This window comes from Heterocephalus glaber, unplaced genomic scaffold (assembly GCF_053883595.1).
Source record: "Heterocephalus glaber isolate CG9 unplaced genomic scaffold, H.glaber_assembly_v1.0 deba00001523, whole genome shotgun sequence".
In the NCBI taxonomy this organism is placed as follows: Eukaryota; Metazoa; Chordata; class Mammalia; order Rodentia; family Bathyergidae; genus Heterocephalus; species Heterocephalus glaber.
Genome location: NW_028258327.1, coordinates 5,989,483 through 6,277,840, shown reverse-complemented (window position 1 = coordinate 6,277,840; position 288,358 = coordinate 5,989,483). Strand labels below are relative to the sequence as shown.

At 35.7% G+C, this 288,358-nt stretch overlaps 1 non-coding gene across 1 annotated transcript; it reads left to right on the top strand.

Moving 5' to 3' along the window:
• Positions 1-193,003: 193,003 nt before the first annotated feature.
• On the top strand, positions 193,004-193,167 carry LOC147824949 (U1 spliceosomal RNA). The gene has a single exon (XR_015441585.1). It is a non-coding gene; the product is annotated as a U1 spliceosomal RNA (small nuclear RNA).
• The last annotated feature ends 95,191 nt before the right edge of the window (positions 193,168-288,358 follow it).

Sequence of the window (288,358 nt, the reverse complement as noted above, 5' to 3'; positions counted from 1 at the left end):
ATTCAGAGCGTGCCAGTGACTCCATACAGCATCCCTATCTGCTATTGACACATTCAGTAACATTAGATATGCTGGATCATATGGCCCAAGTGGCAGAACAGCTTGCATGGCAGCCTGGACCTGCTGACCATTGTCTTAGTCTTTTGATTGTAGGGCCCAGATGCAACAGCTTATTTTTCTCCTTAGTAGGAATGTCTCTGTATGCTTCACACCACTAGACTCCTAGAAATTTTACTGAGGTAGATGGCCCTTGAATTGTAGTTGGATTTATGCCCCTTTCTCTAACACATAAATCCTTAACCAACAAGTCCAAAGTGGTTGCTACTTCTTGCTCACTTGGTCCAATCAGCATAATACTAATGTAATGTACTGGTGTGGTACCTTATGAAAGATGAAGTCAATCAAGATCCCTGTGAACTAAGTTGTGACACAGGGCTAGCGAGTTCACATTCCCCTTAGTTAGGATAATAAAGGTGTATTTCTGGCCTTGCCATCTGAACAAAACTTGCTTCGGATGGGTCTTATGGATAAGACTGGAGAAAAATGCATTTGCTTTATCGATAGCTGTATAGCAGGTATGAGGAGATGTGTTAATCTGCTCAAGCAAGGAAACCACCCCTGGTACTGTAGCTGTCATTGGAGTCACCAGTTGATTAAAATTATTGTAATCCACCATCATTGTCTAAGATCTATCTATTTTCTGCACAGTAGAAGAGTTAATAAATGCAGATGTAGTGGAAACCGCCATTCCTGCATCTTTCAAGCTTTTGATGGTGGCATTAATCTCTGCAACCCCTCCAGGTATTATTTTTTATTTATTATTTTCCCATGAAGATGTGATCTAGTGACTTACATTTGTCCTTTCTCTACACAATTTCCCGAACACTGCAGATTAGGGAACCAATAGGGGGATTATGACAAGTACCAAGTATATATCCCAATTATTTACTCCAGAACAGGGGAAATGACCACAGGATAAATTCAGGGACTTATTGGGCCCATTGTGAGTTGGACCTTAACATCATTGGTCACCTAACCTCCATAGACCCTTATTCTTACCGGAGGGCCACAATGATGTTTTGAATCTTCTGGAACCAGCATTTTTTCAGAATCAATGTCCAGCAGTCCCCAAAATATCTGATCATTTCCTTTTCCTCAATGTAGAGTTACTCTGGTAAAAGGCCTTAGAACCCTTTGGGGGAACAGTGGGAAAAAGATTAACAGTACAACTTTTGGATAGCTCATCATGATCCTTAAGGAGACCTGAACTTCCCTTCATTTAAGGGGTTCTGAGTTTATAAAATGACTCAAGTTTAAGAATTGGTTAAGGGGCCACGGTTCTCTTTTCATACAATTTGAGGTAGATTTTTGTTCATTTGCCTTAAATTTATATTTAGATATAAATCTAGTAAAAATTTAGTAGGCTTCCTATCTATCTTACTTCTGAGGACACCATGACTAATTAACAGTGTTATAGGACTACACGTGTCAGATCATTGCTTTGTTTTTGCTGTCCATTATAGTAAGTAGGCCCATCTTGTATTTGGTGATGGAGTGCTGGAACATTGCACCTCCCACTCTGGAATCCAGTTGTACCCAATGCATTTAAATTTCTAAGTCAAGGGACTTAAACTGGAAATTTGAAATTTTGAGCTTCTTATTTTCTTTTATTAATTTGTCTTCACACTTAGAAGATATTAGATTTGTAATACATGATTGGAGCTCACAATTTTTTTTTTTACCAGTGTAATGGTTTATATCTAAATGTCCCCCCAAAGCCTCATGGACTCATTGATAGGGTTTGGGGGAAGTGACTGGTTCAGGGTGTGATTCTGGATCATATGTGTGATACTGGATTAGTCCACTTATGTTTGTAGCTGGATGTGATGTTGTGAGGTGGGTCACTGTGGGCATGGCCTGGAAGGATGGCACAATGCTCTGTTCCTGTGCCATAAGCTCTTTTTACTCTGCCATGACCCTCTACCATGCTGCCGTGCCTTAGAGCCAGCTGATTATTGGCTGAAACCTCTACAAACTTTAAGCCAAAATAAACTTTCTTGATTTTAGTTGTGGGTGCTGGGTATTGTGTCTCAGCAACAAGAAGGTAATAAGACAGATTTCGGGGTCTGTCTGATCATGTGGTTCAGAAGACTTGGAACTGGCTTGTGGGAGGAGTTTGGAAAGATTTGAGATACTGGCTGAGAATGAGCCCTAGGGTGCTGTGAGCCACGCTTGGTGGGATAGTCTGGTCAGAGCTCAGAAGACTGGAATGTTGACTACAATGTAGCTAGAAAAAAACAGGCTCAAGAGGTTTCAGTTGGGAAGGACTGCATTAGCAGTTGTACTCCAGGCCATATGTATTATGCTCCGACAGAAAATTTGTCTACAATTTACTCCTGTCCTGAAACATTGCCAGAGACTGAGATTAAGGGTGATGGACTAATTAATATGACAGAGGAAATTTTAAAACAGTCTAATGTTGAAATGGTGGCGTAGCTATTTAAAAAGTTTTTAGTATGATCAAAAAGGAAGCTATGGTAAAGTTGTGGCCTGTAAAGATGGAGCAGAGGAGAACTTGGTTACTGAAATGATTAGTATTGAAAAACCAAGTACTTTGGAAGAGGACAATAGAAAAGATAGCCTGAGGGCATTGCTAGAACAAGCTGGACTCCACTCTTTGCAGTGCATATTGCAAAGGTGAAAGGCTCTGTTTTGAAAACACTGCCTAAGGGCATCTGGGAAGATGGCCTGGGGAAAATATTCCTTGGGATTGGATTCATAGTGCTCAGCAATCCAGGCACACAACCCCTATAGCCTAAAGAAAAGGAAGACTGGATATTGCTCCATTTGCCAGCAGATCTTAGCATCATCCATGTGGTGATGCTTTTAAGTAAATGCAGGATGGAAGAGTTGTATGGTCAGGAAGGCTTTCACCCGTATTTCAGAAGAAAGCTTGGGAGACCAACCAGTGTGTTCCTGAGAGGGCAGTGTGTGTGAAGCTGAAAGTGCTGTGGAGACCCCAGGAATCTGAAAAAGTCAGGAATATGGATTTTTCTGAGAAAAGCTACAAGGAGTGAGGAAGTTGGCTGAAGAGAGAGACCATGATGGCTACAGTCACTGTCAGTGCCATAGGAACAGGGCCACTCAACTCCCTTTAAAAAATTTTTTTTTTGTATATCCTTTTATTGGTACATTTTAGGTGTACAACATAATGAAATTCATCACTGGAGATATGCGCCTTTACATACTATCTTGGTTTTTATTTTTCACCCTTGCCCACCCCTCCCTTCAACCTTCCCTTCAACCCCTCCATTCCTACGTATTTACAAAGATTTTGTTTCCATTTTTTCATTTTCTCATATTAATTCCATTCCCCTCTTTCCTTTCCCCTACCCCTCCTACTTCCCCCTCCCCTTTGCCCCTTTTCTTCCTATTTCACATTATCTGTTATACCATTTAGTCCTTATTTACACTTTCAGTTTCTCATACTAGACAGACTATTCAGTATTTACACGTGTGTCCTGTTTGTTTAACTTAAGAGTATCACCTCAATGTGCATCCATTTAGCAATAAATGTCTCTAATTTCTCATTTTTTATGGCTGAGTAGTACACCATTTTATAAAAAAAACCCCACAATTTCTTGATCCAATCTCCAGTTGATGGGCATTTGGGCTATTTCCAAGTTTTAGCTATTACAAACTGTGCTGCTATGAACATGGGTTCACCTATATCACTGTGGTATGATTCTTTTAATTCTTTGGGGAAGATAACCAGCAGAGGAATAGGTGGGTCAAATGGGACTTCCAGTCCCAGTTCTTTGAGGTATCTCCATACTGATTTCCACCGTGGTTGCACCAATCTACACTTTCACCAGCAGTGGAGCACGGTTCCTCCTTCCCCACAGCCCCACCAGCATTTGATGTTGGTTGACTTCAGGATAGCAGCCATTCTTTCTGGAGTGAGGTGGAATCTCAGGGTTATTTTCATTTGCATCTCTCGAAAGACTAGTGATGTTGAACACTTTTTCATATGTTTATTTGCCATGTTTACTTCTTTGTGTGAGAAATGTCTGTTCATTTCAGATGCCCATTTTTGGATTGAGTCTTTTAAATTTGGGAGGTCTGATATTTTTAAGTTCTTTATAGATTCGCGATAGTAGACCTTTGTCTGAGGGATTGCTGGTGAAGATTTTTTCCCACATTGTGGGTTGTCTCCTCATATTGCTGGTGGTTTCTCTTGCTGTGCAGAAGCTTTTCAGTAAAAAGAGATGCCACTCGTTGATTGTTTGTGCTACTTCACGGACAACTGACATTTTGTTCATAGTCTTTTCCTACCACAATGTCTTCAAGAGTTCTACCTAACCTCTGTTCCAACCAGTTCAATGTTTCTGTTTTTATATTTAGATATTTACTCCATTTCAATTTTAGATTAGTGCATGATGAGAGATCTAGGTCTAGTTTTAGTCTTCGGCAAGTTGAAACACAATTTCTCCAGCACCATTTATTAAAGAGACTTATCATTCTTCCAGCGAGGGTGTTTGGGTCCTTTGTCAAAGATGAAGTGGATGAGTATGTCTGGAGTTGTTTCTGCATCTTCTAATCTGTTCCACTTGTCTTCAGTTCTGTTGCCTTGCCAGTATCATGCTGTTTTTATCACAGTAGCTTTGCAGTATAGTTTCAAGTTGGGAGTTGTAATACTTCCTGCCATGTCTCTGTTACCTAGAATTGCTTTTGCTATTCTTGGTCTCTTCTTGTTCCAAATGAATTTTTGGATTGTTTTCTCAAGGTCCATGAAGCATGCTGCTGGGATTTCAATTGAGATTGCATTGAATCTATATAGCAATTTTGGACCTATAGCCATTTTCACTATGTTGCTTCTTCCTACCCAGGAGCAAGGGATGTCTTTCCATTTTCTGATATCCCCTTCAACATCTTTTTTCAAAGTGTTATATTTTTCAGAGAAGAGGTCTTTGATTTCTTTTGTTAGTTGATTCTTAGGTATTTCAGTTTTTTGGATGCTATTGTGGAAAGAATTGTTTGCCCTATTTCTCTCTCAGTGACTCTGTTGTTCATGTAGAGGAAAGCTATCGATTTTTCTATGTTGACTGTGTATCCAGCTACTTTACTGAATTTGATTATTAAGTCTAGAAGACTTTTGGTGGATTTCTGGGGGTCTTCTATGTAGAGTATCATGTCATCTGCAAATAATGACAGTTTGACTTCTTCATTTCCTATCTTTATTCCTTTTATTTCTTTCCCTTGTCTAATTGCTATGGCTAATGTTTCCATAACTGTATTGCACAGGAGTGGTAATAGTGGACATCCTTGTCTTGTTCCTGATTTTAGTGTGAAGGATTTCAGGTTTTGACCATTTAGTATGATATTGGCTGTTGGTTTTTCACAGATGGCTGTTATCAGATGGAGGTAGAGACCGTCTATTCTGATTTTTTGTAGGGTTTTTTTCATAAATGCATGTTGGATTTTGTCAACTACTTTTTCTGCATCTATTGAGATGATCATTTGGTTTTCGTCCCTGGCTCTGTTGACATAGTGTACTACATTGATTGATTTGCATATGTCGAACCATCCCTGCATCCCTGGGATGAATCCCACTTGATCAAGGTGTATGATCTTCTTGATGATCTTCTGCATTCTATTTGCCAGTATCTTATTAAGGATTTTTGCATCTATGTTCATTAGTGAGATTGGCCTATAGTTCTCCTTTTCAGTTAGGTCTTTCTCTGCTTTGGGGATCAAGGTGACGCTTGCTTCCAGGAATGAATTTGGGAGTATTGCTTCCCTTTCAATTTCATTGAAGAGTTTAAACAGTAGTGTCAGTAGTTCCTCTCTAAATGTCTTGTAGAATTCAGCAGTGAAGCCATCAGGTCCTGGGCTTCTCTTAGTTGTTAAGTTTTTAATTACATTTTCAATTTCATTGGTTGATATTGGGTTGTTCAGAATTTTTAGGTCTTCTTCATTCAACTTTAGTAATTCATATGTATCTAGGAATCTGTCCATTTCTTCTGTGTTTTCCATCTTATTGGTATGTTGGTTCTGGAAGTAAGTATTGATGATCCTCTGGATTTATGCTGAGTCTGTTTTCATTTCACCCTTTTCATTCCTAATTGCATGGATTTGGGCCTTTTCTTTCCTTTTTCTGATAAGGTTGGTTAAGGGTTTGTCAACTTTGTTGATTCTTTGGAAGAAGCAACTCTTGGCTTCACTGATTTTTTGTATCTTTCTCTTAGTCTCCATTGCATTGATTTCTCCTCTGATCTTTATAAATTCCTCCCTTGTATGAGCTTTGGGTTTGTCCTGCTCTTCTTTCTCTAGAAGCTTGAGGTGCAGCATCAGGTTGTTTAATTGGGCTCGTTCTGTTTTCCTAATATGCATATTCCCTGCTATGAATTTCCCTCGTAAGACTGCTTTCATTGTGTCCCATAGATTCAGATATGTTGTATTCTCATCGTCATTTAACTGAAGGAACTGTCTCATTTCTTCTTTGATTTCCTCTATGACCCATTGGTTATTCAGAAGTGTGTTGTTCAATTTCCGTGTGTTTATGAAATTTCTCCAGTTTCTTTTGCTATCGATCTCCAATTTCATCGCACTACTTCAGACAGATAATATACAGGGGATAACTTCAATTCCTTTGCGCTTACTTAAACATGTTCTGTGTGTATGTGGTCTATTTTGGAGAATGACCCATGTGCAGCTGAGAAGAATGTGTATTCTGATTTTGTGGGGTGGAAGACTCTGTAAACATCTGTCAAGTTCCTTTGTTCAAGAGTTCAATTGAGTTCTAATATTTCATTACTTATTTTTTTTTCTAGTTGATCTATCTATTTGAGACAGCGGAGTGTTGAGGTCCCCCACTACAATTGTATTAGTGCATATATGACTTTTCATGTCTGTTAGCATTTGTTTTATATATTTGGGCACACTAGTGTTTGGTGCATAGATATTTATGATTGTCATCTCTTCCTCTTGGATTGTTCCCTTTCCAAGGATGTAGTGTCCTTCTTCTTCTCTCTTTATCAGTGTTGGTTTGAAATCTACTTGATCTGCAAAGAAGATAGCTACTCCTGTGTTTTTTTGGGTTTTGGTCACATGGAGTATTGTTTTCCACCCTTTAACTTTCATTCTATGAGTTTCCTTTTCAATTAAGTGTGTTTCTTGTATGCAGCATATTGTTGGATTTTGCTTCTTGACCCATTCTGACAGTCTATTTCTATTGATTGGTGAATTGAGATCATTAATGTTGATGGTTATAACTGAAATGTATTGACTTATCATTGCCATGACTTTTTCTTTTTGTTGGGTTCTCCCCCTTTACATTGAATTTCTTGTCATGCCAGATGGGTTCATTCTGCTTTGCTTCCTGGGGTTGTGATCCTCAATGTCTGTTCCTAGGCTATTGTGTAAAATTCTTTGGAGTGCTGGTTTGGTATTCACGAAGTTCCTAAGGTGCTCTTTGTCATGAAAGTATCTTATTTCTCCATCTATTTTGAAAGATAGTTTTTCAGGGTACATCAATCTGGGTTGGAGGCTGTTTTCTTTTAGGGCTTGGAATATGTCACTCCAAGCTCTTCTTGCCTTGATGGTTTGTGTTGAGAAGTCTGCTGTGATTCTGATGGGGTTTCCTTTGTATGTGATTTGTTTCTTTTCTCTAACTGCTTGGAGAACTTTGTTCTTCTGTTTAGTTTCTGGAATCTTAACAATTATATGCCTATGTGTAGATTGTTTTGATCAAGGCTATTTGGAGTCCTATATGCCTCGCTTATCTGTATGTCAAGTTCTTTTCCCTTGCTTGGGAATTTTTCTGCCATTACTTCTGTGAAGAGTTTTTTTATGTCATCTGCACTTTCTCCTGTTTCTTCATTGACTCCAGTCAGTCTTATGTTATTCTTCTTTGCATCGTCTAGCAGCTGCTGGATTGATTTCTCATGTTCCCTTATAATTTTGATGCAGTTTTTCTTTTCCTGGTCACTAATTGCAATCTTATCTTCTATATCTGAAATTCTGTCTTCATATTGGCTCATTCTGCTGTGTAGACATTCAATGGAGCTTTTCATCTCCTGGAAATCTATTTGCATCTGTTTTATGGATTCCATTTTTTTCCTATGTTAGGATTCCATCATGTTCTTCAGCTCCTCTCTAGATTTATTAATCATGTTTTGCACTAGGAGCACTATTTCTCCTGTTATTAGAGAAATTATTTTTGATTTCATTTTTTCCAGATCCCCTTTTGTTGCCAGTTCAGTGGGTCCAAGTGTTTGAGTATCAGAGTGTTCCATCTCATTTCCCTTTGGGGTTGCTGTAGGTGATCTGGAAGTCTGGTTTTGAGACTTATTTATTTTTTTTCTCATTTCGACTGGGGGGGCATGGGAGTTGCTGTTGGCATCCACGTGGCTCACCTTCTCTGAGCTGGGAGAGGTGGGCCAGGGGCCGGGACTGGTGGTAGGGATGGTGGCCCGAAAGCCCCTTCCTCTGGGCCAGGAGCAGCGGGATGTTTGGCAGCCTGGAAGCCCCTTCCTCTGGACCAGGAGCAGTGGGACGGCGGCTCAGAAGCCCCTACCTCTTGGGCAGGAATTCTTTAAATGCTGAGAACTTATTTAGCTCCAGTACAGTGGTCTGGTGTTCCAGTGTTCTGTGCGTATTTGTAGTGTGGAACCAGGTGGCTGTACAGAGAAGAGGCCAAAGGAGCGGGGGGAGGGGTGTCCTGTGGATTGCTCCTTGGGCGCTGGCTGATTTGGTGTTTTCCACACAACTGGGGACCTCAGGACCGCATCTGCAGACCTGCCTGTCTGCAGCGTTCTGATTCAGTGTTTTCCACGTGACTGGGACCTTGGGACTGCATCCACAGACCTGCCTGTCTGCAGTGAGCTCAGTCTATTTCTTTTGATTGGTGAGTTGAGACCGTTAACATTGATGGTTACAACTGACATGTACTGAGTTATCATTGTCATGACTTTTTCTTTTTGTTTGATCCTTCCCCTTTGCTTTAATTTCTTGTCATGCTTGGTGGATTCATTCTGCTGGGCTTCCTGGGTTTGTAATCCACGTTGTCTTTTCCTAGGATTTTGTCTAAAATTTTTTGGAGTGCTCTTTTGGTATTCATGAAGTTCCTAAGGTTCTCTTCGTCATGGAAGTATCTTATTTCTCCATCAACTTTGAAAGATAGTTTTTTAGGGTACATCATTCTGTGTTGGAGGTTGTTTTCCTTTAGGGGTTGAAACACATCACTCCAAGCTCTTGTTGCCTTGAGGGTTTGCACTTAGAAGTCTGCTGTGATTCTGATGGGCTTTCCTTTGTATGTGATTTGTTTCTTTTCTCTAACTACTTGTAGAATTTTGTTCTTCTGTTGGGTTTCTGGAATCTTAACTGTTATATGCCTATGTGTAGATTTTTTTGATCAAGGCTAGCTGGAGTTCTATATGCCTCACTTATCTGTATGTCAAATTCTTTCCCCCTATTTGGGAAGTTTTCTGCCATCACTTCTGTGAACAGTTATTTTATGTCATCTGCACTCTCTCCTGTTTCTTCATTGACTCCAATCAGCCTTATGTTATTTTTCTTTGCATCATCTAGCAGCTGCTGGATTGATTTCTCGTGCTCCCTTACAATTTTAAAGCAATTTTTCTTTTCCTGGTCAGTAGTTGCAATCTTATCTTCTGTATCTGAAATTCTGTCTTCACATTGTCTTATTCTGCTGCATGGTCTTTCAATGGAGTGTTTAATCTCCTGGAAATCTGTTTGCATCTGTTTAATGGATTCCATTTGTTTCCTATGTTGGCATTCCTTCATGTTCCTCAGCTCCTCTATTTTTTTAATCTGTATCCTCTCTAGATTTATTAATCATGTCTTGCACTATGGGCATGATCTTTGCTGTTATGTGAGAAATTATTTCTGATTTCATTTTTCCCAGATCCTCTTTTGTTGCTAGTTCAGGGGGTCCAGGTGGTTGAGTATCAGATTGTTCCATATTGTTTCCCTTTGGGGTTGCTGTACATGATCTGGAAGTCTGGTTCTGTGGCTTGTTTACCTATCTTCTCACTTTGATGCATGGTGGGGAGGTAGGGTGGGTCTGTGTTCCTGGCACCCACATGGCTCACCTCCTCTCTGCTTGGAGCCACAGCATGCCTACCCAGAAGCCTCCTGCTTCCTGAGAGCCATGGTGCTCTGATTTGGAGGTCTCCTTTCCCACTCAACCCCTTTAGAGTTCACATTTTTCTGCAGAGTACTAGACATGGAACTATGGGATTTAATGTTTACCCTGCTGGATATCATTCTTGATTTGGTTCCATTTCTTTATATCCCCATCTCTACCTTTTGGAGTGGGAATGTTTATGTTGTGTCATTCTGTGTTGGAAGTGTTTAACTTTCTTTTTGTTTTTATGAAGGCTTGTAGCTAAGAGTTTACCTTAAATCTCATAGGAGAATTTGGACTTGGACTTTTTGACAATGCTGAAATTGTTAGGTCTTTGGCAACCATTATGGCTTGTGTTTAGCTGTCCCCCCACAAAGCCTTATGCAGTCATAGGTAGAAATTTTTCAAAGGTGGATAGATCTAGAGTGTGTGATTGTTCATGCTGCAATGCCAGTATTAAGGGTGCTGGAATTAAGGGTGACATGTAATTACTAAATTTGTCCACTGATTGATTTGGCACATGCCCTAAGCCAAGTAGCCTAGATAGAATATAAAAGGGCCAGAAAGAAGCTGTCCTTGTCATTTTTACTATCTTCCACTTGGCATGAACTATTTCTCTGCAATGCCCCTCTGCCATGCCACCCTGCCTTAGAGCCAGCCAACTATGAACTGAAAGTTCTTACAAACTGTGAGGTAAATAAACTTTGCTTCCATTTAACATCTGGTATTTTGTCTCAAGAATGTGAAACATAACTAATACAGCAACTCTTAGAGATACACTACAGTTTGCATAAAGGGATTCACATGAGTCTTTTTGGAGCCAGGGGTAGAATGTTATAGCTTATATCTAGATGTTCCCGAAAGCCTCATGCACTGATAGGTACTCTTTTGAGAGGTAACTGGATCAAGGGTATGTAATGCTGGATCACTGGTGGGTAATACTAGGTTAGTTCACTGTTGGATTTATACCTAGGTGTGATGTTAGGAGGTGAAGCCAAGTAGGAAGAAGTAGATCACTGTGGATGTGTCCTGGAAGGATATACATATGTGTCTGCCTTCCTTGACGGCTCTCTGCTTCCTACTGCATGCCATGAGCTCTTTCTCTTCTGCCACAACCCTTTGTCATGCTGGTCTTCCTTGGAGCCAGCTGTCAATGGCCTGAAACCTCTATAAACCATGAGCCAAAATAAACCTTTCCTTCTTTATCTTGTGGGATTTGGGTATTGTGCTCAAGCAACAAGAAAGTAAGACAACTAGTTTGTGCAGAGATGCTGAGAGCAACCAGCCAGCACCATTACATTTTCCACTCTTCCAAAAATATTCAAAAGTTTTGTATATAGAATCACTGAATTCACCACTATATAAGTGGTGAATTAGTATAATCAAATGGATCTACATTGCATTTCACTTTAAAAACTTCACACCATGAACTATTAAAAGGAGAGACTATGGCATCTTTAGGTGTCATCAAATTAGAGACCAACTCTAGGAAACACTAACACCATTAAATAAATTAATCCTTACATTTCTGTTTCTCTAAAGCCACTCCTGGTACCAAAATATGTATCAGTTAAGGTTCACTAGAGGAACAGATTTATATAAAGGATTTATAAGGTAGGCTTATAATGGCAACCTGCAGAGTCAGGTGTGAAAGAATGGAAAAGAAGAGATCTTGTCTACAGATCTGAAGGATCCAGCCAAATGTTGGAGGCCTGGAGCTCAACGCAGAGTCCCTTGTGAGTCTGTGTCAGGAAGTCAGAGTCTGTACTGGAAGGCTGTAGAGTCTATGCCAGGAGTCTGGAGAGCCTATGCTGGAAGCCTGGAAATGGATGTCCAAAGGCAGTGGTGAAGACTGAAGCTCCTCTGTAGAAGCAAAAGTGAGACTTGCTTCTTCCTTTCCTTCTTATTCCATCCAGGCTATAAGTCTACTGGTTAGTGCCAACCCATACCCAGGGTTGGTCTTCCATCTTCAGTAAGGCAATCATTCACACATGTCCAGAACTGTGCTAAATCAATCCGCTAGGCATTTCTTGTTCAAATTGAAACCACAATTAATTATTACAATCCACTTCTTGTCAACTGGATAGATTTCCTTAAAATTTGTTTAGGGTCCAGATACAATAGCAAATTCATAATTATGCCTAACATGATATAATTATCCTGTGTACAAATGGAAGCACATTTCTTTCCTCCCTAGAAGGCAAGGTTTTTCTTTCATTAATGCTTACTTCAAACATTTCATAACTTAAATAGGTTTAACAATACAGGTATAGAATAGGTTTACCAATACTTAAGTACCAATATTGTCTATTAACATTATGTTATAAGGAAGAAAATAAAGATATTTGCTTAATATATGTGCATGTATGCACAAGCATATTAACAAAATGGAAAATAACAGTTACAATTACAATTACAGTCCTCATTTCTGTTACTGGTCACACAGCTGTCCTGGATCTTCATGACTAAAAGAATACACCCACATGCTTAGCTGGTTGGCCATGACCTAATCTCTGGCCTCAAGGGTTCTCTGAAAAAGGAGCAACAATAGAATGTAACATAGCTCTTAGACATTGTCTTAGTTGCTTTTTCATTGCTGGGACAAAATACTCAACACCCGCAAGTTAAAGGAGAAAAGGTTTTCTTATGGCTTGTGTCTAGATATCACCACAAAGCCTCATGCAGTCATACATGGGGCTTTTTCAGAAGTGGCTTGATCTACAGTGTGTTGACACTAGGATTGATTCATGGTACAATGTTAGGATCAAGGGCACTAGGATTAAGAGTGTGAGTACTACCCACCCTAAGTAGCCTGGAAAAGATATAAGAGATAGAAAAAGCCTTGTTGCTTTGCTACCTTCTACCCACCATGAATTGTTTCTCATCTGTGATGCCTGTCTGCCATGGCACCTTGCCTTGGAGCCAGCCAATTATGGACTGAAATCTCTACAAACTGTGAGCTAAATAAACCTTTACTCCTTTAACTTTAGGAACTGGGTATTTTTGTCTCAGCAATGTAAAAAGTAACTAAGACAGAATTTGATACTGAGAGTGTGGTCCTTAATGTGATTATATCTGACCCTGTGGAACCTTTGAGAATGGCTTGTGGAAAGAGGATAGGTTTGGAGATGCTGGCTAAAAAAGGAAAGTTGGAATCCCTTAGGCTGTACCTGATTGGAGATTCTGGAGAGAGCTCAGAAGACTAGAATGCTGATAGAAATAATGCTGGTAAAGACTCAGCTTAGGAGGTTTTTTTGGTTGAAGAAGGACTGCATTAGCTGTTAGACTCCAGACAATGTGTATTATGGCTTCGCAGAAAGAAAGTTTGTAGACATTTTGCTCATGTCCAGATACTTTTCCTGAGACTGAGATTAAGGATGGTGGACTAATTAATATTGCAGAAGAAATTTCAAGGCAGTCTAAGGTTGAGGGAATGGCATGGCTACTGTTGGGGGCTTTTAGCCAGATTTATGTTGAGAATCAAGAGCAAAGAGCCCAGCAGAATGACTTAAAATATTTTGACATTGGCTAGAAAGGAAGGTCTAGTAAAGCTGTGGACTACAAAGATAAAGCAGAGGAGATATTTATTGCTGAGAAGGAACGGGAGGATAGAAAAGATGGCCTGAGGGCATCAAAAAAGCAGCAAGACTCCACCCTTTGCAGCCTGAAAAAAAGTGAAAGACTTTGCTTTGAGAAGAGAGCCCCAGAACACCATGTTCCAGAATGGTGACAGCCTAGGGAAGTTGTTCCTTGGAATTTGGGTCACAGGCATTGGACCCCTATAGCCAAGAGAGAAGGAAGCCTGCATACTGCTCCAGCTGGCAGTAGACTTTGGAGTCATCCTTATGGTGCTGGTATTAGGTGCATGCAGAATGTAAGAGTTGTGGGGTCAGAAAGGCTCACCCTCAGATTTCAGAAGAATGCTTGGGAGGCCAGGCAGTGTCCCCCTTCGAGGGCACTGTGTAAATCTGTGAATGTGAAGCCAAAGAGGTTGTGGAGACCCCAGAAGGTTGGAGAAGCCAGAAACGTGGATCATACAAAGAAAGTTGGAAGGAGTGAGCAAAACCAGCCAATGAAAAAAGCCATGGAGCTACAACCACCAGAAGTGCCATGTGGGTGGAGCCACTAAAGCCCTTAGGAGTTTACATCTTGCTACAGATTACTTTGGATGCTGCACATGGAAACATGGAACTTAATGTTTGGCTTGCTGAATTTTGGACTTGCTTTGGTCCCATTCCTTTGTATCCCCTTATTTGTACCTTATGTCATGATAGTATCTATCTTATGTCATTGAATGTAGGGAATGTTTAACTTGTTTTTCATTTGTACAGAGGTTTACAGGTAGGAGTTTGGCTTAAATTTCAGAGCAGACTTTGGACTTGGACTTTTCAGCCATGCTGAAACTGTTAGGACTTTGGCAACTCTTGGAAATGGACTAAATGCCTTATGCATAAAGGAATGTACATGAGTCTTTGGAGGTCCAGGGGTGGAATGTTATGGTTTGTCTGTAGATGTTTTCCCAAGGCCTGATGCAATCATAGATGGGGCTTTTTCAGAGGTAGCTGGATCGAGAGTGTGTGACACTAGTATTGATGGCACTAGGATTAAGAGTGTGAGTACTATCTATCCTAAGTATAGTAAGGGATAGAAAGAACTGTTTAGTCCCTTGTTGCTTTTCTGTCTTCTACCTACCATGAATTGTGTCTCCTCTGCAGTGGCTTTCTGCCCTGCCACCTTGCCTTTGAGCCAGCCAGTTATGGGCTGGACAGGTTTAGCTCACATTTTTTTCCCCTAAGTTCTTTTGTTGGTACATTTTAGGTATACAGTTCATTTACATTTATCATTGGATGTTTGTACCTGTACATGATGCATCTGGGTTCTTATTTTTTTCCCCATTACCTGTGCACCCTTCATCCCCTCCACCCTTCCATATTTACACAGACATCATTTCCATTTTTTTTCTTTTCTCATAGTTTTTCCTTTCCCACTTTCCTTTCCCCTTCCCCTCCCTTCACCCCTTCATCTTTGGACCTTTTTTCCTATTTCCAATTATCCAATATTCATTTTAATAATTTTAACCCCTGTTTACACTATCAGTTTCTCACACAAGTGAAACTATTCGGTATTTACACATGTGTCCTATTTATTTCACTTAAGAGTAGCACCTCAATGTGCATCCACTTAGCTATAAATGACTCTAGTTTTTCGTTCTTTATGGCTGAGTAGTATTTCATTTTATAAAAAAAAACACATCTTCTTTATCCAGTTTCCAATTGATGGGCACTTGGATTACTTCCAAGCTTTAACTATTACAAACTGTGCCACTATAAACATGGGTGCACATATATCGCTGTGGTATGATTCTTTTAATTCTCTTGGGAAGATACCCAGCAGGGGAATAACTGGGTCAAATGGGACCTCTAGTCCTAGTTCTTTGAGTTATCTCCATACTGATTTCCACAGTGGTCGCACTAGTCTACACTTTCACCAGCAATGGAGAAGGGTTCCATTCTCCCCACACCCCACCAGCATTTGTTATTGGTTGATTTCTTGGTAGCAGCCATTCTTTGTGGGGTGAGGTGGAATCTCAGTGTTGTTTTCATCTGCATCTCTCCAATGATGAGTGATGGTGAACATTTTTTCATATATTTGTTTGCTGCTTTTATTTCTTTGAGAAATGTCTGTTCATTTTAGATGCCCATTTTTGAATTGGGTCTTTGAAATTGGGGGGGGGGTCTGATTTTTTTCAATTCTTTGTATATTCTAGATAGTAGTCTTTTGTCTGATGTACAGCTGCTAAAATTTTTTTCCCACATTGTAGATTGTCTCTTATCTCTGTTGGTGGTATCTCTTACAGTGCAGAAGCTTTTTAATATGATGAGATCCCAGTTGTTGATTCTTTCTGCTAGTTCCTGTGCTGCTGAGGTTTTGTTCATGAAGTCTTTTCCTATGTCAATGTCTTCCAGAGTTCTACCTAACTTATCTTCCAGCAAGTTTAGTGTTTCTGTTCTAATATTTAGATCTTTAATCCATTTTGATCTTAGTTTAGTGCATGGTGATAGGTATGGGTCTAGTTTTAATCTTTGGCAGGTTGAAATCCAGTTTTTCCAACACTATTTATTAAATAGGCTATCTTTCTTCCAATGATGGTGGTTGGCACCTTTGTCAAAGATGAGATGGCTGAGTATGTCTGGAATTGTTTCTGTATCTTCTAATCTATTCCACCGATCCTCAGGTCTGTTCTTTTGCCAGTACCATGCTGTTTTTATCACAGTAGCTTTGTAGTATAGTTTCAAGTTGGGATAGTGATACCCTCAGCCATGTCTCTGTTACTTAGAATTGCTTTTGCTATTCTAGGTCTCTTCTGTTTCTAAATGAATTTTTGGATTGTTTTCTCTAGTTCTGTGAAGTATATTAATGGAATTTCAATTGACATTGCATTGAATCTATATAGTAGTTTTGGAAGTATGGCCATTTTCACTATATTGGTTCTTCCTACCCAGGAACAAGGGATATCTTTCCATTTTCTTATATCCTCCTCAATCTCCTTTTTCAGAGTGCTGTATTTTTCAGTGTAGAGGTCTTTTGATTCCTTTGTTAGATTGATTCCTAGATAGTTCATTTTTTTGGATGCTATTGTAAAAGGAATTGTTTCCCTAATTTCTCTCTCAGTGAGTCTGTTATTTGTGTACAAGAAGGCAATTGTTTTTTGAGTGTTGACCTTGTATCCAGCTACTCTACTGAATCTGTCAATTAAGTCTAGATCCGACAATATGCTGTATACAAGAAAGACACCTAACTAAAAAGAAACTCATAGACTGAAAGTAAAAGGATGAAAAACAGTTCTCCACATGACAGAAACGCAGAAAAAAGCAGGGGTAGCAATCTGATTTGCAGACAAAGTAGATTTCAAACCAAAACTAATTAAGAGAGACAAAGATGGTCACTACATCCTTGTGAAGGGAACAATCCAAGAGGAAGAGATGACAATCCTAAATATATATGCACCAAATATGAATGCCCCCAACTATACAAAACAAGTATTAATGGACATGAAAAACCAAATAAACACTAACACAATTGTAGTGGGGGACCTCAATACCCCACTATCACAAATAGATCATCTAGATAAAAGGTTAGCAAGGAAATTCTAGAACTGAACCAAGCTATTGAACAAATGGACTTAATAGATGTTTACAGAGTGTTCCACTCCACAAAATCGGAATACACATTCTTTTTGTCGGCAAACGGGTCATTCTCCAGAATAGAACACATGCTAGCGCATAGGTCATGTCTAAGTAAATGTAAAAGAATTGAAGTTATCCCCTGTATTTTATCAGACCATAATGCAATAAAATTGGAGGTCAACAACATAAGAAACTGCAAAACCCCAACAAACACATGGAAACTGAATAACACCCTCTTGAACAACCAATGGGTCACAGAAGAAATTAAAGAAGAAATTAAACAATTTCTACAAATAAATGAGAATGCCACTACAACATACAGGAATCTATGGGACACAATGAAAGCAGTTCTATGTGGGAAATTCATAGCAGTGAATGCCCATATAAGGAAAACAGAGAAAACTCAGAAAAATAACCTAATGCAGAAGCTCAAGCTGCTAGAAAAAGAAAGTATAATAAATCCAAAGCTTGCACAAGAGATGAAATTATAAAGATTAGAGCAGAAATCAATGCAATGGGGACTAAGAGAACAATACAAAAAATCAATAACTCAAAAGAGTTGTTTTTTTGAAAGAATAAATAAAATTGATAAACCTTTAGCCAACCTTATCAAAAAAAGGAAACAAAAGGCACACATACATGCAATTAAGAATGAAAAAGGTGAAGTCACAACAGACCCAACGCAAATCCAAAGGATCATCAATACATACTTTGAGAACCTCTACTCCAATAAAATGGAAAACAGAGAAGAAATGGACAGATTCCTAGATACATATGAATTGCCAAAGCTAAATGAAGAAGATATAGAAATTCTAAACACCCCAGTTACAATGAGGGAAATTGAAAATGTAATAAAAAACTTACCAACCAAAAAAAGCCCAGGTCCTGATGGCTTCACTGCTGAATTTTACAAGACATTTAAAGAAGAACTATTGCTATTACTCTTTAAACTCATCAAGGAAATTGAAAGGGAAGCAATACTTCCAAATTCCTTCTGGGAAGCAAGTGTTACTTTGGTTCCAAAACCAGGGAAAGACACAACCCAAAAGAGAAATATAGACCAATCTTCCTAATGAACATAGATGGAAAAATCCTCAACAAGAAACTGGCAAACAGAATACAGAGGGTCATCAAGAAGATCATACACCCTGACCAAGTTGGATTTACCCCAGGGATGCAAGGATGGTTAAACATTTGTAAATCAATAAATGTAATACACCATATTAACAGAGTCAAGGACAAAAACCATATGATCATCTCAATAGATGCACAAAAAGCATTTGACAAAATCCAGCACCAATTCATGATAAAAACCCTACAGAATATTGGAATAGAAGGTCTTTACCTCAACCTGATTAAGGCGACCTATGAAAAACCAACAGCTAACATCATACTGAACAGTCAAAAACTGAAAACCTTCATGTTAAAATCAAGAACAAGACAAGGATGCCCACTATCACCACTCCTGTTCAATATAGTTCTGGAAACATTAGCCACAACAATTAGAAAAGAGAAAGAAATAAAAGGAATAAAGATAGGAAAGGAAGAAGTTAAACTGTCATTATTTGCTGATGATATGATACTTTATATAGTAGCTCACATTTTTTTAAAATAAAAAAGACAATTTCTTTGAAGGTGCAGGAAAAGGGGAAGAGAGAGGGGTGACCGACAGATATTCTGGACAAGTAGGAGTTATTCTTGCCTGGCTAGCTTAAATGTCATAGTGGTTTCAGTCCATAGTCCTCTGGATCCAAGGCAAGATAGCATGGCAGAAGGGCATGGTGGGCGTGAAACAGTCAGTGGGAGGGTAGACAGGAAGCAGCAGACTTTTTCCTTCTTTCCCTATTCTTTCCATCCATGCTACAAGCCTTTTGGGTGGTGACACCCACAACCAGGGTTGATCTTCCCTCTTCAATTATTGGAGGCTGATCAGACCTCCAATCACCTGACCAAGGGTATGGCAGCAGAAAAACAAAAGACAAGACAAGATCTTTACTGCATAATTGGGGAGTCCAGGATGGTCAAGCTCTCATCAGGCTAGCACACTATCTCCTGAAACTTGCCACTATTGATTGAACACACCAGTTCTTGGTGGGGCAAGGGGCAGTGCTTGGAACAGTGGAGTAGAGAGCACTGAGGTGAGCAGGGTCCTAGCAATAAGGGAACAGTTCATTCTAATAGGAGCAGATCATTGATTAATGGGAAATTTGTTTTTTCCCATAGATTAATTTCTGCCTCCATAGATGTTTTGTGTATGAGTCTTGCTCCATTTCACTGTCACAGGAACTTTGGCTCATATGGCCAATGTCAAAGTCATCATATCATCACCATCATCATCATCATCCACCCACACCACTCTTCTGTTATGAAAATATGTATTTTATCATAATGAATCATCTTCATCATCGATGCCTGAGTAATCTCATTCAGTTTTAATGGCCTCTAAAACTTGCAAATCTGTTTTTTCATGTGCCATTGTACTGAATAGAACTACTTCTACGAGGAAAATCAAAAGAAAACTTTAAAAAAAAACAAATCCTAAATGCACAGAAATTTAACATGAACATTTCATGGGTAAAACTCACCTGTTGCTGCTTTGTACCTCCTGTACACACCTTGCCATTCATCTTGACAAATAGATTAATACACATATAGATTTACACTTTCTCCAATGCAGATACTGTGACCCACATTCTATTATGGTAAAATACATGTTTTCATAGCAGAAAAGTGGTGTGGGTGTATTTTACCACTGTGATGCTCAGATAAACATACACAAATTAGGTGGAACATCATGTGGGCAAAAACCCCGGTTTGACCCTTTTGCACATGTGCGTACACCTTAATGTTCATCATACCAAGTGGGTGAACAGAAAGATTGCTTCCTGTATCTCCCCATTGCAGCTACTCAGACCACAGCTGGCTATGATTATGCTAAAGTATAAATTTTTAGTACAAAACTATGGGATGGATTGTTGTAATCCAATATTATGCCCTTTGTATTAAGCCATATACTCCAGCAAAATAAGGACAAAAACGCAGCTCAGAAAAAGATGTACTAATCCTAGAAACAGGAAAAGAAAAATTCCTACAAAATAACTGTGTAGCAAGTCTAGACAGAAAATAGTATAAATTAGAGGAAGAACATGGAGGTTCAAGGAGTGAGGTCTTAATGGAGGTGGGGGGCAGAGGACAATTTGAGTAGATAGTAGGAAAGGGAGTTAAAATGAAGCCATACTAAATAAAATTGTACATGGATAAAAGAGGGAAAGGAGTTGTTCCTCAAAGGACATTCAGGAAAATTGTTACCATGAAAAGGATAGAGAACAACTTATATCCATTACTCCTGGGGATGAGAGGAGACAAAAAGACCCAGCAAAAGATAAAAAGAAAGAGTGCCTCAAGAAGTTAGAGATAGAATTATGTCACCAACAAGGTAAATTCTTGTTTAAAGTTATGGAGAATAACGATTGAGCCTTTGGAAATGTAACTGATGATTTAGAAACAATTTTAGTAACCTGGAGAGATGGAGCTAGATATGACTGTGTTAATCAGCTTTCTATCACTATAACAACATTCCTGAGATAATCAATTTAGGGAGGAAAGATTCTTGTTAGCTCACAGTGTTGGAGGTTTCAGTATATAATTATTACTTAGTCCTGTTGCCTTTGGGCCTGTGACAAAGCAGTGCATCTTTGAGGGAAGTGTTTGGCAGAGGAAGTTGCTCAATTCATGGAGAGAGAGAGAGAGAGAGTTAGTTAGTTCATTCCCCGAGTTTCAATATCCTCAAGGGCAAGCCCCCAATAACCTAACTTTCTTCAAGGAGGCCTCACTGTGTAAAAGGTCCACAAGCTCCAAAGAGTGCATAGGCTGGCAACTACACAGTTAGTGGATAAGCCTTTGTGGGATATTTACAATCCAAATCATAGTAGGGGAAAATGTGAGTAAATAAACAATGAGAAAAAACAGTGATAATAATTGTTTTTGTCTAATAAATGAATGAGAAAACCAAGGTGATACATGGAAGAAGTAACATGGTCCAAAAACTGTTTTTAGGATAGAAAATAATTAGATATTGATAGGGGGACAGAAATTATTAAGGAGATGAGTTAAGTAAGGAAATCATGAGATGAAGACAGTCAAGGATGCACTGAAGATCATGAGTGAAACTATTCTAAACTTTACTAAAATGATATTTTCCTGTGAAATAGGAGGGAAGAAATGGAGGATGCTTGAAAACTCAGAGAAAGCTTAGGGTATTGAGAAATACATGGCTGTGAAAGTTTTTAAATCAAATATATAATATGAAAAGTATGTTTCTTTTAGTGGCATTGATATTAATTCTTGAGTGCATGACTATTTTCAACTTCCTACAAGATAATATGACATAACACTTTCATACATTATTTTAAAATACAGATAATAAAATTCAGTCGATATGGATATATGAAAACAAAACTACATGTCTTACAGTTCTCTTTGACTACTTTAAATATTTACCCAAGTAGTTGTCCAAATGCCAGGTGATATGCCATCATAAGTGTATGTATATGAAAATGTGTTTGTGTATGTGAGTGGGACTTGTGAAAGCAAAACAGGTTATGGAAAGTTAGCTCCAAAACTAGTCATTTTTATTAGCCTTTTAATATCAGAAAATGGATTTGACATTCCTATACAAACAAATAATCCACTAAACTTTGAGGCTGAAATATATTTATTCATTAAATCATTGAGTGGGAAAGGAAAACTCATTCATTGCCAACTACTGCCATTCTATGACTCCCTCAGTTTATAAGTTAGGATATTGTTTAGACTGCATATCATGAGACTGAAAATAACAGCTTTAACAAATATAGTTTTCTTCTTATATAACAAGTTAGAGATGGGCAATTCTTAAATAGTGCAGTTGCTTCCTTGATTTAATCTTTTAGGGACCCAGCCGCTTCTCTCTTGTAACCCTCTAAAGGAAGAGGACAAAAAAATACCTTTTGTAACATAAATTGAAAGTACAAATATTACTTATAGTCATATTTTATTTACTAGACCTTAATCACATGGCCACAACTAGTTGCATGGGTAAGTAGGAGATGTTGGTTTTATTTTAGGCAGCTAACAAAAGTGTAATCGGCCCTTTATATCTGTAGGTTTCATGTCTGTGAAGTCAATCAATGGCAAATTTAAAATATTTAGAAAAATACTGAATGTGTACAGATTTTTTCTTGTGATTATTCCCTAAACAATACAACAAAGCATAAAGCTATTTGAATTTTATTTACATGGTATTATTTATAATCTAGAGATAATTAAAGTATGTGGAGGATATTCATAGGCTATAGAAATACTATACTATTTTTTATAAAGGACTTGAGCATCTGCAGATTTTCTTATTGACAGATGTTCTATGACCCATCTTTCAATGATAACAAGGGAAAACTATTCAGTTAAAAAATAAGGACTCTATTATTGTGAGAGATAAAGAAATACTTGGAAACAAATGTTTTAGAATGCTTCTCCTCAATTAAAACAAACATATGTCATGCAAAAAGATAAGGGTAGCATCTGCAATTCTTATCAGAACTGAGCTCCAAAGAAAGGAACAGAATGTCAAGAATAACATTTATCTCTTTTGAGTATATGAAAAGTGAGATAGAAGACAATGGCAAAATAAAATGCTGGCTAATCTTATAGTACCAGTTTTCTTGTGAAGTTTAAATGAGTTTAATAAGGCCTAAAATTGAATGAATTAGTAGTTTTCTTAGTTACTTTTCTTGTTGCTCAGACAAAATACCTGACACAAGTTAATGGAGGAAAGATTTATTTCAGTTTCAAGTTTGTAGAGTTTTCAGGCCATAGCCAGCTGGTTCCAAGGCAGGATGGCATGGCAGAGGGGCATCACAGAGCACAAATAGTCTATGGTATAACAGGCAGGATGCAGCAAAGCACCAGCAGCAAGCCTGCCTTCCCTCTCCCTTTATATTCCATCAAGGCTATAAGCCTATTGATTGGTGCTACCCACTCCCTAGGTGGGGCTTCCATTATCCACACCCAGAACTATGCTAATTCCAACCAGTAGATTAGTTTAGTACCACACACCATTTATCCCAGTATCACATGTACTAGATACAGCCATCTCTGAAAATCTCCACTTATGAGTGCATGAGCCTTTGGGGGGACATCTAGATACAAGACACAATAGCAGTCTATAAACAGATCTAATTTTGATTTTTCCTCTATCTTGTATCCATAAATACTAACAGACTATCTGGCACATAATAGACACTGAGTATTTTTTATATAAATCTAATGTCCTTTAATGCTGTGTTCTCTTTATCATGTGACTGAGGACTTACTTTTTTTAAAAAAATTGTGGTATAGCTTTTTAAAATTTGGGATCTACCAAAGTGTAGGAATCACAAGTGAACAGTTCTGTACACCATCTCATATAACTTCCATCCAAGTTAGGATTTAGAACATTTCTACACTCCACAATATTCCTTTAATGGCCCCTTCTAGTCAATGCCCAAATCTCTATCTCTACCACAGGCACTACAAAGTAGCTGGCATTCTGACTTTTATAAACATAGATTAATAGTCCTAGTTTTGAACTTCATAGAAAGGAAATCAAACAATATGTCATTCAACATTTTTTTCCTCTTGTTGCTACTCTGGTGTTAATTGGTGAGACATGTCAGTATTTGAAAGATGTATTTTCTGTCCTCCATTTTAAGAATCTTTTCTTATAGGAGAAGCCAATAAAGGTTTGAAAAGTTTTTTTAATTATTACACTTTTTAAAAAATTTTACACTAGAAATGTCATTGATCTTTAAACTTCAAAGTCAGGTTGTGCTTACCTTAAGACTAGTAAAGTCAGAATAAACTCATCCTGAACCATTTAGTACAGCCTGGTACTTCCAAAATGACAATTAAGTTGCTGGTAATATTTACTTTAAAAAACCTGGAAACATCCTTTGAGAAGTTTAGGCCAACTAAAAAGTTGGAAACAGTCTCCATCCTCATTTCTGACACCAAAGGCAAGTTTGAAGGGTTTCCAGAACTATTTTAGGATTGACAATTTTGTTCAGTGGTGGAGTGCTTGTGTAGCACACAGGAGGCTCTGGGAAAGACTCATGAAGCCCATTGGAAGCTATTGTATTCAAGGTTATAATTTATTAAAGGGAAAGGATACATAAATAAGATTAGCCAAAGAAAGATACACATAGAGCAGAATCCAGAGTTTCAAATACAATCATCTTCTAGTCCTGGAGTCAATATATTACTGATCTTACATCTAATATAGAAAGTACTGCCAATCAGGGAAATTCATCTGAAATTGGTGTCCGGAGTTTTTTGGGAAGGCTTCATCATGTAGCATGGCTGATTGACCAAGACTGCTGACCAGCAGCATTCTTTTTTAAAAGAGTAGTTGTAGTAAAATAGTTACAAATTAAAAATCAGAGTTTTCTAGTAGACTGTAATGCCAGATCTAAAAATGAGTGAAAAGTAAGGCTAAGCAGCAAAATTTAAGCTTTTGAGGACTAGAGATTGGGCAGGACTTTCCTAGAAAGAGTAAAACTCTGTAATGCCTCTAAAAGGTAGAGTAAGTTGTCAAAAATTGTCTCTAGGGCTGGGGATTTTGCTCAGCGGTGCTGATGCCTGACTCACAAGTGCAAGATCCTGAGTTCGATCCCTGGTACCAAAAAAAAAATTGTCTCTATATTTTGAAAATTCTTTACATAAATATAATTGAGGAGTTATCACCATAGTACTAAAAGATCATTCTAATAACTACGAAATTAAAATATTTAAAGTTCAAATAGCTGGGTGCTGTGGCATATGCCTGCAATCCCATGTACTGAGGAGGCTGAGACAGAGGATTGCTTGAATCAAGAGTTAGAAACAAGCTTGGGCAACATAGCAAGACCTTGTCTGAAAATCAAAACAAAAACAACAAAGACAAAAGTTAAGGATTAAGGTACTACTTATTACATGTCAAGTTTATGTTTAAACTATTTTTCAATTACCTTTTTGACAGCTTCAATGCTCCTCTCAGTCTAGACATGAATTGCATTTTTTGTTCTTGTTAAGATATATTACAGATACAGAAATTAAGTTGATGAAACAAACAGAAGACTGAACAATCACCTTGAAAGCCTGAGTAGGACAATGCAGTTGATGTCAGTTAACCATAGGTGAGGAAGGTAGCTATTATGGAGTCATGGGTTAGTAATGGCAAGGTTCAAGTCAGGCATGAGATTCTGATCTCATAGGCTCAAACTAAAAGTTGCATTTAACTAGCAATGTTGGTTGATTAGAAGACTTGCTAATCCATTCAGTGAATTGCTATATAATGAACACCTACTGTAAAAGTCAGTTGACAAATGGCAAACAATACGTCTTAGTTACTTTCTCTCATCATGGAGACACAATACCCAATGCTTACAAATTAAAAGAGAAAAGGTTTATTTTGCCTCACAGTTTGTAAAGGTTTCTGTTCATAGTCAGCTGGCTCCACGGTAGGGCAGCATTGCAAAGGGACATGGCAGAGGAGACTTGCTCTTGGCCTGGCAGTCAGGAAGCAGAGAGAGGAATCAAGAGAGGAAGGAAAGAGGTATACCCTTCCAGGCCACACCCACAGTGATCCAACTTCTGCAACCAGGCTTCACCTCTCAAATCACATTTAGCTATAAACTCATCAGTGGAGTAACCCACTGATGAATATCATTTCCCCCATGGCTCCACCTATGAATACATAAGGTTATAGGGGGATATATATCTACATATAAATTATAACAATATCAACACTTTATCTTTTGCAGATGATAGCTAACTCACTGCACACTCATCTGCTATTTACCAAACATTGTGTCAAGTACTTCTTTCTGGAACTATATGAGTGTTTATGAGTTAATATCCAGAGTTAACAAATAAAGAAATTGAGTCTGAGAAGTTTGCCATCTTCCTGCATGAGAACATCTTAGGGCCATTTTGCCTATCCTTTAACATGAAACTTTCTTGGTCAAAAGGCCTCTGGAGGTTGTGATGGATACAGTTTTTCTGTGTTTGAAAAAATACTTTATCTTCTATGATGAATACAAGATCCCTAACTTTTGGCCAGATATAGACTTTCGTAAAGGAGGATGACCTCAGGACTCATGACAAACTAATCAAGATCTACCTTATTTTCTGTATTAATTTCTTTCCCCTCTTGGATTTTTAAGACTAAGAGAAGGGGCCCACTTTGGTTACATTCTGTCACTTGGTGTTTATTTTGTTATTATACAACATAAAGCAACAAAGATAGTGATAGATAATTAATTTTATTATATCAGTACTTAAAATATATGCTAAAGTTACATGAAAATAAATTCCTCCTTAAGAGTATGAAGTTAATTTTATCAATATCTCATTTTAAAATTTAAAATCTGGAGACAATTAATGAAGGGGAAAATTGTCCTTGCCTCAGCATAAAACTTCAGATTTATAAATTCTAAATAGGCCTGGTAATGTTTAACAACCACTGTAGAGAATGTCTACAAATAAATGGTGATTTATATGCTTTCTGGGAGTATTTCTCCTTTTAAGCTTTCACAAAAACAGAGCAAAGAACTATAAATACATATTAAGCAAAACAAGATTAAGCAACATTTTTTATCATGTGTGTAGCACTAATTATAGTATTTCCTTTTATGAAAGCAGAAATAATAAAATATCTTCTTGTGGTTTTACATTATGGAAATAGACAACTCTATCTTAGCAATAGAAAGCTTGTAGATTGAGACTGGCATAACCTAGACATGAATGTGTTTTACTAATGCCACAACTGACAGTCTTACCAGAATTCTGTTTGTTTCTGTTTAGCATCTTCTGGTCTAATAGAATCAACTCAACTTTGCAGGGTTTATGAGATAAGAAGATAAATTTTTAAAAAAACATATATGTGTGTGTGTGTGTTTTCTGTTTTTGAGACAGAGTATTGCTGTGTAGTCCAGGCTGGCCTTGAACTCACAGTGCTTTTGCCTAAGTCTCCTAAGTGCTAGAATTAGAGGTGTGTGCTACCATGATCAGTGCTAAAAATCCATATGTCCTAAAAATTTAAATCTATACATTGAGCAAGCAAAGTTTTAATATATCCAAAATTAAGTTCTTTTTTTTTCTTTAACAGTTCTTTTACATTTTTATTTGATGGGATAAATGTGGGGTTGATTTGTAGAAATTTTTGTTTCTCAAAACCCTGCTGGAATCTATGCTTTGTTGTAGCTATTTACTGTACTTTAAAGTAATGATATTTCATAGGCCACAGTCAATGTTGTAATTAGAGTATTCAGTACTGTGTAATAATGAAAATCCAAAATTGGCTTTAGTATTACTTTTCCCTCTCCCCAGTTTAAACACACCTGATGCTGAAAGTCAGAGCAGAGGAAGTAGAGTGGTAATTTTTCTCTTTACTTTCTCCACATCACAACACCTTACCACCATTTGTTTGTCATTTTCAAGGCCACACACATCACTAAATATGTTGAGGATGGAGAGGAGGTCAGGCAATATAACAAATTTCTCATTTGGCTGCAAAGCCCAGTGGTTTATTCTTTGGGTCTAGAGGTAGGGGCCCTATGTAGGTCCTGGTAAATGATTAATAGGGAAGTTTTCTCTTGGGGGATACATCTGAGGACTTTTTTAAGCTTCCCATCTAGACCCTCCCAGTTCCTGCAACTACCTAACAGATGATGCATCTTTCCTTCCTCAATTCCTGTGCAGCCTACTGTGCACCTACACTTTCTTTCTTAAAGAAACTCCTTACTTCTCTAGATAGCTTTATTGGACAGAACCTGTGATGATTAATTTTATGTGCTCATTGACTTGGATAAGGTATATCCAGATAGATGATAAAACATTGTTTCTGGTTGTGTCTGAGAGGGGGCTTTCAGAAGAGATTAACATTTGAATCAATAAACTGAGTAAAGATGATCCTTCTTCACCAGTGTGGGTGGACATACCCAGCCTCTTCATGGTCTGCATAAAACAAAAAGGCACAGGAAGAGTACATTTTTCTCTTTTTGAGCTGTTACATCCATCTTTATCCTGCCATTGGATGTTGGTGGCCCTGGTTCTCAAGTCTTTAGATTGTAGGATTTTACACCAGTTCTCCACTCCCATATTCCAGTTTTTAGCCTTTGACTGAGAGTTTCACTATTGCCTTCCTGGCTCTCAGGAATTTGTACTCAGACTGAAATGTACCATGAACTTTCCTTGGTCTCTAGCTGGTAAATGGCATGCTGTGGGACTTCCCAGTCTCCATGATCATGTGAGTCATTTCCCACAGTGAATCCTTTCATATAGCTCTTTGTATCTGGAGAGGCCCTTTTTCTCTGGAGAGAATCTTGACTAATACAGAACCCAGGATGACCCACCCAAATCCTCTTCTCCTTGGTTTACACTGTTTGCCCTGATAAGCTTTAGGAACAAAGGGCAATCCTAAAGCAACACTACCTTTCTGCCTCTAGTATTATACAACCAATCATCTTAGACTCCAAATTTCAGGAGGGTGAAATCAAACTCCAATCTATAGTTCAGTTAAGCTTTTTCATTGTCAGAAATACACTAGTTCTTTGTGTTTTCCAACTGTATGAAACACATTTCCAATATATCCTACAATCTAGTGGTAGTATACCTTCTTTAATTTGAGCTTAGAAAGTAGTTCTCATCTGTGCCTGTTGAGAGTGCACACTCACAATATAGTTACAGCTCTCCAAAGAATCTTAACTTTTCTGATACTTTTTAATATCCTTGTTCTGGTTAAAGGCTCAAAGAATCATGGAACAGTTTCTTAGACCCCTTTCCTTTCCTTTCCCTCTCCACTCATCCTCCTTTTCTTCTCTCCCCACCTCTTCTCCATTCCTGTCCCTTCTCATCCCCTCACCCCTTCCTTCCTTCCTCTTTCTTTTCCTTTCCTTTCCTTTCCTTTCCTTTCCTTTCCTTTCCTTTCCTTTCCTTTCCTTTCCTTTCCTTTCCTTTCCCTTCCCTTCCCTTCCCTTCCCTTCCCTTCCCTTCCCCTTCCCCTTCCCCTTCCCCTTTCCCTCCCTCCCTCCCTCCCTCTCTCTCTCTCTCTCTCTCTCTCTCTCTCTCTCTCTCTCTCTCTCTCTCTCTCTTTCTTTCTTTCTTTCTTTCTTTCTATGATACTGTGGTGCTGGGAATTAAACCCAGGACATTTGCACTGATCTATATTCTCAGCTCATTTCCTTCTTTTTAAAATTTTGAGACAGATGCAAATAAGCAAACACAGTATATAACCTAGGTGTGAACAATATTAAAACATTTCTTAAATTTCTGTCATTTTCCCCATCTATATTAAACATCTTTGTTTAAATCTTTATAAACTCTTGCTAGTACTGTAGCAGTTACTGGTCTCTGACTTGGGTTTTACCCCAGTTAAGTCTTCAAAATACCTTCAGATTGGTTGATCTTAAATGCAGGTATTATCACTTCTCTGCTTAAAAATCTTTCACGACTTCTCAGTAGCCTTGCTCTGAGGCAAGCTGGTCAAACTTCAGAATAGGTGAAATAACATAGAATCTTGTTAAAATATAAATAATAATGTAGGAGATTGGGATGTAGCTTTAAGACAGTCCTTCCAACCCACACCCTAAGGACTGATTGTGGCCCTGGACAGCTAGTAATGGAGCCCCACAAGATCATAACCTTTTAGCATTATTATGTGATTTTTAGTAATATTGTTTATGACCTCATTGCACAGTGCTTGGACAGGGACTGTGAGGTGACAACAGAATTCTGCCTTTTGTATCCATCAGAGTCAGTACCTTTGTGAACAACTATTTTAAAAGATGAAGAACACAAGAGTAAAATTAGATTAAACATTTCTGACAAGTACCTTGAGAACACACTAAGAATTGCAACCACTTCCCTCCAGAAATTGATGCATTAGTTTACAAAAACGAGGGCAAACATCCCACTAGTTTTATGTTAATTTTGTCCTCCTTTTTAAAAAGTCATAACAAAAGTATTTACAAAGAAATTGTTATTTATATACATTAACTATATTATATATTCTATATAAGACCCCAAACAATTCTTCATTAATTGTGGCCCAGGCAAGACAAAAGGTTGATCACTCATGCTATAAGGCGATGCTAATGCTAAAGACTGAGCAGCTTTGGCCTCCTAGCTGTGCTACACAAAACATAATTGGACTTGCCTATGTCTCTGATTTCTTTTCTTATCTGTCTCCATGGCCACAATTTATGCTTTGTCAACATTATAGACTTCTTAGAAAAAAGTCATGATGTTTTATGTCTCACATCATTTTTTAATTTGATTTTTTTACATAGTAATAACTGGCTGTTCCCTTCCTCTTTAAGGTTACTTCAGTTCAGAAAACAATTCTTTGATTCACAAGCAGGACTAAGTATTTTATATTTGTTTCCTGTGGCTACAACTCTAAATTACCACACACTGGGTGACTTGAAAAAATAGAAATTTATTCTCTCAGATTCTTAGAAACCAGAAGTCTGAAACCAAGGGCAGGGAAATGTTCCCTCCAATGTCTTTAAAGGAGAATATATTCCTTGTCTCTTCCACCTTCTGGTGATCATATCACTAAAATTTCTGCCTTTCTCTTCAAATTGCCTTCTCCTATGTCTCCAAATTCTCTCTGCCTCATATTTTAAGGGACCATCTGAGTGGACTAAGGGTCCACTCAGAAAGTCCAGGATGAACTCCTCCTCTCAGGATTCGTCTCTTAATCATATTTTTTACTCTGTAAAACAGTATTTACAGGTCTTGCTATTAGGCTATGTCTTTCTGAGAGGCATTGTAGCCACTACATGCCTCTTTTTTAGTGCATGTCATCATCTGAATAATAGCTACCATTTACTGGGTACTTACTATATGCCACCCTCTCTTAACCTCTAAAGCCACAAGAAGTGAGCAAGATTAGCCCAAGAGAAAAGTGATGGGGGCTACAACTACTGGCAGCCCTTTGGAATTTACATCTTGCCACAGAATGCCCCCTGTGCTAGACATAGAACTACAGTTTAATATTTGCCTTGCTGCTTTTGGTCTTACTTTGGTCTTATTTCTTTCTCTCTATTTTTACTTTTGGAGTGGGAATATTTATCTTGTGCCTTTGTATCTTGGTAGTGCTATGAGTTCCTGAGTTACAAATGAGTTCCATTTCAGGAGAATTGTTTGTAAGTCCAATTTGTTTGTGAGCCAACAAAGTAAGTCTTATACAGTATACCTGCAAAAGATCATAACTTGAATGTTTATAAGTTAGGGACTAATAGGTTTAACTTTCTTTTCATTTTTATAGGGGCTCACAGCTAAGAATTTCCCTTAAATCTCAGAGAATTTGGATTTGTACTCTTCAGCAATGCTGAAACTATTAGGATTTTTCAACTCTTAGAGATGGCCTAAATGCATTTTGCATAAAGAGATGTGCATGGGTCTTTTGGAGGTCAGGGACAGAATGGCTTATATTTAGATATGACTTATATTTAGATGTCTCCCCAGAGCCTCATGTATTCATAGGTGGGGCTTTGGGGAGTGATTGGATCATGGATGTGTGATACCGAATCATTTGTGAATGGTACTAGATTTGTCCACTGGTTGGTTTAGTATAGTTCTGCATATGGATGATGGACCTACTGAAGAGAGAAAATCTACCCTGGGTATGGGTGGTGCCAACCAAAAGGGAAAGAAGGAGGAAGTCTTACTACTTCCCACCTACCACTTGTGAACTATTTCTGCTCTGCCATGCCTTGCTGACCATTGACTAAAAACTTGATAAACTGTGAGCCAAAATATACCTTTCTTCAAATTTGAGTGTCCAGTATTTTGTCTCAGCAACAAAAAATAACTAAGGTAAGGACTTTATCTCAATCTGATAAAAGCCATTTGTGACATACTCACTGCTGGCATCATATTAAATTGGAAAAGGTAAAAAAGCTTTCGCTCTAAAATGAAGAACAAGACAAGGATGTCCACTTTTACCATTCCTGTTCAATATGGTGCTTGAAACATTAGCTAGAGCAATCAAGCAAGAGAAAGAAAAAAATGAATATGTACAGCAAAGGAAGAAGTCAAATGTCATTATTTGCAGATGACATGGTCTTTTACATAGAATACCCAAAATATTATTCCAAAAATGGATAGTATTGATAACCAAATTCAGATATGTAAGAGGTTGCAGAATCAACACAAAAATCAGTAGCATTCCTCTACACCAATAATGAGTCCACTGTGAAAGAAAATAGGAAAACAGTAACATTCACAATAACATCAAAATCTTAAATACTTAAGAATTAGCATAATAAAGGAAGTGAAAGATCTCTACAATAACTACACTACTCTGAAAAAGGAGCATGAAGAAAACTTTAGAAAGTGGAAAGATTTTCTTTCTTCATGTCGAGCAGAACTAATATTATAAAAATGGCCATACTTCCAAAACTGATATGTAGATTTAATGCAAGCGCAATAGAAATACCAGAAGCATTTCTCAAAGAACTCAAGAAAACAATCCTAAAATTTTTATGGAGGAGACGAAGAATAGCAGAAACAATCCTGATAACAGTATCAAAGCAGGAGCCATTGCTGGGCATGGTAGTGCATGCCTGTAATCCCAGCAATAAGTAGGCTGAGGCAGGAGGATTGGCATGAGTTTGAAGCTAGCCTGGGCTACATAATGAGTTCAAAGCCAGTGTGGTTTACATAGCAAGAACCTGTCTGAAGAACCACCAACAAAACCAACCAAAACACAAAAACAACAACAAAAAAGCAGGAGCCATCACAATTCCAGATTTCATGTTATATTACAAGGTATAGTGATAAAATTAGCATGAACTGGCACAAAAACAAACATGTAAATCAGTGGAACAGAATAGAATATGCAAAAACAACTCCAGACACATGCAGCCACCTGATCTTCAACAGATAAACCAAAAATATATGCTGGAGCAAAGGTTACCACTTTAGTAAATTGTTCTGGGAAAATTAAATATCCACATGCAGAAAATTCAATCTAGACCCATATCTCTCACCATGTACTAATTTCAAATAAAAATCAACAACCAATCTAAATATTAACACTTTATTTGCTGGAAGAATAAAAGGTAAAACTCTTGAAATTGTAGGCATAGGCATGAAATTTCCATACAGAACCCTAATTGCATAAGAAATAACATCAGGAATCAACCAGTGGGATCATATAAACTTAAGAGCTTTTGGACAGCAAAGGCAAGAATGAACAGAGTGAAGAGACATCCTTTTCCCCTTCATTCCCATCCTCTCCCCTCACTTTCTGCTCTTCCCATTTACAGAAGATTTACCTATTTCCTATTATCTATGTTTTGCTCTTTATTAATAAAGAGGATATAAAGACTATTAAGATGAGTTATATACATGTATCATCTCCTTACAATGAATATAATCATTATATACTACAAACATGGACTAATAAAATATAGAATATATACATTGGCTGGGGATTTAGCTCAGGGGCACCATGCTTGCCTCACAACCACAAGGTCCTGAGTTCGATCTCCGCTACCAAAAAATATATATATATCTGTACACACACACTATACCACAGGCTCACCTAGGACTAGGAGTGAGAAGATTTAGATGAAAAGCAACTTTATATCGATATGTAACTTCTTTTAATGATGATCATAATGTTCTAAAATGAAATTGTGCTTTTTATGCAACTCTAAATACAATACTTTTATTCATTCCAATCAGTGAATTTCATGATATAGAAATTATATCTTAACAAAACTATAAAGGTTCTCAGGTCTCTCTCTGTTTGTATCTCTCTGTGCTGTTGTGTCCAGATTACGAAGTCTCAAAGACCACCAGGAGGCCGTTTCCGATGTAAGCACACGAGGGTCGTTTATTCAAGCTTAAGCAGGGACTCTCAATTGTCACCGACACAGCGGATCGAGATTGAGAACCCCGAGTTCTAAATTAGCAGGGTTTTTATTGAGATTACAGTAAGCTTCGGTCATTAGCAGCCATATGATTGGTTAACATTTAGCAAGTATGAAGTGTAGAATTTTGATTGGCTAGGCTCATTGGGGGTTGAAGGGGATTACGGATAGGTTTTTACAAGAAAAATGGGGACAAAGGTTAGTCGTCTACTGTCACGTACTGATGGTCAGCAGACATCTTGACTAATGGTCATGACCATCTTGTGTGGATAGTCAGCACGTTAACAGATTGTCCTATAGATAGTGGGCCCGGGACACTTGTTTTTAGGGCAAACAGATGGCTGAGTAATGAGCTTAGAAATCTTGAGTTACAGATCATGTCTTTTGTCCCAGATTAAGCACATTTAATCATTAATTTGAAAGAACAAAGGAGACTGCTCCATTTTGGACAAAATGGAGTCAGTCATTCTGGTCTCACATTAGCAAAATGGAGTCACTTTTGGTCTCACAGTGCATGTGTGCCTGTGTGTTGCTTGGGAATGTAATCTAGGGCCTTACATACTCTATCTAGGTAATTGCTTTTCTGCTGAGGTATATCTCCAGTTATTCAGAGTTTTTTACATACCAATTTTCAGTTATCCTTCTATTTAGTTTGATGTTTTTTATTCCTGTTCTGAAATCTCCCTCATAAACTCTGTGTTCGTTTTTCTTATACTCATCTTCAAATAAGAGGAATTGTAACCAGCAGCCAATGTGTAAGATTTTATTATTAACTTAGTATCTGTTTGGGTGCTAATCAACTTCTATTCTCAGTTTATTCCTAGATATCTGGCTGATGCATGATGCAACTTCTTCTAGTGAAACATTCAAGAGAAGACATTTAGTGAGTATGTTGGGGCCCTGCTCAGAACTTTGCTGAGCAGGTCTGGGGATTTAGCTCAGTGGTTCCTGTGCCTGCCTCTCAAGGTCCTGAGTTCGATCCCCGGTACCAAAAAAAAAACAAAACCAAAAAAAAAATGAAAACTTTGCTGAGTAAGTACACCCATCACTAGCTGCTAAGAGTTTTGACTGTTAAGGGATTTTAGGTGCTTCTTTTTTTTTGAAGAATTGTCCCACTTAAGTGGAGTTGCCACACCTAGGAAGTTACCTCTATTCCCATTACCCCAAGAATGGCCAGGGGCCACTTACAAACCAAAGTATGGCCAATTTGCCCCAGGGTAGGATCCACTCAGTGATGCAATTCCTGCTTTGGAGCTCCCAGTGGGGCCAGAGTGATGCCTTCTCCAGCTAAGATCATTTGCTTAACTTCCTTTTTCTCCCTGTTTTATTTTCTGCACTTCTCTAAGAGCACTTCCTAAACAAATCATCCCACGTAATTTGGGATGTAAAATGGAATAACTCTTAATCTTCAGAGACTATGGTCTATGATTCCGACTTCCTAAATTCTAGTTTAAAAAATCCTGCAAAAGACTTTGAGTGGATTAGGTCAGCTGCGTTTTCCTGGCTCAATCATCTATGACATATGATTGAGATCTATTCAGTTTCACAAGCCAAAAATCTTGCCATCATCCCTAACTTCCTCAAAACCCACATCTGAGACATTTGTATAAATGTATAGTCCTATCAGTTGAATTACCTTAAAATGTATCCACCGAAGATAAAAGGTTTGTTGAAATGTTCTATATTAAAGGGAGCTAAGAGACTTGGCAACTAAGTGGAGCAATGAATCTTGTACTAGAGGAGAACAGTGTTATAATGGACATAACTGGGTTAACTGAAAAGATTGAAACAGGAATGAAAATTAGATAAAAGTAGTTTATCAATGTTAAATTTACTGCTGCTGATAATTGTATTGTAATTGTATGAGATGATTCCAATCTTATGAAATATGGAAATACACACTGAAGAATTAGAAGTAATGGAAGTATCTGGGTGTGGTGGTGCATGCCTGTAATTCCAGGACTTGGGAGGCTGAGGCAGGAGGATTGTCTCAAATTTGAGGCCAGCCTGGGCTACAGAGTAAGTTCAAGGCCAGCCTGAATTACAGAGAGAAACCTTGTCTCAAAAAAAAAAAAAAAAAAAAGGAAGTAAAAACTTGTGATGTATATTTAATATAACTACTTTCAAATAATACAAAGAAACATACATTTAAGGAAGAGAAAAAGAGAGTGAATGTAATAGATAGCATATAATATTAATAGCAGGTAAAATTGGATAAATGGTCTATCTATAGACAACTATAGGTCCCAAATCTCATCATACCTTTCTATCTGGTGCAAAACAGTTTCCAAGCCACCACTGTCATTACTTTGATTCCGTTCTTGCTTATTATACAATCCACTCACCACATAGCAGCTAGAATGAGCCTTCAAAAATGTAATTAAGATTAGGTCACTCTCTGTTCATGTCCCCATGACTTTTCAACACATGTATAATAAAACTGTAAGACTTCAGGCCGGAGATTTAGCTCAGTGGTTTTGCTGCCTGCTGCACAAGTGCAAGGACCCGAGTTTGATCCCCAGTACCAAAAAAATAAAAAATAAAAACAACTCTAAGACTTCTGCAGCACCATGGCTTGCCTCTTGGTTATCTTTTGTTGTCTTCTGCACTCACCACCTTCCATTTTTTTCTCACTTTGCACCAACCATTTTGTCTCCTTGCTATTGTTGAATATGCTAAACTCCTGTTTTAGAGTCACTATTTCAAATTAATATTTAGTACAACTCAGAATTATTCTATGATTGACATAAAATCTTTCATGTTATGTTTTTAAAAATTGGGTGTTTTTCATGGGATTAAAAAACAATAAAACATAAAAATAAATAATAATTTGGTCATAGCTAGCAACCAAAACAATATAACGGCAATGAATCTGAAGCTATAAGCAATCAAAGGTAACCATTTTCATATCAAAATGTTATTTTAGTTTAAGCTACCACAAATTTTAATACTATTATAAAATGCATTTACACTATCTTTTTAAAACTGATGTTTAAGAAGTTCTTGTGGGAATTCCATACTTTTAATAAGCATTTTTATTTCCTCATAATGAAAAGAAGCTATCCATGTATTTAATCTTATGCTATTATATTTTATCGTTATTTTTTGAGAGAATAAATGTTTTCTCAAAGGAAATAAATTATATATTATAAATAACAAAATAATCATTTCTGAATGTTTCCATTGAATGAGTGTTAATTTAATAAATTCGTACATGCAAGCAGGCCTTTATCAGACTGATACTATAACTCAAGGGAGGAAAACTGCTTTTAAGGAATAAAAGTAAGTGAAAGCACAATCAATTTAATTTTATGCAAGATTAAATTACATTCAAATGAGAAACTAAAAATGACATCAGAAAGCAAAGAAAGGGTAAAAAATAGTTTTCTGGTGTTCTCTGCAAGAATAGTGAGGAGTAATGTCAAATTTCAAACCGCAAATAAAACAATGGCTCTTTGCTATTTTGAAAGGATGGGAAAGGGGAGAAGAGAAATAGGGGTGATTAGGAGGTCATAGAGATTTACCTGGAATTCACTCGATTCTATCCTATCTTGAATGATACCTTCCTTTATCATGTCTATCATGGGTAGAAGTTTTTTTTTTAGACACTTGAAATTAGATATTCATTTTGCAAAGATACTACATTGTTTGAAATGCTTTATTTAAAAACAGCTGAGCATTTTTAGGGTAATTTCTCTGTAAAATTGCTTACATATTCTGTGAGCTTTTTCAAGCACTTCAATAAAAGTTATGGGTGATTAATAGGGGGGATGGATATGATCAAATATATTATATGCATTGAAATGACCACCTGGGAAAGTAAGGAAGGTGATTGGTACCAGCACGTGATACAGAAGTAAAAATAGTAAAAGTGTGTTACATGTTTGTGTAACTCTGTCACAATGAAATTCATTCATCTGAACAATCAGTATGCATTAATAAAAAGATATGAAATCAAATATTAAAAATAAAATCTAAAACATGTTGGGTTTACATTTTATTTTAAGAAATATGATTAATTGTCCAATTAATATGAAAAGTAAAAATATATTTCACCATTTGCCTTTATTTCTTGTCTGGATGATTGCAAACATTTTACCTAGTTGTAGTCATCATCAGATTTTTAAAAATATAAACATTTATTTAGCCAGCTTATTAGCATTTAAAAATATTTCAACTAGTGCTTAATACCTCATGAAGTGAATGTATAATAATGAACAGTTTCTCTATTTGTAAAAGTGGGATGTATGCACAACTCAATTTTTAAGCATAGTCTTAAAAAAAAACATGAATTCCATCTGCACAGCTTGGATTAATTGCAATTTTCAGTCCTGTAAATGAAAAGACTTGGTTAATAAAGCAGGTTTAGAAATTCCATAGAGAATGGTTAAACCAAAGGAAAAAAATAAATAGAATATATTCTTTTCATAGTGAAACATAGAACATTTAATTAACAATTTATAACAAGAAAAATAAACAGTATGTCATAATTAAGAAAAATATATCAAAGTATACTTTGATTATATAAAGGTTTGTACAATTCAGAATAGTACCCCCCCACGCGCAGAAAAACAGGCAGGTAGGCGGGGTGAAGATAGACACATACAAGGAAATGGACATGTTAGAAGGGAGGCCTTTATGTAGATGGGGAATGTAATCTCTGCTTTTTTCTGTCTCTTCACAGGTGGAGGGTTGTATTCATCACCCAGAGATTTTTACCTATATGATTGCTTGGAACATTTTTGTGTTTAGAAGAGGGAACAGAAGGATCCTTATGTCACCGAGTTAGCCAGCATTGACCTTGCAACCAGTTCTTATTCCTGACATATGGTCTTATTTCTCTGTGTCTGAGTCTCTCCCTTGTTTCTAAGATAGGGTGTGCTTGTTCTTATGGAGCTGAATTTCTTTCTTTTTTGTTTTTTCACCATTAAGTCCTTTATTGGATTTCTATTTTTTTCATTTGTTTTTAATCCCGTTCTCCTCCCAAACCTCCCTCTTCCCTTCATCCCTTGGTCTTCTTCCTGTTTGCAAATGATCAATGTCCCTATTTCCCATCACCTATCTTTTATTTTGCTTTTTATTTTGAATTTCTTATATAAGAGAAATTATGTGGTATTTAAGCTTATGTGTCTGATTTATTTCACTTAATATTATTGTCTTAAGGTGGATCTATTTTCCTACAAATGACTGAAGTTTATCATTCTTTATGTCAGAATAGTACTCCATTGTATATAAATACCACATTTTCTAAATTCATTCACCTATGAGGGGCATATGAACCCCTTCCAAGATTTTTGTCCCCCAAGATTTAGCTACTGTGACTTGGACTGTTATAAACATGGGTAGGCATGTATCACTGTAACATGATGCCTTGGTTTTGGGAAGATGTCTAAAAGGGGACTAGCTGGGACAAATGCAATTTCTATTTATAGTTTTTTGAGGAATCTCCATATTAATTTCCATAGTGTTTGTACTAGTAGAAAGTCCTTTTTCCTCCAAAGCTTCACCAACATCTGTTATTATTTGATTTCTTGATGATAGTCATCCTTTCTGAAGTAAGATGGAATTTCAGTGTTGTTTTAATTTGCATTTCTCTAATGGCCAGAGATATTGAACATTTTTTCATCTATTTATTGAGCATTTGTATTTCTTCTGAGAAATATCTGTTCATTTTAGTTACTCATTTTTAATTTTTTTATTTTGGGGAACCGATTTTTTGAGTTCTTTATATATCCTAGATAAGTGTTTTTGTCTGAGGAATAGCTAGCAAAATATTTTTCTCATTTTGTAGGTTTTCTCTTTACTTTGTTAATTGTTTCCTTTGCTGTGCAGAAGCTTCTTAATTTCATATAATCTCATTTTGTTTCTTGATATGTTATTATTTCTTGTGCTGTTTAGTAATTTCTTCCCTATGCCTATGTCTCCAAGAGTTTAACTTATTTTATCTTGTAGCAGATTGTATTTCTGTTTTAACACTTAGATCTTTGATCCATTTTTTTTATTTTTGTTTAATATAAGGTGAGAGAAATGGGTTTAGATCCAATTTTCTCCATGTAGATAGCCAGTTTTCCCAGCTCCATTTTTAAAAGAGGATATTTTATTTCCAGTGTAACTTTTTGGCCCTTTGGTCAAAGATCTGGTAGCCAAACATGCCTGAAGTTTTTTCTGCATCCTCTGTTTTCAATAGGAAAAAAAATTAAAATCACTTTTCATAATAATTTATAAAATTAGCCTTATTATTTAGTAGAAAGTCAAGTGCAAGAGAAGATGAATGCAAGCAATGTATGAGGAAGGAATACAACATTTAAAATCTAAAGGGCTGAGTTTGAGACTCAGCCCAACTAGCTTGCTATGATACTGGATAAGATACTTAACATCCCTGTGCCTCAGTTTCCTCATTAGCAAATTAGTGATGATTCCTATTTAAAGGGATAAGTGAGGATTAAATTGAATAATGTATTGTATATGATGGTTCCTAACATATAGTGGGCCTATTATACCATATAGAGGTTTTTGATACTTAATTTTCTTAAGGTAGGACTTCTGTGTACAAGTCCTATGAAGTAGTCCCAAGCATAGCTATGGCATATTTTGAGCTTACAGGTTATGCCCTAGAAAATCATTCACTTATGCACAGAATATTCCTTAACTTTTCAAAAATAAACTTCCCAGCCAGGCGTGATGGTGCTCCCCTGTAATCCCAGCACTCAGGTGGCTGAGGCAGGAGGATCACTGTGAGTTCAATGACAGCTTGGGCTTCATAGTGAGTTCAAGGCCAGCTTGAACTACATAGTGATGCCTTGTCTTAAAAAACAACAAAAAATAGGGGCTGGGATTTAGCTCAGTGGCACCATGACTGCCTCGCAAGTGAAAGGTCCTGAGTTTGATCCCCAGTACCAAAACAACAGCAGCAACAACAAAACCCACCAAAACCCCAAAACAAACAAGAATAAACTTCCCATAGTTAAGTGGCTCATCAGCTAGTGAGATGTGTTAGGGGGAAATCCTTAGAAATAAGACTAGGGAGTATATATGAACTATCCCCTGACTAATAGTACTATATTTTTAAATGCTAACAGTATTGCATTGGATTAGATGGCAAATGAGATTCAAAAAGTTGGTATTATCTGTGTGATCTTATTTGCTGTAGGCATGAAATCATGTGGAAGTATTAAAAGGGAAATAAAAAAGATCCAAGCTGCCAAGTGTTGATTGTTCTGATAGTAAAAATGAGAACCCTAGGGAGGAGGAATTTTCTCCACCTAATTTATAAATCTAAGAGGCCAGAGGTATAACTTTCTGTTTATTCAATCAGCAAACACTTTTGGAAACCTACTCTCTGATATGTCGTCTGTTGTATTTAGTTCTGGAAATTCAAAAACATAGTCTCAGACCATATGATAAATGTTGTCTAACTGGAGGCACATATGGAAATTAGAATGATACAAGGTGTCAATCAAGATATATACAAAGACTGGAGTCTATGAAAAAGAAGCAGTCAAGTTTATTTAATGAGGTTAGGAAAATTATTCATGCTAAAATAATCTTAATGTTATCAGAAACAATGATTTTTCAGACAACTGAGATTTAAGCAGAAGTATAGGGCATTAAAATTATATATGCAAGAAAATGCATATGATGCAGGAGAGTGTAAAGCCATTAATGGCAGACAGATAATTTGAGAACCTCAGTAGCATAGTTGAGAAGTCTGCAAATAATGGTCCCAAAGCTGCCCTTGAACTTGTTTCAGCAAAGTTTTATTGAACATCCCCATATATATTTGTTTAGGTGTTGTTCGTGGCTGCTTGAAAGATATAAAGTCAAATTGAGTAGTTGTTAAAGAAGCACACAAAGTATGATATGGTCCTTCACAAGAAAATTTTGCTGAAGGCTGACGTTGGTAATAAATAGCAAGAGTCTGTGCTAAAGAAGTGCTATACATGCATTGTAGAAAAAGAAATGGGAGAGAGGTTTTTCCCCCCCAAAATGCTTATTTTTATTGCTTTTTATTATTATATAGCCCTACAAAAGTAACAGATACTTATTGTAAACAATTTAAATATGTAGTATTTATAAAATAGACAAAAAATATTGAACCAGTAACAAAATTATAAAGATAAAGAATCCACAGAAGCAACCATTGTTAACAGCTTAGAGTACATCTTTCATGACTTTTTCATGCAAATATATTTATTCATATTCATTTGTCTTGTTTTATAAGTAGTGCCATTTTATGCAGAGTATTCTATAATCTCTGTTCATCATTTAACAGTATAGATATTTCCTGACATAATGATTCAACTTATGATTTTTCCACTTTATGATAGGGTGAAAGCCGTACATATCTGATAGAAATCATATCTCAAATTTTGAATTTTGACCATTTCTCAGGTTGGACAAATGTGGTACAATGCTTTTTTCCTAATAGTGGTCAGAGCCAATGAGTCATATTTCTCAGTTACATGACCACAAGGGGGGAAAAAATTATGCTATAGAGAGTGCTGTGCTGTCAACCACAGTTAACTGGTCAACTTCCCAGTTGATGGAACTTTTAAAAAATAGCTGACATCTATAACTATTTTCCCTTAGATTCTTTTATTGGTACATTTTAGGTATACAGTACATTTACATTTATCATTGGGTACTTGTACCTTTACATAATATATCTTGGATCTTATTTTTTCCCCATTCCCCTGTCCTCCCTTCACCTCCACCACCCTTCCTTATTTATAAAGACTTTGTTTCCATTTTTTCCTTTTCTCATAATTTTTCCTTTCCCTTCTTGCCTTTCCCGTACCCCTCCCACTTTCCCTACCCCTTTGGACCTTTTCTTCCTACTTCCCATTATCAGTTATTCCTTTTAATCATTATTTACACTTTCGGTTTCTCACACCAGAGAAATGATTCGGTATTTATGTATGTGTGTCCTATTTGTTTCACTTAAGAGTGTTGCCTCAATATGCATCCATTTAGCTATAAATTTCTCAAGTTTCTCATTCTTCATGCCTGAGTAGTACTCCATTTTATTTAAAAAAAACCACATCTTCTTTATCCAGTTTCCAGTTGATGGGTACTTGGGCTGTTTCCAAGCTTTAGCTATTACAAACTGTGCCTCTATAAACATGGGTGCACATATATCACTGTGGTATGATTCTTTCAACTCTTTTGGGAAGATACCCAGCAGGGGAATAGCTGGGTCAAATGGGACCTCTAGTCCTACTTCTTTGAGTTATCTCCATACTGATTTCCACAGTGGTTGCACCAGTCTGCACCCCCACCAACAATGGAGAAGGGTTCCTGTCTCCCCACTACCCCACCAACATTTGTTGTTGGTTGATTTCTTGCTAGCAGCCATTCTTTCTGGAGTGAGGTGGAATCTCAATGTTGTTTTCATTAGCATCTCTTGAATGACCAGTGATGTTGAACATTTTTTTGTATGTTTATTTTCTGCTTTTACTTCTTTTTGACATCTATAACTTAAAGGAGGGAAGTTTATTTTGGCTCATGATTGCAGAGGTTTTAGTCCATGGTTGGCTGGCTCCAAGCCAGGAACATCATGGTAGAAGGGTGTGATGGATCAAAACTGCTCAATTAATGGCATCTGGGAAGCACAGACCAGGGAAGAGCCCAGAGAGAAAAGTACCAGGGACAAGATATAGTACCCAAGGTAACAGGTCCATGACCCACGCACCCACTCCCAGAAGTGTGCTTTACTAAGCTCCTAGGTGTCTCTCAAAGCCAATCAGTTGAAAATCAAGATTACCCATCACATTAACCTATGATCTTCTATAGAGTAGGTATTGCTGTATTTTTGGAACTTGAATGTACCTTTTAAAATGTCCCAGGGTAGCTCTCTTTGAAGATGATGGAATCTGTGAGACACAGGATCTAGTGGGAGGTCTTTAGGTCACTGGATATGTGTTCTCAATCTTGGCCCCTTTATTTTTCCCTTTTCCTTCATAACTGTGAGGTAAGCAGTTTTGCTCCACACAGTGTACCGTGATGTGTTGCCCTGCCACAGGCCCAGAACAATGGGCCCAGTCTATCATGGACTGAAATCTTCAAAACTCTTAGCCAAAATTCTTTTATAAATTAATTATCTCATTTTAAAATTTTTGATGGAAAACTAAACTAACACAGCTTGCTTCAGGTATTTCATTATAGTAACAAAAAATGAATGGAAACAATGACCAAATAACTAAATTCATACCAATGAAATGTGAGTGGAAGTAATGCTTACCATTATATTACTTATCTCTTGGCATGTAAAAAACTGTAGTCTAAAAGAACAATAAATACTTGTTATCTTATTTATATACCAAGATAGGATATCTTCCCCTTGTTTTCCCTGAAGAGGATCTGTTTACATTTCAGAATAAAACATAAGGGAGAAAAGGAATCTGTGCCAACTGCCTCTATTTAAGATCCAAATTTCACAATCTTGGGATTCTTCTTCAGCTACATAAACAAATAATATCTGATTTATATTTCCCCACAGATATGGGGGCTAGGAGAACTGGTGCTAAGAAATTGCTCTCTCTGGGTTTTGTTGTAAATAATAAATTGTTCTTCACAACCAGTAAACTTTGTTTCTTTGTCAAGATATCTGTCTAAATCTATATGTAACTCTAAAACTGCAGGAGGCTAAATTGTTAATCTTTGACAGTTTCTAGTCTAACAATTATGAACATTAACAAATATACAACTTAGATCAAATGAAAAAAAATTTTTCGACGACATAAACCACTAAGCTCATTAAAAAAGAACTAGATAAAGTAAATACACCCACATCTATGAAAGAAACAGAATTTAGGGCCGGGGATTTAGCTCAGTGGTTCCGGCGCCTGCCTCACAAGTACAAGGTCCCGAGTTCGATTTCCGGTACCAAAAAAAAAGAAACAGAATTTACAGTTAACAACCTTCCTGCAATGAAAATTTCAGTCTCAGATGATTTCAGTGCGAATTCCACCAAACATTTAGGGAAGAAATGATACCAATTCTCCACAAAATTTTCCAAAATATTGAAAGGAGAAAATACTTCTCAGTCCATTCTGTGAGGCCAAAAGTACTCTTTTAAAATTTTATTTTTAATTGACACCTAATAATTAAACAAATTTGTGGTATACAGTGTGATATTTTGACAAATGTATACATGATGTAATGATCCAATGAGGTAATTAGCATATCTGTTATCTCATTTTTCATTTCTCTATGATAAAACATTCAAAATCCTCTCTTCTAGATATTTTGAAATAAGTAAAATCTTGGTTTGTGAGAATAATTTGTTCCACTCATAATCCAAAGCACTTGTATATAAAAGCAGTGAGAGAGACATGAACCAGTTGTGATCATGAGACATTCAGTTTGTTGTATTACTTGTATTGCAAGACATCACACATTTATCAAGTTAAAACTTCTTAGAAATGTTTGCTTGTCTTGCAGAACACTTGCAGACCAATTCAATCAAGCTCTGACTGTACACTATATTGATAACTATCACCATTCTATTGTATAATAAAATAAGTAGAACTTATTTGTCCTATCTATGTGTAACTTTGTACCAGCTGACAGGATTCTCCTTGTTTCTGTCTCTCTTCCTATTCTCTGGTAACAATAAGCCTACTTTCTACTTCTATGAGATCAAATTTTTGGATTCTATATATGAATGTTATCATGCAAAATTTGTCTTTCTGTGCCTGGCTTTTTTCATTTAACATAATGCCCTCCAAGTATATCTACATTGTCACAAATTATAGGATTTTAACCTTTTAAAATGCTTTCATAACATGGCTACTATAAATAGCACTGTAATAAACATGAGAGTAACACATCTTTTTCACATATTAATTTCATTTCCTCCATGCATATATCCAGTAGTGGTATTTATAGCTTATATTATAGTTCTGTTTTTAATTCTATGAAAAACCACCATACCTGTTTCCATATGACTGTACTGATTTACTTTCCCATTAGCAGTGTGTAAACCTCAACTTTTTACTCCACATCTCCATCAGCACTTCTTATCTCTTTTTTTTTTGATATTTCATTGTTTTTGTTTGTGTTTCCCTGATAAGTAGTGATAAAAATTGTATACTAATACATCTCATCACTGGGACCAAAATGACTGACACTCACTGCTTAAAAGAGAAAATGGCTTATTAGGCTCAAAGCTTCAGGGGTTTCATTCCATGATCAGCTGTCTCCAAGGCAGAAACATCATGGTGAAATGGTGTCTTACTTGCTTTTCTTGTTGCTGAGACAAAATGCCTGACACCAAAAGTTAAAGGAGGAAAGGTTTATTTCACTTACAGTTCATAAAGGTTTCAATCCATAGTTGGCTGGCTCCAAGGCAGGGTGGCATGGCAGAGGGGCATCACAGAGGATAAACAGTCCATGGCAAACCGGGACAGGCAGAATGCAGCAAGTAGCAAGCAAGCAACAAGCAGTGACCCTCTTTCTGTCCATTATAGCCTATCTAGGCTACCCACCTTTGGGGTGGGTAGCACTCAAATCCAGGATGGAGCACCCTTAATCCTACCAAAATGTATGCCATACCAATCAGTGAACTAATTTAGTGATCACACACCCTTGATCCCAGCATTGCACACTCCAGATCCAGCCATCTCCAAAAAAACCCCATCTGTGACTGCATGAGGCTTGATGGGACATCTAGACACAAATCATAGCAAAGGGTGTCATGGAGCAAAGCTGCTCACATCATGGCAATTGGGAAGCATTTTAAGGGAACAACAGAGAGTAAGGGATCAGGGACCAGTTATACTATGACCCACACAGACACACCAGAAGTATGTTTTATCAAACTCTTAGGCAACTTCCAAGCCAATTGACAATTAAGCTCAATTGTCATATCTGAGTCCTTGTCAATTTGACATCTAATAAAATCTTTTTACACCATACTTTATCTTCAAATAAACACAATGCTAAATTGATAATTCTACCAAACATGATACAACTATTTTGCATATAACCAAAAGTTCAAAAATCTCTTCCCCCAAATCTCAACAATTCGAACATTTTTCAAAAGTCTAAGTTAAAATCTCTTGAGATTCAAGACAAACTCTGTTGTGAACCTCTGAAAAATTGAAAAACAAGTTATAATGGTACAATGGCACATGGTAAACATTCCCATTCAAAAAGAGTGGAATGAGATAGAAAATCAGACAAAAGCAAGACCAAAACCCAGCAGGGCACATATTAAGTCTGGTAGCTCCAGGTCTTGCATCCAGAGCACATAGTAGTGGAAAGTGATTTACAGAGGACTTGGGTAGCTCCACCCATATGGCCTTGCTAGTTGCACCCCACATGTCCTCTCTTGGGCTGGCTCTGCTTACAGCTTTTGTTGACAGATGTTCCATATTGCTGGCATCTCCAACTTCTCAGGGTTTCTGTGAGGGCAGAAACCATCTCCTGGTGTAAAAATTGGCAACTATGGGTTAACTGTGTAACTATGCCTGCTGAGAAAGATATATTGTAACTATAGTCACTGCTATAAGGCAAACTCATTAGAGCAAGGGGATTTAGGAAACCCTTGCCAAACCTCCTGCTCCCCCCATCATTGGCTCTCTGCTTATGTAATTATGTTTAGATTGATGGCTGTTTCCCCAGTGACTACGTTTTCTGTTTCCCCCTCCCATAGAAACATAAAGGTATAAAAATGACAGTAAACTTCTGTTTGATGCTTTCGAGGCAGTTTGAATCCTTTGAAGCCACCAGCAATAAAGCTGATTTGCGCCTTCTCAGTGTGGTTGGTGGTCTGTCCGGGGAACGCCCCCAGTGGTCATGCTTCATCTGCAAGCACCTTTGGCTTCATTCCCACAGGTTTATTCACTGTCCTTTCAGGGGCTTCTTACCTGGCTACCCAGGCCATTCTTTGAAAACTTCAAAGAAACTTCAAAGAAAACTTCAAAGTTTTCAAAGGTTTTGGGCCTTCCTGACCCCAAAACCCACTCATTCTGCACACCAGTAAAACCAGCTTCATGTAGACCACATTATGTTCTGCTACTAGCAGGAGCAGGAGCCATCATCCCTAGGACTATGTCTGCATGGGCCTCTAAGTGTAGAGACACTTCCTGCTATGGCTTGTGTCTAGATATACCCCAAAGCCTCTATGTGTCTTGGTGGGTGAGTACAATGCAATGAATACTGTGGAACCAGGTCCTTCTCCAGCAGAAGTTACAGGGACTTCCTTTTCAAATAAAAATATTTATACTTTTGCATCAGTAAGTCTGTGATGGGTGGGGCTTTGCTGATTCCAGAGATGCTCTTAAAGCATTATTTGTTTTAATTAAAAGTATTTGTTGTCCTTTTGATGGTGCTAATCTCTTCAGCAACCATACTTCTTTTGGCCCTAACTTTACATGTGGTTCTTTGCAGGCCAAAATTTAAGTGTTTTAAATATTTCAATTCTTGTTTCTTTTTCCCAATTTTCACTCTACATCTACTATAAACAGTCAGTAGTATTTATACTACAAACAGAATACTGGACTGCCTTGAAATTTCCTTTGCTAGATTAATTAGAACGCTACCTCTGAACTCAGCCTCCTGTTAATATTAGGACAGGACAAATGTAGACAGATTTATTTATTTATTTACTATATTGTAGCATGAATAGTCCATTTCCCAATAGAGTTTAATTTCCAACTAAAACCTAATGAGCCTAACTTACTGGCATACTGGTTCTCTGGGCTCTGACCATAATTATCCATCAGGCCCTGATTTGAGCATACTGTTTTTCAAATCTGCTTCTCCAAACATTTTCATAAGTGGCTGGATTGAACATGTGTGATGCTAGTATTGATTCATGGTGCAATGCTAGGATCAAGGGCACTAAGATTAAGGGTGTGAGTATTACCCAGCATAAGTAGCCTGGATAAGATATAAGGGATAAAAAGAGCTGTGGTCAACCCTTGTAGCTTTGCTACCTTCTGGCTGCCATGATCTGTTTCTCCTCTGGTATGACACCCAACTTTGGAGCCAGCCAATTATCGACTGAAACCTCTATAAACTGTGAGCTAAATAAATCTTTCCTCCTTTAACTTTGGATGTTGAGTATTTTGTCTCAGCAACAAGAAAAGTAACTACGATAGAATTTGGTACCCGAGAAATGGGTTTATTGCTATGATTATACCTGACCTGGGAGTTTAGGAGCCTTTGAAGCTGGTTTGTGGGATGAGTTAGGAAAGATTTGGAGATGTTGGCTGAAAAAGGAAAGCTGGAATCACTTAGGCTGTACTTGATGGGAGATTCTGGTCAAAGCTCAGAAGACTAGAATGCTGACAGAAATAGTGCTGGTAAAGACTAGGCTTAGGAGGTTTCTGCTGAGAAGAATTGCATCGGCTGTTGGACTCAAGACGATGTGCATTATGGCTTGACAGAAGGTTTGTCAACATTTTGCTCATGTCCAGATATTTCCCCTGACATTGAGATTAAGGGTGGTGGACTAATTAATATTGCAGAAGAAATTTCAAGGCAGTCTAAGGTTGAAGGCATGGCATGGCTACTGTTGGGGGGCTTTTAGCCAGATTTATGTTGAGAATCAAGAGCAAAGAGCCCAGCAGAATGACTTAAAATATTTTGACATTGGCTAGAAAGGAAGATCTAGTAAAGCTGTGGACTACAAAGATAAAGCAGAGGAGATATTTATTGCTGAGAAGGAACAGGAGAATAGAAAAGATGGCCTGAGGGCATCACAAAAAAGCAACAGGACTCCACCCTTTGCAGCCTGAAAAAGGTGAAAGACTTTGCTTTGAGAAGAGAGCCCCAGAACACCATGTTCCAGAATGGTGACAGCCTAGGGAAGTTGTTCCTTGGAATTTGGGTCACAGGCATTGGACCCCTATAGCCAAGAGAGAAGGAAGCCTGCATACTGCTCCAGCTGGCAGTAGACTTTGGAGTCATCCTTATGGTGCTGGTATTAGGTGCATGCAGAATGTAAGAGTTGTGGGGTCAGAAAGGCTCACCCTCAGATTTCAGAAGAATGCTTGGGAGGCCAGGCAGTGTCCCCCTTCGAGGGCACTGTGTAAATCTGTGAATGTGAAGCCAAAGAGGTTGTGGAGACCCCAGAAGGTTGGAGAAGCCAGAAACGTGGATCATCCAAGGAAAGTTGCAAGGGATGAGCAAAACCAGCCAATGAAAAAAGCCATGGAGCTACAACCAACCAAAAAAGCCATATGGATGGAGCCACTAAAGCCCTTTGGAGTTCACATCTTGCTACAGATTACTTTGGATGCTGCACATGGAACCATGGGACTTGTTTGGCTTGCTGAATTTTGGACTTGCTTTGGTCCCATTCCTTTGTATCCCCATATTTGTACCTTTTAGCATGGTAGTATCTACCTTATGCCATTGAGTGTAGGGAATATTTAACTTGCTTTTCATTTGTATGGGGGTTTACAGGTAGAAGTTTGCCTTAAATTTCAGAGCAGACTTTGGACTTGGACTTTTCAGCAATGCTGAAACTGTTAGGACTTTCGCAACTCTTGGAAATGGACTAAATGCCTTTTGCATAAATAGATGCTCATGAGTCTTTGGGGGCCAGGAGCAGAATGTTATGTCTTTTGTCTAGATGTCCCCTGGAAGGCTCATACAACCATAGGTGGGGCTTTTTCAGAGGTAACTGGATCTCAAATGTGTAATGTTGGAATTGATTCATGGTACAGTGCTAGGATCAAGGGCACTAGGATTAAGGACAAGAGTGCTACCCTCCTTAAGTAGCCTTGATAAGATATAAGTAATAAAAATAACTGTGGCCAACCCTTGTTGCTTTGCTACCTTCTGCCCAAAATGAACTGTTTCTCCCCCAGAATGCCACCCTGCTTTGGAGTCAGTTGATCATCCATTGAAACTTCTACAAACTATGAGCTAAATAAACCTTTCCTCTAACTTTAGGCATCAGGTATTTTGTCTCAGCAATGAGAAAGATAACTAAGACACTTTCCATAAGCCAATTTCATGGGCTTCTAAACTATATATTCAAGCACAGTCACAGAATCAGCCTCAATCCCAGTCTCAGTAACAATTTTCTGTATTGGCTAGGGTTCTCTAGAGGAACAGAATCATATATAAATACATATGCACATATATGTATATATAAAGAATAAACATGTATAATAAGGTATATATATATATACTTATATTTATGTCCATATCTGTTTCTATTTATATGGGAATTTCTTAGGATTACAATATTAGAGATGGGAGAGTCCACAGTGGTGCCCCTTGTGTTGGAGAACTGGAGGACCCAATAGATAATTAGTCCAAGAATCTGGAAGCTGCACAATAATAGGGATCAAGGATGCAATGCTAGTGTGACACTGAAGGCCTACAAGCTCCCTGAAGAGTAGCTGGTATGAATTTACATTGAAAGACTGATAAAACTGAGTCTTATCTCCACAGGTGATGGCAGTAGCAAAAGGTATATCTGCTTGAGTGGAATGTATCTTTTCAAGTGAAGGCTCACATCTTTCTTTCTCTTTCATTCCATCCAGGCTACAAGCCTATTGGCTATTATCCACAAGGAGGGCAGGTCTTTCCCCGCTTAATTTTAGGAAAAACCCACAGACACACTTATGAGACAATCAAAGTGACAATTAAGAACAACCATCATGAGCATTATCTATGCAAGTCTTTTGTCCATTTTTTATTAGAGTCAATTCTGGCACCTTCTTTTGTCCTTTTGTTGAGGTCACAGTTCCCAGAATATTTCTTTGGGTTTTTTTTGGTTTTTTTGCTTAAATTCTTTTATTGGTACATTTTAGGTATACAGTATGTTTACATTTATCATTGGGTGCTTGTACCTGTACATGATGTATCTTGGTTCTTATTTTTTCCCCATTACCTGTGCATCCTTCACCCCTCCACCCTTCCCTATTTACACAGACTTCGTTTCCATTTTTTTTTCTTTTCTTATAATCTTTCCTTTCCATTCTTTCTTTTCCCAATCTCCTCCTACCACCCCTACCCCTCCAGAGTTGTCTTTATGCTTGTCCTTCCAGAGATTCTAAGTAGGCTGCTTATAATGTTCTCTGAGCACACAGTGACTGATATTATTTCAACACTATTGTGGGGCTGGCAGAGAGCTCTAAAGGAATACCTTGTACTTATTTTTCTATCCTTCCTCCAAGTAGACAATGACTCTGCTTTAGTGTCTGGTGTTTGATGAGGTGAGAAGTCCCATGAACACTGTGATTGCCATAATGCTCAGCTGAACCTTAAGCCCACAGCTACTGAGACTACTATAGAATAGCAGCAAGACCAAGGCCTACTCTGTGATGGGCTGCCTGATACTGAGGTTTTCTTGTCATCCAAGTCTTCCACAGTAAGCTGGTGATGATGCAGGCTGAAACACAAGTCCATCCCCTTAGGACTGTGGATCTTCACCTGCAACTGGAATGGATCCTAAAAGCTCTGTCTATGATAAGCAGCCTGAAGTCAGCAGCCATTAGGTTCAGTTTCACCTTGGTAGGCCTGAAGCTGAGTTCCAAGCACAGTCCTTCAGTTTCTTTCCTTTCCTTCCTTGCTTCCCCCAGGAAATGGAACTCCTCTCTGCCCTAATACCCTGGGCTAGGGGATACAGGCTATCACGACTGTCTGTAACCTGGATTGTGCTAGAGGTCCACAGCTGCTCTGACTCACATAACCCAGAGTGGTATGGGCCAAAATACAACAAAATCTGTTCTTCTGGAGAGCAGGTTTCTCATTAGCTTCAGGGTGAAGACAGGCTCCATGAACACAGTCCTGAGGTCAGGGGCTGTGGGTTTCTGTTTATCATTATGTTTCATTGTGGCTCAAAACCAGGGTCTAAGTCTAAGGGTTCTGTTTATATTTCTCTCCTGCCAAGTGCGTAGTGTACCTCCATGCTGTGTTGCTTGGAGCTGGGGGAAAGGTGGTGTTGTGGGGCTAATGTGACTCTGTCTTTGTTACACTCTTCAGTGCATCTTTTCCTATTATAGTAAAACTACATACTCTGATCTGTTATCTAGTTTCCTTAGTTCTTATGAAGGAAATTTTTTGTGTTCAATTGATGTTTTGAAGTGTCATATTAGACTTAATTAAAATTAGCAACTTTTCCTCTATGAAAAACACAAGACATAAATCAAGACTTTTAAAATAATGTATTATGGTTTTCATAATTGTATGCTACAACATGTTATATGTTAATATTAGTGTGAGATGGATGGGGTGTATATAGGAAGTATATACCATTTTCTCAAACTTTCTATAAAGTGGAGGAGAAGATGACAATACCTTAGTTGTGGATAATGTGAGGAAAAAAGACACACTTTCTGGCCGTATAATAATAAATAAGGCAGACATTAGATAGAATAATCAAATCATTAAAAAGCAAGGGGAAACAGTTCATGGCAGCTGAAGATAGCAAAATCAACAAGGGACCTTAACAGTGTCTTTCTGCCCCTTTTATCTTATCCAGACTACTTACAGCAGGTAGCACTCCCACCTATACTCCTAGTGCCCTTTAGCCTAACATTGCACTATGAATCAATTCTAGCATCACACACTCTAGATCCAGCCACTTCCAACAAAGCACCACCTCATTTGCATGAGGTTTTGGGAGGAATCTAAATGCAAGCCGTAACAGCCAGCAGGTTGGGTCACAGTCTTGCTTGACCATTTTGCTTTCTCTGAAATCATGGGAGACTTTTCCCTTCTTGGTGACCCTCTTTTTTGGTACACTGTAAATATGTTATTTCTTGTCCTCTTGGATCCAGCAATCTGTCAGCTCAGGAGGTTAGGCAAATCACCAAAGCTGTAAGATCCTCTAGAGAAAGGGTTCTCTCATGTGTTCTGGGTCCTCATTGAACTTGAAGGGCCAGAGCCAAAACATTGGCTGTCCTCTTAGCCTAGTTAACTTTTTAGTTCTGGTCTCCCAAATTTTAGTTGTTGAATACTCAGAAGAGAAGATCAATTACATTAATATTGCAGTGGGAGCCGTGAGCTTACCTATTATAATCTCAACTGTATATCTAGCACTTTGAAGTATAAAGTTTAGCCAGAGGACTGTCATTTTTACCGATCATGGTTGTTTTACAATTTGAATCCCTACAGAATGTTAACAGACAAGAATTATAGAGTTTTACAGAGAAAACTAGATCAAGAAACATACATAGTATTTCAGCATGACAATCATATTATCTTTCAAACACATTTAAATGTCTATCAGTATGGAATAGCCTTTTTAGTCAGTCATCTCCATATAGTACACAAAGAAGCTCTCACCTAATTTGTTATCCTTTAATAGGATGTCATGGAGGAAGCATGTGACATTATCTGGATTGCTTAATGCCTGAGCAGCTTTAAGTTTAATGACACATATATAACATACACATCACATAAACTTAAAAAAAATCTATCATTTGACTGTTGGTCTCATGATGGCTTGACATGTATCTATCACAAGTAGCTGGAGCACAAGAGAAAGGTAGATTTCTGAGTTTAAAAGAAAAAGTTATCACCATAAACAATTCTAATTTTATACCTTAGAAGACTTGTACATAAGGAAGGCATGAATACATTTAGTACCCCCAGGAAATTAGCAATAAAAAGGAGTGTCACAGCTAAATGGAAACATTTCTCTCTTAATTTAGTTTTGTACCAAGACCATCTTTTAATAAGAAAACTGTATTGTTTTAGACACAGAGTGCTTAAACTTTTAATTATAGCCAATTTAAATATATCTTAACAATTGATTTGGATGACTCATGATAACCAACTCATAACATTTAAACACTAAGCTTATACATATTATTTTTAAACAATGGAAAGCTTTTAAATTATTGTAGATAAACAACAATAGACATGGCATTTATAAAACCAGTCTTTTGATGTTATCTCAATTAGCTAACAAGTTGGATGAAAATATGTCATCAACTTTAAACACATTTATTTTTATCTTGTTCTAAGTTCTATGTAAACCTCAAGTCTGTCAGTCTTCATCTGTTAATGTTTTAAATGTTTGGCTACCCTGAAAACTTATACAAATGGTTTTCCATGGAAATCTAAAAAAGAGCCCCCCCACACCCCCCACCCGGAAAAGAAAAGAAAAATTGTTAAACCCAAAAAACTTTTTAAATGAAGCAACTGCAGGTGTTTTAACTGTTTTAACATCAAACTGGTATGTTTTAACACTGAACAGACAGATGGACATATACAAGACAATTAGGGCCAGGGATTTAGCTCAGTGTCCCCCCCCACCTGCCTCGCAAGTGCAAAGTCCAAGTTCGATCCCCAGTACCAAAATCTTAAAAATAAATAAACAAGACAATTACATTTAGAGTCCTCTCAGATGTATTTGGCCAACTTGAATTACAGCAACCCTTTTGTAGTTTTTAGTTTTATAACTACTGATAGACTAGTTGGAACTTTTTGTAGGTCAATTAACAGAGATCTCTTGTAATAAGAATCAGAAGGAATAAAAACCTTTTATACCTGTGAAAGCAAAGACAGTTTTTAAGATGGGCTTTAGGTTGATGGTTTATCAGATTGGAATACCTAGGCTTCTCATTCTTATTTTGATGGCCACAGTTGTTTGATAGCCACAGCAGATAGTCAAAACTGTTGTTTTGATAGGCACATGTAACTGTTCCCTCTAAAGGGGCAAAATGTTAAATGTACTTTTAATTATTTCCAGGTGTGGGGGGTGAGCAGGACAGGTTTGGATGTAGAAAGAGACTAGGTGGCACTCTTTGGAGCTAAGTATGTATTTCAAACAGTAGGGGTAGAAGGACTGCCAAGGCTCCAACCTGCCCTGCTGTAGATGTCTACCTATGAAAAGAAACAAGGGGAAAAAAGTGGCCCTGTCTATCCCTCTTGCTTTGTGCCCAATCTAAGGCATCCCCTAGATTTAACGCCATCCAGCACCAGCAGTAGTGAATTGGAGGTTCAAGGAAGTGGCCAGAGATGGCTTATCAACTCTCACTGTATGCCTGGGCCCCCTTCCTTGTGATCCTCTGACCCTTGGACTATATTTAGCTACAGTTTTTCCTCTTTCAGAAACTCAGTTAGCATATACTCAGCAGGGGAATAGCTGGGTCAAATGGGACTTCCAGTCCTAGTTCTTTCAGGTATCTCCATACTGATTTCCACAGTGGTTGCACCAGTCTACACTCCCACCAGAAGTGGAGCAGGGTTCCTCTGTCCCCACAGTGCTGCCAGCATTTTTTATTGGTTGATTTGGTGATAGCAGCCATTCTTATTGGGGTGAGGTGGAATCTCACTGTTGTTTTCATTTGCACCTCTTGAATGACCAGTGATGTTGAACATTTTTTCCTATGTTTATTTGCTATTTCTACTTCTTTTACTGAGAAATGTCTGTTCATTTCAGATGCCCATTTTTGGATTGGGTCTTTAACTTTGGGAGGTCTGATTTTTAAAGTTCTTTATACATTCTAGATAGTAGACCTTTGAGGAACAGCAGGTGAAAATTTTATCCAAAATTGTGTGTTGTCTCTTCACACTGTTGATGGTTTCTCTTGCTGTTCAGGAGCTTTTTAATAAGAAGAGATAGCACTTGTTGAAAGTTTGTGCTATTTCATGAGCAAATGACATGTAGTTCATAAAATGTTTTCCTACACCAGTGTCTTCAAGAGTTCTACCTGACCTCTGTTCCAGCCAGTTCAGCATTTCTATTTTAATATTTAGACCTTTAATCCATTTTTATTTTAGTTTGGGGCATGGTGAGAGATGTAGGTCTAGTTTGAATTTTTGGCAAGTTGAAACCCAATTTTTCTAGCACCATTTATAAAAGAGGCTAACTTTCCTCCAGTGAGGGTATTTGGCTCCTTTGTCAAAGATGAGGTGGCTGAGTGTGTCTGGTGTTGTTTCTGCATCTTCTAATCTGTTCCACTGGTCCTCAGGTCTGTTTCTTTGCCAGTACCATGCTATTTTTATCACAGTAGGTTTGTACTATAGTTTCAAGTTGGGGGTTGTAATACCCCCTTCCATGTCTCTGTTACCTAGAATTGCTTTTGCTATTCTGGGTCTCCTCTTGTTCCAAATGAATTTATGGATTGTTTTGTCAAGGTCTGTGAAGTATGCTGCTGGGATCTCAATTGGAATTGCATTAAATCTAAATAGCAGTTTTGGAAGAATGGCCTTTTTCACTAGGTTGATTCTTCCTACCCAGGAGCAAGGGATGTCTTTCCATCTTTCCATTTTCTGATATCGTCTTCAATCTCTCTTTTCAGAGTGCTATAGTTTTCAGAGAAGAGGTCTTTGATTTCTTTTCTTAGTTTGATTCCTAGGTATTTCAGTTTTTTGGATGCTGTTGTGAAAGGAATTGTTTGCCTTATTTCTCTCTCAGTGAGTCTGTTGTGCATATAGAGGAAAGCTATTGATTTTTGTGTGTTGACCTTGTATCCAGCTACTTGACTGAATTTGGTTATTAAGTCTAGAAGACTTTTAGTGGAGTTCTTGGGGGCTTCTATATAGAGTATCATGTCATGTGCAAATAATGACAATTTGACTTCTTCATTACCTATCTTTATTCCTTTTATTTCTTTCCCTTGTCTAATTGCTATGGCTAATGTTTCCAAAACTATATTTCACAGGAGTGGTGATAGTGGACATCTTTGTCTTGTTCCTGATTTTAGTGTGAAGGATTTCAGGTTTTGACCATTTAGTATGATATTGGCTGTTGGTTTTTCATAGATGGCTTTCATCAAATTGAAATAGAGACCATCTATTCCAATTTTTTGTAGGGTTTTTATCATAAATGCATATTGGATTTTGTCAAATGCTTTTTCTGCATCTATTGAGATAATCATATGTTTTTTGTCCTTGGCTCTATTGATATAGTGTATTACATTGATTGATTTGTGTATGTTGAACCATCCCTGCATTCCTGGGATGAATCCCACTTGGTCAGGGTATATGATCTTGATGATCTTCTGTATTCTATTTGCCAGTGTCTCATTGAGGATTTTTGCATCTCTGTTCATTAGTGAGATTGGCTTATAGTTCTCTTTTTCGGTTGGGTCTTTCTCTGCTTTGGGGATCAAGGTGATGCTTGCTTTCAGGAATGAATTTGGGAGTATTGCTTCCCTTTCAATTTCATTGAAGAGTTTAAACAGTAGTGGCAGTAGTTCTCTAAATGTCTTGTAGAATTCAGAAGTGAAGCCATCAGGACCTGGGATTTTCTTAGTTGGTAAGTTTTTAATTACGTTTTCAATTTCACTGATTGATATTGTGTTGTTTAGAACTTTTAGGCCTTCTTCGTTCTACTCTGGTAATTCATAAGTATCTAGGAAGCTGTCCATTTCTTCTCTGTTTTCCATCTTATTGGCTATAGGTTCTCGAAGTAGATATTTATTATCCTCTGGATTTCTGCTGGGTACATGGTAATTTTAGCCTTTTCATTCCTAATTTCATGGATTTGGGCCTTTTCTTTCCTTTTTCTGATAAGGTTGTCTAACGGTTTGTACATTTTGTTGATTCTTTTGAAGAACCAACTCTTGGCTTCATTCATTTTTTTGTATCGTAGTCTTAGTCTGCATTGCATTGATTTCTGCCCTGATTTTTATCATTTTCTCCCTTGTATGAGCTTTGGATTTGTCCTGCTCTTCTTTTTCTAGAAGCTTGAGGTTCAGCATCAGGTTGTTTAATTGGGCTCGCTCTGTTTTCCTAATATGTGTATTCACTGCTATGAATTTCATTCATAAGACTGCTTTCATTGTGTCCCATAGATTCCGATATGTTGTATTGTCATTGTCATTTAATTGAAGGAACTGTCTGATTTCTTCTTTAATTTTCTCTGTGAATCATTAGTTATTTAGAAGTATTTTGTCCAATTTCCATGTGTTTATGAAATGCTTGTGGTTTCTTTTGCTATTGATCTCCAATTTCATCACACTATGGTCTAATAATATTCAGAGGATAGCTTCAATTCCTTTGCACCTACTTAAATATGTTCTATGTGTGAGTATGTGGTCGATTTTTTTTCCCCCATTAACTTTATTGGTACATTTTAGGTATAAAATAGTTACATTCATCATTGGGATCTTGTACCATTACATGAGTCTCTTGGTTCTTATTTTTTTCCCCTTCCCTTGCCCTCCCTTCACCCCCTCCACCCTTCCCTATTTGCAAAGACCTTGTTTCCATTTTTTTCCTCTTCTCATATTTTTTCCTTTCTCTTTTTTCCCTTCCCCTACCCCTCCCAATTCTCCTGGTCTTTTAGAACTTTTCTTCCTGTTACACAATATCAGTTATACATTTTTAAAATTACAATATTAAGATTTAGGAGACATTACTACAGATTTTACAGAATTTAAAAGGATATAGAAAGCATATTACAAAAATCTTTTTTGAAATAAATTTGGCAACTTCTAAGAAGTAACTTAGAAGACAAATTAATGAAACTAACTCTGGAGGAAATAAAATTTGAATAGCAGCTATTAAAGAAAGTATATTCCTAGCTTAAAAACCTACCTAAATGACAACAGCAGGCTCATAAACTTTTTAACTGATAAATTATATCAAACAATTAAAGCAGAAAAAAGAAGGAACATTTCTTCCCTCATTTTAGGAACTCAACATTGTGCTAATCCTAAAATTGGATAAAGATAATAGAAGAAAAAGTATGAACATAGACAGAAATTTGTTTAACAAAACAAACAATTAGAAGTCAGATCTGGCTGTATGTAGAAAGTGGTTTTGTTATAGGGATGGTAGTGTTGGTTCAGCATTGGAAGATCCACCCCCAAAAGTCATCGTTTTAACAGAGGAAAGGAAAAGCCGTATGATCCTGTCACTAGTTGGAGAAAAAGTATTTTACTAAATTCTACAGCTGTTCGTGGTAAAAGCTATCAGGAGACTAGAAGTAGAACAGAAAGTTCTCAACAGATTAAACACATGTACTCCATACTTCCAGCGAGAATGCCTTGTATGAATGGAGAAGATACAATGCTTTCTCCTTAAGGTGGGGAACAAGGGCAGATATGCTTACTCTTTATCTGTCCATTAAACTTTGAAACCTAGGCCCCACCAAAATAGTCTGGCAATAAAATGACACAACTAGGATAGGATTGGCATGGCATGAGCAAAATCTTTATATGTAGATGAAATGATCACCTACAGAGAAAATACTAAGAAATCTCTAGGAGCCCCTAGGACTTGTATTTGAATTTAGCAGGATTAGAAAACACAAGATATATATAAAAATTCAGGTCTGTGTATACTTGCTATAAATGAAGAATTGGATATTGAAATTTAAAAGTTATTTAGGAGTACAAAGGACCCAGAAAAGCCAAAAACAAAAACAAAAACAAAAAAAGTGTTGGAAGACATTTAGCACCCAATTTTAAGACTTTCTTCTAAAGCTACAGTAGTCAAGGCAGTGTTGATGTAAGGAAAGACATATAGATCATTTGAATAAAACAGAGAATCTAGAAATAGTGCCACACATATATGGTCCACTGAGTTTTGAAAGATTATTTAACATTAGCATTTTATAGAATATAAACTCGATTCAAGAGCTGAGGAAGAGATAGTGTCTTCAGCAAACAGCACTAAAACACCTGGTATCCATATATAAAAAATTAAGCTCAACCCTTTTTTTCCATACATGAAAATTACTTGAAGGGATCTATGAACCTAAATAAGAAAGCCTAAAAGTATAAAGCTTTAAGAAGAAATTATAAGGGAAAATGTTTATGAATTTAGGGTAGGCAAGAACTACCTAGAATAGAAAAAACATGATGCATAAAAGAAAAAAATTGATAAATGAGATTCCATCAAAATTTAGAACTTTAAATGACATCATTAAAATGAAAAGTAGTCCTTAAACAGATCATATTTACAATACATATAACCTATGAGCAGAATATATAAAGAATTCTTAGAGCTCATTAATAGACAACCCAATTAAAATGTAGACATAAGAAGATGATAAATAGCCAGTATAGCACAAGGAATGGTGTGCAACTCTAGAGTCAGAAAAATACTAATCAATACAATAATAAGATTGAATTATACACTCATTAGGGAGATGAAGTTAAAAGTTTTAAAAGGCTTATCATGACTTTTTCTTTTTGTTGGATTCTCCCCCTTTGCATTTAATTTGTCACACCCAATGGATTGATTCTGCTGGGTTTCCTGGGGTTGTGATCCTCATTGTCTTTTCCTAGGGTATTGTCTAAAATTCTTTGGAGTGCCGGTTTTATATTCATGAAGTTCCTGAGGTGCTCTTTATCATAAAAGTATCTTATTTCTCCATCAATTTTGAAAGATAGTTTTGCAGGGTACCTCAATCTGGATTGGAGGCTGTTTTCCTTTAGGGCTTGAAATACATCACTCCAAGCTCTTCTTTTCTTGAGGGTTTGCATTGAGAAGTCTGCTGTGATTCTGTTGGGCTTTCCTTTGTGTGTGATTTGTTTCTTTTCTCTCACTGCTTGTAGAATTTTATTCTTCTGTTGGATTTCTGGAATCCTAACTATTATATGCCTATGTGAAGATTTTTTTTTGATTAAGGCTAGCTGGAGTCCTATATTCCTCACTTACCTGTATGTCAAGTTCTTTTCCCCTCCTTGGGAAGTTTTCTGCCATCACTTCTGTGAACAGTTTTTTTATGTCATCTGCACTCTCTCCTCTTTCTTCATTGACTCCAATCAGTCTTATGTTATTCTTCTTTGCATCGTCTAGCAGCTGCTGGATTGATTTCTCATGTTCCCTTACAATTTTAAAGCAACTTTTCTTTTCCTCCTCACTAATTGCAATCTTATCTCCTACATGTGAAATTCTATCCTCACATTGGTTCATTCTGCTGTGCAGACTTTTGATGGAGTTTTTAATCTCTTGGAAATCTGTTTGTATCTGTTTTATGGATTCCATTTGTTTCCTATGTTGGGATTCCATCATGTTCCTCAGATCCTCTATTTTTTTTATCTGTGTCCTCTCTAGATTTATTAATCATGTCTTGCATCATGAGCAAAATCTTTGCTGTTATCTGAGTAATTATTTCTGATTTCATTTTTCCCAGATCCTCTTTTCCTGCCAGTTCAGAGAGTCCTGGTGGTTGAGTATCAGAGTGTTCCATCTCATTTCCCTTTGGGGTTTCTGTAGGTGATCTGGAAGTCTGTTTTTGAGGCTTGTTTATGTGTCTTCTCATTTCCACGGCGGAGGTGGTGGTGCTTCTGGTGCCCACGTGGCTCAGCTTCTCTGCCCTAGGAGCTTGGGATGGCAGAGGGGGAGCTTCCTTCCAGGTACTGGGACCGGCTGAGCTTCACTGCCCTAGGAGCCTGGGATGGAGGTGGGGAGCTTCCTCTATGTGGTCTATTTTGGAGAATGACCCATGTGCAGCTGAAAGGAATGTGTATTCTGATTTTGTGGTGTGGAACATTCCATAAACATCTGTTAAGTTCATTTGTTCAAGAGTTTGATTGAATTCTAGCATTTTGTTGTTTATTTTTTGTCTCATTGATCTATCAATTTGTGACAGTGGGTTATTGAGTTCGCCCACTACTATTGAATTAGTGCTTATTTAATTTTTCATGTCTGTTAGTGTTTGTTTTTTATAATTGTGTGCACTAGTATTTGGTGCATATATATTTATGATTGTCATCTGTTCCTCTTGGATTGTTCCCTTTACAAGGATGCAGTGTTCTTTGTCTCTCTCCATCAGTGTTGCTTTGAAATCCACTTGATCTGCAAAGAGAATAGTTATTCCTGCTTTTTTGGGGGTTCCTGTCATATGGAATAGTTTTCCACCCTTTAACTTTCAGTCTATGAGTTTATTTTTGAATTAAGTGTGTGTCTTGCATGCAGCATATTGTTGGATCTTGCTTCTTGACCCATTCTGCCTGTCTATTTCTTTTGATTGGTGAGTTGAGACCATTAACATTGATGGTTATATCTGATATGAATTGACTTATCATTGTCATGACTTTTTCTTTTGGTTGGATTTTCCCCGTGTGCTTAATTTCTTGTCATGCCCAATGGATTCATTCTGCTAGGCCTCCTGGGGTTGTGATCCTCATTGTCTTTTCCTAGAATATTGTTTAAAATTTTGGGAAGTGCTGGTTTGGTATTCATGAAGTTCCTAAGGTGCTCTTTGTCATGAAAGTATCTCATTTCTCCATCAATTTTGAAAGATAGTTTTGCAGGTTACATCAGTCTGGGTTGCAGGCTGTTTTCTTTTCAGGCTTGAAATATATCTCTCCAAGCTGTTTTTGCCTTTAGGTTTTGTATTGAGAAGTCTGCTGTAATTCTGATGGGCTTTCTGGTTTATGTGATTTGTTTCTTTTCTTTAACTGCTTGTAGATTTTTTTCTTCTGTTGGGTTTCTGGAATCTTAGCTATTATATGCCTGTGTGTAGATTTTTTTTTTTTGATCAAGGCTAGTTGGAGACCTATATGCCTCACTTATCTGTATGTCAAGTTCTTTTCCCCTGCTTGGGAAGTTTTTTGCCATCATTTCTGTGAACAGGTTTTTTTTTATGTCATTTGTAGGTTCTGCTGTTTTTTCATGGACTCTGATTTGTCTTGTTATTCTTTGTGTTGTCTAGCAGCTGCTGGATTGATTTCTCATAGTCCCTTACTATTTTAAAGAAATTTTTCTTTTTCTGGTCACTAATTGCAGTCTTATCTTCTATATCTGAAGTTCTCTCCTCACATTGGTTCATTCTGCTGCATACACTTTCAATGGAGTTTTTAATCTCTTGGAAATCTGTTTGCATCTGTTTTATGGTTTTCATTGGTTTCCTATGTTGGGATTCCATCATGTTCCTCAGCACCTTTTTTTTTTTTGGTACCAGGGATCAAATTTGGGGCCTTCTGCTTGCGAGGCAGGCGGTGGAACCACTAAGCTAAATCCCTGGCCCAGCACCTGTCTTTTTTTATCTGTGTCTGCTCTACATTTATTAATCATGTCTAGTACTATGGACACCATTTCTGCTGTTATCTGAGAAATTATTTCTCATTTAATTTTTTCTAGATCATCTTATTTTGCCAGTTCATGGAGTCCAGGTAGTTGAGTATCAGATTGTTCAATCTTGTTTCTCTTTGGGGTTTCTTTAGGTGATCTGGAAGTCTGGTTTTGAGACTTGTTTATGTGTCTTCTCATTTCAACAGTGGGTGGGGTGTGTGTGTGTTGCTGGCGCCCACAGGGCTCAGCTACTTGTTGCTTGGGGGGCTCTCTTCCTCCATGCTTGGGGCAGTGGTATGGCGGCCCAGAAGGCTCAGCTCCTCTGCACTGGTGGTTCAGCTCCTCCTCGCTCAGGGCAGTGGTACCTCTTTCAACTATCTTGATGGGACTTCCAAAATCATGTAGAGGAAAAAATGTAACACCGAACCTGCTAGAAGTCAGATATGGTGAGTTTGTGTTCCCTTAAATTGAAGAATTAATTTTAAGGAACAATGGAGTTTAAGAATTGGAAAATTTATTAAGGAATAGGAAGAGAAAAGAGGAATAGATCCTGAGAGACAGAAGAGGTCCTGAATGAGTTGCTTTAGGGGAGTTTAGTTGGGAACAAATATTCCATTGGCAGTTGGACTGGAGGTCATGTTTGTTATACTCTGAAGAAGAATTTTCTTCATTTTGCTCACATCCTGTGTTTTTGTGTAAGATTGAAATTAAAGGTAGTGTACTAATCAATTTGGCAAAGGAAATTTCAAGGCAGCACAACATTCAGACTGTGGTATGTGTGTTGCTCTTCCCCATGTGAGTGGTATAAAACAGGTTCTCTATTTTTTTTGTGGTCTCTCTGTTCTTGAAGTAAAGGAGATCATAGTGGTAAAAATCTGACTGCAGTATAAAAAGGACTGAGAGGATGATTTACTTTCATGTTCTTTGTGTGTGTATTTGTTGGGTTTTTCCTTTTGTCTGGTATAGCTTTTTGAAAGAGCTGGTGGTGATGGGTTATGCACTAGCATGAGCATAGGGATCTAATTTATTATTCTTACTAGGTCTCATGCTAAGTATTGTTTTATCAGGTTAAGGTTTTATAAGGTTAAATGAGCTATTTGGTTACATCATAAATTGGTCTCATTCTTCCACAGTGTACCTTTTAAATTTCCTTCTTTCTTTTTGCTTATTTTCTCTCTTACAGCCTCTCAAATCTCATTTTCCTCTTCTTTTGCATTACACAAATACTATTAACACATTTTTAAATACTTTTAAAAAACTGTTTGATTCCTTCTCTTTAATCTGGTATTATTTTTAGTTAGGATTAGGGTTAGGGGTCAGTAGTGTATCACTGACAGCATGGGACTAAGAATTAAAGCTCTTATCTCTAGTTTTTTACATAGTAACATTAGGTTTTCCCACTACAAGGGGCGTTTCATAGGGTTAGCAAAATTAGTTTTTTCCTATGGTAATAAATCTGACACAGGCCCTCCCTATACCCTACACCACACTCCATTGAAACTTCTCCCCCCACTTCTTCATTTACTTTCCCTTTCACACACTCTCAAATCCCCTTCCTTCTTCCCTGGTTTTGTGTGACAAAAATACTATCAGCACAATACATTTTATTTATTCATTCTTTCATTTATTTTCTTTTCTTTTTGTCTTTATGTTCTTTGTTTCTTAGTTCTTCATTTTTCCTTTTTATTTTTATTCTTTCTGAACTATTTCCTTTACTTCTTCCTTTCTCCTTCCATCATTGTATACATCCCAGCCTAAAAATTCATCAATCTTCCTGGGTTATAGGAAAAAGTGTGAAAATTTTAACACAAGTTTTAAATTGCATGTTGGTATTTGGTTTGTTCTGTAGATACTTATATAATCAAGTCTCACCTGCATTGCAGTGATTGGTGCTAATTCTAAGGCACTGAGCTAGCTGATTAGGTGCAATAACACCAAAATACAACTACAGTGAAGGTAACATTACAGGATTATATACACCAACTAAAGAAATATCCACAGTAATGGCAGAGCTTTCTACCCTAAATGATATTCAATCATCACTGTAAAAATACGAGAAACATGAGAAAACAAGGTAATAAGATGCCTCCAAAACCTTATAACACTCCAAAAGTAAATCTAATGGGCACTGAAGTAGACTAAGTTCTAGGTAAAAGATTCAAACATCAAATGGTTATAATGTGGGAAGAGATCAAATAAGAAACAAGTAAGCAAATGAATTAGATAGTCAGTGATTTCAAAGTAGATATAAATAAGCATATAAAGAATTTAATAAATCAGATGTCCAACAAATTTCAACAATACACAAATGGTTGATTGAATTAAAGAAGAAAATGCAGGATATGAATGACCAATTTAATAAAGAATTAAAGGTTATAGAAAAGAATCAAATACAAAAGAAAAAAATCAAATAGAAATTTTGAAAGTCAAAAACACAGCTACATCAGTAGAGATGACATTGAGAAGAGAGAATATCAGTACTTGAGGGCAAGAATGATGTAATAGATCACTCACTCAGCAATACTCTAAAATCAACAGGAATGATGAGAAGCTGATTCAAGCAATCCTGGATGACTTAAAAGAACTAAACTAAGGATTATAGAAATCAATGAAGAATTGGAGAATGAAATTAAATTTAGAAAAAATTTCATCAGTGAAATCATTGTAGAAAACTTTGCAATTTTAGAATGAAATGGGCTTTTGGGGAAACTAGGTATTTAGAACTCCCATAAACACTACCAGAAAAAAAACTTCTCTATAATACATCATAATCAAAAGTTCAGAAATACAAGTCAAAAAGAGAATGCTAAAAGCCATTAGAGAGAAACTTCAAGTAATTATATAGGCAGCCCTATACAAAAAATAGGAGTTTTCTCAACACAAATAATAAAAGGCAAGAGAACTTGGGGTAAAGTTTTTCAAGCTCTAAAACTGTTGCCAGTTCAGATTACTATACCCTGCAAAATTATCTTTCAAATTTTATGAATAAAAACTTTCCATGACAAAAGGAGCCTAAAATATTTATGACCTCAAAATCACCTTTACAGAAAACTTCTGAGGGAAATTTAAATAGATACAGTGAAGTTAATACTACTGAAGAGCCCAAGGAAAACAACTGTGGAAGTTGTTAAACAAAAGGAAAAATAAAAGGAATCAGCACTGAAAAAAACCCAATACAAGCACAGGAATCAGTATTTACCTATCAATAATAATGTTCCATGTAAAGACTCAGACTGGTGGATTTGATCAAAGACAAAACCCAACTCTGTGCTGCAAGCAAGAAACACATATCACCCACCAAAAACTACATACATTGAAAAATGAAAGAATAGAAAATGATGCTACCATGCCACCAAAAGCAAGCAAAAATATCTATCCCAATCTCAAAGTGGACTTCAACTCAAAATTGATCAGAAGAAGCAAAGAAAGTCACCACACACAGGTAAAGGGAACAGTTCAACGGGAAAAATAACACTTTGTGATATATGGTGTACCCAATTACATAAAAAACGTAACTGGATATAAAAGGACAGAATACAACAGTACAATTATAGTGAGGGACTTCAATACTCTCACACATAGACAAGTCAACCAGAATAAATCATCAAGCAACTATCAGAGTTAAACAACACAACTTAGCAAATGGATTTTGTCCTAGAGTATTTTGTCCAATGACAAGAGAATACACATTTTTCTTAAATGCACGTGGAACTTTCTTGACAGTAGATCAGATTTTAAGCCATAAAGCATACTTAAATAAATACAAAAATTAAAATAACCCTTTACATTCTATTTAGTCATAATGTAATGAAAGTAGAAATCAGTCACAAAAATACTACAAAAACTATGCAACCACATGAGGATTAAAACATAAACTCTTGAACAATCAATGGGTCACAAAGAAAACCAGAGAAGAAATTTTAATGTTTCCCAAGTTAAATGACATTGTTTGTGCAACATACAAAACTTATGGAACACAGTGAAAGGAGTTCTAAGAGACAAGTTTACAGCCATGAATGTTTACTTTAGAAAAATAGACTGACCCCAAATAAATAAATTAATTTTGCATCTCAAGGTCTCAGAAAATAAGTACAATTCAAATCCAAATTTGTGGAAGGAATGAAATTATAAAAATCAGAGTAGAAATCAATAAAATTGAGACTAAACAAAGAAAAGGTCAATGAACCAGAGTTAGTTCCTTGATAAGATAAATGGGACCAATAAATCCTTATCCAGATTTAAAAAAGAGACCAATTTTAATTTAGAAATGAAAAAGGCAAAATCACAATGGACACTGTTGAAATCCAGAAGATTATAAGAAACTATTTTGAGAGATCAAACATGGTTGGCTAGAGGAGTTTCATGTGAGAGATACTCAAAGAAGATTCACTGAAAATACAGGTACTCTGAAGAGGGGGAGGTAGTTACACCTTGAAATGGAAAACATCTTAAATGTGACATATATAGATCAAACCAAATATCTGTATTACCTCTTATTAAGCCACATTTGACAAACCTACTGACAACATCAGATTAAGTGGGGACAAACTGAAAGATTCCTCTCTAAAATCATTAACAAGACAAGGATGTCCACTATCACTATTTGTTTTTGACACAATATTCAAAACATTGGCCAAAAAAATTGGGCAAGAAAATAAAAGCGTTGTGTATTAGAATAAAAGAAGTCAAATTATAATTTTTGCAGATATCATGATCCTCTACACAGAAGACTCAAAAATTTCCATTGAAAGATTCCTAGAATTAATAACCAAATTCAGCAATGTAGTAAGATACAAAATCAACACACAAAAATAAATAGCATTTTTATATACCAATAATGAACTCTCTGAGATAGAAATTAGGAAAACAATGCATCCACAATAGTATCAAGAAAAATTTACTTAGGAATTAACCTAATGATGGAAGTGAAAAACCTATACAAAGAAAACTGCAGCACTCTGAAAAACGAAATTGAAGAGGATACCAGAAGATGGAAAAATATCCCCTGTTCCTGGATAGGCAGAATAAATATTGTCAAAATGGCCATACTTTCAAAACTGATATGTAGATTTATTGCAATCTCAATCAAAATACTTACAATATGTCTCACAAATCTAGAGTGAACAATCTTAAAATCCATATGGAACCATAAGAGACACACAGTAGCAAAAGGATTCTGGGAAACAAGAGCAAAGCAGGAGGCATCAGAATATCTGACTTGAACTTATACTCCAAGGCTACAGTGGTAATCACATTATAGTATTGATACAAAAATGGACATGTGGCTAAATAAAACAGAATAGATGATGCATAAATAATCCCAGAAACATTCAGCTATTTGATATTTGACAAAGGAATAAAAAGAAAATACATTGGAAAAATGATAGCCTCTTTAGAAAATGGTGCTGGGAAAACTGGTTTTCCATATGAAGCAGATTGGAGATAGACCTATATCTCCCAGAACCTAGTAAACTAAAATAAAAATGGATCAAATATCTAAATATTGAAACAAAAACACTTACCTACTGGAAGATAAAACAGGTAAAACCCTTGAAATTAGTAGTGTAGACAAGGACTTTCTGAAGGGAACTCCACTTGCAAACGAAATAACACCTGGAATCAACAAATGGGATTATATCAAATTAGAAAGCTTCTACACACAAAAAGCAGAGAGAAAAATAAAAAATACAAGCAAAAAAATAGTAGAAATTTTGAAAATAACAAATAAAAGATAGAAATGAAGGATCTCCTTCAGGGTATATCGCTGCTGTCACAATAAACAATGTGAGCAGCAGTGTGCAGTTATAAGTCAATGAGTCTCAGTAAGCTGTCGCAAACCTGTGAGATTCAGGCAGATTTCTGGCTGCAAGTCCCAAGTTCTTTTTCTCTTTTCTTTCTCTCTTTCTCTCTCCTTCATTCCCTTGCTGTCCCACATTGTTCGTCAGCTCCCCTGTATTCCCCAAAGAATTAAAGGAATCATACCACAGTGATATATGTGCACCCATGTTCATAGTGGCGCAGTTTGTAATAGCTAGAACTTGGAAACAGCCCAAATGCCCATCAACTGGAGAGTAGATAAAGAAAATGTGGTTTTTTAATAAAACGGAGTACTACTCAGCCATAAAAAATAAGAAATTAGAGACATTTATAGCTAAATGGATGCACATTGAGGCAATACTCTTAAGTGAAATAAATAGGACACACATATGTAAATACTGAATAGTTTCTCTGTTGTGAGAAACTGAAAGTGTAAATAAGAACTAAATGTATAATAGGTAATGTGAAATAGGAAGAAATGGGGCAAAGGGGAAGGAAGTGGGAGGGCTAGGGTCAGGATAAAAGGGAATGGGATTAATATGAGAAAATGGAAAAATAGGAACAAAATCTTTGTAAATAGGGAGGCCTGAAGGGGTTGAAGGGAGGGCTGGGCAAGGGTGAAAAACAAGAACCAAGAGAGATTATGTAAAGGTGCAAATTTCCAATGATGAATGTCATTATATTGTATACCTAAAATGTACCAATGATTAGAATGAATAATCAATAATGTAAAATAGGAAGAAAAGGTCCAAAGGGGTAGGGGTAGTGGGAGGGGCAGGGGAAAGGAAAGAAAGGAAAGAAAAAAATGATGAGAAATGGAAAAAATGGAAATAAAGTCTTTGTAAATAGGGAGGGGTGGAGGGCATGAAGGGAGGGCTAGGAATGGGGAAAAATAAGAACCAAGATGCATTATATAAAGGTACAATTCCCAATGAGAAATGTAATTGTGTTGTATACCTACAATGTATGAATAAAAGAATTTAATACAAAAAAAAGAGAAAGAAATGGAAACCAGGATCGCTCAATATAAGAAAAAAATGGGATCCATGAAATAGATTCAAACAGATATTCAGGGGATTAAAATCTCCATTGAAAGCATGCACAGCATATTAAGGGAATCTGAAGATAGAATGTCAGATATAGAAGACAGGATTGTGGTGAAGGACAATGAAAACAGAGATTTCTTAAAAACAGTAAAGGACCACAAGAAATCAATCCAACAGATACTAGATGATGCAAAGGAGAATAACATAAGACTGATAGGAGTCCATGAAAAAACAGGAGAAAGTACACTTGACATAAAAAAAAAAACTGTTCACAGAAGTAATAGTGGAAAACTTCCCAGACAGAGGTGGAGAAGTGGACATACAGATAAGTGAGGTGTATAGAATTCCAACTAGCCATGATAAAAAAAAAACTACACCTAGGCATATGATAGTCAAGATCCCAGAAACCCAACAGAAGAACAAAATCCTAGAGGCAGTTAGAGAAAAGAAACAAATCACCTACAAAGAAAAGCCCATCAGAATCATGGCAGACTTCTCAACACAAACCCTCAAATCAAGGAGAGCCTAGAGTGAAGTATTTCAAGCCATAAAAGAAAATAACTTCCAACCTAGACTGTTGTATCTTGCAAAATTATCTTTCAAAATCAATGGGGAAATTAGATACTTCCACAACAAAGGACATCTGAGAAATTTCATGGACACCAAACCAGCACTCCAAACAATCCTAAGCAATATCCTCGAAAAAGACAATGAAGGTCCCAACTCCATGAGGCCCAACAGAGGGAAACCGCCAGGCAAGGCAAGAAACTAAAGGGAAAGGGGAAAAAATAAGAAATAAAAGAGCCAACAAAAGTAAAACATCATGACAAGGATGAGTCCATATCTATCAATTATATCTATCAATGTTAATGGTCTCAATTAACCAGTCAAAAGAAATAGACGGGCAGAATGGATTAAGAAGCAAAATCCAAAGATATGCTGTGTACAAGAAACACACCTAACTCAAAAAGAAATACATAGAGTAAAAATAAAAAGATGGAAAACAGTTCTCCATGTGACAGGAACCCAGAGAAAAGCAGGGGTAGCAGTTCTATTTGCAGACAATGTAGACTTCAAACCAAAACTAATTAAGAGAGACAATGATGGCCACTACATCCTTGTGAAAGGAACAGTCCAAGTGGAAGAAATGACAATCGTAAATATATATGCACCAAATATGAATGCCCCCAGCTATACAAAACAAATATTAACAGGCATGAAAAATCAAATAAGCACTAATGCAATTGTAGTGGGGGATTGCAATAACCCATTATCACAAACAAACAGATCATCTAGACAAAAAATTAACAACTAAATTCTAGAAGTTAACCAAGCTATTGAACAAATGGTCTTGATAGATGTTTACAGAGTGTTCCACCCCACAAAATCAGAATACACATTCTTTTTGGCGGCACTTAGGTCATTCTTCAAAATAGACCACATGCTAGCTCATAGGACATGTCTAAGTAAATGTAAAAGAAGTGAAGTTACTCCCTGTATATTAGACCATAGTGCAATAAAATTGGAGATTAAGGACATAAAAAACTGAAAAACTCACACAAACACATGGAAATTAAACAGCACCCTCCTGAACAACCAATGGGTCATAGAGAAAATTAAAGAAGAAATTAGACATTGTCTACAAGGAAATAATGCCAGTACAACATAGAGGAATCTACGGGACACAATGAAAGCAGTTCTACACGGGAAAATCATAGCAGTTAATGCCCATATTAGGAAAACAGAGAGAACTCAGTTAAATAGCCTAATGCAGAACCTCAAGCTCCTAGAAAAAGAAGAGCATAACAAACCCAAAGCTCGTATAAGAGAGGAAACTATAAAGATCAGAGCGGAAATCAACACAATGGAAACTAAGAGAACGATACAAAAAATCAATGAATCAAAGAGTTGGTTTTATGAAAGAATAAATAAAATTGATAAAGCCTTAGCCAACTTTATCAAAAAAAGAAAGAAAGGGGTCAAATCCATGCAATTAAGAATAAAAAATATTGGACCAGGGATTTAGCTTAGTTGTTTCACTGCCTGCCGCGCAAGCGCAAGCATCCGAGTTTGATCCCTGGTACCAAAAAAAAAAAAAAAAAAAAAAAAAGAATGAAAAATGTGAAGTCACAGCAGACCCAGCATCAATTCAGAGCATCAACTACTTCAAGAACATGTACTCTAATAAAATGGAAAACAGAAGAAATGGACAGATTCCTAGATACAAATTGCCAAAATTAAATGAAGAAGATATAGAAATTCTAAGCACCCCAATTACAATGAGTGAAATTGAAAATGTAATAAAAAATTTACAAACAAAGAAAATCCCAGGTCCTGATGGCTTCACTGCTAAATTCTGCAAGACATTTAAAGAAGAACTATCATCATTACTCTTTAAACTCATCAAAGAAATTGAAAGGGAAGCAAGGCTTCCAAATTCTTTCCTGGAAGCAAGTATTACTTTGATTCCAAAACCAGGGAAAGACACAACCCAAAAAGAGACCTACAGGCCAATTTCCCTAATGAACATAGATGGAAAAACCCTCAAGATGCTGGCAAATAGAATACAAAGGATCATCAAGAAAGTCATACACCCTGACCAAATCGGATTTATCTGAGGGATGCAAGGATAGTTTAACATGCGTGAATCAAAAAATTTAATACACTATATCAACAGAGTCAAGAACAAAAACAATATGATCATCTCAATAGATGCAGAAAAGGTATTCCACAAAATGCAACACCCATTGATGATAAAAACCCTACAGAATATTGGAACAGAAGGTCTTTATCTCAACTTGATTAAGGGAATTTATGAAAACGTAACAACCAACATCATACTAAATGGTTAGGAACTGAAAACTTTCATGCTAAAATCAGGAACAAGACAAGGATGCCCACTATCACCACTCCTGTTAAATATTGTTTTGGAAACATTAGCCACAGCAATTAGAAAAGAGAAAGAAATAAAAGGAATAAAGATAGGAAAGGAAGAAGTTAAACTGTCATTATTTGCTGATGATATGATACTTTACAGAGAAGACCTAAAATACTCTGCCAAAAGACATCTAGACTTAATTGACAGATTCAGTAGACTATCTGGATATAAGGTCAACACTTAAAAAACAATAGCCTTTTTATATACAAATAATAGACTCGCTGAGAGAGAAATTAGGGAAACAATTCCTTTTATAATAGCATCCAAAAAATGAAATATCTAGGAATCAATCTAACAAAGAAGCAAAAGATCTCTACACTGAAAACTATAGCACTCTGAAAAAGGAGATCAAGGAGGCAATAAGAAAATGGAAAGACATCCCTTGTTCCTGGATAGGAAGAATCAATATAGTGAAAATGGCCATACTTCCAAAACTACTATACAGACTTAGTGCAATGCCAATTGAAATTCCATCAATATATTTCACAGAACTAGAGAAAACAATCCAAAAATTCATTTGGAAACAGAAAAGACCTAGAATAGCAAAAGCAATTCTAGGCAACAGAGACATGGCTGGGGGTATTACAATCCCCAATTTGAAACTATACTACAGAGCTACTGTGATAAAAACAGTATGGTACTGGCAAGGAAACAGACCCAAGGATCTGTGGAATAGATTGGAAGATGTAAAAACAACTACAGATATACTCAGCTACCTCATCTTTAACAAAGGAGCCAACCACCCTCATTGGAGGAAAGATAGCCTATTTAGTAAATGGTGTTGGAAAAACTGGATTTCAACCTGCCAAAGATTAAAACTATATCTATACCTATCACCATGCACTAAACTAAGATCAAAGTGGATTAAAGAACTAAATATCAAGACAGAAACATTAAATTTGCTGGCAAATATGTTAGGTAGAACTCTGGAAGACATTGGCATAGGAAAAGACTTTATGAACAAAACCTCAGTAGCATGTGAACTAGCATAAAGAATCAACAAGTGGGATCTCATCTAAAAATCTTCTACACTGCAAGAGAAACCCCCACAGAGCTAAGAAACAACCTACAATGTCAGAAAAAATTTTCAACAGCTACAACTTAGACAAAAGACTATTATCTAAAATATATAAAGAAGTGAAAAAAATCAGACCCCCCAAATTCAAAGACCCAATTCAAAAATGGGCATCTGAAATGAACAGACATTTCTCAGAAAAAGAAGTAAAAGCAGCAAATAAATATATGAAAAAATGTTCAACATCACTGGCTATTTGAGAGATGCAGATGAAAACAACACTGAGATTCCATCTCACCCCAGAAACAATGGCTGTTATAAAGAAATCATCCAATAACAAATGCTGACGGGGGTGTGGGGAGAAAAGAACCCTTCTCCATTGTTGGTGAGAGTTCAGACTGGTACAACCACTGTGGAAATCAGTATGGAGATAACTCAGAGAACTAGGCTTAGAGGTCCGATTTGACCCAGCTATCCCGCGCTGGGTATCTTCCCAAAAGAAGTAAAAGAATCATACCACAGTGATATACGTGCACCCATGTTTATAGCGACACAGTTTGTAATCCTAAAGCTTGGAAACAACCCAAGTGCCCATCAACTGGAGACTGGATAAAGAAGATGTGGTTTTTTCATTAAATGGAGTACTACTCAGCCATGAAGAATGAGAAACTTGAGACATTTATAGCTAAATGGATGCATATTGAGGCCATACTCTTAAGTGAAATAAATAGGACATACATTTGTAAATACCGAATAGTTTCTCTAGTGCGAGAAACTGAAAGTGTAATTAACAATTAAATTGATTAAAATGAATAATGGATAATTTGAAATTTGAAGAAAAGGCTCACAGGGGTAGGGGCGGCAGGAGCGGAAGGGGAGAGATCAGGTTACAGTCTGGAATCTGGAAATTATCCATATATGGATTGTGTTAAAAGTATAGGAAGAGATGTAAATAGAGACTAGGATTGAGCTCATCAATGAGTTGGGAAGGAAGAGTCACTGAGATCGAAGGAGAGAAAGGTATGTATCCAGAAGAAGCACATACAACTATGTATAGTACACCATACTCGATAGTGTGATAAATGACTATTACTGTTTTAGGTACTTATCATAGCATGCTGTGTTTTTCATCCTTTAGAGCACAATCCTACTTATATAAAAGAGTTTAGTGTAAAACACTGTGCTGCTATGCCAGTGGTAGCCTCATGTATCTCATGTTCAACTGAGTATTTTGATAATATCAAGGGTCCATCACAGATGACTGATGTATATCTTTTCAGTTTGCACTTAGAAGTTGACACTCTGTGTGGTCTTTTGAGATACACATAAATGAAATTGCCTAATAACATATTTCTCAGATTATATTTCCATCACATGTCACATGGCTGTATTGAAATTTAAATTTAAAAAAATTTGGCCTATGTGAAGTCTACTAGTTAATTAGAATTTTTTTCTCCAGACCACTATTTGTTCAATATTAGTTTTGAAAATCTTTCTAAAGCAAATCACATCTTCTGATGTCTTGTTAATGCTTGAGATTTTTAAAAAAATTATATGGAAAAATGTTTAGGTACTTTTCAGTTTTGCTCTGGTTGAGTTCTATTACATTTGAATATTTTATAGTTTTTATCCCTTGCATTGTTTTTCTTTGAATAATTTTAATTTTTGTATATGTGTGTGTTTAGTGAACAATAATAAAGTTATACATTAATAAAAAAAGAAAGCTTCTACACACAAAAGGAAACAATCAGTAGAGTGAAGACACATTTACACAATGGGAAAAATATTTGCCAATTATTCCTCAGATAGAGGACTGATATCTAGAATATAAAAATAACTCTGAGAATTAGATCCCCAAAATAAAAGATGGGCAAATGAAATGAATAGACACTTCTCATAAGAAGTACAAATGATTAATAAACATAGGAAAAAATGTTCAACATCACTTGAAATAAAAAATCAGATAATAGAGAAGAGAAAAAAAATTATCGAATTCTAAGTATCTTTCTGCTGTCAGTTTTTAGTTTTACTCCTATATGGTGTAAAAGCTCACTTTGCAGGATTTCCATTTCTTTCAATATGTTAAGGTCTTTATTGCTGCTATGAGTATGGCCTGTTTTGAATTTAAAAATTCACAGAATAGGAAAATCTAGAAGATAGAGAGTAGATCAGTGGTTGCCTAGATTTAGAGGGGAAGAATTTGGAGATGATAGATAGTGGGTAGTATTTTGGGGGGGACAATAAAAATGATCTAAATTTGATTGTGGATGTAGTTGTGTAATTTCATCAACATGTCGAAATCTACTGAATCATACAATATAAGTTTCTAAATTGTATAGTGTTAAAATTTTAGTTCAACAAAGCTGTTATTTTAAAAGGTCACATGATTATCTCAATGGGTGTAGAAAAGGCCTTTGACAGAATACAATATTAATTAATAATAAAAATCCCAATGAAAATAGCATAGAAGGAATTTAAAGTGATAAAAGCCATTTATGACAAATCCATCGCCAACTTTATACTAAATGAAGAAAACAAATCATTCCCTCTTGTATTGTGAACAAGACAAGTGTGTCTCCTTTCACTACTCCTATTCAATATAGTACTTCAAATTTTAACCAGAGTAGTCAGGCAAGGAAAAGAAATAAAAGGGATACAAATAAAAAAGAAAGAAGTCAAACAATCTTTTCTTGCAGATGACATGATCCTTTACATAGAATACCCCCAAAACCCCATCAGAAGACTGAAAGTTCAGCAAACTCATAGAATATACAATAGTAATACACAAAAATCAATAATGTTACTGTGTATGAGAATAAACCCATTGAGAAAGAAATCAGAAAAACAATCCCATTTGACATAGCTTCAAAAAAACTTAAATACCTAGTAATTAACTTTACCAAGAAAGTGAATGATCTCTATGATGAAAACTATAGTACTCTGAAAAAACTGATTGAAGTGGACATTAGAAAATGCCAAAACATCTCCTGCTCCTGGATAGGCAGAATCGATATTGATAAAATGGTCATAATACTGAAAATGGTATTTAGATATAATGCAATTCCTCTCAAAATGCCAACAGCATCCTTCACAGAAGTAAAAAGAAATACTAAAATTTATATGAAAACAAAGACACCTAGCATAGCCAGTAAAATCCTGAGTAGAAAGGGCATAGTATGAAGCATTGCATTCCTACTTTTTAAGTTATAATACAAAGACAGTAATACAAATAGTGTGGTACTAACACAAAAATAGACATGTGAACCAATGGAATGGAGTAGAAGACACAGAAACAGTCCCATACACTTAGCCATCTCATCTTTGACAAAGGGGCTGAAAATTAATGCTCCAGAAAAGGTAGTCTCTGAAGCAAATGGTTCAGGGAAAACTGGTTATGCACATGCAGAAGAATAAATCTTGGCCTATATATCTCACCCTGTACTAAGTTAAAATAAAAATGGATCAAAATACCTTGATATAAAAATGGAGACACTGAATCTGCTGGAAGATAAAATAGGTAAACCTCTTAAAGACATAAGCATAGTCAAGGACTTTCAGAACAGAACACCAATTGGACAAGAATTAATATGAACATTCAACAAATGAGATTATATCAAATTAAACAACTACAAAGCAAGAGGAACAATCAAGGGAGTAAAGACACAGCCTACCAAACAGGAAAAATTTTCTGCTAGCTACTCCTTGGAGAGGGCTAGTATTTAAATTTTTGAATATATAAATCAAAATATTATACCTCCCACAAAATATTATGCCAGTGAAATGAAGAGAAATTCTAAGAGAAAAAAACACAAATGGCCAATAACATGAAACAATGTTTAGCATCTTTGGCCACTAGAGAAATGCAAATGCAAATGACTGAGATTTTGACTTAAATAAGAATGGCTGTCATCAAGGACCAAAACAAATAGCAAATGGTTTCAGGTTGTGGGGAAATGAAACCCTTCTACATTTTTGGTGGGAATTTAAACTATGTAGTACAATCACGATGGAAATCAGTGTGGAGAGTCCTTAAAAACTAAAAACAAAAATTGTACTTGACTCAGCTATACTCCCTTGGTATCTTCTTTAAAACGTTAAAGTCATCACATTGCAGTAATACATGCATATGCATGTTTATAGCACTGCCACTCATAAATGATAAATTATGATAGTGGGTTTCATGCTCATCAGAGACAAATGGATAAAGAAAATATGGAATATTGCACAAGAGCACTACTCAGCAGTAAAGAAGGATAAGTGTGAGCCATTTGTGAGGAAACAAATGGATCTTGAGAGAACATAAGTCTAAGGGAAACAAATTGGTCACAGAAGGCTAAATATCATGTTTTATCATGTATGAGAAATCCAAAATATACATTAAAGAGCGAAATAAAAGATAGATGTAGGAAACAGGGTGGTAGACTTTGCAGGGATGGGAAGGGAATTTAAGGTAGAAATATCAAAATTGTGTCCTACAAATTTAAATCTGTTGACATCTTCCTGATAAGAAATGCAAAGACAGTTCTAGGAACTTTAAAAAGAAAGAGATTGTAAAATTTTACAACCATATATGAGGCTAAAACTTATACAACAAATTCAGAATATAATATTTATTTATTTTTTGTTTTTTGGTACTGGGGATTGAATTTAGGTCCTTGCACTTGCAAGACAGGTGGCAGAACCACTGAGCTAAATCCTCGGCCTAGAATATAATATTTCTGATCAAGAACATTTTAAGAAATATACTCTCATCTACAATGAAAAAGGAATTGGAGAGGTAAAAATGACATATATGATGTGAAGTGTAACAACCGTTATTTTTAACTCTTAAAAAACCTATTATTTTCATAGCTATCATCACAGTTTCTTTTATTTAATTGGGGAAAATTTTTAATAAAATCATTGGACACAGGGCTTTTGGGTGTAGCTCAGTAGACTGTCTATTTAGCAGTTACAAGACTGTAGGTTCAATTGTGAACATTAAATAAAAAAAGAAAAGGAAAAAGAAAACAAAACAAAAACCCCACTGACAACAACAACAAAATCACCTGACTTGGAAAGTAAGATTCTAAGCACATAAGATTCTAAGCACATAACCACCACAAGACTAACTTCTTTATTGTATTGTATTTATTTAATTTTTTTTGAGACAGGGTCTCACTTTGTAGTTCAAACTGGCTAGGAGCTGAGGTTGGCCTCAAACTCATGGCAATAATCCTTTTTGTCTTCAGTGTGCTGAGATGACAGGCATGTACTGCCACATCTGAGTTTACACAACTAACTTCTATTTGTCAGAAATAAGGAAGAATTTGAGGCAAGAGGTAAGAATAAGGCAGAGAGAAAGAGAGAAAGAGTATTTTTCAAAGCATATATGTCTATAATGTTCACTGTTCTGAAGAAAATTCTATGCTTAATCTTCCCAAATCTTCTGTAATGTTTTGGGAGTCTTGTTTCATAAAGTGATGGAAAGGACTTTCTTTCACAAATGGATTTGTATGAGTTTCTTACTGTTATGATAAATTACTACAAGTTTAGTAGCCTAAAATCCCACTAATTTATCACCTTACTGTTCTGGAGGTCAGAAGTCCAAAAGTTGGGCAATGTGTTGTTGTACCCAAGTGAGTCGAGACTATAGAGATGCACCATAGTCTGAGTCAGATTCAAGTCCATTTATTTTAAGGTAGTGACCAAGAGGGGCTAGTGCCTGGAAAGATCTCTCAGCCCCGAGAGGTAGTTTGATTTCTCCTTTTAAATCATGCTTTCATTTGGGGATGGCTCAAGGGGAGATCAAGCGGAATTTTACAGAAGCAGAACCATGCCAGATTATTGGAGGCAAGAGGAAGTTTCACACATTGGGTGAGCTACAGAAAAACGTCCTGCAACTGCAGCAAGTTTTCTGCCAAACAGAATGTGGGTTTTGGGTGCTTTGTCCAACACAAGCACAAAATGGTGATGAGGCTCAAGATGGAGTTGGATTGGTTATCACAGTGTCAGCAAGGCTGGTTCTTTTCAGAGGTTTAGGAGAGACAATCTTCCTGCCTTTTTCTAGGTTCCCAAGGCTTCCCATCTTTATTGGCTTGTGGCTCCATCTTCCATCTTTACTGCTAGCAGCAAAATTCTTCCATCGCTCTCTGACCTCTGCTTCTGTCATCACATCTTCTCTGATTCTGACTCTGTTTCTTTCCTCTTTCACTGATAGAAACATATTATTATGTGGGCCCACACATTTAATCCAGGATAATTTCTCCATCTCAAGAGCTTTAACTACAGAGCCCTTTTTCCAAATAACATGCATAGGATTGGGTCTTAATATATAAAAATCTTTGGGTATCCTCTACTATGTCTACCATAGGGTCCTTGTGAGGAAGAAGAGAGTGTAGTGCAATAGTGTGATGATCTCTTACATGCACCAATTAACTAGTGTAAGGAGCAGGAAGCCTAAAGAATTATAAGAATGTTCCTTTCATAGTTTTTGAGTAGTTCAATGATGTGATTACATTTTCTGTACTTTAGGAAGACAATTTTTTGACAACATGAAAGAGATCCTGCAGCATAAAGTAAGCACAAAAATAGTTAACAGTTCCAGAGAACAATTGGTTTGTCACAAAGCAGTACATGATTAATTGCCAAAAGAATTCTGTAGACCATAATTGCTATTGGAATTTTTCAAAAGTAAATTTGGATAATGATGATTAGTGAAACTGTTCTAATGAAGCCAAGGACATGAATATGATTTTGAGGTGGGTCAGTATATTCTGAGTTAAGCATTTAATCATAACCAATCATTTTATAATTTGGGGTGTGAGAGTGGCATAAAGAATATCCAGTAAGAAAGCAAGATAGAATAGTAATAATTTGTCCTGGAAAAAAAATTCTACCATTTACATCCCTCTGACAATAGATTAGTATTTTATATATTCAAGATGGTACTTTACTCATAATTAGACACAATAAACTTGATAAGATTCATATCTTTTTGACTCTAAGTATATTTTAAATAATCATAAACTAATTCTAAGTGTTTCTTCAAAACATGTATTTTAATTTCCTAGTTTTTCATATACATTTTTCACAAGAACAATATGAAAGATTAATATTCAATTTTATTTTCTGAAGTGAAAATTTATGCAGGAAGAAATATTATAACACACAGTTTTCTTGATGAACATATATTGAGAGCAAGATGAATTAGGAGAAGTCTGTAGTGTATAGAATAAGGATTCTGGAATCAGTAAAATTTTGGATTTCAGTGAAATTTTGGAATCAGTGATTTTGGAATCACTGAAACATACTAGTTGTATTATTTTAAGTAATTGAACTTCTCTGTGTCTCAGGGTCTATTTTATAAAATAAAGATAATAATGTTTATTTTCATGATTGAGGATGGAGATTATATATATTATTGGTGCAGTACAGATGTTATTTTTATTAGTTGTTATCCTAACTTACATATTTAACATCAATAGACAGGAATAGTCATCTTCATAACAGGGAAATACTTGCTTTTAGGACAAGAAAAATTAAGCTGTGAATTCTTAATAACTGTTGTTGATGGCTGTTTTCTCTTATGACATTGAGCATATTGTCCTTTCATGTTCATTCTTCCTTTGTTAGTGTTAAAATGTCAGCTGTCTGTCCACTTAGCTTTTTGTTGTAGATAGCCTGTCTTTTCTCTTTGGTTACTAAGGATAAATTGCAAATGTTTTATGGATAATGCAAAAAGTTATGTGTGCCATGGCTTTAATGTGGTGAAAATAAACCAGTCACTCATAGAAGTACATAGAATAATTGCTAATACTGTAGAATTTTTTTCCTTGAGTCTTTAGAAAAACACAATTAACGAAATTGTCAATATTTACTTCTTGCATTACCTTAAAATAGGTCTTTAGCCTCTATCCCTGAATTTCTTGCCTCTCATTTTATTTTCATCATAAGACTGTTTTTCATTGAGGTTTATATATGTGTGTTCCATTGACCCCTCAGAATGTGAGCTACTTATGGAACAGTTCCACAATGGAACATCGTGACAACCGTCTTGGATTTTTCTTTCAGTGTATGTTTAAAATAAATTTTCTGACTGCAAAATGAGGATTCCATAACAAAATATCATAAACCAGAGTTTGTTATCCCCTCAAAACTCTGGAGCCTAGAATTCTAAGATGAAAGCATCAAAAGTTTGTCATCTCCAGTCTCTCTCCTTGGCTTTCAATCGTCTTTCCATGTCTTTTCATATTTTTTTCTGTGCATTCACATTCCTCTTATAAGGACACCAGATATATCACATTAGGGATCATCCTAACAGACAGATATTAACTTTATTACCTCCTAAAAACCCTATCCTCCAACACATTCATATGCACCAGGAGTTAGGGCTTCAATTTATGAATTTTGGGAGGAACACAACTCAAGTCCATAACACTAAAAGAAGAGTTTGAATAGCTTAGTTGAGGCCCTAGCCATAGAAGTTATACTACTGAGGAACGAGAAATCAGAAGACAACAGAAAAGGTGCTAGATGTTTTAAAACTCAAATAGCTACCTTGTGTTCCTTAAGAAAGGTTTAAAAGTAGCTATTTTGCTAGTTCATTAGACAGACAAATGCTCTAGTTTCAGTATTTCAGTGTTGCTTTATTGTGGTAAAAAAAAACACAGCAAAATTTAACATCTTAAACATTTTTAAAGGTATCTAAGAGTGTTAACTATATGCCCTTGTATGCAAGAGACTTCTAGAACATTTTATTATTTTGTCCAACAGAAACTCTATATTGAATGACTTCCTGTCTCCTCCATTCAGTCTCTGACATCCACCATTCTACTTTCTAAGAGTTTGACTACCTTAGGTACCCAATATAAGTGAAATTAGCAGTATTTGTTTTTTTATGACCAGCTTTTTTCACTTAGCATAATATCTTCAAGATCCATACATGTTGTAACATAGGTAATTTTAAGGTCAAAAAGGGCAGTAGTAAACTTTATGATGCAAGTATGCACAGTTGCACACTGGGGATTAAATCCAGAGCCTTGTGCGTGGCAAGCTTGTGCTCTACTACTTGTCTACACTTCCAACCTCCTCTCAAATATTTGATCATATTTACTTCATATTCCTCTTGCAACTTTTTCTGTTGCAATGCTGGGGACCAAACTCAGAGCCTCATGCCTGCTAGGCAAGTGCTCTACCACTGAGCTAAATATCAGCCCCGCCAAATCTTTTGAAATCTGTCTCTCCTCTTGTTTAAGTAGTCAAAATTGTTTTCAGTGTAGATCTTGGTACAGCAAATACTGTCAGACACATAAGAAACCGTGTTTCTGGGCCAGGGATTTGGCTCAGTGGTGCCACTGCCTGTCTCATAAGTGCAAGGTCCTGATTCTATCCCTGGTGCCAAAAAAAGAAAGTAAGAAAGAAAAAAGGAAGGAAGGAAGGAAGGAAGGAAGAAAGAAAGAAAGAAGGAAAGGAAAGGAAAGGAGGGAGGGAAGGAAGGAAGGAAAGAAAAGGAAAAAAAGAAAGAAAGAAAGAAAGAGAAAGAAAGAAAGGGTGTTTCTGTTTCTGTTTCATTTGTTTTGTAGTGCTGGGGATTAAACACAGGATCTCATACATGCTAGGCAAGCATTCCACTGCTGAGCTATGCCCTTGAGACATTTTCAAAATTTTATTTTGTGAATGGGTCTTGCTACATAGTCCAAGCTGTTTTATTGTGATGCTGCTGCCTCAACCTCCTGAGTAGCTTTGATTACAGGCATGTTCCCCCATGGTCTGCACTGTGTTTCTGTTTTCATGGAATTTATTTCTGTGCTTACTTGAAGATTTTCTCCATCTCTTTCTTTCTTTCTTCTTTCTTTTCTTTCTTTCTTTCTTTCTTTCTTTCTTTCTTTCTTTCTTTCTTTCTTTCTTTCTTTCTTTCTTTCTCTCTTTCTTTCCTTCCTTCCTTCCTCACTCCCTTCCTCCCTTTCTCTCTCTCTTCTTCATTTTCTCCACTTTTTTCTCCTTTTTTTGCTATTGGTTTACTATCTGCCTTGTATCAGGCATTGTGTTAAGAATTAAGAAGTTCTACTACAAGAAAGCTTACAAATATACATTTGAGAATATTTTATCATGCATTCACATTTTAAGTAACATTATCTTCTTACATCCAATATTGCTATTGAAAAAAATCTCTTTAGTCTCATTTTTATTCCTTTGTATGTGACCTCTTTATCTTTGTGAAGTTTTAAAAAATTTCTGTTTTTTTGTATTTATAAATGATACATTTTAATGTATCTCAGGGTGAGGTTTTACTTATCTTTTCTTTTTGGCACTTAATGAGCCTTTTAAACTTGAAATATTTTATATTTATTTGTTTAATTAATTTTTATTTTCTTTCTTTTTTTGCTGTTGGGAATGGAAACCAGCTCTTGGACATACTAGGCAAATGATCTGTCACTAGCACCATTCTAAGACCTTACCTTTATTTTAAATTCTGGAAAATGTAACTTTGTTATTTTGTTAACTATTCAATCCTACTAAAGGACTTGAGAAATGGTCAAGTAAACCAGGGAATCCATTTGGTCCATATTCTTGAAGTATTTTATTCACAGTTTCCCTTGATAGATTAATTTTTCTCTAAATTCACCCAGCCTACATGATTCTCTAGTGAATAATAATGTAAATACTTTCTATTAGCTTTTAGTTCAAAATCAACAATTGACAATGAATTAAGGCATGTATCATTATTACAGAAGAAAATGCAAATTCTATATATATCTCAACAATAAAATGTTGGTAAAACTGATCATGATTGGGAAGTAGGAGGAAAGAGAGGAAATAGGAGGTATAGAAGTACTAATACTTTCACATTTCTAATGTGGAGTTAGAAAGTGCTACTTAAAGTTAAAGGAATTAATGTTTAAGCAAGTTATTTTAACTTTTAAGTTAAACTAACTAAAATCATAATTTTTTAAAGACTTGGAAGAGAAGAATATTAGATGAAATAAACTAATGTACCATCTTTTCTAGTAGAGAACACAGTAAAAAAATAGAGTGTAAAGGTTTAGGCATATTGTTTGTAGTTACAAACATAACTTCTAGAAGAAATAAAGTGAGAAACTGTAGTAATGAAATGGTTGTCTGAATGGAGAGTAAAATTGGGAGTGGGAGGTAGGAAGAAAGATTTATTTTTCATCTTAAATTCTAAAATTTAAAAATTCTTGTTTCTGTGTATATATATTTATTCTTATAAAAATGTATAAAAGGACTTTTTTTGAAGAAAGGAAATGACTGCCATTTTGGAGAAGGATTAACATCTTCAGAAAATTTGCTGCATTATAGTTCTGCATTCATCTTCTTAAAATATTACCTTATCATCTTCAATTACTCCATTACCTAATTATGACAGAAAACTTTCTAATATTTTAAAAAAATGAATGCTAGATTAATCTGTTCAATTGGGTTAAGGAGTTGTGTACATTTGTTCTTTCTGTCCAACCTATGGTTTTTAATTTAAATTTTCCAGCTGAATGCCCTGGACTGTTACCATGGGGACAGCCATGGAAGTTCAAAAGTAAAATTTAATATGTCTTTGTATTTTTGAGCCCTCCAATAATAGGAATGGGAATTTATTTTCAACTGCCTACTGTTAGGATATCTACTTCTACCTTGGCTTCTTTTGTAATTTTTCTTTTTTCTTTTTTTTCCCTTTCCTCAAATTATTTTTTGGTACATTTTAGGTATACATTTACATTTATCATTGGGAACTTGTACCTTTACATATGATGTATCTTGGTTCTTATTTTTTCTGCATTTACTGTCCTCCCTTCACCCCCTCCACCCTTCCCTATTTATAAAACTTTGTTTACATTTTTTCCTTTTCTCATAATTTTTCCTTTCCCTTCTTTCCTTTCCCTTACCCCTCCCACTTCCCCAACGCCTTTGGATCTTTTATTCCTATTTCACATTATCAATTATTCATTTTAATCCTCATTTACACTTTCAGTTTCTCACACCAGAGAAACGATTTGGTTTTTACACGTGTGTCCTATTTATAGCACTTAAGAGTATGGCCTCAATGTGCATCTGTTTAGCTATAAATGTCTCTAGTTTCTCATTCTTTATGGCTGAGTAATACTCCATTTTATTAAAAAAAAAACCCACATCTTCTTTATCCAGTTTCCAGCTAATGGGGACTTGGGCTATTTCCAAGCTTTAGCTATTAACATCTGTGCCACTGTAACATGGGTCCCATATGTATCTCTATGGTATGATGCCTTTAATTCTTTTGGGAAGATAACCAGCAGAGGAATAGCTGGGCCAAATGGGACCTCCAAGCCTAGTTCTTTGACGTATCTCCATACTGATGATTTCCACTGTGGTTGCACCAGTCTGCACTCACACCAACAATGGAGAAGGGTTCCTGCCAACATTTGTTATTGGTTGATTTCATGATAGCAGGCATTCCTTCTGGGGTGAGGTGGAATCTCAGTGTTGTTTTCATCTGCATCTCTCTAATGACCAGTGATGTTGAACATTTTTTTCATATATTTATTTGCTGCTTTTACTTCCTTGTCTGAGAAATGTCTGTTCATTTCAGATGCCCATTTTTGAATTGGGTCTTTGAATTTGGGGGGTCTGACTTTTTTCAGCTCTTTATATATTCTAGATAGTAGACCTTTGTCCAAAGTACAGCAGCTAAAATGTTTTTCCCACATTGTAGGTTGTCTCTTAGCTCTGTTGGTGGTTTCTTTTGCAGTGCAGGAGCTTTTTAATAAGATGAGATCCCAGTTGTTGATTCTCTGTGCTAGTTCCCATGCTACTGAGGTTTTGTTCATAAAGTCTTTTCCTATGCCAACGTCTTCAAGAGTTCTATCTAATGTATCTTCCAGCAAGTTTAGTGTTTCTGTTTTAATATTTAGATCTTTAATCCACTTTGATCTTAGTTTAGTTCATGGTGATAGATATTGGTCTAGTTTTAATGTTCGGCAGCTTGAAATCCAGCTTTTCCAACACCATTTATTAAAGAGGCTAGCTTTCCTCCAGTGAGGATGGTTGGGTCCTTTATCAAGGATGAGGTAGCTGAGTATGTCTGGAATTGTTTCTGTATCTTCTAGTCTATTCTACTGGTCCTCAGCTCTGTGTCCTTGCCAGTACCATGCTGTTTTTATCACAGTAGCTTTGTAGTATAGTTTCAAGTTGGAGACTGTGATACCTCCTGCCATGTTTCTGTTGCCTAGAATTGCTTTTCTACTCTGGGTATCTTCTGGTTCCAAATAAATTTTTGGATTGTTTTCTCTAGCTCTGTGAAATACATTGTTGGGATTTCAATTGGCATTGCATTAAATCTATATAGCTGTTTTGAAAGTATGGTCATTTTCACTATATTGATTCTTCCTACCCAGGAACAAGGGATGTCTTTCCATTTTCTTATGTCCTCTTTGATCTCTTTTTTCAGAGCGCTGTAATTTTCAGTGTAGAGGTCTTTTGCTTCCTTCATTAGACTGATTCCTAGATATTTCTTTTTCTTTTCTTCTTTTTTGGTGCCAGAGATTGAACTCAGGACCTTGCGCTTGCAAGGCAGGCGGTGGGACCACTGAGCTAAATCCCCAGCCCTAATATTTCATTTTTTTTAGATGCTATTGTGAAAGGAATTGTTTCCCTAATTTCTCTCTCAGTGAGTCTATTGTTTGTGTACAAGAATGCTATTGATTTTTGAGTGTTGACCTTGTATCCAGCTACTCTACTGAATCTGTCAAGTCTAGAAGTCTTTTGGTGGAGCTTTTTGGGTCTTCTATGTAGAGTGTCTTATCATCAGTAAATAGTGACAGTTTAACTTCTTCCTTTTGTATCTTTATTCCTTTTATTTCTTTGTCTTTTCTAATTGTTGTGGCTGATGTTTCCAGAACTATATTTAACATGAGTGGTGATAGTGGACATCCTTGTCTTATTCCTGATTTTAGCATGAAAGTTTTCAGTATTTGACCATTTAGTATGATGTTAGCTGTTAGTTTTTCATAGATTGCCTTTATCAAGTTGAGATAAAGACCATCTATTCCAACTTTCTGTAGGGTTTTTATCATTAATGGGTGTTGGATTTTGTGGAATGCTTTTTCTGCATCTATTGAGATCATCATATGGTTTTGTCCTTGACTCTGTTAATATAGTGTATTACATTTATTGATTTACGTATGTTGAACCATTGTTGCATCACTGGGATGAAGCTGACTTGGTCAGGGTGTATCATCTTCTTGATGACCCTCTGTATTCTGTTTGCCAGTATCTTGTCGAGGATTTTTGCATCTAAGTTTATTAGGGAGATTGGCCTATAGTTCTCTTTTTTGGTTGGGTCTTTCCCTGGTTTTGGAATCAAAGTAACACTTGCTTCCAGAAATGAATGTGGAAGTATTGCTTTCCTTTCAATTTCATTGAAGAGTTTAAAGAGTAATCGTGTTTAGTTCTTCTCTAAATGTCTTGTAGAATTCAGCAGTGAATCCATCACAACTTGGGCTTTACTTTGTTGGTAAATTTTTAATTACATTTTCAATTTCACTCATTGTAATTGAGGTGTTTAGAATTTCTATACCTTCTTCATTTATCTTTGGCAATTTGTATGTATCTAGGAATCTGTCCATTTCTTTTGTGTTTTACATTTTATTAGAGTACAGGTTCTCAAAGTGAGTATTGATGATCCTCTGTATTTCTGCTGGAATTGTTGTGACTTCACCTTTTTTGTTCTTATTTGCATGGATTTGAACCTTTTCTTCCCTTTTTTTGCTAAGGTTGGCTAAGGGTTTATCAATTTTATTTATTCTTTTGAAAAACCAACTCTTCAATTCATTGATTTTTTTATATCATTCTCTTAGTCTCCATTGCATTGATTTTTGCTCTGATCTTTATAATTTCATCTCTTAAGAGCTTTGGGTTTGTCTTGCTCTTCTTTTTCTAGGAGCTTGAGATTCAGCATTAGGTTGTTTATTTGATTTCTCTCTTTTTTTCTAATATGGGCATTCACTTCTATGAATCTCCCTGTTAGAAATGCTTTCATTGTGTCCCATAGATTCCTGTATATTGTACTGGCATTATCATTTACTTGTAGAAAGTGTCTAATTTCTTCTTCAATTTCTTCTGTGACCCATTGTTTGTTCAGAAGAGTGTTAATCAATTTCCATGTGTTTTTTGGGGTTTTGCAGTTTTTTGTGCTATTGATATCCAATTTTATTGAGCTATGGTCTGAAAATATATACAGGCTAAGTTCAATTCTTTTGCATTTACTTAAACATGCCCTATTAGCTAGCATATGGTCTATTTTGGAGAATGACCCATGTGCAACCAAAAAGAATGTGTATTCTGATTTTTGTGGGGTGGAACACTCTGTAGACATCTATTAAGTCCATTGGTTCAAAAACTTGGTTCAGTTCCAGTATTTTGTTGTTGATTTTTTTGTCTAGATGATCTGTCTATATGTGACAGTGGGGTATTGTGGTCCCCCACTACAATTGTATTATTGCTTATTTGGTTCTTCATGTCCATTAATATTTGTTTTATATAGTTGGTGCATTCATATTTGGTGCATATATATTTATGATTGTCATCTCTTCCACTTGGATTGTCCCCTTCAAAAGAATGTAGTGACCATCTTTGTCTCTCTTAATTAGTTTTGGTTTGAAATCTACTTTGTTTGCAAATAAGATTGCTACCCTGCTTTTTTCTGAGTTCATGTCACATGGAGAACTGTTTTCCATCCTTTTACTTCCAGTCTATGAATTTCCTTTTGAATTAAATGTGTTTCTTATATACAGCATATTGTTGGATTTTGTTTCTTAATCCCTTCTGCCAGTCTATCTTTTGATTGGTGAATTGAGGCCATTAATGTTGATGGTTATAATTGATAAATATTGACTCATCCTTGTCATGATGTTTAACTATTGTTGGCTCTTTTATTTTTTATTTTTTCCCCTTTCCCTTTAGTTTCTTCCCTTGCCTGGTGGCTTCACTCTTTTGGACCTCATGGAGTTGTGAACTTCATTGTCTTTTCTAGGATATTATTTAGAATTTTTTGAAGTGCTGGTTTGGTCATGAAATTTCTCAGGTGTTCTTTGTTTTGGAAGAATCTAATTTCCCCATCAAATTTGAAAGATAATTTTGCAAGATATAGTAGTCTCAGTTGGAAGTTATTTTCTTTTAGGGCTTGAAATACTTCACTCCAGGCTCTCCTTGACTTGAGGGTTTGTGTTGAGATGTTTGCTGGTATTCTGATGGGATTTCCTTTGTATGTGATTTGTTTCTTTTCTCTAACTGCTTGTAGGATTTTGTTTTTCTGTTGCATTTCTGGGATCTTGACTGTTATAAGTCTTGGTGTAGATTTTTTTGATCATGGCTAGTTGGAGTTCTATATGCCTCATTTATCTGTATGTCCAATTCTCTACTTCTGTCTGGGAAGTTTTCTAGTATTATACCTGTGAACAGTTTTTTTATGTCAATTGTACTTTTTCCTGCTTTTTTGTGGACTCCTGTCAGTCTTATGTTATTCTTCTTTGCATCATCTAACAGCTGCTGGATTGATTTCTCTTGGTCCCTTATTATTTTGAACAAATCTGTTTTCAGTGTTACTAACTGCAATCCTGTCTTCGATATCTGATATTCTATGTTCACATTCGCTCAATCTGTTACGAATACTTTCAATGGAGTTTTTAATCTCCTGTTTTCTGTTTGATTCTGTTTCATGCATGCCATGTCTTTCCTATGTTGGGTGTTCATGGTTTCCAGTTCTTTCTTATGCTGGGCATTCATGGCTTCCGGCATGGTCCTGAGCTCATCTATTTTATTTTTTTTAACCTCTTTCTTTTCTAGAGTCTCTATCACATCTTTCACTCTGCTCATCAACCATCTCTGTAGTTATCTGGGAAATTATTTCTGTTTTGCATATTTCTAGAGCCTCATTCATCTGTTTTGTTACTTCCCATGCTATCAGTTTAGGGTGTCCAGGTTGTTGATTATCATATTTTTCCACCTCATTTCCCCCAGAATTTGTCTTTGGTGAGCTGGAAGTCTGTGTTTGTGTCCTGCCAAGGTGTCCTCTCATTTTTAATTTTGTTGTTGGTGCTGTTTTTTTGCTTTAATTCCTGGGCTGATACTTCAATATTTCTTACTGTGAGTATCTTTATTACTTGCCATTAGAGCCCTTATGGAGTGATTACTTCTCAGAGATATCTTCCAGGTATAGCTGGACTTTTTAGGCTCTGAGTCTTGAATGACTCTTAGGCAATCTCATTTTCAGTATATCAGGGAGGACAACTGATTAGATCAATCACAACACATTAGCCCAATTGATACAATCAGCATCAACAATAGTATCAAATACAGCTTAGAAAATGACAATTTGTGGTAGCAGTTAATTTGTTACCTTTAACTGCCCAAGGTACATCAATCAATGTCTAGTGCCAACCCAAAATATATTTGTAGTAAGTAAACCCTTCAACATGGCAAATTTTCCCTTTTGGATAAGGATTTAGAAGGGTTTGGGGACCAAGAGATAGAGAGATGAGGGAGAGGAAAGGTGATGCTAGAGGATATGGGAAGATCACACAACTTGCGGGAATCTGTTGACGACGGGAGTAAAAGACAGAGCGAAAGAACAGAAAGAAGTACAGAACAAACTGACAAAAATAGAGAAGCTAGAAATTGTATTCATCTTCCTGTAATAGTGATAGTCAAGAGGACAGAAGGAGAGAAAAACATTCAAAGTGGAAAAGGAACAGAAAAAAGAGGGAGAAATATAGAGCCAGGAGGGAGGGAGAGAGAGAAAATTAAAGAGAAAAGAAACATACACACACACACACACACACACACACACACAAAACAAAACAAAAAGTTCTCCCCCAGGATATGTCTCTGCTGTCCTGGTAGACAATGTGGGCAGCAGTGTGTGGCTCTAAGTTGATTAGTCTCAGCAAGCCAGCTGTAGTCTACTGAGATTCAGGCTAATTTATGGCTGCAAAGTCCAAGTTGTGGTCCCTGACCTCCTGCAGGATTAAACTCTGCAGGCTCTACTGCAGGTTCCAGCTGTCCTCCCCTCTAAGCAAGTCTAGGTTTCTATGGGAGGTTCTGATCCCACCAACTTACCAAGCATGATAATCCAGTGTGCTTTTATTGAAGAGATTTTCTTCACTTTCCCAGTGGGCTTCAATTTTCATTGAGGAGCTTCAGAGAGTCCCTCTCTGTTCTTCTGTTTATCTTCTGGGGCTCATAACCATGGCCTTCATGTTCTCCCTGGTGCCTCTGCTGTGGGGATTCAGATACCGCAAGGCCTGAGAGGCATGGTCTGGGCAAGGGGCAGCCCACACAGTGTGGTCTGGCACGGGCTGTGGCTGCTGGTGTCCGTGTTATTTATCTTTTTTATAGTTATTATTCAGTGCATTTATTTCTCATAGAAGCACTCATCTAGTCATAGTAGAAGCTAATTCCTTGAATCTAGAAATGAACAGCTTTTCTATTTGTTCTTGTTCCAGTGAATGAATTTTAGAGTGCTATTTTTTTAAAGATAATTTATGTTAGCAGGTATTCTTTGGACAGTACTGATTCAAATCTTTTCTTGTACTGATTTGAGAAGATAATACATTTTTCAAGGACTATTATATGTATATTATTGTACTCAAAAGCTTTAGCAAGTTACATGAAGAATAATTCGGTTGTAAAATTCAAAATAATCATATATATGTATATATGTTTAAATATATATTATATATATTATATATATTCTCTTGTCTTGAAAACAATTCCTTATTGTTTCTTGATAGTGCTTAGAATGATTTATGGTCACTCTTGTATTTAGGCCTAAGGCATTTAAATTAAATCACCAAAGAAAACAAACATTTGAAGAAGATCTTTACTTAATATCTTAAGTCTCAAAGTATCCTTGTGCTATAAGTCAAATACACTCAAAGACTGTCTATTTTGTTTCCCAGGGCTTCATCCTCATGCAAATGCATCTGCCACTTCCTTTGCAACTAAGAAGGCTCAAATTAATATCTGTTTTATTTTCATTTAATGGCCCTCCGCCTACCTCTTAGCTTCTTCTAAATATATTTATAGTCCCAGCCAAAGAAAATTTTTGTCTGTCTTCTACTCTTCATACTAAATGAAAAACTTCTCTCAAGAACATCATATGACTGTTAAAGTATTTCTTTTTAGCAGTATATGTGGTAATTATTTTTATTTTTCAACTTAAGCAGACTCTGTATAGCCATATAGTTTGTTAAACATTATTTCTTGGTGTATCTGTGAGAATGTTTCAAGAGATTAGTAGTTGAATCTATAGAGTGAGTAAAGATATACCTTTACCAATGTGGGTGAGCTATCCAATCTGTTGGATACCTAAATAAGAGAAACTGTAGAGAGTGAATTCACTTCTGCCTTTTGAACTTGCACATCCATTTTCTCTCTTTGATATCCTTGGACATTGGTTTTTTTGGTTCTTCTGGCTTTTGGGCTTAGGACATTATTAGCTTTCTTGGGTCTTTAATTTGCAGACAGCAAACAATGAGACTTCTCAGCCTTTATAATTGTGTGAACCAGTTCCCGTAATAAATCCTCTCATGAAAATATGTCTATCTATTGATCTATCTATCATCCAACTTCTATCTATCATCTATGTATGCATTCACCCCATTGACTCTGGTTCTCTAGCAAATCTTGACTAATAGAACATGTTAAATCTGCTATTAGTTATTCTCTGTTCCAGTCTTCACTATTTTGTGTGGTACTACTTCATCATCACATCTTATCTTCCACACTTTAAATGCTCTCTCCTTCTCTGCTTCACATAAGTAAATAAAGTAACCAAAACTTCTTGAAGGCAGGTGATAATTTCACACATTTCTCTTATGAGACCTATTTTCTGGGGGATGACGTTGACTTCGCTAACTCTTCCTTTTTCTTTTATTTATTTTTAATGGAGAATTTTCTGAATGGTGTCATTTCATTATTTTCATTATTTAACTATTTTCCTCTTGTTTTATTGTGATTTGTTAGTCCATGGAGACTCGATCTTAGAGATGCTATTTTTATATTCTTTCCAACTGACTTTTGCTTGCAGATTGCATTCTGAGTTAGAGTTAGACCTTATTATGATGTTGTTAAAGAATGGCTAGTTTAGGGAACTAAACTAAGCTTAGAAACGTTACTTATTGGGCCCAAATTATTGAAATTTTATTGAATCAGAATTCCCTTAAATGCATGATTCATCTTTCCATGGATCTTTCTTAATTGTGACCCATCAGAATCAAAGTCTGAAAAAAGTCTGGACTCTACTCTTATAAGAAATGTAAATACTCTCATTGTTAATTATTTTAGATTTCACTAATGATTTTTTCCTGATGTTTTCATGGTACTATTTTATAATGTAAAAATTAGAAAGTAAAATGTGAATGTCTTGGGCACAGTTTTAATTTCACTTTACATAAAAAATTTCTATTTTGATATAATTTGAAAAATGTTATCTGCATTTGTTTGTGCTTAAACAGCACAATAATTCTATGAATGTGACTTTATTAACCTTGTTATAGTTTATTTTGCCTTGAAAAAATAATACTGTAAACCAGAAATAATTTCAGTGTTTACTGCAGATATTCCTATTGATCAATTTTAGCAGGGACAATAGTCTGTTCGTCTGAGGAAACCAGTTTGCTGATTAAATAAAAGTTTATCAAGGTTCATTTGAAGACACTCAGATTAGAGTATTGAATAAGATTAAGCTATTGTATCACAAACTTTGCTCAGTTCTATCCAATTTCCTGCCTCAAAAGCTTTGCCTTAAACACTTGGGTCTCAGACTCATTTCTGGCTTTTGTAATTTTTTTTTTTTTTAACAGGGTCTCACTATGGAGTTCAGCCTGGCCTTGAACTCATTGTGGAGCCTAGGCTGGGCTCCAATGCACACTGATCCTCCTTCCTCAGCTTCCAGAGTGCTAGGATTACATATGGGCATGCTCTACCACACCTGAGAAACTTGTGTAATTTTTCAGATACTGTTTAGATTCTTTCAGGGAGATGTTCACCTATAATAGTTAGTTTAAAAAACTTAGTTTATTACAAAGTTGTTTGACAATATGTTCAACAATTTTGAAGTGATTTCCAAGAAAATATTATACAATGATAGAAATGACCAATATGCTATTCACTAACCACATATGCAACTAAAATGTGGCTAGTATAACCAGGGAACTAACTTAATATCTGCACCTAGCTAAGGTCTATGGTATTGGATAGAGCAGAACTGAAGGTTCCTGTAAGACTGAGTTGAGTCCCTACATCCTTGATGAAATTTAGATTATTGATTAAGAAGCAGAATTCTCTACTGAGATCTTTTGGGTTCCTTGTTCAGTAGTTCCTTTGTGATGGTGGAGGGAGAGATATAACTCCATTTATTTTCTTGTCACATGAAATTTTAAACTTATATTTTCCTACCGGAAATAGAATCATTTTTAATGTATATTTTTATTATCTGATCAGATTGAATGCTTTTATTATTGTTGATAACCTGCTTTGCTCTTAATAACTCCATTTATCTTTCTTTTTGTCTTTATCATATATATGATATATAGTGTATATATATCATATATAAAATATATATCATATATATGATGTATAGAAATATATATTTCTTCTGTGCTGTGTGTGTATGTGCATGTAGTGTAGTGTATCAGAAGAAATAAATGAGCAAAAGTCCCAATAAATGTTTTTCAAATTGGCAGTCCTGAGAACTCCAGAAAATTTTCACTTAGAACAGTTTTCTTGAAAAAACTTTTCCTTGGTTTACTTATCAATGAGTATCTTATGAGTACCTTCTCTTAGTCATATCTTATTTTATTTTTCTCTTGAAATCTTGATTCTGGAAGATATTTCTGTCCACAGTTTCAGCAGCTGTCAGACTTTTAGGTTTGTGTAGTGGGCTGTGAGGGCTAACTGACTTTTGTGATGTAGCAGAATAAAGTATATCAACAATGCTTTTGATGGATTGATGGTAGACTCCCATGGGTTTAATTCTTTTTAAAATTAAATCAAAGCCTTATTCTGGTCAAATTCTTTGACTCTTATACATCTTTACACTTTCATTTCAATATCTTTCTATATGATATGATTTCACTGAGGATAATTTTTTAAGAGTAAGAAATATTTATTGAGAGAAAGATAGCTTCTGTTTAAGAGAGACGGAAGGGGGCCCAGAAATTGGATTGCCTGAGGATAATTTGGATTATAGTAGCTACTTTGAAGAACTTTTTATATAAATGAAATTGCTCAATTGAGAAGCACCATGGAACAGAATAAGAGCAGCTAATTGTATGCATTGATTTTATTATTGTGAGAATATTTTCAAAAGAAATTTAAGCCACAAATTTCTTCTGTGAAAGATTCATTGTCTAAGAAAAGGAATGTGAAAACTTCAAATTATCTTTCTTTCAGATATTCCCAATCACAACTTGAACTTAATGGTTTTTGTGTTATTATTTCATGTCTTCACCTTTTGCTTCCCCTCATTCTTTTTTCTTATCTAATTTTCTTTCCTTCAAGGTGTACAAAAACCCCTCAAGCTTATCTATCTTTAAAAATTTAAACCCCCTAGAAATAGTAAGCCCTGATGATTGATCTTAAGCCTTAAGATTCATATCATGACTAGTATAAGATGAATATCACAGTATTTAAAATTTTTTATTAGTATATGTTTGCAATACATAATTATCGCATTCAGCAGCAAGGATACATATCACATCTCAATCATTTTTACTCTACTTGACCCTCTCAATCTTCCACTGTCTTTCCTTCTCCAGATCCCTTTTTCCTCTCTATAGAATCTACCTCCCTGTTTCTTAACGTAGCTCTTTTAGTTTGCTCTTTTAGTTTGCTCTTTTATTTATATTTTGGATTTTACATATGACAGAAATTATGTGATATTTAACCTGTTGTGACTGACTTCACTTAATATTATGGTCTCAAGATCCATCCATTTTCCTAAAATGGATTCAAATTTATTCCTAATTATGGCTGAACAGTACTCCATTGTGTATATATAGCATATTTTCTTTGTCCATTCTTTTTATGGGCATATAGGCTGCTTCAATGTTTTATTTATTGTGCTGCTATAAACATGGGTATGCATGTTTAGCTCTTTTGGGATGAAGTCAAAGAGATTTATATCTGGTCCAAATGGAATTTCTATTTGTAGTTTTTTGAGGAATCTCCATTCTGATTTCTATAGTGATTGCACTATTTTTAAATTGGGGAATCTAGAAGAAATGAATAGATTCCTAGACACATCTGAATTACCACAACTGAAGAAAGAAGATATGAAAATGATAAACAATAAAATAATGGGCAGTAAAATTGAAGCAGTGATGAAATTTTTATCAACTAAGAAAATCCCAGGACCTGATGAATTCATCGCTGAATTTTACAAAAAATGTCAGGGAAGAATTAATGTGAATACTCTTCAAACCTATTCCTCAAAATTTAAAGGGAAGGAGCACTGCCAACCTCCTTATTTGAGGCTAGAATTATTTTGATATCAAAACTAGAATAGGAACCAATGAAAAAGAAAATTACAGACCAACTTCCTTAATGAGCATAGATTCAAAAATCTTCAAGATACCTGCAACCAGAATACAACAAATCATTAAAAAGATCATGCATCATGAGCAAGTTGGTTTCATCCTAAGATGTAAGGTGGTTCAACATACTTAAATCAGTAAATGTAGTGTATTCCAAACAGGATTAAGGGTAAAATCACATGATCATCTCAACAGATGAAGAAGAAGCCTTTAACAAAATCTAACACCCATTCATGATTTTAAAAAAAAAGCCTTGACAAAAATTGGTATAGAAGGGCCTTACCTTAAAATGATAAAAGCTAAATGATAAACTCACTGCCACCATCATACTAAATGGAGAAACACTGAAAAACATTCCTAATAATTTCAGGATCAAAAGAAGCGTATGTTTGCTCACTACTCCTGTTCAATATATTATTTGAAACTTTAGGCAGAGCAATTACACAAGAGAAAGAAATGAAAGGAACTTGAATAGGAAAGGAAAAAGCCAAACTATTCTTTATATCAATATAATTCTATATATTGAATATCCAAAAAATCTTCACCAGAAGACTCTTAGAACTAATAAATTCAGCAATGTGGCAGGATACAAAATAAACACACAAAACCCAATAGAATTCCTATATACCAATAGTGAATCAATTGAAAAAGAAATAAAGAAAACAGTCCCATTCACAGTAGTTTCAAAAAAGTTAAACACATAGGAATTAATCTAATTAGGGATGTGAAAGACCACCATAACAAAAACTACCATTGCTCTGAAAAAAGAGATTGAAGAGGACATTAGAAAATGGAAAGACATCCCTGGTTTTTGGATAGGCAGAACTAATATCATTAAAATGGACATATTACTAAAAATGATATATAGATTTAATGCAATTTCCATCAAAATACCATAATCTTTATTTCACAACTGGAAAAAAATAATTTTAAAATTTATATGGAACAAGAAGAGTCTCAGAATGGCCAAAGAAATCCTGGGACATGAAAGCAAGTCAGGAAGCATTACAATCTCCAACTTCAAGTTATACTACAGAGCTATAGGATGGTACTCGCACAAAGACATGTTGACCAATGGAATAGAATAAAGGATGCAGAAACAACCTGAAGCACCTTCACTAATCTGATTTTTGACAAAGGGAGCAATAATATATTTGGAGAAAAGGTAGCCTCTTTAGCAAATGGTATGCAGAATAATGAATCTTGGTCCATTTCTCTCACTATTTTTAAAATCAAATCAAACTTGATTAAAGATCTATGTATAAAAACAGGTTTGATCCCTGGTACAAACAAACAAACAAACCAGAAACAGTGAATCTGCTGGAAGAAAATTAATAAAACTCTTAAAGACATAGGCATAGGCAAAGACTTCCTGAACAGTACTGTAATTGCCTAAGAAATAATACCCAGAATCAACCAATGAGATTGGTTGATTATCAAATTAAAAAGCTTCTGCACAGCAAAGGAAACTACAAATGAAGCAAAGAGACAATATATAGAATGGGAAAAAATTGTCAGCTACTTCTGAGACAGAAGACTTATATCTAGAATATATAAAGAACTCAAGAAATTAGACCCCCCTAAAAAAGACAAAAAACAATAAAAAATGAACAACTGAAATGAATAGACACTTCTTAGAAGAAGAAATAGGCTGGCTAATAAGTACATGAAAAAATATTCAGCATCTTTTGTCATTAGAGGTATGAAAATCAAAACAACACCAAGTGCATATCTTACTCCAGTAAAAATGGTCATTATCAAGAACTCAAAAAAATAACAAATAGGTTACAGGGATAAAGGATATCTTCTACATTGTTGATGGGAATGTAAATTAGAAAACCATTGTTGTAGACATATAAAACGGAAATTTACAGAGGAATTTATAATAGTTCTAAGAACATAAAGCCCAACATTCCAGACTGATACCAATTGTGTCATATGCTTAAAGTAATCTTACATACAACAAATGGATTGAAAAGAAAGATAGGAAAACCTCAAATTTCATTAAAAAACCAGAATTTAGAAAAGCTTTGGAACTGATTCTGTAAAAGCTCTTCCAATAATCCTTTTCTTCAGCTCCCAGAAATTCTTAGAATTTCTCTTAGAATTTCCCTACTAATAATCGGATGATAGATTTTTTAAAAACTAAATTAAAGCTTGACTCTCTAGTACTTTTAGATTGAAGATCATTACATGGTGCTAGATTCCTGTGGACAGAATTTCTAATATTTGCAGAATTATTGGGGACTGATCCTAGACATTTATATTAGCCCCTAAAACCAGGAGCTAAGACAGTTCTCAATCAAGAGTTGAAACCTAAATAAAAGAAGAATATTCATCTTACTTTATGTTGGTCTCTGCAGTTCTAATCAAGAAAACTAATGGGTGAGGATATAGATTGTTCAGAATTTTAAGTACAAATTACTTTCTCTGCTTCTCCATAGTACCAAATTCCAATAGTACTTAATCATCAATGCCATTGTTATAACTTTGGATTCTGCTTTTTTTAGTGTCCATTTAGATCAATATAATAAATATTTGCCCTGCCTTGGAAATTTGACAATTTACTAGGACTGTTATACTTGAGGGTTTATGGAAGTATCTTCCTACTTTTTACAGGTACTTAACTAGGACTTTCAGTATTGTGAGTTTTAAAATATGATTTATGTTTATTTGTTAGCCTTCACTGAGTGCCAACTTGGTTCTAGCTTATCCTCTACTACTATTTATATGTCCTTGATTAGATTGTTAAGGCTTCTCATGCCTGGTTTTCTCATGTATACTGACAAAAATATTGAAACCATCTCATAAAGTTGTGGTAAGGTGACTAAATAGTACTTAGAGATCATTAAGTATTATTTTTCTGTGTTCTACCCTGTTTAGCTGTTGAAGACACCAAACACTTCCTATCCTCAAGTTTGACCAAATATTTATAAATAAAAATGCACTAAAATGTTACAAGTAAACTGGATAAAGAAATAATAACCATTTTAAAGATGAGGAAATTAAGGGTGAGATGCAGATTTACTCTAAGTTCTACACTTTCACCATTATAGTATGCTTCTGAAACAGTAGACAATACCATCCCTCCAAAAATGTTTTTTGAGGCAGCCTGTGTCATTCAGGCTGGTCACAAACTTGCTATATATCCCAGGCTGGTGTTGAACTTAAGATCCTCCTGCTTCAGCCTCTTAAGTACTGGGATTATAGGCCATGTGCCACCACGCATGGCTTCCTCTGTCTTAAATGTTGGTTTAAAAAAATTTCTGCAGTGTTGAGGATCAAACACAGGGGCCTCATGAATGCTAGGTAGCTGCTCTAACACTGAGCTATATCCCCAGCCCTAAATGTTGGCTTTCTTTGATGCTATGTGAAGTTTCTTTTCTGGTGCTATCCAGGAAAGTATCATCCATTTTAAAGGCTATAATAATTAGATACAACTCTCAAGTTTTATCTCTGGTCTAGATTTTTCAACCCATTTCCCCACCTCTAAATCTAACAGTCAAGTTGAAGTCTCTATTTGGAATCCCAAATTGAACTAGTAGCTTTCCCATCTCTTTAACTATTACACATCCAGTCACTTGTTCAAGCCTTCAACCTCAGCAGAAACTGAGGCCACTATTCCAAACATGCATTATGATGTAACTGAATTCTCATAGTGTCTTTGTGACACAGAATGTTCATTCTTCCAACCTAACAGATACAAGGCTAAATAAATTTCTCAGTCTCAACCAGAAAACTGGAGAGATGGTTTTTAAACACATAAGTCACACGTCTAGTGTGTTCCACACACCACAAGGAACACAGGCCACCCCACCCACTCATTCATTGTCGAGAGACACCTTGCACAAACTGTCATTTCTGACCCCAGTACTGCAGTAGCCTAACTGATCTCACATCCACACCTTGCCTGCTTCTATATATTACCCATACTGTGACCACACTGAAATTTTAAACTTTATGTACTGTGACTGGGGGTGTAAGTTCAGTGGCAGAACACTTCTAACATGTGCCAGGCTTTGGGTTTCATCATCGTCATTGTTATCATCATCATCATCAGAAACATCATGGAGGGCCAGGGATTTAGCTCAGTGGTTCTGGTGCCTGCCTCACAAGCGAAAGGTCCCGAGTTCGATCCCCAGTACCAAAAAAAAAATCCCATCATGGATAAAATAAGAATGAAAAATAAAATTAATATAAAAATAAATAGTGAATAATAATAATGATAAATAAAAATTTAAAAATAATGTTCTGATTCTCTCACCTTTTTTTTGAAACAAGATCTCACTATGTAGCCCTGCCTGGCCTCAAACTCACAGTCCTCCTGCCTCAGACTCTCAAGTGCTGGGATTACAGTCCTTTGCACTCTTCCCAGTTCCTAGAACTGTGCAAGGAATGGAGCAGGGACTCAGTAATTCCTGACTGGATAAAGAAAGAATGTTAGCAAATCAAGGTAGCCTCTCACCAAAAGACACTTGAGTTAAGGTTTAAAACTAAAAATTTTGACTGGGTGTTTAACCAATTTCATTTTTAGATAAGAAAGTGCTTTATATTACCAGTGTTAATTTAATTTTACTTAAAAATATATATAATCATACATATATGGAATATATATGGAATTCTGTGTTTTCCAGGATTTGACATTTTTAGTGATTGAGAATTACTGTATTTTGTGAAGGGAAATACCACTATTAAAAACACAGTGCTATAAATAGTGTGATGTCTTTTACTTCCAAAGACTACCAATATACTAGAGCAATATGTGAATAACAACAAAGGTAAGCTAGTTCATGGCAAACTGGAAGTAAGATTAGAACTATAATCTGGGAGTTATTTGAGGGTAAAGATGGCAGCCACAAACTCTACTAATGAGTATTCTAGGGGCAAATGGGAAATTAAATAAAATGGGTTTTGTCCTATTAGTGGGATGACAATACAGGAAATATTAACAATACATTAGTCAGTGCTTTATTGGTAATAGGTGCTGAGGCATATCTTCATGTGTAGTTCACATAATCTCCACAAAGCATCTTATTTTTGCTTAACCCCCTTTGACTTTAAAATTTTATTAGGGGTTGGGGGAGAGCATTGTTAGCGTTTGTGAGGACCCTATGTTCAATCTCTGGCACTGCAAAACAATTTTTGTGTACATTCAAAGCACACACAACTACAGGATAAACTAAATTACATATAATTTTATATTGCAGACTATTAAAGATACAAAGAACAATTAGAGGTCTGGGGGTACAGCTCAGGGACAGAGCCCCTGACTATTATGTGCAAAAGCCCTGGGAGAGTTTAATCCCTAGCACTTAAAAAATATAAGTGGTACTTAGCCACTTTTTTCTATGAATTCTGACTTTAGGATGCCAGGTCAGTATTTACATACTAAAGTACAGGACATTGAGAATGAGTATACTTTCTTCAAATTGGGCATTCTTTGAAGTGATATGTGTATCATAATGATGCAAATAATTTTCAATGCTTTTCTGCCTAAAATCACCATCGGAGTCAAACTAGAAACATAATCCATTCTTTTATGATCACAACTCAACTTGGCTTCTAAAATGTTTCTTTAAACTTGTTTGTAAGGGACTTTAGGTTGTTTAAAACATGAAAAAATACCTCCAAAAGTTGAATATTTATGATCATGAAAGATATTTTTAAAAAGGGAGGCTGGGGATTTAGCTCAGTTTCACTGTGCCTGCCTTACAAGTGCAAGGTTCTGAGTTCAGTCCAAGTTATACACACACACGCACACACACACACACACACACACACAAAAGGGGGGAGCATTGGTTCTGAAGGCCATTCCTATTCTAGTGTCTTCAAGAGTTCCACCTCTTCAAGCTGGTTTAGTGTTCTGTTTTAATATTTAGCTCTTTAATCCATTTCAAAGGAAGCTCCAAGCATTTTGCACATCCCTGGGAAAAGTGTCTCTGTAACATTCTTTGGGATGCATAAATTCTTTTTTTAGAAGTAATTTTATTGGTGCATTTTAGATATACATAGTGATCACATTCATCATAGGGAATTTGTACCTTTACATGACATATTGTGATTCTTATTTCCCCAATCCCCTCCCTCCTTTCAATCCATTCCCCTTCTTATTTATAGAAGCTTTGTTTCCAGTTTTTTCCATCTATATCCTCTTTGCTTTTCCCTTCCTCCTCCCCCCTCCCATGTTCCTCTTCCCATTTGAACATTTTCTTCCTATTTCCCAATATCTGTTATACATTTTGGTCTTTATCCTTTCAGTCTCCCATACCAGAGAAACAATGCAATATTTTTTCATTAATTTTATTGGCACATTTTAGGTATACAATATGTTGACATTCATTATTGAGAGTTTGTACCTTTCCATAATGTATCTTGGTTTTTACTGTTTTCCCCCATTCCCCTGCCCTCCCTTCAACCCCTCCACCCCTCCCTATTTATGAAGACTTTGCTTCCATTTTTTCCTTTTATCATATTTATTCCTTTTCCCCTCCAACTTCCCCTTCCCCTTTGGATCTGTTATTTCTATTTCACATTATCCATTATACATTTTGATCCTTATTTACACTTCCAGTTTCTCACACCAGAGAAACTATTTGGTAATTACACATGTGTATCTTATTTATGTCACTTAAGAATATGGCCTCAATGTGCATCCATTTAGCTATAAATGTCTCTAGTTTCTCATTCTTTATGGCTGAGTAGTACTTGATTTTATTAAAAAATATTATCATTATCCAGTCTCCAGTTGTTGGGCAATTGGGCTGTTTCCAGTTTTAGCTATTACAAACTGTGCCACTATGAACATGGGTGCACATATATCACTGTGGTATGATTCTTTTAATTCTTTTGGGAAGATACCAAGCAGGGGAATATCTGGGTCAAATGGGACATCTAATACTAGTTCATTGAGGTATCTCCATACTGATTTCCACAGTGGTACACTCCCACCAACATTGGAGAAGGGTCCTTTTTCTCCACGGCCCTGGCAGCATTTGTTACTGGTTGATTTATTGATAGCAGCCATTCTTTCTAGGGTGAGGTGGAATCTCAGCATTATTTTCATTTGCATCTCTCAAATGACCAGTGATGCTGAACATTTTTTCATATGTTTCATTTCTATTTCTACTTCTTTGTCTGAGAAATGTCTATTCATCTCAGATATCCATTTTTGGATTGGACCTTTAAATTTGGGAGGTCTGATTTTTTAAAGTTCTTTGTATATTCTAGATAGTAGTCATTTGTCTGAGGAACAGCTGGTAAAATTTTTTTCCCACATTGTGGGTTGTCTCTTCATGCTGTTGGTAGTTTCTCTTGCTGTGAAGATTTTTATTTTTTGCTTAAATTTTTTTATTGGTACATTTTAGGAATACAATATGTTTACATTTATCATTTTGTACTTGTACCTGTACATGATGTAACTTGGTTCTTATTTTTTCCCCATTACCTGTGTGCCCTTTACTCCTCCACCCTTCCCTATTTACACAGACTTCGTCTCCATTTTTTTCTTTTCTCATAATTTTTCCTTTCCATTCTTTCCTTTCCCCATCTCCTCCCACCACCCCTACCCCTTTGGACCTTTTCCTATTTCAAAGTATCAATTATTAGTTATTAATAGTTTTAATCCTTATTTACAGTCAGTTTCTCACACTAGAGAAACCTTTCAGTATTTACACGTGTGTCCTATTTATTTCACTTAAGAGTATGGCCTCTGGGCCGGGGATTTAGCTCAGTGGTTTCACTGCCTGCTGCACAAGTGCAAGGACCCAAGTTCGATCCCCAGTACCAAAAAAAAAAAGAGTATGGCCTCAATATGCATCAATTTGGCTATAAATGCTGTGAAGATTTTTAATGAGATCACATTTGTTGATTCTTTGTGCTAGTTCATGTGCAACTGAGGATTTGTTCATGAAATCTTTTCCTAGCCAATGTCTTCAAGGGTTCTACCTAACCTCTCTTCAAGCTGGTTTAGTATTTCTGTTTTAATATTTAGTTCTTTAATCCATTTCAGTTTTAGTTTAGTGTATGGTGAGTGATATAGGTCTAGTTTTAATCTTTGGCAAGTTGAAACCCAATTTTTTCCAGCACCATTTATTAAAGAGGCTGTCTTTCCATCAGTGAGGGTGTTTGATCTGCATCTTCTAAGCAGTTCCATTGAGTCTCAGGTCTGTTTCTTTGCCAGTACCATGTTGTTTTTATCACAGTAGCTTTTTAATATAATTTCAAGTTGGGGATTGTGGTACCCCTTACCTTGTCTTTGTTGCCTAGAATTGATTTTACTATTTGAGGTCTCTTCTGGTTCCAAATGAATTTTTGGATTGTTTTTTTCAAGGTCTGTGAAGTGTGCTGTTGGAATTTAAATTGGGATTGCATTGAATCTATATAGCAGTTTTGGAAGTATGGCTATTTTTACCATATTGGTTCTTCCTAACCAGGAGCAAGGGGTGTCTTTCCATTTTCTGATATCATCTTCAATCTCTCTTTTCAGAGTGCTATAGTAGAGTTCTTTGATTTCTTTCATTAGGTTGATTCCTAGGTATTTCTCTCTCTCTCTCTTTTTTTTTGAATGCTACTATGAAAGGAGTTGTTTCTCCAGTTCCTCTCTCAGATAGTCTTGTTCCCTTACAAGAAAAATATTGATTATTGTGTGTTGACCTTGTATCCAGCTACTCTATTGATTGGTTATTAAGTCTAGAAGACTTTTGGTGGAGTGCTTGTGGTCTCCTAAATAGAATATCATGTCATTTGCAAATAATGATAATTTAACTTCTTTGTTTCCTATCTTTATTCGTTTTATTTCCTTCTCTTTTCTAATTGCTGTGGCTAATGTTTCCAAAACTATATTGAACAGGAGTGGTGATCATAGACATCCTTGTCTTGTTCCTGATTTTAGTGTGAAGTATTTAAGTTTTTCACCATTTAGTATGATATTGGCTGTTGATTTTGTATGATATTGGCTGTTGGTTTTTCATATATGGCTTTCATCATATTGAGATAGAGACCATCTATTCCAATTTTCTGTAGGGTTTTTATCATAAATGGATGTTGGATTCTGTGGGATACTTTTTCTGCATCTATTGAGATGATCATATGGTTTTTGTCCTTGAGTCTGTTAATATACTGTATTACATTTATTGATTTATGTACATTGAACCATTCTTGCATCCCTGGGATGGTTGGTCAGGGTGTATGATCTTCTTGTTGATCCTCTGTATTCTGTTTGCCAATATCTTATTGAGGATTTTTGCAACTATGTTCATTATGGAGATTGGCCAGTAGTTCTCTTTTTCATTTGGGTCTTTCTCCACTTTTGGAATCAAATTAATGCTTGCTTCCAGGAATGAATTTGCTTCACTTTCAATTTCATTAAAGAGTTTGAGAATAGTGGTATTAGCTCTTCCCTAAATTTTTTGTAGAATTCAGCAGTGAAGCCATCAGGACCTGGGCTTTTTTCTTTGCTGGTAAATTTTATTTACTTTTGCAATTTCACTGATTGAAATTGGGGTGTTTAGAATTTTTATATCTTCTCCATTCAACTTTGGTAATTTATATGTATCTAGGAATCTGTCCACTTCTTTTGTGTTTTCCATTTTATTGGCTATAGGCTCTCAAAGTAGGTATTGATGACCCTCTGGAATCCTGCTGGATCTGTTGTGATTTCACCCTTTTCATTTCTAATTACATGGATTTGAGCCTTTTCTTTCCTTTTCTTGATAAGATTGGCTAAAGGTTTATCAATTTTACTTACTTTTTGGAAGAACTAATCCTTTGATTAGTTGATTTTTTATATCGTTCTCTTAGTCTCCATTGCATTGATTTCTGCTCTGATCTTTATAATTTCCTCACTTGTATAAACCTTGAGCTTATGTTTCTCTTCTTTTTCTAGGAGCTTGAGGTTCAGCATTAGGTTGTTTATTTGACCTCATTCTGTTTTCCTAGTATGAGCATTTACTGCTATGAATTTCCCTTGTAGAAACTGCTTCCATTTTGTCTCTGTTGTATTGGCATCATCATTTAATTGTAGAAACTGTCTGATTTCTTCTTTAATTTCCTCTGTGATCCATTGGTTGTTCAGGAGAGTGTTATTCAATTTCCATTTGTTTGTTAAGTTATTGTGGTTTCTTATGCTATTGATCTCCAATTTAATTTCACTGTGGTCTGATAATATATAGGGGATAACTTCACTTCCTTTGCATTTACTTAAACTTGTTCTCTGAGCTAGTATGTGGTCCGCTTTGGAGAATGACCTATGTGCAGCTGAATAGCATGTGTATTCTGATTTTATTGGGCAGAATACTCTGTAGACTTCTATTAAGTCCATTTGTTCAAAAGTTTGATTCAGTTCTAGTGTTTTGTTGTTGATTTTCTGTCTAGATGATCTGTCTATTTGTGATAGTGGGTTATTGAGGTCCCCCACTACAATTGTATTAGTGCTTATTTAGTTTTTCTTGTCAATTAAAATTTGTTTTATATAGTTGGATGCACTAGTAATTGGTGCATATATATTTATAATTGTCACCTCTTCTTGGATTTTTTTCCCTTTATAAGGATGCAGTGACTTTCTTTGTCTCTCTTAAATAGTTTTGATTTGAAATCTACTTTGTCTGGAAAAAAGAAAGCTACCCCTGCTTTTTTCTGTGTTCCTGTCACATGGAGAACTCTTTTCCACCCTTTGACTTTCAGTCTGTGAGTTACTTTTTGAATTAAGTGTGTTTCTTGTTTGCAGTATATTGTTGGATTTTGCTTCTTAATCCATTCTGCCATCTGTTTCTTTTGATTGGTGCATTGAGGCCATGAACATTGATGGTTATAACTGATAAATATTGACTCATCCTTGTCATGATGTTTTGCTATTGTTGGCTCTTCTATTTTATTTCCCCCTTTCCTTTGAGATTCTTGCCTTGTCTAATGACTTTGCTCTATTGGGCCTCATGGAGTTGTGAACTTCTCCCCTTTTCAGGGCTAGAAGCATGGTGAATTCTTTTCTTTGAAATGCTTGGAGTTGTGTCTATGGAGCCAAATGATGTGGTAAACACTTCCCCACAGGGTTGAGACTTGATTGCGACTGATGAGCATGAGTCTTACATGTCACTGGTTTCTCCTTTTCCCATCATCCCTGTAGTCCCTGATGTCATCTGGGTGGAGAACTCTCAGAGCGAAATCTATGCATCCTGAAGTCTCTTTTTGAGAAACACAAGGTGCCAGGTCACCCCTCCCCTCCTGTGTCACTGCTGTGGGTGTGCTCAGATGTGAGTCTGGTGTGCAGTCCATGATCTGCATCACCACCACCTTTTCTGAAGCACCTGCCAACCCCAAAATTATGAATTTTTATTTTCCAATATGTGCATGACTTTTTGCCATGTTCTAAAGATGAGTCAAGCTTAAAGACTAATTATATTTACTGTGTTAGCACAGAAAGGTGATATTATTTCCAAAGATGAATTACAACTTTGTCAGAACAGAGTGTAATAATTTGTCCTAAGGGAATAAATTCTTCATTCTTAATGAATTATAAGTGACTCAAAGTTTTCCTATACTAACTACTGAGAGGCGATTAAGGGATTTTCTGGTTTATTCTGCAACCAGTAGGTTCCCAACTCATCACATCTATATGACTTATTAATCCTTGGAAACTGAAAATTTTTCCTAGGAATCTACATATGAACAGATATTTTATGATATAAAATTATCTTTTCAGTAAGTCATATACTTGGGCCTCTTAATTATACGTCCTTCTGTATATTTCCTTGTGAACATTCTAATGTATAGTCCCTTAGTGTTCAGATACAAAGCCAAGGAAATCGTCACAGACGAGTTGCTTATTCCAGCTTCTCTCATAAGTCATACTCTTGTTTAAGAAGCAGTGAATAGGTGTAAGTTTCTACTGACTTGGTTTTGCTCTATCCTAAGCTTGATGTGTAGTATTTGTTACTTACTGAGAATAAATGCCATCTCTCTGCAAGCAGGCTTATTTTCTATGAAATTTTGTTACTCTGTCCTTCACAAATTCTATCGATCATTGTAATATTTGAAATCTTAACTTTTAATTAATCAAAGAATGAGAAGCCCATGATTGCTTAGTTTCTCTTTAAGAACTAACCGTACCTTGAACAGATTTATTATAAATTCCCTGGGAAAAAAAATCACAATTTAGTATGATTTTGCTGATGAGCCAAACTTCTGAAAGTGGATAAGACCTCTTATCAAAAGCAAAATTAGCTGGGTGGTAGAATATATTTTGCAGTGCTAGAACTTGCCAGTTGGCAAAGGATGAATTAATACATGCACTCTTAACAAGTAAATCAGTTGAGAAGCCTATAATTCTGGAATGCTTTGGAGACAAAGGGTTCTGTTAGTTTACTTTTTGATGTAATTTACCCTTTTAAATATTTTAAGTGTATAATGCATTGCCATTAAGTATATGTGCAATGTTGTGTCACCATCACCATTTTCCAGAACATTTTGTCATCCCAAAGAGATTCTTTGTACTTGTTAATCAATCATTGCTCTCTTCCCTCATCCCTAGCAACTTTTATTCTCCTTTCTGTAAATGAATTCCCTTATTGTAGGTCTTTAATATAAGAGGAATCATACAATATTTGTCCTTTTTTGTCCAGCTTATCTCACTTAACATAATGTTTTCAAGGTTTATTCATGCTGAAAAATGTATTAAAATGTCATTCCTTTTTATAACTGTATAATATCCCATCTTGTTTATTCTTTCACTTGTTGGTAGACATTTGTATTGTTTCTACCTTTTGACTATTGGGAATAAAATTGTTATGAACATTGTTGTAGAAGTGTCTGCATCATTGCTTTTAATTCTTCGGAGTAAATACTTGGTAGTGGGATCGCTGTGTGTGATGGCAATTCTACATTTACCTTTTAGAGAAAAAACTCAAGTATTTTTCTATGGTGACTACACTATTCTACATTCCCATCAGCAATACATGAAGGTTTCAATTTCTCTGCATCCTCATGTACAATTATTATATTCCATACTTTTTACAATAGCTCTTGTAATGGGAATGAATTATTAACAACAAAAATTTTCTTAACCTTAGAAATTAAGTATTTAAGGTCTTCAGTGTCATGGATTGAATAGCATCTCTCCAAAATTCATACATTTAAACCCTACCTCAGTGTGATAGTATTTGGAAATGAGGTCTTTGGGAGGTAATTAGGTTTAGATCAAGCCATGAGAGTGGAAACCTCATGATGAGACTAGAGTTCTACTTAGAGATCCCAGAGAGCTTATTCTTTCTCTTTCCACCCAAGAAAGGCTATGTGAACATATTGAGATGGCACTGTCTATAAGTGAGGATCAGAGCCCTTGCTAGAGCCAGACCATGTGGACAACCTGATTCTGGACTCTCAGTTTCTCCCACACTGTTCCTCTGCTTAAATTGTGTCAGAGCCAAGACAGGCTATAACTTATGAGCTAAAGGGAAACTAGAGACCTTCAGTGGTTCTCATGGACCCTGCAGATGACTGTAGTCTACTACAACAGATCCTCACAGCCCTTCCAGATCTAGAACAGTTTGGAAAGTTGTCTAGAGTTCACACAATTATATTAGCCTAAGAAAGAGACCCAGTTGTATACCTGCCACCTACCATAACTTAAACTGTTATGGCTCAATGTTTTCTTGAAACTCCACTCTCAGTCACAGTGGGATTTGTAGCCACAGCATGTCTACATTTTTGGACTAAATTGTCATTCTAACATACTCACTCTCATGAGTGGCTGCATTGCCATGATCCTGGATACTCAAAGCCTAGGATGAGCAAGAAGTATGAGACCTTTCCAAGTCCATGTAGTACCACACCCTCCAGGGAACAATAGACATGTGTGTGGTGGGGTGGGGGAAGAAGGCAACACACAATGGCCAACATGACACACTTGTGTGCATCTGCACCAGGCCTGATGGACAGTCAGCTGTTGGTCCCATGCTCCTGGATATGCCACTACACAGCTTGTCAACCAACAGTGTCACATACTCCTGAGGCTGGCCCAGCAACCATCTGGTGGACAGCCATACCCTTTCCCCTCAAACAAGCAGCACATCTGGCCAGCCTTATATGTCCCTATGCAAGAAGACATAACAGTCTTAAATACATATGCAACCAACAGGGGACTATTCAAATATATAAACCCATTATCATTTTATTTAGGGGACCTGGACTCCAATACAATAATATGGGAACTTTGACATTTCATTTTTACAATGGACAGATCATCTAGACAATCAACAAATAAATATTAGAGTCAACTTATACTATAAGACTAAATGGACTTAACATTCATTTACAGAATGTCTCATATAATACCTGCAGAATACACATTCTTATCAGCACATGGAACATTCTCTAAGATAGAATAAATATTAGGTCACAAAACAAGCCTTAACAAATAAAAAAGAAAGTCATATTTCTATGGCTAAAATGAAATAAAATTAAAAATACAATACAATACAATAGGAACTATAAAATTTGTATAAATACATTGAAATTAAACATCATGGTCCTAGATAACCAATGATTTAATGAAAAAATTAAAAGAGAAATTTAAAAAGATCTTAAAATGAATGAAAAGGAAGTGCAGCATACCAAACTTACATTTGATAGTAAAAACAGTCCTAACAGGGAACTTCATAGCAAGAAATGACTATATCAGAAAGTAGAAAGATTTAAAATAAAGACCTAAAAAAGAAAAAAAAAACCCTGAACCTGAAATTAGTATATAGAAGGAAATAAGAAAACTCAGAGCATAAAACAAAATTGAGACTAAGGAAAAAATAGAGACAAAAATTTGAGAAAAATCAATAAAATGCGGTTAGTTTTCTGAAAGGATAAACAAAACTGGCAATGCTTTAGTTAGGTTAATTTTTTTTTTAAATACGGAAAATTCCAAATAAATACAATAGGAGAAAAGGAAAGCACACAACCAATACCACAAAAGCACAAAAGATCATTTGGCACTATTATTAATAACTATACATCAACAAATTAAATAAGCCTAAAAGAAATGAATACATTTCTGGACACGTACAACAGAATATTGAACAATGAAGCAATATTAAACCTAAATACACCAATAATGAGCAATGAAATGAGTCAATTTTAAAACTCCCAAGTTTTTTTAAATTATGAATTATTTTGCTAAAATGTGGGCATCATATTGGTGTAATATAACTGTAATGTTATGTCTTTAATTCTTTGGGGAAAATCTTGGAAACACTTTTTATGTTTATCAACAGATGAATTGACAATGATGTGGTATTTAGGATTTTCTTTTTTCTTTTTTCTTTTTTTTTTTTTTTGAGACAGGGTCTTGCTATTTAGTTCAGGCTCACCTTGATCTTACTATGTAGCCAAGGCTGGCCTCAAACTCATGGCAATCCTCCTACCTCAGCCTCTCAAATGCTGGGATTACAGGCATTCACCACCACACATGGCAAAGCTGGTGCAACCTTTCAAGTGCTGGGATTACAGGTGTGCACCACCAAACCTGGTACTGTAGTTATACACAATGACATGATTCTGCTATCTGGAAAAATAAATGAGACATTTGTAGAAAAATGGATGCACCTTGAAATCCTATGTTAAGTGAAATAAATCAAATACACAAGCTTAAATATCACATGGTTTCTCTTATATGAGAAACTCAAAATATAAAGAGCAAAATAAAATACAAATAACAGGAACGAGGGAGAAATATGTTTCTCAAATAAGAAGGAGATAAAAGATTAAGGGATAGGGGAAGGAGAAGGAAATGCAATGAAAAATGGAATTAAGATATGTTACGTACATGTACCAATTACAAAGAATGTGAACATTATGTGTGGCAAACATGTACTGAAAAAAAAAACCTTCCAACAAAGAAAGGCCCAGGATAGGATAGCTTTAGTGCTGAATTTTGACAAACTTTGAAAGTAGAATTAACATCAATTCTTCTCAAGCTATTTCAAAAAATTTAAGAAGAATGATTTATCTCAGACTTATTGCACATGACCAATATAATTCTTATACAAAAGCAACAGCACATCTGAAAAGGAAAATGAGAGGCATATTATTTTGTATACAGCATGGGGTTTTATTCTGAAAGTGACCCCTTCCAAATTTCAGGCTAAAGATTTAGAAGAAACTCTCTATAAGATTGAATCTATAGGTACTATTATAACCAGAAGCAATTCTTTCAGCATATCATAGGGACACAGTCAAAATTACTTAAAGTAAACAACAGAAGGAGCAAATACTAGCACTGGACATACAAAGCTGAAAATTATTCATAGGGAGGCAACATCCAACTAATGATCTCTATATAAACCACAAGCTCTCCTCACTTCTCTAATCCCCAGTATATATACACATATATATGTATATATATACATATATATACATATATATGTGTATATACACATATATATACATATATATGTATATATACACATATATATGTATATATATATATATTCAGACGAGATTGGGCATGTTCAGGGTGGTATGGCTGTAGACTATATATTCAAACACAGATACATATAGGATAATAGGGAAGCAAGGACATAGAAGATCTCCACCCCTTCAACTCTCTTAAGGCAAAACAAGAGGTCACAAAAGGAGATGAAAACAAATACCAGGTAGCAGAAATCTATGAAAAGTTTATAGAAAGTATGAAGAAAATAGATGAATTCAAAGAGGAAATGAATCAAAAGTTCATAACAAATTCACCCAATATGCCCACGATGAAATTTGGGGGAATAGGTAGAAAACTGGACAAACTAATCAAAACAGCTCAAAATTTAAATGACTCATTCAACAAGGATATGGAGTCCTCAAAAAGATGTCAGACAGAAATACCTGAAATAAAAAACCATGTAATTCATACATTGCAGAAATAACCAATGTGAAGACAGTGTCTGATATTGAGGACAAAATAGCAAATTACAATAAAGAACTCAAAGAAGCCAAAAAGAAAAGAAGAAAACAAGAGAAGACTATCCAGCACCCAACAAGAAGACCAGTCTACATATAATTACACTTAGAGAAAAAGAGGAAGGTAGCACAGGTGGATTCACTCATATACTTACAGAAATTATGGAAGAAAATTTCCCAAATATAAGAAAAGAGTTTGAAATATAAGTGATATTTATAGAACACCAAACAATTATGATGAAAAAAGAAGCTCACTAACGCATATCTTTATTAAATTGCCTGGTATGCAGCAAAATATGAGAATTTTTGAAGCACCCATAGGGGGAGAAAAAAAATCACAGACAAAGGTAAATCAATTAGAATCATCACAGACATCTCAACACAAACCCCAAAGCCTACAACAGCTTGGAGTAAAGTATTTCAAGTCTTAATAGCAAATAACCTCCAACCCAGATTAACTTACCCAGCAAAGCTATCCTTCAAAATAGATGGAGCAATAAGGTATTTCTATGAAGAAGAAGCTCATAAAATATATGAGTGCCAAACCAGCTCTAGAGATAATACTTAAGATTATTCTCAACAGAAACAACAAATTGGACACAGCTGAAACACAGAGGAAACTTGTGAGGGCAATGGATAAACAGCAACAAAAAACATTAAGAAGAGAAAAAGGATACACCAAAAGATTAAGAAGACAATGACAATAAATAAACAACACATCTCAGTAAAATTTCTCAATGTTAACTACCTGAGTTTTCCAATTAAAAGAAACAGACTGGCAGACTAGATCAAAAAACAGAATCCCACAATCTGTTCCATTTTTAAAAACTCATATAATTCCAAAGGATATTTATAGACTAAAAATTAAGCAACATTTCATGCACCAGGAGACCAAAAACAAGCAGGGTTAGCAATTCTAATATCAGACATGGTAAAATAAACTTCAAGCTAAAACTGACTGGAAGAGACAAAGAAAGTCATTCCGTACTAGTTAAGAAAACAATCCAACAAGAAGAGATAACATTTATAAATACATACACACAAAACTTTGGAGCACCTATCTTCATAGAACCAAAACTTCTGAAATTAAAAGATGAAATAATTTTTAAAAACCCAATAACAAAGTTTCAGAACTGAACCACACGCTTAAACACGTAGACTTAATGAATACATACAGAGTATTCCACCCCTCTGTAACAAATTATATGTTCTTTTCAGCAGCATATGGTACTCCAAAATAGATCACATATGAAGCCAGAAAGCCTGCTTACATACATATAAAAGAATAGAAATTACCCTATGCATACTAGCAGACCACTGTGAAGTGAAATTAGAAATCAACAACACAAGAAATTTCTGAAAAGACAAAAGCTCCTGGAAAATTTACAATATACTCCTAAACAATCAGTGAGTCACAGAAGGTATCAAAGAAAAATTTAAAAATTTGTGGAAGTTAATGACAATATGGTACAACTTGTTGAAACCACTGAGACACTATGAAAACAGTTCCAAGTGGAAAATTCATTGTAATCCACGCTTACTTTAGGAAAACACAGCCAGCTCAGATAGACAACCTTTTGAAAAATCTTAAAATACTTGAGAAAAAAACAACAACCCAACCCCAAACCAAAATTAAGGAGGGAAAACATTAGAGTGGAAATCAGTGAAATTGAGACTAAAAAAAAGTTTAAAAAACAACAAATAGAAGAGCTGGTTCTTTGAAAGAATAAATAAATAAGGCCATAGCCCAATTTACCAAGAAAAAGTGAGAAAAGATGTATCAATGCAATTAGAAATAAAAAAGGTGAGAGAGATCACAACAGACACTGTAGAAATACAGAAGATAGTAACTACTTCAAAAATTATATTCCAACAAATTAGCAAATTTTGAAGAAATGGACAGATTTCTAGAAACATAAAAACTACCAAAACTAACCCAAGAAGACATGAATATGCTTAATAATCCAAATAACAAACAATGAAATTGACACAGTAATAAAGAATTTCCCAGCTAAAAAAAGCTCAGCATGTCATGAATTCACTGCTGAGTTCTACAAAACATTTAGGGTTGTTAAATCACCAATACATCTCAAGCTCTTCAAAGAAATTGAAAGGGATAGAGTGCTCCCAAACTCATTTAAGGAATCCAATATTGCTCTAACCTCAAAACCAGATAAATACCCAACTAAAAAAGAAAACTATAGTCCAATCTTCTTAAAAAACATAGATACAAAAGTCTTCAACAAGATATTAACAAACAGAATACAGCACATTATCAAAAAGATCATATATCATGATCAAGTGGGTTTAATCCCAGAGATGCAAGGATGGTTCAATACACATAAGTCAATAAATGTAATGCCCCACATAAACAAAATCAATGTAAAAAAACTGTATGATCCTATCAATAGATGCAGAAAAGGCATTTGACAAAATTCAACACCTCATGATAAATTCATAGAAGGACCACACCTGAGTATTACAAAAGCTATATATGACAAACCAAAAGCCTGCATCATAGTAAATAGGGAAAAACTAAAAGCATTTCCCTAAAATCAGGAAGGCTGCCCACTATCACCTTGTATCAGTCAGTGCTTACTAGAGAAACATATTTAATGCAAGGTATACAAATATCTTACATATTACATATTTTAAATATCTTACATATTTTAAATATCTTACATATTTTACAAGTTGGCTTACAATGACCATCAAGTGTGGAAGAGTGGAAAAGATCTGTCTGACCACTGGAGATCCACAGGATCCAGTTGACAGCCCTAAACTCAATGTAGTGTCCTGTGGGAGTCTGTATCATGAGACTAAAGGGACTGCAAATGATAGCTTAAGTATCTGTGCTGGAAGCCAGGAGACTATGTTCAAGTTGAAGGAGAAGACTTCCTCTGAATTTTCCTCTGAAGAAACAGAAGAAAGCCTTCCTTCATTTCCCTTTTATACCATCTGGCAAACATCTTCCCTCAAGGGCATCTTCCACACCCAGAACTATGCTGATCCAATTTATTTGGGCACTTCTTACTCAAGTTGATACAATCAGTTAACTATCACACACCTCTTCTATTCAACATAACACTTGAAACATCAGCCAGAGCAATTAAGCAAGAGAAAGAAATAAAAGGTATACTTATAGAAAAGGAAGAACTGAAATTATCATTGTTTGTAAATGACATGATACTCTACATAGGAGACTCAAAGAACTCCACCAAAAAACTTTCAAAGTTAATACAAATTTCAGCAATGTATCAGGATACAAGATCAACACAAAAAAATCATTAGCATTTGTGTACACCAACAATGTATGGGATAAGAAAGAAATTATGAAAATAATACCCTTCACAGTACCTTCAAGACAAAGAAATACCTAGGAATTAACCTAACCAAGGAAGTGAAAGACCTTTATGAAGAAAACTACAGTACTCTGAAAAAGGAGATTGAAGAAGACAGCATAAAATGTAAAGATGTCCCCTGCTCCTAAATGGGCAGAATTAATTTTGTAAAATGGCCATAATCTCAGAATTGTTATACAGATGCAACACAATCTCAATCAAAATATCAACAGCATACTTTACATATCTAGAAAGAACAATCCAAAAATTTGTATTGAACAAGAAGAGACCCAAAATAACAGAAGCAATTTTGGGCAACATGAGCAAAGCAGAAGGCATAGAAATACCTGATTTCAAGCTATACTATAGAGCAGTAGTGATAAAACTGGCATGATACTGAAACAAAAGCAGATATGTGAACACATTCAGGTATTGATCTTTGACTAAGAAGACAAAAGCATATGTTGGAAGAAAGATACCCTATTCAATAAATGCTGCTGGGAAAACTGCTGTCTGCAGAAGATTGAAACTGGACCCTATCTCTCACCACATATTAAAATCAAAATGAATCAAAGATCTAAGCATTAAAACAAATATTAAACCTACTGGAACATAAAATATGTAAAACATTTGAAGACATAGATGTAGGAAAGGATTATCTAAACAGAAACTCGATTGCACAAGAAATAATGGCAAGAATCAACAATTGGGACATATCAGACTAAAAACTTCTGTACAGCAAAATTATCAATCAGTAAAGTGAAGAGATAACCTACAGAATGGGAAAAAAACTTTTGCTAGCTACTCTTCAGACAGAGGACTAATAACTAGAATAAATAAAGAGCTCAAAAAATTAAACCATCTAAAATTAATGATCCAGTCAAGAAATGGGCAAGAGAAATGAGCAAACACTTCACAGAGGAAAAAAAAAAGATCAACAAATATATGGAAAAATGCTCAACATTTCTAGCTGTTAGAGAAATGAAAATTAAAATAATGCTAAGATTCCGTCTTACTCCAGAAAGATTGGCAATCAGTAAGAAATCAAACAATTATAAATGTTGGTGAGGCTGTGGCGAAAAAGAACCCTCCTTCACTGTTAGAGGGAATGTAAATTGCTACAACCAGTATGGAGATTTCTCAAAGAACTGAAATTAGAAATTTTGTATGTCTTAGTGATCCCACTGCTAGGTATCATCCCCAAAGAGCTTAAGACATCATATTACAGAAGTACATGCATATCAATGTTTATGGCAGCAAACTTATAATAGCTAAATCTTGGAAACAGCCTGTATACTCGTCAACAAATAATTGGATAAAGAAAATATGGTGTCTATATATAATAGAACACTATGCTATAATGAATAACAGATTTGAGACATTTGTAGGATAATGAATGCATCTGGAAAATATGTTTAGTGAAATAGCCCAGATACACAAATTTAAATTTCATATAGTATCTCTCATTTGAGTGAGGCAAAGTACAAACAAAGAAAAAAATAAAGGATGAATAAAAGGGAACAGGAGATGGATCTCTTGCAATAGGGAAGTGGTCCAAGGGTAAAAACGTGGGGGGAAGAGGTAGGGAAGGAGAAATAAGCAGAATAAAGATATGCCATATACAAAAATGTACATGTAAACTGCATGAATGCAAATCTGTACTAATAACATGAAAAATTAGAAAAGACGAACAAATATCTGAGGTTCTGACTTGTGATTTTTCCTCAGTATCTATCCCTGTCACCATGTGAATTTAGAGGTAATAGTCAAAGGTCTAGAAATGAGTCCAGCAAAAAGAGCTATTCCATCCTGCTCTCCATAGTCCTGAATTAGATTGTTCAGGTTTATCTTCGTATATGATGTGGATTTTGAGGGCTAACTATGCTTCTTATCTGGTAAGTATAAGATAAAGATATTTTCTGACTTATGTGTGCAAGCTAAAAGTTGATGTTATAGAGATAAGGATTAGAATAGAGGCTGGGAAGAGTGGAAATGGTAGAGACATGGAGAGAGTAAAGGAATGGAGAGAGGCTAGTTGTAGAGATGCAGTTGGATAGGAGGAATATGTTCTAATGTTCTTTAGCACAGAACGATAATTATAGCTAACAACAATGAAGTGTATATTCCAAAATAGCTAGTGGAAAGAATTTTAAATGTTCCCTAAAAGTGATTGACATACCAATTATTCTGATCTGATCATTATACATAGTATATACTGCATACACTTACTCTACTCCATAAATATATATAATTATCAATTAAAACATAAAAATAAGGGGCTATTAGCTCAGTGGTGCCACCACCTGCCTTGCAAGTGCAAGGTCCTGAGTTCAATCCCTGGTACCCAAAATAAATAAACAAATAAATAAATAAATAAAAATAAAAAGTAAGAAAAAATGGACAAATTGTTGAGAATGTGAAGAAATGTGTTGAGAACAAAATGAAAAGAACTGTAACATATTAAGTAATTAAAATTTAAAATAAAAATAACATTGAGAATAGTTTGATAGAGATAAAATTTGTTAAAATTAGTCCTCTATCAAACTGAGTATTGATTTTGTATATTTATATCTTGTGCTGACTGCATGTGAAATGATGAGACTTAGAGATTTGCAAACTAGGATAGGAGAAAAAAGAGGACAGTTGGGTGACCTAAATTTCACTTAACTACTACTGACTGAAAGTAATGAAAGGACTATTTAGATTTCATGGAGAAAAATAAAAAATTTAGCCATAGCAATAATATTATAACTGACTTTAATTCAGAGGAATATAGGATAGTTGAATTGTATTTATCCTTATTTGAAATGAGTTATATAAGGTCACCATTTTATTTTGACTTTTTCTATGCTGTGCCATTCTAAATATTTCAGTTATGTTGAAAAAGAAAATGATTCAAGGGAAATGTGAGTGACAGAAAAGCTTTTTGACTAGTATTCTGGGTGTTTTGGAAATTAGAACACATTAGTAAGACATTTCATACCTTTGGTCATTAACTGGCTTAGTGGTGACTTCCATTTTAGTGCAATTATGCTTACATTCTTCCTAAAAACTTATACATTATTATAACATACTCCTTTTAACTTTTGTATTTTTTTTTTTTTTGGTATCGGGGATTGAACTTGGGTTCTTGCGCTTGCGCTGCAGGCGGTGAAACCACTGAGCTAAATCCCTGGCCCTAACATACTCCTTTTGTAGTCCTTGACTCTGAAAATATCTTTGAGAAGAAAATGCTGTTTTACTTTTAATAAAATAAATAAAGTAAAACTGTGTTTTACTTTAATAAAGTGATAAATATTGAAGTTAAGTGGGTCAGGCAGTATTGTAAAACAGTAGAGATGTTTTGCAAATCCCCCTATGTGTTTTCTTTATTGTTGTTATATTCTATGATAACACAAAATTCTAGAAAATAAAATTCTTCTTTACAAGTGCCATCTTTTAAGGACTATAAACTGAACCAAAAATCAAGAATATTATATTTTCTGAGGAAAAAAGCATCCTTACTTTTTTTTTTTTGAGACAAGATCTATGTAGTTCAGGCAGGACTTGAACTCACTATGTAGTCCAGGCTGGTCTTGAACTTGCAGCAATGCTCCTGCCTCAGTCTTCTGAGTGCTGAGATTACAGGTGTGCACCACCATGCCTTGTTTCACTACTTAAGAATGCCTATGATGGGGGCTGGAGATTTAGCTCAGTGGTCCCGCCACCTGCCTCGCAAGTGCAAGGTTCTGAGTTCGATCCCTGGTACCAAAAAACAAAAATCAAACAAAAAAACCCCCGATCCGGTCACTAGGTGAGCTGGAAACTGAATTTAGGGCCTGGGATATAGCTCGGTGGTTTCGTCGCCTGCTGTGGAAGCACAAGGATCCAAATTCCATCCCAGGCACCAAATAAATAAATAAATAAATAGAATGCCTATGATAATCACAGACCCATTGTTTTCCCCCTATTTATTTGTTCTGCCTTTGCTTTTGTCTTGTCATAGAACGGATGTCTATTTTTAGAAAGGCCAAGTATTGTTTCATTTATGACCAATGTATCAGAAAGCATCTTTTCTGATATGAAAGTCAAGCAAGTCAATTAAACCACTGAAATCAGTAGATACCATGGGCTGATTTGGATTAGTCCTGGATAATCTGTCCAGTGACTATGGAAAGATAGAATTATCCAGAACCCTTTGAGGACTCATCTTAGAATTGGGACCTTTATCTTCTAATCATTATTGTGACAGTAAAAGATACTAGGAAAACAATCAATATCATACTAGGTGTCTCCACACTTAGGTTTATGATGCTTCTCTGGAACTAAATGCTCGTCTCTTCTTTTTGCTTATTGAAATACTTCTCATCTCATAATGATAAAGCAAAGTCTTCATTTTTTGCTACAAAATACCTTGATTATTGCATCCCTATTTTCTCCTTTCTTTGTTAGGCTTATTTTGTGTCATCTGATATATTACATGGTTGGGTCATAAACAGCTATTTAAACTTTATTTAAGGGATTGAGAGAAGAAATAAATAACCAAAAAGACTCTTAAGTCCTTTTCACATTTTTTATGTGGATCTCATTTGTCTTCTGGACTGGTTTGTACACACTTTATGCAGAGATTTTGCCCTTTAATTCTCCTGTGTCTTATGGAGTTGGGCTCAGAGTACAAAGAGTAGATTGTTATTCCCTAATTCTTAATGAGCCAAATGCAGCATTGCTCATTATTATGTTCTTGGTCATTAACATTTCACATTATTTTATTTGGTTTTATCTTAAAATGGTATTGATTTTAGGCAAAAAAACCTTTAAAATCCAATTTAATCACATAATAGTTTAGCCCCTTATGTTTTAAGTAAACACATGCTATAGTAGAATGAAAGCTATATACAAAATTATATTAAATTGCAAAGATATTCTCAGCTGTGCAGAAACTGTTACTCTAGCTCTGGAGTCCTTAATAAATATTTGGTCTTATTGCTCTCTAGTTCATGTTTGCTTATTCACTGGAAAATTAAAATAAATTCTCTAATTTTCATAATGATTTTACCATATATCAATCTTTTTAACTCTTCTAAGAAAGCATAGTAAATGAGGCATTCTATAAAAGAAGGTTAAAAGTTTTATGACTTTAAATCTGCATATCAAACTCATAATTCCAAGTGATTTGGAATTATGGTTTTCTCAGGTTCCTTCTAATATTGGTTTTGTTTTGTTTACTCTGCTTAATGTAACTTCTAAATAAATTATGAGGTATGATAAGACTTCCCTAAAATATGAATATTTTGAATTACAGACAAATTGTTGATATGCTGTGAATTGTAATTCTTAAAAGAGTGTGGATTCTGGTCCCAAACAGGCTGTGTATGTACCCTAATTGAGTGACACTATTGTAGATAGGTAAATTAATTAGATATCTTTTAGGCAGTTAGACAAGGCCTCCCTTAAGGTGCCAGCCCTCAAGGCCCCAGTCTCCAAGGTGCTAGCCCTCTAGGAGCCAGCACAGGGAGGAGCCAACATGGCATCTGCGGCCAGATTGCTTGGTTTTCAATTCCAGCTCCATTTTGGTTTTTTTGGTATCAGGGATCAAACTCCAGACCTTGCACTTGTTAGGCAGGTGGTGGAACCACTGAGCTAAATCCCTGGCCCTGGAGGAGCCCACATGGAGAACAATTGAGGCACATTCACTGGTTAGCATTATAAAAAGAAGAGGCACTATTTCCTCTAGAGATAGATAGCAGTGATTGATATTCTAAATGGGAAATTCCTTGTATGTGACTTGTCTTCCCATTTGATCCCCATTTAATCAATATTATCTGGGTGACTGTACTTGTAATCTTATTGGCTGGTCATGGTTTTGTCCCACCTCATGCCTACCTTGTAAATTTCTATTGGGTCTTATAGTTTTGTCCCACTTTGTACCTGCGTCAACACTTGGCTTTGCTGTATAAAACATCTTTGAAGAGTGGGGTGGATGGGCAACCCACTTTCTGTTCCCCCTTCTGTCTCTCTTAGACAGAAGCTTTCTTTCAATAAAATTTTCCTACTTTTAACCTCCGTTGTTCCTAGAATTCATTCTTTGATTTTAGAAAACACCAACTCATGTTTCAGATATCTAATAGGTTTGGGAGTTACATGTCTTCCCCCTATATCAAACTATTTCAAACTAAATACAATTTGTTTAATGGCATTGGCCAAGTTATTTAAATTCTCTGAGCCTCATTTTTCTCACTTTAAAAATGATGATAATAAAAGTGCCTTATCATAGAACTGATATGAGAGCAAAAGATTGGTTCAACTTCGTTTCAGTATATGAGTTGTAGGCAAAATATTATCATAGAATTGTAGAGCTGGAAAACATCTGTTTGGTCTTTATTAAATGATGACAACTTCTAAGTACCACTTAAGTCAGCATAAATTAAATGCCTGATGTATTGTAAGTATACAAAGACATCTTTTAAATGAAATAAATCAGACACAGAAGGTTAAATATCACGTTTTCTCTTATTTGAGAAACTTAGAGTAAAAATAAAGACAAATTAAAAGATAATAGGAAATAGGGAGATAAGTCTTTCTCAAAGGGGAAGAAGATCAAGAGATGGATGGAAGAGGGAAAAAGGAGAAGGATAGGGAATTGGAATGTGTTATGTACATGTACCATCTCCACACTAGGAATGTGGACATTGTGTACCGCACATGTACAAAAAAAGGCAAGGGGATCAAGAGACAGCTGGAGGGAGGACAGAATGAAAGAAAGGGATGGAAAAAGGAATTAAGATGTGCTATGTACATGTACCAACTTCTCACAAGGAATGTAAACAATATGTACCACACACATGTGATAGGTCTTCCACTACCTCAGCAGCTATTATGTATAGTAGCTGCCCTCTTCCTATGGTGCCTTGCCCCCTCCCCTGTGTGATGTCATGCCAAGATGGTTGCTCCCACCAAAGAATAACCCTTCCTCCCAGCATGCCCCTGGTCCCACCTAGAGAGTAACCTAATACTCGCTCACCCCCTACCACCTAGTGACGTCACCGGCTCCTCCACTCCCTGATCACTACCTCACTCAACCCCACCTCAGCCCCTACAAGCCCCACCCCAGTCTCTATAAAAGACTCTCCCTGCCCCAGCCATATGGCCTTTGTCTCTCCTTTGTTCAGAGACAGCCCGGCAGATCTATTCCCCTAATAAAGGCTTGTTGTGGCCTGGTCTGGTCTTGGTCTTCGGCCCTTTTACCTGACAACATGTACTATAAACTAAAAGAAAAAGAAAACAATGAGGGCATTTTTTGAATTTGAAGGAGAAAATGTAAGTAGCAAAAACCAAAAGGAGGCTCTCTCTCTCCCTGTCTTATTGAACTCTTAATTCTTGTAGGCTGTTAAGGGTGCTCTACTGTGTGTGTGTGTGTGTGTGTGTGTGTGTTTGTGTGTGTGTGTTTTAATTTTCTCTTTTTGCTGCTAGACTTCCTTTGCTCCATTTACTCACAAGCTTATCATGGCTATCTCACCCTGACATTAAATACTTTATCAACTCAAGGGCCTCAAAGAATTTGGCTGGTTTTTAGGAGAAATTATAATGTGTCTGGCTGAAATCAGGTATCCACCATCATCTAGTCAGCTAAGCCAGGGGAAGGGGTACTGCCTACTCAGTAGAGTCTATTCTCATATTTCCTGGAACAGGCATAAAATGACAGAAATTAATTTGCAAATGCTTAAGTATATTTTGAAGAAGGGCTTGAAAACTTAACAAAAGCTGCATAAAAACAAAGAAGAGAATATCTATTAAGTAAACTCCTAATTCATTTATTTTTAAAGTGAATGACATAGTTTCATGGATTACTTTTCTACATATTCTCTGAGCCCTACTTCAACACATAATACAGAGGATGGTAGCTCTTTTACCCACCTCTAATATCACAAGGCTAGAGAAATCATAAACTTAGAGGTCTGAATACCAAATATCTAAGTATTTAAAGTTACAAATCGGCCTAACAGACTGTCAGATAGACTATATTTTATTCACTTCTTTTGACAAATGGACCTTCATAATTATATGGAAGGCCACATTTAAAGGTAGAAATCTTAGACTTCATGAAGTTTTATGTTTGAACAAAGTAGCCTACCTACTTCTCTTCCCACCTTTGATTCTATGGAGGATATACACATAGAGGTGGTTAATTTGACCTGTGTGTTCAATCTCTTTCCATACCTCTATAATCACTCTTTGGAATAGGGAGCAGTGGAAGAGGTTCTTGCAGGTTGTAGAAGCTGACCCCTAAAAGAGCAGACTCAGTGACAGTGGCCCCTCTTCTCTGAGTGTCATGGGTAGGGAAAGAAAAAGTTTTTGTAGGTTATGATTCCAAGTGTCAATGAGGTTTAGCTATTGATTTTAATTTTTGTGAAGTGGGAAATTTATGTCATTCACCAAGAAAGGCCAAAGAAGGTTGATCGTTAAATAAAATATGTTTTATTTTTGTATTTACTAAACATAAAAAGTGGAAAAATATTATTGAACTTATTTTCTAAAGAAATCTAAAGCACATAAAATGCAACAGTAATACTGATATTAACACTTAAGAAAGAAGTTAAATGAGAAATGGGCTAGTGTTTCATTTTGAGAAACATGGTTCTTATTCAAATTTAATATGTTGAAAATCCACTCAAGAATTTTTAGGATGAATGAATGATATACTTGAAATGACCAAATATTATTTTACTGATAGTTTCTTTAAAATTAAAGAAGGAAAAAAGTAAGGATACTTTACACCTGTCTTTATGATTTGAAATAACAGCTACAATTATAAAAAACATAAACCACAATATTTCTATGCTGTTTTAAACACCCAAATGTATGTTATAATCTGTGTATCTTGTTTAATACATTGTGTAAAATCAATGGAGTTTACATTGGAAATGGTTCTACTTTTCCCCCCTACCTTTATATAGTGGTACCTTGGTTCATGAAATGTTTGGTAAAATTTTGTTTTTGTTTTCAAACCCAGCATTGGGTAATGAACATGACAGTGGCCATCTTTCTTGCATGAACATAAATGTGGCCATCTTTTCCAGAGTCATGGTACAAATTAAATTTGTGAACCGATTTCCTTTCTCTGATATTTGATGCTATCACTGGCAAATTTTGAAGTTTTCTGGTTCAGTCTAGTGCAATATAAACTTAAATTTCACATACTGTTCAAAACTTTTCTCCTTTTTGTAACTCCTGCCTAATCCTTAGGTGAGCAGGTAAGGATAGCTGTCCTTTTATTCTTTCTCTTTTTTGCCTTCCTCCAGCAAAAGAACAGATTTGTAAAACAATATTAAATTTCTTACCTCATTGAGACTGGTTAATCAGGTTGTAAATGTTCACTGCATGGCAAGCCTCCAAATTTGGGTATTTTCATACTGAAACTTTGTGTGGTTGGAAGACACGTTTGCTTCTCTCACCATTCTTTGATGTTGATGGGTTCCCTTGCTGATGTGTGAATAATTCCTTGATTGCCAAGCTCCACCTAAGCATACTCCATATAATTTTATTGCTGCTCAGCCCCTTGGAAGTGTGTAATTTAAAGAATGTGACTCTGGTAACTTTTGTGATGTCTATTTGGCTTACAGGGCGCCACAACTTGAAGCTTTTCTCCTTGCCTTGAAATCATGAATACTCCACCAAGACTTTGGCAATCACACTTCTGTTGGCAAGAAGAAAATCTGTTTCAATCTTTAAATATGTCCTACTATTTGGGAGGCCAGTTGTCAACTTCCTTCAAATCCAGCCTAATCACTCTTCACTCCAGTGGCATAAGAATATCTTATTCGGTCCTTAGCAAACACCCAGTCAGGTAATGCGATTCTGGCAATCCCATCTTTAAAATTTCTTTGTGTGGTTCTCTTAGTGCCTCTCCGACTTTACTTGGGAGGGCAGAAACATTGATTCCCTACAGGGAAGAGAATGTCTTTTCAGTTAAATAGAATTTCCATGATGCTATTTATGTGAATTGATTGGTATGGTGAAGGTGTTGGTACTAGAACTATCTTGGTATATAGGAGGGGTATTTGATATCCATAGTGCCTGTTTTATATATGTTTGATTTAGAGTCTTTAGTCAAAATTAGGAGAAACATGAAATTCAGTTATAAAAGCCTATTCTTCCTGATATCTAGTTTGTTCTTTACATGACTATTTATATTTGTTGGATGTTAATAATTATTCCACTTATTTACAGTAGAGTAAATGAATGGTCAGAAGTTAAAGAACTGGTTCCATGCAATACATACAATTAAATGTTCATTGTGAATTTAAGACTCAACTCTTTCTGTCAAATTATGTACCTTGAAAGTCCACTTCCCTTAAATATATGAGAAAAAATAAATACAAATAAATGATTTAATATTGTTTTATTTTTAAAGTCTTTTTTAGAAAGTTGCTGGGGAAAAATAATCTGACCTAATTCAATATTGATTCCTATGTACTCTACTTTTCAGAGATGTGACAGAGCTGTCTTTTTCATTGTAACATAAACACTCTTTCCACAGACACTAAGAAATTAAGAAAACCTCATTTGTTTTTCCAGGTTCCATTAGCAAGTCTATTTTTTAATTTGTCTTCTTTCTTTATTTTCAGCTTCACTTTGCTAATGAGAAAAGCTAACTTTTTTTTCTGGCAATCAAAATCTATTCACAATACTGATTTCTAATTATTTGAAGAATGAATTGCATTTTGCAATTTTGGGTGGTTTAAAAAGTGGATTCAATGAATATCTTGCCTGGAAAAAGAGATAATAGGTTCATCATGGATATTTTCCCTTAAGTCGGAGTCACACAACAGTAGTTTGTTTAATCCTTTCCTGTCTCTTGTCCCTGGTAAAGACATTTCATTAACATTTTAACTTCTCTGTAAAAGAATAATTCAGTTCAGAACTTTAATAACTTACCTAGGGTATGTTTTTTGCAAGTCTGCATTTAAAAATGGGTTCTAATAGGCTTTAACATTGGTTTTAATTTTTAATTCTGAACAGTTCTATTGACCATCTGAAAGTTTTAATACTGAGTTTCAGCCATATTTATGCTGTGAAGTAAGACCAAAATTAATTGCATGGACTTAGGGTACAAAAGAAACATTCATGTACTGGGTTTTATTCTGCTTACACAGTGAAGAATATTCAAATACAATCTTGATCATACACTCTTTAAAGCACACTTAACTAGGGATTTTTCCAGGTAACATTCCCATTTCCTAGGTGCTGGGTAGGAAGGGTACATTGTTTATAATGTATGGGTTTACTAGGGATCAGTCCCAAATCTAGTAATTAAAAAAATTGATAACTAGAAAAACATAAATGAATGATCTTTTAGAATTTTGGAAGGAGATTTACTATTAAAATTTGTCTTAAAAACAAAACGTGAACTGAATTTGCTAAGTTTCCAAATTAAACGTCAGTGATGTTACAATGTACGTGGAACATGCATTTAGCTTTGCTTCCTAGATGAGGACAGCTGCCTTAGCATTTGTCCTGCTGCCTTCATTACTTGCTTTCCTCTTCCTCTTCCCACATCTTTTTATGTGAAGTGGCTCAGTGTTTACTCAGCTCTCAGTTATGTAACTGGAATTTGCTCCCCTGGATACAAAGAGATATGTGCTCATTTTCCCCATTTCCTGCAATCACTCTAATTGTTAGCATTCTCTTTTCTGCTCCCAGTTTTTTCTTTCTTTTATTCTGTATTTTGAATTACCCACAGGCCCTCTGTTATGCTGTGACCCTTGCTGCTCTTGGCTCTACATCCACCTTTTTTTTGGCTGTTTTCACAGGCTAATACCATGCTTGCCAGCCTTTAGAGACTTTCCTTGAGCCCTCTGGTTCTCCCTACTCTGCTGCTCATCAGGCCCTAAACATCACACATTCTGAGCCATTTGCCCCAGAAGGAGAGGGCTTATGTCATCTTTTTCTTAAGAGCAAAATTCTTATTTAGTTTATCCATTATGTAACACTCCACTTTCCCTCTGAGTTTAGGCAAAGGTGTCTGTCAGTTAGCATATTGCCATATCATTTCTAAACACTAAACTAGTTATTTGGTTATCCAATGGCTGGAGCTATCTTTTCCTTTCTCTTCTTCCAATTATAGAAAGAGCTATTTTCCTCTTCCAGGAAACTAAAAAGTTTGTAAAACAGGATCTGTCTGGCAAGGAACTCCCTGAAGTCAAATTACTTTATAATGCTTTCTGGTCTTTTGTTTATGGTGTCTTCATTGTGGCCATGAAGCAAAATTAAGGGATTATTTTTCAAAACTTAAAAATTGTTATTTATTGCCCATTTCATGCAAGTTACTTAAGACTAGCAATTATTGAATGGTTACTGTAAGCTTCGGTGTGTGAGATTTAAACAAAACTTAAGTAGAAGCAACAATGACCACTAATGGCTGTAATTAGCTTAATTCACTCAATCATCAGTAAATAATCATAAAGAATTGTTTATGTAGCATTTCAGCTGCTAAGCATACAACAGTGACTAAAATACATAACCTCTTTGCTTTTAGGTGGTTTACATGATAGTCAGGGGGACTAGCAAGGAGTGATATAGCCAGGTCAAATGGTATTTATGTATATATTTTGTAGAACCCCCATAATGATTTCCATAGTATCTGTACTAATTTACATTCCTACCAAAAGTGTAGAAGGGTACCTTTACCCCCACATCCTTGCCAGTGTTTATTGCTTTTTTGAATCACTCTCTCTTTTTTTTTAGCACAGTACTGAGCATTAAACATGGGGCCTTTGCATTAAGCTTTATCCTGTCTTTTATTTTGAGACAGGGTGTTGGTAATTTATATATTCTTTATTTTTCCTTTCTTTTTTACTTTTTAAAATATATTTTTGTTAGTGCTTATCAATTTTATGAAATATTGTTTCAATGTGGTATTTTCATGTATGTATATATTTTGACCATATCCATCCCCTCTATTACCCTCCTTTGTTCCCTTTCTCTTGTCTAGTAATAGTCTCCCTTCTACTTTCTTGCTATCACTTTTATTTTGATTTCATGTATTAGGAAAAACATACAATACTTGACTTGTTTTCATATCTTTTCTGTCCATTACCCTTCCTTACACCCTTCCCCATTATTTTCTTCCTCTTGTCTAATAAGGTTCTCCCTCCACTTTTCTGTCATCTTTTTAAGATTGTGCCTATCAGGCAGAACATATAATATTTATCTTTTTTTTTTTTTCTTCTTAAATTCTTTTATTGGTACATTTTAGGTATACAATACATTTACATTTATCATTGGGTGCTTGTACCTGAACATGATGTATCTTGGTTCTTATATTTTCCCCATTACCTGTGCACCCTTCACCCCTCCACCCTTCCCTATTTACATGCTTTGTTTCCATTTTTTTTTCTTTTTGCATAATTTTTTGTTTCCATTCTTTCCTTTCCCCATCTCCTCCCACCACCCCTACCCCTTTGGACCTTTTCCTATTTCAAAGTATCAATTATTAGTTATTAATCCTTTTAGTCCTTATTTACAGTATCAGTTCCTCACACTAGAGAAACTATTCGGTATTTACACCGGGGTAATATTTGTCTTTCTTACTGGCTTATTTTGCTCAACATGGTGTTCTCCAGCTCTATCTTCATGATAGCCACTTGAGTGGGTTGAGATGGACTCTTAGGATACATTTGATTTTCATTTCCCTAAGGACTTAAGATGTTTAACATTTTTTCACACTTTTTTATTAATACATATTTACCATGCATAATGATCACATTCATCATACAGAATCACTTGTATATGATATAGCTTAATTCTTTACTTTTCCCATTCCCCTTTCTTTCCTTCAACACTTCCACCACTCCCCATTTACAAAAACTTTGTTTCTGTTTTTCCTTTCCATTCTCTATTTTATCTTTTTTCTTCCTTTCCTTCCCTCTCCCCCTTTCCTTGTTTCCCTTCTCATTTGAACATATTCTTCCTATGTCTCAAAACCATCCTCCATTTTGCTCCTTATTAACCCTTTGGGTTTCTCACATAAGAGAAACAATGCAAACTTGTGTGTCTAATTTATATCACTTAAAATTATGGTTTCAAGTGCATCCATTTACCTAAAAATGACTGGTTTATCTTTCTTTATGGCCAAGTAGTATTCTATTGTATATAAATACCACATTTTTTGTCCATTCATCTGTTAATCAGCATATTGTCTTGTTTCCAAGATTTAGCTATTAGAAATTGTGCTGCTATAAACATGGATATACATATATCACTATGGTATGATACTTCTCTTTCAGGAAGATACCTAGCAGAGGAATAACTGGGTCAAATGGAACCTCTAGTTTTAGTTTTTTGATGAATTACCATACTGATTTTCATAGTGGGTGTACCAATTTACGCTTCCTCCAGCAATGGAAAAGTGTTCCTTTTCCCTGTCAGTGCTGCCAGCATTTCTTATTGGTTAATTTCTTGATGATAACCATTCTTTCTGGAGTGAGGTGGAATCTCATTGTTGTTTTAATTTACATTTCTCAAATGACCAGTGATGGTGAACATTTTTTCCTATATTTATTTGCTGTTTGCACTTCATTTGAGAAATGTCTATTCATTTCAGATGCACATTTTTGGATGAGGTTTTTAAATTAGAAGGCTCTGATTTTATAAAGTTTTTATATATTATAGATATTAGTCCTTTGAGGAATAGCAGATAAAACTTTTTCCTTTTTCTATAGGTTATCTCTTCACTCTGCTGGTGATTTCTTTTGCTGTGCAAAAGTTTTTTAATTAAATGTGATCCCAGTTGTTGATTCTTTGTAATATTTCCTATGTGATTGGGATTTTGTTCACATCTCTGGCCATTTCCATTTAAGAAATGTGAATTAAAACAACACTAAGATTTCATCTTAACAGAAAGAATGGCAATCATTAGGAAAGCAAATGATAACAAATGCTGGGGAGGTTGTGGTAAAGAAGGGACTCTCCTTCATTGTTGGTGGGAATGTAAACTAGTACAATAATTATGGAAATCAGTAAGGAGGTTTCTGAAAGTACTGAAATTAGAAATTCCATATGACCCAGTGATTCTCTTAATATTTTGGATAAAGAAAATGTGGTATCTATATATAATGGAATAATACTCTGCTATAAAGAATAACAGCTTTGAAATACTTGTAGGAAAATGGATGCACCTGAAAAATATGATGTTAAGTGAAGTAAGACAGACACATAAGTTTAAATACCATATGGTAATTCTCAATTCAGTGAGGCAAAGTACAAAGAAAGAATAAAGGATGGATAGAAAGGGACAAGTAGATGGATCTCTTCCAATAGGGAAGTGGTCCAAGGGAAAAAGTGTGAGGGGTGAGGAGGAGGGGGAAGGGTAAATAAGTAGAATAAAGATATACCATGTACAGAAATCTAATAACCTCAATTAATGTAAACACTATATATCATAATACGAGCTAAAGTAATAATATCAATAAGAATGTAAAATAGAATAAGGGAATTGGAGAAGGAGTGAGAGGGAGGGAAGGGAAGGGGCATTAAAAAAACAAGTTGAGATATATACATGTAACAACTTCCTAAGATGATTGCAAACTGCATGAACTGTGAACACGTACTAATAAAAAAATTTTTTTTCAAAAGAATCAAGTGAAGGTTAAGAGGAAAAGAGGAATGCTTTTAAGGAAGGAAAGTAGACTACTCCAATATCATGAAATTGAAACATTTTAAAAACTTGTAATTTAACTTAGCAATTATATCTTAAAAATAGAATCAAAGACAACCTTTGGAAGAGACCAAATTGGGAAAAATGTATAATTGTGGTAAAAAAGTCTTTGTCTACACTTATATCTTTCGAGTTTTACCTATTCTATCTTTCAGCAGATTAAGTGTTTCTGTTTTAATATATAGATCTTTGATCCATTTTTCATTTTAGTTTACTGCTTGGTGAGAGATATAGGTCCAGGTTCAATCTTCAGCATATGGAAAGCCAGTTTCCCCAGCATCATTTATTAAAAAGGCTATCTTTCTTCCAGTGAAGGTGTTTGGCCCCTTTGTCAAAGATAAGGTGGTTGAATGTGTTTGGAGTTTTTTTTCCTGCAACTTTTATTCTGTTCCATTGATCCTTGGTTTTTTTGTTTTTTTGTTTTTTTTTGCCATTATCATGATGTTTTTATCAATAGATTTGTAGTATAATTTCAAGTCAGTGATTGTGATACCCCCTGCCTTGCTTTTGTTGCCCAAAATTGTTTTTGCTATTCTAAGTCTCTTCTGATTCCAAATGAATTTTAGGATTGTTTTCTCAAGTTTCATGAGGTATGCTATTGGTATTTTGATTTGCATTAAATCTGTATAACAGTTTTGGATGGCCATTTTCACTATATTGGTTCTGCCTATCCAAGAACAAGGGATATCTTTCCATTTTTTGATATCCTCTTAAATCTCCTTTTTTCAGAGTACTGTAGTTTTCAATGAAAAGTTCTTTTACTTCTTCGTTAGATTGATTTCTAAGCATTTCATTTTCTTGCTGCTATTGTGAAAGGTGTTGTTTCTGTAATTTCTCTCTCAGTGAATTTGCTATTAGTGTAAAGGAATGCTATTGATTTTTAGGTGTTGAATTTATATCCTGCTATACCAATGAATTTCGTTATTAGTTGTAGGAGTCTTTCGGTAGGATTTTTAGGGTCTTCTATATTGTGTATCATGTCACCAGCAAATAGTGATAATTTAAATTCTTTCTTTCCTATCCATATTTCTTTTATTTTTTTTTCTCTTGTCTAACTGCCCTGGCTAATATTTCCAGAACTGTATTGAACAGGAGTGGTGATAATGGTGATAGTGGGCATCCTTGTCTAGTTCCTGATTTTAGAATGGAAGCTTTCATGTTTTTTTCCATTTAGTATGATGTTGGTTGTTAGTTTGTGATAGATGTTTTTTATCAGACTGAGATAAATACTTTTACATTCCAATTTTCTTTAGGGTTTTAAAATCATGAATGGGTGTTGGATTTTGTCAAGTGCTTTTTCCGCATCTTTAAAGAAGATTATGTAGTTTTTGTCCTTGCTTCTGTTAATGCTGTATATTACATTTATTGATTTGCATATTCTGAACCATCTCTGTGTCCCTGGAATAAATCATACTTGCTCATGGTGTATAATCTTTTTGATGATTTGCTGCATTCTTTTTGCCAGTATCTTATTGAGAATTTATGTATCTATGTTCATTAAGGAGATTGGCCTATAGTTCTTTTTGTTTAAATCATTCTCTGGTTTTGATATCAGGTAATGTTTGCTTCCAGGAGTGAGTTCAGGAGTACTGCTTCCATTTTAATTTCCTTAAAGAGTTTGAAGAATAGTATCATTTAATCTTTTCAAAAGTTCTTGTAGAATTCAGCATTGAATCTGTCAAGATCCGGGATTTTTTTGTTGGTAGTATTTTTTATTACTTCTTCAATTTCATAGATTGATATTGGATTATTTAGAATTTTTATTTCTTCTTGATTCAGCTATGGTTATTCTTATGTATCTAAGAACCTGTAAATTTCTTCTGAATTTTTTTTTTATCTTATTAGAGTACAGGTTCTCAAAGTAGATACTGATGATCTTCTGGGTTTCTGCAGGATCCATTGTGATTTTGCCCTTTTAATTTATAATTACATGGATTTGGGTCTTTTCTTTCCTTTTTTGATAAGGTTGATTAAGGGTTTGTCAATTTTATTTAATCTTTCAAAAAAACAACTCTGATTCTTTATATTGCTTTCTTAGTTTCAATTGCATTAAATTCTGCTCCAGTCTTTAAAGTTTTCTTTTTCATATGAACTTTGGGTTTAACTTAGTCTTTTCTTTCTAGAAACTTGAGGTTTAACATTAGATTGTTTATTTGAGGTCATTCTGTTTTTCTGATGTGGGCATTCACTTCTATAAATTTCCCTCATAGGATTGCATTCATTGTGCCCCTTAAGTTCCAGTACATTGTATTGGCATTATTTAATTATAAAAAATGTCTAATATCTTCTGTGACCCACTGTTTGTTCAGGAGTGTATTATTTAATTTCCACATGTTTATGTAGTTTTTGTGGTTTATTTTGTCATTAATTTCCAATTTCATTGCACTATTATCTGATAATACATGTGGGATAAATTCAATTCCTTCACATTTACTTAAGCATGTTCTATGAGCTAATTTGTGGTCTATTTTGGAGAAAGTCTCACATGCTGCTGAGAAGAATGTGTATTCTGTTGTAGTTGGATGGAACACTGTGTAGGTATCTACTAAGTCCTTTTGTTCAAATGTTTGGTTCAGCTCTGTTGATTTTTTTGTCTAGTTGTCTATTTAAGACAGTGGGCATACAGTGTGACAACTATATTAGAGCTTATCTGATTTTTCATATCCATTAGTGTTTGTTTAATATAGTTGAGTGTGTCAGTATTTGGTGCATATATATTTATGATTCTTATCTCTTCCTTTTATTTGTTCCCTTAACAAAGACATAGTGACCTTCTTTATCTCTTCTGATCAGTCTTGGCTTGAAATCCATTTTGTCTACAAATAGAATAGCTACCTTTGCTTTTTTCTCGGCTCCTGTTGCACAGAGTATTATTTTCCACCATTGACTTTCAGCCTATGAATTTTTTCCTATTAAGTTTATTGGTACATTTTAGGTGTACAATACAGTTATATTCACCGTTGATAACTTGTACCTTTATGTGATGTATCTTGGTTCTTAATTTTTCCCCCATTCCCTTGCCCTTCATTCAACCCCTCCACCCCTCCCTATTTACAGAGATTTTGTCTCCATTTTTGTGTTTCTTGTATGTAGCATATTGTTGGATCTTATTTCTTGATCCATTCTGCCAATCTGTTTCTTTTGATTGGTGAATAGAGACCATGTACTTTGACGATTATAACTGATAAGGATTGACTTATCTTTTTCATTATATTATTTTCTTGTTGTTGGTTCCCTTTCTTTCATTTCTATTTATTCCTTGCCTTGCCTGGTGGATTCAATCTATTGGAATTCTTGTCTTTTTCTAGAATATCCTTCATAAAATTTTGGAGTACTGGTTTGGTGGTCATGAATTTCTTTATGTGTTCATGGAAGTATCTTATTTCTCCATCAATTTAGAAGATAAATTTAAGGGGTTCATCAATCAGGGTTGGAGATTGTGTTCTTTTAGGGCTTGATTTTCATACATTTTTAGTCATTTGTTATTTTTAAAGAATTTTATAATTCATTTGCCCATTTATTGAGTGGACTATTACTGTGGCATTATTTTTTTGATTTCTCTATATATTCTAGATACTATTCCTCTGTTGGAAGAGTAACTAGTAAAGATTTTCTTCCATATTGTATAGGCTGTCTTCTCCTTCTGCTGATTGTTTCTCTTGCTGTGTTGAATATTTTAATTTATATCATTTGTTTCCATGATCTTCTGTCATGATGCTTCTGCCTTGGAGCCTGTTGACCATTCACCAATACTCTGAAACCATAAGATAAATTAAATCTCTCCTCCTTTAACTTGTACATATTGAGTATTGTATTCCAGCAATGGAAAGTGAACCAATACAGAAAATAGGTCTGAGAAGCAGGGTCATTACTATGACTTTACCTGACCATGTGGTTCAGAAGCCTCTGAAACTGGTTTACTGAAGTTTGGGAAGGTTTGGAGTTCCAGCTAGAGAAGCCTTAGCATACTTTAAGCAGTGCTTGATGTGTGATTCTGGTGAGTTCAGAAAACGAGAATACCATTAGGAATGCAGCAGTAAAACACAGGCTCAGGAAATTTCAATTGAGCAAAAGCACTGCATTGGCAGTTAGACTACAGGGAATGAGTGTTTCATTCTGTCAGAGAAACTTTCTGCAATGACCCATCTCTTAAGATTTTATAGGAGACTGAGAATAGAGGCAGTGGATTTATTAGTCTGTCAGAGAAAATTTTAAGAGGGTTTAACATTCAGGTTATGGCATGAGTACTGTTGGCTGCTATAAACTAGGTTTATGGTAAGAATCAGGGGCAAAATGCAGAGCACAAGAATTTGAAAAATTTAAATATTGTCTCAGAAGAAACCGTGTGTAAAGTTGAAGCCAAAGGAGATGTGGCTGTTGAAGTGATAAGTACCATTAAAAAGAAACCGAGTACTTTGTACAAGGAAGTATAAGAAGAAAGATGCCTTAAGGACATTGCTAGCATCACCAAGACCCTACCCATCACAGGTTCATGGGTACAAAAATGTCCACCTTTTATTTAAGAGGGGATTCCTAAGACCCCTCCTTGAGAAGGCCCTCTTAGGGAATTTATTCCCTTGAACTCATTTTACTGTACTCATACATTCAGGCCTTCAGAGGCTGTGGCTGGGCTATCAACTTGATTTGAGAAGGTTTGGGCTATCAACTTGATTTGCTTTTAGATCTGCATGTGGTATTGGTGGGGAACATGTCTATTTGTCTGTGTAGGTCATGGAAGCATGGTCTAGGGTCTATGTCTGGTCCCTTGTCCCCTACTCTCTAGTGAGGCTCTCTTGCTCTGTTTCCTTCATGCCATGATCTAAACAACTTTGCTGTACTGTACCATTCTGACATGACGTTTCTTTTTTTTTCCCTTAAATTCTTTCACTGGGACATTTTAGGTATACAATACGTTTACATTTATCATTGGGTGCTTGTACCTGTACATGATGCATCTTGATTCTTATTTTTTCCCCATTACCTGTGTGCCCTTCAGCCCCTCCACCCTTCCTTGTTTGCATAGACTTCGTTTCCATTTTTTTCTTTTCTCATAATTTTTCCTTTCCCTTCTTTCCTTTCACCTACCCTTCCAACTTCCTGTACCCCTTTGAACATTTTATTCCTATTTCAAATTATCAATTATTCATTTTAATCATTTTAATCCTTATTTACACTTTCAGTTTCTCACACTATAGAAACTATTTGATATTTACACGTGTGTCGTATTTATTTCACTTAAGAGTATGTCCTCAATATGCATCCATTTAGCTGAAAATGTCTTTAGTTTCTCCTTCTTTATGGCTGAGTAGTACTCCATTTTATTAAAAAACCCCACATCTTCTTTATCCAATTTCCAGCTGATGGGCACTTGGGCTGTTTCCAAGCTTTAGCTATTACAAACTGTGCTGCTATAAACATGGTTGTACATATATCGCTGTGGTATGATTCTTTTAATTCTTTGGGGAAGATACCGAGTAGGGGAATAGCTGGGTCAAATGGGACATCTAGACCTAGTTCTTTGAGGTATCTCAATACTGATTTCCACAGTGGTTGCACCATTCTGCACTCCCACCAACAATGGAGAAGGGCTCCTTTCTCCCCACACCACACCAGCATTTGTTATTGGTTGATTTCTTGATAGCAGCCTTTCTGGGGTGAGGTGGAATCTCAGTGTTGTTTTCATCTGCAACTCTCCAATGATCAGTGATGTTGAAAAGTTTTTCATATATTTATTTGCTGCTTTCCTTCTTTGTCTGAGAAATGTCTGTTCATTTCAGATGCCTATTTTTGAATTAGGTCTTTGAATTTGGGGAGTCTGATTTTTTTCAGTTCATTATATATTCTAGATAGTAGTCCTTTGTCTAAGGTACAGCTGCTAAAAATTTTATCCCACATTGTAGGTTGTCATTTAGCTCTGTTGGTGGTTTCTCTGGCAGTGCAGATGCTTTTTAATAAGATGAGATCTCAGTTGTTGATTCTTTGTGCTAGTTCCCGTGCTATTGAGGTTTGGTTCATAAAGTCGTTTCCTATGCTAATATCTTCAAGAATTCTACCTAACTTATCTTCCAGCATGTTTAGTGTTTCTGTCTTAATATTTAGATCTTTAATCCACTTCGATCTTAGGTGCATGGTGATAGGTATGGGTCTAGTTTTAATGTTTGGCAGTTTGAAATCCAGTTTTTCCAACGCCATTTATTAAGTAGGCTGTCTTTTCTCCAGTGAGGGAGTTTTGGTCCTTTGTCAAAGATGAGGTGGCTGAGTATTCTGGAGTTTTTTCTGCATCTTCTAATCAATCTATTCCACTGATCCTTGGGTCTGTTTCTTTACCAGCACCATGCTGTTTTTATCACAGTAGCTTTGTAGTATAGTTTCAAGTTGGAGATTGTGATACCCCCAGCCATGTCTTTGTTGCCTAGAATTGCTTTTGCTAGTTTAGGTCTCTTCTGGTTCCAAACGAATTTTTGGATTGTTTTCTCTAGGTCACTGAAATATATTGTTGAAATTTCAATTGGCATTGCATTAAATCTATATAGCAGTTTTGGAAGTATGGCTATTTTCACTACATTGATTCTTCCCACCCAGGAACGGGGGATGTCTTTCCATTTGCTTATTGCCTCCTCAATCTCCTTTTTCAGAGTGCTATAGTTTTCAGTGCAGAGATCTTTTGCTTCTTTGTTAGATTGATTCCCAGATATTTCATTTTTTTGGATGCTATTGGGAAAGAAATTGCTTCCCTAATTTCTCTCTCAGTGAGTCTGCTATTTGTGTATAAGAAGGCCATTGTTTTTTGAGTGTTGACCTTGTATCCAGCTACTCTACTGAATCTATTAATTAAGTCTAGGACTCTTTTGGCTGAGTTTTTGGGTCTTCTCTGTAAAGTATCATATCATCAGCAAATAATGACATTTTAACTTCTTTCTTTCCTATCTTTATTCCTTTTATTTCTTTCTCTTTTCTTATTGCTGTGGCTAATGTTTCCAGAACTATATTGAACAGGAGTGGTGATAGTGTGCATCCTTTTCTTGTTTGTGATTTTAAAGTGAAAGTTTTCAATTTTTGAATATTTTGTATGATGTTGGCTGTTGGTTTTTCACAGATAGCCTTAATCAGGTTGAGATAAAGACCTTCTATTCCAATTTTCTGTAGGGTTTTTGTCAGGAATGGGTGTTGGATTTTGTCAAATGCCTTTTTTGCATCTATTGAGATGATCATATGGCTTTTGACCTTGACTCTGTTAATATAGTGTATTACATTTATTGATTTATGCATGTTGAACCATCCTTGCATCCCTAGGATAAATCTGACTTGGTCAGGGTGTATGGTCTTCTTGATGACCCTCTGTATTCTGTTTGCCAGTATCTTGTTGAGGACTTTTGCATTTATGTTCATTAGGGAGATTGGTCTGTAGTTCTCTTTTTGGGTTGGGTCTTTCCCTGGTTTTGGAATCAAAGTAACACTTGCTTCTAGAAATAGATTTGGAAGCCTTCCTTCCCTTTCAATATCCTTGATGAGTTTAAAGAGTAATTGTGATAGTTCTCCTTTAAATGTCTTGTAAAATTCAGCAGTGAAGCCATCAGGAATTAGGCTTTTCTTTGTTGGTAAATTTTTAATTACATTTTTAATTTCACTCGTTGTAATTGGGGTGTTTAGTATTTCTATATCTTCTTCATTTACCTTTGGCAATTCATATGTATATAGGAATCTTTCCATTTCTTCTGTGTTTTACATTTTATTAGAGTACAGGTTCTGGAAGTAAGTATTGATGATCCTCTGGATTTCTGTTGGGTATGTTGTGATGTAAACTTGTTCACTCTTAATTGCATGGATTTAAGCCTTTTCTTTCTTTTTTTTGATAAGGTTGGCTAAAGGTTCATCAATTTTATTTATTCATTTGAAAAACCAACTCTTTGATTCATTATTTTTTTGTATCATTCTGTTAGTCTCCTTTGCATTGATTTATGCTCTGATCTTTATAATTTCCTCTCTTGTATGAGATTTTGATTTGTTATCCTCTTCTTTTTCTAGGAGCTTGAGGTTCTGCATTAGGTTATTTATTTGAGTTCTCTCTGTTTACTTAATATGAATGTTAACTGCTATGAATTTCCCAGGTAGAACTGCTTTCATTGTGTCCCATAGATTCCTGTATGTTGTACTGGCATTATCATTTACTTGTAAAAACTGTCTAATTTCTTCTTTAATTTCCTCTGTAACCCATTGATTGTTCAGGAGGGTGTTGTTTAATTTCCATGTGTTTGTGTGAGTTTTGGGATTTCTTGTGTCATTGATCTCCAATTTTATTGCGCTATGGTCTGATCATATACAGGGGATAACTTGAATTCTTTTACATTTACTTAGACATGTCCTATGAGCTAGCATGTGGTCTATTTTGGAGAATGACTTGTGTGCAGCCAAAAAGAATATGTATTCTGATTTTGTGAGGTGGAACACTCTGTAAACATCTATCAAGTCCATTTGTTCAGTTCTAGAATTTTGCTATTAATGTTTTGTCTAGTTGATCTATTTGTGATAGTGGGGTATTGAGGTACCCCACTACAATTGTATTCGTGCTTATTTGGTTTTTCATGTCCATTAATATTTATTTTGTATAATTTAGGGCATTTGTATTTGGTGCATATATATTTATGATTGTCATCTTTTCCTCTTGGATTGTTCCCTTCACAAGGATGTAGTGACCATCTTTGTCTCTCTTAATTAGTTTTGGTTTGAAATCTATTTTGTCTGCAAATCAGATTGCTACCCCTGCTTTTCTCCAGGTCCTCTAGCATGGAGAACTGTTTTCCATCCTTTTACTTTCAGTCTATGAATTTCTTTTTGAGTTAGATGTGTTTCTTATATGCAGTATATTGCTGGATTTTGTTTCTTAATCCATTGTCAGTGTATTTCTTTTGATTGGTGAATTGAGGCCATTAACATTGATAGTTATAATTGATAGATATTGACTCATCCTTGTCATGATGTTTTACTTTTGTTGGCTCTTTTATTTCTTAGTTTTCCCTCTTTTCCTTTAGTTTGTTACCTTGCCTGGTGGCTTCCCTTGTTGGGCCTCATGGAGTTGTGACCTTCATTGTCTTTTTCTAGGATATAGCTTAGAATTGTTTGGAGTGCTGGTTCGGTGTTCATGAAATTTCTCAAGTTTTCTTTGTTATGGAAGTATCTAATTTCCCTATCAATTTTGAAAGATAATTTTGCAGGACCCAACAGTCTAGGTTGGAAGCTATTTTCTTTTAGGGCTTGAAATACTTCACTCCAGGCAATCCTTGATTTGAGGGTTTGTGTTGAGAAGTCTGCCATGATTCTGATGGGCTTTCCTTTGTAGGTAATTTGCTCTAACTGCCTGTAGGATTTTGATCTTCTGTTGGGTTTCTGGGATCTTGACTATCATATGTCTAGGTGTAGTTTTTTTTTTTTTTTGATCATGGCTAGTTGGAGTTCTATATGTCTCACTTATCTGTATGTCCACTTCCCCACCTCTGTCTGGGAAGTTTTCCACTATTACTTCTGTGAAGTTTTTTTTAATGCCAAGTGTACCTTCTCCTGTTTTTTTGTGGACTCTTATCAGTCTTATGTTATTCTCCTTTACATCGTCTAGCATCTGCTGGATCAATTTCTTGTGGTCCCTTACTGTTTTGAAGAAATCTCTATTTTCATGGTCCTTAACCACAATCCTGTCTTCTATATCTGATATTCTATCTTCAGATTCCCTTAATATGCTGTGCATGCTTTCAATGGAGTTTTCAATCTCCTGAATATCTGTTTGAATCTGTTTCATGGATTCAATTTCTTTCTTATGTTGGGCGATCATGGTTTCCATTTCTTTCTTATGCTGAGCATTCATGGCTTACAGCATGTTTCTGAGCTCATCTATTTTTTTTTTATCAGTTTCTGTTCTAGAGCCTCTAATCATGTCTTTCACTCTGCTCACCATCTCTGTAGTTATCTGGGAGATTATTTGTGTTTTGGATTTTTCTAGAGCCTCATTCATCTGTTTTGTTACTTCTTGTGCTATCAGTTCAAAGTGTCCAGGTGATTGATTATCAGACTTTTTCACCTCATTTCCCCCAGCATTTGCCTTTTGTGGGGTGGAAGTCTTCGTTTGTGCCTTGCTTAAATATCTTCTTATTTTTGTTTTTGGTACTGTCCTTAGTTTAGGTTCTGGGTTGATACTTTGAAGTTGCTTATTGTAAGTATCTTTGTTGATGTATTTAGAACCCTTATAGAATGATTGCTTCTCAGAGGTGTCTTCCAGATATATCTGGTTTTTAGGTTTTGAGTCTCTCTCTAATGGCTCTGAGGTGATCTCATTTTCATTATATCAAGAAGGACAACTGATTAGATCAATCACAACACCTTAGCCTAAGTGATACAATCAGCAACACCATAGCATCAAGTACCTCTTAGAAGATGACAATTTGTAGTAGTTATTAATCTATCACCTTTAACTGTGTGAATGAAATCAAAATTAATGACCGACATGACCAACCCAACAGATGTTTATAGTGAATAAATTCCTCAATATAGCAACTTTCCCTTTGGGATAGGGAGTTAGAAGGAGTTTGGGAGGGAGGGATAGACAGGTAGAAGGATAGAGGAAAGTTTGCAGTGAGGCCAGAGGGCATATGAGAGAGAAGAAAAGAGAAGAAAAGAAAAATAAAGAAGAAATACAAATTAGGGCCAGAACAGGAACAAAAAGGGAGTTGAAGAATAATGTGATACAGCAAGGGAGCAAAGGAGAGAGAGCAAGAAATAAAAGAGAAAATACAGAAAAAAGAAAAAAATAAAAATTTTAAAAGAGTAGAAAAAGAAGAAAAAAATTAAAAATAAGAGCAAAAAATAATGGCAATTTTGAAAATGACAAATAAAAGGTCCTCCTTCAGGGTATGTCTCTGCTGTGACAGTAGACAACATGGCCAGCAGTGTGCACTTACAAGTCAATGAGTCTCTGTAAGCCAGTCAGAGACCTGTGAGATTCAGGCAGATTTCTGGCTGCAAGTCCCAAGTTCAGCTCCCTGTCCTCCTACAGGGTTGAACTCTGCAAGGTTCTATTGCAGGTTCCAGCTACTTTCCTCTGAAGATAATCCAGATTCCAATGGCAGGTGATGATCCCTCCAACTTACTAAGTACCCTGGTGTGATGTGCCTTTATTGCAGAGATTCTCTTCACTTTTCCAGTGGGCTTCAGTTTCCATCAGGGAGCTCAGAGGGGCCCTCTTTCTGTTGTTCACTTCTGCAGCTCAGGACAATGGCCTTTATGTCCCGCTGTGAGTGGGCTCCAGGTCGCAAGTGGGCATTGTGAACCTGACAGAGTGGGGCTCCAGTCAGTCTGGGATGCTCTGCCCATGGGCTACGCTAGTGGCTGGTGGGCATTCATGATGTTTCTTTTTTAGAACCAGCTGACTATAGCTCGAATCCCCCAAAATAATGAGCCAAATTAAACCTTTCCTCCTTTAAGTTGTGGGTGTCTTGTGTTCAGTGATGGGAAACCTGGCTAATAGTCTTTCACCAGTTTGGCTTGGTTGACTCCAAGGCATTTAATTTTTTAAGCTATTGTGAATAGAGTGAGTGGAATTGTTTTTCTGATTTCTTTGAAGCTAGTTTATTATGAGGTTATAAAAATACTATTGACTTAGTTTTTTTTAATGTTGATTTTGTATCTTGCTGCTTTGCAAAATTTGTTTATTAAATCTACAATCTTTTGGTGGAGTCTTTAGAATCTCCTAAATATGGGTATATCATCTCCATATATGGATGATTTAAAATTTTCCTTTAATATTTGTATGTTTTTCTTTTTTTCTCTTCCCCAATTGCTCTGACTAAAACTTCAAGTACTATATTTAATAAAAGTAGTGAGCGTGGATATCTTTGTGTTTGTTGTTCATGATTTTAGAGGAAATGCTTTCAGTTTCAAATGATCTTGACTACTGGCTTGTCATATATATATAGCTGCTATTATATTGCGTTATAGTCATTCAATATCTACTTTCTTCAAGACTTTTATCATAAAATGATATTCAGTTTTGTTGAAGGCATTTTCTGCATTGAGGTGACCATATAATTTTTATTCTTGATTCTGCTTATGTAGTGTATTAAGTTTATTGTGTTTTGTATGATGAACCACTTTTGCATCCTCAGAATGAGAACAAATTGATCATGGTGTATGATCTTTTTAATGGGTTAACAAATTCAATTTGCAGTATTTTTACATCTATGTTCATGAAGAATATTGGTTTACAGTATTCTATTTTTGGTCTGTGCCTTTGTCTTGTTTTGATATTACTGTGATATTGGCCTAAAAGAATGAGATTAGAAGCATTCATTCCTTTAATATTTCATGGAAATTTTGGTTTAGTTCTTCTTTAACAGTTTTGTAAAATTCAACTCTGAATGTCTTGGGTCCCCAACTTTTCTTTGTTGGGAGACTTTATTACTACTTCAATCTCATTGCTTATTATTGATGTATTTAATTTAAAAAAATCTTCTTGGTTCAATTTTGATAGGTCACTTGTGTCTAGAAATTTATGCATTTCTTTTAGATTCTCCAAATTATTAGAATAAAGATTTTCAAAATGGTCCTTACTGATGATTTTGATCTCAATGCTCTCTGTTTTAACATCTCTTATTAAAAAAATCTATAATTGTATTGGGCCAGGGATTTAGCTCAGTGATTCTCCTCCCTGCCTCAAAGCCCAAGGTCCCAAGTTTGATTGCTGGTACCAAAAAAAAAATCGCTAATTGTATTGATTTGTCTCTCTCTCTCTCTCTCTCTCTCTCTCTCTCTCTCTCTCTCTCGGTTACATTGGATAAGACTTTTTGCATCTTAATGAAGTATTTTATTTAACCGCACAATATCCAAGAATTAATTTTCAACAATTAATCAGTATAAAATTATTAAATATCTTAAATTAATTTTTATACTAATTCTTCATACTCCACTTTGTACTTGCAATGTTTCACATGGACACCAGCCATGTGTGACTAATGAAAAATGTATTAGAATGTACAGATCTAAAAAAATAAGTGCTCAAAAATTAAATACCAGAATATTTTCCTCCAAGGTATAACCTGAAGGCAAGACCCAAGCTGGAATCAAATATTCCATTTTAGGGGTTAATACCTTTTAATTTAGACTTTTAATTACTGTTTATAAGGATACCCCTTTGATAGTAGAGTATACTTTTATATCAGCACCCCTCTAGTGTTTAAAACTTTTTATTAATATATGTTTGTGGTACATAATAAATACATTCATCATGAAGAATTAGTACACATACACATAGGCACATATCCTTTTTACTTTTCTTTCCCCTCCACTCCCTCCTATATCTCCCCATTCACAGATCTTATTCCTGTCTCTACAGAGTCTATCTACCTGCTTACTGGGATCTATATTTATCTTGCTCTTTAAATAATTTATAGTTTGGATTTCTCATATAAGATAAACTATGCAATATTTAACCTTCTGTGTCTCATTTACTTCACATGGCATTATGGTCTCAGAAAGCTCCTATTTTCCAACAAATGACTAGTATTTATTCTTATTTATGGCCCAGTAGTGCCGCATTGTGTTTATATACCACACTTTTATCCATTCATTTGGTTATGGACCCACAGGCCACTTCTAAGATCTAGCTATTAAGAGTTGTGAAGCCACAAACATGGAGATTGTGTATCACTGTAATATGATGTCATTAACTATTTTAGGAAGATATCCAGAAGAGGTATCACTGTGTCAAATAGAATTTCTACATTTTGTTATTTTGAGGAATCTCCATACTAATTTTCTTAGTGGTTGTACTAGTTTACATTCCCACAAACAATGTAGAAGATTCTTTTTTCTATACCTCCTCAGCATTTTTTAATGTTTGCTCTTAATGATAACCATTAATACTGGAGTAAGATAGTAATCTCAGTGTTGTTTGGATTTGATGTTTTCTAATGACCAAATATGCTGAACATTTTTTTCATGTGCCTATTGGAAATTTGTACCTATTTTCAGAAGTGTTTTCAGTCTGTTCCAACTGAACACTTTTGATTAGATTTTTTATTTTTCTTAATTACCAAAAATGATATACAGACTTAAAACAATACCTATCAAAATACCAGTAACATTCATCACAGAGCTAGAAAAAATTCTAACATTTATATAGAACTGGAAGAAACCCAGGGGAATAGCAAAAGCAATCCTGGTATTCTATCTTGTGTCTAAATTTCTACCCCAAGCCTCATGCAGTCTTTTTCAGGATCTAGAGTGTGTGATGGTAGGATTATGGGTGTGTGATTACTGATTACATGTGAGTGATTGGTTTGGCACAGCCCTAATCCAGCAGTCTACATAAAATAAAAAGAGTAGAAAGATGCTGTTAAGGTTTCTTGTTGCTCTTGCTACCTTCTGGCTGCCATAAACTGTTTCTCCTCTGAAAGGCATGTCTGTCATGCCACCCTGCCTTGGAGCCAGCCAATGCTGGACTGAAAACTCTATGAAATGTAAGCCAAATAAACCTTTTCTCCTTCAATTTGAGTGTCAAGGATTTTGTCTCAGCAATGACAGAAAAGTAACTAACACACCTAGGCAACAAGGACCAGCACAAAGAATCACAGTCATGGATTTCAAGCTTCATTAAAAGCTGCAGTGATAAAAACAGCAAGGTGTTGGCACAAAAACAGACATGTGGACAAATGGAACAGAATAGAGAATACAACACAGGACACAACACCAGACACATTCAGCCATCTGATCATTGATAAAGGAGTCAAAACCATATGCTGGAATCTCTTTAACAAAGCATATTGGGAAAATTCTTATCCACATACAGAACAATGAATATAGACCCATACATCTCACCATGTACTAAAGTCAAATCAAAATGAATCAAAGACCTAGATATAAAAGCAGAAAGATTGAATTTACTGGAATTTAAAAAATGATGAAACTCTTAAAGTCAGAGGCAAAAACACAACTTTCAAAATAGAACACTAATTGCACAAGAAATAAAATCAACAATTAAGAAATGAGATTATATCAAATGTAATACACATCAAAGATAACAAACTACAGAGTTAAAAGAAAACCTGAAGAATGGGAGATTTTTTTCCAGCTACTCCTCAGAAGACTAATATCTAGACTATATAAAGAACTTTAAAAATTGGACCTCCTAAAATAAAATTCATTGAGCTATTCATTGCATAATCTTTGAAGTCATTAATTATTTAAAAATCAGCCTTTTGAATTCTTTTTCTGGCATATCATCTACTATAGTATTTTTGCATTCAGTTATTAAAGAGTTGTGGAATTGTTTGATGTTGATATATGTATATCTATTGACATGGATATCTTTTCTGTTTTTATATGATGGTCACCTTATTAGCCTTCATTTGAAGTCTTGAATACCTACACCAGTCAGACAGGAGGAAATAAACCACAGAAATAATGATGGACCAAAACAAACCAGATATTGAAATATAGTAAAAACACATTGAAATGAATAGTATGGCACCGCTAACAACAGTAAAATAAGCAGCAATAATAATATAAACTAAAAGCTAAAATTAGAAAAAAATTAAAGTAGTAATAATAAAATAAAAATAAAAATGAGATAAAAGGAAAATGGAAGAAAAAGCAAAATTAAAACAAAGAAAAGGAAGATTAAATGGGAAAGGAGAGAAGAGAACATTTGGTAAATAATTTTAAAAGAAAATATAATTATGTAAAAGTAACAGGGAAAACAGAAAACAACAGAAAAAGAATAAAGATAAAAACATCCAAGGATGAAAAATAAAATGAGCAAAAGAAAATCTTCCACATTAAGTTGTTTCGATTGGATATTTTCTCTCCAGAACCTGTAGTATTGGGCTCTATCCTGGCACTTTGAGACTCAGTCTGGTAAGAAAACCACAAGCAGCAGATTTGATTCCTCACCACAGAAGATGGTGTTACCAACCATCATGTCCACTACAGCGAGAGCTCTCCACTGTTTAGACTCAGAGATTCTGCACCTATTTCTTCCCTTGATCAGATGGTCTTTTGTGGTAGCCTTTCTCTCCATCTCAAAGGATGTTCCCAGCCCTAAAGTGTCACTTTTTGTAACTTCTGACCCCGGAGTACCTCAGTGTCAAACTATAAGCCATTCTCAAAATGACTTCTTATTGTACTACTCCAAGATATGGTGAATTCTAGTGAATTTCTTCTCCGAAGCTAGCCTGCCATGAGAGAAGGTGCTCAGACCAAATCCACTCACTGGCTTTATCACTTGCAATAATTGTGGCTTTCTCCTGGGGCTAGGGCTGCCAATTTATTGTTCATAATGGGGTGCTTATGCTTTTTGAGTTTAACTTGTACTTGGGGGCCAAGTTTCCCACCTCCTACTTTTCCCCTTCTACTTTTCTACTTCATTGTGTTTTATAGCTTTCTTGTCACCTTTTTCTTAATTCTTGAAGCTCTTTTTAATTGGTATTTTTGAAACAGGATCTTACTATGCAGTCCAGGTTGGCTTTGAATTCACAATGATCCTCCTGCCTCAGCCTCTGTAAGGCTGGGATTACAGGCGAGCAGCACCACACCTGGTTTGGGAAGCTCCTTCAATCTTTCCTCAGAATAGTTTCTCCTTTATCACTCTTTTAATTCTTCTCATTTGCAGGTTCATGTGAAGAATACTTCTATTCTGCCATCTTAAGTAAGTATTTTCTAAAATTTAATTTTAACTGATACAAAAAACATAAATGAGGTACCATGTAATGTTTTAATACATGTATATGTTGCATAATGTTTAAATCAGGTTAAACATATCTGCTCCCTCAAATACATCATTTCTTTATGATAAAAGAATTCAAATCCTTACTTGTAACTTTTTGAAACATGTAGTACATTATTGTTATCTATAGTCACCTGTATTGTACAATAGCACACCAAAATTACTTGCTCACACCTAACTATAACTTTGAATCCATCACTCAACTACTTTCCATCTCTCCCTGAGTTCCTACTCTCCCCTGTCTCTAGTAATTATCATTCTACTCTACACTTCCATGAAATCAACTTTTGTAGATTCCACCTATGAGTGAGATCATGGAGCACTTGTCTTTCTGTGTGGTTTATTTCACCTAACACAATGATCTCTAGATCCATCAATGGACAACATCCATGATGTATAAGTTGTCAGAAAAAAAAGATATCTTAATAGAAATAATTAATTCATATTAAGGTCATAATTTCTTTTTGTAACCTGACTAATATTAGTGGCCATTTGTGGTTATTGATGCTTTCATTTAAATTTTGACATTCACACACACTGAACCTTACAGTAAGCTCTAAATAATTGCTGCTCTTAAACAACTTTCATAAAATGAGCAATGAGCAATTAAGAATTTTACAGCTCTGAAAGATAACTCCTTAATACTGAATCACAGCCACATAAAGACATTATCAGGAGGATACTAGAAAATAATGCAAAGTAATCATTTGGATTAAGGTTGTTGCTTGTCAGCCAGACTCTTCTCTACAAATTGTTGTACTCTTCTCCACAAATTTAATATCTATGTGTTATTTCTAAGGCATAAATATGTGATGTATAAAGGAACCTTTGGGGCACATATTTTGTGCTAAAATATAACATGTATAAGAAGAATGAACAGAGCAAAAGTGTATAACTAGTGAGATGTCTTCACTAATGAACACATTGAGGTAATCACTATTCAAATCATGAAATAGAATAATTTCAATAGCCCAGAAACATCCCCTTTCAGTTTTATGTTACCAATTAGTTCTATATATTTCATGACATCAATTAAGTTTCCATGTATTTTTATTCGTTGACCAATTTTATTCTTTTTTCAGTAACAAAAAGACTTAGTGATAATATAAGGTAACAGCGACATTGCCTTAGATTGTTTTGCAACTTTTTATTGCTTTCATAAAATTTATTAAATTATTAACACATTTTAAAGCTTATTAAACAACATATACTCTTGTGTCAAATACAAAGTTTTGAGTAAGTATTAATTAATTATTACCTGTAAAGATTTTAGAGCAGTATCTACAATTTCATAAATAATAAATAGGGAATTTAAATCTGTTGATAAACACATGATAAATAGAACTGTCAAAATGTAGATGCCAAAAAAGCTGAACCAGATATCATCTATGTTTACAACATTGAGAGATGAAAGCCAACAAGCTTCTACATTTGCTGAAACAAGCACAATAAATATTTTAATGTTTCCATACTTTTGAACTTTATCCTATTTTATTTCTTTTGTGGTGCTGATGATGAAACCCAGGGTTTCGAGCATACTCAGAATGTCCTTTACCATTGAGATGAATCCTAGCCCTGTTTTGGAACTTTAAATAAGTGGAATTAATTTATATTCCTTTGTTTGCTTTGTTTCTTTGATTTACATTGTCAGTGTTATTGTGAGCAACAGTATTTCATTTTCATTCCTATTCAGTATGCATATACTATAATTTATAAATCAATTCTACTGTTTAAAGACATTGAGTTTCCATTTTGCATAATACAAATAGTACTACAATAGAATTCTTATGTATTTGCATAGACGGACATTTTTACCTTTGCAGAATATATAAATAGGAGTAGACATACTTGATCATAGATTATGCACATATTTAGCTTTAGCAGATATTGCTCGTGTTTGTATCTAGTGAAACTCAATGTATGAGAGTTTAAATTCACAAACTCATGAACATTTGGTTACCCTTTTTAATTTTAACCATTCTTCTGTTATTTCATTGTAGTTTTTTGTTTTGCATTTTCATGAAGTGTAATAATTATGAGCATGTATTCATGCTTATTTTCCATTTGATGTCATTTTTCATGTTGCCTTTTGTCCATTTAAAAAACTAGATTATTTACTTATTTAACACTAATTTGTAGGAATTTTAGGTACAAATCCTTTATTTAAATGAAAAATGGTTTCTCTTTCTGGGTAGCTCACTTTTTACAGCTGTCCTTTAAAAAAGTTAATATTAATGTATTTTAATTGATCAGTCTTTTTTTCATGCTTAGTGCTTCTGAGAATTTGTTTAAAATTGCTTTGCCTTCTCTAATTTCCTATGTTATCTTTAGATGTTTTTAACTTTACACTCTCCATTTAATCTTTTTTTTTTTTTGGTATCAGGGATCCAACTCGGGACCTTGCACTTGCAAGGCAGGCAAGGTGCCACTGAGCCAAATCCCTGGCCCTCCATTTAATCTTAAAATGCACTGGGAAGTGATTTCTTGATGGTATGATGGAAAGGCCAAAATTCATTTGTTTTCCCCTCATGGAGGTATACCATGACCTCAGTACTGTCTATTAAAAATCATCATTTTTCTACCACAGTCTAATGACTTCTGTTGCAATTCAGATGGCTACATATGTTTTGCTTTGTTTCATAATTCTCTATTTTGTTTCATTGTTCTATTTATCACTCCTTAGGCCAATATTATCTTACAATTTTGATCTCAAAATTCTCTCTCTCTCTCTCTCTCTCTCTCTCTCCCCCTCCCTCTCTCTCTCTTTCCCTCCTTCCCTTCCTCTTTGTCATTCTAGGGATTGAACTCTGGTCATTGACATGCTAGGAATTATTCTAAAACTGAGCCACACCCCTACCCCTAGGCATTTTAATTACAAGAGTAATTTATACCCCCCACATACCCATTGTTTTAGCTTGGGTCTAGATGTCCCCCCCCTCCTGTGGTCATAGGTGGAGCTCTTCAGAGATGGGTGGATCTATAGTGTGTGATGCTGTGATTAAGGGTGTGTGATTACTAAATTAGTCCACTTGTTTAACATAGTTCTGGGCATGGATAATCGTCCCGGCCCACGGGTAAGTCAACGGAGACCCTAGAGGGGGAGTGAGAATGACAAGGGACAAGAGACACGAGAGATGGAGACAAGACAGGTTTCTGATCAAGTCTCGTTTATTGTGGAAGCTGCTACAGCATATATACCTTAGGGCTAGAGGGGAGGAACAAGGGGAGGGTACTGGGGCTATTTCCTTGTTGCCGGGTAGACTTGCAGCAGGCCCAGACATGCCCATAAAAGGCACTCAAGAGTTCTAGCGGGGGGGGCAAGGCCCCCCACAGGTCCTCCCTTTAAAATTATAACTATAGTAGAAAGGCATCAGGAGAGCCAAGCCTGTGGGGGCTGAGCCTGTCTTGGGTCAGAGCGGCATACGTGTCTGCACTGTGCACCTTACCCGTCATGGGTTAACCAGAGAATCAAGGCTCTGGCACCTGTCTTAGGTGGCACACGAGGGCTCTCTCATTGCATGGCACATTTGCTCAGTTGCCCGTCATTGGCTTGCCAGCCCACTCACCAGGTGGGGCGAGAACACTTCACCACGGCAAGGACCTAATCGACGGTCCGGCATTCATCCTGGTCAGCCATTGCCAATCTATGATAGTGGACCTGTATGGGTGCTGTTTTTATTGCCTCTATCTGGGCTCTAAGAAAGGCCATGATTTTGTTGTATATTATGGGCCCCAAAGAAATGAGCAGAAGTAGGCCCAATAAGGGTCCCAGCAAAGGGAGAAGATAAGGGAGGAAACCATTGAGGCCAGTCCAGAGGGGATTTTGAGCGAATTCTTGTCGTCATCTGTTTAGATCTTCCTGAAGTTTGCAAATTTTTTACCTGACGATCCCAGATTTATTGGCATAGAAACAGCAATGTTTTTTTAGGGCTATGCAAATCCCCCCTTGTTCTGCCGTGAGGAGGTCCAGACCCCTTCTATTTTGAAGGACCACCTCAGCCAAAGAATCAATCTGATCTTGTAAATCTGTAAGAGTGTTGGAGAGAGCTTGAACATCATTAATCAACTGGTTGGATAATTTGGCATAGGAGTGTAATGCCACCCCGATGCTAGAGGAGCCAGTGGCAAGGGCGCCGGACACCCCTAGCCCCATGAGCAAGGGGGCCAGTGAGACGGCCCTTTTATGTCGCCCAGAGATATAGTCAAAGCTGGGCAAGGGCACTGGCTCATCTCCAGGAATGAGGGCGATGTCCAGGAGGACAGTTGCCACCACGCACAGCCCAGTCCAATTAGTGGGGAGGGAGGTGAATGCCAAGCTCCCTCCACAGATGAACACGTGACCAGGGGCAGGGCAAATGGCGGCAGAGCCATTAAGCGTTACAGAGCAGAGAGAGAAATTTTGGACTCCGACAGGTATATTGAAGCTATCACTGTGGCCCGAACTTAGATAACAAACTGAAGCATTGAACTGTACTGGCTGGACCCTGAAGGGCAGAGAAAAACTGCAATTGTAACTAGAGCTGTTGGCATAGTCAGTTTGGTCAGCAACTGGCAAGGTGAGGGGCAGGGGTGTGCCAAGGGTCAAGCATAGCCAACAATCCGCAGCAAAGGCTGGGTTGGATGTATTGATCAATTGATAAGTGGCCTCTAAGACACTAAGGGTTTGGACGTCAGGGTCTGGGAAGGGCCAGTGGATGATAATTTAGGGAGGGGTACATCTCTTGGATGATAGTTTCGAGCTGTTTTTGTACTCGCTCTTCCCTGAGCTGATCTGAAGGCCCGCCACCATCAGATATATGAATTGGGGCCTGTGGCGGCCAGCAGACATCTTTGCCGGGACTGCCGCTGCAGAAGGCTTGGCCAAATTTAGGATATCCAGTGGGACTGGAAAAGTCCTAGTCACCCCCGACGGAGCCCCTGTAAGTTCTTTGTAGAACAGCAGTTAGATATATTTTTCCATCGGAATGTGTACATTGTTGGACTTCAGTGTAACAGGTAGAATGCATCTCTGTGGCCATGGCACAGCCGGTAGGGCATGGCCCTGGTTTGCCATTGATTGTTAGTATGACTTTAGGCTTAGTGACACAATCCCATTTTTGGTTATATCCTCCCATTATCAAGGCCTCATAAACCAAGTAGGCAGTCTTGCTGTCGCATTCAGTACTACGGGTGTAACTTGTGGGTACGGGCCCGCCAGAACCCCCGGCACAGTCACAGGGGTTACCATACAGGGCAATGAGCAGTTGTTCCTTGTTAACTGGTTGAAATCCGCTTTCTGCTGTCGGTGCCAGGAGCAGCAACAGGCCATGTAACAGAATCAGGGATGTCATCTTTTTTAACCTGTAAGCAAAATTTCGTCCTGCGATGTAAGCAAGGCTGGGCTGTAGATAAGAGAATTAGGCTAACCTGATTAAGCTTTTGAAGATGACCAATGTGGACATATTACAATAACATATTTAGAACTTAACCAATGTAAACATTTTGTAATAACATATTCAGTGCTTAAATATCAAGGATAACCAATTTATAACATATTTAGACAATATTCGTTGTGATGTGTCTCCCATAAGATTATGATATAAAATTTACTAGTGGGTCCCTTTAATGAATTAAGACCAGAATAATCATTTTCTGGGTGGCCACTTCTATATTCATCAAAGGGAGTCCCCATAGTCTCTAATCATTTTGACAAGCAATTAAGAATATATATATCTTTTTATTTTACAACTGTTTATTGCAATTTGATTATTGCATGTAGGTGACAATACACATTACTTTTATAAAATAAATCTCAGTGGCACTTTGATCAATTAGCAACCTGGGAAGGAAGGCATGCCTTTAATTTAATAACATTTATCTTTAAGCCAATTTAACAATAGGCGAATATCTTTTGAAAAGGAAGGAAAAGAAATATTGAGCTCAACTGCACGAACACAAACAACAGACAACAGACAAACATATGAGACAGTTTATAAAATTAGGGTGCACTCAAATATATCTGGCCAAATTGAATTATACTATTCTCTTTATGATTATTAGATTATAATTGTAGGCACCATTGTTAACTGGTTGAAATTGGACAATATTAGGTCATCGGTATCATCAATACGCTTATCAACTTGTTTCACTAAGCGTTCTGGAAGCCACCTGGCTGACTTCATTTCCTTGGAGTAAACACACACTGACCCTCGGCCCCAGATGAGTACGGGGTCAGGCCCATGCCATGAGTGGTCCAGGGGGTCTCTCCACATCACAGAGGCAAATTGTTTTTGCATCTCTGGCTGCCAGAAGTGGTTAGCTGTGGATAATCCCTTAGCGTCCAAATTTAAAGAGTTAAGAATAAATAGTGCATGTGATGTTAGGTTTCTGGGTGACCCCTTGATAGGGTACCATTCTCCCCTTTTCATTTTATCTAATGTAATTTTGAGTGTGAGGTTGGCTTTTTTTATAATGCCTTGTCCTTGTGGATTATATGGGATTCCTGTTATGTGTGTTATATCTAATTGTTTGTAAAACTTTGAGAAGCCAGAGCTGGTATAGCCTGGACCATTGTCTGTTTTAATTTGCTGTGGACATCCAAGTACTGAGAAGGCAACTAGAAGGTGGGCAATTACATGTTTAGTAGCCTCTCCAGATTGTAGGGTGGCAAATATAAATCCACTATATGTATTAATGTTGACATGTATATATTTAAGATTTTTAAATTCAGGGTAATGTGTGATGTCCATTTGCCATAGGGCATTTGGAATTAAGCCACGAGGATTAACTCCCAGATGAGGTGTGGGAAGATGGAGGGTGCACGTAGGACAGGTTTTAACAATTTGTCTAGCTTGTTCCCTAGTAAGTTTATACATGAGGCGAAGCATGTGGGCACTAAGATGATGTAGCTGGTGCGCCTTTTGTGTCTGGTCAATCTGAACGGGGGCATCAATATGTAGTGAGTAGGCAGAAGCCTGAGGTTTTGTGGCCAGGTCTGTTAGTCGATTACCCTCTGTAATTGGCCCAGGTAAGTTAGAGTGGGCACGAAGATGTCCAATAAAAAAGGGCTTAGATCTTTTTTTAATTAGACCTTGTAATTGGATAAAAAGGTTACCTGTCTGGGAAACGTTTTTTATCTGTCCACATGTTTTTAACAGAGGTACTGATTGGGCAATGTAAGCACTGTCTGTAAAAAGATTAAAGGCCTCTTCAGGGAAGGCTGAAAAAACCGCTGTGACTGCATGTAACTCGGTCATTTGGGCGGAGGAACAACTGGTTTGGAATTGGATGGTGTTAGTGTTCCACACATAGGCAGCCATCCCTGTGGAGGAACCATCTGTGAAGATCAACAGGGCCTCAGTTAATGGAGTAGGCGAGGTGACCTTTGGAAAAATAAAATCATGTCTATTGGCAAAATCAATAAGTTTATCTGGAGGATAATGATTATCTATAAGGCCTGCATAAGAGGCGAGGGCAATTGGCCAAAAGTCAGTAACTTGTATAAGCCAGTCAATTTGTTCTTTACTGTAAGATTGGAGGATAATGTCAGGCTCCTTCCCAAAATGGCACTTTCCAAGGTGTCTGTCCTGGGCAATAAGGTCAGAAATGGCCTTATAATAGGGGGTGATGACCCGTTTGGGTGAAATGGGAAGGTGTACCCACATGAGGGGTGCAGTCTGCCAAAAAACAGCAGTAGGGGAAAGCGTAGTCTTGTAGATAATATATTGTAGTGGTAAGCCATAATCTATAAAGGTAACAGTTTGATGAAGAATTGCTTGTTTTACCAAGGTGATGGCCTCGCGACCGGTGGGGGTAAGCTCCTGAGGTGAGGCGGGGTGACTATCCCCTTGTAGGATATCATAAAGGGACCTTAGTTCTCCTTTAGCTAATTTAAGATAGGGCATAAGCCAATTTATATCTCCAAGCAATATTTGAAAATCATGAAGAGTTTTTAGGGTATCAAGGCAAAGGGTAAGTCTTTGGGGCGAAATGTAGGGTCCGGCCATTTGGAAACCTAAAAAGGTATAAGGGTCTTTCAACTGTACCTTATCGGGGGCAACCTGGAGGCCACGAGCCTCAAGGGCTCGGCGGAGCTCGGCATAACAGGTTAAAACCTCATTGTTATGTTGTCCAGCAAGCAGAATATCATCCATATAGTGTATAACATACATTTGGGCCCAAGATTCACGTACGGCCTGAATAGCTGAAGCTACAAAGGACTCGCAGAGCGTGGGGCTATTTGCTATGTCTTGAGGGAGCACCCGCCATTGGAAGCGTTGCATTGGAGCACAGAAATTGATCGCCGGAAGGCTAAATGCGAAGCGTTTTTGATCAGCAGGGTGTAAGGGAATGGTGAAAAAACAGTCTTTTAAATCAATGACAACCTTATAATACCCAAGGGGGATGGCTACTGGTGAGGGAAGACTGGGTTGTAAAGGTCCCATAAATACCATGGTCTTATTGACTGCTCTAAGATCTTGTAAGAGTCTCCATTTTCCTGACTTTTTTTTAATGACAAAGATGGGAGTATTCCATGGGGAATTGCTGGGGATGATATGGCCAGCATGAAGCTGTTCCTGCACCAGCTGCTGATCCGCTAACAACTTATCTTTGGAAAGGGGCCATTGATCGACCCATACCGGATCATCTGAGAGCCAGGTGATCTTTGTAGCATGGTCTGCAGGAGTGTCAATGACCCCTATGGAAAATGGCCTAACCCTGCTGGGGGGGGGGGTCGAAGGACTGGCTCAATGGGCTGTATAATACCTGCAGACTGTTTACCTAGCCCTTATCCTGGAATGTACCCATTTTTAAACATCTGCATAGTGATGACTTCATTAGGGCTAGAGATAATCATCCCCATTTGTGATAATAGGTCCCTCCCCCATAGATTAATGGGTAACCCTGAGATGATATAAGGTTGAATGGTGCCCTGATTGTCATCTTGGTCTTTCTAGGTCAGATCTTTGGCACTGCATTTAGGGTTTTGACTCTGACCTATGCCCTTGAGGTGGGTGAGGTTGTGTTTTAATGGCCACGCCTGAGGCCAATCTTCTCCTTTGATGATAGTTACATCAGCACCGGTGTCTACCAATCCAGAAAATTGTCTCCCATCTAACCATAAGGTCATGAGAGGCTTCTGGGCTGAGAGTATTTCTGACCAGTAGACATCGGATGAGCCGAATCCCTGGTTGCCTCTGACGTTGTTAAGAGTCTTATTAGAGGTAGGGAAAAGGGGAAGGAGCAACAATTGAGCAAATCTTTGGCCTGACTGAATGGTGTTAATGGCTTTGGGGGAAGAAACCATAACTTTAATCTCTCCGGAGTAATCACTATCAATCACCCCAGGGTAGATCAGCAGCCCATCCATAGTGCTGCTGCTTCTGCCTATTACAAGCCCAAAGGTCTCCTTAGGCAGGGGTCCAAAGACCCCTGTCGGGAGGGCCTGTACCCCCATTTCTGGAGTCAATACTGTGTGAGCGGTGGAACTGAGGTCCAGTCCGGCACTTCCCGTTGTTGCTCTGAAGAGGTCTGAAATGGATTGTTGTTTGCTGGAGCAAAGTTGAGTGCCCCGTAAATTTGTTTGGGTCTGGGGGCCCGGGGCTGGCCCCCTCTCCCGTTTCCCTGGTCCGGGTTATGGGCAAGCGGGAGGGGCTGGCCCTGAGCATCCGTCTTGGACCTGCACTCATTTGCCCAATGTCTCCCTTTATTGCATCGAGGGCAAGGCCCCGGAGGTGTGGCCCTAGGGGCCGACGCCCTAGGGGCCTGACATTCCTTTGCAAAGTGACCCGTTGCCCCGCACCGGAAACATTTGTTACCCTGGCGGCGCGACAAAAACTGTCTGACCGTGTAACCCTGCCTGGCGGCAGCCACAGCAAGCCCCTGTTGGTAGGCGGTCCCAATTTCTGAGCAAAGGCGAATGTAACCTGAGAGATCAGTTTTCTTTTTATAAGGGCGAATGGCGGCCTGGCAAGCAGCATTGGCATTTTCAAAAGCAAGCTGTTTAACAAAATCTGTCCCCGTTTCTGCGCTCCCAAAAATCCGACCCGCTGCTTGAGCAGGCGGTGAACAAAATCCGCGAAGGGCTCATCAGGCCCCTGTTGGATATTGGTGAGAGAAGCACTCACATCTCCTTTAGAAGGGAGCTTTCTCCAGGCTCTAGTGGCTACGGTCTGAATCTGGGCATACAACCCCGCATCAAATTGCATCTGTTGATCGCTGGCGGCATAGGCTCCATCCCCCAGAAGCATATCGAGTATCTAACCATTACCCGCCTGAGCATTGCGTCTAGCAGTATCTCGGCAATTTTTCACATATTCAGATTTCCATAGTAAATAGTCACCTCCTGTAAGGGTGGCGCGGGCCAGAGTCTGCCAATCGATTGGGGTGAGCCAAGTTTTTGCCACCGATTCTAAAATGGCCATCGTGTAAGGTGCAGTGGCCCCGTATTTAGCTGTGGCCGTTTTAAGTTCTTTAATGACCTTAAAATCGAAACCACTGTGGTGTCTCCACGCCTGTCCCTGCGTGTCAGTAGTTTTAGTTACCGGAAAGGCTTCCACATTTTCAAGTTCTAGGGATACTCCCGCCCTGGATGGCACCCTAGGGGCCGCCCCTCTAACGAGGGGTCATGGCTTAAGTTTGTCCTCTCTACGGACATTTTCATGGGTTTTGCCTGTTCTTAAGCCCTCAAGCTGTGTAATAAGTTCCTGGTGTTCCTTTTCTAATCTTATTTGTTCTTTTAGAAATTTTATCTTGTCCCGGAGTTCCTTTTGGGGATCAACAGCAGGGCATGCCAAAGCGGGCGCATTGGGAGTGTTGGGTACTGGAACATAAGGAGGCGGACCTTGGACTACGGGCGGCCAGTCAGGATTATGATATCTGGCTGCCTCCTCCTCAAGATTGGCCCAGTCAGCCTCCCCCAGATCATTCTGTGGCAAGGGGGGGTGTCTGAGGTGGCGGAGGGAAGGGTACAAGGTCGGTTCCTCTTTCACTGGCGGGGTGGGGTTAGAGGCAGGGGCTGAAAGGGCGGAGGTGGAAGCTGAGGAGCGCCAAAGCTTTTCTTTAAAAGGCTTGGATGAGGCAGAGCCCGCCTGTAAACCCTCATCGGTTGCAGTTTTTTTGCCTGACTCATTGTCACTATCAAAAGACATCAAGTCTTCTTCCTCATTCTTTGAGGAAGTCCCGTCCCGCAGGGCCTCGGGCCTCGGTGCCATCTTGGCATGGGGGGGGGGTATTTACATACTCCTCACTCCGAGGGGGAGTGACCGAGCCTTCCTCTGATCGGAGAGCTGTCTCCCCGACCTGGATGGCTTGAGCCACCACCGGCTCTTTGGTTTTTTGAGAGATAATTTCATCAATAAGATTCCAATAAGAAAATGCAGTAATCGGGACCTTTCCTGGTCCACAAGTAGCATAATAATCTTTAAGGGCCTCCCCTACTCTTTTCCATCTCCTCTCGTGGGTCGATGGTACCCTCGGCGGGAAACCAAGGGCAGAGATCTCTAATATAATCAAAATATTTTAACAACTGTTTGACTGTAACCTTTACCCCTCGTGCCTGTAAAGTTTTTTTAAGACCTTCTACAAACAACTCATGTTGGCTAATCTCCTGTCCCATAATCGCTGCTCAACTCACCGAGGTGCAGGAAAGACGTCAGGTTCACGTCAAACGCAATCCTCTTTTTTCTATTTTATTTGTCACTTCTATTTTATTGGGCCCCCGAGCAGCGTTCTTCACTGGATCCCCCGTTCTCGGGCCCCACACTGGGTGCCACTTGTCCCGGCCCGCAGGTAAGTCAACGGAGACCCTAGAGGGGGAGTGAGAATGACAAGGGACAAGAGACACGAGAGATGGAGACAAGACAGGTTTCTGATCAAGTCTCGTTTATTGTGGAAGCTGCTACAGCACATATACCTTAGGGCTAGAGGGGAGGAACAAGGGGAGGGTACTGGGGCTATTTCCTTGTTGCCGGGTAGACTTGCAGCAGGCCCAGACATGCCCATAAAAGGCACTCAAGAGTTCTAGTGGGGGGGGCAAGGCCCCCCACAGATAATGGGAAGCCCCACCATGGGTGTGATTGCTACCCACCCTAAAGATGTGTAACCTGGGTAGAATATAAGGGGCAGCTGCTTTTGCTGCCTTTTGCCTGTCATGAATGTTCTTTTCCTGTGATATCCCCTCTGTGATACCCCTGTGATAACCTTTTCTCTGTGATGCCACCCTGCCTGGGAGAGTCGATTATGGCCTGAAACCTCTACAAACTATGACCTGAAATAAACCTTTCCTCCTTTAACTTTGAGTGTCAGGTATTTTGTCTCATCAATGAGAAAAATAATTAAGAAACTCATGAACTGTACAAAATATAATTAGGATATTATTGAATTTACAAAATAATCTGTGGAAAAATTACATAGTTACAACATTGTCCTTCAATTCACAAGCATGGCATGATTCACCATTTATTTAAGATTTTATTTTAGTGTATTTTTTCCTGTGTAGACATCTTGAAATCTTATATCAGACTGTTCCTATGACTTAAAGTTACATTTTGGTACATGAAATAGTTTTTCTTTTGCAAAAAATTGTTTTACAATTTTATTTTCTCATTCCTCATTGCCAGTGTACAAATTAAAATTTACACATTGAACTGGCTAAGTCCCTTTCTTAATTTTAATAAATTTATGTTGAATATCTTGGATTTTCTGTAGGATTCTTTAAAAGTGCCTAACCTTATAACGTGAAGGGTTCTACTTTCCTTATGTGAAAGAATTGCTTAAACACTTCCTGTGTTGTAGCTTTGGAAATGACTCCTTGTGGGAAGTTGAGTCAAGATCAGGCCATTCATCATTTTTTTCTTTTCACAGAGGTCTTGGCTTGTATTGCCTTTATTCTAAAGTCCAAAAAATTTGTTTTATATAATTTGTGCAACTTTTTACTATTTATAGTAGTAGGCAAGTACACTAATTACTTTATCATTATAGAAGTGGAAGCCAATTAAAAAATTTTATTCAATATTTTATTGGTTATTTACCTGCTTTTTATTTCTTTAGTAGTTACATTTTATGACACACAGCCTTGATTTAAAATATGTAGTATAAATGTCTTGGTTTATCACTTCTTGGGCAATACAAGAATTGTAAAATATTGTGTTTACCCTTCTTTAGACTTTTCTATTCATTTTATCTTGTTTGTGTTTATTGTGTGTATTTGTGCACACATACTACACACACATATTTTATCTCAGGACAATTTTTTTAGCATAGACACTGTTATTTAAATTTACCTACACTTCACCATTTTCATCAGTTTTCATTCATTTTGTTATTTCCAATGCCTACCGCTATAATTGCCTCAAAATCTCATATTGACCTCCTATAAGTCTGTTTGAGCAAAATTTCTTAAGTTCTCATTTATTGAATATGTTTTCATTCCTTCATTTTATTGAGTAAATTTTTGGTTCGATATAGAATTCTAGTTTTAACAAATTTATTTATTTATTTTTTCATTCATTAAGTTTATTGGTACATTTTAGGTATACAATATGATGGCATTCATCATTGGGAATTTGTACTTTTATATGATATATCTTGGCTCTTATTTTTTTCCCTGTTCCTCTGCCCTCCCTTAAAGCCCTCCACCCCTCCCTATTTACAAAGACTTTGTTTCTGTTTTTTTCTTTTCTCATATTTATTCCTTTCCCTTCTTTCCTTTCCCTTACCCATCTCACTTCCCCTTCTATTTGAACCCTTTTTTCACATTTCACATTATCTAGTATACATTTTGATCCTTACTTATACTTCCAGTTTCTCACACCAGAGAAACTAAAAGGGAAGAAATACTTCCAGATTCATTCCTGGAAGCAAGCATCACCTTGATCCCAAAAGCAGAGAAAGACCCAACTGAAAAAGAGAACCATAGGCCAATCTCACTAATGAACATAGATGCAAAAATCCTCAATAAGATACTGGCAAACAGAATACAGAAGATCATCAAGAAGATCATACTCCTTGACCAAGTGGGACTCATCCCAGGGATGCAGGAATGGTTCAACATACTGTAATCAATAAATGTAATGCACTATATTAACAAAACCAAGGACAAAAACCATATGATCATCTCAATAGATGCAGAAAAAGCATTAAACAAAATCTAACACCAATTCATGATAAAAACCCTACAAATTTATTTTTATTAGTCCGTGTTTAGAGTATATAATAATTGCATTCATCATGAAGAGTTAGTACATGTATATAACACATCATAATTCTTTGTCTCCTTCCCTTGCCTACTTCCTCTTACGACTTGGTCTGCTTCATATTTTCAAAATAATAGTTCCTTTGTTCCTATTATCTATCTTTTATTCAGCTCTTTAATTTATTTATTTCCTGGGTTTCTCCTATGAGGGAAACCATGCAATATTAAATTTTGTGTATTTGATTTTAAGTCACTTAATATTATCATCTCAAAATGCATGCATTTCCTCCAAATGACTCAAATTTGTCCTTATTTATGGCCGAATAGAACTCCACTGTGTGTAAACATTACATTTTCTCTATCTACTCATTTGTTTATATAGGCTGCTTCCAAGATGTAGCTATTATGAATTGTGGGGCTATAAACATGTGTATGCATGTATCACTGTAATATGCTGTATTTAACTGTTTTGGGAGAATATCCAGGGAGGGAATAGCTGGGTTGAACAAAATTTCTAATGTTACTTTTTTGAGGGATCTCCATACTGATTTCCATAATGGTTTTATTAGTTTACATTCCTACCAACAATGTAGGAGGGTTCCTTTACCCCCACAGCCTTGCCAACATTTGTTATCATTTGATTTTTTGATGATAGCCATTCTTTTTGGAATAAGATGAAATCTCAGTGACATTATAATTTGACTTTCCCCAGTGGCCAGAGGTATTCAACATATATTTTCATGTATTCACTGACCATTTTAAATTCTTCTGAGAAATGTGTATTTATTTCAGTTGAACATGTTTTGATTTGGCCTTTTATTGGGGGATACATTTCTTCAGGTTTTTTAATAATTCTGGGTAATAGTTATCTACTCAAGGAATACTTCCATTTTTTCATTTTATAGGCTCTCTTTATTTGACGATTTCCTCTTTTATGCAGAAGCTTCTTAATTTGATATAATACCATGTGTTGATACTATTGCAGAAATCTCGGGAAAAAATACACAGAGACACAGGATTCGGATAAAATAATAAAATTTCTTCTCGCGAGTGGGCTGGAACTCCAGAAACTGGTCTGGTCAGTATCTGTGGCCCCTTTGTTCAGAGTTTCCCTTTTTATATCCTTTTTAGCCATTATCTCATCCCTAGTGGTTTTTGATGTGTAAATACAATTCCAGTTCCTATTTACAAGTCACAGATCCGAGATAGGCACATATACATTGTAAATTCACCCTGGCATGGTAACTTTGTTAGGTTAATGAAGTTACTGGTTAAAGAGTCAGATAACTGGCACCTTAAACAAGGAGTTAGGGGAAAAGCAAATCTTAAAAGAACACATTACTTATTTTGCTTCTACAACTACCTTAATATTTCAATCTATTAAGTTATCTAAAAGTTGTCTGTATCAATACTTGATGGAATTCTACATAAGGGATAATTTTTTTGTGAATAAGGATAATTTAACTTCTGTCTTTCCTATACATATCTATTTTATTTCTTTCTCTTGCCTGATTGGTCTGGCTAGGGTTTCAAGTGCTATACTGAACAGGAGTAGTGTTAGTGGACATCCTTGTCTTGTTCCTGATTTTACAGGAAAAGCTTTCTGTGGGACTGCATAACCTTTGTTCCTTTTCTCCAGCCCCATTGTGATTAAATGTGAGTTAATGGATAAAGATGCTTGTTAGTTTTGGAACACTAGATAAAAATCTGTAACAGACCTAAAGTCCCAAAGTAAACTATTCAACTCCTTGTTTGCCTGGAACTGATGTTCTGGACACCACAATCTATAGAACAAGCTGCAAATGTCTGCTGACCATCAATACATGACAGTCAACCACTAACCTTTGTCCCTTTTCTTTAATTCTATATGTTAACTTCCCCCTTAACCCCCTATAAGAACAGCCTCGAACTCTGAGCCAGTTGCCTCTCTAAGCTATTTTGCTTTGGGAGTGCTGTCTGGCCAGACTAATAAAGGTCTGTTTCACTTTCCAACTTGTCCGGTGTGTTCCTTCCCGGGTGTTCTTCACTGCAGTCAGCTCCTCAGAGCGTTTGGTAAGGGCCTGAGTCTTACATTTTCCATTTTCTTCCATTTAATATGATATTGGCAGTAGGCTTTTCACAAATGGCTTTCATCAGAGTGAGATAAGATCCTTGTATACCAATTTTCTATGGCCATTGGTTTTGTTATACTCAATTCTTAATATGTGTGGCATAAAAAGTTTGATATTTATTAAGAAAATAACAGGTGCAAAATACCATGGAGAAATTTCTTAGAAGATTGGGACTGGAACTCATAAGATATCATTTAGAGCATAGGAAAAACAAAATATTTCTGCTGAGGGAACTACGCAAAAAAATTGTTGAGCACACTGGTGAGCTGACAGGTGAACAGTAGGTGCAGCATCCCACAGACCTACTACAACAACAGGAAAACCAAAAAGATGTCAACTGTGCTAAAGGACAGGAAAACAAAATGTACATACTATCAATATAAGCAATACTTGTATATGAAACCTGCAATTTTCATCTGTGAAGACTGTGTTGGGTGTAACAGTTGAAGCAAAGATTATTTCTATAGTAGACTTTTGTGTTTACATTGTGATACACATAAGGTTTTTATGTTATCTTTTAGGTTTCATAAGCAAGTAAACAGCTGATGTGAAAAGTTGATGTCTATTCTAAGCATTCATTACACATTTGATATTTTATTTTATTGATATCCTATTTTCCTGCTAATTGGACATTGTAAAATATAGTAGAAAGCTCTTGACAAAATAGGAAGAGAAGAGAGGTAGCAAGAATGGCCTGCCATGTATGCTAAGCACATGTGCTGTCAGTGTAAGTGAGACGTGTGCATGGAACATGCAGTTGTCATGTGTAAAGACTGCCTTGGGTATGGAAATTGAAGTAAAGGTTATTTTTGTTGTAGAATTCTATTAGTATTTTCATTGTAGTTCATACAGGAATTTATTTCTGATGTTACCTTTTAGGTTTTGTAAGCAAATATATAGGTGACATGAAACTGTTGATGTTTATTCTAAATGTGCAATACATATTAATAATTTAATACTTTATTTTATTGATATTTTATGTTCCTGTTAACAACACATTGTATAATATAAAACAACCTCCTGAAAAAACAGCAAAACCAGTGAGATGTCAAGTTTGTCCTACAAAAATGCCAGGAAAGCGTAACACATGTATTGTCAGTGTGATACATGTGTATGGTGTGTATGGAATGTGTTGTTGTCATGTGTGAAGACTGCCTTAAGTGTGATAATTGGAGTAAAGATTTCTTTGGTGCAGTTCTGTTGGTATTTTCATTGTAGTTCATGTAAAATTTATTTCTTTTGTTTTTTTTAGACTTTGTATACCAAAAATCAGTTGATGTTGAAAATTTTGATGCTTTTTCATAAACATTCAATAAATATTAAAGGGGCTGGGTATTTAGCTCAGTGGTGCTGAGCCTGCCTCACAAGCACAAGGTCCTGAGTTCTGTCCCCAGTATACAAAAAACCCCCAAAAAACAACAACAACAAAAAACAAAGTTCCATTTAAAAAAATATTTAAAATACAATACTTTATTTTCATGATTTTTTCCTGTTAAGTCCTCATTTTTTAATATAGTAAAGCTAATAAAATTAAAATTGATAATTCATCGATAGAAATATTGTGAAGAATAAATGGGGGTGTGAGACACCCATGTTTATGCCCCTTTATGATAAAATTAGTGTTTTTTTGGTACCGGGGATCAAACTTGGGTCCTTGCACTTGCGAGGCAAGTGGGGGAACCACTGAGCTAAGTAACCTGGCCTAAAATTAGTTTTTTGTTCTAGGGATACTACTAAAGATGGAGGAGTGGGGAAATGTAAAATGAAAAGTAAAATTTGAAAAATAAAGAAATGAAAGATGAGAAGGAGGAAGGAAAATCTAGATAAAGGATCATTATTAAGAGTAAAAGAAAATTAATAGAATTAGATAATATAACAGAAAAGAACAAACAAAATTGAAAGTGTAAATAAGGATTAAACTGATTAAAATGAATAACTGATATTTGAAATAGGAAGAAAAGGTCCAAAGGGATAGGGGAAGTGGGAGGGGAAGGGGGAAGGAAAGAAAGGAAAGGAAAATTATGAGAAAAGAAAAAAATGGAAATAAAGTCTTTGTAAATAGGGAAGGGTGGAGGTCATGTACAGGTACAAGCATCCAATATAAATGTAAACATATTGTATACCTAAAATGTACCAATAAAAGAATTTAAGCAAAAAAAAAGAGAGAAAGAAAAAAAGAAAAGAACAAACAACAAGAAGAAACAGAGAAAAATAAAGGGAAAAGAACAACAAAAAAGAAAATATCTTTTATACCTCCAAAAAAACCAATGAAGAAAAAGGGAAATGAGTCCAAAAATTTCCTCCATGAACAAGTGGTTTCTTTCCTGAGTGTACAGTAAAGGAAACCACTGAATATATGACAGGGATAGTAAGTCACTTACTAAGACCTATTTTTTCTCCACCTTATATTTTTGTATATAAATGCTGAATCTTGTTACACCTTTCCTGCTGGTGGTGTTTGGCCTATGCCATCCACTTTAAGCCTTGATTTACTCCAGATGGTCCTAGTTTCCATATCTTTCTGTGCACCTCAACTCAAAGGTTTCTCCACCTGGACTTATGGCTGATGGGTTTGTGAAGTGTCCCTCCTAGCTCCATAGGCACCTCTTTTCATGCACTGTAGGCTGTGACAACTATTCAAGCCAAAGAAGATTTCTAATCATATTGGTACATAAAGAGAGCAAACCAACCACTTTACTCTGTCCTGTATTTAGGCAGTGGATGGGGTCAAGCAGTCTGCTGGTCTTAATGCCAACACTTTCAGCCCCAGGCCCTTCTGAAAGCCACACATTATGGTCCTGGCTTCTTCCCACATAGAGCAGGATCTCCAATGTGCTTCCTGGCTTGAATTTTAAAGTTTTTGGGCTGTATCTAGTGTGTGACCTCTTTGTGTCTTACTCTTGTGGGTGTTTTCCACTCTGTCCCTGTGGGAGGATGACCCAGAAACTCTGAAGTGTAGCTGTTTTCTAGTTTAGTCTTACACAATTAATCCCTTCCTCAAATGGCTCTTGCATAATTCTTCTCAAATATGGTGGGCACTACACTGGTTTTCGTCTCCAGAAAAGCAAAGCAAAGCAAAAGGAGACATTTTCAGGGTAAAATCTCATGCTGTATTTTGCAGTTCACAATAACCATGGGCTTTTCTTGGGGCTAATACTTACTGCCTGCCCCATCTGTTGTTTCTCCTGGGAGTTACTAACTCTCTGGGCTTGCCTTGTGTTAGTAGAGACAGCCTCCCCCACCACAAGAGCTGTGATTAACTTTTCAGATTATTTTGCTCTCTTCTCTGTGTTGTACTGTTTCTCAAGCTCCTCTGTAATTTCTACTTTTTCTACTAGATCCTTCCTTATTCCTGGAGATCTTTTATCTTCACCAAGATTTTGTTTTCCAATTGCCTCAATTCCAGGTTCCAGAGAGGTATATTTTGCTGTTTATCTTAATCTCCTGTTTTAACATTTTCATATTGTTTTGGCTTCTACTTATAATATTGAGAAACAAGCCTTCAGTTTTTTATGTTGATTCTTTGGAGGTAATGTTTCATGTAGTCTTTCTTTTTTTGGTACCAGGGATCGATCGAACTCGGGACCTTGTGCTTGCAAGGCAGGCAGTGGAACCAACATGTAGTCTATTTGTTATTTTAAGATTGCCCATTATTTTTTATTTTATCCAGCGTTACTATGTTATGTTTAGGTATAGTTTTATTCATACTTATCTTACTTAGGAATTATAGTGCATTTTATATTAGTGGCTTAATATTTTTCATTAGCTTTAAAAAAACTCATGGCCATATTTCTCCCCCCACCACCACTTCTCTTTTCAGTACTGGAGATTGGACCTAAAACTTTTCCACTGAGCTACAATCCAGTCCCACATTTTTTTAAAAAACATTTTTGAGAAATTGCCTTGCAAGTAATAAAGTGCCCAAGGCTAAGCTCAACCTTGCAATTCTTCTGACTCAGCCTCCCAGGGTGCTGGGATTATAGACATGTTTCCTCACATCTTGGTACCAGTAGTTCTCAAAATATTTCTTTCATTCCTCTTCTGTTGAGACATCAAGATATGTTAGGCAATTTTACAAATCCTCTAGGTTTTTCATATATTTTTACATATTTTTTCCTTGTTCTTTTTCAGTCTGAATGCTTTCTTCTAACTTAGATATACTTCCCTTATGACCTAAAACATTTATTGATACTTTTAGACTTGAAATGATGATCTGTTCCTACTGAAAGAATTTACTCTTGCTTTTTGTAGGCAATTAAGGCAGACTAGACCACTTTAAACAGGGATGCAGTCTTTTGAAGCAGAGGTTCAGCTTTTAGTAAGAGATCATTTTACTCCAAAGCTGTACTTTGATTTTCCCAACTGAAGATTTTTCTTTGGTCTTTTGGTTTCCCAACTGAAAGCCAAAAGTCTCCAATATTTTAACCTGTATCTCTTTTCCCTGGGCAGACTATATACATAATTTTTGTACTTTGCTCCCTTGAAGCTGCTGAGAATTCTATTAATTTTCTTTCTCTCAGCTGAAGCTTTCAAACTGGCTAATGCATCTAGGTAAACAGGTTCCCAACATTTGTCTCACTTCTGCACACCCCCTTTCTATAAACTGTTCCTTTAGATTGTCATTTTTATAGATCCCTAATGCCATGAAGCAATGATTTCTATGCTTATTTCCAGTTGTGAAGTTATTGTTAATGAATGCATCAATATTGAATAGCTATTCATCGACTGGAAAAGAAGGTTCCTCGTGTTTTGGAATTGTAAGGGCAAAGACTATAATCTCTCTTTTCCAACTAGATGATATATGCTCCATGAGGAACATTCTCTTATCCTTCAGTTACAGTGGATTATAATTGATAATTTACCTGACTTGCTCCTTTTGCTTCTTTTCATTTAGTAAACTCACACTCATGTTGCAGGTTTCTATCTTAGAGAAAAACTTTTACAAAGAAAACTTTTTTTATCACCTAGGCTAGGTTACATTTCCCTAAATTTTTCTTTTACAGTAATTTTCACACTTAGAATTTGAAATTAATTGCAATTTAATGCCTTTCTTCACCGGCAAAAATTCAGTCTGCCTCACAGATTGTGCTAGCATGATGCCAATCTTGTAGATGCTCCAAAAATGAATGTAATCCATACTGGCATGCTGTAAGATAGTTTAATATTTCCTAAAATGTGCTCCATGAAATGGAAGTTATAAGGTCAAATAACTTTTGAGGGAAAACTTCATAGTATATCTACCTCTGGGAATACTATAGCAGCCCTAAACACATTTTTTTAATAATCTTAAAAAATTTATAGTAAATAAACTTGTTTATTCTCCAGTTTAACACAAAGATGTTTATTCTGAAAAATACTCTTCAGAAAGTATTTGGCTATGGACATTGTAGAAATGGAAACTCTGAGAGTTTTTAGGTTTTAGGAAAAGTAAAACTTCATTCTTGAATAAGTTAATATACTGCAAACTCTGGAGGAGTGAAATCAAAATCAAAGAGGCTTGAAGAACAACTCCATTACAGCGATATTTACAGAACAGGAGTTGAACTGACATGAACAAAAGATTTTCTGCCTCCAGTTTACTACAATCTATATAGCTTCACAAATGGCACAAAACAGGGAGATTGTGAGCAGTGATCTCAAGGGACAGATGTCTTGAGCTGAATTACTGTATAGTGAATTGATTATTTTAGCCACACATGATTCTTTTGCAGCTAGGCAGAAAATGCAGTGTATTTGCCAGATTTTTATTGATAGTTAACTAGTTTTTACATCAAAGGAGAATGACATAATAAGTAAAATCAAAGGAAAGCATTTCAACTGGTAAATAAAATAATTTTCAGGGAATTTTTATTAGCTAATGTAAATTGAAGACTTTTATCTTTAAGCAAGTAATAACTAATTTACATTTATTTTTATTAGCTTTCTCCCTCCCTGTGGTTCTTTCCTTTATCAAATGAGATAGAGTTAACCACTAGAAATATGCTATTATTATTTCCACATCCTATCACTGTGCCTACCCTAGCCTAGCCTAGCAGTTGATTTTCTTCTTCTTGGAAATATATTTACTCCTTAAGATTCTGTCCTAAATCCCTCTGCTTCCTTTTACTTCTGTCTCCTATTTAATTCCTCCCTTTCAATACACATAGTCCTTTTCTTCTTAAAAATGAAGATCTATTTGACTTTTACTTTTCATAAATGGTTAGCTTTAATGCATCATGGAATTGGAGAGGATATAAAAATAACGTGAGGCATGATCAGGACTACAAAATCAAACTGAACACCAATAGAAAGTTTAGTAGAATTATTTCAAACCTCAGATTTTTTTCCATTAGTTCCAGTTTGCCATAGAATATACCCTTAAGATTCCCAATGAGATTTTGCTTGAGAATGTCAAATGTGTTTTGTCTTTTTTAAAAAATTTATTTTTATCAATACATGTTTGCAGCATGTAATAATTACATTAATCATGGGGAGTTGGTAAATATACATAGCACACCTTGATTCTTTTATGCCCCACTTCTGATTTCTTGATCCCCTTCCCATTACAGTGGACCCTGGACTTACAAACTCAATTCGTTTGTGAGGGGTGGTTGTAACTCAAGTTGGTTGTAAGTCAAGACTATTTTCTCCATAAGAAATAATGGAAATATTCATAATGTGTTCTGAACCTCCCAAAGCACCAGTTAACTAATGTTTTTGTAATAAAAAGTGTTGTATAATGCATATAATTTATCAGAAACACCGATAATTTTCCTAGTGTATTCACCAAAAAGTTATAAAATGTGCCTAGTTTACCAGAAACAACAATTTCATACTGTACTCAACATTCAAGTTGACATCTTTGGCTTGAAGGAAGGGAGGATAAAATGGAAGGTGTTTTTTATTTGGAAGGAGAGTCCCCTTCCATAAGAACATCAGGAATCTGGCTCTCTGGCATTCTTTCTCTCCTTGGAAGACTGTGTAGCCCACTAAGAACTGCTTCTGGCTCACTAAGTCTCAACCTTTTCAGAACTAAAAACTGCTTTAAGGTTGTTTCTGTCTTGTCTCCAACACTATTCTGTAGGATAACATGACATTGTCATTAAGCAAGTGAATATTGGCTTTTTCTCTGTCTGGGTGGATCTTCTGTACAAATCTTTGGAGCTCTGTCCATTTTTTTTTTAGGATTTCCTTTATTTCAGAAGACTATTGCTGCACTGGTTGTTGATACTCCCTGTCCTCTTCAGAAAACTCCTCAGCTGCCATTCTCTGACGGTCAGCCAGAAGTTGCTGAAGTTCCTCTGTAGACAATACCTTTGGGTGTTTTTCCACCAGTTTCTCAACATCACCACTGTCTACCTGCAAGCCTATGGACTCTGTTATAGTGACAATGTCATCAACCACAGAGTCAGTTGAAAGCTCAGGCTCCTCTACACAGCCTTCAAAGTCTCTCTGTTGTATAATTTTAGGCACAGTTTCTTCCAGGAAGATCTCAGTGTCCTGAGAGTGACAAATGGCCCAAGATTTTTCAATTAACCCTACACAGGAAAGAATGTTGTAATATTCTTTCCAGAACTCTTTAAGGGTTAAATCTGTATCTGAGACCATCTGGAAGCACTTCAGGAACATTTCCTTAATGTATACCTTCTTAAAGTTAGTTATAACCTGCTGGTCCATAGGCTGCAGCAGAGGAGTTGTATTAGGTGGGAGGAACTTGACTGAGAAGCATGGGGATTCTTCAGGCAGTTCTTTCAAATCTCATGGGTGAGTAGGAGCATTGTCCATGATGAGGAGAGCTTTGAGTGGTAAAATTTTATCCTCTAGGTATTTCTTAACAGTAGGACAGAAACTCTCTCTGATCCACTCAAGAAAAAGTACTCTTGTTAACCAGGCTTTCCTTTAGATCTCCATATGACTCCTAGCCTGTTCTTCATGACTTCATGTTTTCTGAACATTCTAGGGGTCTTAAAGTGAGAAACAAAGAAAGGCTTTATCTTGAGGTCACAACTCGCATTGGCACATAGCAATAAGATTAGTCTATCCTTCATAGACTTGTGACATGGCATTTTCTTTTCTTCCTGGGTATGGGATGTTCCCTTGGGCATTTTCTTCCAGAAAAGGCCAGTTTCATCATAGGTGAAAACTTGATGAGAGCAAAAGCCATTTCTCCATGTCATCATTTTCAGCAGATGATGAAAGCATCAGGACTGGCTGCTTCACCATGCTTAGTTATGCTATTAACCCCAGTTCTCACTTTAAAATTGTGAAACTATCCCTTACTGGCATGAAATGTTTCACCAGTATCACTCATTGATGGATTATCAGTATCTCAAATTCATTATGTCCTAACCTGAATTGAATATTCATTATATTTTTAGCTCAGTACTTGGCATATGATGGGCAGACAAAACTTCTAGTTCCTTTCTTCTTACATAAAATTTTGTCTCATGATTTTCTCCAGTTTTTTTGAGAACAATATATTTTTAGTCAATTACACTTAATAAAATACACTACAACTTATCTGTGTCTCCAAAATTTTCTTTGAATTAGTATTTAACAGCTTTCTCTATTGTGAAAACCCATATGGTGTTATAATTTGGAGGACACAGTTATTCTCTGCATATTTGTATTCTAGTGGAGAACATGGAAGAAAAACAAATGATAGAACTACCATTACAGAGGGAAGCATAAATTACTATGGGAGCACAGAAGAGGTCACTAGCTTACTTTAAAAAATTGAAGATGATTCTCCAGAGGATATTCCTAGTCAAGTTATTAAACACAAGAAGGTATTATACTAGAGAAAGTGATGGGGGTAAATTGTGGCAGGAAGAGCATTTCAGGAAATAAATGTGCTAAAGTCTGAACAAACTATCCTCTTCTAAGCAAATGCTTCTAAGCAAACTCAGGGAGGTGAACGATGGAACACAGAGGTAAAGATGGTCATTGTGTGCTGTGTGAAAGATACACATCTTGAGGGAAGAGTACCTAGGATTAGTTGGTATTGCTCAGGGTTATATGATTATTTTTTTACCAATGGGCTATGAGAGAGGATGAGAGTGAAAAGCCATCAGCAATGCCCCTCTCCATCTTTCTTCTCACTGGAGGTAAAGAAATAGGCTGTTTCAGATCCTGCAGCTACAGGAAGGTAGAGGCCTCACCAGCCTGTATGACTGAGTCACTGCACGTGTGTCAGTTTACAGCAGAGGGTGGTTCTGATCTGATCTGCTCTGCTGAGACTTGGAGGTTACTAGTTACCTCAACAGAATATTGACTGTCTTCACATTCATAGAAAGATCTTTCCTTACACCCACACTTAAGTCACCACCCCACTCTTGAACAGCATCATTGCCATTATCACTATATAAAATAAGCTTTCATTTATTATCTTTGTCTACATTTCTTTTCTAAAATATGAATGCTGCAGAGCAGGGCCCTGTCTATTGTTCATTTTTGTATTCCAACACCTAGGACACTTGTCTAGTAGGAACACAAGAAAGATCATCTCAAACTAAGAACAGTTTTACAGAAAAAGTAAGCAAAAGGCACAGGACTCACTTGACCATTTTACAAACTGCTTGCTGCAAGACAAATTTGAGCTTATTTCTTACATGTTATGGAAGGTAGAAGAGAGAGTGGAAAGCTTTATATAGATTTCATCAGGAAAAAAGATCTCTCAGCAACAATTTAGGTGTGAAGATAACAAAAAGGAAGCCCAAATTCAATTAACTTGAATCATTGCTGTTGTCATTACTGATTTTACACCTTGTGATAGTAATAACTTATGGTGACAGATCTAGGGACTTCCTTTGGTGTTTTATATTTTGTATGTGAGTCTTTCAGATGGCCCTTTGGCTATTTGTTTCACACAAGTACATTTTCATTACTGATCTCTGTAACTGATAGGACTACTGCCCCCTTTTCTTTTATTGATTTTCCCAAATTAAGATATAAAGTTACCATGACAGATAGCAATACCTTATATCTGGAGACTAGATGATGCTAAATAAAGAAATGTCCTACTTTCAGACTCATGGGCCATAAATTCTGGAATGAAATATAAGTTCACTAAGTAAAACAAATTAGTGGCATGCCAATAACCATTAACACAGGATGATGAATGTTCACTGAAGCAGTAAGTTAGGAAATGTTGATTTATTCTTTAAAGTCTAACAACCTAGAATTCTCTTTCAAAAATATTTGAAATATTACAATGTTTTTTTCTGTTCTCAGCAGCCCAAAGAGCCCATCCATGAAAAAGTAAAAAAAAAAAAAAGAGTCAGTGTCACATGATCCGTTTAGTTCCTATCTGAGGGAATAGAGAATTTTCTGATGCTGGAAGGAGGATGTGATCTATTTGATCATTGTTTACATATATTCACCTGGTGTCTCCTCATCTCCATGGGTGGAATATACATCACTGCCTTGTTCATTTTGGATTTGGTCTTGTGATTTGAGTTGGTCTCACAGTAAGTAGAAAGTATTTTAACCACTGAGAGACTAACAGATATGATGCAAGTACAAACTTGACATTTGTACATGTGCTGGGACTTGACCTTTTGCACTTCAGACATGGCCATGAGAGGAACATGGATCAAGAGTGCTGAGAAACAGCAGAAGCTCATTTGGACCCAACCTTCAGTTTGCAGCTGCATTAACCAAACCTACCTGAGTTCAATGACACTCTCCCTGCCTGTAGACATACACATGAGAATTATGATAGTTGTTTAAGCCACTTAGTTTTTGGATTGACTTGTTCCACTGCATTACTGTGACAAATAGATGACTAATAAAAAGAGCAAAGAAACAAAAAAGAGAAAAAAGAATAGGAAATAAATACTTGGGCATTCCTTTTCTTGGAAGAGAAGTCTTGTGAACAGAGTGGGGTAGAAAGAAATGCTAGGTATGTTTGTGTGAATTCCAAATTTTAAGACCAAGTTTTTACTTTCTTCTGTGTATCCTGGGAAGGCTGAAAGCCTTGCAGAGGTCACCTTACTGATACAATGTAGCATCCAACAGAATGGTGACTGTAGGGGAGCACTGGAAGATGTTTGATAGATCTAAGACTGTTCTGTTGATTGCCTTTAGCTGGTATGTGACATAAAGGGACCTAGAATTTTCAGGATACATCAGAAGTTTTGAGAGACATGAAAAGGACTGGGACAAGGACCACAAGATTGCAGAGTGACAGGAGAATTAGATGAGGACTATGGATTTCAGCCAGAGACTTCAGTATAATTTTCTCCCATTCTCCAAGCCAGAAGGGGACACTTACATATCAGCAGATGGCTATTGTGGATATCTGGTGATCAGATAGGATTGACAGGTTTGAAAACAAAATAGTCCATGAGAATTTGGAGGACAGCACAAAAAGAGGAAGATCCCTATCTCTGCTAGTGTGTGAATTCTTATGCTTAATTATATTCCCAGACACCACTTTGGGAAGGTGAGGGAGACTGTGACTCTTGAAAGAAAACAAGATTCTAACAGAACACAATCCAAAAGATACTTTTATCAAATTGGAAGAAGCTGTGGTTTTCTACTGCATTAAGTAGGAATTTTAGCTTTAGAAAAAGGTCAAATTATAATAAATAATGACTTTATTTTGAACATATTTAATGATGTTATATATATTACTATTATAATATTCTGAATAATTATTATTATTGGAAATAATTTAAAGATTTTAATGTCTAATTTTTCCAATAATTCTTTAGTTCTCATAAATACTATCACAGATAACACATTTCTTATCTTGTTCCATTTTTGTATAGCTACAAATGCTAGATGAGTTTTTCTTACATAGTGTTAAAATTTATATTCCTATCACTCACATCCATTGTCCAGTTTTATCCTCTGCAATCACATAGAAAATTTTATTACCTCTTCCATAGGACAGATGGACATAGTAAAAGAGAAAAGGACCAACTCTAAAAGTTTAATTAATACCTTTAATTTTGTTTCACATAGTCATAATTCACAAACTTTTAAACAAAAACATTTACCACAAATTGCAAGAGTGGGTAAAAATTTGACTACAAAGTATGGAATTGGGAAGATTAACTTAGCAGAAGTTGATATAAAAAGGAAAACCTAGTAATTTAGTTGGTCTAAAGATTAGCATTATATTCAAAGTGCAATCATCTTATGTTGCTTTGAAAGAAAGGCAATACACCTTATGATCAAAACTAACATTCCAGTGTTATATCTATGGCAGTATGATACATAAATCATTTAAATCATTTAAATCCACTCTTTATCATTGACTCATTCCTTTAACCTGCACATCCAATATCAAGTATCAAATAGTCAAGTATCATGTATCACCTCAAATACCAAATTTTATTGAATCTATCTCCTTAGTAAAACTTGCATCAGTTCCTTCTTTCCACTGGCACTATACTACTTGAGTTTGCATTATTATAATTCTTCAATTTGAAGTTCTACAATAGTCTTCATACTGGTTCCTTTTCTCTCAATTGCTTCCCACATTGAAATGAGAATAATCTTTCAAAAATGCCAATATAATCTTGTTTCTTAAATGTTCATTGTTAGGCACATTGAATGTACTTTTACTGTAACTGATCCTAGTTTATTCTAGCTCTTAAGGTACGAGTGTCTTCCTTTGTTGAATGCAGTTTAAGTGTTTAAATGCAGATGTTATGAGAAAAGGAAAAAAGTGGAAACAAAGTCTTTGTAAATAGGGAAGGGTGGACGGGGTGAAGGGAGGGCAGGGGAATGGGGAAAATAAGCAGCAAGATATGTCATGTAAAGGTACAAGATCCCAATGGTGAATGTAACTGTATTGTATACTTAAAATGTACCAGTAAATTTAATGGAAAAAAATAAGTGCAGATGTTTTTCATGTATGATGTTTTAAGCACAAGTCAAATACTCCAAGGCATTCAATCAAAAAGAGTGGTATTCTGTAAGGCTTGAGGAGGCTCTGGGTTTTGCTGGACTTATTAAATTATGAATTGAGTGTTGATTTCAGCTGAGTTCTAGATGGATTTTAAAGGCAATTTTGGCTTTACCTGACTTTCGTTTAATCTCCTAGTAAAATACTAAGCCACTGTGCAGATATAAAATAGTGATGATACCGTTATGTATGTTTTCTGTTTTTATCAATTTTTAGAAAAATTATATTACCTTAACCACAAAACAAAAACTCTTTCAGGGAGAGAATGATCTTAATTTGAAAAATCATTTGATAGGTATTTGGGCCTGAAGGTGAGCTCTATAAACTAGACTGAAGCTAGCTGTAAGAAAGAAGATGAGATGGTATTAACTTTGTGTAATATAATGGAAAGGATTTAGAGGTACATAAGAGGACTTTTGGAGGAGCAAAAATTCCACAGCCCATTTGTCACTACAGCAGCACTTAGCCTTTACAGACAATATATTCATTTTTGATTTTTCACATGAAGTTCAAAGAGAATGAAGGAAAGAACACCTTACAGGAAAACTGAATCATCACTAAAAAATGTTCTCTTCTGCCTAAGTTTTCATTGGAAATAAAGAACATAGCTATCCAGAGAATAACATGAAAACCAATAGAGAAGGTTAATGATTATTTCAATGTCAAAATTTTAAATTTCTGCCGTGAAATTTTAAATAATTTCTAATAATCATGTAAAAATGTAAAACAATATTTTACACACTATTTTACTTCTTCTTATACAACAGAAAGTAAACCTATGATGATGATATTTGTTTTAGGCCAAATATTGATTTTAACATTTGATCATTTCCTATCCAGCCCAGATGTGTATTCAGGTTACCTCTTTCTTTGGAGATACCATATCTCTCAATAATAATGACTGTCTAGAATCTGAAATATATATATTTTAAAATATTATGAAAATTCATCATTATTAAATATATAAAAATAGAGATGGGGAAATTTATTAATGATTATCAAGAACTTACACTGTATTATGTGCTGTGTTGTTTGCTTTCTATTTAATTTATTCTTTACAACAATTCTATGAAGTAGGTATTATCTTTTTATAGGGAAATGAATTGAAGTTTAGAAATGTTGTCATGGAAGTTAAACAGTTAGGATTTGTACTTGAGTTGAGTTTAGGACCCACAACTTTCTTGAGGTAGGATTTGGGAAAATTATTTACCTTTTCTACTCTTCATTTTTCATATGTATAAAGTGGAGATTATACTAGGATAAAAGTAAGGTTCTTGTGGGAGATGAGATAATCTGTATGAAGCATTTAGCATGGTGATGGACATCTAGAATTCACTCTCTAAGTCTTAATTTTCTCAATTCTTCTTTTTCTTTTTTTTGATTTTTCCTGTTTCCACAAGTAGTAAAAAGGCTTACATTTTCAGTTAATTCTCAATCCAAACTCCAGTGCTTTTTTGTATAATATATCTCTGCAGTTTATTTGTGGTACCAACCACATATAACAAAGTGGAGTTTGTAGTCTCTTTACTGAGATATGTTACTAATATTTTGTTTTGTCATTTTCTTCCAGATCAACCTGCTACCTCAACTTCTTCTAGCAAGAGCATATCTCTTTTCTTTGAGCACATACTCTTTTCCCATCACCCATTACATTTGATCTCATAGGGCTGCCTGTTTCTGCATCTTGGCCCCATGGCTTCAATAAGAACATAAGATCTATTAAGAACTGTGTTTTGCTAGGTGCAATGAGTATAAGAGGGATATGTGTCTCAAGTTGAGGTATTGTAATAAACTCTCTGACTTCATATTTTTAGTGTTGAACTGTGGTAGTTTCTCAGCCTCATATCATTTATGATTTTTTCTGAGAAAACAATTTTTTTAAAAAAAGAATTAAATTGCTCTTTCCTTTCATGTGGGTGGAAGATTCAAGCCATACAAGTGCCTACCCAAGCATAGAAACCCTCAACTAGACCACGCCTTTTAACCACAGAAAGTACCTTAAGCCAGTTTCTTTTTCTACCTTAGAAAACTTCATTATGGCTATCTTAGAAAACTTCATTATGTAAATAAGAAGCAATTTTCATTCCCCCATGCTGTGTGTGTGGTACCAGAATTCTTGACATATGATCTAAACTTTGGTAAGGATCCATCATGCTTCTGAAGAATGGAAATAACAGATATTACACAGGTCTTTTGTTCCCCTTGAATTGTGAATTATAGTGACATATATATATATATATATATATATATATATATATATATATATATATATATGTAAAGGATTTACAAGGTAGGCTTACAATGGCTACCTGCAGAGTCAGGTGTGAAAGAAAGCAAAAGAGTTGTCTGTGCACTGGAGAGCTGAAGAATCCATTCAGAAGTGTCACCTATGAGTCCATACCAGGAAGCCAACAGATCTGAGTTGGAAGGCTGAAGAGACTGCTAGAAGCCTGGAGATGAATGTCCAAAAGAAATGGCAAAGAAGCAGAAGGAGACTTCCTTCTTCTTTCCCTTGTTATTCCACCCAAGCTACAAGCCTATTGGTTCATGCCACCCACATCCAGTATGGATCTTCCATTTTGAGTAAGCCAATTTTCCATACATACCCAGAATTACACTAAACCAATCTGCTAGGCATTTCTTGTTCAAGTTGACACCACAAATAACTATCATACCATGGCTCCACAGCAAGGTAGGTCCAAGCAGTTGAAGTGAGGGAAAGAAATGCCTAGTAAGGATTTTTATATTGTCATGTGGTTTCACTTTACCATCTCTGGTCTTCAGTAAAATGATCTGTTCTTGTTAATGCTTCGATATAATTTTTGTGAAAGTGCAAGAAGAAGCTTTTGAATTTCACATTTGTTTTGCTGAAGAGCAAAACAGAGACCATACCTATAGAATACAGAGGAGGTATGAAATAGTTCACAAAAAATCATACATAGCCTTTGGGCCTGCAAAGACTGTAGAATCAGGAGTGGAAATTTGGGAACAATTTTACTCAGTACTCAAGGAACAGAAATTTTCTGCTGACACTGGAGTTACATATAAAGTTTATAATGAATCAGAGATTTAATTTGTAGGTAACATTATTGGAATATCACTATAAAAACTGCATATTTTTTTCAAATCATGAATATAATTTAGTAATTTATTTCTGGTATAAAGAAATTTAGTAATTTGGTGGAGAGAAAAATTCATTTTCTTTATGTGCCTCATTTGTGTCCATGTTGAAACGTAGGCACTAGGCAAAGCCCACTTACTATAAGCTGAAAAATAAATAAAACATACAGTAAAAAATTCATTATAACAGATTCTTTAAAAAGCCTATTATTTTAGTTTTGCTATATTTCATTGGTAGTGATTTACTCTAATGGCTCATTACCTTAGTTTCCTGTATTTTTACTAAATATAACATTATAGTATTTGTATTATCCCAGTATACCCTATGAATTTTTCAGTCTTACAAAAAGAAATCATAGTTATTTATATGCTTATGGGAATGTAAAGGCCATTTTTATGGCACCTAAGATGAGAAACATTTTTCAATAAAAAATGGGGGAATGACAACCCTTGTTATAAAGTGGTAAAACTTTGGCTGAATTGTGTTCATGTGCTAGGTCCTGGCTCAGGGGTCTTCCTGCACTCTTGTCAGCTGTCTTAAGTTAAGGTGGGCACTTCAGGACTCTGGGGAACACAGATAATAAACCTTGGCAACCTCTTCACTGTTCCATCTTTGCTGGTGGATAGAGACCATGAGCTGGGAGGACGTGGTTTCCTCCACTTAGATTTCAGAGAGTCCCCACAAGGCAATATCTATGAAGCTGTAGGCATAAGTCTGTCCCAGAGAGCCCCAATATGAGAAATGCCCAATGGATCCATGGGGACAGGGCCACCACCAGACTTCAGAACTGTGTAGCCACTGGTATGCAACATCGGTCTTGGAGAACTACAGATATGTGACTCCAACCCATGACAGCTGCAATCTGGGCTGTGACCAGAAAGCCATGGGCTGAGGCTGTCTGGAATCTGGGAATCACAATCCACTCACAATATGTCTGAAAGATGGGGCACAGAGTCACACAATTATTCTGGAATTGTAAGAGTTAATATTTGTCTAATTGGGCTTTGAATTTTTGGGGTACCCATTAACTCTTCTTTCCTATTTTTTCTCTTTTAGGTTGAAGTTTTGCACCTTATACCTGTCTCAACATTGCATTTTAGAAGCATATAACTTGTTTAATTCCATAGCCTCACAGCTGGAGTGCAGTTTGCCTCAGGATCAATCATACTTTGAATCTCACCCATATCTGATTTAGACATTTAGATGAGATTTTTGAATTGAAGCTGGAATGAGTTAAGATTTTGGAATATTGAGGTGAAATGAATGTATTGTTCATCTGAGAAGGAAATGGATTTGGGGAGGCTAGGAGCAGAATGCTGTGGTTTAAATGTTTATGTCTTCCCAAAATTCATGAATTAAAAACAATCTCAGGATGATAGAATTAAGAAGTAGGATTTTGTGAAGGTGATTAGGTCAGGAGAATTCTGCCTTCATTAATGGGATTAATGCCCTCATAATAATGCCTGATGGAGACTATTTGCTCCTTCTGCCAAATGAGGACATAGGAAGAAGGTGCCATTATTTATTTTCAACTTTTATTTGTTATTAGTACATGTTTGTAATACATGATTACATTCATCATGGGGATTCATACCTGTACATAACACATCTTAATTCATTTTTCATCCTTTCTCCCTCCATCTCTTAATCCCCTTCCAGAAGGTGTATTTATGAGGAATGAACCCTTTACAGATGCCAAATCAGCTTGTGACTTGATTTTGAACTTCCAAGACTCTAGAATGCTAAGATATACATTTATGTTGTTGATGAATTACCCAATCTTTTTCTCTCTCATAGCCTGAATGGATTAAAAGTTTGGAATTTATAAATGAAAAAAAATAGAAGAAGAAAATCCTATTTCTAGATAACTCCAAAGCAGAAATTGATGGGCTCTGAAATAGATCATATAAATGTCAATGAAAAGAACAATGATTGCAAAGCTGCACTTGCAGCCAGAAGAGCTGCACCTGTGGTTCAGATCAGATCTCCCTAGCTTTCCAGCAGAATAGTACACACTCACAAGGGTTAGTGGGAGCTTTTAATATTCAGCAAATGGTGGCTAGTGGATGCATGATCAGTGAGCCAGTTTTGGATACCACAGTTGACTATACAGCTAGAATGCAGTAACCACAGTCAGCTGACAGCATAGCAGCTAAGTGGCCACACTCACACACCAACCACTGTGGACAAATCATATCTGTGAAGGGCAGTGTCATAAGCTTCCTTCCCACCTGCGTATGTGAAAATATTTTTTTTTGCTCTTTTAGAGCTGTTAAGGATTGAATTTTTTTCTTCCCAATTCACAAACAGTTGTCCCTTGGTATACATGGGAGATTGGTTCTAGGATCCCACCCAGATACTAAAATCCACAGATACTCATGTTCTTACATAAACTGGTGAGAAACGCAATCCTATGCACATCTTCCCATACACTTTAAATCACCTGAAGATTAATATATAATAGCTATAAATGTTATCTACATAATTGTTATACTGTGTTGCTTAGGGGATAATGACAGGAAATAAAGTCTGTATATGTTCAATATAGATACAATCATATAGGCCAAAGTACATTGTCAATCATGGTTGGTTGGAACCAAGGATGCAGAACTCATGGATATGGAAGGCTGACTGTGTTTAAGTGCTAATCGCTAAGGTCATCAGAATATGACCTTATTTGAAAATAGGGTCATTACGAATGCAAAAACCTAAAATGGTATCATACTGGAGTTGAGTAGCTTCCTAGTACAATATGACTAGTGTTATTACTAAAAGAAGAAATCTGAATCCAGATATGTACACAATGACAAACACCCATGAAGACACAGGCAGCGATTGTGGTGATGCAGCAGAAATCAAGGGATTGCAAGCCACCAGAACCAAGAAGGAGGGCCTGGAACAGATTCTCCCTATGTTCTCAGAAGGAACAAACCCTCTGTACATCTTGATCTCAGACTTCCAGCCTCTAGAGCTGGGAGACAATAAATTGTTGTTGTTCTAATACACATGGTTTTGGTATTTCATTAAGGTAGTCCCAGCAAACGAATATGGGGACTATGAAAGACAGTGTAAAATTAAAAATATTTAAAAATAAAAAAATAATAAAAATTTCTCTGTTGGGAATTGTGAGAATTGTAGAATATAGATGGTGGTCTGAGACAAGTAAAATCTAACAGACCTGGACTAAAATTTTAGCTTTACTAAATGGCACAGTGGTTTATGATCATCTTCATCTTTGGATTATCACCTGCAGTCTCAGGATTCCAGGGCCTTCTTACAAGGAAGAAAAGACACATGCACTCAACTGTTAGTTCCTCAATATTATATGAAAGCTAAGATTTGAATCCAGATCTGTCTGAATTTTCATTTTTATCTGGGTATGCATTACTAAACAAATTATCTCACTACTCTGTCCCTCAGTATCTTATTTGAAAATAGGAAGAAATGGTATTTAATTTGCTTTGTTGTTGTGATGATTAGGTAATACTATTTCACTTAGTAGTTAGTCCATAAATGAAATCATTATCATTAATTGCTTGATATGTATTATTTCTAAATAGTCCAATGAGTTATTGTATTATTTCCATTTATAAGAAAGAGGTTAGGGTCATGGGTCATTCATTTAATAGGAGCTGTTTGAACACAGCCTTGTCAACTGTGGCCAAAATCACAAACACTGCACTGCCCATTTCTGTGGGTTCTCAGTCTAGTGAAAAGCATATGTTTGATATACATGTATGTATATATTTACAATATCCTGACTTGAGCTTATTTCCTGGTCTGTTTCATTGATTTCTGCCTGGAAGTTTGAACTCTAGAAGCAGGACTCTTTCATGGTTAAGATATCTCCAGCAAAGTGATTAAGTAAGGATTAATATACCATAAAACAATAAAATTATCAGAATTATACCTAATGCATAAGTATTAAACAAAATGGTAAAATAATCCATCAATTATCTTATACAGAACAGACCTTTGCTCAATCTCAAAATGTAACAAGTTTATTTTAAAAGTTGCTTTATGTTTATTTATCAACTCATTATAATACTTGACTAATATTTTGGTGCTTCTACTTTGAATTAATTGATTTTTACAGGAAGATTACTGTAAAAATCAACTTCTTTGCTTCATTGGAAGATATATATGCATATATATTACATATACAAATCTTTCATGAATATGTGTTGTTAATGATTTATCTGTAGATGATTGTATGCACATTGTGTAGTGTACACATTCTTAGTATATCCTAGTATAAGGACTTACATAAATTATGTAAGCAGTGAGGTTTTCTGATGATAGTGTAGTTAATTGAATGCATTTAACTTGAAAATATATTTTAAAATATTATATTTCTTTCATTGCTACTATAATTCTTATTTCAAAATGTAAATATATTGCTTAGCAAACTAGAAAAAAATGTTCCAGTAGCTTTACTTTTATATTGGGACTGTATATTAATAGCAACTCCTTAAATTTATCTCTACTAAGTAAAATATATCCATTGCACCAGAAATGAATGATTTTATATTTTATGAGTTTTAAGAACTCAGTAAGAGCTGAGCTAGACGGCATGATGGAATATAAGTGATCATCTCCATCTGTGGAATACCCTTGCAGTCTGAGAATTTCAGGTCCCTTTAAAAGGAAGAAGGCATGCATAAGCTCGGCTCCTAGTTTCTTTGTATTATATGAAATTCTATAAGATATGGAATGGAAGTTTGCAACACGACTTTTGGAGGCAGTTCATTTGGTAAAATTTATCTCAGATTCAGTTCTCTTTACCTCCGCTAATCTGCTATGTCCTGCAAAATCTAAAAGGGAAATTTAAAGACTTTGCTTAACAGTCTACTTTTAGAGCATATAAGCCAGGGCATTTGCACTATGAATCATTATTTGGTAGTCTTTTAATTCTTGAGGACATGTCATTTCCTCTAAATGAGAAGCAACCTTCAAGAGGATAATTTCTATGACAAATAGTAGGAACTGCACATGGTTGTAGTTCTCTCTCATTTTGCCTCTGTAAATGATTGTCCTTAAAAGTCACCCTGAAACCTTTCTGAGTGCAATGAGAACTGGCTGGTCAATTTGGGAGGATTGGACTCAGAGGTCTGGTATGTGCTACCAGTGCATTACTCCAGCATGTTTGTGAGACGAATATTTGGGGCATGGGATCATTTTTGCCTTCTTTTTCAAAAGTGACTAGAAAAAAATGAATGGAATATAAATTTTGATCTTTAGAAAGCTGTTCTGGTGGTTACATTTTTTTAAAAGCAGAAAGTAATTCTAAAGTCATTGTTCCATTTGGGAAATCAATGTTTAATAATAAAAGTTCTGTTGTTAGCTCAATAAATGGCATGCTGTATAAGAGAAAAAGAAGCCTTGGGATCATTGAATGTTTCATAGTAAAGCATATTTGATGGCATATATATGCAGCATTTTATAGTACTTTATGAAGCTATATCTTTCAGTCATCTTGGTTTTAAGTACCTGAGGAAAGTCTACTAATTTCTTTGGACCTTGAGTAGCAATTGTAGTATAGCAAAAGATTCAGAACACTGGTCATGGAGTTAAGCTCTCTGTTTGAATCCTTATTAGCATATTACTGGCTATATGATCTTATTTATCATATGTAAGTCACATAATCTCTTTTGTCCCCTCATTTGTAAAATATGGATATCATTACTGCCTATTTCTTAAACTTTTTATGAAGATTAAATGAGGATAGAGCACATAAATAAAATTCTCAACCTGGCATTTGGCGTATAGGACGTGTTCACATATTTGTACGATACCCTTTCAGATCAGGGAGCAGGAAAATGACCAGGGAGGTGCCCCATGTGTTTATATTTTTATTTGCTTGTCTTTTGCTCATCAGTAACTCAGAGAATTGCTCAGATATCCACAGCAGCTATTACCAGAAAAGCCATACAGAGCAGGAAATGTATTAAAAAATACCAGAGTGCTGCTCTTGTGTGTCAGTAACCACAAATGAATGTAACACTGCTATTGTTTGCATAAGAATAGGTAAAGTCACCTAGACTCTTCAGTAGTTAAATGATACAATTAGCAGGACTGTTGAACATATTTTTTACAAAATGGAAAAGGACCTCATACAATATCTAGCAGGGCTAAAATTTAAATACCTAGCTCTAGCAATGTGCTTCTAAATATAGCTCAGTTTCACACAATCTGCATGGCTCATCTTCCAGCATGAAGATTAGCATGTGCTTATATTCATAAAATTGGCAGATATTTAATTTATAGTAACTGGGTTTTTTAATTTAAATGTTAGATTTAATGGGCTAGATAAAATGTAACAATTATGTATGAAAAAATTAATAGAGTCTGTTATAATTCATTCAAATAATGTCCACAATACAGGATAAATGGGAAGTAAATCTTTTTAAATCTCCTACTTTACCTTTTAATAGTTGCACAGTTCTTTAGCAGTTTTCTGGCATAGTCTTTATTTAGCAGACATATCTGTCTAAGCACCCTATGTAGAAGATACTGTAGAAAAAGAGATGAAAAACCTAGATCATGATGGGTTTTAAGGTCTATCCTATATGGTTGTTTCAGTACTAGAAAAACAAGATCCATTAGTCCCCTAAACCAAATTTAACAGGATACTTCTTAATTCCTATCCATCCTGTTAGACTTTGGCTTGTCTTTATTAAAATTGTTGAATAAAAAGCAAACTCACTTTTAGTAATTGCTATAGCAAAAGCTTTTAGTGTTTCATGTCATATTCTCTCAGCAGTCTTTGAGTTCAGTCTGGGGTGGACAGTCTAAGATATTTTCCAGGCTCCTGATCCCTGATGTACCTTGTTCCTGTCCCAATTATTCAATCAAAGACTAATCTAGGTGCTGCTGACATGGGATTTTGTAGATGCAATTAAAGTCCTAATAAATTGACCTTAAAAAGGGAAGATTTTCTGACTTACTGAGCTCTTAAGCAGAGAGTTTTTTCCACCAGTGGCAAAAGAGGAAGACAGAAAGTTGGTGCCTACTGGCCTGGGAGAAAGCATACATCTATCTTATGAATTGTCTGTGGTCATGGCTGAGGGTGAAAGGATATGGCAAGGAAACACAGGTAGTTTCTGGGAACTGCAGCAATTTCCAGCTGCCAGCTCGCAGAAAATGGTGCTTATATCCTACTACCATAAGGAGATAGATTTTGCTAACAAAGAGCTTGGAAGGGACCCTGAGTCCAGATGAGAGCCACAGCCTTGGTTCACACTTCAAGCACCTTAATTCAGTCCATTGGGATCCTCAGGAGAGAATCTAGTTATCCCATGCCTGGACAACTGACCTTCAGAAACTGTGTGATAATAAATGGATGTCATTGTAAAGTACCGCATGTGATAATTTATTATGCAGTAATAGAAAAGTAACACATTAATACTTACCTCCTGCAGACAGGTCTGTGTGTGCTCAGGCTTACCTCACACTGGAAGCATCCTACCTCAGGGACTTACTATGTGTCCATCCTCATTCTATCACTCAGAAGCTCCCTTTGTATTGCACAAAACAAGTTGAAAGTATGAGTGACTTAGTGTTCTTGGGAACTGCTAACTCAGTCCTAAATAAAAGTTCCAGCTTGGTGCTCTTCAAGTGGACAATTTCAAATGTGCACAGAAATTCTGGTTGTTACCTACAGCAGTGATGTCAATAACCCATCATTTTTTTTTCATCTTTTTTTTTTTGCAATGAATTTACTTAGTAAGTCAATTAATTCCTGGGCAAATTTTCACAACTTTATTTGCCTTTTTATTAATATATACATAGTGATACATAATAGTTACATTGATCTTGGGGAATTGGTGCATACACATATTGCACCTTAATCAGTTTTATTTCCCCCGCTCTCCCTTCTCTCTTCTTCCACAGATCCCTTTCCCATCTCCAGTCTACTTCCTTGTTTCTTACTATCTCTCTTTTATGTTGCTCTTTAAATTATTCATGTTTTGAAGGTTGCTTATATTAGAGAAACCATGTGATATTTAACCTTTTGTGTCTGATTTATTTCATAGTATCATGGTCTCAAAATCCACCTGTTTTCCTATAAGTGACTCAAATTTGTCCTTCTTTATGGTTGAGTAGTAGTCCATGATCTGTCTGTCTATCTATCATCTATCTATCTATCTATCTATCTATCTATCTATCTATCTAATCTATATCTAGATATCTAGATATGTCACATTCTCTTTACCCATTTCACTGATGAACATATAGGCTGCTTCCCTAATTAAGGTATTGGGAATTGTACTGCTCTAACTGTGATATGATAACTTTAGTTCTTTGTGAAGATACCAAGAACAGGTATGGCTGGATCACATGGAATTTATAGAATTCTTTCAGATATTCCTCTGTTAGAGCTAACATTTTTTCCCCATCCTGTAGCTTGACTCTTCACTATATTGGTTGCTTCTTTTATTGTTCAGAAGTTTTAAAAATTTGATATAATCCCATTTGTGGATTCTTGGTATTTTTATCTAGTGTAATTAAGATTCTGTCAGGAAATCTTTACCTTTGCCCATGTTTTCAAGAGTTTTACCAATTTTCTTCCAACAGATTAAATGTTTCTGTTTTTATATCTAGGTCTTTGAACCATTTTTACTTGATTTTAGCACAGGGTAATGAATCTAGATGTAGCCTTCTGCACTGCACATGGATAACCAGTATTCCAAGCACCATTTTTTTACAGAGGCTATCTTTTCTCCAGTGAATGGTACTGGCCCCTTTCTCTAAAAAAGAAAAAAAAAATGCCTGACAGTCTTGAGGTCAATAACCCACCATCTTAATAATTTATCCTTCTTCTCATCTCAATTTCTCTCTGCATTAAACTCCCAGTAAATAAATTTCATCTCATATTTTGTTTTCAGAGAAATTCAAACTAAATTAGTTACAAGTCTTTTAGATAAGTTAGATAAGAAGCAAATAAGTCATCCCCTCTCTGGTATGTACATCTTCTTAAAATATTCCCTAGAAAGGTACTTATCAAAGGAAAAAGACAATGTTTCTTCAGCAAATCATAAGAAAGAAATGTTTTTGGACTAAGGAGTAAAAATCAGGTGATTATGTGAAATATATTCTGAAAAATCTAGGAATCAGCATGTATGATAACTGCGCCAGCTTCTAAAACAATAATTATTATAATCTTTTATGTTAAGAATGTTTCATATTTATAAGGCACTTTCATATATATTATCTATTTTTATTCCCATAACATTCTAGATTGCAAAAATATTTCAGTGATATTGGGATACTGTATTAAATGGTACTAATAATTATTTAGGAACAGTCATTAATTTGGAATTTTCTTCTTAAGATTTAACAATGTCATCATGTAAAGATCATCCAAATGCTTTTTCATTTCAAAATTATTTCATGTTTTGTTACAAGTAAACCTTTTTATACTTACCTGGCAGGGGAGATACCATGATCACGAAGGTGGTTTTCCCAGGGCTAGGATTATCCATTGCACTCCAGATGTGCTGACCCCTGCAATTTCCCCAAATGTGGGAAACTCGACTGCATAATTTGTGGTAGTGAGGGACTGCATTTGCGCTTTCCCCTGTAAAAAAAAAAAAAGACAAGTAAACCTTTTGTTGTCTAGCCTGTCAATTTCATAATTGCTAAAATTCTTTCATTATATAGAGGCAGCGTATAATGTTAAGTGGTAACTTATTTCTGTTTTTTGTAGTCTATTTCATTCATATCTACCTCTGGTCCTGACCTACTATTTATTCAATCACTTAAGAAATTTGTAGTGTTTTCATGAGATTTCTAGGTGAAATAATGAGATTCTCTAGAACTGTGAATTTAAACAGAAATAAAGAACAGTCCAAATTTTGTATTATAAAGTTTTGTCATGATTTTCAATCCTGGCTGATTGCATTTTGTGAATTTGTTCTAACAGAACCCATAAAATCTCTGGGAAAATCAGACTTTTTTGAGAGGTCATTTCTCTTTCTATATTATATTCTTTGAATTTGTAGTGTTTGGTTTTTTACTGAGATTTTTTAAAAAAAGACTTTTGACAGTCATTTCCTGCTGCTTTTTCAAGTCTCAAAGAGTAGCCCTCTAAGGCATCACAGCTGGCTGTTATGGAAAGGTGTTTTATGTTACAATTTGAAGATTATGACTTTAGCCAGGTGAAAGTAGCAAAGGAAATAGAACTCAAACCAAAATCTTTAGTGGAAACAAACTAAGAAAACATGCGGAATTGGTCTCAAGTTGTCAATTATGTTTCAGAATTTTCCTGTAAGTTATCATTATTCTCCAGAAACATATAAAAATATATGGTTTAAGTGAGCCTTTTTAATTTTGCTTTGATATTTTTATTTTTAGAGATTCTAATTTGTTTTTTCTCAGCTACTGTCTCATGAGTTAACTTTCACTAGTGTTAACAGAATAATTAATTTTGACAGTGATATTGTTTATATTTATCTCCTAAAAATGATTCCATTCATACCTATTCATACCTATATTGCCTTAGAGAGTTGAAGTTTCAATTATAGAGCTCTTCCTAGTTTAAGCAGCCCTTCCCTTCCCTACTCATGCATTTATAATAAGCCAGTGCTGTGAACTACTGTGTTCCCAGACGGCCAGCACTCATATACACTCCCTTGTAAACAAGTGATGGCCCGTACACCTGAAGAGCCCTTGTCAAGGTCTAAATTCCTGTTGCCTTAATCTACTGGATCTCACTAATTAATGACTCATGTCCATTCTTAGGTCTGTTGTTTATTAAAAAGTGACCATTTTCTTATGATTTGGAGCACATTTGGCTGTCTAATGAAATTTAGCTTATTATTCCCCCCCATTGTTTATGTGTTACTATATGTGTCTTTACACTCATACAAACATTTTGTAAAGCCCAGTTCAAATGGATGATGCAACACACATCATTGCAATTATCAATCAGTATTAAAAATAAGCCTGTTATATTATTCAAAACAACCAATATTTTTATGAAATCAATTCAAGATATAGGAAATAGTTTTCATAACTCCACAGTGCATAATTACCTATGTCAATCTTGTCTTTCTGGGTGTGTTGTGTGAGTCACTGAGATGAGTGAGGGTCAAACTTCGTCTAAGAATGTAAATAGCACAATTAAATCCTGAAATATATATCATTACATGAAAATGAGACCAAATTACTGGGGAGTTCCAATTCCTTAGGGAGTCTACTTTCCAGGGGTAGTGATTAGAAGCCCTTCTCCTTATAAGGCTGAATTAGAGTTCAGGGGGCATTTAGAAAGAGTCCAGAAATTTAGTTTTAACAGGTACTTTTCTCACTGATATTTCTTTTCTCCGCAAAGGGCAATATCTACCGAAATCATTTAACAAAAGCAAATAAAAAGCTTTCTTACTTCTAGACCAGGATACTTTAAAATCTTGACATTCTTTTAAAATTTGTAGCTGTATTTGCAGCTTTGTCTGCTAAATAATCAACTAGGTAAAAGTTTAAGTGCAAAGTTTTGTCTGGTGTGAGAAGATTAATATGTTTCTTTGCTAATAACTACATTTAGTAGGATGGGTCTTTTCAGTAGTTCTATTTGTCTACTGTGCAAATTCATAATTAAATTCTCCAATTACTCTAGACATTACTTATGTTGATTTCTTCTCTCTAGGGGCCTTAATGCTTTAATTCTTAGCATTTATTACATTTCCAGTTACTTAATGAAATTTAAAACATATTTTTCTTAGAAATAGCAACAGGATTTGAGGTTTCAGTGGATCTCTCTTTCTTATTTCAAGCCAGTTCTCTTACCCTAAGTTTTGAAAAAGAAATACACTTCCTCTACATCTTATTAAGCTCATGTAAAGATATTCAATAAAATTCTACAAATTTTTAGTGAGCATTTATTGTGCAAATGGGTATTGTGCCAAGTTACAGATGAAAAAAATACTATCTTTTTTCTCATTTAACTCAAAAGGCAAAAAGGAAAAGGTGGGCAACTAAAATACTATAAAAATACATTGAGAAGGCCAGGGATTTAGCTCAATGGTTCTGCCACCTGCCTCTCAAGCACAAAGTCCCAAGTTTGATCCTTAGTACCAAAAAAAAAAAAAAGAAAAAAAAATTGACAAAGCAGTTTTGAAGTTCTGGGGAGTGGAATGAAACTGAGTACAAATTATGTAACAGAAAGATAATAGACTTTCAAATGATACAGATTATTTTTTAAAATGGAGAACTACCACTTGCTAGTTGTATATCCTAAAGAAATCTACACATTTTGTATCACAGTGTTTCAACCTAAATATATTGTAAACTACAGCTTTACACGATACCTTAATCTGCTTTCTGTTGTTATAACAAAATCCTTGAAGCTGGATAATTTGTAAAGAAAAGAGGTTTAGTTCACTGTTGTAGAAGTCCAAGAGCATGGTACTGGCTGGCTTCTACTTTGCTCTGGCGAGGGTCCCCTTGGCTATATCACAACACTGTGGATGGCATCATGATGGGTATCCTTGGAAGAAGGAGAGATCACATGGTGAGACAGGAAGTTGGACATGAGGAGGTGCCTGTTTTAATCTTTTCACAACAACCCACCCTTGCAGAAACCAACTCACTCTAAGAGATCAGCATTAATTCCTTCCAAGAGCAGCACCTCCAATGACCTTATTATCCCACACTGAACCCTACTTCTTAACCATTCCCTCACCTTCTAATATCAGATGGACAAAGACTCCAACAATTGAACCTTTTGGGAACAAACTACACCCAAACCTTAACGCCAGGTTATTGTAAAGGAAAGATGAGCAGTATGTAGAAATCTTGGGACATTGTAGAGATTCTATGCACTAGTTTAAATCTTAGTCTTTAAGTCCTTCAGCTCATGTGCAAAGCCCAGAAGTGTGAACTTATTTCTAGACCACTGCTCAGACTCTAAGTAGTAAAGTGTAAGTTAGACAGGCTTAGAGGTCAAAGTATAAGACTGAACATTTATAATAGCCTGTTATCATATAAGAAATTTAGATTTTTTATTCTGTGAACAATGAGAAGAGTACAGGTTTTATATTTGTATAACAAACCCCAAAGTTGAGGCCTAAAATGATATTCATTTATTAATACAAGCCATAGGGTAGGCTGGTTAGTGTTAATGATGCAGGTCAGGCTCAGGCTCAGATGAACCACCTAGACTTACTCATTTGTCTATGGTTAGCTAGGGGGAATGGCTTTACTCTCATGTCTGGAGCTTGGCTGGTGGGTAGCTATGGTAGTAGAATCTTCCATCATGGATGAAGCCATTGTAGGCTTGTTAACAAATAGTGGCAGCATTCTCAAGAATAAAGGAATGATCTTCTACTCCTTAGTAACAGAACCAGTGCACTTCAAAGGGACCCAAGTATATGAAAAGTAGAGAATTGTGGTCTCTTTATTTCTTGGCAATCTACTACAAAAATCTGTTTGAATGTTTTGTAATAAATTCTTGGATCAAATATATGTTTTGGCAATCATTCTAATAACAGCAAGAAAAATGGAAAGCATGCAGAGTGGACAAAATAAAAAATGGCAACTGCACTGGGAAATTGTCATAAGGATATTCTTTTCTTTGCCTTTTAACAAGTAAAGAGGCTACTGGACTTGTTTCCTTATAATCTTGTAAGAAAGAAGATTTCTTCCATTACCTGACTCTGCTGTTAGGCAAAATAGAAGAAAAGGTTAAGAAAGAGTGAATGGAGCTGGAAGAGGATTTCAAGAATGTTTTTTTCTGATAGTGTGGGAGAAGATGATATGGTACCAGTTGTGGTGTGAAAATGAACAACAAAAAGAAAATTTGGAACTGTTGTGAGTTAAAGACCATTTTGTATTAAAAAAAAAAACAGTGAAAAATGTGATCTGCCAGATCTCTTGCAATTGTCCTTCCAAATCCAATCCTTACTCTTCTCTATTTTGTCCTTCCCTCCACAAAGCTGACCTAATATGGCTCACATCCATGAACCACTTTGTCTGTTGTTTTCTGGTCAGGCAATGGGAGCCTAGTAGGCCATAAGAAAAAGAAAAAGAGTTTGGAGAATTAATTCCTCCAGCCAGTAAAGAATGTAGATCATCATTGTACATAGTCTTGTTAGAATAGCTTATATCTCCAATTTTATTCTGGACAAATTTGCTATCACTTGTCCAGGTTTTTAAAAATATATTAACATATTTAGTCCTTACAGCTACTCTTATGAGGAAGGTAATATTATTTTTGTTTTATAGATGTAGAAACTAAAGTTCAGAGATAGGTTAAGCAAGTTACCTGCCACTCAAGGTATTATTTTCCTCCAAGGCTTTCTAAGGCCACTTTGGAGGAGAATCAATTTCTTACATCGAAGATTAATATTGGAGACTTGTAAATTCTCAGTAGAACAGAGAGGGAGTGACCAATGTTGAAATTTTTTTGTAGTCTTTTCTTAAAGGAATTAAAATTCTTTTTTTCCCCCATTAAGTTTATTGGTACATTTTAGGTATTAAATACAGTTACATTCATCTTGGTTCTTATTTTTTCCCCTTCCACTCCCCTCCTTTCACCCTCTCCACCCTTCCCTATATGCAAAGACATTGTTTCCATTTTTTTCCTTTTCTCATATTTTTTCTTTTCCCTTCTTTCCCTTCCCCTACCCCTCCCACTTCCCCTACTCCTTTAGACCTTTTCTTCCTATTACACGGTATCAATTATACACTTTTAAAATTAAAATATCAAGATCTAGGAGACATTATCACAGATTTTACAGAATTTAAAAGGTTATAGAAAGCATATTACAAAAATCTTTCTTGAAATAAATTTGATAACTTCTAAGAAGTACCTTGGAGGACAAATTAATGAAACTAACTCTGGAGGAAATATAAAATTTGAATAGCACCTATTAAAGAAAGTATATTCCTAACTTGAAAACCCACCTATATGACAACAGCAGGCTCATATACATTTTAACTGATAAATTATATCAAACAATTAAAGCAGAAAAAAGAAGGAACACTTCTCCCCTCATTTGAGGAACTCAACATTGTGTTAATCCTAAAACTGGAAAAGATAATAGAAGAAAAAAGTATGAACATAGACAGAAACTTGTTTACAAAACAAACTATTAGAAGTCAGATCTGGCAGTATGTAGAAAGTGGTTTTGTTATAGGGATGGCAGTGTTGGTTCAGCATTGGAAGATCCACACCCAAAAGTCATCATTTTAGCAGAGGAAAGGAAAAAGCCATATGATCCTGTCAGTAGTTGGAGAAAAAGTACTGGACTAAATTCTACAGCTGTTCATGGTAAAAGCTACCAGGAGACTAGAAGTAGAACAGAAACTTCTCAACAGATTAAACACATGTACTCCATACTTCCAGCAAAAACGCCTTATATGAATGGAGAAGATACAATACTTTCTCCCTAAGGTGGGGAATAAGGGCAGATATGCCTACTCTTCATCTGTCCATTAAACTATGAATCCTAGGCCCAAACCAAAATAGTCTGAAAATAAAATGACAGAATTAGGATAGGACTGGCAAGGTAGAAGCAAAATCTTTATATGTAGATGAAATGATCATCTACAGAGAAAATACTAAGAAATCTCTAGGAGCCCCTAGAACTTGTATTTGAATTTAGCAGGATTAGAAAACACAAGGTATATATAAAAATTCAGGTCTATGTATACTTTCTATAAATGAAGAATTGGATATTGAAATTTAAAAGTTACGTAGGAGTATAAAGGACTCAGAAAAGTAAAAAGAAAAAACAAAACAAAACAGTGTTGGAAGACATTTATTACCTAATTTTAAGACTTCCTCTAAAGCTATAGTAATCAAGGCATTTTTGGTGTAAGGGAAGACATATAGATCATTGGAATAAAACAGAGAATCTAGAAATAGAACCACACATATATGATCCACTAAGTTTTGAAAGATTATTTAACATTAACATTTTATAGAATATAAACTCAGTTCAAGAGCAGAGGAAAAGATAGTATTTTCAACAAATGGCACTAGAACACCTGGTATCCACATATAAAAAAATTAACCTCAATCCTCTACTTCCATACATAAAAATAACTTGAAAGGATCTATGAATCTAAATATGAAAGACTAAAATTATAAAACTTTAAAAAGAAATTATAAGGGAAAATGTTTATGAATTTAGGGTAGGCAAGAACTTCCTAGGATACAAAAAACATGATGTATAAAAGAAAAAAAATTGATAAACTTTAGAACTTTAAATGACTTCATTAAAATGAAAAGTAGTCCTTAAAAAGACTGTATTTACAATGCATATAACCTATGACCAGAATATATAAAGAACTCTTACAGCTCATTAATAAACAACCCAATTAAAAAGTAGTCACAAGAAGATGATAAATAGCCAATACAGCACAGGGAAAGGTGTACAACATTAGGATCAGAAAAATACTAATCAGTACAATAACAAGATTGAATTATACACTATTAGGGAGATGAAGTTAAAAGTTTTAAAAGGCTTATCATGACTTTTTCTTTTTGTTGGATTCTCTCCCTTTGCCTTTAGTTTGTCACACCCAATGAATTCATTCTGCTGGGCTTCCTGGGGTTGTGATCCCCATTGTCTTTTCCTGGGATATTTTCTAAAATTTTGTAGAATGCTGGTTTGATATTCATGAAGTTCCTAAGGTGCTCTTTGTCATGAAGGTATCTCATTTCTCCATCAATTTTGAAAGATAGTTTTGCAGGGTACATCAATCTGGGTTGGAGGCTGTTTTCCTTTAGGGCTTGCAACACATCACTCCAAGCTCTTCTTGCCTTGAGAGTTTGCATTGAGAAGTCTGCTGTGATTCTGATGGGCTTTCCTTTGTATGTGATTTGTTTCTTTTCTCTCACTGCTTGTAGAATTTTGTTCTTCTGTTGTGTTTCTGGAATCTTAAGTATTATATGCCTATGTGTAGATTTTTTTTGATCAAGGCTACTTGGAGTCCTATATGCCTCACTTATCTGTATGTCAAGTACTTTTCCCCTGCTTGGGGAGTTTTCTGCCATCACTTCTATGAACAGTTTTTTTATGTCATCTGTACTTTCTCCTATTTCTTCATTGACTCCAATCTGTCTTATGTTATCCTTTGCTTTGTCTAGCAGCTGCTAGATTGATTGTTCATGGTCCCTTACAATTTTAAAGCAATTTTTCTTTTCCTGGTCACTAACTGCAATCTTATCTTCTATATCTGAAATTCTGTCCTTACATTGGTTCATTTTGCTGTGTAGAATTTCAATGGAGCTTTTATTCTCTTGGAAATCTGTTTGTATCTGTTTTATGGATTCCATTTGTTTCCTATGTTGGGATTCCATCATGTTCCTCAGCTCCTCTCTAGATTTATTAATCATGTCTTGCACTATGGGCACAATCCATGCTATTATCTGAGAAATTATTTCTGATTTCATTTTTTTCATATCCTCTTTTTTTGACAGTTCAGGGAGCCCAGGTTGTTGAGTATTAGATTGTTCCATCTCATTTCCCTTTGGGGTGGCTGTAGGTGATCTGGAAGTCTGTTTTTGAGACTTGTTTATGTGTCTGCTCATTTCCATGGGGGTGGGGTGGGGGGTACTGCTGGCGCCTGCACAGCTCACCTCCTCTGCCCTGGGAGTGGTGGAATGGCAGCCAGGGAGCCTCCTCCTGGGCACTGGCATTGGCTCACCTCCTCTGCCCTGGGAGTTGTGGAATGGTGGCCTGGGAGCCTACTCCTAGGTGCTGTGATTGGCTTACCTCCTCTGCCCTGGGAGCGGTGGCAGGAATTAAAATTCTTATGAAGGACTCTTACTTGTCATTCTTAAATAGAAATTTAGGTTAAAAAAAAAATAGAGATAGTAGCAAACTGTCTCGTTTTGTAGAAAAAATAACATGAGTAATTTTTTTTCCTGCTTAGAGGGTACCTATGACAATGCTCAACCACCAAGTTGTTTATTTTCATCCTGAGCAATCAAAAGTGAACAACTTTCACTTGTTTAAAAAACTATTTGGTGGGCCGGGGATTTAGCTCAGTGGTTTCATCACCTGCTGTGCAAGCGCAAGGACCCGAGTTTGATCCCTGGTACCAAAAAAAAGAAAACCCCCCAAAAACCTATTTGGTCACATTTAACTGTTGAAATTTTCCCTGAATATTGTACAAATTCTTACACAAGTTTATAGATGTAGCATCTGAATCACACAAGGATCTGATTTAAACATAGTAGATCTATATGTGGCTTAGGAAAACTTTAAAAAGAAAAAAGTTTTACAAATCCCTTTATTCATGCATAATGATCTATTCTTGACTTTCAATTTTTACTGTCATCTATATCTATGTCTTTGCTAATACATATTTAAATCTTTATTCAGAAGTTCTTTTTTTTTTGCCATTCTGGACTAGTACATGCTATTAATATTTGGGATGCTCAAGAGGTAAATCGAAAACAGCTGTGGCATGATTAATATCGATTCATATGGTATGATGTTCTTTCAGCCTTGTGAGTGGCAGTAAATCAGCAGAAAAGTAGGATTGAACTGTATCCTTCCCCATTGTGCTACCCACATTATCTGAGGAAAAGACTGATTAAAATGGACATCTTTCTCTCACCTTTCTGGATAAAAATTGCCATCATGACTCTTCTTTATATGAAGTAGTATTTGAGAATTTATATAATTGGTTTGATATAAGAGATATCTCAAATGACTCATTTTGAAACTGCATAGCATGCCGATTGATTTGTAAATGATTTCTAATTCTTTCATCAATGATGAAAGTTAAGTAGTTTGATTTTAAGTTTCAGGCATTTGATTTCATTTCAATTTGTTCTGTTTCTAAATGAAAGTGATATTCAAAATACTACCCTACAGTTTTCAAAGTGTCTTCTTTAGCATAATATCAGTGGTTAAGTCAGCCTCACAGGTGAGAACAAACATCTAAGGAAGTCCAGGTATTGTGCAGGCAGGCTAAAAAATGAGTAGTGTACAAGACTCCTCTCAAGAGTACTTCCCCAAGCAAGTGATTTTTTTTTAATATAAAAGGAGGTTATGTTACATTTATGTAGTTATCGAGATCCTAATTACATTAGCATTCAAATCATCACTCCTTGTTTTGGTAATTTTAGATCCATATGAAAATATTCTATTTTTTTCATTTATCTCAAATACAGTATTAGAAGCAAATGATTTATTCTAGATGATGGCAGTTCAGAACAACTAAGAATTGGCCCTTCGGTTATTCAGTGCTCAACCAAGTCTTAATATCTTACCCATGATATGTTCCAGGAATCATTTACATCTGTACCACCATATATCAAGACTATATCCTGATATAATTTATCAATTAAGACATACCATACAAACCTGTACATTTTAATAAGACTATAGTGAAACTACTCCTCATCCACATTAGAACACATTTTCCATCCCTGGAATATGACTTTTAAATACTTTCCCATACTTACCATTATAACATATCAGGAAGTACTAGAATTTTCTGTGTTAGTATAGAAAGAAAAAAAAGTCCAGATTTTATTCTTACACTCACCTTCAGTTTTGTTTATCACAATACCCCATTTCCTGTGGAACTGTGTGTGTATAAGTGTGTGTGTGTCTTGGGGACTGATTCCTGGGCCTTGGGCATGCTAAACACATACTCCATGGCCAGGCTACACTCAAAGCCCCTCAATGCAAGTTTTCAGTATAAATATGGGAGCAGTGTCACATGAGATTTCTTCAAAAGTTGGCCTTTTTTTGTGATAGATTTGTTATAAATAAGACAATTATTACTCCTTCCTGCATCCATGTTCTTTGCAGTTGTGACTTTGCAGCTCGTCACATGGACAAATAGAGTGTATGTCCTCACTTCTTTAAACTGGGCAGGTCTTTTGCATTGCTTTGGGTGGACACTAGGGTAAAGTTATGGCTGTTTCAAGGGCCTTGATTATTTCTTCTTGTTCTCAGGGTTTCCCAATCCATCATGTGAGTTTGCCCAGCGTAGCTTGCTGGATGACGAAAGACATTATCATTGGGTCATGGAAGGTGCTCATTAAACAGTGTACAGAAATAGATGAATGCTGCCATTCCACAAGATTCTAACTCACTTCCGGAAATTCACCTTCCCTCTGGTTGTGGTATATTGTATACTTAAGCTTTGTCAACATCTCCTTCTCCATTTCCTGGGGAAGGATTATACCTTCCCATTCATTGAAGTCTGATTTGGCCATGTGATTAGATTGATTAAGGAAATGCAAATGGAAATGATATGCATTACTTTCAGGTAGAGGCTTTAAGAACCATATTTTGCTTTGTTCTTTTTTGCTTATAATTTCAAAAAGCAGTTATATCATATAAGGCCCACCTCTATCAGGCTGAGATCCAGAATGAAGATGAAATTCCATCAACTGCTGATGCAGGGAGAAAAACCCTTCTTTGTATAAACCCCTGAGATCTTGGAGTTGTTTATTACTGTGTCCTGGTCTATCCTATTCTGTCTGATATACTAGATAATTACTACCACTTATATATTCTGTTTCTACTACCACTTTTACACTGAGGAAAGAAAGATGTATTTTCACATGTTGCTGGGGAGACAGTAAAATGATACTGTCACTTAGTGAAACAATTTAGGAGTTTCTTACAAAGTCAAACATACATCTGTGATACAACCCAGCCATTCTATTTCCACAGTACTTGAGAGGAATGAAAACCTATTCAGGCAAAAAAACTTTGGCAAATGTTCATCATAGCCAAACAAATTTTCATATGTCCATCAACATACAAATGGATAAACAGAATTAGTATATCCAAAAGAAGGAAATATTACGCAGCAATGAAAAGAAATTAATTACTGACACTAGCAACAAAATGTATCTTATGTATCATTCAGTGCTTACTACAGAAACAGATTTATTACAAGGTATACAAATATATAAGAATTTACTAGAGTTATAAATTGGCTTACAGTGGCTTGCTCAAATTAAAACAGTCAGTTAACTTTCACACTTTAGAATCAACATGCTAAACAAAAGAAGCCAGATACAAGCCAAAGTATCTCTCGTAATTCCATTTATATGAAATTTCTGGACTATAGGGAAAAAATGTAGATCGGTGTCTGCAGGGACCTGAGGATGGGAGTTTTCTAGATCTGAATTTTGTAGTAGAAACATTTTAGAAGTTTGAAATATATATACATTTACAATGAATGAATTTAATGGTCTATAATATTTTACTTGAATAAAACTGAAAAAAATGTTCTCGCACCCAATTTTACCCTCCGTCACAAGTGTATACCTACTAGGTATTTATACCTAGATAGCTTATAAACTTTTCAAAATTACACAAAACTAAATTGTGTATTTCTTCCGTGTAGCTCTTCAAATTAGGCTTCTGACCCATATTATCAATAGTTTTCCATACAGAAGTTACTTAAGGTAAAGAGACTGAAATTTTTGTTGTTGTTGTTCATTTGTTTTCATTTGGGATTTTTTTTTTGGTACTGGGGATCAAACTCAGGACCTTGCACTTGCAAGGCAGGTAACAGAACCACTGAGCTAAATCCCCAGCCTGAGGCTACTTTATCTACACTATTTGTAACTTTTTAACTCTCTCTCCAAGTTGTCAATGGACATTATTGATTATCTTGATTATCCCTTGAACTCATTGGTTCCTCTCATTTTTTACTTTTACTCATTCACTTACTTGCCTGCTTTTCTTCTCATTCCAGCACTACTTTAATGCTGTTGATTCTAATATTATAATATTTGGAAATTTTTACTTTGTCAGGTTTCTGGAATGGCCAGGAACTAAAGATGTTTTATAATAATGGAACAAATATATCTACAGTATAAATAACAGCATTTACTTTATAAGTAGATAGTGCATTTCCTTCTCTTATATTATGGAACAAAAATATATAGGGGAATATTAACCACTCAATACAATTAAATATTTAAAATGCTAAAATATAGTCATCACAGTAACAGTCTTTCTTAGAATCCTCAAGTGCTCCAAAGCTCACTTGGTCTTAAAGGGATGTTTGGAATGGAATGGAGAGATTCTCTGTTCCAAGGTCCAAGTGGGCCATGACCTTGGCATTTAATTTAAATTTCAATTTACCCTAGGATGATGATGAACAGTCCACAGCACTTCGTCCACTCTCTAGCAAATCTGACTTCAAAACATGGCTTTGAGTTACTTTTTAGGGCAGTCTTTCAACTCATTCAAAGCATTGATTTTAGAGTGAAAAAATATCTCCAGAACAAGCTGCTGAATAGAGGCTGATCTTAGGCACTGGTGGTATGGCCTAGGTTTGAGGAAAGGGGTTATTCTTTCTACGAGACATAAGGCTGTTCTCTTTATAGGGATCGGCTAATACTACTGACTAGAATCAAAGGTATGGCTAGCCCCTGCTAATGAAGACAGCTAAGCTAACATCAAATTTACATATCTGTTCTTAAGGAATTGTTTGATTTCTTTTTCTAGAATGTTTGAGTGGGGAGATGGAGTGGGAGGAAATATTCTGGAAAAGAAAACTCTCTCATGAATTTTCATTTGAAGTGTGTCCCTATGGATATTTGTAAATGATGTTTATTTACTTTCACTAGGAGGCAGCTCCTTAGCAATACAAGTCAACTCTGACTGCTTTCTTTGGCTTATTTTTCTAGCTTCTCTCAGCCACTTAGGTTATTGTCTCTCATTTTATCACATATTGTCCTTGTGTCTTGAATTCAGTGCAAGTTTTTGTCTTTTTTGATTATATTCTCTCTGTTACAATTTTACCTTTTCTGTCTGGCAACGTGTGCACTGAATTTATTTGGGCAACCATCTCTTGGTCATATTGAGTACCTCTTTGCTGAGGTAAAATCCTTCCAGGCTTTTATCCCATTTTTCTAGAATATAATAGAAAATGGTGCAAAACTCACAAAATGTCCAATTGATTGCTATGATAGGTGTATTGGTACTTTTTTTGTTGCTGAGACAAAATATCCAACACCCAAAATAAAAGGAGGAAAGGTTTATTTCCACTTATAGTTTATAGAGTTTCAGTCCATAGTCACTTGGCTCCAAGGCAAGGTGACATGGCAGAGCAACATTACATAGGAGAAAAGTTTGTGGCAAGCAGGCTGGAGACAGCAAAGCAGCAAGTAGCAGCAGCAGAAGCAGAAGCCATTGCCTTTTATCCCTTCCAGGTTACTCACCTTCCAGGAGGTGCCAACCACACTCTGGTGTGCCTTCCCATTATCCACACCTCAAACTGTGTTAGACAAGTCAGTGGGCTAATTTAGAATCACACACCCTTGGTCCCAGCACCAAACACTTAATCCCTGCATCAGACACCCTGGATGCCAACTCTGGAAACTCCCACCTCTGAGCACATGAGGCTTTGGGGTAACATCTAGTCAAAAGCCAGAATAATAGGTTTGAAGGAGCTTTTCAGTTAATGTTTTGCATGCCAAGTATGCATGTGTATGTATATTTTTTTTCTTTTTACTATGAAAAATAAACATTGTTTTGAAAGATATCAGCAAAGCTCAGATGCATGTTTTATTCTCAACTAAACTTGTATTAATCATATCAGATACTTCTTTTGTAAAGATCTGAGTTATAAGACCTTTAATGTGACAGTTAAATTTTTCTAGAATACACCAGAAATTGATTTTAAAGATTTTTTTCTTTCTTATTATAATAGACTTCTAGACATGTCATTTTGTTTTGTTTTTATAATCATAATGGATTCAAAAGCACTGCTTTTGGATGGCAAGAATTTTTTTTCCAGAGGAAGTACAAATCTAATGAAGCTGAAGGTACTCCCCTGCACTTATTTGTCCTGAAAATGTGCAAGGCATCTGGAATCCCTTCATTAGAAAAAAGCTTTTGAAAAGATGACATATAATGAGCAATAATAGCAGATTTCTCATTGAAACTTGCTTTTGAGTAAAATTATAGTTTACCTTCTGATTTGCACAATTCTATTCATTTTTACTTTCATAGAAAGTGATAATTTTTGCTAAAAATGTGACAGAGGTATAATATTTAAAAGTTAAAAAGATTATGTTATGGAATGTTTAAGGAAAACAAAAACAAAAATTGTCCTCAGTAAGTATTCTAAGAACTGCTTTCTAGTTATTTAATACAAGGCTTTCTTCAAATGGTTATGTCATTACCTTCACGCAATATTTTGTCTTCAATTTTTATAGGCTAATTTTTCTTTCTTGTTTAACTAGCCTTTTTAGATGTGTAGAACATTTTCTCTTTTTTTCCATTAAGTTTATTGGTACATTTTAGGTACACAGTACAGTTACATTCATCACTGGAATTCTGACCAGTGATGTTAAATATTTTTTCATGTTTATTTGCTGCTTTTAGTTCTTTGTTTGAGAAATATCTGTTTATTTCAGGTGCCCATTTTTGAATTGGGTCTTTATATTTGAGGGGTTCTTTTTTTGAGTTCTTTATATACTCTAGATAGTAGATCTTTGTCTGAGGAACATCTGCTAAAAATTTTTCCCACATTGTAGGTTGTCTCTTAGCTTTGCTGGTGGTTTCTCTTGCAGTGCAGAAACGTTTTAAAAAGATGAGATCCCAGTTGTTTATTCTTTGTGCTAGTTCACATGCTACTTAGGATTTGTTCATAAAGTCTTTTCCTATGCCAATGTCTTCAGGAGTTCTACCTAACCTATCTTCCAGCAAGTTTAGTGTTTCTGTCTTAATATTTAGATCTTTAAGCCACTTGGATTTTAGTTTAGTGCATCGTGAAAGATAAGGGTCTAGTTTTAATCTTTGGCAGGTTGAAATCCAGGCTTTCCACCACCATTTATTAAAGAGGCTATCTTCCCTCCAGTAAGGATGGTTGGCTCCTTTGTCAAAGATGAGGTAGCTGAGTATGTCTGGAGTTGTTTCTATATCTTATAATAAATCTATTCCACTGATCCTTGGGTCTGTTTCTTTCCCAGTACCATGCTCTTTTTATCACAGTAGCTTTGTAGAATAGTTTCAAGTTGGGGACTGTGATACCCCCTGCCATGTCTCTTTTGCCTAGAATTACTTTTGCTATTAGGGTCTCTTCTGGTTCCAAATGAATTTTGAGATTGTTTTCTCTAGTTCTGTGAAATATACTGTTGGGATTCCAAATCAGGATTGCATTGAGTCTGTGTAGCAGTTTTGGAAGTATGGCCATTTTCACTATATTGGTTCTTCCTACCCAGGAATAAGGGATGTCTTTCCATTTTCTTATATCTTCTTCAGTCTCTTTTTTCAGAGTGTTGTAATTTTCAATGTAGAGGTCTTTTACTTTTGTTAAATTGATTCCTAGATATTTCATTTGTTTGGATGCTATTGTAAAAGGAATTGTTTCCCTAATTTCTCTCTCAGTGAGTCTGCTATTTGTGTACAAGAAGGCCATTGTTTTTTGAGTGTTGACCTTGTATCCAGCTACTCTACTGAATCTGTCAATTAAGTCTAGAATTCTTTTGGCAGAGTTTTTTGTGTCTTCTATGTAGAGTATCACATCCTCAGCAAATAATGATAGTTTAATTTCTTCCTTTTGTATCTTTATTCCTTTCATTTCTTTCTCTGTGGCTAATGTTTCCAGAACTATATTGAACAGGAGTAGTGATAGTGGACATCCTTGTCTTGTTCCTGATTTTAGTGTGAAAGTTTTCAGTTTTTGACCATTTAGTATGATGCTGGCTGTTAGTTTTCATAGATAGCCTTTATCAAGTTGAGATAAAGACTATTTACTTCAACTTTCTGCAGGTTTTTTTTTTTTATCATGAATGGGTGCTGAATTTTGTCAAATGCTTTTTCTGCATCTATTGAGATGATCATATGGTTTTTGTCCTTGACTCTGTTAATATAGTGCACTACATTTAATGATTTGCAAATGTTGAACCATCCTTGCAACCCTGGGAGAAATCCGACTTGGTCAGGGTGTTTCATCTTCTTGATGACCCTCTGTATTCTGTTTGCCAGTATTTTGTTGAGGATTTTTGCATCTATGTTCATTAGGGAGATTGGCCTGTGGTTCTCTTTTGTGGTTGGGTCTTTTCATGGTTTTTCTGAATCAAAGTAACACTTGTTTCCAGGAATGAATTTGGAAGCATTGCTTTCCTTTCAATTTCACTGAAGTGTTTAAAGATTAATGGTGATAGTTCTCTAAATATCTTGCAGAATCCAACAGTCAAGCCATAAGGACCTGAGCTTTTCTTTGTTGGTAAATTTTTAATTACAATTTCAATTTCACTCATTGTAATTGGAGTGTTTAGAATTTTTATATCTTCTTCATTCAACTTTGGTAATTCATATGTATCTAGAAATCTGTCCATTTCTTTTGTGTTTTCCATTTTATTAGAGTACAGGTTCTCAAAGTAGGTATTGATGATCCTCTGGATTTCTGTTGGATCTGTTGTGACTTCACCTTTTTCATTCCTAATTGCATGGATTTGAGCCTCTTCTTTCCTTCCTTTTTGATAAGGTTCACTAAGGGTTTATTGATTTTATTTATTCTTTTGAAAAATCAACTCTTTGATTCATTAATATTTTCTATCATTCTCTTAGTCTCCATTACATTGATTTCTGCTCTGATCTTTATAATTTCTTGCCTTGTATGAGCTTTGGATATGTCTTGCTCTTCTTTTTCTAGTAGTTTAAGATTCACCATTTGTTTATTTGAGCTCACTCTGTTTTCCTAGTGTGGGCATTCACTGCTATGAATTTCCCTTGTAGAACTGCTTTCATTGTGTCCCATAATTTCCTGTATGTTGTACTGACATTATCATTTACTTGTAGAAACTGTCTGATTTCTTCTTGTTTGTTTGTTTGTTTTTTGGTACTGGGGATCGAACTCAGGTCCTTGCTCTTGCGAGGCAGGCAGCAGAACCATTGAGGTATATCTGCAGCCCTCATCTGATTACTTCAATTTCCTCTGTGGTCCATTTGTTGTTCAGGAGAGTGTTATTCAATTTCCATGTGCTTATGAAGTTCTTGTTGTTTCTTATGCTATTGATCTCCAGTTTAATTGCACTGTGGTCTAATAATATACACAGGATAACTTCAATTCCTTTGCATTTACTTAGGATATTCTATGAACTAGTGTGTGGTCTATTTTGGAGAATGACCTGTGTGCATACAAAAAGAATGTATATTCTGATTTTGTGTGGTAGAACACTCTGTAGACACCTATTAAGCCCATTTGTTCAAAAGCTTGGATCAGTTCTAATATTTCATTGTTGGTTTTTTGTCTAGATGATCTGTCTATTTGTGACAGTGTGGATTGAATTCCCCCACTACAATTGTGTTAGTGCTTATTTGGTGTTTCACGTCCCTTAACATTTGTTTTGTATAGTTGGGTGCATTAGTATTTGGTGCGTATATATTTATGAATGCTATCTCTTCTTCTTGGATTGTTCCCTGTACAAGGATGTAGTGACCTTCTTTGTCTCTCTTAATGAGTTTTGGTTTGAAATTTACTTTGTCTGAAAATAAGATACCTACCCCTGCTTTTTTTCTGGGTTCCTGTTGCATGGAGAACTGCTTTCCATCCTTTTACTTTCAGTCTATGAGTTTCTTTATGAACTAGGTGCATTTTTTGTGTCCAGGATATTCTTCAATTTTGCTTCTTAAACCATTCTGTCAGTCTTTTTCTTTTGATCGGTAAATTGAGGCCATTAACATTGATCGTTATAACAGATATGTATTGATTTATCATTGTAATGCTATTTTCTTGTTGTTGGCTCTTTTAAATTTTTCCCCCTCTTCCTTTAATTTCTTGCCTTCCCTGATGATATATTTTGGATTTGCTCTGATGCACCTCATGGAGTTGTGACCTTCATTGTCTTTTTCTAGGATATTTAAAAAAATTGTTTGGAGTGCTGGTTTCATACTCATGAAGTTTCTCATGTGTTCTTTGTCATGGAAGTATCTTATTTCCCCATCAATTTTGAAAGATAGTTTTGCAGGATACATCATTCTAGGTTGGAGGTTGTTTTCTTTTAGGGCTTGAAATACCTCACTCCAGGCTCTCCTTGACTTGAGGGTTTGTGTTGAAAAGTCTGCTGTGAATCTGATGGGCTTTCCTTTGGATGTGATTTTTTTCTTTTCTCTAACTGCTTGTATGATTTTGTTCTTCTGTTGGGTTTCCAGGATCTTGATTATTATATGTCTAGGTGTGGATTTTTTTTTTATCATGGCTAGTTGGAGTCATATATGCCTCACTTATCTGTATGTCAAATTCTTTTGCTCTGTTTGGGAAGTTTTCTGACATTAATTCTGTGAACAGTTTTTTAATGTCATTTGTACTTTCTCCTGCTTTTTCATGGACTTGTATTTTTGCAGATAGGTAAGTTAATTTGATTATCTTATAGGCAGTTAGACAGGGTCAGGCCAGGAGGAGCCAACATAGAGGACAGTCAAGGAGCCGACATGGAGGACAGTGAAGACACATTCACTGAAGGCCAAAATTGTAAAAGAAGAGAAACTACCACACCCATGTAGGATGAATAACAGTAATTGATATTTTAAATAGGTTTCAATCACCTGGGTGGGGGGGGCAAGGTCTTAACCCAGACTTTACAAGAAATATCCCTGACCTCTACCCTTACTGAAAAATCCTTGTAGGCTTTCTATGTGACTTGCTCCCACATTTGACCCCCATTTAAACAATATTACCTGGGTGACTATAGTTGTAAGCTTATTGGTTAGTCATGGTTTTGTCACACTTCATGCCCACCTTGTAAATTTCCTTTGGGTCTTATAGTTTTGCCCCGCTTTGTACCCACCTCACTACATGGCTTTGCTGTATAAAACATCTTTGAAAAGTGGGGTGAGTGGGCAACCCACTTTCCAGTCCCCCTTCTGTCTCTCTTAGGCAGAAGCTTTCTTTCTCTCAATAAATTTTTCCTACTCTTAACCTCCATTGTTCTTAGAATTCATTCTTCAATTTTAGAAAACACCAGATGGCATTTTGGATATTTAACAGGTTTGGGAGTTATATCTCTTCCCCCTATATCACTATCAGTCTTATATTATTCTTCTTTCTGTCATCCAGGAGCAGTTGGATTGATTTCTCATCGTCCCTTACTATTTTTAAGAGATCTCTCTTTTTGTGGTCACTGACTGCCGTCCTATCTTCTATATCTGATACTCTGTTTTCAGATTGGCTCAGTCTGCTGTGTATACTTTCAATAGAATTTTTGATCTCTTGGATATCTGTTTAAATCTGTTTCATGAATTCCATTTCTTTCCTATGTTGGTTGTTCATGGTTTCCATTTCTTTCCTATGCTGCGCATTCAAGGCTTCCATCATGGTTCTGAACTCATCTATTTTTTTTTTAATCTGTTCTGTTCTAGAATCTCTAATTATGTTTTTTATTCTGCTCAGCATCTCTGTAGATATCGGGGAAATTATTTCTGGTTTGAATTTTTCTAGCGCCTCATTCATCTGTTTTGTTACTTCCTGTGCTAGCAGTTCAGGTTGTCCACCTCATTTCCCCCAGAATTTGCTTTGGTGAGCTGGAAGACTGGGTTTGTGCCTTGCTTAAATGTCTTCTCATTTCTATTTTTTGCTGTTGGTACAGTCCTTGGTTTAATTCCTGGGTTGATGCTTTGATATTGCTTATTGCAAGTATCTTTATTGCTTGTATTTAGAACCCTTATGGAATGATTGGTTCTCAGAGATGTCTTCCAGATATAGCTGGTCTTTAGGTTTTGAGTCTCTAATGACTCTGGGGCAATCTCATTTTCATTGTACCAGGAAGAATAACTGATTAGATCAATCACAACACCTTAGCCCAAGTGATACAATCAACAATAACAATAGTATGAAGTACAGCTTATAAACTGACAATTTGTAGTAGTTATTAATCTATCACCTTTAACTGAGTAATTAAATCAAAATTGAGGACTAGCCCAAAATATGTTTATAGTGAATAAACTCTTCAATATAGCAACTTTACACTTTGGGATGGGGACTTGGAGTAAAGCCCTCTTTCTATTCACTGCTGCTCTATCTTCTGGAGCTCAGGATAATGACCTTTTTGACCCCCTGTGCCTCTCTGGTGTGGATCCAGGTACAGGTGCAGCCAGGAGGCCAGAGGCAGGGGAGGGAACAGGACACACTGGGGTGGTGCTGCAGGCACCTGTGGGGCTCTGCTCCTCACTGGTACACTTGCGGCTGGAAGGCCCAGATGGAGGTGGGGCAGTGCAGGTGGCTTCAGGCCGCTCTGTAGAACACTTTCTTGATTTCAAAGTCAAATGACACAACTAGGTATATCAAAGCAAATCTTAATTGTGTCTTTCTTTTCTTTCCCATATCTTTCTCCTCTATGAATTCCATTTCATTATTTCTTCATTTATCTTTTCACCATTTTTTCTTTGCAAAAATAAACAAATGCCCATAAGTATTTGAATTTCCTTCCTTCTTTATTCAAAAGAACAGTACACATTGTTCCCTACTTTGCTTTTTTACTTGACAATCTATCTTGAAAATAATTTCAAATAAAAATATAGTGACCATCCTCTTATTTATGGTTCTATCATACTTCATTTTAAGGAGGTACTATAGCTTATTCAGCCAGTTCTCTATTTGTGGGCAATTATATTGTTTCCAACATTTTACCTCTTTAAATAATGTCATAATATATTCCTTGGTACATGTGAAATTTATAAAGTTTTTTAATTAATTATGAGAAGCAGCACATTTTTTGCTTAGTTCTATACAATGGATTTCAGTGGGATTTTGATTTTTGGTTACCTTTCTGGCCATTCCAAGATGCTTGGCTTGAATCTATTGTCTTCAAAGCTGTCTCTTCCTTATACAACTCTCATTCTTCACATATTAGACTATGAACTTAAGAACACTTCTAAAGTATTTGTGAATATGTGATTTTTTATACACTTGCTGACTTTAGAGTCCAACCAACTTTCACCATAAAAAGGAAATCATTGCATAGTATTAAAGGAAAAAATAGATCAATGGCCAGAAAGGTCTTGTTGTTACATTCATTTTTTTCCAGGTTTCCTTTATTTTTAAGATTTTTTTCCTAGTGCCTATTAATTTTGCAAAATATTGAGTTCCAGTGTGGTATTCTCAAACATGGTTGTAGCATACTTTATGTATATCCTGCTTTACCTTCCCTTACACCCATTTCCTTCCTCTCAGGTTTCTTTTCCTCTTTATGTAGTTTTGTAATTTGGATGACCAGGGGACTTAACTGACTAGGCCAGAACAAAAGTTATAGACTCCAAGTGCACAAGAATATAATATACCAGAAAGTAAAAGTAATCCTTTACAATGAGAAATGATTGTTACAGATGCTGCTGATATTAGGCTGTTCTGCACATGGTCTTTCTTATAAGGACATCTGGGAAATTGCATTTAGGTCAGACAGCAGCTCAAAGTGGCAGGAAGAAGACTGCTGACATAAACATCTCTGGTAGGACCATGTGATCTTGCTAAAGAGGCATCACATTTCTGATTCTGTAAGTAGAAGTCCTTAACTTTTCTCTAAATCCTTTGCCTAAATAAAAAAAAATTAATTTGTGGTTAAAAGAATTCATTGCAAATCACTCCTGATTACTTTATTTTAATTTTATTGGTACAACTTCCATTTACATAATGATCACATTCATCATAGGAAATTTGTACCTGTACATGATATATCTTGATTCCTCTTTTGTTCTCATTCCCCTCCCCTCCCTTCAACCCTTTCCCCTCCTTATTTACAAAAGCCCCATTTCCATTTTCTCCTTCTTTGCTTATTTTTTCCTTTTTCCTTCCTTCCTTTCCCCCTCACCCCTCTACAGTTCATCATTTTACATTTTGGTCCCTTTTTACACTTTCAGTTTATTGTGAGAGACAATGTGATATTTACACATGTGAGTCTGATTTATTTCACTTGAGAATATAGTTTCAAGGTGGACCCATTTAGCTATAAATGTCTCAAGTTTATCCTTCTTTACAGCTGAATAATACTCCACTGTATAGAAAAACCACATCTTTTTTTGATCCATTTATCAGTTGATGGGCATTTGGGTTGTTTCCAAGATTTAGCTATTACAAACTTGTGGCTATAAACATGGGTGCTCATATATTACTATGGTATGATACTTTTCATTCTTTTGGGAAGATACCCAGCAGGGGAATAGCTGGGTCAAATGGGACCTCTAATCCTAGCGTTTTGAGGAATCTCCACGCAGACTGGTGTAACCACCGTGGAAATCAGTGTGGAGATTCCTGATGGCTTTAAAGGCTTGAAGCAAAGTGGTCCTCTCTTCAAGTAGGCTCCCCTTATCAGTAGGACCTTGATACAAACACCATTAACTTTATACAACAGGATAGTTAGGAAGTGAGTCCAAAAGTTTCCAGTTGCAGAACTGTCTATGAAGAAAACTAAGGAAAATACTATGATTTAAGAAGGAAATGTAAGAAATGGAAAAAACAATCTTAATTATACTCATGGAGGCTTTGTTGAGATTTGAAAATATAATTTAGAGGAATCTGAAATAAAATTGCATTAATTAATTTATGACTTCTGTGAAGAATTTGCTTTCATTCTAAATGACTCATCTTTATAATTGCAAAAGATTTATTTTGAATAGAGCTGGAAAGAAGTTCATTTCATTCATTCTTCCCATTTTTCCTCACTCCCTTCCTCCTTCTGGCCCTCCCTCCTTCCCTCCTTCCCTCCCTCCCTTCTTTTAACAAAAATTTGATTACTATATGCCATACAGTGTACTAAATACTGAATCTTTTTCACTTTTTTCCTCAAAAATATGGTCTCAATTAACAAAGCAACTATTGTATAATCTTGCCAAAAGGATATGCACAGAGTATAATGCTCAATACACAGATTATATAGTTATATATGTACAGATAATTTTTAACACACACTATCTACATGGATCAGCAGGATTCCAGTAACAAATCTAAACAAATGTATCTTTGCTGATAATGACCATGGATATCACCACTTTGGAAAATGTTATGTTATTGGTGAAAGTTAATCTTCCTTTGCATGTTTTGACATTTTTCCAAAAATTCTGTGGCGTAGAGTAATAGTTTAAAAAGTGAATTTAAAAAGGTATTTGGCACCAGACACTAGATTTTATTTGAAGTTCATTATAAATAAATTATCCAACTTTTTCTAGCTTTTGATTTCCATTGCTGATAAACTTCTCACAACTCTTTACCTCACCATCTGCAAGATGAACAGAGAAAAAATTATATTACCTGTCTCTACCTTTCATAATTCTGTTTTGGCTTCCAATAGCACACAATTTTGTGAAGCATCAGTTTAGTAATTTCCCTTGATAGTAGAACTAAGAGAGCTTTTTGAATTTAAATTTGAAAGAAGAGGTCTTAATTATATTTTTGCTTCAGAAAAATGTGTTATTTGCTTTACTTAACTGCTATAGTTCTTTGGTTATGTGCACTCACCAAAGCACCAGATGCTTGTTAAAAGGGATTGAGTGGCAGTTAATTAATGCCTCACTTGAATTTTAACAACTATGTCAGTAGAAGGTGCACTAAACATCAAGAAGTTCTCGAAATGAATGAAATTAAGTGGGGTTCAGTGCTTTTAGATGACAGGTAGGGTGAAATGTTCTCCAGCACTCAGTAGCAAGTTTCTATTTTGTTTAAGAAATATTAACTGGTTATAAATTTAACACAAATAGTTCAGTGGGTGCTGTGGAGAAAGGACTATGAAAATAGTTTCTGTCTTCAGGGAGATTTTAAACTGACCTAGAGAAGAAGAATTACAAACATGACTGTCACATAGCAAAGAATAAGCTGGATATCAAAGAATTACAAACAGAGTAACAGAATCACTGGATGAAGAGATCTGTCTTGGATGAGAAAGCAAGAAAAGGCTCAAAGATGGGATCCTGGAAGGAGAAGCATGTTGTAGAAGTTGTTATATGTAGATGGATTTTCCTTCTAATATTTTTGAAATATAATTTAACAAATCAAATAATGAAGTATAGGAGTAAAATGAGGACATTTGAACACAGACAAGACCTTGGAACTTTACCATCTGCTCTCTTTCTGAAAATATCATTCAAGACATTTGTCCAATCTTAGGGGCATCATTCAGTGTTTCACCATTAAATATGATGCTATGATTTTTTCAGGTGTTCCCTATTAGAATAAGGGCTTTCCTATCCTGTTAAGAGTTTATGAGTAGAAGATAAATTTGGCCACATTTTGTGTATCAATTAAGATCAGATAAATTTTCTTCTTTGTCTATAAATGTAGTGAATCATACTGAGCTTTTTATTAGTGTGTGTTTGCAGTACATGTGGTTTACAGTCACCTTGAGGAGTGGGTACAGGTACACGGTACAGCTTGATTTTTAAAAAAATCCCCTTCTCCTTCCCTCCCACTTTTCTTTTTCCTTCTCTAAATTTCCTTTCCCCATGTTCATTCTTGTTGTTATTATTAATCTTATCTCATGTTTATGACCTACAGTGTGTATATTCATTGAGGTTATTAGGTTCCTATACATAGCATATCTTTATTCTACTTACTTTCCCTTCCTCTCACCCTGTCCACTCACCCCCAGTCTCTTGGACCCCTTTCCCATTTGTAAGGGATCTATCTCCTTGTTGCCTCCTGTCCAACCTTTATTGTGCTCTTTGTTTGTACTTTGCCTTATTCAAGATAAGATAGTATATTATACTATACTATACTATACTGTAATATACTATACTATATGGTATTTAAGATACTACTTGGTAAGATAAGATACTATACTATATGGTATTTAAGTTTGTGTGTCTGATTTATTTCACTCACTATTATATTTTCCAAGTGCATTTGCAGTGATGCAAGCATACCAATGTTTAAAGCAGCACAATTTATAACAGCTAAATCCTGGAAGCAACCTGTATACTCATCAACAGCTGATTCAACAAAGAAGATGTGGTATCTGAGCATAATGGAGTACTACTCAGCTATAAAGAACAAATTTGAGACATTAGTAGGAAAGTGAATGCATCTGAGTTTTGAATGCTGAGCTAGCCTTTCATTTTCAGGATAAAAGCCTCATAGTAGTGAACTATTACTCTTTCTACAAAGTGCTGAATTTCATATTTATTTTCAGTTCTGAATATATCCTGTTTATCTAGAATATGTTCAATTTTTGTAAATCTTTTCTGTTTCTGAAAATAATATGCTTTTGTATAACTGGTTGAAATGTTTCAGAAATGTGGTGGAATTGATTGTTAATCACATTGATGAAATTTTCTGAAACTTTACAGATGTTTTAGTTTTTTGTTTTTCATTTTTAAATTTTTATTATTAGCATTTATTATTTTTTCAAAAAATGTTGGGTTTCAAAGCACGCATATTGATCGTGTCAATCTCCCCTTATATTCTCTCATGCCTTGTATATTTTGTCTATTTTCTCAATTAGAAAGATGGGGTTAACATTTTCTATCATGAATGTCCCTTTCACTCCCCTACCTCATTCCTCCCTCCATCTCTTGGTCCCCTTCCTATTTGCAAAAGATCTCTCTCACTTTCCCCTATTATCTATATTTCATTTTGCTCTTAATTTATTTTCTGGGTTCCTCATATAAGAGAAATCATGTAATATTGATTTATTTCACTTAACATTATGGTCTCAAGGTGTATCCATTTTCTCACAAGTGACAAAAGTTTATCCTCCTTCATTGCACTGTAGTACTACATTCTGTATAAATACCATACATTCTTTACTCATTCATTTGTTGATGGATATATGTGCTGCTTCTACAATTTAAATATTAAGAATTTTGTTCTTAAAAACATGTATATACATGCATCATAGTAGTATGATATGTTTAACACTCTTAGAGAAGTTAATGGAAGGGGAATAGTTGGGCCAAATGGAAATTCTAGTTTTAGTTTTTTGAGGAAATCCCATACTGATTTCCATAGTGGTTGCACTTCTTTGTATCCTCACCAACTGTATAGAAGGGTTTTTCATCTCCTTTAATTTTCCTTCCCTCCCTCATACCTCCACCCATCTCTTGATCATCTTCTTTTTATTGTACTATTTTTCCACGTTTGCAGTGCTTGATATTACATTCCTTGTGTGGAGTTGGTACATGTACACAACACATCTTAATTCATTTTTTTCCTTCCCTTTCCCTTTTCTCCTTCCCTACCCTTCAATCTCTTGATCCCCTTTGAGAAAGATGTATGCCTGATTTCCTATTATCTCTCTTATCCCTTTATACTTTGGGTTTCTTATATAAGAGAAACCACGTGATATTTAAGATTGTTTATCAGTTGCCCATTTTTTATTGGGTCTTTTATGGGGAGGGGTCTAAGTTTTTGAAGTTCTTTTTATGGTCTAGATATTAGTCCTCTGTATGCAAAATTTCTGACAATTTTTTCCCCTGTTCTGTAGGTTTTTATTTCACTCGGTTGGTTGTTTTCTTTGCAGAAACTTCTCTCTCTCTCTCTCTCTCTCTCTCTCTCTCTCTCTATATATATATATATATATATATATATATATTTATTTATTTATTGGTACGCTTTAGGTATAAAGTACATTTACATTTATCATTCGGTGTTTGTACCAGAACATGACGTATCTTACTTTTTATTTTTTCTCCCATTGCCTGTGCACCCTTCACCCCTCCACCCTTCCCTATTTACACAGAGTTTGATTCCATTTTTATTCTTTCTCATAATTTTTCCTTTCCCTTCTTCCCTTTCCCCTTCCCCTCCCATCATCCCCTAACCCTTGGACCTTTTCTTATTTCAAATTATCAATTATTCATTTTAATCATTTTCATCCTTATTACACTTTCAATTTCTCACACTAGAGAAACTATTCGGTATTTACACATGTGTGTCCTATTTATTTCATTTAAGAGTATGGCCTCAATATGCATCCATTTAGCTATAAATATCTCAAATTTCTCATTCTTTATGGCTGAGTAGTACTCCATTTTATAGAAAAACCACATCTTCTTTCTCCAGTTTCCAGTCGATGGGTACTTGGGCTGTTTCCAAGCTTTAGCTATTACAAACTGTGCTGCTATAAACATAGGTGCACGTATATCGCTGTGGTATGATTCTTTTAATTCTTTGGGGAAGATTCCCAGTAGGGGAATAGCTGGGTCAAATGGGACCTGTAGTCCTAGTTCTTTGAGATATTTCCATACTGATTTCCACAGTGGTTGCACCAATCTACATTCCCACTAACAATGGAGAAGGGTTCCTTTCTCTCCACACCTCTGCCAGCATTTGTTATTTGTTGATTTCTTGATAGCAGCCAGTCTTTGTGGGGTTAGGTGGAATCTCAGTGTTGTTTTCATCTGCATCTCTTGAATAACCAGTGATGTTGAACATTTTTTCATATATTTAATTGCTGTTTTTATTTCTTTGTCTGAGAAATGTCTGTTCATTTCAGATGCCCATTTTTGAATTGGGTCTTTGAATTTGGGGGATCTGATTTTTTTCAGTTCTTTGTATAATCTCGATAGTAGACCTTTGTCTGAGGTACAGTTGCTAAATATTTCTTCCCACATTGTAGGTTATCTCTTAGCTCTGTTGGTAATTTCTCTTGCAGTGCAGAAACTTTTTAATATGGTGAGATCCCAGTTGTTAATTCTTTGTGCTAGCTCCTGTGCTACTGAAGATTTGTTCATAAAGTCTTTTCCTATGCCAATGTCATCAAGAGTTCTACCTAACTTATCTTCCAGCAAGTTTAGTGTTTCTGGCTTAATATTTAGATCTTTATTCCACTTCAATCTTAGTTTAGAGTGCATTGATAGGTATGAGTCTAGCTTTAATCTTTGGCAGGTTGAAATCCAGTTTTTCCTACACCGTTTATTAAATAGGCTATCTTTCCTCCAATGAGGATGGTTGGCTCCTTTGTCAAAGATGAGGTGGCTGAGTATGTCTGGTATTGTTTCTGCATCTTCTAATCTATTCCACTGATCTTTGGGTCTGTTTCTTTGCCAGGATCATGCTGTTTTTATCACAGTAGCTTTGTAGTATGGTTTCAAGTTGGGGATTGTGATACCCCCAGCCATGTCTCTGTTGCCTAGAATTGCTTTTGCTATTCGAAGTTTCTTCTGCTTCCAAATGAATTTTTGGATTGTTTTCTCTAGTTCTGTGAAGCAAATTGTTGGGATTTCAATCAGCATTGCATTGAATCTATATAGTAGTTTTAGAAGTATTCCATTTTCATGATATTGGTTCTTCCTACCCAGGAACAAGGATATCTTTCCATTTTCTTATATTGTCTTTGATCTCCTTTTTCAGAGAGCTGTAGTTTTCAGTGTAGAGGTCTTTTGCTTCCTTTGTTAGGTTGATTCCTAGATATTTCATTTGATTGGATGCTATTGTAAAAGGAATTGTTTCCCTAATTTCTCTCTCAGTGAGTCTGCTATTTGCGTACAAGAAGGCTATTGATTTTGAGTTTTGACCTTGTATCCAGATACTCTGCTGAATCTGTCAGTTTGGTCTAGCAGACTTTTGACTGAGTTTTATGAATCTTCTATGTAAAGTATCATATAAGCAAATAATGCCAGTTTCACTTCTTCTTTTCCTATCTTTATTCCTTTTATTTCTTTCTCTTTTCTAATTGCTATGGCTAATGTTTCCAGAACAATATTGAACAGGAGTGGTGATAGTGGGCATCCTTTTCTTGTTCCTGATTTTAGCGTGAAAGTTTTCAGTTTTTGACTATTTAGTATGATGTTGGCTGTTGGTTTTTCATAGATAACCTTAATCAGGTTGAGATAAAGCCCTTCTATTCCAACTTTCTGCAGCATTTTTATCATGAATGGGTGTTGGATTTTGTCAAATGCATTTTCTGCATCTATTGAGATGATAATGTGGTTTTTGTCCTTGACTCTGTTAATATAGTGTATTACATTTATTGATTTATGGATGTTGAACCATCGTTGCATCCCTGGGATAAATCTGACTTTTTCAGGGTGTATGATCTTCTTGATGACCCTCTGTATTCTGTTTGCCAGCATCTTGTTGAGGATTTTTGCATCTATGTTCATTAGGGAAATTGGTCTGTAGTTCTATTTTTGGGTTGGGTCTTTCCCTGGTTTTTGGGATCAAAGTAACACTTGTTTCCCTGGAATGAATTTGGAAGCCTTGTTTCCCTTTCAATTTCCTTGATGAGTTTAAAGAGTAATGGCAATAGTTCTTTAAATGTCTTGTAGAATGCAGCAGTGAAGCCATCAGGACCTGGGCTTTTCTTTGTTGGTAAGTGTTTTAAATTACATTTTCAATTTCTCTCAATGTTATTGGGGTGTTTTGAATTTCTATATCTTCTTCATTTAATTCTGGCAATTCATATGTATCTAGGAATCTGTCCATTTCTTCTCTGTTTTCCATTTTATTAGAGTACAGGTTCTCAAAGTAGGTATTGATGATTCTTTGAATTTCTGCTGGATTTGTTGTGGCTTCACCTTTTTCATTCTTTTTTTCCCATCAAGTTTGTGGGTACATTTTAGGTATAAAATACAGTTACATTCATCACTGGGATCTTGTACCATTACATGAGTATCATGGTTCTTTTTTTCCCCTTTCCCTTGCCCTCCCTTCACCCCCTCCACCCTTCCCTATTTGCAAAGACTTTGTTTCCATTTTTTTCATTTTCATGAACATAGACAGAAATTTGTTTAACAAAACAAACTATTAGAAGTCAGATCTGGCAGGATGTAGAAAGTGGTTTTGTTATAGGGGTGGCAGTGTTGGTTCAACATTGGAAGATCCACCCCCAAAAGTCATCATTTTAGCAGAGGAAAGGAAAAAGCCATATGATCTTGTCACTAGTTGGAGGAAAAGTACTGGACTAAATTCTACAGCTGTTCATGGTAAAAGCTACCAGGAGACTAGAAGTAGAACAGAAACTTCTCAACAGATTAAAGACATATACTCCATACTTCCAGTGAGAATGCCTTGTACGAATGGAGAAGATACAATGCTTTCTCCTTAAGGTGGGGAACAAGGGCAGATAGGCTTATTCTTTATCTGTGCATTAAACTTTGAAACCTAGGCCCCACCAAAATAGTCTGGCAATAAAATGACAGAATTAGGATAGGATTGGCAAGGTAGAAGCAAAATCTTTATATGTAGATGAAATGATCATCTACAGAGAAAATACTAAGAAATCTCTAGGAGCCCCTAGAACTTGTATTTGAATTTAGCAGGATTAGAAAACACAAGGTATATATAAAAATTCAGGTCTATGTATACTTGCTATAAATGAAGAATTGGGTATTGAAATTTAAAAGTTATGTAGGAGTACAAAGGACCTAGAAAAGATTTAAAAAAACCAAAACAGTGTTGGAAGATGTTTTGTACCTAATTTTAAGACTTCTTCTAAAGCTACAGTAATCAAGGCAGTGTTGGTGTAAGGAAAGACATATAGATCATTTGGATATAACAGATAATCTAGAAGTAGAACCACACATATATAGCCCACTGAGTTTTGAAAGATTATTTAACATTAGCATTTTATAGAATATAAACTTGATTCAAGAGCCGAGGAAGAGATAATGTTTTCAGCAAATGGCACTAGAACACCTGGTATCCGTATACAAAAAATTAAACTCAACTTTTATTTCCATACATGAAAATAACTTGAAGGGATCTATGAACCAAAATATGAAAGCCTAAACATATAAAACTTTAAGGAGAAATTATAAGGGAAAATGTTTATGTTTTCAGGGTAGGCAAAACTACCTAGGATACAAAAAACATGATGTATAAAAGAAAAAAATTGATAAATGAGATTCCATCAAAATTTAGAACTTGAAATGACATCATTAATATGAAAAGTAGTCCTTAAACAGACCATATTTACAATGCATATAACCTATGACCAGAATATATAAAGAATTCTTAGAGCTCATTAATAGACAACCCAAATAAAAAGTAGACATAAGAAGATGATAAATAGCCAGTATAGCACAAGGAATGGTGTGCAACTCTAGAGTCAGAAAAATACTAATCAGCACAATAACAAGATTGAATTATACAGTCATTAGGGAGATGAAGTTAAAAGTTTTCAAAGCCTTGTCATGACTTTTTCTTTATGTTGGATTCTCCCCCTTTGTGTTTAATTTGTCACACTCAATGGATTGATTCTGCTGGGTTTCCTGTGTTGTGATCCTCATTGTCTTTTCCTAGGTATTGTCTAAAATTTTTTGGAGTGCCGGTTTGACATTCATGAAGTTCCTGAGGTGCTCTTTATCATGAAAGTGTCTTATTTCTCCATCCATTTTGAAAGATAGTTTTTCAGGGTACATCAATCTGGGTTGGAGGCTATTTTCTTTTAGAGCTTGAAATACATTACTCAAAGCTCTTCTTGCCTTGAGGGTTTGCATTGAGAAGTCTGCTGTGATTCTGATGGGCTTTCCTTTGTATGCGATTTGTTTCTCTTCTCTCACTGCTTGTAGAATTTTTTTCTTCTATTGGATTTCTGGAATCTTAACTATTATATGCCTATGTGTAGATTTTTTTGATCAAGGCTACTTGGAGTCCTATATGCCTCACTTATCTGTATGTCAAGTTCTTTTCCCCTCCTTGGAAATTTTCTGCCATCACTTCTGTGAAGAGTTTTTTATGTCATCTGCACTCTCTCCTCTTTCTTCATTGACTCCAATCAGTCTTATGTTATTCTTCTTTGCATCATCTAGCAGCTGCTGGATTGATTTCTCATGTTCCCTTACAATTTTAAAGCAATTTTTCTTTTCCTCCTCACTAATTGCAATCTTATCTTCTATATGTGAAATTCTGTCCTCACATTGGTTCATTCTGCTGTGCAGACTTTCAATGGAGTTTTTAATCTCCTGGAAATCTGTTTGCATCTCTTTTATGGATTCCATTTGTTTCCTATGTTGGGATTCCATCATGTTCCTCAGATCCTCTATTTTTTTATCTGTGTCCTCTCTAGATTTATTAATCATGTCTTGCACCATGAGCACAATCTTTGCTGTTATCTGAGTAATTATTTCTGATTTCATTTTTCCCAGATCCTCTTTTGTTGCCAGTTCAGAGAGTCCTGGTGGTTGAGTATCAGATTGTTCCATCTCGTTTCCCTTTGAGGTTGCTGTAGGTGATCCCGAAGTCTGTTTTTGAGGCTTGTTTACATGTCTTCTCATTTCCATGAGGGGGGGGGGTGCTTCTGGCACTCGTGCAGCTCACCTTCTCTGCCCTATGAGCTTGGGATGCCGGCAGGGGATCTTCCTTCTGGGAGCTGGGACCCACCTTTTTCATTCTTAATTGCATGGATTTGAGCCTTTTCTTTCATTTTTTTGATAAGGTTGGCTAAAAGTTCATTGATTTTATTTATTCTTTCAAAAAACCAACTCTTTGATTCATTGATTTTTTTTTATCATTCTCTTAGTCTCCATTGCATTGATTTCTGCTCAGATCTTTATAATTTCCTTTCTTGTACAAGCTTTAGGTTTGTTATGCTCTTCTTTTTCTAGGAGCTTGAGGTTCTATATTAGGTTATTTAACTGAGTTCTCTCTGTTGTCCTAACATGGGCATTCACTGCTATGAATTTCCCACATAGAACTGCTTTCATCCTGACCCACAGATTCCTGTATGTTGTACTGGCATTATCATTTACTTGTAGAAATTGTCTAATTTCTTCTTTAATTTCCTCTGTCACCCTTTGGTTGTTCAGGAAGGTGTTGTTTAATTTCCATGTATTTGTTGGAGTTTTGAGGTTTCTTTTGTTATTGATCTGCAATTGTATTGTACTATGTTCTGATAATATACAAGGGATAACTTCGATTCTTTTACATTTACTTAGATATGTCCTATGAGCTAGCATGTGATCTATTTTGGAGAATGACCTGTGTGCAGCTGAAAAGAATGTGTATTCTGATTTTGTGGGGGTGGAACACTTTGTAAACATCTATTAAGTCCATTTGTTCAGTAGCTTGGTTCAGTTCTAGAATTTCATTGTTAATTTTTTTTCTAGTTGATTTGTCTATTTGTGATAGAGGGGTGTTGAGGTACCCCACTATAATTGTATTATTGCTTATTTGGTTTTTCCTGTCCATTAATATTTGTTTTGTATAGTTGGGGGCATTTGTATTTGGTGCATATATATTTAGGATTGTCATCTCTTCCTCTTGGATTGTTCCTTTCACAAGGATGTAGTGACCATCTTTGTCTCTCTTAATTAGTTTTGGTTTGAAATCTACTTTGTCTGCAAATCAGATTGCTATGCCTGCTTTTTTCTGGGTTCCTGTCACATGGAGAACTGTTTTCCATCCTTTTACTTTCAGTCTATGATTTCCTTTTGAGTTAGGTGTTTTTCTTGTATACAATATATTGCTTCTTAATCCATTCTGGGTTTTGCTTCTTAATCCATTCTGTCAATCTATTTCTTTTGATTGGTGAATTGAGGCCATTAACCTTGATAGTTATAATTGAGAGATATTGACTCATCCTTGTCATGATGTTTTACTGTTGTTGGCTCTTTTATTTCTTATTTTCCCTCCTTTTGCTTTAGTGTCTTACCTTGCATGGTGCCTTCTCTCTGCTGAGCCTCATGGAATTGTGACCTTCATTGTCTTTTTCTAGGATATTGCTTAAAATTGTTTGGAGTGCTGGTTTTTGTGCTCATGAAGTTTCTCAGGTGTTCTTTGTTGTGAAAGTATATAATTTCCCCATCAATTTTGAAAGATAATTTTGCCAGAAAGAATGATCTAGGTTGGAAGTCATTTTCTTTTAAGGCTTGAAATACTTCACTCCAGGATCTCCTTGATTTGAGGGTTTGTGTTGAGAAATCTGCCATGATTCTGATGGGCTTTCCTTTGTAGGTGATTTGTTTCTTTTCTCTGACTGCCTGTAGAATTTTGTTCTTCTTTTGGGTTTCTGGGATCTTGACTATTATATGTCTAGGTGTAGAATTTTTTTGGTCATGGCCAGTTGGAGTTCTATATGCCTCACTTATCTGTACATCCAATTCTCTACCTCTGTCTGAGAAGTTTTCTACTATTACTTCTGTGAACAGTTTTTTTTATGTCAATTGTACTTTTTTCTGTTTTTTCGAGGACTCCTATGAGTCTTATGTTATTCTTCTTTGCATCATCTAGCAGCTGTTGGATTGATTCTCATGGTCCCTTACTATCTTTAAGAAATCTCTGTTTTCATGGTCCTTAACCATAATCCTGTCTTCTGTATCTAATATTCTGTCTTCAGATTGTCTTAGTCTGCTCTGCATGCTTTCAATGGAGTTTTTAATCTCTTGAATATCTGTTTGAATCTGTTTCATGGTTTCCATTTCTTTCTTATGCTGGGCATTCACAGCTTCCAGCATGTTTCTGATCTCAACTATTTTCTTATCTATTTCTGCTCCAGAGCTTCTAATCATGTCTTTCATTCTGCTCACCATGTCTGTATTTATCTGGGAGATTATTTCTGCTTTGAATTTTTCTAGAGCCTTATGCATCTGCTATGTTACTTCCTGTACTATCAGTTCAGGGTGTCCAAGTTGTTGCTTGTCAGACTTTTCCACCTCATTTCCCCCAGAATTTCCTTTTTGTTGTGTGGAAGCCTGTGTTTGTCCCTTGCTTAAGTGTCTTCTCATTTTTGTTTTTGGTACTGTCCTTGGTTTAATTCCTGGGTTGATATTTCAAAATTGCTTAATGTAGGTATCTTTATTGCTTGTGTTTAGGACCCTTGTGGAATGATTGCTTTTCAGAGGTGTCGTCTAGATATAGCTTGTGTTTCACTATTTTATTTTCCTTATACCAGGTAGGAAAATGACTCTGAGGCTATTTTATTTTCCTTATACCAGGAAGGAAAACTAATTAGATCAATCACAACATGTTAGCCCAAAAGACATGGTCAGCAATACCATAGCATCAAGCACAGCTTAGAAAATGACAATTTGTTGTAGTTATTAATCTATCAATTTCAACTATGTGAGTTAAATTAAAACCGAGGACCAACCTAACATGTTTACAATGAATGAGCTCTTCAATATAGCATCTTTCCCCTTCAGGAGGGGAGTTAAAAGGAGTTGGAGAGGGAGGGACAGGTAGAAAGAACATGTAAGATTAGTGGTGAGGCCCGAAGACACAGAAAGATCACACAAACTCTAAGAAGTTGTTAAAGGTAAGAGAAAATGTTAGAATGAAAGAACAAAGATGTGAATAGAATCACCTAACAGCAACAGGGAGGCTAGATACCAAATTTACTTTCCTTTAAACCTAATGATAATCAAGAGAAGGAAAAAGAGAAGAAAAAAACAATAAGGGAGAAATCTGAATTCAGTGCAGAAAGGAATAGGGAGATGAGGAGCAATGTGGGAGAGTAAGAGAATGAGTGAGAGAGAGGGGAAAAAAGATAAAAGAAAGAAAAGTAAAACTTTGAAGAGTAGAGAGAAAGTAAAAATTAAGAATTGAAAATAGGAGAAAAAAAATTTTTTTTCTTTTTGGCAAATAGCACTAGAAATTATGGGCCTCCTTTGGGGTATGTCTCTGCTGTCACAGTAGGCAACCTAGGAATCCATGTGCATATACGAGTCAATGAGTCTTAGCAAGCCAGCACCAGACCAAGTATGGTGGTCTGATGTGCCTTTATCATAGAGATTCTCTTTATTTTCACTGAGCTTCAGTTTTCATCCAGGAGCCTGAGAATCCCTCTTTCTGTTACTAACTTCTGCTCTATCTTGTGATCTTGTGGTGCTTAGAACAAGGGTCTTTATAATCTCCTGTGCCTCTGTAGTGTGGGACCAGGTAGCAGAAAAGCCAGAAGGCCAGAGGTGCATGGAGCTGGGTGTGTGTGTGTGTGTGTGCGCGGAATGGGACTTGAAAGGCGCCTGCGCGGCTAAGCAGGTCTCACCGTGGAGTGGGTAGGTTCAAGCTGCTCCTCTCACCTAGCCGGTCCAGCATAGAGAACGTCGGATGGGGGGGGTAGGGCTGCAAGACACCCTCCCGACCTCACTGTGCAGAGAAACTCCTTAAAGTGATATAATTGGATTTGTTGATTTTTGATGTTATTTCTTCTGCAATTGGGTTCTGTTTAGGAAGTACAGAACCTATGTTTTTAAGCATTTTTGCTATTTTATCTTTCAGATGATTATTTTTTTCTATTTTAACATTTTGGTTATTTATCCATTTTGATTTTATGTTAGTACATGGTAAGAGATGTGGGTCTAGATTCATTTGTCTACATGTGAATAGCCAGTTTTCCCAACACCATTGTTAAAGAGGCTAATTTCTTTCAGCATGTTTTCAGTCCCTTTATCAAAGATCAGATGGATGAATTTGCCTGGGGTTGTTTCTGCATCCTCTATTCTGTGCCATTGAACCACAGGTCTAATGTATTGCAAGTATCATGCTATTTATATCACTGTAGCTTTGTAATATAACTAGAAATTTGGGATGGTAATGTCTCTTGCTTTGCTCTTGTAGCCCAGGATTGCTTTTGCTATTTTGGGTCTCTTCTGGTTGCACAAAAACTTTACAATTGTTTTCTGTAATATTGTGAGAAAAGCTGTTGGTATTTTGATTGGTATTGCATTATGACATTATTAATTTTGGAAGTATGTCTATTTTGACAGTATTTGTTCTCCCCTATCTAGGAATAAGGGGTATTTTTCCATTCTCAGATGTCCTCTAAAATCTATAATTTTCATTATAGAGATTATTTACTTACTTTGTTAGGTTAATTTCTAAGTATTTAATTTTTCTTGAAGATGTTATGAATATTTTCCCAATTTATTTCTCAGTCAATTCATTATTTGTGTACATGAATACTATCTATTTATGTTTGATTTTGTATCCTGCTACCTTGTTGAATTTGTTGATAAATTCTATAAGTCTTTTGTGCAATATTTTGGGTCTTTTATGTAATATATCATGTCACTTGTGTATAAAGATAGTTTGACTTCTTCCTTTCCTATATTTATCACTTTTATTGCTTTTTCTCCTTTGATTGCTCTGCCTAAAGTTTCAAGTACTATACTGACCAGGTGGGGTGATAGTACATATCCTTATCTTGTTCTGGGTTTTATAGGAAAAGTTCTCAGTTTCCAGGTAATATTATTTTGGCAGTAGAATTGTTATAAATGGCTTTTATCAGATTGAGATAAGATCTATATATATTTATTTTCTTCACTGTTCTTATCATGAACAGATGTTGAATTTTGTCAAAGGCTTTTTTTTTGCATCTATTAAGATGACCATGTCTTTTTGTCATTGCTCCTTTTTATTTGATGTATTACATTTATTGACTTGCATATGTTGAACCATCCTACTTGATTATAAAGCATGATCTTTTAATGACGTGTTGTTTTGCAGAGTCTTGTTAAGGATCTTTACATCTATTCTTAAAGAAGTTAGCCTGTAATTTCCTGTTAGTTGTGTCCTTTTAGTTTTGAATCAGTTGACACTAGCCTCAGAAATGAAGTTCCCTTTTAGTTTCTTTACTGAGGAGTATTAGTGTTAGATCTTCCTTTAATGAGGAGTATTAACATTAGATCTTCCCTGGAGTTACTGCAAAATTCAGTGATGAATTCTTCCTGTCCTGGGTCCTCTTTGTTTACAGGTTTTTTTAATTGCCTCAATTTCATTGGCTGTTATTAGATTACTCAGTGTTTTTACATCTCTTTGGTTCACTTTTGGTAATTCATATGAATCTGAGAATCTACTCATCATTTTCTGAATTTTACAGTTTATTGGAGTATAGGTTTTCAAAGTAGGTGCTAGTAATTTAGATTTTGACAGTGTCCATTATAATTTTACTTTTAAAATTTCTAACTGGATTGATTTTGGTCTTTCCTTTTTTGTAAATTAGTTAAGTGTTTATTTTATTTATTCTTTTGAAGAATCATTTCTTTGATTCATTGATTCTTTTTTGTCTCAATTTCATTAATTTCTGTTCTGATCTCTTTAATTTCCTTCCTTGTACTAGCTTTGGATTTAGATCATTCTTATTTTTCTAGCACCTTGAAGTGCATCACTAGGTAATTTATTTGGCCATGCACTGCTTTTCTGATGTGGGAAGTCACTGCTATTATCTTTCCTCTTAGGACTGCTTTCACTGAGTCCAATAGTTTCTGGTATGTTGTACTGGCATTTTCCTTTGCTGCTAAAAACTAATTTCTTCCTTGATTTCTTCTATGACTCATTTACTTATCAAGCATGTATTTAATCTCCATCTGTTAGAATAATTTTTGTGACTTTTTTCTTACTGATTTCTACTTTCATTGCAGTATGATCTGATTATATGCATTGGATAATTTTGATTTTTTAAAATTTATTTAAGCATGCTTTATGGGCTAGCATGTGACCTATTTTGGAGGAAGTTCCTTGTACCACTGTGCAGAATGTGTTATTCAATTATTGTTAGGTGGAACACTCTGTAGATAGCTATTAAGTGTATTTGGTTAAAAAGGGTGGTTCATGATAGGTCTCCCACCACCTCAGCAGCTATTATGTATAGTAGCTGCCCTCTTCCTATGGTGCCTTGCCCCCTCCCCTGTGTGACGTCACGCCAAGATGGCTGCTCCCACCAAACAATAAACCCTTCTTCCCAGCATGCCCCTGTTCCCGCCTAGAAAGTAACCTAATACTCGCTCACCTCCTACCACCTAGTGACATCACCGGTTCCTCCATTCCCTAGTCACTGCCTCACTCAACCCTACCTCAGCCCCTACAAACCCCACCCCAGTCTCTATAAAAGACTCTCCCTTCTCCAGCTATATTGCTTTTGTCTCTCCTTTGTTCAGAGACAGCCCGGCAGATCTATTCCCCTAATAAAGGCTTGCTGCGGCCTGGTCTGGTCTTGGTCTTCGGCCCTTTTACCTGACATTTCAAGTCTATAATTATTATTATTATTTTTTTTTTGTCTAATTGATCTGTCTATTTGTGATAGTTGGGTATTTGGATCCTCCACTATGAATGTGTTATTATTTACCTTTTATGTCCAGTACTGTTGATTTTATCAAATTTGGTGTACCAATGTTTGGTGCATAAGTATTTATAATTGTTATCTCTTCCCATTGAATTGTACCATTAATCAATATGTAATGGCCTTCTTTATCCATTCTGATGTGTTGTGGCTTGAAATCTACTTTATGAAAATAGGATAGCTACTCCTGCATTATTAAATGCTCCTGTTGCATGGATATTATTTTGATCATTTGATATCTAGTCTGTGAATTTCTTTTTGGATTAAATGTTTGAAGTATACAGCATACTGTTGGATTTTTTTCTTGATTCATTCTGCTAAAACTGTGTCTTTTGATTTGGGAATTGAGACCATTCACATTGAGAGGTATGACTGAGAAATCTTGACATATTCCTGTCATTGCATTATTTTTTTGTTTCAGATTCCCTTTCTCATTTTTCTGCTTAATTGGTATATTCATTCTATTAAGTGACTTCATTGTCTCATTCTAGGACATCTTTGAGAATTTTTTGGAGTGCTGGTTTTAGGTCACAAATTTCATAATGTTCTTTTTGTCATGGAAAGAACTTATTTCTTCACCATTTTTTCTTTTTTGGTACCAGGGATTGAACTTGGGTCCTTGCACTTGCGCAGCAGGTGGTGAAACCACTGAGCTAAATCTCAGGACCCTCTTCACCAATTTTGAAAGGTAAATTTGTGCAGGATGTATCAGTCTGGTTTGGAAATTGTTTTCTTTTAGGGCTGGAAACAGTTCACTGGAAGTTCTTCTGGCCTTTAATGTTTCTGTAGAGAAGCCTACACTAATTCTTAAGGCTTAACATTTATAAGTGATTTGTTACTTTTTTCTAACAGCTTTTAAGATTCTATTTCTGTGAGGGGCTACTGGAATTTTGACTATGATGTATTGTGAGAAGTTCTTTTCTGATAATGGTTATTGGAAGATGTATATGATTCATTAGTGCATATTTTAAATACCTTCCCCACAGCAGGAAATTTTTCTGCTGTTATTTCTGTAAACAGATTTTTAAAGCTATTTTTGTTGTTTTTTGAGTTTTCACTAATTTCAATTAAAATTTGATTAATATTCTGTATCAAGAACAAGCTATTCAATCCATCTACCATGTTCTCTTTTTGTTTTTTAAGATATTTCCAAGTACATATTCACCTTCATCATCCTTATCTTCTTGTCCTGACACTCTGGCTTCAAAATGGTCAGTTATGTTGACCAAATATACAATATATTATCTCTGGGATTTCTTTCTTTGGACATGTTTATTGCCTTTGATGATTTGATAATCTGGGCACTCAGGCTTTATAACATCTTATTTAGCTCAGCTAGCTTTTTCCCCCCCTTAAATTCTTTTATTGGTACATTTTAGGTATATAATACATTTATTTATCATTGGGTACTTGTACCTTTACATGATATACCTTGGTCTTATTTTTTCTCCATTTTCTGTCCTCCCCTATTTACAAAGACTTTGTTTCCATTTTTTTCTTTTCTCATAATTTTTCCTTTCCCTTCTTTCTTTTCCCCTATCCCTCCCACTTCACCTACCCCTTTGGACCTTTACTTTCTATTTCACATTATCAATTATTCATTTTTATCCTTATTTACATTTTCTGTTTCACACACCAGAGAAACTATTCGGTATTTACACATGTGTGTCCTATTTATTTCACTTAAGTGTATGGCCTCAATATGCATCCATTTAGCTATAAGTGTCTCTAGTTTGTCATTCTTTATGGCTGAGTAGTATTCCATTTTATAAATAAGCCAAATCTTCTTTATCCAGTTACCAGTTGATGTGCATTTGTGCTGTTTCAAAGCTTCAGCTAGTACAAACTGTGCTGCTATAAACATGGGTGCGCATATATTGCTGTGGTATGATTCTTTTATTTCTTTTGGGAAGATACTCAGTAGGGGAATAGCTGCATCAAGTGGGACATCTAGACCTAGTTCTTTGAGGTATCTCCATACTGATTTTCACAGTGGTTGTACCAGTCTGCACTCCCATCAGCAATGGAAAAGGGGTCCTTTCTCCCCACAACCACCCCAACATTTGTTTTTTGTTTGTTTATTTTTTTTGGTACCAGGGATTGAACTCAGGTCCTTGCACTTGTGCAACAGATGGCAAAACCACTGAGCTAAATCCCCAGCCCAGCAACATTTGTTATTGGTTGACTTCTTGATAGAAGCCATTCTTTGTGGGGTGAGGTGGAATCTCAGTGTTGCTTCCATCTGTATCTCTCAAATGACCAGTGATGTTGAACCTTTTTGCATATGTTCATTTACTGCTTTTACTTCTTTGTCTGAGGAATGTCTGTTCATTTCAGATGCTCATTTTAGAATTAGGTCTTTAAATTTGGTGGGGTCTGATTATTTAAGTTCTTTATATATTCTAGATAGTAGTCCTCTGTCTGAGGTACAGCTGTTAAAATTTTTTTCCCAGATAGTAGGCTGTCTCTTAGCTCTGTTGGTGGTTTCTCTTGCAGTGCAGAAGCTTTTTTAATAAGATGAGATCCCAGGTGTTGATTCTTTGTGGTAGTTTCCATGTTACTGAGGTTTTGTTCATAAAGTCTTTTAATATGCCAGTGGCTTCAAGAGTTACACCTATCTTATGTTCCTGCAAGTTTAGTGTTTCTGCTTTAATATTTAGATCTTTAAACCACTTGGATTTTTGTTTAGTGCATGGTGAAAGATAGGGGTCTACTTTTAATCTTTGGCAGGTTGAAATCCAGGTTTTCCAACATCAATTGTTAAAGAGGCTATCTTCCCTCCAGTGAGGATGGTTGGCTCCTTTGTCAAAGATGAGGTGGTTGAGTATGTCTGAAGTTGTTTCTATATCTTCTAATAAATCTATTCCACTGCCCCTTGGGTCTGTTTCTTTGCCAGTACCATGCTGTTTTTAATCACAGTAGCTTTGTAGTATAGTTTCAAATTGGGGATTGTGATACCCCCTGCCATGTCTCTGTTGTCTATACTTGGTTTTGCTATTCTAGGTCTCTTCTGATTCCAAATGAATTTTGGATTTTTTTTCTCTAGGTCTGTGAAATATTTTGTTGGGATTTCAATTGGCATTGCATTAAATCTATATAGCAGCTTTGGAAGTATGATCATTTTCACTATATTGTGTCTACCTAGGAGCAAGGGATGTCTTTCCATTTTCTTATATCCTCTTTGATCTCATTTTTCAGAGTGCTGTATTTTTCAGTATAGAGGTCTTTTGCTTCTTTTGTTAGATTGATTCCTAGATATTCTGTTTTTTTAATGTAATTGTGAAAGGAATTGTTTCCCTAATTTCTCTCTCAGTGATTCCGTTATTTGTGTACAAGAAGGCTATTGATTTTTGAGTGTTGACCTTGCATCCATCTACTCTACTGAATCTGTCAATTAAGTCTAGAGAGTATTTTGGGTATGGTAGAGTTTTTTGGGTCTGCTATGTAGTGTATCACATCCTCAGCAAATAATGATAGTTTAACTTCTTCCTTTCCTATCTTTACTCCTTTTATTTCTTTCTCTTGTCTAATTGCTGTGGCTAATGTTTCCAGAACAGTATTTAACAAGAGTGGTGATAGTGGACATCCTTGTCTTATTTCTGATTTTAGCATGAAAGTTTTCATTTTTTGACCACTTAGATTGATGTTGGCTATTGGTTTTTCATAGATAGCCTTTATTAGGTTGAGATAAAGACTTTCTATTTCAATTTTCTGTAGGGTTATTTTTTATCTTGAATGGGTATTGAATTTTGTCAAATACTTTTTCTGCATCTATTGAGATGATGATATGGTTTTTGTCCTTGGCTCTGTTAATATGGTGTATTACATTTATTGATTTATGTATATTGAACCATCCTTGCATTACTGGGATAAATCCAACTTGGTCAGGGTGTATGATCTTCTTGATGGCCCTCTGTATTCTGTTTGCCAGTATTTTGTTGAGAACTTTTGCATCTATGTTCATTAGGGAGATTGACCTGTGGTTCTCTTTTGTGGTTGGGTCTTTTCCTGGTTTTGGAATCAAAGTAACACTTGTTTCCAGGAATCCATTTGGAAGTATTACTTTCCTTTCAATTTCACTGAGGTGTTTAAAGATTAATGGTGATAGTTCTTCTCTAAATATCTTGTAGAATTCAACAGTGAAGCCATCAGGACTTGGGCTTTTATTTGTTGTTAAATTTTTAGTTATATTTTCAATTTCACTCATTGTAATTGGGGTGTTTAGAATTTTCATATCCTCTTCATTTCATTATGACAATTCATATGTATCTAGAAATCTGTCCATTTCTTTTGTGTTTTTCATTTTATGAGAGTACAGGTTCTCTAAGTAGGTATTGATTATCCTCTGGATTTCTGCTGGATCTATTGTGATTTCACCTTTATTATTCTTAATTGCATAGATTTGAGCCCTTTCTTTCCTTTTTTTTAATGAGTTTTGCTAAGGGTTTATCAATTTTATTTATTCTTTTGAAAAACTAACTCTTTGATTCATTGACTTTTAAAAAATCATTCTCTTAGTCTCCATTGCATTGATTTCTGCTTTAATCTTTATAATTTCCTCTCTTGTACAAGCTTTGGATTTGTCATGGTCTTCTTTTTCTAGAAGTTTGAGGTTCAGCATTAGGTTGTTTATGTGAGCTTTCTGTGTTTCCCTAATATAGGCATTCACTTCTATGCATCTCCCTGGTAGAACCTTTTTCATTGTGTCCCATAGATTCCTGTATGTTGTACTGGTATTATTTACTTGTAGAAACTGTCTTATTTCTTCTTTAATTTCCTCTGTGACCCATTGATTGTTCAGGAGAGTGTTATTCAATATCCATATTTTTTGGGGTGTTTGTGGTTTCTTATGCAGTTGATGTCCAATTTTATTGTACTATTGTCTGATAATATACAAGGGGTAACTTCAGTTCTTTTGCTTTTACTTGAACATGGCCTATGAGCTAGCATGTGTTCTCTTTTAAAGAATGACCCATGTGCACCTGGAAGGAATATATATTCTGATTTTGTGGGGTGGAACACTTTGTAGACATCTATTAAATCCATTGGTTCAAAGACTTGGTTCAGTTCTAGAATTTTGTTGTTGATTTTTTGCCTATATGATCTATTTGTGAGGGTGGGGTGTTGAAGTGCCCTACTACAATTGGTGCTTACTTGGTTTTTCATGCCCATTATCATTTGTTTTGTGAAGTTGGGGGCATTTGTATTTGGTGCATATACATTTATGATTGTCATCTCTTCCTCTTGGATTGTCCCCATAACAAGGATATAGTGATCATCTTTGTCTCTCTTATTATTTTTGGTTTGAAATCTACTTTGTATGCAAATAAGATTGTTATGCCTGCTTTTTTCCAGGTCCTGTGGCATGGAGAACTGTTTTCCATCCTTTTACTTTCAGTCTATGAGTTTCTTTTTGAGTTAGGTGTGTTTCTTGAATACAGCATACTGTTGTATTTTTCTTCTTAATCCATTCTGCCAGTGTATTTCTTTTGATTGGTGAATTGAGGCCATTAACATTGATGGTTATAATTGATAAATATTGACTCATCCTTGTCATGATATTTTGCTCTTGTTGGCTCTTTTATTTTTTTATTTTTCCCCCTTTCCCTTTAGTTTCTTCCCTTGCCTCTTGGTTTCCCTCTGTTGGGCCTCATGGAGTTGGTATCTTCATTGTCTTCATCTAGGATATTGCTTAGAAATGTTTGGAGTGCTGATTTGGTGTTCATGAAATTTCTCAGGAGTTCTTTGTCATGGACGCATCTAATTTCCCCACTGATTTTGAAAGATAATTTTGCACGTACAATAGTCTAGGTTGGAAGTTATTTTCTTTTAGGATGTGAAATACTTCACTCCAGGCTCTCCTCAACTTGAGAGTTTGTGTTGAGAAGTCTGCTGTGATTCTGACGGGCTTTCTTTTGTAGGTGATTTGTTTCCTTTCTCTAACTGCTTGTAGGATTCAGTTCTTTTGTTGCATTTCTGGGATCTTGACTATAATATGTCTAGGTGAAGATTTTTTTGACTGTGGCAGTTTAGAGTTCTATATGCCTCACTTATCTGTATGTCCAATTCTCTACCTCTGTCTGGGAGGCTTTCTACTATTACTTCTATGAACAATTTTTTTATGTCATTTGTATTTTCTCCTGCTTTTTCATGAACTTCTATCAGTCTTATATTATTCTTCTTTGCATCATCTAGCAACTACTAGATTGATTTCTTGTTGTCCCTGACTATTTTTAAGAAATCTCTGTTTTCATGGTCACTAACCACAATCCTGTCTTCTATATCTGATATTCTATTTTCACACTTGCTCAATCTGCTGTGAATACTTTCAATGGAATTTTTAATCTCCTGGATATCTGTTTGAATCTGTTTTATGGATCCCATTTCTTTCCTGTGTTGGGCAATTATGCTTTCCATTTATTTCTTATGCTGGGCGTTCATGGCTTCCAGAATGGTTCTCAGCTCATGTATTTTTTTTTTTTTACCTCTTTCTGTTCTAGAGCCTCTAATCATGTCTTTCACTCTGTTCACCATCTCTGTAGTTATCTGGGAAATTATTTCTGTTTTGAATTTTTCTAGAGCCTCATTCATCTGTTTTGTTACTTCCCATGCTATCAGTTCAGGGTGTCCATGTGGTTATCATATTTTCCCACCTCATTTCCCCCCCAGAATTTGCCTTTGGTGAGCTGGAAGTCTGTGTTTGTGTCCTGCCAGTGTGTCTTCTCATTTTTAATTCTGTTGCTGGTGCTCTTTTTTGCTTTATTTTCTGGGCTGATGCTCCAATATTTCTTATTTTGAGTATCTTTATTACTGGTGTTTAGAGCCCCTATGGAGTGATGGCTTCTCAGAGATATCTTCCAGGTATAGATGGACTTTTTAGGTTTTGAGTCTCTAATGGCTCTAATGGCTCTTAGGTAATCTCATTTTCAGTATACCTTGGATGACAGCTGATTAGATCAATCACAACACTGTAGTCCAATTGACACAATCAGCATCAAACATAGCTTAGAAAAATGACAATTTGTGGTAGCAGTTAATCTGTCACCTTTAACCTTGTGAGCTTCATCAAAATCTAGAGCCAGCCCAAAATATGTTTGTAGTAAGTAAACCCTCAATATGGTAAATTTACCATATTGGATTAATTACCATATTGGATAAGGATTTAGCAGGGGTTCGGGAGGGAAGGGTAGAGTGATAAAGGGAGAGGGAAAGGTTAGAGGTGAGGCTAGATGACATGCAAGCATCATGCAAATTGTGGGGATCTGTTGAAGACAGGAGGAAAAGACAGAGCAAAAGAACAGAAACAAGTACAGAGCAAACTGACAACAATAGGGAAGCTAGAAATTGAATTCACCTTCCCATAAAAGAGATAGTTGAGAGGATAGAGAGAGAGAAAATATTCAGAATGGGACAGGAACAGGAACAAAGAGGGAGAGAAATATAGAGCCAGAAGGGATAGAGAGAAAAAGAAAAGAAAAAAGAAAGAAAAAAGAAAAAAACAGAGAAAAAGAAAACAAACAAACAAACATAAAAGGTCTCCCTCAGAATATGTCTCTGATGTCCTGGTAGGCAATGTGTGCACCACTGTGTGGGTCCAAGTCTATTAGTCTCAGCAAGCCAGCTCTAGTCTACTAAGATTCAGTCTGATTTCTGGCTGCAAGATCCAAGTTGAAGTCCCTGAACTCCTGCAGGATTAAAGTCTGCAAGGTTCTGCTGCAGGTTTCAGCTCTTCTCCCTTCTATGTGAGTCCAGATTTCTATGGGAGGTGCTGATTCCACCAACTTACCAACCATGATGGTCCAGTGCACCTTTATCGAAGAGTTTTTCTTCACTTTCCCAGTGGGCTTCTATTTTCATTGAGGAGCATCAGAAAGGCCCTCTCTGTTGTTCACTTCTTCTCTATCTTCTGGAGCTTATAACTATGGCCTGTATGTTCTCCCTGGTGCCTCTACTGTGTGGATTCAGATGCACACACGCAGCATGGTCTGGCATGGTGAAGGCTGCTGGCATTTGCATTACTGGGTTCTGGCCTCAGCTAGCTTTTTTCAAGTCTCTTCTATGAACTCTGATAATTTTGTTTATTACATGTATTGTCAGTTTAGTTATATCATTGAGCTTGCTGAATCCCTATTCATCTTTTTTTTACCTCCTCTCTTATCATTTGAAGTAATCCAACTTTGTGGTTTTTTATTTCCTCCTCATCAATGTCTCATGGATCAGCTTTGCAGTAGTTAAGAGGCAATTTTTTGCCTTGCTTTCTCTGTATTTATTTTTGCTTTTGTTTTTGTTTTGAACTGAGAATTGAGAGTTGATCATATTGGACAGACTTTGCTGCTAGTGTGGAAGTCTCTTTAGTGTCAGCATTCTAGTTATGTTTTCTTGAGTGGCTAAGTATTAGTCTTTGCCTCTGTCCCAAAATCAAATTGCCTTTATTAATTGTGAGGGGAGGATGCAATGTAATTAGCCAGGTACCAAATTCTTTAGAAATGAACCTTAATATTGTTTATGACACAAAAACACATTAGAGTTTGGAATGTAGTAAAAACCAATTAATAGTAACAACTATGCCACTCAGGCAAATGCAACAAATTCAGCAACTATAATAGATGTCTTAATTGCTTTCCTATTGCTGATACACAATACCTATCACCCACAACTTAAAGGAGAAAAAATTTATTTTGGCTGACAATTTGTAGAGCTCACAATCCATACTTGGCTGGCTATAAGGTAGGGCAGCATGGCAGAGGAGAAAGAACTCATGGCATGGCAAGCAGGAAGCAGAGTGGGATCAAGGGAGGAAGGAGGGAGATATACCCTCCCAAGCTATGCTTGAAGTGACATACCTCCTTTTATTGCAGATAGCTAAGTTGGTTAGAAATTATTGTAAGGCAGTTAGACAAAGCTAGGCCCTCAGCACTGGTTAGCATTATAAAAAGAAATTATTACACTCACATACTTTCCCTAGGGATAAATAGCAGTGATTGATGTTCTAAATAGGTATTAATCACCTGGGTGGGGGACCAAGACCTTAACCCATCCCTTCCAGAAAAGGTCCCTCTCCCATCCTTTACTGAAAATCCTTGTTCATTACTTACTACATGACTTGCTTCCCCATTTGGTCCTCATTTTATCAATATTACCTAAGTTACTACACTTGTTGTAATCTTATTGGTTGATCATAGTTTTGTCTCACCTTGTGTCCACCTTGTGATTTCCCATTGGACCAATATTACCTAAGCAACTGTGCTTGTAATCTTACAAGTTGACCGTAGTTTTGTCCCACTTTGTACCTTCCTCACCTCATGGCTCTGTCCTATAAAACACCTTTGAGAAGCAGGGTGGATGGGCAACCCACTTTCTGCTCCCCATTCTGTCTGTTAGACAGAAGCTATCTTTCTCTCAATAATTTTTTCCTACTCTTAACTTCTTTTCTTCCTAGAATTCATTCTTCAATTTTAGAGATCATCACTCTTATTTCAGATATCTAGCTGGTTTGGGAGTTGCATACATCACTTTGATTAGGCTTAACCTCCCAACCTCACATTTAGCTATAAATTCACCAATGGACTAATGAACAGATGAGTATCCCACCCCATTATCTAATCACCTCCCCAAAACCCCACCCATGAGCATTTGAGGCTTTGGGGGACATCTAGATAAAAACCATAACATTCTGATTGTAGCTTCTGAAAGACTCATGCAGATTTCTTTGTCCAAAATGCATTTAGTCTTTTGTAAGAGTTGTTAAAGTTCTAACACTTTTAGCATTGCTGAAAAGTCCAAGTCTTTTTAAAGTCCCTCCTGAGATTTAGGCAAACTTTCCTGTGAATTCTTGTAAAATGAAAATAAAGTTAAATACTGCCAACATACAGAGGCACAGGGTAAACATTCTCGTTCCAAATGGGAAAAATAGGGAGACAGAAAGGAATGGGACCAAAACAAGTCCAAAATCTAGTAGGGCAAATATTAAATCCTGGAGTTTCTTGTCCAGCACCCAGGTCAATTTATGATGAGATATGAACTCCTAGCATTTGGGTGGCCCTGCCCCTGTGGCACTGTTGGTGGTTGTAGCCCTCATAACTTCTTTCTTGGGCTGACTTTGTTCACTCCTTGTGGCTTTGCTCAGACAATCCACATCATAGCCTCTCTGGCTGGCTTTGCTCACTGCTTGCAGCTTTCCTGAGATGTTCCACATTAGTGGCTACTCTAACATTCATTCTGTGGTCTCCACTGTACTTTCAGTGTCACATTCCCAGCTTCACACACTGCCTTCCCAGGGGCACACTGCGTGGCCTCCCAGGCCTTCTTCTGAAATCTGGGAAGAAGCTTTCTTGATACTAAAACTATTGCACTCTGCATGGATATAAAACCAGTATTGTGTGGATGATGTCAAGGTCTGCCACCACCTAGAGCTGTGACTGAGCCATTTTGCATCTTGCTTGTGGTTGCAGATACATCTGAGTGCCTGTATGGCTAAGCTGGGTCAAATAAACTCTTTTGGTTTTTTGCTTAAATTCTTTTATTAGTACATTTTAGTTATACAATATGTGCACATTTATCATTGGGTGCTTGAACCTGTACATGATGTATCTTGGTTCTTAGTTTTTCCCCATTCCCTGTGCTCCCTCCCACCCTTCAATATGCATCCATTTAGCTATAAATGTCTCTAGTTTCTCGTTCTTTATGGCTGAGTAGCACTCAATTTTATAAACAAACTACATCTTTATCCAGTTTCCAGTTGATGGGCACTTGGGCTGTTTCCAAGCTTTCGCTATTACAAACTGTGCTGCTATAAACATGGGTGCACATATATCGCTGTGCAATGATTCTTTTAATTCTTTTGGGAAAATAACTGAAAAAATCAGACCCTCCAAATTCAAAGACCCAATTCAAAAATGGGCATCTGAAATGAACAGACATTTCTCAGATAAAGAAGTAAAAGAAGCAAATAAGCATATGAAAAAATGTTCAACATCACTGGTCATTGAAGAGATGCAGATGAAAACAATGCTGAGATTCCACCTCACCACAGAAAGAATGGCTGCTATCAAGAAATCAACTAATAAAAAATGTTGGTGGGGTTGTGGTGAGAAAGGACCCCTTCTCCATTGTTGGTGGGAGTGCAGACTGGTGCAACCACTATGGAAATCAGTATGGAGATACCTCAAAGGACTAGGTCTAGATGTCCCATTTGACCCAGCTATTCCCCTGCTGGGTATTTTCTCAAGAGAATTAAAGGGTCAAATAAATTTTAAAGAATCCATTTCCAATCCTATGGCTTCCCCTATTTTGTAGCATGCTGCTCCAGGTCTCCTTTCTCAAAGCAGTGTCTTTTACCTTTGTAATTTTGAGCCTGCAAAGGTGAAGTCTTGCTGATTCCTCACATTTCTTCAAAGCATTTTCCTATTGTCCTATTCTAAAATACTTGGGTTCTTTTTAATGGTAATCTTTTCAGCAACCAAGTTCTCCTCTACTCCATCTTTGCAGGCCTCCAACTTTACAAAAAGCTTCCTTTCTGGCCAAACTCAAAACTTTTTAAGTCATTCAACTGGGCTCTTTGGTCTTGATTCTCAATGTAAATCTGGCTAAAAGCCCCCAACATTACCCCAGCCACAACCTGAAATATCCTCCACCAAGTTAAATAACCTTTAATCTCAGTCTCCTGCACAGTCTCTGGACATGAGCAAAATGCAGAGAAATTTTCTGCCAGAGCATGAACTTTAGTTCAACTGCCAATGGAATCCTTCTTCCCAAGTAAAACCTCTTGAGCCTGGTCTTAGTGGCTCCATTACTGCCAACAGTCTGGTCATCTGACCTCTGACCACAATCTCTCATTAAACTCAGCTCACAGCATTCTAGGACTGTGTCTCCAGCTGTATCTTTTAAATCATTTAATTTGTTTTCTATCCTGGTATGCAGTCCATTTTTTGCGAATGTTTTATGTGAGTTTAAAAAGAATGTGCCTTTTACTAATTTTGTTTTTAGTGGAATATTGTTGTGGTTTTCTTCGTTTCACTTTGTTCCATCTAGGCCCCCAGTCAATTGGATGGTGCTGCACATATTCAAGGTGGGTCTCTCCTACCAGTTTGTTGCTCTACTTGCCAATTATCAATGGAAACACCCTCACAGACACACTCAGAAGTAGGAGTGTATGAGTATTTACTAATGCCATAATTCATCAATCAAATTAAATTGACAATGAAGTTTATCACAATATGTAAAATGGATTTCTCATAGACTGTCCTGCCTATTTTCCAAAGTCTGCTAAGAATTATTTCAAATATTTTGTCTCATTTGTAGCTGTTTACTATAGGAGGATGAATCTGTATTCTATTATTCCATCACGAACAGAACAGAAATCTCACTCATGTTTTTCATTTATTCTTTCTCTAACTTTACATTTTAAATGAGCTTCAACTGAGCCTCAAAATGAGCCTATTTGTAAGTTACAAACAATTCCTCTTTTATTTTATTTATAATTATTATTATTTTTTTGGTACTGGGGATCGAACTTGGGTCCTTGCACTTGCGAGGCAGGTGGCGAAACCACTAAGCTAAATTCCTGGCCCCAGTTCCTCTTTTAAATAAAATATATTTTAAAAGAATAATTCAGAATAATTTTATTACATTCTTAGAATGGTCATTTGAATGGCTGCTTCTGTGTATTGCTGATCTTTTTGATTAGGTGCCAGATGTATTGGTATTATAGACAGGTAAACTAGTTAGAAAATATAAGACAGTTTGGCAAGGCTGAGCCCCCCTTAGAAAAGATGATTAAAAAAGGAAAAACAACACCAATGACTGATATTCTAAATAGGCATCAATCACCTTTGGTGGGGACCAAACCTCCCCACCCCATTCCTTCCAGGAAATCCCTATTTGTTCCATGTATGTTTGCTATGTGACTTGATTCCCCATTTGATTCCCACTTAATCAATATTACCAAAGTGACTATACTTGTTATAACTTTATTGGCTAACCATAGTTTTGTCCCACCTTGTGATTTCCAACTGGATCAATATTACCTAAGGTACTATACTTGTGATCTTATTATTTGACTATAGTTTTGTCCCACCTTACCTCAAGGCTTTGCTTAATAAAATACCTTTGAGAAGTAGGGTGGGTGGGCAACCCGCTTTCCACCCTCTCTTCTGTTTCTCTTAGTCAGACGCTCTCTCAATAAATTCTTTCTGCTCTTAACCTCTGTTGTTCCTAGAATTCATTCTTCAGTTTTAGAGAACACAAACTCACTGTTTTGGATATCTAGCAGGTTAAGAGTTATAATATTTCTCTTACATTATTTGGAGGTCTTATATCATATACCTTATATCATTGTGACCTCATACTCAGCAACAGAGTACCATGGAGCTTTGAAGAATCCCACCCACTGCTACACAGTGAAAATCTTGGAAAGCAACTTCACTTTAAAATATGGTATGTTCCAGATTCCAGGTCTACAAAGAGAACTGAATAGTGGGGTAGGACTGGGTGATAAGATGATCAGAGATCTTATAGCTATTGTGGAATGTCTGAATCTGAATTTGGAATTGTATCTTCATTAATTGTTCCAGATTCCAAATATAAATGACCTGCTCCTGTCGGTTAAATTAAGGATTAGCACACAACTGTGTGTGCTGGTGAAGCCTATAAAATCTAGATATATCTAATAAAACCTATTAATATATTAAGTTTTAGTGATTGGTATTAGATAGTTGTGAAGAAAGCATATCTGAGAAACAAATTTATTTAGTTGCCAAAAATTTATTGAGTCAAATCCTCTGATTTTTCTTTTTAAAAAATTTGCTAAATTTACACTCTATACTCTGTGTCAGGTTGAAGTTCAAGTCTAATAAAATAGAGAATACCTGTACATATGTCATGTCAGAAATCTCTCCTTTTCTTCCTCCCCTGCCTCCTTCCTCTCCTCCCCCTTCCTCTTTCTTTTAAATTTCTATGTGTATAGTAATTTGAACCTTTGCAGTAGGTTCTTGGGCCTGATCCATTACTCATGTGCTATCAGTGAGTCTCTACTCTAGGATGATTTGATTGATTCCTTCCTGACAGAATGAATGATGCCACATGGTTGACTGATAGTGGGAGAAATATTAATGTTTCCATAGTTTATAGCTCATGCAGATTGGATTTTGAATACAAGATTAATTTTACTTCTTTTGATAGCAGGTGAAGCATTTGCAATAATGGGATCTAGAAGAAAATATCTAAAAACATATGTTGGAATTTGCAATTTTGAAAATTTTGGACATAAACAGAAGTACATTATAACTTTAAATATATTTTTATCACTAAATATTTAAGATTTACTCATTTCTTTTCAAGTGGAAAAACAAAAAGTGATTTTGAGGGAAGAGAAGATTGAATAATTGATACATGGGTTTGGTAAAACATGTTATTTTAAATTCATGCAGTTATTTTCATTTTGTGTTATATAGAGTAATAATTCAGGATTTATGTTTATGAGGAAAAAGGCTAGATATTTAATGTTTACATTATCTAAAAACCTATGTTTTAAGGGAAATAAGGGCAACTTTATGAAGGTTTTTTTTCAAGAAATGTTAAGGTTTCTTTTGATATACAATTATCTGTATTAAAAAATCTTACTTGCTTTTCAAAACAGGTTAATTCAGTTCAAATTATGTACATGTGAAATTGTAAACAAAATTTTCAACAATACTATGAATTTAGTGTTTAATATACTTTTGATTTTATCAGTGTTATATTTCCTTATGTGTTATCTTCTACACTTTCTGTATGACTTTTTCCCTATAATTTTTTAATTAATTTTATTGATACATTTTAGGTATACAATATAATGACATTCATCATTGGAGATTTGTAGCTTTACATAATTGTATTTTTGTGTTTTCAAATCTTGTTAAGAGCGGGAAATAAGAGCATTCTTCAATTCTAGAGTTTTCAAGATGCCCAATCAGGATTTGTCGGTGAAATAATTTCAGATAAATACGTGAAATTAGAGAAATAATTTCAAATTTAGTAAATTTGGCAATAAAGTATCTTTTGAAAAAGGGAGGATTTATGCATGCAAGGCTATTATATTATCTTTCATTTAAATTTATATTCTTTATCTTATGATGTAGGAATTCATGGATGGTTAAACTCTTCCTGCACAATTAGTGAATCTTAAAAAACTGTTCAGGTTTAGAAATAGGACTGATTTAAACTGATGAAGATCAGATATAAGGGATCATTCAGATAACTAACTTCCATATCAATTCAGAATTTTCTTGAAAATAATATCTTTAAAAGACATATGGGAATTGAAGTGTAACCAAAGTGTATTGCATGGATCAGCTGTTACACAAATGCAAACTGAATAGTGATTTAAGAGGGAATCATATTGTGGAAAATATAGTGGAGAAAAGAAAATTCTGTGTGTGTGTTTGTGTGTGTGTGTATTTGTGTTTTCTGTGGTGTAAGACAGTCATATTTTTTCATTGTAGAAAGTTAATTTTTTTTGGTATCAAACTCAGGGCCTTGTTCTTGTCAGCAGGCACTGCCCCACTGAGCTACATCTCTGGTCCATTGTAGAAAGTTGATAGATACAAAAATAGAAAAATTAATAAATAGCTGTCCAAGGCTACTTCTTGGACATATGTACTGTATATAGTCATGGCTCTAAGCATATTGACAATGTGACCTTGAGGAAGTTGCTTTATGTTTTACTGCCTCAGTTTCCTATCTAGAAAATAGGCATTGCTGCTTTGTGGATTAGTCCTACAATTCTGTGTTGATATTGGGATGCACTTTAAATGTGTCTGGCACACAACAAATATCATGAATTTTTTCACTAAATTAAAAAAAAAGTAGGACTTGGATATTGCTCAGGGATGGAGTGCTTGCTTAGCATGCAAAAGGCCCTGGGTTGATCCCCAGTACCACAAAAAAGTTCTTAAATTACAAAATAATTAACTGAGAGAGTTGAAGGGGGCGGCCCTTTTTGGTGGAAAACTTAAAGAGGTAGTGTGTCGAACTGTAGTATTAATTTTTATTAGAAAGTTCATAATACTATTATACTATGTGAATATAACACTTGGGCAAACATACAAATAAAAACAATTTCAAAATTAAAAATTAAAACTCATACTTTAAAAAATCTTTATATTGCATTTCAAGAGTCATAAACTTATGAGAATAGCCTACAGTTTTGACTGCCTAACATGGTATATTCTTGTTTCATATTAAGAGCTCAATAAATGTTGGTTAAATGTTATGGTTTGGATATGAAACATCTCAGAAAGCTCACACAGGTGGGGCTTTGAAACATAATTGGATCATGAGTTATCAACTTCACTTATGGATGAATTCATTGAGGGATCCATAATTTGACACCATTATTGGGAGGTAACAGAAATAAGAGGTAGGTCATGGAGACCTGATGTTTGGGACTGTACAATACTGTATCTTGTCACCAGTCTTTCTTCTTGGGTTTTCCCTTCCGTCTGCTTCCTGACCACTGTGAGTGGTCAGCTTTGCTCCATTATACTCTCTGCCATGATATACTGCCTGACCATAGGCAGAGAGAATGGAGCTAAGTGACTGGACTGGAGCCTCTGAAACCATGAGCTAATGTAAACCTTTCCTTGTTTAAGTGGATTTTCTTACAGTAATAGAAAGCTTATAACAGAAAGGTTTAATCAATAGTTCCATTGTCTCATCATATCCTTTCCTAGTGTATGTAGTCATTGTAAAACTATGGACTATAACCATTCAACATAGATTATATGTGAATAAAATACTTGGAAAAAAATAAAAATAAGAACAATTTCAAAGTTAAAAATTAAAACACATACTTTAAAAATTTTTTATATTGCTATTCACTGGAAGTCATAAACTTAGGAGAAAAGACTAGTTTTCTTGACTGGTTAGCATGGTATATTCTTGATTCATATAAGGAGTTGAATATTTGGCATCTACTTATAGGAATTCATTGATTAGTGGATCAGCAGAAGGATCTCTGAAGTGCAAGTGTGTGTGCAGTATCTAAAGTTGCCATATTGACCTTAGAAAAAAGCCTGGATGGCCTCTGTAGAAGAGGAGCAGGATAAACACAGGGAACTTTGGGATGGCCTATTTTGAAAAATTCAGGAAACCAACTGGGGAGGATGTTTCCTTGGAGATACTAGGAGGCCCCACCCATTCAACTTCATAGCCTTGTTGTACACAGGTTGCATGTTGCAGCATCCATACTACATATTTATTATCCCTGGATTAGGATCTGTAACATTGGTTGAGTAAATTGAAGTAGCTCTGTTTTAGGGATTAAGGTATAGAAAGGTTAGGATCTGTTTTCAAAATTTAAAAGTACACTATTAGAAAATATTCTTAGATTGTATTTACCAAATGAATATGACCACTTTGACCTTTTTTCTCCAATATTTTATTTGGAAAATGTCAAATATATAGCAAAATTGAAAACAATTTTTGAGAACAATATTCAATTGCTTTATAACTACCAAACAAAAATTTCATTTTGTTTGCCTCCTGCATCTTGACTAGGTCATCATAGGTTGAGGACTGATGCAGTTTGTTCTTTGACCCCCAAACACTATAAACTCAAGTATAATGGTCAATACTTATGAGTCTGTCTGGGTGTGGGAAGTACAGAGAATAGTTGTACACAAGATCTTGAAGCCTAGCACAAAAGAGCTATCTAAATACATTTCATCAACTGTCACTTAAACTCAGTGATAGAAACACTCTATAAACAATGAACTACAAACCATCAACAATACATGATTGTTTAGAGTGTGAATATATGGTCTCTTATTCAGAAGTTCTCATACTTTTATGAAAAAACCCTTTATACTTTTCTTCATATTTGCATAGATCATATTTTCTCATTATATTCATCTGTGAAAAAATGGGATTCCTGAAGGAAGAAATATACAGCCTAACAATAAAATGGTAACTGATTTGGATGTAAAATAGTCTTTTGTGATTTTACCATGCTGATAAATATGACACAGATTGGAGATTTTTGTCCCACAAAAGAAAACTTGTTTATCTACCTAGTCTAATGATCTTCCACATTAGTCAATATTATTTAAATCAATCAAATCTTTTTTTATGCCTGCCTAAACATAGCTTCTTGAAAACTATAACAATTAAACTGTGTCAGACATCTTGATTTAAAAAAAAGTAAAATAAAAACATCACCTAATACTAGTCCAGACTCTTGTTTTCCTTGACATGGATGTGGTCATAACATAGTTAAATCACTTTTATTCTGGAATATTAAGTGATTTTAAGTGATTACAGCAACATTTATGGGAAACTACTGGCATTTTAAGCTTATGAAATTGCATTTTAAATGTGCATAGAATAGAACACTTTTGTTCCTAAGGCCACAAGCATTGAAGCAAAACTAATAACTGTAACCTACCCTGTGCCACACTTGACAAATTGTGATTTGGTGCATAAGTTGATTTTGGAGAAGGTTGATGGGACTAGAATATATATATATATATATTTGTGTATATATGCACATTTACACACATGCACCACTCAATTTGGGTGCCTTTTAATTTCAAGGGTGAAAATTTTAAGAGCTAAGGAAGTGCTATGAAAAATAATCACTTTTTAGAAAATTAAATATAGTACAATATGTAAATATATATATATATATACACACAATTTTACAGAGTAAAATTTAAAATGACTTGTAAAATTATACTATTTTTTACCTTATGACTCCAAAACACAATATGAGACTTTGTATAATTTAAAAGGATTTTTTTGACCACTCATGAGATTCAGAAAGGAACTCTGAAGCCATTAATTTTACCTATGAGCATGCAGGTATGCTATGTATTAATCTTCTCTATCATTTTTCTTATCAAACTTATGTTATCAGAAAGCACAAGATAAATTTTTTAAATCTTTCATTTGCTCTATGTACCAGGCAGGTGGCTGACTCTTGATCTCAAAGTATGTGTCATTTTTTGTGATGAGTAACTATTGAGCTTTTTTTTTTTTTTTCTGAGATGTAATTGGAGATTTAGCAACTTGTTCCACAAAAGATTTTCTCAATATAGCTCTTACTTTTATCTGCTAGGGAGAGCTAGGTTAAAATCTGAGGGAAATAACAGCTTTCTCTTTATTGAATTTTGTTTTTGATTGGAACTATAAGGTTCCAATTTTTGTCTTAGTCCTTCATAATGTTGTTACTGTCTGTGTCTTAGCCTCCCCCTTTGCCTTATTCTTTACCTCAACAAGGACTCTACAGATATATTTTGTATGAATCATATCTTCCATGGATTTTTTATTGAAACATTTATTAATAAGATGAATGCATTCGTTTCCATCTTAGTTACCAGATCATTTGAAGTTGATGCCTGTGGAGGACCCACATAGTTTGCTTTTGGTTCACACACCCCAAGATCTCTAAATCCTGTTGGTATTAGTTACTATTAAGGAACATCATAGTTACTGTATCCATCCTCTGGGAATTCGTGGTCAGTCTGAAAGTTTGTTTTAAAGCTCTTAAAGATGTGTTCAGTAGTATTTAAAAGGGACAGATGGTTGGATTGTTCCTTTGTAAGTGATATTTACAGATCTCCTATTAGAGTCTCCTGTCTTCAGTATGCTTTTGAAAAATCATTTGTTAGGAGCTAATATTTTATGTAGAAGTATTCTAGATAATAAAGAAAATTATTTAAAACTGACTTTTTTCTAGCATCTCAGAGTTTCCAGGATCCCTCTCAGAGACTAGAATTCTTTAGTGTAATTAATTTTGCAGATGAAATCAGAGATGCCTTTGAGACCCTATATACTATTCTGTAGTTGTTTCTAGGCACATTCTGAGAATGGGCTGAAACCTGGTTATGCTTTTCTTGGGGTGGGGATTGACATTAAAGCCTTTCTATGGAAGAGTCTTGAGTAGTCTCATCCTTAGAATTCCTTCTCTAAAAAGAGATAAGTTTGAGAAAGTTCTTAGACTTTGACCCTTGCATTTATATGTCCGAATGCTACAGCTTATGTTCTCTTTATTCCTAGTTTCTTTCCTCTCTTCTTTCTTACTCTCCTTTTTAGCCTCTTTTATTTCTAGTATGACTCAGGATATTAGCTAGGTAGATGCCTAAGAATTTAATACATAACTTCCTGTTTTCATCATTGCAATACTTATTTTTTATTTGTGGATGTTTGCAGTTCATAATAATTATAATTCATTGAGAAAAAATAAAAATGAAAGAACGATTTCAGAGAATAGGCCAAAGCAAAACTGTTTTGATATAGGCAAAACTCCACTTTATGCTCTACTTTATGCACTAACATAATCTTAGAACATATGTACTAGGTCTATTAGACAGTTTTCTCTAATAATTCATATAATTTCATAAATTATGTATGAAGATTCAGGCCTGGCCTGAGATAACACAGTAAGGTAGTAGCAGAGATAGGATCTTCTCTTAAATCTAACTCTGAGTCCACAGTTTTGTCAGTTAATTAATTCCCTCCCATTCAGAATTGCCTATCTAGAATGTGCTCACAACCAATGTGCAGATTCTTGTTAGTACTCATATCCTTACCAGCTATACTGTATAGCTAAATCTTAAAATTGGTTTTGGACCTGCTAAATTGAAGTAAGTACCACGTAGCTCTGTGCATTGTAAAGTGGGACATTTTATGCCTTAATTTACTTTTTATTGTTTATATTTAGAATGTCCCTCAAAACTCTCATGTGCTGAGAAGTGGAGCTTCTAGAAGGTGATTGCATCATGGAGCAGTATAACTCATCAGTGGATTCATCCATTACCAAGTCCAGCAGCTCACTGTATTGATCTTAGGAGGTAGGGTCTAGTCAAAGACAAGTCTCTAGGGGAGAAATCTGGAAAGGTGTATCTCTCTCTCCAGTTCTCCCCTTATATATTTCCTAGTAACCATGCTTTAAGCTGTTTTCTTCTGGCAGGCCTTCCATCATGCCATTTCTATGGTTGAGCCTGTAAACCATGGACTGAGACTTCTGAAACTGTGAGCCAAAATAGACCTCTCTTCCTTTATTAAAACTGTACTCTCTGCCCATCTTGATTAAAATCCTCTGGGTAATCATCAGAGGATTTCTAAGGGAATTAATGCATTTTAGGATCAGTTCCTTAAAACTAATTCAGTTCCCTAAAACTAATTCAATCTTTTGATGAACTCTGAAGCATGTAGTCAATAAAACCAAGAAAGGTTAATTAGTTTCTCTAATCAGGATAATATTTAAATAACTAACTGAATAAAGTTGGACTAAATGACTCCTAATACTTTTTCCACTCAAAGTTATTCTATTAACCTCAGACAATAATTTAATGAGTTTATTATGTTTTACTTCCATATAATAAACTACTACAAACTTAGCAGCTTAAAAAACCACTAATTATTATTTCACCCTTTTTGTAGGTTAAGATATGAATTAGAGTCTCAATGAGTTGAATCGTTAGGACTATAATTCATCTGAGTCTTGAAATCTTCCAAGCTTGTTAGCGTTGTTGGCAGAATTCAGTTACCTGAGGGGCTTTTGGCCCCTATAAACTGTCCCTCTCCAAATAGAGTTCATATCATGCTGTCTGTTTAGTCCAGGCCAGTTGGAAAGGTTTCCTTTTTTGCTTCAAATTGCTATGACTTTTCCTGTCTCTACACATTCTTTTTAAAGGGCTCATTTAGTTAAGTCAGGTCCAACTTAGATAGTCTCCCTTTTAATTAACACAGAGTTAATTTATTAGGACTTTAACTTCATTTGCAAAATCCTTTCACCTTTGTCATATAATATCATCTAATTATAGGAGCAATATCCCATAATATTCCCAGATTCAGCTCATATTTAGAAGGAAGAATTTATACACAGCAGGTATAGAAACGAATGGGAATCTGTGGCTTATTTTAGCATTCTGCTTACCACACTGGGGCACAGTAGAGTCCCATGTCTGTTAAAGTATTGAAAATAATAAACATAATACCTTGTAGAAAATATTTTAATTTAGTTAGCTTTTCCTCTTTGAATGACTTTTAAATGATGAATATTTTTTTTATGAGATTAAGATACAGCCCTTAATTCACAAATGGACAAAAAGAAAAGAAAACAAAGCAAAACTCCTGAAACCAAATTAACTGAGCTGGGTTTTGTCTGCATTGTGATGACTTTTCTGGAGGGATTGTTTTGGGCAAAGTCTGTGTTTCCAACTGCAGTTAAAATGCATAATAGATTTATCCTTCTCATTCCAAAAGCATCACAATGTTACTTCTTAGTTCTATTAGTAATGACACAATCTATTTGATCTTGATAAATAGAAATGATAAAATAATATACATAAAAGAAAGATTTCTAGGCCCTAAGTACCATTCAGTAATTGTTTTGAACATTAATCTGTTTTAGTCCTGTGTCTGTGGATATGCTGATATGTTTTTCTCTGAGAAGAGAAAAGAATTTCTTTTACCTGTTTTAATTTCCCTTTGTTAACTTATTGCTAATTCTTTGCCAAACAGTTGAACATGGTGTTCTTTGTGGGAATAACTGAAAATGGGTTCTTGTTCATTTGCTACAGACATTTGACTTTCACACTGTTAACTTCTACTTCCAAACTCTATTAAAGACTTTGGCTAATAATAATTTATTTATTAGCACATACCTACTTCAAATATCCACACTTCATAGCCAAATTTTATTTGTCTATTATTTATTTATATTTATGAAAACACTTAATAAAACCGTGAAAGCAAATAAAAATCAAAGCTAATCATGGGTCTGAAATTCATTTCTATCTGATCCGTATAAAGTCTGAAGTGTGTACTTCCCATAATCCTCACTTAAAAACAGTTTTATGTTAGTCCAACATGCAAAACTTCATTGAAGAGACATATTTGAAGGACTAGTAAGTAGGTCAGCCCCCAGGGGTCATGTTAAATTAGGCCTTATGGGGTCAGTTTTAGAAAACAGGCAGATTCAGCTCCTCTTCTCCCTATTTAGTTAGTGACACAAAGATTTGCATATAATAAGCCAGGAGGTAAGCAGAAAGATGCCTCAGCATTTCTTTGTCTTTGAACTCTCTGGTCATGGAAGTCAATCATCTGTATATTGTTCACGCCCTCTCAGCTTGGGCTGTCCACCTGCCTCATCAGAAGGGACTTAGCAGTGAGACTGCAAACGACTAATATGCTAATGATATTCCTTCTCTCAAAGACAGTGGGATTCTTACATTCTTGGGAATAGTCCAAGTCTTCTTCACCACCAAATGTAATGAGCATCCCCACTTAATTTATTCAGGACAGCATAAGGACCTTCTATGTGTCTCTTATAAAAAAGTAAACTTTAATGAGGGCTCAGGGAGGAATAGGATTGCTCAGTCACCATCTTCAGCAAAAGCTTGGCTTTTTAGAGCCATTTTTTTCACCTCTAGATTATAAGATTTTAGCTTTCTTTTAATATATTTACTGATTTTGGAAAAAAGAGTAAAAAATTTCCCACTCTATTACTTTATTAGAAAATGAAGCCTTAGACCAAGGGCAGCATAAAAATCTTATGCTATGAAGTGAGAACATTCTAAGAATTTTGTTGAAAACAATTATTTCAAAGGATTCTCAGGTATATTGAAGAAAAAAGGAGATTTAAAAAATGTTATTGTGCTAGACTGATTTTTAAAATGGCTTCAATTTAATACCCCTCTCTGCAGCCACATATTTTGCAATGTTACATTTCATCAGAATAGAGTCTGTTCTGCCATCCCTTGAATTTGCATTGGCTTTGTGGCTTACTTTGGTCAGTTTCATTTGTAATGATACAACCCATGAGCCCAGGCCTCAGAAAAGCTTGTCCTCTCTGGTTTCTTTACTGGGAACTTGCCTTCACAGGTTAGTCTACTGAAGTAGCAGAGATAAGTTGTCATATACTATGTTGCCCAGGATCTTCCCACATGACTTGCTAGCAGGCACATGGCTGAGTCCTACTGTGCCCAGCTCAGTGCACTAGCATCAGCCCTTTAATTGACTCAATTACTGGGCACAAATGTTTACTGCTGTCTTACTAGTCTACTGAGATCTTGTAGTTATTTATTTTTCTTATTTTGCAGATAGCAATATTTTTAAACAAATTAGAAAAAAATTATAATAATTATGCATCTTTTATGATTTTAGGCAGTGTTGGATAATCCAATAGAATAACATAGTGCACAACAGTTCTAATCTTAGATTGTACATTTTTAGCTGTTCTGACTTCCCAGTGATTAAAGATATTGAATATGTCATTTGAAATAAAAATGATAAAGATTATTCAATACTCTTAAAGAAACTGCAAATTGATATATTGAATTTTCAAGATAATTCATTTGTTCTAAAAATTTGAATATACAAATTCTAAAACTGAAATTGCAAATGTCTGTAGAGGCTAGGTATGCAAAATAATCAAGTCACTTATGTTTGGTATAAAATCCTAGGCAGAGCCAGGCAGGATGGTGCACACCTATAATCTCAGAACTCTGGGAGGCTTAGACAGGAAGATGGCAAGTTCAAACTTGGCCTGTGCAACTTATCAACTTAATGAGATCCTGTTTAAAAAAATTATATATATGGGCTGGTGATGTAGCTCAGTGCAAGGGCCTTGGGTAAAATCCTCAATACCAAAAACATAAAACAAACAAAACAAAAAACCCAAAAAAGAAAATAGAAACCCTTAAACAGTAGAGGAAGAATTGGCAGAGTGAAGGGCCTTTGTAATCCAAATATGTTGCATTAAAAAATTAACAAACAGAGGGCCAGCCCAAAAGAACATATATGAGATTCAACTCAGATCACAGGTGGCCAGTTTATGTCTTCCAAAGGTTTGATTTTTGATCTAAGTTCAACCATGAGCTCAGGGTCTAATATTTTGTAATTACAATGGAATATAGTTATCTCAAAGAAACATGAGAAATTTTGTTTTTACCTCCTCAATTTTCCTTCCAAAAGAGTCCATCCCTTTTTATTAACCTTCTAGAAGTTGTAGGGCATAGCTAACTTCTGGCAAAGTCAGTACTGCCTCCATTTGAAGGCATGTTTAGAGCATAGAGTCTGGAAGGACTGTGTTGGACCTGTGTTGGACTTAAAGCTCACCTTCCCCTGGGCAAAAGAGGCCACTGGGGCACAGACCAGGCACAAACATGCAGTTTATCATGAGCTGTCACAGCCCAACTGGAAGTAGGCTCAAAGGACTGACTCTTCATAATTTTCACACATACATGCGTGTGTGCATATACACACAAACACACACACACAGAATAACTCATAATAACAGAGGTTTATGGAAAGAAGATAAATAAAAATACAGATTTTCTTTAACTTATAATGGCATTACATATCAATAAGTTTGTCTTAAGTTGAAAACACTCTAAGTAAAAACTGAACTTAGTACACCTAACCTTCTCAACATAGTTTAGCAACACAATTCACTGTAATGCATTGGTTGTTTACTTTCATGACTGCATGTCTAAGGGCTGCAGTTTCCTGACGCTAACCAGCACTGAATTATTGTATTGCACAGTTTTAGCCTGTGAAAAGATCCAAACTCAAACTTTGAAGTACAGTTTATACAGAATGGATATTACTTTGGATTCATTATAAAGCAAAAAAATCTTAGGTTGAAGCATAGTAATGCAAGGATGGTCTGTGATTGCATTATCTATGAAACTCTTTAAAGTATTAAAGTAGAGAAATGACAAAAAGAAATACTAGAAGGAGAAAAATATCTTGAAATTCCAATAGTAGTAATTGTAAATTGAAGAATGAAGTAGTACCAACCATAAAATGTATTAACTTGAGTAAAAGAAAAAGAATTAAGATGTGTTATGTTCGTGCACCAACTTTTCAGTGAATGCAATCATTATGTACTGTAAAAATGTACTAATAAAAAAGAAAATTAACAAAGAACTTGAAAAAATGCTTGTTCTCAAGTGAGATTGTGTTAGTACAGAGTAAATAGCTACTTAGCAAATACTTTTTTTAGATGATTGACATTGACAACCTATCAGGATTCAGATACTACTTTTCTAAATATTACTAACCATAATAGGAGAAACATTCTTACTCTTTGAATTAGTAACAAGTAGACAGAATAAAATATTCATAGTTTGCCACCTGTGGCTTTTAAATTTTTGTATTTATTTATCTCTTTCTGAAGAACAATTCTTGGATCTTCTGGCAGGTTACCAATCAATTTATTCTCTCTATTATTCACTCAGATAATATTTATTGAGTGGTTTAAACATAGGGCTGGGATCTGGGTTGTAGTAACAATCAAGGGAGTCATGTTCCTATTACTGGGGAACTCAAACACTTAGGAAAACAGATAATTTTAAAAAATCATTAATAAATGCAAAAATAATCAAATAGGATAATTTCAAACTGTGACAAATAGTATGAGAGAAATAGGATAACATGAAGGAGAGTAAAAATTAGAGTTGACAATTAACTGGCTTCTACATGGTGAAATAAAACCTCTCTTAACAGAATAATACTTTTATAGTCTTATAATGTGTAAGAACAAGCCATCCTTGGATCAATTTTTAATAATGGCAGACTTTTTCTTCTGACTAATTCTTCCACTGGGAGAAATTACAGTTGAAATAAGTAAATTTAGGGGCCGAGGATTTAGCTTAGTGGTTCCACTGCCTGCCTCGCAAGCGGAAGGACCCAACTTCGATCCCCGGTACCCACCCCTGCCCCCCCAAAAAAGAAATAAGTAAATTTTAAAAATTAACATCAGCAAGATATCAAGATAATGAGAATATGTAAGTAAACACCCAGAAATGAGTCCAATACTTGGCATCAGTTTTCCCCTTGCAGCATCTGTTGATTCAAAAGAGGCAGGAAAGAAAGAAATGAAACTTTGGCTTAGAAAGTGAGAGACTAAGCACATATTTTAGAAATCTCTGGTTTCTAAATACCAGGACAAAAAAATGTTTGTGGTTCTCTATGAAGCAGAATCCCTGGTAAACACCTGAAGTTTTTGGTTGGAACCCCAATATGCTAATCTCTAAGAGTGACAGTACAGTATATGAATAATTAACCCCCTTCAAAATGATGGGCAGCCTAGTTTTGAATTAGCTCAATGCCTGAATAAATTATGGTGATCTCTTTCTAGCCTAGTTGCCTGCCAAGAGCAGTTGTAAATTCTCTCTGGTGGAAAAGAACATCATTTAGAGTTTTCAAAGAATTTGGCACTCAGTCTAAAATAATTGAATATATAAAAAGATATAAATTGAATGAAAGCCAAGAGGAAAAAAAATCCTGGACAATAGAATATACAGAAGAATCAAATGTCAGAATTATAGAATTATCAAACTTGGAAATTAAAGTAAAATGATTAATATGCTTTAAAGTTAAACATAAAAGTAAGGATTTTGGTAGAGAAATAGAAATTATAAGAACAAGAATAAATACTAGTTAAATAATTGGAAATCAAATAACTGAAATTAAGAACTCAATGAATGAACAGATGAGCCACAGCTGAAGAGAGAATTAATGAACTGGAAGACAGTTCAGGAGACTATTCAGATTGAAGCACAGAGAATAAAATAGTAGAAAATTGGAAAGAGCATATATGACACAGGGTATATGGTTGAAAGGCTCAACACACTTACTATTAGCATTCCAGAATGTGGAAGAAACTACATTTGAAGAGAGGATGGCTGAGAAAGATTTTCAATCACACCAAGGAAGCCTCTGCTGACCAACCTAAGTAAGATGAATACAATGAAAACCATATGTAAGCATGACATAATTGAACTGTTGGGAAACAAAGACAGAGTCTATGCCATAAACAGAGAAAATGGGCATGTTCTTCAGCAGAGCAACAAATAGACAATGAAATGGTGAGTTCAGAGTGTGAAAAAAGTAATTCTATCCATAATTCTATCCTCATTACAAACATCCTTCAAAAATAAAGTAATAAGATTTTTAAACAAAAAGTGAAAAATTTCAGCAGCAGTACCAAACTAGAGAACTACTAAAAGAAATTTTTTTTTATCAAATAAAATGACCAAAAATAGAAGTGGGAAGCTGCAGGCAAAAATGGAAAACATTGGAAAGAAAAAAATCTATGAGTAAATGAATATTGATAGGACAACACTCATTGATTTTGACAGTGTATGCCTCAGTGTGTATGTAATCAGACTGTACAATGTGTGCACTGGAAATCGACTCCAGTTATTATGTCACTTAGCAAATACTGAAAAACTTTGTGGCTTGAATTTATGACATTTATTTTGCTCCCAATTTGGGCAGGAGTTGTCAGAGATCACTTATATTGGGAGTAGCTCAAAGAATCAGAATGAAGCACCTGAAGGCTCACTTCTCCCATTGTTGATGGCTGTTGGCTAAGATCATTGGTAGGGTTGTTGGTGGAAAGACTTTATTCCTTATGGCACCTGTGCTCTAAGAGCAATTGTGTGAAGCATGGGAAGGGAGGAAGAGAGAGTGGGAAAGAGGGAGAAAGGAGGAGAGGGAGAGAGAAACAGAGTTGGAGAGGGGTGAAGAAGCAAAAAAGGAGGAAGAGGAGGAGGAGAGAGGTGTAATGGAAGATTATTAGATTATTCTTGGGAAATAGCAAGTACAACTCTCTGGAGGTAGGAATTATTAAATATGTTTAAGAGATAGAGAGAGAGAGGAAGGCAAGTGAGGTAAGTGAGGGACATAGTGATATGAGATAAAGAATTCAGATATCAATCAGTGAAATAGCACTGCAATAAATGCTATCAAATGGGTTGGTGTGAGCAGCCTCATATGTATAAACATTTTCCACATAAGGAACCACAGGCAATTTGTTAGATTTAGGTATATTCTCTTTGTGAACACATTGTAAGAACTGATCATTAAATTTATCATGAAATTGGATCCATACTTGTAATCCCAGCCCGTCTGGAAACCGAGGCAGGAGAATCTCAAGTTGAAATCAGGTCTGAACAACTGATGAGCTTAGTGAGATCCTGTCTCTAAATAAATAAATAAATAAATAAATAAATAAATAAATAAATAAGAAAGAGCTGAGGATGTAGCTTAGCTGAAGGTCTGGGTTTAATTTCCAGTATCTAAAAATGAAAAATAAAAACATCATGGACATTCTGATTTTATAACTTAAAAATAGCTTCACATTTAAGAACAATGAAGAAAATTTATGACTACATTATACTGGGAAAATACATTATTTTAGTAACATATGTAACTTCATATTTCAAACACTTAGTAGTCATTACTGAAATCCCAGTGGATGGGATAGTATTGGGCATTATACTATGTGGAAGATTCAAAGGTAAGGTGATCTGAGCACAAGTCATGGGGGATTACTGAAAGCTTGCTCTTAGTAAACCTTGCCATTTTTAATTTTTTTAAAAACATAACTCAGCCTAGATACAAAATAGTTCATTAATTCACTGAAGACAGTGTCATTTTTCATTTTTTTTGTTCTTACCTTCAGAACTTCCATCCTCATATCTAACTCTAGATAAGGTAAACTATACAGTGTAAGACCACACTACATTTAGCATAAATTGACTTAAAATATCAGTGTAGGGCAAAAGAAAACTTTTTTTAAAAAGAAGAAAGTTTTCCTTTCATAGAGTTGCACTCTGTGGCCTTTAATTGGATTATTAAACTCAGAGAAAAGGCCCTTTAGCATGTTTCAAAGATCACTGACATACAAACTTTGCAATCATTCTGCTAATGCACCTTGCCTTAACGGCTTTAATAGTAAATTCAATTTTCTGGAAGGAGATAAATTCCTTCAAAAACCGTCAACATTTCAAATACATGCAGAATTACTGGAGTTCCTTGATGCCATGATTTGATTTTACAAACCCAAAAGAGTGTAGTCCTATGGGGTATATTTGGTGTTAGAATAAGATAACATTTTTCTGTAGATTCTGTGGATTTTGGCAGGGTGTGTCCACGATGCCTTTTCTGTTCCCCTCTTATAAGAGAACAATGGTTAGCCTGTAGAACCCAGTATACAGGTTAAATCCAGTGATTTCTGAAATTCCTGAAGTTGGTCATTCTGTTCTGGGTTTCCACAGCAAGGAACTTGTATGGAGCTTTAAACATGCTTTTAAAATGTACTATTATTCTTATTATTCTTTCCCTGTGCTGTTGCCTCCTTAAGGACAGGTAGCATTTTTTTGCTTTTTATGTTTATTTTGCAAAACCAGCTACAGTCCCTGGTGCACACAGTATACCGGAAGGAAGCCTGAATAATGTGCTGCCTTCAGTCTAACATACAGTTACAATGTATGTTCACTCTTTTTTGTAACACAGTATCTTTTATTAGCCATGAAATGATTCATAGAGTTGCAAAGAGTATTTAGGAAAAGTACAGATTAATTATCTGACAGAGCAAAATGTCATGACACTTTCCAAATGATTCATTACAGACAAAAGCAGTCAGAATAAGTATGAGAACTGAAATCCACTCTTTGCAGTGAATGTGTTGACAAAAAAATTATACTGGATTATCCCACAGCAATAAAGCATATGTTATTTGATTTCCTGTCACAATTAGGGAAATAGATATGTGTAAATTTGTTCAACTTACATTCAACACAAGTAGTTCAAACAAATGAATAAATATATTATCACAGCAAATAGTATTGGATGTCCTATTCCAGCTATGAAAGATTATTTGAACTTCAAGTTAAAAATAAAAATGACAAATAGGTTGTTTATAGGCATAAGACTTTAGGCACAAATCTTTTGATGTGTATCTATTCACTTTATTTTGTGAGGGTTAAAGCCAAGACTAAATGATAAAAGATCTCACAGGAATAGTTCATATATTCATCTGAATAAAGTAGAAGATACAACATTAAGATGATGACAAATACTGACTCTTTGCAAAAGCCACACGTTTTAGCTATTTAAAATACATAATGGGAAAAAAGAGAGAAAAAAAATCTTATTGTAATCTAGCATAGACAATATGTCTAAAATTGTACCTTAACTTAGTACAATTGTCTTACATGCTTTATATGTCTTTTGGCCTATTAGTCTGGATTTTAATCTGTATATATGATAATTAACTTTAAGACAAATAAATTAATCTGATGTTTGCAAAATACAAGGGGGTGAGGGGAAGGAGGAAAAATCAGTGTCTTATGTATGTATACCTATTCCCTACAATAAATGTAATCATTATGTACTATAAATATGTACTTATAAAAGTCAAAAAGGTTAAAAACTAGAAATAACGTTTTGTTTATAAGCTTTAAATTATTAGTTTTTCTCTGAATCTAGCCTTATATTTTAAATTGTTTTGAAAATTTAAAAAGTTCGCTTTTATTTATATTCTTTAATCTACAAATCAGGTACTATAGCAAGAAACTATATCAAAAATGATAAATAGAAAAAGAAATTGAGGTAGAGAAGAAGACCAAAGCATAAGAAAATAAAAGAGCAGTGAGCATATAGAATGCAGATATAATGGACTGAATAGTTGCCAGAAAGTCAGCAGGAAATGCAGAAGGGCACCAGAAAGAGACAATTATTGGATAATGACCTTGTTGCTACATTAAATTGAATGCATGTACTATAATTCATATTTAATGCAGTCTAATACAACTGAATCTAACCATAATATTTTATTATATTACAGTCATAAGTATGTTAAAGAAGTAAAAAGTATAATCCTGTTTCCTCTTAGTATCTGTTTTTCTGTTATTCATATTTGAGAGAACAAGTTTTATTTATGAGAATATTTCTCGTCATCTTGGAAATATCCTTAGAATTGTAATTTTTATGTCTTTGGATATGGACATTTTCTGCAATAGTAAAAAAAGATTTCCAAACAAGTTCTATTTCACCAGACTTAGATGAGAGTTTTGTCTTCTCCATGTCATTGCTACACCTGGTACATATTGTTTTTTCACTGTCTTTCTGATGGGTACAGAGTGATATTGTATTGTGCTTTCAATTTACAGCTTACTTCAGGGAGATAGCTTTTGTAGGAATATGTTTTGAATGTGGGTGAAGACATAGTCCATATCAGCTTAGTAAGACTTGGAGCCTGGGTAGGAGAAGGTGACTACAGAATAATGGGGGCTGAGAGCCTGAATGACTGGAATGATGCCAATGCCCTTTTTAAAGATGAGAACACAGCCAAAGGAAAGGCTTTGGTAGAGATGATAAATACACTTGAATCTGAGGTATAATTATTACTTTACATGGGGTCTTTGACTTCTCAGAGGTTTGCATTTCCAAATCATTAAAAATTATAGTTTTTTTTTTAAAGAGCAAGTTATATCTCTCACTAGGTATGCTACAATACTGAATCAAAGTATGCTTTGAAACAGTACCAAGCACTATTAAAGAGATTTACAAGAGACATAGATTGCTAAAAGGTTTTGTCCTGTGCGCTACTCCAAAATCCTTGTTACATGCTTTTGCTATATTCCTAAAAGTCATGCAAATTCTATACAGGGATAAAACATAATGATAGGAAAATGAGTACATTGTTTTTTGATCTGATTGAATGGATATGTTCCAAGAGAATGTATTATTATAGAAGTTTGTTACACTGAAGGTGTAACAAACCATACAGATTGGGATGGGGCTGGAGAATGTGGTAAGGTCTGCAGAGATTTTTTTTTTTCTGCACATAGCTGGTGAGACTATAAGATCAATATAGAAAATAAATTAAGAGCTTGGTATATAGATATACATAATTTACATATTCTTTTTTGGGTTCAGTCAACACAAGATCTCAAAAGTCTTTTATGATTATTTGGTCATAAGAAGAGCTAATAGGAAATTATAGTTATTATTTAAGATAAATAATTTCTTCTTAGATTTCTGTGCCCATAATACCAATCATCCAGTACAATAAGAAATGTTCTCATTGTCCTAGATAATAAAAAGTGATCAAAATGGCCTTCGTCTTTCCCTCAATTTTGTTGCTTTCTGACACAAAGTGCATCCTTTTTTTTTCTCAAATTCTTCTATTGGTACATTTTAGGTATACAAGACATTTACGTTTATTATTGGGAACTTGTACCTTTACATGATGTATCTTGGTTCTTATTTTTTCCCCATTCCCTTGCCCTCCCACCCGCTCCACCCTTCCCTGTTTACAAAGACTTTGCTTCCATTTTTTCCTCTTCTCATAATTTTTCCTTTCCCTTCTTTCCTTTTCCCTACCCCTCCCACTTTCCTACCCCTTTAGACCTTTACTTCCTATTTCACATTATCAATTATTCATTTTAATCCTTATTTGCATTTTCAGTTTCTCACACCAGAGAAACTATTTGGTGTTTACACATGTGTGTCCTATTTATTTCACTTAAGAGTATGGCCTCAATATGCATCCATTTAGCTATAAATGTCTCTAGTTTGTCATTCTTTATGGCTGAGTAGTATTTCATTTTATAAACAAACCAAATCTTCTTTATCCAGTTACCAGTTGATGGGCACTTGGACTGTTTCCAAGCTTTAGGTAGTACAGACTGTGTTGTTATAAACATGGCTGTGTATATGTCACTGTGATATGGTTCTTGTAATTCTTTTGGGAGGATACCCAGCAGGGGAATAACTGGGTCAAATGGGACATGTAGACCTAGTTCTTTGAGGTATCTCCATCCTGATTTCCACAGTGGTTACACCAGTCTGCACTCCCACCAGCAATGGAGAAGAGTTTCTTTCTCTCCACAACCTCGCCAACATTTGTTATTGGTTGATTTCTTAATAGCAGCCATTCTTTCTGGGGTGAGGTGAAATCTCAGAGTTGTTTTCATGTGTATCTCTCAAATGACCAGTGATTGTGGAGGGTGTGAGAAGTTCTCGGCCCTCGGACAGCCTTGGGAAGACAGATTGTCCTGATGTCTGTGGCAGGCCCAGATAAAGAAGTTAAAGGTAGCTTCAAAAAGCTATTTGTTGTACCCACAGTGTTCATTCCCCTGCAGTCCCTTGAGACTCTCAAACATTTGCTTGGCATAAGAGTAGATAAGAGTAGCTAATCCTTTAGAAGCTTTAAGTAGCCAAGATGATTTAGATAAGATGCACTAAGATTAAATGTATACAGATGGTTCTTTAGATGTTTTATGTACTCACACGTATAACTTGTGGTTAGTTGACTAGCATTGTAAACTATTAATGATTGATGTATCCTGCTGAAAAATGTATAAAAGAAGAGTATTAACAATAAACCTGGCCTTAACTCCTCATGGAGCTCTGGTTGCCCGTGCTTCTTCATTTTATAACTTTTGTCAGATACTGTCTTCAGGTTCTGGTCTCCCACCGAGGAGACCTCAACAAGTGATGTTGAACATTTTTTCATATGTTTATTTGCTGCTTTTAGTTCTTTGTCTGAGAAATGTCTGTTCATTTCAGATGCCCATTTTAGAATTGGGACTTTAAATTTGGTGGGGACTGATTATTTAAGTTCTTTATGTATTCTAGATAGTAGTCCTTTGTCTGAGGTACAGCTGTTAAAATTTTTTCTCAGATAGTAGGTTGTCTCTTAGCTCTGTTGGTGGTTTCCCTTGCAGTGCAGAAGCTTTTTGATAAGATGAGATCCCAGTTGTTGATTCTTTGTGCTAGTTCCCGTGCTACTGAGGTTTTGTTCATGAAGTCTTTTCCTATGTGAATGTCTTCAAGAGTTCCACCTAACTTTTCTTCCAACAAGTTTAGTGTTTCTGTTTTAATATTTAGATCTTTAAACCACTTGGATTTTAGTTTAGTGCATGGTGAAAGATAGGGGTCTAGTTTTAATCTTTGGCAGGTTGAAATCCAGGTTCTCCAACACCAATTATTAAAGAGGCTATCTTTCCTCCAGTGAGGATGGTTGACTCCTTTGTCAAAGATGAGGTGGTTGAGAATGTCTGGGGTTGTTTCTATATCTTCTAATAAATCTATTCCATTGATCCTTGGGTCTGTTTCTTTCCCAGTACCATGCTGTTTTTATCTCAGTAGCTTTATAGTATAGTTTCAAGTTGTGGATTGTGATGCCCCCTGCCATATCTCTGTTGCCTAGATTTGCTTTTCCTATTCTAGGTCTCTTCTGGCTACAAATGAATTTTTGGACTATTTCCACTAGGTCTGTGAAATATATTGTTGGGATTTCAATCGGCATTGCATTAAGTCTACATAGCAGTTTTGGAAGTATGGCCATTTTCAGTATATTGGTTCTTCCTACCCAGGAACAAGGGCTGTCTTTCCATTTTCTTATATCCTCTTCAGTCTCTTTTTTCAGAGTGCTGTGTTTTTTGGTATAGAGGTCTTTTGCTTCCTTTGTTAGATTGATTCCTAGATACTTCATTTTTTGGATGCTATTGTGAAAGGAATTGTTTCCCTAATTTCTCTCTCAGTGAGTCTGTTATTTGTGTACAAGAAGGCTATAGATTTTTGAGTGTTGATCTTACATCCATCTACTCTATTAAATCTGTCAATTAAGTCTAGAAGTCTTTTGGCAGAGGTTTTTAGGTCTTCTATGTAGAGTATCATATCCTCAGCAATTAATGACAATTTAACTTCTTCCTTTCCTATCTTTATTCCTTTTTCTTCTTTGTCTTGTCTAGTTGCTGTGGCTATTTTTTACAGAACTACATTGAACAGAAGGGGTGATAGTGGACATCCTTGTCTTATTCCTGATTTTAGCATGAAAGTTTTCATTTTTTGACCATTTAGTATGATGTTGGCTATTGGTTTTTCATAGATAGCCTTTATCAGGTTGAGATAAAGACCATCTATTCCAATTTTCTGTAGGGATTTTATCATTAATGGGTGTTGGATTTTGTCAAATGCTTTTTCTGCATCTATTGAGATGATCATATGGTTTTTGTCCTTTGTTCTTTTAATATAGTGTATTACATTTATTGATTTATGTATGTTGAAGCACCTTGCATCCCTGGGATAAATCCAACTTGGTCAGGGTGTATGATCTTCTTGATGACCCTCTGTATTCTGCTTGCCAGTGTCTTGTTGAGGATTTTTGTATCTATATTCATTAGGGAGATTGGCCTGTAGTTCTCTTCTTGGGTTGGGTCTTTCCCTGGTTTTGGAATCAAAGTAACACTTGTTTCCAGGAATGAATTTGGGAGCCTTGCTTCCCTTTCAATTTCATTGAAGAGTTTAAAGAGAAATAGTGATAGTTCTTCTGTAAATGTCTTGTAGAATTCTACAGTGAAGCCATCATGACCTGGGCTTTTCTTTGTTGGTAAATTTTAAATTATGTTTTCAATTTCACTGATTGTAATTAGGGTGTTTAGAATTCTTTTATCTTCTTCGTTCAACTTTGGCAATTCATATGTATCTTGGAACACATCCATTTCTTCTGTGTTTTCCATTTTATTAGAGTACAGGTTTTCAAAAAGCTATTGATGACCCTCTGGATTTCTGCTGTATCTATTGTGATTTCACCTTTTTCATTCCTAGTTGCATAGATTTGAGCTTTTTCTTTCCTTTTTTGATAAAGTTGGCTAAGGGTTTATCGATTCCATGTATTCTTTTGAAAAGCCAAGTCTTTGATTTGTTGATTTTTTTGTATCATTCTCTTTAGTCTCCACTGCATTGATTTCTGGTCTGATATTTATAATTTCCTGCCTTGTTCAAGCTTCGGGTTTGTCTTGCTCTTCTTTTTCTCAGACCTTATGATTCACCATTAGGTTGTTTATTTGGGCTCTCTGTTTCACTAATATGGGCATTCACTGCTATGAATTTCCCTTGTAGAACTGCTTTCACTGTGTCCCATTGATTCTTGTATGTTGTACTGCTGCTATCATTTACTTGTAGAAACTGTCTAATTTCTTCTGTGACCCATTGGTTCTTCAGGAGAGTGTCATTCAATTTCCATGTGTTTGTGGGGGTTTTGCAGTTTCTTATGCTATTGATCTCCAATTTTAGTGCACTATGGTCTGATAATATACAGAGGGTAACTTCAGTTCTTTTGTATTTACTTAAACATATCCTATGAACCAGCTTGTGGTCTATTTTGGTGAATGACCTATTCGCATCTGAAAAGAATGTATATTCTGATCTTGTGGGGTGGAACACTCTGTAGACATTTATTAAGTTCATTTGTTCAAAAGCTTGGTTCAGTTGTAAAATTTTGTTGTTGACTTTTTGTCCAGATGATCTGTCTATTTTTGGCAGTGAGGTGTTGAAGTGCCCCACTACAATTGTATTAGTCTTATTTGTTTTTTCATGTCCATTAATATTTGTTTTGTATAGTTGGAGGCATTCATATTTGGTGCATGTACATTTATGACTGTCATCTCTTCCTCTTGGATTGTCCCCTTCACAAGGATGTAGTGATCATCTTTGTCTCTCTTAATTAGGTTTGGTTTGAAATCTACATTGTCTGCAAATAAGATGGCTATCCCTGCTTTTTCCTGTGTTCCCCTCACATGGACAACTGTTTTCCACCCTTTTACTTTGAGTCTATGAATTTCTTTTTGAGTTAGGTATGTTTCTTGTATACAGCATATTGTTGGATTTTGCTTCTTAATCCATTCTGCCAATCTATTTCTTTTGATTGGTGAATTGAGGCCAGTAACATTGATGGTTATAATTGACAAATATTGACTCATCCTTGTTATGATGTTTTACTGTTGTTGGCTGTTTTATTTTTTATTTTTTGCCCATTCCCTTTAGTTTGTTGCCTTGCCTGGTGGCTTCACTCTGTTGGGCCTCATGGAGCTGTGACCTTCATTGTCTTTCTAGGATATTGTTTCAAATTTTTTGGAGTGCTGCTTTGGCGTTTGTGAAATTTCTCAGGTGTTCTGTGTCGTGGAAGTATCTAATTTCCCCATTTGATTTTGAAAGATAATTTTGCAGCATACAGCAGTCCAGATTGGAAATTATTTTCTTTTAGAACTTGAAATACTTCACTCCAGGCTCTCCTTGACTTGAGGGTTTGTGTTGAGAAGTCTGCTATGATTCTGATGGTCTTTCCTTTGTATGTGATTTGTTTCTTTTCTCTAACTGCTTGTAGAATTTTGTTTGTCTGTTACATTTCTGAGATCTTGACTATAATATGTCTAGGTGAAGTTTTTTTTATTGTGGCTAGTTGGAATTTATATGCCTCACTTATCTGTATGCCAAATTTTCTGGGATGATACTCCAATATTTCTTATTTTGAGTATCTTTATTACTGGTGTTTAGATCCCCTATGGAGTGATTGCTTCTCAGAGATATCTTCCAGGTATGGCTGGACTTTTTAGGTTTTGAGTCTCTAATGACTCTTAGGCAGTCTCATTTTCAGTATACCAGGGAGGACAACTGATTAGATAAATCACGACACCTTAGCCCAATTGACACAATAAGCATCAAACACAGCTTAGAAAATGACAATTTGTGATAACAGTTAATCTGTCACCTTTATCCTAGAAAGTTAGATCAAACTTAGGACTAGTCCAATATATGTTTGTAGCAAGGAAACCCTTTAATATGGAAAATTTACCCTTTGGGATATGGATTTATCAGGGGTTCGGGAGGGAGGGGTAGAGAAATAGAGGGAGAGGGAAAAATTAGTGGTGAGGCTAGAGGGCATGTGAAGATCACACAAATTGTCAGAATCTTTTGAAGAGAGAAAAAAAAGACAGAGCAAAGGAGCAGAGACAAGTGCAGAAAATACTGACATCAATAGGGTAGCTAGAAATTGTATTTACATTCCTATAATAGTGACAGTTGAGAGGACAGAGAGAGAGAAATAATTCAAAATGGGACAGGAACAGGAACAAAGAGGGAGAGAAATATAGAGCTAGAAGGGAGAGAGAGAAAAGGAAAAAAATGTATATATATATATATATATATATATATATATATATATCCCTTTGGATATGTCTCCACTGTTCTGTTAGACAATGTGGGGAGCAGTGTGCAGTTCTAAGTCAATTATTCTCAGTAAGCCACCTGTAGTGTTCTGAGATTCAGGCTAAATTCTGGCTGCAAAGTCCAAGTTGAGGTCCCTAAACTCCTGCAGGATTAAACTCTGTGAGGTTCTATTGCAGGTTCCAGGTGTCCTCCCCACTCAGTGAGTCCAAGTTTCCATGTGAGGTGCTGATCCTACCAACTTATTAACCATGATGGTCCAGTGTGCTTTTATTGAAGAGATTTTCTTCACTTTACCAGTGGGCTTCAATTTTCATTGAGGAGCCTCAGAGAATGTTTCTGTTGTTCACTTCTGCTCTATCTTCTGGGGCTCATAACCATGGTCCTCATGTCTCCCCCCAACACCTGGTGCCTCTTCTGTGTGGATTCAGATACCATGCAGCGTGGTCCAGTGGAGTGTGGCTACTGCTGGCATCTGCATCATGGTTCGATCCCTTTTTTCAAAGAGAGCATTCTGGAGAAAACTGATAATTGTTGATTCTTTCTCTTTCCCTGTGAAATGTAAATCCCCTACACTTAAATGTTGTATTTTTTAAGAACCTAGGCCTCCATACTGGCCACAGCCAGGGCCCTGCTCAGACACCAGCAGCTTGGGGGCACAGGCCCCAGCCTATGGCCCACCTGAAAAACAGCTGTGCAGGTGCACAGGCCACAGCCAGAGGCTCACCAAGATACCATCAGTAAGTGTGTGCAACCTCAACCAGAAGCCCACTCAGACACCAGTGACTCTGGTGACAGTCCCCAGCCAAAAGCCCTCCCAGACAACAGTTACCCCTGTGGGCAGGCCCCAGCCATAGGCACACACAGATATCATCCTAAGTGTGCCAGGACCCAGACAGAAGCCTCCCCAGACACCGGTGCAGCACAGGGATCCAAAAGGCCACCATTCTGAACCCAGGAATTGGCACAGTGGTGAGCGGCAGAGAAAAGGCCTCTCTGAGACTTGCTGAGAATTGAAGCTCACTGGATGAGTAAATAGTCACCTCAGCAAAGGCACAGAAGGCTGCATCTGTTGAAATGAGAAGACACGTAAAGAAGTCTCAAAACCAGACTTCCAGAAAAGCTAAGGCAAGCCCAAAAGGCAACGAGATGAAACAATCTGATACTCAACCACCCAGACTACCTGAACTGGCAACAAAAGAGGATCTGAAAAAAATAAAATAAGAAATTATTTGTCAGATAATAACAGAGATTGTGTCCATAGTGAAAGACATGATTAGTAACTCTAGAATAGACACAGGTAAAAAATAGAGGATCTGAGGAATAGATGGAATCCAAACATAGGAAACAAATGGAATAAAAAAACAAAACAAATGCAAACAGATATCCAGGAGATTAAAAATCCATTGAAAGTTTAATGAGCAGAATGAGCCAATGTGAAGACAGAATATCGGATATAGAAGACAGGATTGCAATTAGTGACCAGGAAAAGAAAATTTTCATAAAAATAGTAAGGGACCACAAGAAATCAATCAAGCAGCTGCTAGATAATGGAAAGAAAAATAACATAAGACTGATCAGCATCAATGGAGAAACAGCAGAGAGTGCAAATGACATAAAAAAAACTGTTCACAGAAGTAATGGCAGAAAGCTTCCTAAATAGATGAAAAGAATTTGGCATACAGATAAGTAAAGTATATAGGACTCCCACTAGCCAGGATAAAAATAATCTACACCTAGGCGTACAATAGTTAAGATTCCAGAAAACAAACTCAACAGATGTTTACAGTGTTTCACCCCCAAAAGTCAGAATACACATTCTTTCCAGCCGCACTCAGGTTTTTCTTCAAAATAGACCACATACTTGCTCATAGAACAAGTTTGAGTAAATGCAATGGAACTGAAGTTATCCCCTGTATATCATCAGATTATAGTGAAATGAAATTGGAGATCAGTAGCAAAAGAAATGGCAAGAATTTCACAAACACATGGAAATTGAACAACACACTTCTGAAGAACCAATGAGTCACAGAATAAATTAAAGAAGAACTCAGACAGTTTCCACAATTGACAATGCCAGTACAACATGTCAGAATTTATGGGGCACAATGAAAGCAGTTTTATGAGGGAAATTCATAGCAGTGAATACTCATCTTAGGAATACAGAGCCAGCTTAAATAAACAGTGAAATGCTGAATCTCAAGCTCCTAGAAAGAAGAGCAAGACAAACCCAAAGCTCATACAAAAGAGGAAATTACAAAGATCAGAGCAGAAATCAATGCGATGGAGACTAAGATAATGATCCAAAAAAATCAATGAAGGAAAGAGTTGGTTCTTCAAAAGAATAAACAAAATGACAAACCCTTAGCCAACCTTATCGAAAAAGGAAAGAAAAGGCCCAAATCCATGCAATTAGAAATGAAAATGGTGAAATTACAACAGATCTAGCAGAAATCCAGAGGATCATTGTTACCTACTTTGAGAACCTATATGCCAATAAGATGGAAAACACAGAAGAAATGCACAGATTCCTAGATACGTAAGAATTACCATAGTTGAATGAATAAGACGTAAAAATTCTAAACAAACCAGTATTAATCAACAAAATTGAAAACATAATGAAAAACTTACCAACTAAGCAACCCCAGGCCATGATGGATTCACTGCTGAATTCTGCAAGATATTTAGAGAACAACTGTTGCCACTAGTGTTTAAACTCTTCAATGAAATTTTAAAAAATACTCCCAAATTCATTCCTGGAAACAAGCATCACCTTGATCCCAAAAGCAGAGAAAGTCCCAACTGAAAAAGGGAACTATAGGCCAATCTCACTAATGAACATTGATGCAAAAATCCTCAAGAAGATACTGACAAACAAAATGCAGAAGATCATCAAGAATATCATAGCCCTGAACAAGTGGGATTCATCCCAGGGTTACGGGGATGGCTCAACATATGCAAATCAATATATGTAATGCATTATATTAAAAGAGCCAATAACAAAAAACATATGATCATCTCGATAGATGCAGAAAAAGTATTTGACAAAATCCAACATCCATTAAAGATAAAAACCCTACAGAAAATTGGAATAGATGATCTCTATCTCAACCTGATAAAAACCATCTATGAAAAACCAATAGCCAATATCACACTAAATGGTCAAAACCTGAAATCTTTCATGCTAAAATCAGGAACAAGACAAGAATTTCCACTATCACCACTCTTGTTCAATAGAGTTTTGGAAATATTAGCCACAACAATTAGACAAGAGAAAGAAATAAAAGGAATTAAGATTGGAAATGAAGAAGTTAAATTGTCATTATTTGCAGATGACATACTTTATATAGAAGACCCCAAGAACTCCACCAAAAGTCTTCTACACTTCATAACCAAATTCAGTAGAGTAGGTGGATACAAGGTCAACACAAAAATCAACAGCTTTTGTGTAAATGAACGACAGAGTCACTGGGAGAGAAACTGGAGAAACAACTCCTTCCACAATAGTACCCCTAAAAAATGAAATACCTAGGAATCAAACTAATGAAAGAAATCAAAGACCTCTACTCTGAAAACTATAGCATTCTGGAAAAAAAGAGATCAAAGATGATATCAGAAAATGGAAAGACATCCCTTGCTCCTGGGTAGGACAAAACAACATAATGAAAATGGCCATACTTCAAAAACTGCTACATAGATTCAATGCAATCCCAATTGAAATTCCAATAACATACTTCATAGACCTTGAGAAAAAAATCCAAAAATTCATTTGGAACAAGAGGAGACCTGGAAGAGCAAAAGCAATTCTAGACAACAAAGACAAGGTAGGGGGTATCACAATCAACAACTTGAAACTATACTACAAAGCTGCTCTGATAAAACCAACATGTTACAGGCAAAGAAACAGACCCGAGGATCAGTGGAACAGATTAGAAGATGCAGAAACAACTCCAGACCCTCATCTTTGATAAAGGAGCCAACCACTCTCACTGGAGGAAAAATAGCCTCTTTAATAAGTGGTGCTGGAAAAACTGGATTTCAACCTGCTAAAGATTTAAATTTGACCTAAATCTCTCACCATGCACTAAACTAAAATCAAAGTGGATCAAATACCTGAATATTAAAAAAGAAACACTAAACTGGCTGGAAGAGAGCTTTGGTAGAAGTTTTAAGACATTGGCATAGGAGAAGATTTCATGAACAAAACCTCAGTTGCAGGTGAACTGACACAAAGAATAAACAAATGGGATCTCTTCTTCTTAAAAACCTGCACTGAAAGAGAAACCATCAACAGCATGAAGAAACAACCTACAATGTGGGAAAAAATTTTACCAGCTGTTCCCCAGACAAAGATGTACTATCTGGAATATATAAAGAACTTTAAAAAATCAGACCTCCCAAATTTAAAGATCCAATTCAAAAATGGACATCTGAAATAAATACACATTTCTCAGATGAAGAAGAAAGGCAACAAATAAACATATGAAAAAATATTCAATTTCACTGGTCATTGGAGAGATGCAGATGAAAACAATACTGAGTTTCCACCTCACCCCAGAAAGAATGGCTGCTCTCATGAAATCAACCAATAACAAATACTTGTGGGGCTGTGGAGAAAAAGGAAACCTTGTCCACTGTTGATGAGTGTAGACTGGTAAAACCAGCACAGAAATCAGTATGGATATACTTGAAAACCTAGGAATAGAGGTCCCTTTTGACCCAGGTATTCCCCTGCTGGATATCTTCCCAAAAGAATTAAAAGAATCATACCACAGTGCTATATGTGCACCTATGTTTATAGTGGCGCAGTTTTAATAGCTAAAACTGGAAAAAGCCCAATTGCCCATTAACTGGAGACTGGATAAAGAAAATATTTTTTTTTTTATAAAATGGAGTACTACTCAGCCATAAAGAATGAGAAACTAGAGGCATTGTTAGCTAAATGGATGGACATTGAGGCCATACTCCTAAGTGAAATAACAACAGACGTGTAAATACTGAATAGTTTCTCTGGTGTGAGAAGCTGAAGGTATAAATAAGGATCAAAATGTATAATAGATAATGTGAAATAGGAAGAAAAGGTGCAAAGTGGAAGGGGAAGTGGGAGGGGTAGGGAAAAGAAAGAAGGGAAAGGAATAAATATGAGAAAAGTAAAAAATGGAAGCAAAATCTTTGTAAATAGGGAGTTGTGGAGGATTTGGAGGGAAGGCAGAGGAATAGGGAAAAAATGAACCAAGATATATTATGTAAAGGTGCAAATTTCCAAAAATGAATGTCAGGATATTATATACCTAAAATGTACCAATAAAATGTATGAAAAAAAAAGAACGTAGGTCTCATCTCTTTATAATGAAATCACCAAGAAAGACAATTCCCTGACTTCAATTCTTTGTGAGGGGTTAGGGCCTATTTTCCAGTTTGGGAAACACAAATGTCTTAATCATGTTGACTAGTCTTGTCCCTAGTGGTCTCCGGTACTTTTCCACCACCTCACCCCAGTGCCTAAAACCCCTTCTGCTTTGTTTCAGGGTAGTTAAATTTAGTCTCCCAGCATATTTCATTAGTTTAGAACAAAACTTTCCTAGCCTATTTAACTTCATTTGTGGCAGTTTTTCTTCGTCAAGAGTAGCCAATATGAAATTCACAAACAATTTTCATACAAATGTGCTTTAAAATCATTGTTTTATTGCTCTGTAAACTATGTTACCCTATAGACTTCTTATGGGGGTGTTCAGTATTTTTAATATATTTCCTTTTGTTTTCAAAGAATTTTGAAATCTAAAACCACAGAACAAATAATATTATTATGCAAAACAGGGAGTTTTTATTTGAAAACATTAATCACTGTAGTATCAATTGTTTAAAATGTTGATTTTCCTTCTCTTAGGATTGCCACTCAGTCCTAAAGAGATTTTTTAAATGAGGACAAAGTTCTAATCTGAAAGATGTTCACATTAAGGTATTATTTATAAGATCTAAATTATAATACATCTAAGTCACAGGAAAATACATATGATGTACTATTAAATAAGAAGACATTAATTAAACTATTTAATAAGTACCAAAATTTAAGCACTGATATTTTGGTTAGCTTGTGATAATTTTTTTCTTTATATTTTTCTATAATTTAAAATTCAAAAACAATTTAATTTATCAAAATAAATATTATTTTGAAATATGTCTACATAAAAAGTTTTAATGTTTTTCTTGAAAGACAGGTATTCTAAGGAAAATACTTAAAAATTGACTTTTTGGAATCACTGGTTGAGAGAAAAATGAAACATGCAGTATAGTTAAAATTTTATGAAACTTTTCTTTCAGAATGAGTGCATTTCCACTTTCATATTTGGAGTATTTCTATGCATTAATACTCACAAAGTTCAGTATTATAATTCTCTTTAAAATTTATATTACAGGATTGTGAGAATTTTTCTGTTAAATATTTTTGTTTTTTGGTATGATGAATCAGATTTCAGTTTGTATGACAAATCATTTCACCTCTAAAATGAACAATATTAATTATTCCACAGATTTTTGTCATATTTGTTTCTTTAATATCTCCATTATATTTTATAAGCTAGAGTGTCATGTTTTCCAGTGTCTCAAGGAGAAAGAATACCTTTTAGCTTTTCTTGTATTTTAATCTTGGCTTGAGTATTTTCCTTCAAGTGGTTGAGACTATCTTTTGATCACACTGAAATCTGGCTATGAAATTCCTTGACAGTCCCACTTGGTTCTGTCCTTGTCTTTTCCATGCCCAGGCAACACTTTTTCCAAAAACCTAGGCTCTACTAACTCTGGTGTCTCTCAGTCTTGCTCAGAAAGGCAAGGCTGTGGTCAAGCAGATTAGCTTGTTCTGTCTTTTTTAAAGGGTTTATTTTTCAAACTGGAATGGGCCCTCTCACTTCTTGTAGGTCTATGGCTTGTGAAAGAGAGTGAACTGAGCAACATAAATAGGGTACTTAATCTTCATTTGTCAAAGCTGTGGGTGCTCTGCTTCTTTTATTTACATAATGAAAAGTTAAATAAATTTCTGCTAGATTCAATTTCAACAAATTTTCTATTTTTAAGTTGTGCAAATAAGTTTTTATAACTCTGCTAGTAAAAATGATAAATAGGAAAACCAATTCAATGTTTAGTTGAATCTGCTATGGAATTACATTATTTGCAATATTTATGTATTACTTTTTCTTCCAATTTAGCTTTAGTGATTACTAGAATATTATAAAATGACCATCTATACTTTGAAAAGATCATGCAAATTCATGAAGTAGAAAATATGTTTTAAACAGATCCACCTACTTCTAAAGAAATTTTCTTTAAAACACATATTGAGTTAATTTATATTTTAAGTAAAGACTACGTTCTGTCTAGTAGTAAACATATGCAGTTATTCAATTTTTATTTGATTAAAACTATAATCCTTTTTCTACACAGATGCCTTATTTAATTTTATTGACTATCACTGAAAGGTGGTCTTAGATATTTCAAAAACATTTTACCTTTTAAGCTATTGTGTGTTCTTTCCTCTTTGATGATATGAATATTTTTTGCTAAATGATTTATTTTACTTTTTTCTTCCAAAATTACTCAGGAAATTGGAACCATAAAATAATCAGTTACAGAAATTACTTAGGTTACAACTCACATTTGAAACTAAGAGCCATTTGTTGATTGCCTAATAAGTGCATATCTCTATGGACTGTGATGTGATGCTTGATAAATACCAAAGAGATGACACGTATAGTCTTGTATGTTTAAGAAATACAGTTTCTTCTCAAAAAAACCTTTCTCCTAATAAACCACAATATTACATAAAGGGATAGCTCAAGTCTAGCAGAAAGGAACCAGGGAAGGACATTTTCTAAGGTAGTGTTTGTTACTTGTGTGATTTAGGGTCCTTCCACAAGAAACAAGGAGAAAGAAGTGGTTGCTAGAGTTCAGAGACACCTGTAGCTGGTGGAGAGAGGACTAGATAGGATCTGTAAGTTAGGTTGAGGAATGCAGCTGCTGCTAACCTGCATCGAGCAGGCAGGGAGCTGAGGGACTAAGTTCACATCTCTCCTCTTTTCCATTCCTTCATCTGCTACTGTGGTCTCTAACTGGCAAATCCAAGTAGGATATAGAAGGCAAGGTCAATTTCCTGGGTTCAGAGCAAGGCAGAGAAGGGTGCAGATCATATCTGGAGAGAAAATAGAGGAGAGTCACATGACATTTTGCATGTGACCTAAATAATATAAATGTCAGGAGAGTACAAATGTGTAAGGCAGCTCTTCAGAATTTCCATTAAGTACATAAGGTAAACTTGACAAGATTAAAACACATTTGAAATGCAAATGGCTAATGGTACATTGCCAAACACAATTTTGAGACTATTTTAGAGTAATGTCTTAAAGACAAAGTTTTTACACACTCAGTAGAATAGTACATGATTTATCACTGATCCTCAGTTTTCATGAATCACTGAATTTTAGCATAGCAACCATGGCATCTAAGATGGACTCACACCAAAATTCTCAGATCCAATGGGGGCAAAGATTAAGTAAACCAGGTTGTGTTAACTATAGCTAGGCAGAGATGTTATAGGTACATGTTTTATACTACCCTCTTGTACCATTCTTGTGATAGTCAACTGATTGTATAACCTGAGTAAGAAATGCCCAACTAAATTGGTGCAGCATAGTTCTGAGTGTGGCTAAGGGGATTTATTGAAGACAAAAGACCCACCCTAAAGCAGCTTGTGGCTTGAGGGTATAAAGGGGAAACAAAGAAGGAAGTCTCCTTTCTGTTTCTTTGGAGAAGCTCCAGTCTTCACTTTCACCTTGGACGTTGGCTTCGGCCTTTTAGTGGACTCTTCAGCCTTCCATCAAAGACCCTTTGGCCTCCTGATATGGACTCACACAGGTCACTACCGTGAGCTCCAGACCTTTGACTGGATCCTTCTGCTCTCCAGCACGCAGGCAGCCCTTTTGCACTCTTCCGCACCTTACTCTATGAGTGACTATTGTAAGCCAATCTTGTAAATTCTTATATATTTGTATATCTCACGTCAAATCTATTTCTCTAGTAAGCACTGGCATAATTCCTGAGGTCAATAGATTTGTTTGTCAAGTCTTTATTATTATGTAGTGTGCAGAAAACATTTTTTTGGACTTATGTATCCTTAAATGCACATGCCAAAATATGATTAAAAAAGAAAAATCTTAGATTATAGAAAAGAACCAGTGTTATGGTCCAGAGAACTAGAGTAATACAATTGTTTTTTCAATATTTCTTTAATTATTGAATATATCCCTACTATATATAATTTAATTTTAGAACTTTAAATTAAATGTTACTTAGGAACCATTAATTTACAGTGGTAAATGGATCTTTTAATTAAATTTTATGTTCTCATTATGAATAATTAATAACGTGATTACTAATATATTAATAAAAGAAAATATTAGCCAAGCAATGCTTAAGGCAAGATTCAGGGGAAAATAATAAGTAACAGCTGTTAAATTTTCCTAGTTTTTTTCTAAATAGATTGATTTCTCTGAATAAAAATAATCATACACATCATTCATATGTTCCAGGAAATAGGACATTCATGTTATGAATTAAATGAATCTTTACTTTTTATACTATCTAGCAGTATAAAAATGTTTCAAATTTTTTGCAATTATCAAACATAATTTTATGTTTTTATAGTTAATGATATTTTTTCTTTTTTCCTTGAATATATATTATATATTTTTCCTTGTATATATAAAAATATATTAAAAATATATAAATATATATAATTTTTTTTGAGACAGGGTCTCTCTGTATAGTGTAGGCTGGCCTTGAACTCACTATGTAGCTCAGGCTGACCTCAAACTTGGGGCAATCCTCTTGCCCTAGCCCCCCAAATTATGGGATTATAGGTTTGTGCCACCATGCCCAGCTTATTTTTGCCTTGAACCCAAGAGAAAAGAACTATAATAGTGCTATTACTCTCTCCTAATAGATTTGATTTGGTTTTGCTTTTCTTTTTCATTACTATTATCTATCTATCTATGTATCTATCTATGTTTCTATCATCTATCAACACATTAATTATGCATATTTATGGTGTATCATGTGATATTTTGACACACATATACATTGTGTAATATTTAAATAAGGATCAGCATCTCTATCTCCTCAAATATGTCTTTATGGTGAAAATATTTAAAGTCTTTTCAGGTTTATTGAAATACAGACTACATTATTTTTATCCATAATTACTCTACTGTGCAATCAAACAACAGAACTTCTTGCTCCAATATAACTTTAACTTGGTACATACTGGTCAACATTATGGTTTAGATCTAAAATGTCCCCCAGAAGTCTCATGTATTTGGAGGTGGGGCTTTGGGAAGGATAATAGGGGATTAGTCCTTTGATGAGTTCATGGCTGATGTGCTGGTAGGAGGTTGGGCCTGAATGAAAGTGGCTCATGGGGACAAACCTAGAAGGATGTATTCTTTTTTGGGTACCGGGGATCGAACTCAGGTCCTTGCTCTTGAGCAGCGGGTGGCAAAACCACTGAGCTAAATCCCCGGCCCCCAATTTTTTTTGGCAACAGGGATCGAACTCATGCCCTTGAGATTGTGAGGCAGGCAGTGGAACCATTGAGCTAAATCCCGGGTGGAAGGATGCATTCTCGTCACTCACTTCCTTCATTCTCTGCTTCTTGACTGCAATGAGGTGAGAAGCTTTCCTCTGCCATGCCTTTCTACCATGCACTTCTGCCACACCAGTTTTGCCTTGGGGTCAACCAAATAATGGAATGAGTCCTCTGAAAATAGTGAGCCACAATCTGCCTGTCTGCTGTGTTGTAGGTGTTGGGTACTCTGTCCTAGCTGACTAGTGCAGCCAAACTTTCTCCATACTTCCCTCTTCCCAACTCCCCCCTAGCCTCCAGTAACTTTTATTCTACTCTCAACTTCTATGAAATCATTTTTTTTAGATTCCACATATGAGTGAAATCATACAGTATGGTCAATCTGTGCCAGACTTATTTCAATTAACATAATGTCCTCCAGTTATATCTATGTTGTCATAAACAATAGAATTTTATTGTTTTTATAGGTGAATAGTACTCCACTGTGTGTACATGGCACATTTCCTTTATCCATTCATCAATGGATAGATATTAGATTGATCCTATTATCTAGCTATTATGAATAGTGCTGTAGAAAAACTTGGGAATGGAAATGTCTCTTTGATGTACTGATTTAATGTTGCTTGATACACCAAATAGTGGGTTTGCTGGATCATGTGGTAGTGCCATTTTTGTTTTCTGAAGAATCTTCACACTGTTTTCCATAATAGTTATACTGATTTACATTCTCACTCAAACTGTGTAAGAATTTCCTTTTCTCCACATCCCTGTCATCATTATCTTTTGTTTTAATTTTAATTTTATGTTTTAATGTTTTTAGTTTTATGAGAGAGGGTCTCACTGTACAGCCCAGTCTAACTTCAAATTCATAATCCTCCTGCCTCAGCCTCCCAGGTGCTGGATACACATGCCATGCATTCTTATTTTTATAAGAGCCATTCTTACTGGAGTGAGGTAATACTTCATTTTAGTTTTGATTTGAATTTCCCCAATTATTAGTTTTGAACATTTTTTTCATATTCTTGTTGGCTGTTAGTGTGTCTTCTTTTGAGAAATGTTTACTTACATGTATTGTTTATTTTGAAGTTGTTTTGTTTTTTTAGTTTTTTGCTGCTGAGTTTTTGTAGTCACTTGTGTACTCTGGATGTTAACCACCTATCAGATGTATAGTCTGAAGATATTTTCTCCCATTCTATAGGTTGTCCCTTCACTGTGTTGATTACTTCCTATCTTGTGCAGAAGCCTTTCAGTTTGATGTAATCACATTGTTTTGTCTTAGCTTTTGTTTCCTGAAGTCAATTTTGAACATTATAGATTTCTTGCTTTTGTCTTAATTATAAACAGCAAACATGCGCAGAGTTTAAAAAACTGAGTTGATTTCTAGTAAACTAGTCGCTGCTATTTTCTGAAATATAGGTGTAAAGAGTGAAGCTTGTCAGTTCTGTGTATAGAAGAACCATCTGCTGTTTTCTGACTTCCACATTCTGTGTCACTGTTATCTTCTATTTTATGAAATGCAGATGCACTGTCAATTTAATGTGAATGTTTCCAACTACTAAAATTAATGAAATTAAATGTCATAAGATAAACATATGCCATCCTAACTTTCCTACTTACCTTTCAAACCCAGTTCAACTTTTTGAACTACCTATATCCAATTGTTCTCTCATTTTTGACCCTGCCCAATCCCTGTTCATTCCTGTGCTATGTAAACATTTATTGAGAACCTACTACTTACCAGTGACAGAGCAAAGTTCTGGGAACTCAAAATCTATAGAATTAGATGCAGTTCTGCCCTCATAGACTAGTAGCAGAATTAGACTTGTAAGTAATTATATGACTGTGTTTCTAGAGTCATCACAGAAGCATAAATAACAGAGTGGTGAAATGGTGCAAAAAGAGATCAGTTTGATACTGGGAAATCTGGGAGGGACTACTACAAATAATTCTTGAAATAGACCTTGAAAGATCAATACAAGTTTTCTAAGCATGAGGGTTGTGAAAGTATATTTTAGGTAGAGGAAAATAAATTATGTATGTGAAATTTGGAGAGTTTAGGCTGTTTAAGGAATGCAAATTACACTTGACCAGAAGGTGTGAAATGAGATGGGGATCAATGAGAGCCTGAGACTAAATGTGGAGTGGGCCAGTTTATGGAGTATCAAGCGTAGGAAGAAAGAATATTGTCTACAATTGCCATTGTTCCTGACCCTTCTCCCACCATTTTATCTGTCAAATATAAACATATTTAACAAATATATTTGACAAATATAAAACTGCACAAAATGCCTTGTGCAGGAAGCAAGATAATTAACAGTAAATAAATAACAGACTAATATTTTAATTCCTCCATAGATATCTGGTAAATATTAAAAACTTTAAGAGAGCCTATGGGCTAGAGGGGTGTCTTTGAGCATGGCTATCTCTCTATAAATTAAATTAGCCCATTTGCTTGGACACTGAAGTTATAAAAAGGAGACCATAAATCACAACTCACCAGGGAACTGAATAGATAAAATTAGCACATGAATGTCTTCAGTAACTTGCAAAGCACTATGCACCAATAGAATTTTTTAAAAGTAGCCCTGGGCTTCAATTATCTACTTGCAAAAGTAGCCATAAAATTTTCTTTTTCATTTTTTTAACTGAGCTCCTTTCTGCTCCTATCCTTGCCAGGGGAGGGGTTATGATGAGGTCTCTGCAAACAGGCTTAGATGAAAAGTTAAGGAAATTTGGAGAAAGATGGCTTAGTGGGATAGTTTTCTGGATGCACACCTGAAAAGTAGTGAGGACATCCCTTCAGATTGTAATACAACTGTGGAAATAGGCTGTTTTTTTCCTGCATTGCCAATCATCAGTTAAAAGATAGCTTTGGGTGAACTAGTTCTCTGGCAAGGCATTTACAAGTGATCAGGCATCTGTGAAGCATCAGTACAGCAGTTTCAGCAGCAAGGGGATACACATCTCCTGTCTGAAAATGTGATCCAGGCAGAGTTACCACAATACTCAATACACTTTCCCCTCCTCCACCTGATTCCAAGATGAAGTCTGGGATGTCAGCTGACTTCTCCTGTGAAAAGACAGGGAGGAGTCTGGGAATATTTCCTGTGGAAAAGGGAGAAGACCTAACCTCTGTGTTATGCAGTGAGGGGTCTCCAGAGGGATTTTCCTTTTCAATTTGCTCTACACTACACACTTTTACTGTCTGTTTTATTCACCTGAGTCCCTAAATGCTGGTTATAATAATGGAAGACTGTGTGTGCAAACTCATTGTTACTTACACCTAATGATGACTTAAATTTGAATAGTATATTGCTACAATGTTTGTAAAGCAGTAAGTGTAACATGACTCAAATTAAAAAGATATTTATTTGTATATGTATGTATGTATGTATGTATGTATGTATCTATTTATCTATCTATCTATCTGAGAAAAGTTAGAATGTGACACATTGAAATAGTAAGAATTATTCCTGGATGGTAGAATTATCAATGACTTGAACTTTTTTTAAAGTTCAATTTTGTATTTCTTATTTTCTTTGACAAATATATTTTTATAAGCATAAGAAATGTTTTAAAAAAATTATGTAGTTCTATAGTATACCAAATTCCTTCATGTATATTGCTATATGTAATACACCTTGTCTCTTATTATGTTGGGTGATACAAGTCTAATAGGAATCATTGTGCAGATGTAAAAACCAATTCATTGAAGATGTCTACATACATGCTTTATACAGCAGCTTTTTTATGGATCTTTCCTAGAACTTGGGATCTTTCCTAGATCTTAGGTCTTACAAGTACAAATCCACTGCTTTTTGGATCACATTTCTTTTCCCCAACTATTTTGCATCACAGTAGTTACTACTCTTATTATTTTAACAGCTAATGACTCTTCATACATACACAGTTTCTTCAGTTTGCACCACATGTAGTATAGGCATTTTCTCCTTCTTTATAAAATTAAAAGGAAAAGGGACTTTGATTACAGTAATCAGCAGAAAATTATTCAGAAAATTATTCAGGTAAGAGTATTCATTAAATTCAATTGACTCTTTTTTTCTAAGTAAGTTACTCAAGATTTAAGCCTAAGGAAAGTATAAAGTTAAATTTTGCCAAGAACCTTAAGGTATATTTCATGTTTTGCCTGTTAGAAAGTTTTGAATATTAAATCTTTCCCATAATATAGCTATATTAAAGAATTTAAGAATCTCTACTTTAAAAATTTTACATATACATTTTAGATCACCTTAATATTTCTTATATTTACATTATAATTTTATACAAAAATGATGTTTTATATTAAAATAGTTATGTGTATATGTAAGAAATTTCATGAATAAACTTGGTTAGTTTTCCTTTAAGGATTGTGCAGGAGGAAATATTTCTCAATGAAAGCTAAAGTAGTTCACCTGAAGCAATATAAAATAATAGGATTCTTATGAATAATTTAAAGTTAGTTTATAATACTGTCTCAATGAAAGTTCAAGGATTAATAATATAAAACATTCAACAAAAATAACTAGATATTTCTCTACTTTGAACACAATTGGTCCTGAATAATTTTCTGAGATCACAAATTTTTCTAAAAATTTAGTTGGTAGTGAATATAATTATGACTTTCAGGAGAAGAGCATGAGTTTCTCTGCATTTTGAAGTTTTTTAGAGAAGATGGCCAGAAAGTTGTGAGTAGTTTCATATGAAGTGATAAAAAGTGTACAGAGTCCTCAAGTAGACATAATCCTGAAATATATGAACTATCATAGGAATATAGATGAGGAACATTATATCTGCAAGGGATCAACTTTTCCCAAAGACACAAATGTGAAATTGATCTCTAAGATCTTTGGTCAGCAAAGATAATTAATAGGAGGACAGTGGATGCTGAGAAGATTAGATAAATAGGAAGATAGAAGATTAGATTAGATAGATCATAGAGGAACTTGGCTATAAAACTGAAGAAATGAGATACAGAATGAAGAAGCATGTTGAAAAGTACTTGAGTAGATAATATTGTAGTGACTGCTACTATTTACATGACACAGTTAATCTCACCATAAAGCCTGTTAAGTTTTCATAACACATATTCAAAATTCAACAACTTGGATTAGGTTAATGCTGTCAAAAATTAACAAGGGATGTCAGTGAGTTTTTAAAAAACTCAAAAAAGTTTTTACCCTAGCCAGATATAATTTATAAACTTCCCTTCATAATTTACTTTATCATTTACTTTAAACCTGTGTATTTTATTAATTTATGAAATGGAAAAAGTTTAGACCCAGAAGGACTGGAACTTTACCAATTGTGTATTGTAGAGATTAGGAAACTGAGACTCTAGAGAAATTAACTGGTTGGTCCAAAGTTATTTAGTAATGTAGTAGCCAGATCCTGGGTTTAGTATGAGGCCGGAGCTCAACCTTGAGCATTCCCCTTCAGACATGGCTTTTAGTCCAACCCTGGGCCTTGCCTCTCAGACAAGGCTTTTAGTCTCTGGAAAGCTAGATTTTCATTTCTGCAGCAAATTGGAGTAGTAGAACCTGCCCTGCCTATATGTAACTTCACATGACTGATGTGAAGATTAAGATACTTTGCTAATCGCACAATACTGTATGGTATGATCATGATCCATAGACAGGCTGAACTACAATTTAGGCTTCCAATCAATTCTCCCTATGATTGAATCAATTTTTAAAAATTCATTAAGTTTATTGGAACATTTTAGGCATAAAATATGACGACATTCATCATTGGGAATTTGTACCTTTACATGATGTATCTTGCTTCTTATTTTTTATCATTCCCCTGCCCTGCCTTCAACCCCTCCACCCTTCCATATTTACAAAAATTTTGTTTCTACCTTTTTCCTGTTCTAATATTTTTTCCTTTCCCCTCTTTCCTTTTCCCTACCTCTCTGACTTCCCCTTCCTCTTTCCCTTTGGACCTTTTCTTCCCAATTAACATTGTCTATTATACATTTTGATTCTCATTTACACTTTCAGTTTCTCACACTTAATTCAAAAAAGAAACTCATAGACTGAAATTTAAAGGGTGGAAAACAATACTATATGCAACAGGAACCTGAAAAAAGCAGGAGTTTTTGGTATTTACACATGTGTATCCTATTTATTTCACTTAAGAGTATTGCCTCAATGTGCATCCACTTAGAAATAAATGTCTGTAATTTACCATTCTTTACGGTGGAGTAGTAGTTCATTTCATTAAAAAAACCACATCTTCTTTATCCAGTCTCCAGTTGATTGGCAACTGGACTCTTTCCAAGTTTTAGCTATTACAACTTGTGCTGCTATGAACATGGTTGCACATATATCTCTGTGGTATGATTCTTTTCATTCTTTTGGGAAGATACCCAGCAGGGGAATAGCTGGGTCAAATGGGACTTCCAGTCCTAGTTCTTTGAAGTGTCTCCATACTGATTTCCACAGTGGTTGCACCAGTCTACACTCCCACCAGCAGTGGAGCAGGGTT